At 42.2% G+C, this 288,358-nt stretch overlaps 1 protein-coding gene across 1 annotated transcript; it reads right to left on the reverse strand.

The window, feature by feature from the left end:
• Positions 1-42,999: 42,999 nt before the first annotated feature.
• On the reverse strand, positions 43,000-195,165 carry LOC149286945 (anthrax toxin receptor 2-like). Its single transcript, XM_089493570.1, has 17 exons — positions 195,116-195,165; positions 180,317-180,388; positions 168,809-168,880; positions 115,099-115,180; positions 109,337-109,444; positions 109,184-109,252; positions 107,798-107,878; positions 98,606-98,666; positions 97,518-97,613; positions 94,675-94,744; positions 56,765-56,843; positions 54,824-54,919; positions 50,371-50,412; positions 46,151-46,246; positions 45,352-45,519; positions 44,790-44,870; positions 43,000-43,014 (listed from the first exon to the last, which is right to left on the reverse strand). Exons 3-17 carry the CDS (start codon positions 168,871-168,873, stop codon positions 43,000-43,002), a joined length of 1,209 nt encoding a protein of 402 aa, XP_089349696.1. The 5' UTR covers positions 168,874-168,880; positions 180,317-180,388; positions 195,116-195,165.
• Between the last annotated feature and the right edge of the window lie 93,193 nt (positions 195,166-288,358).

The following is a 288,358-nucleotide window of genomic DNA, read 5'->3' on the forward strand; positions in this document are numbered from 1 at the left end:
TAATCTCTGCCTGCTAAGAAAAAACATCTCGATTTATAATGAACTTTACACCTTTCTTCCATGTGTGCAGCACATAAATTGCTACATAATTATCGCTTAGTAATAACAATTAATAGAGGGAGGCAACAAATATAACACAATCAAAGCAAATATTCTAGTTCATTAAAACCTTAAGGTCATCTCAACGAACAACTAAATGACACAGTTTAATCTCCATACATACAAAGTTACATAAATCTCCCTCTAAACATTGACAGAAATGTGTTAATAGAGGATTTCATATTTTTGCAATTAATATCTAAAAAGTGTTCACTTATATGTTCACGTAATCTTCTACTAGTCTGACCCACATATTGAATTTTGCATTTCTTTACACATTTGTTATTAGAATTTATTATTACAGTTTAAAATATTTTCTTTTTAAATTCCTGAACTTTTGCAGTAGAGAGAAACACTTTTAAAAATATTGACATATTTGCAATAATGATATTCCCTCTGTTATAGTTGCATAGGGCAGACCAACTTCATAAAAATGTCCCTGTTGGTGTAATGGTCAGGTGTCCCAATACTTTTGTCCACATAGTGTACCTTATAGTATATCAGTCTGATGCACAAAAGTATCATATTATCAGAAATAAACCATAAAAGGGCTGCCTAGTAAATTATCTATACTACCAAACTTATTATATGAGGTCATCATATTTATGTTTGTGAATAATACCATATATTCATTCACTAGATGGAACATATAATTCCAACAACAGATGTATAGGTGCTACATGGACTGTAATTTATAGTATCATACGTATACTAACCTTTATGTGCCTTTTCATAAGCCATGGAGAGAATGAGACACTGCAAAATGATGTGTGGGTTGGAATTTAAGGTACCGCAAAGCAGATAAAGTCAAGGATAGAAACACGTCAGTACACCTCCTACATATTCACATTTAGGAGGAACAATACTTTATCTGGACCTAAATTTTATAGTCCCTTTTCTAGGAGCTCAGACTGTAATGTATAAAGGTGATTATAAATATTATGGTACCAATAACAATAGTATAAACGGACAAAAGATATATACCGTATTTTCCGGCATATATGATGACTTTTTAACCCATGAACATCTTTTAAAAAGTCGGGGGTCGTCTTATACGCCAGGTGCTCCAACTTACCGAGCCGGACTAGAGAATCACGATTCCCCACGAAGCCCCTAAAACTGTAGCGTATCTCTAGGGGAGGGGCCGGCCGAGAAGCCGTCTCCCCTGGGCCGGTCTTCAGGGCTGCACCGAGGTAGGTGCAAGATCGTGATCTCCCCAACTAGCCCTGATCAGCGGGCGCCCGATGAGCAGGGCTGGTTGGGGAGATCACGACCTCCCTCTAACTAGCCCAACATTAGGGAGCTCGAGGAATGGCACTCCAGACCTCGGCTTCCATGCTCCCTAATCACTACGCGCCGGCTATTGATGCCGAGCACGGGGATGACGTCATATCCTGGCGCTCGGCATCAATTGCTGGCGCTTAGTGATGAGGGAGCAGTAAAGCAGAGGTCTGAAATGACTGGATGGAAGATAGAAGATGAGAAAGGTAAGAGATGGGGAGAAAGCGGTGTAAGTGCAGTGTATGTGTATATATGTGTGTGTAAGGTCAGTGTATGGTCAGGTGTGTGTAAGAGCAGCGTAGGTATTTGTGTGTTTGTAAGCTGGTGTGTGTATATATGTGTGTGTAAAGGCAGGAGTATGTGGTGAGGGCAATGTATAAATGTGTATATATGGACAGGCGTATGTTAGTATGTGTAGATATATATGTGTGTGTGTGTGTAAGGGCAGTGTATGTATGTATATGTCTGTGTATGGGCAGTGTATGTGTATATGTGTGTTTGTAGCTGGTGTGTACGTGTATATGTGTGTAAAGGAAGGGGTGTGTGAGGGCAGTGTATGTTAGGGAGAGCTGACCCACCCAATCCAAGCAGGCTTTGTATACAACAACCAGCCAATCATCGGTAAGGTACATCGATTGCCGTGATTGGCTGGTTGTTGTATACTGGGTAGAGGGGTAGTGTCAGGGTTCAGCCCCAGCCTTGGAAACTGCCAGGCGTGGCCGTCCCTTTAAGAGGTCTGCCTGGAGTTAAACTCCTCTCCACAGCTTGCTGTCCTGTTTATTTCTGTCTGTATTTTATGTACCTTTGCCCTCTTTCCCTTATACATCTCAGCTCCTCACTCCATCCCCTGTGTTCTTTGCCTTGTTGCCTGTTCTTTGTGGCATCCTGCACCATGTATGCATATCTTGCTATGTATATAATTTAATGTGCTGTGTATTTCTGTTCAGCTGTTTGGTTTTGCTATTACCTTGCCTCCCTCACCTGAAGCCTAGACGACTCACACCTGACCTAATGAACAGGCTTTATATCCCTGCCTCCCTGTAACAGAGTTGTGAGTTCATTAAGTTCTTTGGAGCCATAGTTCATGCCAGACGCTGGATCTGCCTGTTGGATTTACCTGCCTGCCTGCCTGCCTGCCTGCCTGCCTGCCTACCTACCTGCCTGCCTGCCTGCCTGCCTGCCTACCTACCTGCCTGCCTGCCTACAGCTTTCACCTGGACTGCCTACTGGATGTCCCCTTTTTTGCTTGCTACCTGTCCCAGACCCTTTTGAGTACTTGCCTGGACTTTTCTACCCTCATATGCATGATATGCCTCCTACTCTGCTGCTTCTGGTGAGATGCCTTGCTTTACTTTTGTAATATAACCTATAACCAAACACTCTGCTTGTGTCCTTTGTGAAGTTTATTTAAATCAGTGCGTTCTTACACTCCTGCGCTCTGGACTCCAACATCCAGTTAAGGGCTGCAATATAATGAGCCTGACAGAATGAACTCACCATTATGGAGTCCGCAGAGTTAAGCAAGACGCTCAGTACCCTTACCCTGCAGGTGTCCCAGCTATCCCAAACTCTTCATGAATTGCAGCGGGACTTTGCTTTATTTAAAGAGACAATACACCATACACAGGAACCAGTATATCCTGAACCTGATGTTGCTCTACCTGAGAAATTCTCTGGCACTCGCTCTAAATACAGCGCCTTTAAGATGGATTGCGAGTTACTCTTCTCCTTAAAACCACGCACCTATACTACAGATTTTGTTAAAGTGCGTACTGCTATCACCCTGTTGTCAGGGCAACTGAAAACCTGGGCACACAAACTGCTAACCACCAAAAGCCCTGTTTTGGACACCTGGGACTCCTTTTTGAAGGCTATGGACTCTCTGTTAGCAGGTTCCCGCCATCCCTCTGTTCCTTGTCCTTCTACTCGCTCCCGCAAACAGGGACTTCGCAAGGACTACGTTGCTGATCATGAGAGCACAAAAAGACATAAGCGTGACCTAGGTTTGCCCTGCTATATTGATCCGTATGAGGTGTCTATGTATACAAAAGTTCCTAGGAGTACTTCTATCAACCCAGAGGATCCTATAGGCACACCTACCCATAGCCTTGATGCTCCTGGCATGACTGATGCACCTACCTTGGACATTGAGGAGCCCATGCAAATTGGGGTACTCCGAACTACACTGTCCCTTGAAGAAAAGGCTAGAAGACGGAATAATGGCTTGTGCTTTTATTGTGGTAAGAAGGGGCACTTCATCACATACTGCCCTACACGTCCACCTCGGCCTCAAGCTCTAAATATTGGGACTGTGTTTGTCCACCCTGCCGCCTCTTCACATCATGTCCTAGAGGCAACTTCTTTGCTCCCATCTGAGAAGCCTGTGTCTACTACCCTCACTGGAACTACTGTGGCAAGTACCAGCAATACTTCTTGTTGTGCTAATGAAGCCTTACCACCTGACTGTACTTATGCCTCCAATGGCACCATAGTGCGCAAGCACGATCTGGAGGTATTTGAAAAGGCACTGAGTGCCAGGAATACCACACCTGTAGACCTCCCCAAGGCAAAAGAGGGAACTGCTGGGGGGATAGCGGTTATTGTTAACGGTGATGAGCACCCTCCAGCTGTGCCAGAGACTGATGCAGTGGATTCCTACGATGAATGGGACTCCCTAACTGGTAGTGAATCTGACTTGGAGGATTATATCACACCAGGTTATTCTGTATACGCCCAGAGGGCGTCCTTGAGGAGGGGGTACTGTCAGGGTTCAGCCCCAGCCTTGGAAACTGCCAGGCGTGGCCGTCCCTTTAAGAGGTCTGCCTGGAGTTAAACTCCTCTCCACAGCTTGCTGTCCTGTTTATTTCTGTCTATTTTATGTACCTTTGCCCTCTTTCCCTTATACATCTCAGCTCCTCACTCCATCCCCTGTGTTCTTTGCCTTGTTGCCTGTTCTTTGTGGCATCCTGCACCATGTATGCATATCTTGCTATGTATATAATTTAATGTGCTGTGTATTTCTGTTCAGCTGTTTGGTTTTGCTATTACCTTGCCTCCCTCACCTGAAGCCTAGACGACTCACACCTGACCTAATGAACAGGCTTTATATCCCTGCCTCCCTGTAACAGAGTTGTGAGTTCATTAAGTTCTTTGGAGCCATAGTTCATGCCAGACGCTGGATCTGCCTGTTGGATTTGCCTGCCTGCCTGCCTGCCTGCCTGCCTGCCTGCCTGCCTGCCTGCCTGCCTGCCTACCTACCTGCCTGCCTGCCTGCCTACCTACCTGCCTGCCTGCCTGCCTACCTACCTACCTGCCTACCTGCCTGCCTGCCTACCTGCCTGCCTACCTACCTGCCTACCTGCCTGCCAGCCTACAGCTTTCACCTGGACTGCCTACTGGATGTCCCCTTTTTTGCTTGCTACCTGTCCCAGACCCTTTTGAGTACTTGCCTGGACTTTTCTACCCTCATATGCATGATATGCCTCCTACTCTGCTGCTTCTGGTGAGATGCCTTGCTTTACTTTTGTAATATAACCTATAACCAAACACTCTGCTTGTGTCCTTTGTGAAGTTTATTTAAATCAGTGCGTTCTTACACTCCTGCGCTCTGGACTCCAACATCCAGTTAAGGGCTGCAATATAATGAGCCTGACAGGTAGTCTTATACGGCAAGTATAGCCCAAGCTCTATATTTTAACTGGAAAAGTTGGGGGTCGTCTTATACGCCCAGTCGTCTTATACGCCGGAAAATACGGTACTTAAACAAATCAGGTGTCCAAGCTGGGACTCCTTTGTTGGGGTGTATGGCCAGAACTGTGGAAGGGGTTGGGTGAATGGCAGGACTGCCCATCTGTCTTAACCGAAGAATCATCCTGCAGGGCTCAGCTTCAGCACAATGGCCAGGTGGAAGCTGTAATGGAGTTCTGAGCTGTTGACAAGCTCACTGTGCTGGTTAGAGGACATAAGAGGATGCCCTCAACTGGACCCTGATCCCCACTACCTGCAAAAGCAGGACAGCTCAGTGGGACACAAACAGCTTGTTTGGGACTCGTGCTGATCAGCATGTGAGATGGTCAGCATGTGTCCCTCAAAAAAGGCAACATAGTAACAGTATTCACTAATATTAAATTTTTTAAAAAAATAATGAGATGGGGGGCCACAGGACTTCAGATGCATGATTTGGAAATATAGGGATGAAAATAAGCCATTGAAGAATAATTAAATAAGTTTTTAAGTTTCACTTTACTTGCATCTAAATCTAGTTCAAATGTATGGCATTAAACTCATACTCCACCAAATATTTTAATATTTAACATATTTCTGATCACACTTGCAAATTGAAGTTTTCTTATTATTTATTGTTTTATAAAGATTAATATTGTATAGCGCTTTACAATGGGATCTGCTCATTTAACGAACCACTTTCAACAAAATTTACTGTAGAAACTAACATATTACATTTTAAAACGAGAAGAGGGAGCATTTCTGTGTTTTTTTTATTAAGTGACATAAAAAAAACCTATAACTATACTGATAAAAGGCACCAGATTTTACTCTGCCACATGCTACATTTTACAGCCCTCTAGATGCCACTGTGATCCAGCTGTCTGCTCCATCAGTGGAAATGTTTACAATTAAGTCTGATAAGATAGAACTCTTGAACTTATAATGAGATCACAGTTAACGACAATGACCACTGGATCCCCTAAAGAGTCTTCGTGCTAAGCTCTTTTCATAAACTTTTTTCAATGCCAAAACAGGAATGTAACTTGTAAGGTAAAATGCTGCAGTTTTGGTCGGCAAAGAAAAGTTTAACCTCTGTCCTCATTTGCTTTTATATATAAATTAATATAGAGTATAAGTAAAGCAGTAGTCCTACAAGAAAAATTAAAACATATATGAATTAAATATATTTGGGTCTCCGAACAAACATAATTGACCATCACTCAGTACTTCTTTAAAGAAATATGAAATAAAATATTTGTGAAATGGAAAAATATCAAGTAGATTATGTGTGTGTATGTGTGTGAAATAGAATGAAACAGAGAAGTGCATGAAATTGTAAGTAATCTAATTCAAATGATCATTAACATACACTGCTGGTAGAAGTTTGTGGATGGGTGTTCGAGAACAAAGGATCTAGGGCACCAGAAACCCTAGTCATAGTCACACATAAGGTCATAAACTGTCCTATACTTAATACTGTTGTATTTATTTTTCATGATAACATTTTTCACTGTGATTAAAATGCGGACTACGATCCATAGAAACTTATTCTTAAAGGGACCCTCCAGTGCCCCATGAAGCCCCAACTAAGAATGCATATTAAAGTACATTCATTTGAGCAGGGCCCTCCTCACCTGTTGTTTCTGTATCTACCCTTTGTACAGTGGTACAGAATCTGATGGTGCTATCTAAAACAATAAATAATAATAGTAATAATAATAATAAATAATAATATACCTGCTTTAGATGAAAGAAAAAAATCTTTAGAAAAAGTTATTTTTAGGGAAAGCTGTAGCTCTAGAGCTTCAGTACACTGTCCCCTCAGCCAGCAACAATATCTGGTCTAGGCCTGTTACAATGGATGTCTCTGATCTCCCCATTTACACAATGGGGGCTGTGCTGATCCAGTTCAGGCTCCATAGGATGCAATGCGCATTTAAGACACAGAGTGCCGTGATATAACATCATATAACAATGCTCCGCAGCCAGGATGGTGGCCATTGAGGGGGCAGCAGAAGGTGGTGCACTGGGACAAAGGTAGTGGTGCATTTAGGTTTTGTGCTGCACTTGGCCTGACTAAACCCACGCGTTCTCTAATCTTAATTTGCCCGAGCCCTTCCTGTCCAGGCCCCACCTCTTCCACTGTAAACTCTTTTGGTTCCACCACTCCTCTTTAGGCTCCACCTTTTCCTTTTTGAGCTCCACCTCTGTATATTAAGCATGGAAACAGAGTACCTACTTGATTGCTTTGTGCACCATTTATCTATTATTTAAAGAGATAATATTTAATATAACTAATACATTCGGTAAATTCAAACCATTTTCACCAAGATCAGTCATCCATGTGAACTATGCTAGAAAGATCATAGATGCTCAAATTGGTTGAATTAGCCCATGTTCAATCCATGACATGAGCATGATGCGTAGAACAACCATCATAACTGTACATTCACACATCATTTGCACCATATATACAGTGCCACATTTGTGCCCAAACTGCTGAACTGTGCCAACATTGTCCAGAAAAAGTTTAACACTGCCATCTTTGTGCCTAAACAGCTTACCGGTCCCATCTTTGTGCCCAAACAGCTTGACATTTTTTGTATCCAAATAGCTTAACAGTGTCGTATTTGTCCACAAATAGCTGAACATAGCTAACAGCTTAGCATTGTCATATTGTGCCAAACAGCTTCCCAGTGCTATCTTTGTCCCAAATAGCATCCCAGTGCCAACCGTGTCCATGCTCACACACTTATTCATACACATTCATGTGGACACATACATACATGCTCACAATTTTGGACCGGCCTGGGGGCAGCCTGCCTCTGTGGTATATCACCTGCTCCTTTGGCACTTCCGCAAAAAGGTGGAGCTTTCAGGCACACCCTCACCCCCAGAGGCTTTCCCTGTAACTCTGCCTTTTTGCATAAGTTCATTGAGAGGACAGTATTGCACATAGGTTTGAGGAGAAAGAGAGGTGCAGAAATGCATGGAAACCTAGTACCTACTGTACATTGTTGTTTTGTGCACTTTCAAATGTTTTATCTATTATCCAACAGATAACCATTTAACCATTTTCACCAAAATCAGTCATTTGTGTCAACTATACTAGAAAGATCACAGATGCTCAGATTGGTTGATTTAGCCTGTGGTCAGTATATGACGTGAGCATGATGTGTGTAACAACAACTGCTGTTACTGTACATTCACACACACCATTTGCCATGTCCTTACCATTAGGCTACTACCTCCCTCTTAATTACATGATTTAACAAAGCTTCAAAGTTGCAAATCACTAGTCTCTTAGGCCCAACAGGCCAGAACTTAATTTTGAACTTTAGTTTAAAAATGGCACTCATTGAAGTCTAACTAAACATCTCCAGCCAACAAGACCAAGACTGCTCTCTCCATCAACTTGAAAACACACGTATCGATGGTTTCCAACCTCATTATGACTAATTCTCCTTCACTGTATTCTAGCAGTTATAACTGATATAATAATACAGAAAGCAAGTAATTTAATGATCGGGGAAAAAAAACAATGAAAGAAATAGCAGTAAATATTTTTGCTTCTTGGTTGTGATTTTTTCCCTCTATGGTTCCTCCTTTAATGATTACTTGTCTATAAGACCTAAAGTCTCATTTAAGCGACTTTTGGTCTCTCAATCTTTTCCTTTTTTGCAGGCATTTCCAGATAAATGCCAGTAATTTGGCCAGGTCTAACTCGCAGAAGGAGCAGCAAGCACAGATGGTACTAATGCATAAATGTAATCTAGCAAAAGGATGCCAGCGCCAACCTAGAAAATGTTCCAAATAACTGCAGTGCACTTACAGGCATACAGCAATTGGCAAGGTTATAGCTGAGATTTGTGAGAGCTTGCCATTCCCCAGTCAACAATAGAAATTCTAAAAAACAAATGAGCATATTTTATTTAGTTACCACTTCATGGATTGCATGACAATGTTATGTTTTAACAGGCCACAGGTAAGCCTGCAGAAATACAGTACTGTTAAATAGCCAATTAAATAAATAATTACTTATACTTGTTTGTTCTTAACCTTGCTTTGTTTTACAAAAAAAAAACCCAAATCAATTAATTTAAGGAATTAACTTTTGTTAGTGTGATTTTATTTTGGGAAGTGGTCGTATTAACCATATTGATCTTTTAGCTCCCAAACAACCAAACAAATCCAAAGCATTGGTCAGATTTTGCTGAACACATATTGGGGTGTTGTTTGGCAGTTACACACGCCAGCTACTAAATTCATACCTTAAGTACTATGTGTGTTAACCCCCTCCCCCAAGAAAAAAAAATTACTACCACAAACTTTGACCACAAAGGCTGGTGGTAAAATTAGTACATGGAAATGGTTAAAATATCAGCATTTGAAATACCCTGGGGTGTCTAGTTTTTTTTTTTTTAATACTTTAAAATTACATTTTTTAAATATGGTTTGATGGCCTTTTGCCCCCCAAACACCCAGGCAATCCAATGCATGGGTAGTATCACTGTACTCAGGAGATGTTACTTAACACATATTGGGGTATTTGACAGTGACCAGGAGCTGTAAATTCATACCTGAGGTACTATGTGTATAAAAAAAAATACGAAACAATTACTTTGTCAAAGGCTGGTGGTGAAATGAGTGCATGGAAATGGTTAAATACCAGCATGTGAAAAAAGTGACATATGCCAGGGGCTGTATATTCATACCTGAAGCACAGTGTGTGTGAAAAACACAAAAATACTATCACAAAGTTTGACTGGAACTGGAAAATCCCATAATGTAACATCAATGACCTTGTTGCATGTTGGCCTTGTTGTATTCCATACCTGATGGTCAAATGTGTGGTTTTGGCATTATTTATGGAAATGTAAGAAAATTTGTCAGTCTTGTTTCTATAATGCAGCCACTCTTTACTACGATAAAACCAAAACATTTTTTAAACCGTAACGCCTCACTGTGGCTAGCCCTTCACCCTGATGAAACCCACACCACCAGGAGTAGAGAGTTACTGAGAACCCAACTCTGGAAAGTCCCCAGGTATAGTTATGAAATATAGAGTATAATAATTACGTTTCTAAAGAACATACACGTTATAGATGGAAAAAATGCCTGAAGTTTTGTTAACCATGTGTTTTTTGCAGTTGTGGGCTGCCATTCCCAGGTATACTAGCCTGTGTTGAGTGTTATATGCTTCAGTCTGTAGCAGCCCAAATGCAAGCCGTTGGCTTGTTTTTTTTAAAAAAAGCATGCATTTTGTTTTGCTATAACTAAACAATAGCTCATTGTACCTAATCAGCCTTTGCATTGTACGATGTCAAAAGCACTTACTGCACAAGTGAAGATCTATGTTTCTTTTGCCACACACAATAAACTTTTAGTGTCTTCACATGATATGCATCACTCCACTCCATCTCAAGAGACACTTTCTGTCTCTGTATGATTATCTCCATCATCTAACAAGGTCACTTCTGAGAAGTCTAAGAATAGATGGTACTGTGATATATAAACCTCTGTTTTAACTCTCTCTGGCACAAACAGGAATTCTCCTGAATAGCATTATGGAAACATGCTTTCAATCATATTAAAAGTTACAAGATTGTCCTTTAAGCTTCTGTTAAAGAATATTAAAAAAAATGACACATTTATTTATAAAGCACTGGCAGATTCCGCAGCGCTGTCACAATCATTTGAACAATTTAAAATCACACACAATAACAAACTGGTACAAAGGAGAAGAGGGCCCTGCTCTTGCGAGTTTACAATCTAGTCGGTGGTTGAGGGGGAAGTGAGACAATAGTAGAGGACTACTTGGATGGGGATGAGTTGATCTGGTTCCGATGATATGTTGAAGCCGTTTATTATTCAGATGGCTTGAATTATGATGATGGCTGAGAGTATTGGGAAGGAATGCTGTACGCTTCCCAGAAGAGGTGGGATTTTAGAGAGGTTTTGAAAGTTGTGTACGAGGTAGAAAGTCTGCCACAACAGGGAAGGGAATTCCACAGGAGTGGTGCGGCGCAGGTGAAATCCTGAATACGGGAGCGGGAAGAGGTAATAACAGTAGAAAATCTAGCTGCAGCGGTGAGGATGGATTGAAGCGGTAAAAAGCGGGAGAGGGGGAGACCGGCTAGTAGGCAGTTGCAATATTCCAGGCACCATATCACAAGGGAGTGGATTAGTAAATTGGTTGTTTCTTGTGTGAGGAATGGGCGGATTCAGGAGATTTTTTTCAGGTGAAGGTGGCAAATTTGCTAAGGGACTGGATGTGAGGGATGAAGGAGAGAACAGAGTCAAGGGTGAAACCAAGGCAGCGAACCTGGTCTGTAGTTGGATAGTGGAGTTGTCGAGGAAATGTCAGAAAATGTGGACAGAGCAGACGGCGGAATTACCATGAGTTCGGTTTTAGAGATGTTGAGCTTTAGGTAACAGGACACCATCCATGATGCAATTCCTAATAGACAGGCGGTGAGGCGAGTTATAGAGATATAGATTAGGGTGTCATCTGCATATAGGTGGTACTGGAAGCCAAAGGAAGATATGAGTTGTCCGACGAAAGAAGTGTAGATGGAGAATAACAGCGGCCCAAGAACTGAGCCCTGAGGAACACCAATAGATAGCAGTAGGGGAGTGGAGCAAGTTCCAGTGAATGAGACACTAAATGTATGGTCAGAAAGGTAGGATTTAAGCCATGAAAGAGCCGTATCATGGATGCCATGAGCATGGAGGGTTTGTAGGAGGAAGGGATAGTCGACTGTGTCAAAGGCTGCACAGAGGTCCAAGAGAATAACCAGTGAGGTGGCCTTTTGTTTTACCTGCGAGGAGGTCATTAGTAATTTTATTGAGTGCAGTATCTGTTGAATGCTTTGGACGGAAACCAGATTGTAGATGGTCAACTAGAGAGTTTGAAGAGAGACAATTTGTTAACTGTAATTTTCAGCAGTTTGGAAGCTAGCAGAAGTGAAACTGGACGATAGTTTGATGGGTTTGATGTGGGATCAAGGGAAGGTTCCTTTAGGATGGGGTAGATGATTGCATGTTTGAATGAGGATGGGAATACACCAGAGGAAAAGGAGAGATTAAAGATGTGGGTTAGTGTTGGGGTAAGGACACTAGAGAGGGATGGTAGGAGATGTGAAGGTGTGGGGTTGAGGGGACAGGTAGTGAGGTGGGAGGACAACAGGAATTTGGAAATGCCAAAGGGTGTGATTGGGCTGAAGCAGGTGAGGATGGATTGAGGTAAGGAGGAAGGTTGAGGTACCATGTGATTGACACTATGGGTGAGGATGTTATCCCTGATGGTGTAAATTTTCTTACTGAAGTAGGTAGCAAGCTCTTGGGCAGAGAAGTTGGACGGCAAGGGAGGTGCTGTAGGACAGAGAAGGGTGTTAAAAGTGGAAAATAGATGTTTAGGGTTATGGGAAAGAGGTGATTAATGAAATAAAATATGTTTGTTTAGAGAGATGGAGGGCCGATATATAGGAACGGAACATGAGTTTGTAGTGAGTGAAGTCTTCAGGTGAACGAGACTTCCTCCAGAGGAGACGTGTCTGTGTGGAATGTCATGGCTGAGGTGGAGGGCGTGGGGAATTGGGTACAGTTACAGGGACAACCATATCTAGGGCTGAGGCTTGTGTATGGTTATACGGAGAGGAGTGGCCGGGAGTGTATCTGTAAGCTGTGGAGTGTTTGGGTTGCGGAGGTTACGGTAGGTTTGTGGTGATTTTTTGGGTAGAGAGGGTGTAGGAGGCGTGTCAAGATTAAATGTTAGCAGGCTGTGATCAGACAGACAGAAGGGAGAGTTGGAGAAATGAGATGCATGCCCCCCAACTATCCCGATTTAGGCGGGACAGTCCCGATTCTGGGGCTCTGTCCCGCTTTGCAGAGGCAGAGGAAGGGTGAGGGGAGATCTGTACTCACCTCAGGTGCAGCTGCGGGGGGGGGACACGTACGCCCCCGATAAGCAGCTGCAACCTGCAGGACTAGCTGGGAGATTGCAATCTCCCTCTAGTCGGCTCAACATAAGAGAGCGCGAAGGTCATCACTTCAGACCTCGCTTTACTGCTCTCTAATCACTACTATCGGGGATATGACGGCATCCATGTGCTCTGCAGCAATAGCCGGCGCGTAGTGATGAGGGAGCAGTAAAGGACAGTGACAGACCTCGCACTCCCATCACAGGATGCAGGATGGAGGCAGAAGGATGAAGGATGGCGGGAGATGGGGAGAAAGGGGTGTAAGGGCAGTGTATGTGTTTGTAAGATTGTGTGTATATGGGCCGGTGTGTAAGAGCAGTATAGGTATTTATTAGCTGGTTTGTAAGGGCAGTGTACATGTATATGTGTGTGTAAGGGCAGTGTACATGTGTGTGTGTGTAAGGGCAGTGTACGTGTATATGTGTGTGTGAGGGCAGTGTACGTGTATATGTGTGTGTGTGAGGGCAGTGTATTTGTATGTGTATATGTGTGTGTGTAAGGGCTAGGGCTGCAACTAACGATTATTTTAATAATCGATTAGTTGGCCGATTATTTTTTCGATTAATTGGATTAAAAAAAAATGCAATTTTTTTTAATTTAAAATAATGTAATAAAAAAAAAAACTTACAATTTACACTTTCAGCTCTTTATCACAGTGGCATTTCTCTATTCACCTTCTTATTTTACCGACATAATAATAAAAGCTACAAGAACCCAAACACAGTGTTTCTCAAACTAAGTTTTAATACAAAATTATTAGTAAATATTAATTCATATGTAAACAATTTTTCATATTTAATAAAAACTGAGAAAAAAGCCTTGTTTATAATTTCTTTTATTTACCAAACTGCCCCCAGTTATGCACATTTGACCCCCAGCTGGCCACTCAGCCCCCAGATATGCCTTATACCTCCTATATGCCAGAGATTCCACTGTGGCCCTGATATGCCTTATACTCCTTATATGCCAGTGACATGCAACTGAGCTCCCTGATATACCTTTTACCCCCAGATATGTCTTATGCCCCCCTGATATGCCTAATATCGATATGCCTTATAACTTACAATATGCCACTCGCCCCCATTTATGCCTTATATCTCCCTATATGCCAAAAACACAAGAAAAGAAAACACACACCACTAGTGTAAATGAATAAGTAATACTTTCCCTAATTAGGCAGCAGCACCCAAATAAGCGTTCCTCCAACACAGCTTTTAAACCAGGCACAGGAAAGTCCACCGTCCAGCAGCAAGAACTTTCACAAACTATCCCTCTCTCTCACTATATTTTTTTCAAAAATCTTTTTTTCCCCCTATGTGGATGTGCGCCCCATTTGGAAGAATTGTATACCTCCCTATATGCCACTGGGCACCCTGATATGCCACTCTGGCCCCCATAAATGCCCTGCACCGCCCTAAAATTCATTATACTCCCTGATTCACCACTCTGCCTCCCCAGATATGCCACTCTGAAATTTATTATACCCCCCATACACCACTATAACTCACCCAGAAATGGCACTCTGCCTCCCTGAAATTCATTTTATCCCCCATACACCACTATAACTCACCCATGCACCACTCTGCCTTCTCCCCCTTCCATGCACCACTCTGCCTTTCTCCCCCTCCCATACACCACTCTGCCTCTCTCCCCCCTACCATATACCACTCTGCCTCCTCCCCCTCCCATACACCACTCTGCCTCTCTCCCGACCCACCTGGTGTTTTGAGAACCTCCATTGCTGACAGGCACTTTCACTGGAGCTTCATAGTGTCTGTGCATCGCGCAGACCCCCACCAGCTGACAGAGGATGATACTCTGCAGGAGACCTCGATTCTCTGTCAGTCGGTGGGGGTCTGCACGATGTGCACAGACAGCCTCTGTGACTGCCCTTCACTTCCGCTGGAAGTTGTCTGTGCGCATCGCACGGACACCCACCGGCTGACAAGGGGAATCCAGGTCCCCTGCAGTGTTGCGGGGGATCTGGATTCTAGTGTTATAATGCAATCTCTGTTTGAAGTTTATATAAGGAGAGGAGTTTTTCAGAGCATTTGCTCTGAAAAAAAACCTCTTTTTGTAATCGATAAAAATCGATTCGACTAATCGATTTTTTCGATTAGTTGTTGCAGCCCTAGTAAGGGCAGTGTATGTGTGTGTGTAAAGGCAGTGTATGTGTATATGTGTGTTTATGGGCAGGTGTGTGTAAAGGCAGTGTGTAAGGGTCCTGGGAGGGAGGCTAACATTAGCCTCTTTTAATTTAAAAAAATCTCTGCTGTTGTGGACCACTCTTCCAATTATGCTCAGCCAGCATTATGGTGGACACCTGGCTGGCTGAGAATCATGGGAATTTTAGTTCACAGCTAGCATCTGCAGCTTTACTGTTGCTGCACTTCCCATGACGCTCAGCCAGCATCATGGAAGCAGTATGTCTGGGTGAGCCTCATGGGAATTCAATTCAATGTGTTGGTTATTTTTAATATGCATGACTGTGCTGACAAAAACAAAGCGTGTTTTAAGTGGCGATGCAAGCGCGAAATTGTAAAGTGCACTTGCTTGTATCAGTGAGTTCCACACACCAACAGGAGTTCAGAAGAACCTTTAAAGACCTTACAAATAATATCACAGTTAACACAGCCTTTATTAACCCCTATATACCCTTGGGACCGAGGCTGTTTTAACACTTTTGCGGTGCTCGTGGTTAGATGTAATTTATTTTGTGGTTTTTTTTTTTATCACAAAAATTGTGCTTCAGGTATGGATTTACAGCTCCTGGTGTATGTCACTTTCAAACAAGACCCCAATATTATTATTATTATTTATTGTTTTATATAGCGCCATCTAATTCTGTAGCGCTGTACAATGGGTAGACAAGACATAACAAGTAGCATGTGACATAACAAATTGACTAACAGAGACAACAGGTGAGGAGGGCCCTGCTCAAAAGAGCTTACAATCTATGTGTTCAGCAACATCTCCCGAGTACAGTGATACCCCCACATGCATGGGTTTGTCGGGTTGTTTGGGAGGTAAAATGCCACATTTAGGAAGTGCGCATTTTTTAACTTGGAACTTTTATATCTCGTCCTACTGCCCCATGTCCTAATAAGGCCATCTTTGAAGCCGGTTAATTAAATTTACGCCATCAAACCATATATTTTTGAAAACTAGACACCCAAGGTATTTCAAATGCTAGTATCTTAACCCTTTTCATGCATGATATTCTACCACCATCCTTTGCCAAAGTTTGCTGTAGTAATTTTTTTTGTATTTTTTTCAAATTGTACTTCAGGTATAAATGTATAGCTCCAGGCATACGCAGAGGCGTATCTAGGGTATGTCACCTATGCCTCCTGCCATAGGCGCCATTTGAAGGGGGCACCAGTGAGCGGCTTTTAAACGCTGTCTTTTTTTTTTTTTTTATGAGGAGAGAGGGGGCGCCTAGCACCCCCCCGCGCCCCTCGTTCTCCCCCGCATCAAAAAAAAATAATTACGGCACTCAGCAGCAGTGAAGCAGCGGGGAGTGCAGGAAGACAGAAGCCTCATGCTCCCGTCGCTGGACCTCAAGGTGAGAGAACTACAAAGGGGAAGAGGGGTTAGACAGTGATAAGGGAGGGAGAGGGGTTAGACAGTGATAAGGGAGGGAGAGGGGTTAGAAAGTGATAAGAGAAGGAGAGGGGGTAGATATAAGTAAAGAGTGTGAAATAATGTGTGGATACACTGAGTGAATGAGGGAGAGCACGAGTTAATATGTGGATGAGTTGTCTGAATGAGGGAGAGCATGAGTTAATATGTGGATAAATTGTCTGAATGAGGGAGAGCATGAGTCAATATGTGGATGAATTGTCTGAATGAGGGAGAGCATGAGTTAATGTGTGGATGAGTTGTCTGAATGAGGGAGAGCATGAGTTAATGTGTGGATGAGTTGTCTGAATTAAAGTGTGAATTAGTGAGTGACTGTAAAAGTGTTTGTGTATCATAGTGTCACGTTTTCACCCTTCGCTGGCTGGACTTGTTCTTACTTTGCGTGGCTCATTCCCGTTGTCAACCACTAGTGGCCGCCCTTGCCACTCAGGACCTCTCTGGCTGATTATCATGTCCAGGTGCACCTTGCTATCTAATTATCTCAGCCTTGATAAGCCTGCCTAGCCCTGCAGTCAGGGCCTTTGCATTGTAGTGTTATGACCACTCTGCTTTGGCCTTGTACCTGAGCTACCTGCCTGTACCGTGAGCATCCTGCTTATATCGTGAGCTACCTGCCTGTACCTGCCGTCAGCCCTGCCAGTGGGCCTCCGCACCCGTCAGCCCTGCCAGTGGGCATCCTGCCTAGAGACTTTCTGCCTTTACTTGCTGGTCATATCACCTATAGTAATACAGTACCTTTCCACGTCTTCTGTTTGTACTGTGTTTTATTGCGCCTGTCCGTACCACCCCACTTACCGTCATGCATCGTGGGGTACAAACGGAACCCTTTGTATCCCCTGCTACTGGGCTCCTACCCGACCTGCTTACCTGGGTCATGACAGAATGCAAAGGCCTATACAAGGAGTCCGCGGGGATACCTGCAGTATTGGAACTATTGGCGGAATGTGTACTCCAGTTATGCAAGTCAGTAAGGACTGTGATAGAGGCTGATTGCATGGACACCAAGACCAAGTCACAGACACAAAGAAAGAAGGCTGCTAAGAGCTTTAAGCGAGAGCCACTCACCAAAAAGGAAATACAGAGAAGGCAAGAGGACGACCTGTGCTTTTATTGTGGAGGGACTGGCCACAGGATAACATATTGTCCGCACAGACCAGTCAAGCCGTCCGCAACCCCCATTGAGAAACCCCATGTCCAGGAACCTGCATATGACGTCAGCAACGTTACAAAGCAGAAGCATTCCCTGTCGCGACCACAGACAGGTAATGCAGGGGTTAACCAGTCCTCGGCACCTGAGGATCCTACGCCCTCTATAGTAACGTCAGATGACCTCCAGACCTCGTCTGACGCCCCCGAGTGGTCTGATATGGACAGTGCATCATCTGAGGCGGATGTCATGGATCTCAACCCCCCAGCTGTTTGTGCGGTAAGGAACACCACTCCTACCACTCACAGGAGTAGGAAAAGGACACTCCAAACCGCACAACACTCCCTAGGAGCTCCTGGCAACGTCCTTGCATCAGATGGAAAGATCGTACACAGAACAGAACTGAAACAGTACGAACAACATCTCCGTGACCAAAGGTCCAGTAAGCGTTCCTCTTTTCCACCTGCAACCCAGCCCTGTCTTGGTGCTATTCAACACCGCTCAGAGGAGAACCGTGCACAGGGCGAATACCTAACCCCTGGTGAATTCAGGAGTAGATGTGGGACAAGACAAGCACTTACCGGGACTATCACATCTGTCTATCCAGCCCAAATCAGCACAACAGAACCACTGCCATCAGATCGTGTAGTGACTTCCAACGGCAATGTAATATGTCGTGAAGACCTGGAAGCGTATGAGAAAGCACTACGTGCTAGGACAAAGAAGAAGAAGTCTCACCGCAGACGGTGAGACCACTGTTCCATGGTTCTGTGAGCATCCGGAGGCTGCTCCTTGCGGTGGGGGTATGTCACGTTTTCACCCTTCGCTGGCTGGACTTGTTCTTACTTTAGTAACATAGTAACATAGTTCATAAGGTTGAAAAAAGACCAAAGTCCATCAAGTTCAACCTATATACATATTGTGTCCCTACTGTGTTGATCCAGAGGAAGGCAAAAAACCCTTATGAAGCAGATGCCAATTGCCCCATACCAGGGGGAAAATTCCTTCCCGACTCCAAATATGGCAATCAGAATAAATCCCTGGATCAACGTTCTGTCCCTATTAATCTAATATCCATAACTTGTAATATTATTGCTTTCAAGAAACACGTCCAGGCTCCTTTTGAACTCTTTTATTGAGTTTACCATCACCACTTCCTCTGGCACCACTTCCTTTGCGTGGCTCATTCCCGTTGTCAACCACTAGTGGCCGCCCTTGCCACTCAGGACCTCTCTGGCTGATTATCATGTCCAGGTGCACCTTGCTATCTAATTATCTCAGCCTTGATAAGCCTGCCTAGCCCTGCAGTCAGGGCCTTTGCATTGTAGTGTTATGACCGCTCTGCTTTGGCCTTGTACCTGAGCTACCTGCCTGTACCGTGAGCATCCTGCTTATATCGTGAGCTACCTGCCTGTACCTGCCGTCAGCCCTGCCAGTGGGCCTCCGTACCCGTCAGCCCTGCCAGTGGGCCTCCGTACCCGTCAGCCCTGCCAGTGGGCATCCTGCCTAGAGACTTTCTGCCTTTACTTGCTGGTCATATCACCTATAGTAATACAGTACCTTTCCACGTCTTCTGTTTGTACTGTGTTTTATTGCGCCTGTCCGTACCACCCCACTTACCGTCATGCATCGTGGGGTACAAACGGAACCCTTTGTATCCCCTGCTACTGGGCTCCTACCCGACCTGCTTACCTGGGTCATGACACATAGATGTATAATTGTGGAAGGGCAAAGATGGCACTAGCAGGAGGTTTGAGCCTCGAGGACCAAGATGGCACAGGCAGGGTGTATATGGGACAAGGATGGCACAGGCCGGACTGTTTGGGGACAAAGTTGACTTGTGCTGGGCTATTTGGGGACAAAGATTGCAAATCTTATGTGTGTGATCTGGGTGCTGGCCGGGTTCTATGTGAGCAGTGTGGACGCCAGGGCTGACTTTGGGGTGTGCAACCTGTGATCTATGCCTGTAATTTAGGGGGTTTTAAATATACCTTTAATGCCGTGTTTATGTGAATTCCAATTGATCTTTACCTGCAAAACTGGGTTTTTGTGTTATTCTGTAGATCCATATGTGCTATGCTATGTTTCCATACATTATTTATGTGTACCTGCAAATACAGGGTTAATATGTCTTATTCAGTTGATTAATACCTACAATGCGGTTTCCATGTATGTATTTGATCTATACCTGCGATGCTACGTTTCATATGTTATTGTAGATCTGCAAATACAGGATTTGTATGTCTGATTCTGTTTATTTGATATATACCTTCAGTGCTGAGATCACAAGTGAATTTCAATTGTATCTGGGTTTGTGTGTTGATCTATACCTGCTATCGGCAGAAGGGACTAATTTATATATATATGGGCAGCAGGGGCTAGTAAATGGGTTTTAGATATTTGGACAGGGGCGCAATTTCAGTGCTTGCCATAGGCACTACTTTAAGTAGATACGCCTCTGGGCATACGTCACAAACGTCACGTCAAACAACACCGCAATATGTGTTCAACAACATCTCCCGAGTACAGTGATACCAACACCAGACAAACCCAGTGATTGGGTTTGTCTGGTGTTTGGGGGCTAAAAGGCCACATTTGGGATGTGTGCTTTCCCCCCCCCCCCCCCCATTTTGGTCAGTCTATGGCTATGCCCTATCTCTGAACCCGGCCACTCCAACTTACCCCATTAAACCATTAATTTTTATTTTTTTTAATTAGACACCCCTTGGGTATTTGAAATGCTTTTACTTTAACTCTTTCTATGTCAAGATTTTTGGGAAGATACAGCGCTTATTTTAGCACTTGCTCATAATAATAATCTTTATTTTTTATTCTTTTTGGAATTTTTTTTTAAATTTAGCTGGAACTGGATGGTTCCTCTGATGCATAATTATTTTTAAATGTTACCACTTCATTTTTTTCTTAAATATTTTACTAATACCATTGTGATTAGAAAGCTGGGCTCCACTGACTTCCTTGGTTGAATGCATTACCTGTATTCAACCTGAAAGTGCAGCCAGAGTTGTCATGAGGGCCTGGAGACCCCTCTAGCAAACTTTTCCAACTTGCAAAATCACTCGCAGTGGCGGTTGTGACCACTCTTCAGGTCGGTCACAGCGCGTCCCGGGGTGAGTATTCAGTGTTGCTGAATGCTGAATTGTTGATCGCCTCCTAAACTTTTAAAACGGGCATCTGCTACCATACAGTGTATGGCGGATGTTGATGCCCCGGGGAGGGGCCAGACATAGCCCTTGATCTCGGTGTTGCTGAATGCCTCGACATTGAGGCATTACAGTAACAACGTTTAAGCGAAGAAAGCTTAAAGCTTGTATAATGAAATGACATACCAGGCATGTCATTGGTCGTTACCTGACCCTTTGTGTCTGACATGCCTGGGCTGTCATTGGGCGTTAAGGGGTTAATAAATCCTACTCTACTCCTACATCCAGCATTGGTTCATTTCTTTGGCCTCAATCCTACTAATTAAGGGGATCGTTTTGGGGTTCCAGATACATTTCATACTCACTGGACCACAAAGTGACTTGTTAAGGATCATGTATTTTATCCATTTCAAAATGTAACACTTGCACTTTCTTAGAGGGATTTCCCAAGAAGAGTTAATGTCACTGAATTTAGGTAAAATTGAAAACTATGTGACATTCCGAACATTGTTTTTAATAATGAAGGAGAATGATAAGTAATGTTGGCACGCTTTCAGCTTGCATATATAACTGTGTATCTTCTAGATGTGCCACACAGTGGACCATTGTGATAAATAAACATGTATGGACCACACACGCTCAGAAACGCGTGTAAAAATCATCTGATCTCTAACATTACTCACTACAGAGTTCCAAATCGCCTCTTGAAGCAACATCACCACAAGCACTGCACGTCGGGAGCTTTGTGAAATGGGTTTCCACGGCTTAACAGCTGCACACAAGCTGAAGATCAGTATATTTTGTTATAAGATATTTTAGACAATTTTATGCTTCCAACTTTATGGTATCAGTTTGGGTAAGGCCTTTCCTGTTCCAGTATGACAAGGTCTGTCGATATATGGCTTGACAAGCATGGTGTGCTGGAACTCTAGTGGCCTGTCCTGAATTCCATTGAACACCTTTGGGATGAATTAGAATCCCAATTGTAGGCAGGCCATCTAACATCAGTTTCTGACATCACCAATGCTCTTTTGGCTGCATGTGAGCAAATTCCCACACACAAGCTTCAAAATCTTGACGATTTCCTTTGTCCAGGGCTGGTTAAAAGTTAGAATTACATGAAATGTATCATATACCAAAATGTACCATGTCTTCACTTTCACATCTTTACTGATATGGAACTTTGGAAATTCTTGTACCTTAAATAGAAACTAATAGGTAGTTGTGACAGAATGACTTGTCATACAGGGGCCCAAGGTACTCAGAGATGGCTCCAGCCTGGCTGCCAACAGTTGTGTAAACTAATCCCATTATCAGGATTGCTGCCAGGGGGATATTCAGTAGCTAAAGGGGATCAAAGGTTGGGTTGTCTACATGTACCTGTTTATCAATGTTGATTTAGGTTAATGTTTTATATCAATAAACTGTTCATTCCTGCTGTACTCAGTTCAAGGTAGTTGTCTACTTATTGGGTACACATAGCAGGGTTCCAAGGTGCGCATGCTGGCTGGTGCTGGAAATGATTCCGGGGACAACAGGAGGATACATGTGGGTGATCTCTGGGAATTACTACAGCTCTCTTGGTGAACCCGTTACATTGGCGGCAGTGGCGGGATCCTCCTTGCAAACGTCCCATCGGAGTACCAGCGGGTATACCAGCAGTAAGCTAAAGATGGTTCCAGCACTACAGGACGTGTTGGAGGCTCTCAGAGTGGACCAGGGTGTCCGGGGAATAGTCCTCCCATCTTCCAAGGAATGGTACGTGCTACAACTAGATTGGCGAATGCAGTACCTGGGAGAACAGCCCCAAGAGGAGAGTTGGAGAAGTTGCTTCCGCTTGAAATGACTGTGGATTGTGGATACAGGGCCCTGTATGGGCAGGCCATGCAGTGGTGTCCAGAGGGCGATGACTTTGGCGGCCCGGGATTGATAATGGAAAGCCTACAAGAGGACCGAGAATTTGGGAGCCCATCGAAATATCGGTGCAAGGAGATCTGGGAGTTCAGGGAAGGGATTCTCGCATATGTGCCCTGTTACCTGCCCGACTGGTGGGCTGATTTCGATTATTTGGTTTACCAAGAATGGTACCTGGAGCAGGCCTACCGAGAACTCTTTGACCGTGCTCAGCAGTGTGCCCCAGTGGATCCTGTGAGTATTGTGCCCCCACCAGAAGCACAAACATCCGAGCAGAGCGCAACCGGCCTCTGCCTACTCCCTTCCCTCACCCCAGACACTTTGCCCTATTCCCCGCAATATGGCCCAGAAACTGACCAAGACCCCCCCCCCTGCATGTGCCAGCCAGATCCCCCAGCTGAACTACTGGCTTCGAGGCAGAGTGCTGCTGGCCTCTGCCCACCCCTTCCATTTGTTCCCAAGCTTGACCGCAGGAACCAAGGAGAGTCCGGTGAGGCAGCCACAGAGTTGGTGGTGCCCCTGGATTTTACAAATGCAGCTGAAGCGCTGCCCCCGGGGCAGAGTGGCGCTGGCCTCTGCTCGCTCCCCTCTGTGACCCCAGCTCCATTGGCTTTACCCCCACAATGTTGCCCAGAGGCAGTGATTTCTATGGATCCTGTATCCCCAGCAGAAGTGTTGGCAATGGGAGAAAGGCAGGTCAATATATCTCCCCAGCAGATGGAGTATACAGGAGGGGATGCATGTGGCTTTCCTCCCCTCGCAGAGGATCATACAAACATTTGTACCATGCAGGTGGATTGGACTACGGTCGCCACCTGCAGTCCCCAGAGGGGCCGGGCAGTCAGCCCAGAACCCCATATGGAAGGGACCCCAGCCTCTGTTTTCTCCCCAGCGGCAGTTACACTATTTGGGAGAAGCAGAGAGAGGCTCTGACTTTGGAGTCAAACCATGTGGGGTCTTATCAGACGTCAGGAGATATGTGATGGAGTGTGTGACGGAACTGTCCATCACAGGGGCCCCTGGAGAGGACTGAAAGCAGGCCTGCTACCCACAGATTATGGACCCTGTCTCCCAGGGCAGGGAGACAGTAGTAACGATACATATTCAGTTCAATAGCAATGTCTACAATGAGGTGTAAGTTGCAAGTCATTAATACAGACAAAAGTGGACACTGCTGTAGCAGCTGCCTTTATCCTGGGCGGGCTGACCCCACCTGCCACCCTCCAGTCTCCGAGGAATTGTGACTGGACAGAGCATTAGGCTAGTACAGCAGGTAAAGTCTCTATAAATACTAATAACTCATCAGTTAAGCGGTCTATGACATAATCCTTTATGTCCTGAGACTACATAGCACCAGCAAAAGCCTGACAAATGGCAGGCTTTTAAATCCTCCTTTGGTGGGCTATCATTAATATGCCAAAATGGCAGCGTAGTTTATGAAAAGTATTTTTTCTGGACTGTACTTGTGAAAAACAAATTGAGACGAGGCAGAAAATCCATCAACTGGCAGTAGAGAGATATCTGTCAAATAATGTCTAAAATAAATGTTTGCTTTTAAAGTCACACTGCCATAAAACATCTTTAAATAACACATCTTCATTTGTAAAGGTGAAACCAAAATAAAATATTGTCATTGTAAATTATTTTGACTGCAGTTAAAAACAAAAGCTTACAACCTCGAGAAAAAATAACACTTGGTACTGTACCAGAATTATCAGTGAAAGATCACCCCTGGGTCTGTGTTTAATCTTAGAGTTGATGTTTAGAGATGGTGAGATTGTGGTGGCATATGGCTAGGGGGCTGGGTGGTTCCTGGAACACCTTGGGGTTACCCTACATGCAAGCCTGTGTGCCGTAGCCAGGAGAGTTATGGGACTGTTATGGTCATTGACCACTCACATTGTTTCACTGCTCTTCGTTTCTTATCGTCTTTGTTGAACTTGATAAAGCTGCGTCCAAATACATGTCTCATTGCCCCCACATAACTGGTCTATGCCTTTTTTTCTATCTCACTCCACTTACTATATAGTACACATCCATTTTCTCACACACAAACACACATTGAGATCAGGTGACTGTGGAGGCCATTTAACTCATTGTCATGTTCATGAAACCAGTTTGAGACAACGTGAGCTTTGTGCCATGGTGCATTATCCTGCTGGAATTAGCCATCAGAAGAAGGGTACAGTATGGTCATAAAGGGATGAGCATGGTCAGCAACAATACTCAAGTAGGCTGTTGCGTTTTAACAATGTTCAATTGGTACTAAGGGGCCCAAAACGTGACAAGAAAATGTCCCCCACGCCATAACACCACCAGCAGCCTGAACTGTTGATACAAGGCAGGATGGATCCATGCTTTCAAGTTATTTACATCAAGGTCTGACCCTGCCATCTGAATGTCGCAGCTGGAATCGAGACTCAGTTTCGTCTTCTTAGCTGACAGGAGTGGCACCCGGTGTGGTCTTCTGCAGCTGTAGCCCATTTGCTTCAAGGTTCAAGGTGTTGTGCATTCAGAGATGTTTTTCTGCATACGAGTGGTTATTTGAGTTACTGTTGCCTTACCTAAATGCATTGAGTTGCTGCCATGTGATTGGCTGCTTAGCTATTTGTGTTAACAAGCAATTGAAAGTGGCTAGTGAATGTATATCCGACCTCCCTATCGGACCCCTGTAGTTATGCCAATGGATACAGGGGTTCACTGATAGGCAGGAGTAAGTTGCCTATGCAAGAGTCAGGATAGGTTTTTTGTTGGATTGTGGATTATCTACCTTCATTTTAGTTGCATTGGGTTTATTTACAAATGACTGTTGTATTTTATTAGGTGTAGTTTGCAATTACATCAGGAATACCCCTTCTTTAAGCAATTCACTGTAACATGTTTAAAAACTAACTACAAGGCAACTAAATCTTAGCAGAGCTGTAATTTTATTCCTTCCTCTGAAAGCTTAATCACATAAAACAATACAGCTTTTAAGAAGCCTTTTCAGTTTCTTTGGCAACAACTAATCAGTGTCTTCTTTTCTGTTACATGACATGTAAGTCTTTACAACAATTATGAATGAAGCAATTTTTACTTGATTAAAAAAATTATTTATAGGAAAAGTTTGGTCATTCAACACTGTGTTGCAAATGAAATTCAGTAGACAGAACAGAACCATGACTATCTTAATCGTCAAGAGGCATCCTTTTTATAGGCAGTAGCGTACCTAGCGGGGGGCGGGGGGGGGGGCGGTCCACACCCGGTGCCGCTGATCAGGGGGGGTGCCAACTTGCCGGCACCCCTCCAGAGACGGACAGCCCTTGAACCGGCTTAAAATCACTCAAGGGAGCCGGAGGTCTGTTAAAGACCTCCGATACCACTCCCTCGCGATCCACGCGGCAACTGCTGCTGTGCGCCGGGGTTTGTTGTCAGATCCCGGCGCACAACACTGAAGCCGCGCCCACCGCCGTCCGTGCCCTCTGAACCGTAAGAAGACAGAAGAAGAGGGGCGAAGAAGACAGAAGAAGAGGAGCGAAGAGGAAGAAAAGGAGCTTACTGCTGTAAGAAGAAAAGAGGAAAGGTAGGAAATCATTCAGTGAGAGTGGATTGGTATGTGTGGAATCTGTGGATTGGTATCTGTGGATTGGTATGTGTGGATTGGTATGCGTGGAATCTGTGGATTGGTATGTGTGGAATCTGTGGATTGGTAAGTGTGGATTGGTAAATGTGCGAGAGTGATGGGTGTTATGCTGTACCATTTCCAATGTCTTTTTCATTATATAATTATGCTCTAAAGTACATCATAACTCCCATCACTCTATACTGTTCCATACAGTGGCAGAGCTGGGAGACAGAGGCCTTGCACCCCCACCGCAGGACTCCTGAAAGGTAAGTGAACTTCAAAGGGGGGAGAGGGTAGATAGGGCGAAGGGAGTGAGACGGGGGGATAGGGGGTAGATAGGGAGAAGGGAGTGAGAAGGGGTAGATAGGGCAGAAGGGGGTGAGAAGGGGTAGATAGGGAGAAAGGAGGGTAGCAAGAATATTGAAATAAAGAGTCAGAATGAGAGAGCGAAAATGAATGGATTAATGTGTGGATGAATTGTTTCAATGAGTGAGAGAATTAAAGAATTTGTTAGAATGCATCAATGAATATGTGTAAATAATTTGTGTGAAAGAATAAATGATTGTGTGAATGAATTGTGTGAATGAAAGTGAATTAGTGAGTGACTGTAAAAGTGTTTGTGTTAATCATAGGTGTATAGTTGATTTGTCAAAAAGGCAAAGATGGCATAAGCAGAGTGTTTATGGGACAAAGATGGCACAGGTAGTGTGTTCATGGGACAAAGATGGCGTACACTCGGCTGTTTGGGAACAATGCTGACTCATGCTGGGCTGTTTGGGGGCAAAGATGGCACGTCCTATGTGTGTGTAATTTGGGTGCTGGTCAGGTTCTATGTGGGCAATGTGGACGCTGTTTTTTTTGGAGGGTTATTAAAGAAAGCACTATTATATGTTCAGTAAATGTTATTTAAACGTATTTATTTTACTTATAAGTTATTAATTTATTTTTTCAGATTTCTTGTTGTTTACAGTTGAAATACAGTTTACAAATTGGTGCAATAAATATTCTTAACATAATTTTGTAGATGTCTTTACATTTGGTGGTGGGGGGGGGGTGCCACTTACAGGATCCGCCCCGGGTGCCAAACACTCTAGGTACGCCCCTGTTTATAGGATAGCTTTAAATATTATCAAAGCCAAGAAAATCCTAATCTAGTTTAACCCTTTCAGTGCCAAACTAAGTATCATTTAGGTTTATGTATTGCGAGATAGGTAAGGGATCGCCCCTCGCTGATGTCAAGGGACAAGTGCCCATCTTCATTCGAACCAGGCAAACAGCAGTAAAGTCATGCGATCTGACACAGGGTCAGGTTTATTAGAAAGGTTGCAAAGACAAAAGACAGCAACAAAAGAAATACCTTGCCTGTCCCTCACTACCAGCTGGAGAGCTTCTCTCTGCCAACTTAACACAATACGTCCAGCAAGCTTTACTCACTTTACTCAAATGTCTCTCCCACGGACAGGCTTTCTGTGTCCTCAGCCAGAGAGAGTTATCAGCCCTCCTGGCTTCCCTTTTATATCCGCCCTCTCATTTACCTAAATGAATCACCTAGCAGGTGGAAGACTCTGGTGTTACTTCACATAGGAAAGGAATCTAGGGGAAACATACCTCCCTTCCACCACCAATCCTACATGAATGTCACAGTATGTGTAAGCTGTTTAGCAAAATTACACAAATTGGCCTTTCCTGCCAGTAGGAAAACATATCCAGACACCAGGCAGGGTTAAAATTGTTATTACGACTCAGATCTTATTACATACATAAAAATGCAATACAAACTCATTTGACAGACTGAAATATTAGGTAAAGCAAACAGTAGTGATGGTAGTGCAAGGTTTAGAAGATAGCGGCTCAAAAAAAAAAAAACACACGTGGAATGACCCCCTATTCCACAAAGTGACAAAGTGCAAACATATATTCTGGCGCTTTCGCACCAGAAAAGTGTGGAGCGCAAAAATATATATATATTTTTTTAACTCACCCTTTATAAGTAGACGCTGGGTGGTAACATGTAACGAAAAAAACAGAAATACAAAAATAATAGTGCAGTATGTCTGTATTTAGAAATAGATAGTATATATATATCCTACAGAGGGCATACTCACAATTTAAACGGAGCCTTTTTAAAAAGCGCTCCTGTAAAAACACACGACTGTGCCCTTAAGGCGGCACTTCACCTAAACGTCTTTCTGTGGTTTCTTTCTCCCTTGCTCCGAGCCATAAAATTACCTGGCTCTGAGTTGTGGCTTGTGCCTAATATAGGGTAGGCAGACCCTTCTGCAGGTAACAGCTGCAGCACACCAAATGTTTGGAAATCCCAGGATGCAGTAAAATCACATTTATTTTGTAAACTTCTGTTAAAATCAACCCAACAAAGTATACAAAGAATAAAATAGTGTGTACTTCAAAAGTCCTGGTAGTCCTCCAAATATGCGTTTCACCTTCTGGCTTTATCAATCTGGAATGGTGTGCTTACTTCCTGATTCCTCTTTTATGTCTGTTTGGCCCCTCCTCTAGGTGATTTTGTGGTGAATCAATGTGTCCACTTGATGTGTCCTCCGTTTAATTTCTTTGTCCGGAAACCCAGACTAAGAGTTCATATTCACTCAAAGTGGGGGTGTACCGTGCATAGTATAGCACTTTTCTGGTGCGAAAGCGCCAGAATATATGTTTGAAATATTAGGTAGGCAGAACACTTCCTTTAAACCACCTATTCTCCTCTATTTCTCCTATTTTAATTCTCCCTTCTTTGTTTTTTCCTAATTTTATCGTTCTCGCTGTACTGTGATTTTATTATTTGTGGGTCTGTTTTTTGGGGTTTTTTTACCCCTCATTTTTTTTCCTTTGCTCTCTGCGTTTTTGTCTTCGCTTTGTTTTACTCTCTTTTTTAATTTTATTCAGTTTTATTACCGTTATTTTACGCTGGGAGTTTTAAATGCGGGCTCCTCAGCCATGTCTTCATCCTCAGGACTTGTTTTCTGAGTCCTCTTCATTTCTCTCTGTTTGTTTCACTGTGGCGGCCATTTTGGAAGCCTCATGAGTCTCGTGAGGGTTTTGATGACATTTTGGTTGCTTCTGCACGTCAATGTTTCCGTGCAGTTACGTCTATGTAGACTGACGTGCAGGTTATCTCAGTCAGTAGTGCTCTGTTTCTTAAGTTCAGTGTGAGCCCCTTTGTGAACTGGAGGTTTTGCTTAACCCTCCGTTGCAGCGTTTATCGCTTTTATCGGAAAAAAATTCTTAATTACATTTATGTTATTTCTTCCCAGGTGTTTTTTTCCCTGGCTCATTAGTTATGCAAGGTGAGCCCTTGTGTTCGATTAACCCGTATATACATGCAGGGTGAGCCCCTGTCCTACTGGCATTTTCTGTAGGTTTCATCCTGTAATCCCTTCACTGCTGAATTAGAGCATTTTCTTTATTTTCAGTTAAATATCAGTAAGGGTGAACCCCTTTGTTTGTTTTCAGGATGTCTGAGGATCCTAATCCCTCTAAAGATTTTACTTTATCCTGGTTGGAAGCAAAATTGTCTTGCTCAAGGGAATCAATTATGGTCAAAATGACCCAATCAATGGTCCAATCTGGCCCGGCTCCTACCCCCTTTGCCTCCTTCTCTCCCTCAGGAGATCTCGGATTGTGACTCAGACAAATCTGAGGAATCCTGTGCTTCCAAACGTCCCTGGAAAGGGAATAGTGCCGGCAAGGGTCCTGCAAAATGTCCTAAACTATTACAGGATGTATCACAATCTCAGGAGATCGAGGACGCAACTTCAGGGTATTCTTCAACTCCTTGATCATCTTCGGATGATTTGCAGCACTCTCCGTGTCCAGAGATCAATGTTAATGTGGCTATTTCCACAGAACACAGAAAGGCTGCTCTACCCTGAATGGATGCTCGCCTGGTGGAACTGGGATCCAAGGAACTAGGCCTATCTGCCAATGGTTTCCTCTTCCGAGATACCTCTGAGAAGGAGTTAAGTCACTTTGTCTCGGTGATGACTGTCATGATTGACTAATGTAGTGTAGAGGATGCATGGAAGGGTAATCCAGCAGAGGTGGTTAATTACTTTGTGTTGGTATTCAATGGGTTCATCTAATGTTGATCTAAATCAGTTTCTTTGTACATTCCCTCTATATCTGAGCTTTGAAGGTCGGTGCCATTTCCTTCTCTCCAGAAGGAGTCTGTCAGGACCCAGGTAAGCAGGTCAGGTAGGAGCCCAGTAGCAGGGGACACAAGGGGTTCCGTTTGTACCCCACGATGCATGACGGTAAGTGGGATGGTACGGACAGGAGCAATGAAACACAGCACAAACAGGATACTTGGAAAGGTACTGTATTGATGAAGGTGATAGGACCAGCAAGTAAAGACAGTAAGTCTCTAGGCAGGATGTCCACTGGCAGGGCTGACAGATACGGAGGCCCACGGGATGGGCTGACGGATACGGAGGCCCACGGGATGGGCTGACGGCAGGAAGCCCACTGGCAGGGCTGACGGGTACGGAGGCCCACTGACAGGGCTGACGGCAAGTAGCGCACTAGCAGGGCTGGCGGCAGGAATGCAGGTACAGGCAGGAGTGCAGGTACAGGCAGGAGTGCAGGTACAGGCAGGAGTGCAGGTACAGGCAGGAGTGCAGGTACAGGCAGGAGTGCAGGTACAGGCAGGAGTGCAGGTACAGGCAGGTAGTCCAGGTACAGGCAGGTAGTCCAGGTACAGGCAGGTAGTCCAGGTACAGGCAGGTAGTCCAGGTACAGGCAGGTAGTCCAGGCACAGGCACAGGCACAGGCACAGGCACAGGCACAGGCACAGGCACAGGCACAGGCACAAGGCCAAAACAGAGCAGTCTAAACACTCCAATGCAAAGGCCCCGACTAAAGGGCAGGGCAGGTTAATAAAGGCAGGTTCTACTCAGGTGATCAGACTCAGCTGACCTGGTAATCTGATCCTGAGCACTCCAGAGGGAGGGGGAAGGTGGCCACTAGTGGTAGCAGCAGGACTACAGCAAAATAAATCATCCATGGTCCGGGCTAGTAGGGTGGAATCCTGACAGAGTAATTTTTTTGATTCGTAGACACACCAAACCTTTCTACATCTATCTCTCATCCTTATCTTAATGAGGATCCCAAGCTCTGTTTAGCTAGATGTCTTCATACTTACATTGCTTCTACTCTAATCCCATTCGTCCTGTTTCAGATTCTCAACTTTTGATTTCTTACTCTAAACCTTTTTTATCTGGTTTCTTTGCCTACTTTAGTGAGATGGATTCTTTGGCTTCTCACTCTGGTATTGATCATCATTTTGGGGCACATTCTGTCCAAGGGGCGGCTGCTTCAGGTGCTTTCTTCGCTGGAGGTTCCCTCTCTCCGATATTATTCAAGCAGCTGATTGGTCACGTGCTTCTACTTTTCGGGCATTTTATTTTCGGCCATTATCTTCGGCTGTGTTTCCTTTATTGGCCCGACGTTAAAATTGCAAATATGAGCCTCCTTTCTTGCCATAAAATGACACAATTATTCTAGACTTGATGGCCGAATAATTGGAATTTTAATAAAGACAGGAGGCGAATACTGAACTCCCTCTGACCCTTTTGATTCATATTATTATTATAATTTTATTCTGTTGTCTACATCTTAATGTTTTGTGGGATATTGTATTGGATTATTTATAGATTTATGATAATTCTCCCTTGTTCTTAGATTATTTTCCACCTATGGCAATCAGATGCTGTTACGTGTTTCTCTTTATTTTTCAGTTTAAACCCTCTGGTGAAGTTTCTGGTTTTCCTGTTTTCTCTGGCTTAACTTTGATGCATCAATCAAGTTTTTTCTACTGACAGTTTACTTACCTGTTCATCCTCCATTCCATGGTTCACGTGGTGCAGAAAGAGGAAGAAGGAGGGGCTGTTTCCATCTTTATATTGTTAGATCTTTTTTATGATTGGTTATCAAATGTTCTATTTTTATCATTGCTGATAGGGTGACAGTAAAGAAAGTCAATGCAAATGTTCACCTCCTGTCTTTATTAAAATTCCAATTCTTCAGTCATCAAGTCTACAATAATTGTGTAAATTGCTTGCAGGGGTAAATATTTTTGTAATCTTAAACCCTCATTTCCATTTCTATGTGTATTAACAATGACTCACTCTCCAGTCTATGTTTAAATTGTACTTCCCTAATCCCTTTACCTTGCTTGTGTATTCACACCATTGTTGTATGTGTGATGAGATTAGCAGGGTGCCTAATGTTGTCTCCATAATCTCATGCCATTGTGTTAAATGTTAATCAATCATTTCCTGTTCCTGTATATAAAAAACCAAAAACTGTCTGCGCTTCTCACCCCAATAAAGTTGGCAACAAATATATAAACATAATATAAATGGGAGGTTTTGTTTATATGAATTGGCCAAAGCATAATTAAGCTCACCTGCAACGTCAAGGCACACTCTCAATAGGGTGAGAACCTACTCTCACCTCCTACATAGTGGGCACACAAAGCAGTTTTTGTTTTTTTGCATACATTGTACAGCGAAAAGAAAAAATGTTGGTGCGCTAAGCTAGTCTCAGGCTCAAATAATACAAATGTATAATATAAGGCCTACCAAACAGTGTGAGCATGCTGCAAATACAGTGTGTTGGCTGTACAATGTATACAAAAAACAAAATACTGTCTGCGCTTCTCACCCTAATAAAGTTGGCAACAAATATATAAACATAGTGGGCACACAAAGCAGTTTATACTGCTACCAAAACCAGATTAATGTGTTGGGGGAGGTGCAATTAAACCTCATCAGTCTGGTTGCAGCTTGCTGTCCAGGGGTTAAATGGGAGGAGGTTTAATTGCACCTCCCCCAACACATTAATCTGGTTTTGGTAGCAGTATAAACTGCTTTGTGTGCCCACTATGTAGGAGGTGAGAGTAGGATCTCACCCTATTGAGAGTGTGCCTTGACGTGGCGGGTGAGCTTAATTATGCTTTGGCCAATTCATATAACCAAAACCTCTCATTTATATTATGTTTATATATTTGTTGCCAACTTTATTAGGGTGAGAAGCGCAGACAGTATTTTGTTTTTTGTATACATTGTACAGCCAATACACTGTTTGCAGCATGTTTACACCTGTTTAGTAGGCCTCATATTACACATTTGTATTATTTGAGCCTGAGACTAGCTTAGTGCACCAACATTTTTTCTTTTCCCTGTATATGTCAATATCCCTTGGTAAAGTGGCTATATAAACTATATCCAGTCCCAATAATGTATGCTGTCTTGCATCCTGACTGAAGTGTTGTGTCTTGACTGGTGGTATGGTGTAACGTTCACCCTTCGCTGTATGGACTTGTTTAACCCCTTCGTGACAAAGGCTGATTTTACTTTTTGTACCCTTCGTGACAATGGCCTTTTTAACATTTCTGCGCTGCTTGTGTTTAGCTGTAATTTTCTTCTTTCCCGTTTACTGAACCCACACACATTAGATATTGTTTTTTTCAGGACAAGAAGGGCTTTCTTTAGATGACATTGTTTTGATTGTATCATATTATTTACTACTAAAAAAAGTATAAAATATGGTGAAAAATTTAGGAAAAAATGACTGTTTCTAACTTTTAGTTGAAAAATCTTTTACTCATCTATAAAAGGTAATAAAAGAACCTGCTAAATAGATTCTACTATTTGTCCTGAGTTTAGAAATACCCAATGTTTTTATGTTTTTTTGCTTTTTTTCTACCCATTATGGGGCAATAAGTACAGGTATCGTTTTGCTATTTCAAAGCCATTTTTTCCAAATCTGGTAATTCTTCCCCCCATGTGCCATTTCGGGTATCTTTGAACCCGGCCAATGCAATTTACCCCATCAAATCATATATTTTTGAAAACTAGACAGCCCAGGGTATTCCAAATGCTAGTATTTTAACTATTTCCATGCACCATATCTACCACCAGTTTTTGTCAAACTTTGTGGTAGTCATTTTTTTGCATTTGTTTTGTCACACACATTTTACTTCAGGTATGAATTAAAAGGTTCTCGTTTATGTCACTATCACAAAACACCCCAATATGTGTTTAGCAACATCTCCTGAGTGCAGTGATACCTCACATGAATGATTTTGCCTGGCTGTTTGGGGGCAAAAGGGCCACATTTGGGGCATGCGCATTTTTCAATGTTAAACTTTGGCATTTGGGGATCCACTGCCTATGCCCTATTTGGTACATCTTTGAGTCGGGCCATTTCAGTGTGCCCAATAAACCCATATATTTTTGAAAACTAGACACCCCAGGGTATTTTAAATGCTGGCATTTTAACTCTTTGCATGCACACATTTTACCACCAGCATGTTTTCAAAGTTTGCAGTAGTATTTTTGTGTGTGTATTTTTCCCACACACACCTATTTTATGTATGAATTTACAGCTCCTGGTATATGCCGCTGTCACACGACACCCCATAATGTGTTCAGCAACATCTCCTGAGTGCAGTGATATCCCACATGCATGGGTGTGTCATTTTTGTGGGAACTAAAAGGCCACATTTGGTACGTGTGCATTTTTCTAATTGGAAATTAGGTGTGTGGCCATCCTTCCCCCGGTGTTAATTGGGACGTTGTTGAACCTGGCCAATTCAATTTACCCCATCAAATCATACCTTTTTTAAAAGTAGACACCCCACGGGCATTTAATATGCCAGTATTTTAACTCTTTCCATGCGAGAATTGTTTTAAGCTAATATGCAAATTTTAGGACTTTTATATATATATATGTTAACATTTTTTTTCAACTTGGAGGTTCCCCTGATAGTGACATCAGTGGGAAATGATTTTTACATTTTACTAGTTTTTTACTATTTTTTTTCTAATTATTATTAATTTTATTTTATTTTTTAATTTATTTTTACTAATCACACTGTGATTAGAAAGCTGGGTTCCATTGACTTGCATGGTGAATGCAGTACCTGTATTCAACCTGCAAGTGGAGCCAAAGTTCTCTAGATGGTCTGGACCATCTAGCGAACTTTTAAAATTTGTTGGTTCCTGTTACAGGGCAGCGGCCATCTTGCTTGATGGCGAAGATCATCGGCAGCTGCGGCTGTGACCGCTCTCCGGAGCGGTCACAGCCCATCGAAAGGTAAGTGTTTGGTGTCGCTGGATGCCTCCTGATCGAGGCATTCCAGCGACACCATTTAAGTTTAGGAGGCGATCGTCGATCGCCTCCTAAACGCTTTTAAAACGGGCGTCCTCCGCCATACAAAGTATGGAGGGGCCAGAGATGGCCCCTTCGTTCCGATCGCGGCGTTGCTGAATGCCTCGAGGTCGAGGCATTCAGCAACGTTTTTTGGGTGCAGAAAGCGAAAACAGATCGCTTTCTGCACCCGTTTAAAGACGTGCCGGTCCTGGCACGTCAATTGTCGTAAAGCACATGCTTTTCCGTGTCGTGCCAGGACCGGCAATTGTCGTTAAGGGGTTAAACTTTGTGCTATTCGTTTCATGTTTCCAGCCACTAGTGGCTGCCCTTGCCACTCAGAACCACTCAGACTGATTATCAGGTCCAGCTGCAGTTGATTACCTGATCAAGACAGCCTTTATAAACCTGCCCAGCCCTGCAGTCTGGGCCTTGACATTAACGTTAGAGGACTACCTGTTTTGGTTCCTGATCTGCTCCTGTTTTGGTTCCTGTATTGTTCCTGAGTTGCGGCCAGCGACCCACTAGTGGACTCCCAGGTCGAGTGCCCTGCAAGCGGGCTTCCTGCCGTGTGTGCCCTGCAAGCGGGCTTCCTGCCGTGTGTGCCCCAACCAGAGGACTTCCTGCCAAGTGACTTTATATATTGTTGTACCAGCATATGCAATACAACTCTTAATCCGCATCTTCTGTCTTTGATTTATTTCCTGCGCCTGTCTGTACCAACCCGAAGCCAACATGCATCGTGGGGTACAGACAGAGTACCCCACGGCCACCCATCTTCATGGAAAGGTACCAGCGATGGCCAGGCACATCCCAGTAGACCAGTGTACATATTTATTATCATTAAACATGTGTTATGCAGATATTCAAAAATCCTGAATATAATACATACTTGTGTAATTTATACGCAGTTTCTGGGAAAATATACATACTTCTAGTTCCATGTGAATACGTACAATATGCACTTTAAGAGTCCTAAAATCATGATTTGTTTTAATCTTAAAATAAAACAGTATTTACTTTCACTGTGAAAAAAATAAAACCATATTTTTTCCACTACTGTGCAGAGAACGTCTAGCCACTGCATGTATGTTTGCATTATCTTGTGTTTTAAAAATGCCAACAATTATACATGAGAATCCTTTTCCCTCATATAATCCTGTTGAGGGGGCACAAGTGCATGTAACTTTAAAAAAAAAAAACTTCTACCATGTGCTGCTCGTTGTACAAAAGATATACATATGAATAATAGCACAAGTTAAATATTATATTTGCATATATGGCCTTAAAGGAAAGTTCAAACATGTCTTTGTTCATATTTGTGTTATGCTTTCAATTATATATGCAGTATATGGTATATTTTTAAACAACAATTAACAACTGAATATGCAGAACCTTCTGAAAATACTGTATTTGCTCGATTATAAGACAAGGTTTTTTCCAGATGCAAATGCTCTGGAAAATACCCCTCGTCTTATAATCGGGGTCGTCTTATAATCAGACCTCAAATAGGTCTGACTAAGATCCAGATCCCCCGCAGCGATGCAGGGGACCTGGATCCTGCTGTGTTATACCCCCCCCCAAACTTACCGGTGCTTCTGAGTCCCCGGTGCTTAGTTCGGGCAGCGTGTAGAGCTCTACACCTGTAGCTGGGAGGAGGTGCGGTTAGCAGCATTACCATCAAGACCTTCCGCAATATCTAAAAATACGTATAGAGAATTGTTCCAAGTACAGATCCCTGAGGTACCCCACTGGTAACAAGACCTTGCTCAGAATATACTCTATTGATTACAGCTGTCTGTTTTCTATCACTCAGCCACTGTCTAATCCTTTCAACAATAATGGGATCTAAACTCAGAGATGGTAGTTTATTGATAAGTCTTCTATGTGGGACAGTGTCAAAAGTATTACTGAAATCTAGATACGCAATGTCTACTGCACCAACTTCTTGTTCTTTTTGATCTTAAAACCCAGGTGATGTTAGATGTTCAATAATCCTATCCTTTAACATAGTTTCCATTAATTTCCCCACTGCTGACGCAAGACTTACTGGCCTGTAGTTGCCCGACTCCTCCCTACTGCCCTTCTTGTAAATGGGCACAAGATTCTCCAATGTCCAATCTTCTGTGACAACTGAAGTAGAACCTCTACCTCTATAAACTCATTTGTATCATTTGACTCAGTCTTTTTTCCTAACTGAGGACCCTTTCCCTCATTTTCATCTGTAAAAACTGAACAGAAATATTAATTGAGGCAGTCAGTTAGACCTTTATCCTCTTCTACATAACGTCCTTCTTTTGTTTCGAATCAAACTAATGCTTGTTTTACTTTCCTTTTCTCATTTATATGTCTATTAAACATTTTATCTCATGTTTTACTAACTGGGCAACTCTTTTTTTCTGTTCTTTGCTTCTTTCTGCCTAATCTTATAGATTTGTCTTTCTTTCTTACTTTTTTTTTTTTTTTTTTGTGTGTTTACTAAATGCTAACTTCTTGTTTTTTACTATTCTGGAACACAGTGGTTTCTTTAATTTTATGCACGTACTCACCAGCCTTAATCTATTTTCTCTTACCTTCAATAATTCAACTTTTAAATAATCCCATTTCTCCTGGAGTCCATTTAAATGGCCACAGCCTGATAATGGCTTTTTTGCACATATTCGCATTTTAGAAAAGTCAGCTTTTATAAAATCTAAAACGTTTTTGTGTGGTGTCACTGTTCATATATGAAACCACACAGACTGATGATTACTAGATCCCAATATTTCACCTACAGTAATATCCGTTAACAAATCTCTATTTGTGGACACTAAATCTTATATGGCCTCCTTACGAGTTGGCTCTTCAACTATATGTTTTATAAACAATTTCAGTAGGGAGTTTAGAATATCTGCACTCCAGGCACTACCAACTACTTTGGTTTTCCAGTTCATATCGGGAAGATTAAAGTCTTTTTGTTATAAATGCAGTAAACCCGGTACACAGCACCACTAAAAATTACTGCTTATTAACATGATACAGTCCTGATCCCGAACACTGCTTTGGAAAGGGAGCGGGAGAGAGAGAGAATCAGATGTGCATGTGTGGATATTGCCTAATTAATAGATGAGATAAAATAGATTAAAATTTCTTGGCAATCAATTAAGATTAACAACAGAAATCAGTTACTACCCCCTGAGCCCACTCTCCTATGCTATGAAAACCAGGGTTATGGAAGCATAATCCTGTTATCTACAACCTTCTCCATCAGCAAAGGCTACAGATTAGCACAGCAGACATTATCGAGTTTACAACCAGCAGCTTGGACATCTGCCCTGCTTTCAAGCAGTTAATGGAAAAATGACTAATCTGGTTAAATGCTATAGTACCAGTTCATAAATCTTGGCACAAGAGTCAGCTAAAGCCTCATGTCTTTCATGAAGACCAGGAACTGAATTAATTGGGCAGATCACACTTGCTATTTCCATGAACAGACGCATTAGCCTTTCTGTAAATGGTATAAAATAGTTGTAGCTTTCTTCAGTTATGAATCAAGCCATTAAGGGATAATGCACTGGATTCAAGTGTGGAAATGTGTAAAATCCATGCCTGTGCAATCAAGAGAGCTAATGCACTTACATGCGCAGAGGCTAACCGACAATGTTTGCAAGCCAGCAAAATAAACAAGCAGAGATTCTTACTGGGACAGGCAGAGCAACCAGCAGGGAAGAAACTGGTTAGTATAAGAGTATGAGACGATTAGTTTCTAGGTCTTATTGGCATACTCAATAAAGCAAACTCAGCAGTGCGGGTTGGAAAAATAATATCTGCAAATGGGGCAAGCACTTGGAATGAGCATACAGTGAAAATATCTAATGAGGCTCCAGTATTTGGCAACCAGGGCAGATCCTATATTTGACACACCTCCGTGCTACATATGCGCTGGCACACATTTTTGCACACACTCTCACATTTGCACAAAACCTAAACACTCACGCCAATACACACACACATTGTCAGGGTCCATCCAGGCTGCATATCTGTTTTTCCCTGCCTTGCCTCAGTTCCCATGTTTTGCTGTAATCCATTCCTGGATTTCCATATGTTCTGTTCTGTGCTTCTGATTCCTTAATTCCAGTCTTGCTCTTTGCTTCAGCTCTGTTTCCTTTATAAGGTGTGCCCCACCCGTATGCCCTTGGTTTTGTGTTTGGATTCAATGTTTAGTTTATTAGTAATTCAGTAAGCAGTTTAACGTTAGGACCCACCGAATATTGGAGTACTTTGCCGTAGTGGTGGGCTAAGCATACTATGGCCATATGATGTGACGGAATCTCCAATTGTTATCACACAGTCCTAGGCTAGTTCCTGTATTCATGTCTGTCTTTTATGTACCTTTGCCCTCCTTTCCCTGAATCATCTGAAGATTTCGGTTCATCTCTCCTCTCCCCATGTCCCAGTTAAGATGTCCTATCCTTGCTTAAAGGAGATGCGTCCGAGGATTCCGGATCCTCAGTACTTCCCCTGTGTTCCCTGCCTTGTTCCCTGTCCTTTGTTGTGCCCTGTATCATGTCTTGTCTGGTTATGTTCCTTGCTTGGTCTCCCTGTCCCTTGCTTGCTCTGTCCCCCTTGCTTGCTATGTTTCCGCTATATACTCTGCTTAGCTTCCCTACTCCCAGCCTGCAGCATCCCGCATATGATTCTTGTGCTATGTTTCATGCCTGCCCCAGGGTGCTTGCAGGATATCTCCAAATTCTGCTTTGTTATGGACTACATCAGCAGCTATGTCAGGGTACTGGTATGTGGCTGCACAACCCTACATGCCCACCCGGGTGAGTCCAGTCGCTCTGCACCAGGCCCTGTCCCACTCCGCTACTGCACAATAACTCCTGAACACAATCTTTGAGTGCTCTGGGTCATTACAGTCGTCTGTATGGACCCAGTCCGTGACACACATACTCATTCACAGAAACCTACAGCCTACACAATCTTGTTAACACATACTCCCTCTCATACATGCTCTCACACACTTACACAGCCATGCTCACAATTACACATACACATCCATGCTCACACACTTATTCATACACTTTCATGCTGATACACATACATGCTCACACACAAACACGTTTACACCCTTACTCTAACATACATACAGTATACTCTCTCCCTTACGCTCCCTGACATTTTTAGATAAAGTGGGAAGCACAGGCATATAGTCACATAGTCAAGACTAATATTCATTATAAAATAACAGGAAATGAACTATGCTTTGAGATTTTACATATTAAACAATGTATTTATAGTGTCATTTATGTAAAAATCTTATATAAGCACTGAAAAAAACTTACGCTGCGTTTATATAAATGGAATCAAAAGTGTATTGCTTATAGACTGGTAGATTTGAACTTCAAACTTAGCTCAATAAACCTTGAGACTGACACTGATTTACTTTCTTACTTTTTAATACTCTGTTCCATCTCAATCGCTGTTTAATAAGCTAAAGTTCCTAGGAATGCATCATTTATAAATTACATTGTTAACTATTAAGAAAAACCCACAACTTTGAAAACAATGCACACTCCTGCTGTGGACTCCAGCTTATTTGATGGAAGCCCATCAAAAGAGTTCATGGCTTAATAGAGGCTGTTTATGCGGGGACTTCGATCTGTACCTGCTGTCCCCTGTCACTCCCTGGAAACATGGCGGCAGATGTTGTTGCATTAAGTTGCTTCTGAAGTTGCTTTCTGTTCTAGTCTCCTCACCACAACAGAGTCAAACTATATCAGATCTCGTTATTTGTGCCTCAGGCAAGTTTGGGAGTGCAGCTGTGTCCATACTCTCTTTACCTTTGGTGTTTAAGCCCCCTAGGCAGCAAGTGTGGGACCAAAACTGTTCTGCCACTCTTAACTACATCTGCTGACAATCCAGCAGCCTCGCTGCAGGCTGGTAAAGACCCATGCCTCTACTCTGAACAGATGTCAGAGACAACCTGCTATCTCACACCTGTATCAGCTTCTAAAACCTTGCCAGTTTAAAAAACGCATGACTCTCAGGAATTTCAACCACAATCAAAGCCCAATACTTATTTCTGAAACGTGTATGGCCTTCTAAAATACATATTATAATCAATCAGAGGAGGAAATAAAAAAATCAGGTCTACTCAGAAATTAGGCAGAACAAATATCTTGGACAAGTGAATCTTTAATGTCAATCACCTTTATCACAAAAAATATATGTGCACTAAACTACAATATTTATAAATAGATTTGTTTATAAAGAAATACATTCTAAGAGATAAAGATGTGTGCTATTTAGTTATACTGTATTCATATGTGCAGTGGTTTTGTTTGGTTACAGAATGCAGTGTTATTTTAATAATGCTATATACATTTATAAAGAGAGGTGTTCATAATCTAAAGAATTCTTACAGATTAACAGAAACTGTCATCCCAAGGGCGACACCCTGTAGACAATGATATTATTTTTATGTTTTATACAGCAGTATTAAGCCGCATCTCAAAGCATTTGAAATGTTGCCAGAAGATTTAGTTTCTACCCTCTGCCAAAGACTGACAGATCCCACAGTCTCCCTTTCAAGTGCATGGAACAATGTAACTGCACCCAATGTTCCTGCTGCTACACAGAGTTTTGCTTAACAGTCTGCAAAGTCTACAAAGAGCATGCTTTAGCAGGAAAAAAATAAAAAAAAATAGTTTTGACAGATTTGGTTCTGCAATACATATGGCTGTATTTACATACACGGGAAGTGTTTATTGTGTGTACTGACAGATACCAAAACCTGTATTGGTTATTAAAGATACAGAGTTGTGCATTTGCAGTTGGCTTGAGGTTTCGAGTAATGTTTCCTGGAACATCTCCCATATAATGAAGTATAAGCTAGTTAATTTTTTTTAAAAAAATGGGTGTTTTTATGACAAAAAGTGTTGGAAAGGGTTAAAACTAACATGGGGGGCAAGGTTTTAATTTTTTAAGGTTGGTGTCAAACATGGTACTGAATGATGGAATCTGACCTGCATCTAGAATGTTTCTAATAATGAACATGCATTGAAACAATTAATATGATTTATCACTGAATACTCTGTCAACTGGAAACCTGCTGTGTGGAAGAAGCCCTCAGGCATTGAACTTCCTGTTCTACATGCTGTATTTCTTAAAAGGAATAAAAAGAAACAGATTATTTTAGGTATTTTTACCTACATGACAGTAAGATGTATTATACATGTTTATAACATGTATTATACACGGTCACCCCCTCTTAATGACTCCGGGATGTGGTCAATTGCTATAAACCTGAGGGATGTAAGAGGGTGTTTAAGGCCAAAAAAAATTAGACTGCGCATCCCTGTAAGCTACCCTAATACTGGATCTATGTTCCCTAATACGCTCAACCTAGAGTAGTTTCTGTTTTGCCTATATATGCAAGGCCACAAGGAAACTGTATCTTGTAGATCACATACTCTGTCTTGCATGTGATCCAATGTCTGATGTTGAAGACTCTGCATGTATGTGGGTGTGTGAATTTAAGAACACTCCCATTGTTCTTAAATTTATTTCGACCCTCTGAGTAACTTTCTACCTGGTCAGTCCGTACCTGGAGATCCCTTAGATTCTTTTGTCTCTTGTAACTCATTAACGGGGCCTGATGGAATGTCTGAGGCAAAGAAGCGTCACAGGTGAGCATATTCCAGTTCTTCCTAATGCTTTTAGTTAGATGTTGAGATGCATCATTGCACATGGTTGTACATACCTTTTGTGTATTAAAGGATTTATCAACTTCCGTATGCAGCTGTGTGGCTTTTTCCATAGCTGCTGTCAAGATCTTGGTAGTATTCAGGCTTCAGAGTGAATAACATTCCAACTATTGGCAGATTGAAGCCTGGTGTATGTATAATTGCTAATAATGGACATATCAAATTATTAAACATGCCTTATATTTATGCATATTTGAACTATATTTGGGACTTTGGTGGATTGAAATTCCACTGGTTTGTCCATTTAAAAATAAAAATAATACCCAATGGTGATTTAAAGTGAGCTGGTATTGCATGATGCATTTGCAGGCACCTTTTAGTGTTGCATCTGCAGACATGCATGGTTTTTAATGTGATTTATTTATGAATTTTAATAATAAAAGTATATAACGTTTATGTTAGGGGTTAATACTTGGGAACATACTTGTACTGCCACTTTAAATGTTGCACTAGTTTTAATTTTGTACATTTGCTATTTGCACCATCTGCATTATTTGCAGTTTGCACATTTCACTTTATTTGCACATTATCGGTACTCTTTGATAGTATGTCTAGCAAATGGACTTATATTTACTACACTGCACATTGTAAATATATATAATATCTAAAGTTAGTCCCCGATCATGTTAGGAGCCTTAGAACATATTTCACATTTCTGATCACCTTAAAATATTACCGATTGTGAACAAACTTAATACACTGTGTTACTATAGTAACCAGAACACAATAATGTTACACTGCACTACCGGGTATGCGCGGTGTTATCATGCATATTAATTGCATTGACAAGCCGATTTCGGCACACACCCACCCACTTTAGAATGGTGAGTTCTCTTGCTATTTTATTATAAATATGTTTTATTTCAAATGTATGTCCTGATGAAACTTAGCAATGACTGAAACGTCGACTTGACTTTGTTTGAATAAAGAAAAGTTGTTAACTTGAAGACCTGGAGTGCTGACCATCCTTTGAGAGTGCTTTGTATAGAAACTGCTGGTTACTAGCACCAGGCTTGGAAGATTTGGAATGGTGTGCAATGGACTTTGTGAGTAAATTATATATATATATATATATATATATCTATACAACATGCCTCCCAACTGTCCTGCTTTGCTCAGGACAGTTCCAATCTTATCACTCTATCCCTCTGTCCCACAGAGCTCTACCTCTGTCCTGTTTTTCAGGGGACACCTGATAATGCATACTGCAAATCTACTTTGAAGCAGCGTTACTGTGTATGCAAGACAACAGGAGTTATGTATTAAATTCTGGAGAAAAATGGCCGAACAGTAACACACAAAATTGAATCATACCTCATCTCCTTGCTGAGGACGCATCAAAGAAACTCGGTCATACTGTCTTCGCAACAAGGCCCAAAGTGCATCAATTCGACCCTTTCAGGGGAAAAAAACAATGTTAATATAATTCTCCTTGGTGCTTCAGAAATCTCAGCTCCCCATAACATGCAATTTGGCATGAAGGATATTCTTGCACATACTGAAAAGCAATGAAATCAGGAACCACATAGGAAAAGAGATGTTTTTGTAGTACGCTTGTGAATGGATGCTCCTACTGCCACTAATTTTAAAGTGCACGAGGTTGGGGCAAGGGATAGTTTCTATTGACAATGGTAAGAGTAAGTAACCACACTGAGTAGTACTATTTTCAATAGAGACAGTCAGAGAAGGAGTTAAATGAGACTGAAATCTCATTGTAACTCCAGTAACTGAATAATTAATGTAGAAAAATGCAAAAGAGATGCAAACCTTTATTAAGAATAAAATAAATCCAAATAAAATATTAACGATCAGACTTATCCTTTTAAAAAAATCTTTGACTAATGCTTGGCTGTTACTATTACTCTTAGATAATCACCTTGATTGGCGTGTACCATTTTGTCTGGTGTACTTGTGAGGTAGGCTTTGGTTTCTGAGGTTTTGACTGCAGAGGTTCCGATACTTCCTCTGGTATTGTCACAACTGCATTTTTGGCTTTTTCTAATCGTGCACCTTCTTCTGTAGAACCTTTATCTCCCCAACGTACCTACATAATAAAAAGATGATATTCCATAATAATTGATTGTTTATAACCACTGACATTTTATGTGAAAATTTATATTTACAAAACACCTACAAAAATGCACAAGATCTCACATTTGTGCAAGCACTCAAAGTAATCATTGTAAATGATTTACATGGATTCTTGAGCACTACATTACGTTGGTCCTCAAGGGGTGATAACAGCCTTGATAGTTAATATACTTGGTATGAGAGTGATACGGCCTCTAAGTTATTACTTTGTTAAACTGTTTTGAAATGATATACATTCAATAGGCTGAATCCATAAGTTAATTAATACAGCATACAGTAAAATGTGCATTAAAATCTTTGGACTATGGATTTCAGGTCAATTATTTTGTTATTAGTACTTAATATTTCCCGAGAATTCCATGTTAACACAACTGGCTCTTTTCATACCAGGATTAACTGTGTGTGACACTTACTTTTTCCATAACATTAAAATAATGATCCTGATGTAAGAGGAACAGAAATGGTTTTCATGTCAGAGTGGTGTAATATAGATGCTTTCCTTCTCCATATTTTCTGTTTTTATTGCATTGAGTCCTACACTGAGAATTATGCAAATATAAAACATAAAATGTAATATGACCAACCTCCATCCTTTTGATGCCGCCAACACCACGACCACCATAATAGCTGGCATCAACAGTAGGCCACTTCTTAGGTGAAACAATTTCAGGTTCTGGTTCCTGTATACAGAGGAAAACAAGTTCGGCTTAGTTGTATAGGATTATGTTTCTAATTATACTTTTCATAGGACCTTATTCTGTCCTTAATGAAAGTTGTTTTTTTATGCAATGTGAAAAATGAAAGTATAATAAAGTCTGAAAAAATGTATATATCATACTCAATGTAAGTGGATAATATGAACTAATGAGGTGTGTAATATGAACCTGTGGAGTATGTAAAAAATAAGAGAGCCATTTAAGAAACAAAAAAAACCACTTTTTCTCACTTTTATTTGAAAAATCTTTTACTCGTCCAAAAAAGCTAATGAAAAAACCTGCTAACTATATTCCGCTTTTTGTCCTAAGTTTAGAAATACTCAATGTTTTTATGTTTTTTTTTTCCCTGCAAGTTATTGGGCAATAAATACAAGTAGCATTTTGCTATTTCAAAACTTTTTTTTTTTTTTTTCGAAATCTGGTCTTTCTGTCCCATGTGCTACTTTTGGGTATCTTTAAAGCTGGCCAATGCAATTTAACCCATAAAATCATATATTTTGGAAAACTAGACACCCCAAGATGTTCAGCAACATCTTTTCATTTCAATGATAACACCCATGCATGGGTTTGTCTGGTTGTTTGGGGGCTGAAAGGCCACATTTGGGAAGTGTGCTTTTTTTACCCCCGTTTTGGTCAGTCTGTGCCTTTACCCTATCTTTGAATCCGGCCACTCCAATTTACCCCATTCTTTTTCTAAGTAGACACCCCTTGGGTATTTGGAATGCTTTTATACAGCGCTAATTTTAGCACTTGCTCATGATAATGAACTATATTTTAATTTTATTATTTTTGGAATTTTTTCTATCTGCTGGAACTGGATGGCATCACTGCATAATTTTGCAATGTTACCACATTTGTAAAATCATTTTTTTTAGCTATTTTTATTATATTTTAAATATTTTAGTAATCGCATTGTGATTAGAAAGCTGGGCTCCATTGACTTGCATGGTTGAATGCAGTACCTCATTTTGCGAGTGGCAAATCTCTTGCAGTGGCGGTTGTGACCGCTCTCCGCATCCTGTGGTGGTTGTTCAGTCTATAGCGTATGTTGACTCCCCAGGGAGGGGACAGACATGGCCCCTGATGCCGATCTCGGTGTTGCTGAATGCCTCAACATCGAGGCATTACAGCAACAAATGGTTAAGCGAAGAAAAGGAATCGTAGATTTAGTTGTTAACTGACCATTTTTGCATGACATTCCTAGCCCGTCATAGGTCGTTAAGGGGTAAAGGATTGCCATAATTTTATCAGTTTGGCAATTCTTCTATTATTGATATCATATATTGTTATATATCACATAAGTTAAAATAATTATGTTTATATATGGTTTTGCCTTCTTCCTGAAAGGGATCCAAATATTCATATTTTGTGCTTTCACTTGAGTACAATGACAATATCAAAAAACATTTAATTAGTTCTTTCTTTAATGAGTGCCAGTTTTGTGTGTTTACTCTAGCAAATTACTCCAACTCTCAGAAACTCATCTTGAGATATATATATATATATATATATATATATATATATATATATATATATATATACACACATAAATACACACACTCTTGTGAGAATTGGTAATATATGTACCAAGAAAACCTGAGTGAGCAGGCAAGACATTTATTTTATTTCTTATGGGATTCAAATTCAGCTGTAGGTTATAACAGAATGGCACAAGCATTAAACAAAATATAGCAACAAAGAAAAAAAATGAAATGACCCCTATTCAAAAGTCTGTTTTTTTTTTATCAGAAATATCTTAAAATACAAATTGTGAAGAACTGCATGACACGATTCAATATTCAACAAAACAAAGACTTTGTTTTTTTCCCTTCTTTGTTAATGTTTTCAACAATATAAAAATAAATCTTACAAAGAAAAAGAGAACACCTTGTACTTAATATATACCAATTAATATTTACTCATAAAATAATAACTTGAGGTTCACAAAGTGTCTCAACAGTTACTCAGACATAGAAGACATAACAATTAACATTGCAGGTACGTCAGCAGTGTACCTCCCATCTTTCTGAATCTGGTCACAGGGAGATCATCTTTTTACATTATCCCTGAAGAACCATCAAACCTTCTAACTTCCCAATCCATTCCTGCCAGATCTGCACATCTCTCACATGGTTATAATTTATTTTGTATATGATCTTTCCATTTTAGCTTGAGACATTATCTGAGTCCATAATTGCACCCATGTAAATTTATGTGATTGTTATTAGGGATTGTTTCCTACTTAACTTTGGCCAGTTTAGTAATAATGTAGGCCCGGGCTCTTATATATATATATATATATGCCTTAACTACTGTTCTGAGAATTTTAAACTCCAAATCCCACAGAACTCTTACCTCCACACAACTCCACCATATATGGTTCCCTCTTCTCTATTACAGCCCCATGCCAAATTTTAACTTGTTGCATAGATCTTTGCCAATCTTAAAGGAACCAGATACCAATGATTGGTAACTTTAAATTGTGTTTCAACCAGTGGTAAACAATGTATCCTATTTACGTTCTTGAATGAATCATACCATTACTCTTTATCTATTGTTATATTAAATTATTTTACCAAATTCTAATTGATGGTATATATGGTTTGATTGATACCATATCTACCAGTTCTCTGCACTTGGTTAAAGTCCCTTTTTGTGTGTAAAGATGCACAAGCTTTACCAATTTCTCTTTTTTTCCATTATCTGATTTTGTGACATAAAATGATTTATTCTCAAATAATTAAACATTTCACTGGAGGGAAGCTGAAATGGGTCTACCAGTTGTGGAAACGGTATAATCTCTACCCCAGCCAGTAAATTTCTTATATATTGGATGTTTTTTCTTTCCATCTTTTTAGAGATATATTCTCGATTATATTAAAAAAAAAAAACAGCAGTAGAAATTGTATAATTTTATTTTTAATATGCATCATTTTTCATCTTGTCCCATACTGCTTTAAGGTGCTTCAATATATAGTTATATGTATATATATATTATAATGTTTGCCTTTTTTTTTTGCTTTTAGCATTACCAATGTTCCAAACCAGTAGGATTTACATCTCCTTCTAGTCTGTACCAACTCTTAGCTTTCATTTCTTCTTCTTTTTTGATCATATGGACGTGGAACACCGTGCTAGCTAGATAGTAATCTTTAATTATTGTCAAACAACTTGACATCAGTGTTAATCAACAAGATGGGCCTGTAGTTTACCATTTTCTACGGCTGAATTAAATTTAATCAGACCTGGTGTTTTATTTTTTACCAGCCTATCAATAATTTGTTCTACCTCTTCTTTAGTAATCATTTGGTTCAAGCGGTCTTTTTGAGCCTTTGATATGGTGGGGATCTTTGTTTTCCTAGGATATTCTTTAATTGAGGGCATCATTCCACTATTCGGTATGTTATAGCATTTAATTTATTGAATACACTTTCGATATCTCGGGGTGACAGGTATGTTTTCTCGTCCTTTTTAATTTTGTCAATTCTGTTATCTGTCATTTTTTTCTTAATTCATTTGTTTTTGTCTGCTCTATTTTCTCGTAAATAGTAATGTGCTTTTAGAGACGTCATATTTTTATTTACCCTATCCATCTCCTTTATGTTTATATGCCATTAGTGGCACTAGCAGCAGGTAAATAAATGTAAATTATAATTTTTAATTAAAAGTAATGAAAATTTTAGGGAAAAAAGGGACTTTTTCTGACTTTTATTTAAAAAATCTTTCACTCATCTAGAAAAGCTAATGAAAAAATATGCTAAATATAGTCCTGAGTTAAGAAATACCCAATGTTTCTTGCAAGTTATAGGGCAATGAGTAGTGTTTTCTTTTACAATTTCAAAACTATTTTATTTTCGAATTCGGTCATACTGCATCCATGTCCTATTTGGGACATCTTTGAAGCCGGCCACTTCAATTTATCCCCATCAAACCATCAGGGTATTTCAAATATTTTCTTTAAGTAACAACAGTACACGTTAGGACCCACACTTTTTATCTTGACGTAATGCCTATTAAATGGCATTACTACAGTAACGTATCATCCACTGGAGGCCCAGAATTGGCATCCATTGTTATTACATGCATACCTCTAATGGAGCTGGTGGTGGGAGTTGAGGATCTTTGATGACCTAGGAAAAGCAAAAGTACATAGAGTAAAATTCACAACTTATCTGGCTTGTAAACAGATGTTCATGGCATGAAAATAAAGCATTGTAGCAAACATTAGCACATGACCTTGCAATTAAAGGGTTAACATATTCCTTTGAAATAAAGTGTTGTAAAGCCAAAATACAAATCATTGTTTTGTAAGTGACAATTAACTAATTTAATAAATAACGCAAACTAAACACTCAAGTGTACACTTGTGTGAAAAAAGTACACCCTCTATGAATGGTTTTACTTATCAGGACATAACAATTATCTGTTCCTTAGCAAGTCTAAAAAATAGGTAAATACAACCTCAGATGAACAACACATGACATATTACAGTGTGTCATGATTTATTTAACAAAAAAAAGCCAAAATGGAGAAGCCATGTGTGAAAAACACATGTGAAGTAGCAGACAGGTGCTGCTTGATTAATTGATCATCAGCAAGTGTGACACCTCTATAAAAGCCTAGGTTTTAGCAGGTTGCTGGTCTGGAGCATTCAGGTGTGTGTTAACACAATGCCAAGAAGGAAATACATCAATAGTTGCTGCCAATATAAGGAGAAAGATTATTTAAAAGTGGAAAACATTCAAGACAATTGTTAATCTTCCCAGAAGAATGTTCCAGCCAATAAACCCACAAGGTCAGACAATGTGGAATGCTCAGAGAAATTGCAAAAACACATCTCAGACTCTACAGGCCTCATTTAGCATGCTAAATGTTAAAGTTCACGACAGAACATTTAGAAAAAGACTAAACAAGTATGGTTTGTTTGTAAGGGTTGCCAGGAGAAAGCCTCTTCTCTCCTAAAAGATCATGGCAGCATGAACAATGTCCTCTGGACAGATCATACCAAAGTGGAGATGTTGGGCCATAATGCACAGCCCCACATTTGGCGAAAACCAAACAACATATCAGCACACTCACAAATATACAAAATGGCTGAAAAAGAAAAAGCGTTGCAATGGCCCAGTCAAAGTCCAAATAAAGCAATGTTGTAAAGACGGGTGGGACAAAATTCCTCCACAACGATGTGAGAGACTGATCAACACTGTGTAATATGCCATGTGTTGTTCATCTGATGTTGTTTTTACCTAATTTTTAGACCTGCTAAGGAACAGATGATTGCTAATATGTCCTGATATGTAAAACTATAGAATTCAAAGAGGATGTACTTTCTTTTTTACACGGCTGTAACTGGTCACAGTTTATTTGCCTAACCCATCAATTCTGTAGTTAATATAATCAATCTTTATATTGTTCTTTTAGTAATTTCAGGATTAGCTGTAAAAAGCTAAGACAACCTTTGGAATGTGTATATAATGTCCCAGTTCATAAATATTTGAGCCAACACAGATGTTTATAAAGAAAAAGGCACTCCAGAACACAGGCTCATTGCCACAAGATTTCTACTGCAACAAGCAATGTTGTCTTGGGATTGCTTCAAATTCTACAACAAGGCGGTATCTAGAATTATATTTTATCCAGAACATTGGAGGGTTCCTAAAACAGTCCTAGTATCTATCACACATTTAACTATTCCACATTTCAGTTCTGTCAAAAAAATTTGTTTAGCCTACAAAAAACACTTTTGCCTGTAATGGAAAAATATAAAATCTATTATATCATTTATAGGAAAGTATGAAAGAGTCTGTCAGGTTTGAGTGGGACTGATTGGGAGCGTAGAGCAGGGTGGCCAAGCAGGAGGCCAAGTTCCAAAGCAAAGTCTGAGAGGCAAACCAGGATCAGGGCAGGCGGCAATGGTGCAACAACAGGTAACGAGCTCGGTCAGGATAGGAGACACCCCGCGATGGAGCAGTAGCATGGCGGATGCCGAAGGTAAGGGTCAAGGGGAAGGACCAGGGACCTGATAGAGTCACATAAAATACATGAATATAGATGACACAGGACTCATCTGACACCAGATTTTGCAAACATTATAAAACAACAAATAAAAGGGGTTTTTGTACGTTTTATACATAAAAAAATATGACCAGCTTACCTATCCATTATTTTTTTTTTGTCTCTGTGCTTTTAGGGACAAATGAAGATTGCTTTGATGTAGACTTATTTCATTCAGAAAACAAATAAAAAAATGTATGCATGGTAATCTGGCGACATTTAGAATATTTAAGTAAAAGCACTATGTATGCAAAGGCACACAACAACCCAGAAAGATTATGAAACCTACCACTTCTAGGCACTATTAGCCCTGAGTTTAGAGGGCACAAAACTATTAAGAGTAAAAATGGCAACAGGATAAGAGACATGCAATTAAAGATTAAATCAAATATTAATATCTAAATGAAAAGTGTTTTCAAGTGGATTAGCATATCACAAATAAGAGCCTATAATGGACTACAAAGTAATCCTTCAATTGCTGCTGGATTTTTAAAATGTTTCAATACCATGTAATGTTTAGTATGGCTTCTCTATACCACACAAACTATATAGCTAAGCTGTTCAAGACTAAAACAAATAAAAATGCTTTCAAAATAATTTTTAAACATCTGGCTGAAACCATATGCAATATGATTTGATTCTGTTGTCTATCTCCTTAACACCTAAAATGCCAATAGATGCGTGCTTTGGATAAGGGTGGTTTTCCTGAATTTTTATTGAATTTAAAAGTTCAGTATTTTATAACATATCAATATATTAGGACATAATAACAATCATCTGTTCTTAGCAGGTCTATAAAATAGTAAAAATAGGAGTTGCATTTCAGACTCTACAGGCCCCAGTTAGTATGTTAAATGTTAAAGTTCATGACAGTACAATTAGAAAAAGACTGAACAGGTATAGTTTGGAAGGTTTGCCATGACAAAGCCTCTTCTTTCTAAGAAGAACATGACAGCGTGACTTAAGTTTGTCCTCTGGACAGATGAGACCGAAGAGATGTTTGGTCATAATGCATAGAGGCATGTTTGGTGAAAACCAAGCACAGCATATCAGCAAAAACACCTCATATCAACTGTCAAGCACAGTGGTGGTGGGGTGATGATTTGGGCTTGTTTTGCAGGCACAGGAACTAGGAACCTTACAGTCATTAAATTGACCCTGAACTCCTCTATATACAAAAAGAAATCAAGGTGTTGCAATGGCCCAGTCCAGACCTCAGCCCAATTAAAATGCTGTGGTGGGCCAAAATACAGAGCCATACAGAAAAATATTAGTTCACGTTATTGTTGCTAAAGCTTCTACAACCTATTGAATAATGCAGTAAGTAATTAAAATGACCTGACAAAAGGGCAATGATAATAGCTTTAACAGTGTGACTGATACATTCAATCTTTTAGACAACTATTCTTTGAAAGCTACTAGATGAGATTAGCACTAAATAAATTTTTTGCATGCACAATTTAGACCATCCTTTTTTTTGTCTAACCTCCACTAGACCTGACTAAACTCAATATAGACACAATACAAGAAATGACACAACACACTGCACATGGGCAGTCAAGCAAAACAACAAAAAATGTATCAAGGACGCTTAACTTCTATGAATAATGGACTTCAATGAACATTAGATTTGTGCAAATGGACCAAATTTAATTTCCTGCCATTTTAGTCAGGCAAAATTTGGAGGGCTTTTACTATTTGGAAAAAAAAATTGTTGTTACTCACCCTCACTGTCAGGATTTGGCCCCAGCCCTGCAAACTGCCAGGCGTGGCCGCCCCTTTAAGAGGTCTGCCTGGAGTTGAACTCTTCTCCACAGCTTGCTGTTTGGTTAACTGGTATGACTGAACCCTGCCTCCCTCACCTGACCTAATCAACAGGCTTTATATTCCTGCCTTTTAGTAACACAGGTATGACTTAATTATCTTACTTTGTCTGAAGCTATATTTCGAGCCTGACTCTGGATCTGACTCTTGAATTTGCAATTTTGCCTGCCTGTTACCTTTTTGGATTGTTACCTGGACTTTTTGGATTGTTACCTGGACTATTCTAACTTTGTACCTCCCAGCAGTCTGTATATTTGATATGCCTCCTACTCTGCTACTTATGGTTATTTTTTTTTTTTAAAGGAACCGCCACCATTTTGCGAGTGGGAAAATCTCTCACAGTGGAATCCTGGGGTGGGTGTTAAAGTGGGCATCAGCCACCATACAATGTATGGCGAACATTGACGCCCCAGGGAGGGGCCAGACATTGTCCCTGATGCTGATCTCGGTGTTGCTGAATGCCTCAACATCGAGGCATTACAGCAACAGTGAAAGATCACTTTCTAAGCTTGTTCAATGCCATGATTTGTTAACTGACCATGTTTGTGTGACGTGCCTTAAAGGGGCAGAGCAAAGCAAAAGCTTGGGAGATTGGTGAGGACTGTTAGAGTGACTATTAAATCTAATGATTGTTCCTTATTTATCCTACATATCTGAACTTACCACTTTGCAACAAAGAGGCCAGAACCACCAAAACAAGGCAAGGGCGAACAGCAGCAATATCACTAGAATTGCAATAATTGCAGCAAGACCATTGGTCTGTGAATAAAACAGTAAAAAACATATGAACATTTGTATGATTTTATATTTTTAAATATGGCATTTCATTTGGGAAAAAAGTAAATCAATGTATTCATTTAGATCACAGCACTAGAGAGGGATTCATTTGCCTTGAAGACACTTATGATTGGCTCATCTAAACAAGTATTGACTATACACTATTAAAATGGAACTGTCACATTTCAGATTATTCATTTTTTTTTATTTCCTTTTGACTCAATTTTTCTGCTGAATTTGGGAGTAGTCATCTTGCTGCAGCATCATAGAAACATAGGTTATGCCTATCCCATGGATGTTTAAATGTCCTAATTGTACTAACCAATACATTGAGATACAGATTAGCCACTCAGTTGTTTTTAAGTGCTATCCTGCCCTAATATAACTGCAAGGAACTTTGCCATTCTAAACAATCTCTAGCGACACAGGGTTGGCTGAAACAATGCAAATTGAGTCCAAGAAGTCAATTACTCCTTTCTACTTGGGTTGGCAGTAGATCATGTGAAATAACGAAACATTAGAATGCAATGCCCTAGCTATTGCTTTGCTGAAAGTAAGAGAAATACAACTCAAATCTGAATGGCTTAAAAGGGGAACATTTATTTTAGATGCAACTTTTCTACCACTTCTTTGCCTTAATACCCAACGAATTAAAACAAATTAAAAAATTGCTGCACATTTCATTATTTACAATATCCTCAGCTTGTCTTTAACAGGTTAGAACCAGGCCCGGACTGGCCATTGGGCACACCGGGCATTTGCCCGGTGGGCCGGGCCGCGGCAGGGCCGGGTTGACTTAGGGGCTGATGGAGCTACAGCTCCAGGTCCCTACCTTAAAATAGGCCCAGTCAGGACCGGACTGACTGGGCCTATGCGGCTTCTATGGCCGCATTAACGCAGGGCATAAGGGGCACCTGCCCCTTAAGCCAGCCGCAACTGCGACCGGGTCCGCCACTCTAAGGGGCCGGGAAGCCCCCACCAGGGCCGGCCTTACGGGTGTGCGGCCGCACAGGGTTTAAATTAAATCGTCGGGTGTTTTTTTGTTGTTTTTTTTTTTTTTACTTTATTTAACATCCTCCATGCTAAATAGAGGCCGGCCCTAGTGGGGGCTTCCCGGCCCCTTAAGAGTGGCGGACCCGGTCGCAGTGGCCCTACGTTAATGCGGCCGTAGAGGCCGCATAGGCCCAGTCAGTCCGGTCCTGACTGGGCCTATTTTAAGGTAGGGGCCTGGAGCTGCAGTTCCATCAGCCCCTAAGTCAATCCGGCCCTGCCGCGGGCCCGGTCGCAGTTGCTGCTTGCTCCGGCAACAAGGTAAGTAGGGTGATAGTGAGAAATGGGGAGAGGGGATAGATAGTGAGAGGGGGTACATATTGAGAAGTGGGGAAGGGGGTACATAGTGAAAAGGGGGAACATAGTGAGAAGGGGCAGATAAGATGGGGAGAGGGGGTAGTGTGAATGCGTATGAGAATGAATGAATTAATGTGTGGATGAAATGTGTGAATGCGTATGACAATTAATGAATTCATGTGTGGATGAATTGCTTGAATGATTTGTGAGACTGCATTAATGAATGTGTTAATGATTTGTGTGAATGAGTGAGTAAATGCAAAGATGGTACATAAAGGGTGAGCTTTAACAATAAATAAATAAATAAATAAAAATGGGCTGCTCAGGCTTAAATGCCCGGGCCTATTTTTTTTGTCCCAGTCCGGGCCTGGTTAGAAACATCTAAAAATGAGCTGAGAACAGGAATAAAGAATCATAATCAAAAACGCTAATTGAAGGCAGTTATTTACAAATAAATCTTGAGCCATATATGATACTTACACAACTACTAGCTGTGACTGTTTGAGGGTTGGTAAGAGCAGTATTGCCATTGTTAATGCTCACCCAAACTTCCATGGTTCTGAAATAATGTAAAAAAAAAGGCCATTATAAAGGATTAATGTAAGAAACACAGTGGAAATGGTTTCACCCAGATCCCACATACTCATTTTGTTGCTCCATTTACTTTTTGGGTTTACTTATGCGTTATGTAACAAATGTGACTTTACAGTAAAGTTTGAAATGTTGTTCTAGCACTGCAGCAACCAATAAAATGGATCATTCTCAGTTGCCATAAGACCAAGTTTTGAATTTTGCTCCATGGTCAATCTTTGCAGCTGGAACAATGAAAGGTAAACAAAACTGTCAAGCAGCTTTAAAAATTTGAATTAATTACAATCGTCCTATTTATTGTTACAATGGTATAAATAAAAAATACTTCTCAGACGTATAATGTTGTTTCACTGACTGGTTTATACAGTATAGGCCATAGCTAGTTTATATAATACAATGTCTTCTGTGTCTGTCGTTTTGCTTTACTTGTGTGAATCTAAATTAAGTGTGTTAGACTTACTGCAATATTATCTGGCCAGAATAAGTACAGCTGTGTGAAACAGAAGTAACAATAACCTGTTCCTTAGCAGATCTAACAATTAGGTAAATACAACCTCAGATGAGCAACATGACACTGTGCTGTGATTTATTTAACAAAAATAGAGCCAACATGGAGAAGCCATGTGTGAAAAACTAAACAGGTACTGCAGCCAAAAATGCAGGCCAATGGAGCCCAGCTCACTAATCACTATGTGATCGGTGGAATACATTTTTTAAAAAATAAAACATTGAAATTGTAAAAATAGTTAAATAAAAATGTAAACATTAAAAAAAAAAGATCCCAGTGATGTCACCATGACAACATAAGAGGAATCATCCAGTTCAAAGAAAATGTAAAAAAAATAAAAAAATAAAAATATTAGTCCTGAGTTTAAAAATAGCCAATGTTTTGATGCTTTATTTTTGCAAGTTATAGGACAATACATATGTACTAATAGCATATTGCTATTTCAAAACCCTTTTTTAAATTTCTTTTAACTGGTCATTCTGGCCCCAGTTTTGAAGCCGGTCAGTTCAATTTACCTCCATCAAACCATATATTTCTAAAACTAGTATTTTAACACTTTCAAAGCACTAATTCTACAACCAACCTTTGTGGTAGTAATTTTTTGTGCATTTTTTCCACACACATTATATTTTTGGTATGAATTTACAGCTCCTGGTATATGTCACTGTCAAACAGTACCCCAATATGTGTTCAGAAACATCTCCTGAGTACAGTTTTATAACCCCCAGGCAACTCCACCATTGGCTTGGTGCCTTTCAATATGGTGAAACAACGTACAGGGCCCCAACATTTTTTTTTTGGTGTTGCTGCATGCCTGGCTCTCAAGGTATTGCAGCAACAATTGTTGATTGCTTCCTATGCCCATCTAACCCCATGACGTGCCAGGCACGTTAATTGTCATCAAGGGGTTAAGTATTGAAATGTTTCTATCGTAACCCCGTCACGTCTTTCTTGCAGGCTTTACATGTTAAGATCCTTTAACCTTTCCAGGTAAGTTGTATGCTGCAATCCATGAACCATTTTAGCAGCTCTCCTTTAAACTCTCTCCAAAGTATCTATATTAAGGTGACTAGATTTTTAAAATGAAATCCGTGAGCATTTTATCTCTGGATAAGTAAAAATGAGATAGTTAAATTTATTCCTACAGTAAGTAAAGTGCCAGGAAACAGATGACCAAATACAGACCAGGACAGGCTCTGCCACACCGATGCCCAAACACACACACACACACCAGGTATTAGGAACTGGGTTCATACAGACGACTGTAATGACCCAGAGCGCCCAAAGATGGTGTTCAGGAGTTATTGCGCAGTAGAGGAGTTGGACAGGGACTGCACTACCCCGGGTGGGCATCTGGGGTTGTGCGGCCATATACCAGGGCCCTTTCATAGCAGAGGATGTTGTCCAGAACAAAGCAGAACTTGGAGATATCCTGCAGGTACCCTGGAGCAGGCATGAGACATAGCTCTACAGAAGAATGTGCAGGATGCTGCAGGCTGGGATTAGGGAAGCTAAGCAGAGTAACACCAGAACCATAGCAAGCAATGGGGACAGAGCAAAGAGCAGGGAGACCGAGCAAGAAACATAGCCAGACAAGACATGTGATACGGGACACAACAAAGGACAGGGGACAAGGAACACAGGGATGGAGTGAGGAGCCGAGATCATCAGATGCTTCTCCTTAAAGCAAGGACAGGATATCTTAAACCGGGACATAGTAAAAGGGAGAGGAACCGAGATCCTCAGATGATTCAGGGAAAAGAGGGTGAATGCACATAAAGGACTGACACACAGAAACAAAGGACTAGCCTAGGACTATATGATAACAATTGGAGATTTAGTCGCATCTTATGGCCATAGTATGCTTAGCCCACCACTACACCAAAGTACTCCAATATTCAGTGGGTCCTAGCACTAAACCTTGCCTACTGAATTATTAGTAAACTGAAACTAAACATTAAATCTAAACACAGAACCGAGAAGGACATACCTTTAGACTACTGACTGAGACATAACAAATGGGTGGGGCACACTTTATAAAGGAAACAGAGCTGAAGCAAAGAGCAGAACTGGAATCAAGGAATCAGAAGCACAGAACAGAGCATATGGAAATCCAGGAATGGATAACAGCAAAGGGGAACTCTAGCGAGATGGGGGGGAACTCTAGCCAGACGGGGGGGGGACTCTAGCCAGATAAGGGGGGGAATCTAGCGAGACGGGGGGGAAACTCTAGCGGAGAAACGGTCGCAAGTACTGTACACAATACTTTCATTGTGGTATCAACACTGTACTTTACAACAGCATGAGCACGTTCCTCTTTCTACTGCCATACCTCTCCTTATACAACCAAGCATCCTGCTAGCATTTCCTACTACTCTATTATATTCTCTACTTGCCCTTTTGTCCTCTAAAATAAGGCCACTGCCTTATCCATTCAACAATATTGGGACTGAGACTGCAATCAACAAAATCAATAAGATTAGTTTGGTATGACTGAAGTAAACCCATGTGACTTTAGATGCTCAATTTCCCCACTACTGGTGTAAGACTTACAGGATCTCCCTAAAGTGAGTACACCCCTCAAATTTTTGTAAACATGTTATTATATCTTTTTATGTGACAACACTGAAGAAATGATACTCTGCTACAATGGAAAGGAATGTACAGTGTAAATTTGCTGTTCCCTCAAAATAACTCAACACACAGCCATTAATGTCTAAACCTTGGCAACATAAGCTAGTACATCCCTAAGTGGAAATGTATATATTGGTCCCAAAGTGTCAATATTTTGTGTGGCCACCATTATTTTCCAGCACTGCCTTAACCCTCTTGGGCATGGAGTCCACCAGAGCTTTAAAGGTTGCCACTGGAGTCCTCTTCCACTACTCCATGACGACATCATGGAGCTGGTGGATGTTAGAGACCTTGATGCCCCACAGATGCTCAATAGGGTTTAGGTCTGGAGACATGCTTAGCCAGTCAATCACCTTTACCCTCAGCTTCTTTAGCAAGGCAGTGGTCGTCTTGGAGGTGTGTTTGAGGTAATTATCATATTGGAATACTGCCCTGCAGCCCAGTCTCCGAAGGGAGGGGATCATGCTCTGCTTCAGTATGTCACATGTTGGCATTCATGGCTCCCTCAATGAACTGTAGCTCCCCAGTGCCGACAGCACTCATGCAGGCCCAGACCATGACACTCCCACCACCATGCTTGGCTGTAGACAAGACACTCTTTGTACTCCTCACTCATATGTATATTTCCCAATGACAACATCTGGATATGACGCTGAGCACGTGCACTTTTTTGGTCGACCATGGCGAGGCCTGTTCTGAGTGGAACCTGTCCTGTGAAACCGTTGTATGGTCTTGCCCATCGTGCTGCAGCTCAGTTTCAGGGTCTTGGCCTTATCTTCTTATAGCCAAGCCATCTTTATGTAGAGCAACAATTATTTTTTGTCAGATCCTCAGAGAGTTCTTTGTCATGAGGTGCCATGTTGAACTTCCAGTGACCAGTATGAGAGTGTGTGAGAGCGATAACACCAAATTTAACACACCTGCTCCCCATTCACATCTGAGACCTTGTAACACTAACGAGTCACATAACACCGGGGAGGGGAAATGGCTAATTAGGCCGAATTTGGACATTTCAACTTAAGGGTTTACTCACTTTTGTTGCCAAGGTTTAGATATTTATGGCTGCGTGTTGAGTTCTTTTTAAGGGAACAGCAAATTTACACTGTTATACAGGCTGTGCACTCACTTCTTTACATTGTAGTAGAGTGTCAATTCTACAGTATTGTCATATGAAAAGATATAATAAAATATTTACAAAAATGTGAGGGGTGTACTCACTTTTGTGAGATACTGTATGTGCATGTAGTTGCCTGACTAGCACATTTGCTAGTTTCCAATCTTCCCGGAAATTAGGGGCCTGTAGTACAGGCAAGTTGGTAAGTGCCTGTTTTAAGGAGCTGAAGGCCACGTCACTCGAGGAAGGGCCTTCTTTAGTGAGATCGGTTAGGGGTTTGGCCAGGGAACTATAATGTGGTACGAATTTCCTGCAATAATATCCTGCAGTACCCATGAATGACATCACCTGTTTTTTAGTCAGTGGGACAGGCCAGGCCATTAGAGCCTATATTTTACTGAGCTCTGGGCAAAGTCTCCCTCCTCATATTTTGTGCCCCAGGTACTGAACTTCTGCCATACCCAGTTGGCACTTATCTGGTTTAATAGTTAACACAGCAGCTGCTATGCGGTCTAAAACCTGTGCTAAATGAATCAAATGTTCCTGAACACTGCAATGTCATCCAGATATGCTACCACATGCTCCTCCTGGCCTCTGGAATGTGGCAGGGGCATTTTTCATCCCAAAGGGCATCACCTGGAACTCATATAATAAAGGCAGACCCCTGTGCTTCAGGGGTCAGCGGGATCTGCCAGTACCCTCGGCTGAGATACTCAGGAATTTGGCACCAGCTAGTTGGTCTAGTAACACATCGATGCGACGCATAGTATAAGCTGGTAGTACACACAGAATCTAGTGGTCTTATCCTTCTTGGGGACTAATACTACTGGGGAGGCCCAGGGACTGTGAGACTTCCGAATTACGCCCTCCTAATGTCAGCCTTCACCTCTGAGGAAACTCTGTAGGCAGCCTGTCTGAAGGGAAGTTTGTGACGGACTGACCAGGGACCTCAGGTTATCCCTCTCCGCCAAGAGCGACTTCTCCCTTCAGGACAATAATTTCCCGCAATCCGTAGGCAATATCCCCAAGCAAAGTAAAGGGATATCGCTATCCGGTACCTAAATAACCAGGCAAGACTAGTCTTTAGCTACAACAAGAGGAGAACTGATTTATTTTTGACACAGACGGCTGGATAAATCCAGCAAAGCACACATTAACATAAAACACGATACTGGCCTCCCAGAGACAACAGGGGCAGTAAAGGGATTAACAATACAAAAGGACACAGACATCACTAAGGTAAGGAACACACATTGTCTTGATTAGATTATCTCCCAGACCTTAGTGTGCTGTGTATAAACAGTTAGGAAATAAGGCAATAATAAAATACATTTTCATTAATAACACACAAAAGGATAACATTAACTGAGGGGTAGGTTGACTCTAGTCCCAAAATGCAGGAACCTCAAATCTGTTTCCGAGCTCCACAGTCTTTAGAGTCTCTTATGATTTGGATAACGTGGCACTCCTTACCAGGGCCCATAGTCTGTAGGAAGGAGGCTGGCACGGAGGCTTCCGTGACAAAGGTGATCCCCAGTGTCACCATGATGTGTTACTAGCTGCCAGGCTTCACTGTGAAGACCTTATTGTAAGGTCTAAGTGCCTCAAATAGCTGTGAAACTCTAAGTGGGTATTAACCTGGGCTAGCTCAATGCCCTCTAAATCCCTGGTTGGAACCCAAAAATCCCCATACACCAAACTATATACACAGTGGGCTCCCTGTCATAATATGCTTTGATCATGTTTGTGTGGTTCACCTTTTTCTGTTTCCTTCTCTCATCCAAAGATACCACATACTTTACATCATTTACCCACTGTAGAACAGTGAACAGATCTTTCCAGGCCACCTGCAATTTGTTCTGCCTTGTGGGTATCAACACAAGTACCTTTTGCCCCATACACTCTATTTCTGGCATTACGATCATGCCAATGCTTGGATTGAGCACAGCCAGGGGACCACGCACTCTATGTCCATAGAGGAACTCAAACAGGAAAAAGCCTGTGGATTCCTGCGGCACCTCCCTATTAGCAAGCTGGAGGTGTGGGAGATATCGCTCCCAATCCCTCCCCTGTGACTCTACAAATGTCCTCAGCATGTGCTAAATCTCTCACACAAGACATTTGTCTGGGGGTGGTAGGGGCTGGTCAACAAATGCTCTACTTGCATCCAACATGAACTGGGGGGCCTTGATCGGTCAGCATTTCTCTGTGGAATCCCACATAGGAGGATATGCCTCGGCCACCTTCTCAACCCTCATAGATGACAGTGCTACAGCCTCTGGGTAGCAAGTGGCATAATTTACTTTGGTTAGAATATACCGCTTGCTTGAAATACTGGGGATAGCAAGGGGGCCAGACAATATCAATGGCTATCCTCTCAAATGGTAATTAATTTGCCACATCTGTGCCCATACCAGGTGTTATGAAAATGATTTTCCTAATTTGTGATTTACGTCATAGACAGCAGAATGACAGCAGAATTAATTTAATATAAAGGCTGAACTATTGACCTACTGGTCAATAGTTGTCTTAGGATCCCAACACCAACAAAGTTGCTATACAAGCTATACTTGTTCTTGTGTTATTGGTGTTGCTTAGTTCACGTGAGTGTGTGTAGGTATAGGATGTGTTAGTGATTCTGGTTTGTATGGTTACAACCGAAATATTGTACACCTTTCAACTGGGAAAACTGTTACTAGTTTACAATAGATACAGTTGCTATTTACATAGCAACCTATCAATACTATAGTAAAAACACCTTAAAAAGAACCATACACCATGTGCTAGTGGAACTTCAATCCAGGGCTTGACGTTGCCTGGATCCAGAGGGCTTCACCTGTCTGTAAGCGCCCTGGGTTATAGACCAGAATCCTTCCCACTTTTCATCAAGTAGTCGTTATGACCAACGGAGTTCCACTTGATATTGTTTTGCTGGGTTTCTTCTTCATCGTCTCTGTAAGCTGACCATCTACCGAAGCTAAGTATTATTATTTATTTTACCGCAATCTGTTAAGACTGGTGTGTGATTTTAATTTAAGTTAGAATCAGGCCACAACCACAACAATGGTGTAGTCGGCAGGATTCACAACAATTGGCGTAATCGGCAGGATCCACTTGATTGTTGGGAGAATTATTTGTTGTTTTGCAGTAATAATGGCTTGTTGTTACGGTGTGTTAGTATAAAGATGTTTGCTTTGTTTAAAAAGCCATCACCAGCTGTGGTGATGGCACAAGAACCGTCTAACATTATAATGCAGGCACTGCAGAGAGAAGTGCAAAAGAGGTTAGAATTAGAAAATGAGTTACAATTTGTGCAAGATGAGTTGATAATGACTAAAGAGTGTATGCAAAGCAATGCTGCACAAGTTACACAGCTGGAAGACAAGTGTACAATTTTAGTTGTTAACAAGATTAATGAAAATAAATTTAGGACCCTTGCAACTTGCAGTAAGAGGGAGGTTGATCATATGCATTGCACAGCTATAAGTAACAAGTTAAATGTAAAGCTACATAAAAGAAATGATGTTGTGGCTGCAGTCAAAGTGTTAGATGAGAAGCAAAGTAATGGTAATCATAAAATGATCCGAAATCACTGCAAAATTATTGCAAAGCCTGTGTCTGTATTAAGCCCTTCGCTTCAGAGACAGTTATATCAGAGCAGGCTCCTACACAAATTTCAAGGACCCATAGGTAAAAGGGAAGCCTTTAAATGTTTTGCTTGTGGTAAAGTAGGACATTTTGCCAGAAATTCCCACTGTCACTCTGCCAAAGGACACCATGTTCAGGAAAGACCCATGGTTGGTAGCTGGAGGCAGGGAGATAAGAATTGCTTTAATTATGCTAGGTGGGGATCTCAGGGAATAGGTAATGGTGCTAGAAAAGACTATATGAAGCCCTGGATTCCCTACCATTTTATTAAGGCACAGAAAGAAAGAGTTGAAAAAGAGAAAAATGAGCTACAGCGTAAAGTAGCAGTGTATATGGCGGAACTGGACACTGTAAAGACAGAAGTGTCCAGAATAAAAGGAATGTAAGGAAACAAAAAGATAGCTAAATCAGAAGAAAACTAGTGTGCGCTTCTAGATTTGTTTTTATTTGTTGTTATAACATATGGTACTAATCTATTTGTTTAAAGTATTTGTTTTTCAGAGAAAAAAAAAGAGACGATACTAAATGAAAAGAAAAAAGAAACGAGATAAACCTGTGAGAAGATCGGGATATTAACGTGTGATTTCTTGCAGGAAATTTAAATTTTCAAAATATTAATAGAGGACCTTAATATCTATTTTTCTTTTTCTTAAGGATAATCCTCTAAATTTGTTCAGTACAGTCAGGTGGGCCAAATTTCAAATTATTTTTGTTTTATTAGTTTAGGACGCCTGCACTGCCAGCTACAGACTTATTGTTATATTTTTTCTTTGTTGCTGGATTCAATAATTTAAAAGTCATAGATTAGGTGAATTGTTCCCAATATGAGGTTTATATTTTGATCACACTGGAGAGATGTGATTATGTAACATTATTGTTGGTCTTCAGCATTATATATTTTTGCTGTTCTAGATTTTTGTTTTGTTTAAATTTTTGGTTACAAACAAAATACAGCCTCAATCTGATTTTTATTAATATTTCTGAATGGCAACAGACTTTTTATATTTTATTTTATATAGATTGCATGCTGCCAAGTCATGTAGTCTGACTCTGAATTTAATGGTAGCATTCAATCTAATTTTTGTTCTCTTTCCATTTTCATAGAGATTGTTGAAAATTAATGTTCTTAGGGTGGGTGCACAAGATACCACAACATTAGTGTTATGGGAAGTCTTAGGATTTTCATATCTGTTACGTATGTATATGTTGATGTTTACAATGCCTTAGATGACCATTTGTAAAGCCGGGTATTAATGCTGAGACAAGAGTGATAAGAGAACCACTAGTAATTTGGGCAAGATAACAATACACCCTTTCTGTGTAGAGTATCTTTTAATTTCCAGAAGCCATGGGCGAATTAACAAATTATCAAACACCCTCAAGGGCTGAAGCACAAACCCACTCCAGCTATACAGGTTTCAGTAAACGTGCACAAACACCTTCATGAGTATCACCACTATATACAATCAATTAGGGCTGCAACTAACAATTATTTTCATAATCGATTATTTCATGGCCAATTATTTTTTCGATTAATCGGGTAAAAAAAAACAATATGCAAATTTTTTGTTTATTTAAAAAAAAAACTTATAATTTACAATGGCATTTCACTAGTTGCCTTCTTATTTTACTGACATAATACCGTATTGGCCCGAATATAGGCCGCTCTTTTTTCCCCCCACTTTAAGTCTTTAAAGTGGGGGTGCGGCCTATATTCGGGGTCTAGCGCCCGACGCCCGGGTCATGCAGTCAGGCAGCAGGGTAAGGATGCAGATCCCCCACAGCAGTGCAGGGGACCTGCATCCTACTCTCTGATAAGCTCAGACAGCCTCCCCTGCCGGCACTTCCCACGGGGGGGGAGTGCCGGCACAGGAAATTGTCTAAGCGCGTCGTGCTTTAACAATCTCCCTTGCCGGGAATTCCCACGAGGGGAGTCCCGGCAAGGGAGATTGTTAAAGCGCATCGTGCAGACGTGCCGGCAGCGGAGGTTGTTTACGCGCATCGCCGCAGCCGGTGAACGTCCGCACGATGCGTTTTACTTCTGCCCCCAAGACTTACCAGAGCAGACTCCCGGGTGTCTTGCGGGGCCGGCGGGGGACATCTACGCAATACGCGTATACAACTTACGGCACCGGAAGTTGTATACGCGTATTGCGTAGTTGTCCCCCGCCGGCCCCGCAAGACACCTGGGAGTCTGCTCTGGTAAGTCGGGGGGGGGGCAAAGTGGCAGCATATCTCGGGGTGGGGGGACAGTGGCAGCATATCTCGGGGGGAGGACAGTGGCAGCATATCTCGGGGGGCAGAGTGGCAGCATATCTCGGGGGGGGCAGAGTGGCAGCATATCTCGGGGGGGATAGAGTGGCAGCATATCTCGGGGGTGCGGGGGACAGAGTGGCAGCATATCTATTACAAAACTTTTTCTTTAAAAAAGCACCAAACTTTTAGGGTGCGGTCTATATTCAGGTGCGGCCTATATCCGAGCCAATACGGTAATTAAAGCTATATTTTAACAAGAACCCCAAAAATACCAAAAAAAGCTTTACTAGTAAATATTCATGTAAACTATTTTTGCCCAGTTATGCACATCTCACCCCCAGCTTGCCTCTCTGTCCCAGAAATGCCTTATACCCCCTATATGCTACTCGGCCCCTATATATGCCTTATACCCTCCTATATGTCAGAGATGCCACTGTGCCCCCTTATACCTCCTATATGCCACTCTGTCCCCTGATATGCATTATACCCCTCCTGATATGCCTTATAGCCCCTATATGCCACTCTGTCCCCTAATATGCCTTATACCCCCTATATGCCACTGTGCCCCCTGATATGCCTTAAAGCCCCATATATGCCACAGTGCACCCAATATGCCACTGTGCCCCCCTGATATGCCTTATAGCCCCCTATATATCTTTTACCCTTGATATACCACCATGCCCCCTGATATGCATTTTACCCCTATATGCCACTGAGATGCCACTGTGCCCCCTGATATGCCTTATAGCCCCTTTATGCCACTGTGCCCCCTGATATGCATTATAGCCCCTTTATGCCACTGTGCCCCCTGATATGCATTTTACCCCTATATGCCACTGAGATGCCACTGTGCCCCCTGATATGCCTTATAGCCCCTTTATGCCACTGTGCCCCCTGATACGCCTTATAGCCCCTTTATGCCACTGTGCCCCCTGATACGCCTTATAGCCCCTTTATGCCACTGTCCCCCCTGATACGCCTTATAGCCCCTTTATGCCACTGTCCCCCCTGATATGCCTTATAGCCCCTTTATGTCCTGTCCCCCTGATATGCCTTATAGCCCCTTTATGCCACTGTGCCCCCTGATACGCCTTATAGCCCCTTTATGCCACTGTGCCCCCTGATACGCCTTATAGCCCCTTTATGCCACTGTGCCCCCTGATATGCATTTTACCCCTATATGCCACTGAGATGCCACTGTGCCCCCTGATATGCCTTATAGCCCCTTTATGCCACTGTGCCCCTGATACGCCTTATAGCCCCTTTATGCCACTGTCCCCCCTGATACGCCTTATAGCCCCTTTATGCCACTGTCCCCCCTGATATGCCTTATAGCCCCTTTATGTCCTGTCCCCCTGATATGCCTTAGCCCCTTTATGCCACTGTGCCCCCTGATACGCCTTATAGCCCCTTTATGCCACTGTGCCCCCTGATACGCCTTATAGCCCCTTTATGCCACTGTCCCCCCTGATACGCCTTATAGCCCCTTTATGCCACTGTCCCCCCCTGATACCACTGTGCCCCCTGATATGTCTTATGCCCCCCTCGATATAAGAAAAAGTGACATTGCTAAAATATATGGACAATATAACAATAAATCAAATATTACAGACATCAAAAAATAAAAAAACACAAATTAAAGAATGCACATAATTAATAGATTCCACAAAAATTCTACCTGCCCCACCAAGGGTTAATATATCAACAGAAGAAACACAGGGCAAATGAACATAAAAATAAAGATAATACTTACCCAGTGCTGCTTACTTGTCCTGTTTTTCTTCTGTTGATATAGTAACCCCTGGTGGGGTAGGTGGAAGTGGCAGTGAGATGAAGTAGCGGAGGTTGCGCCCATCGCGCACTAAAATCCAAATCCCCTGCAGCGTTGCACGGGACCTGGATCCTCTCCGGCAGCCGGTAGGGGTCTGTGCGATGCGCGCAGACAGCCGCTTATCCCCTCTGCTTCCGTTGGGGCTTCCATGATGGAAGCTGCACAGGAAGGTCACGTGATGCCGGGTTCAGTAATAGAAGCCCCGGCGGAAGTGGAGGGGAGAAGCGGAAGGGGAGAAGCGGAGGATGTCAGCGCATTTTGCACAGACCTCACCGGGTGTCTCCTGCAGCTTTGCGGGGGGTCTGGATTCTAGAGTTATAATCCGATCTCTATTTGAGATCGGATTATAGAAGGGAGTTTTCTCATAAACATAATTTTATAAATCGATAAAAATCGATTCAATTAATCGATTCTGAAAATCATTGACAGCGATTTTCATAATCGATTATCGATTTTATCGATTCGTTGTTGCAGTCCTACACTACAATCAATAAACCGAGTTTCTCTCTTGTGTGGTCTCTTCAATACACTGTGTAAGCGAACAGCAAAGGAAATGCTGTTGCTGTGAAAATACACCAGTGGGCAGAGGTCAGAGGTCTAAAACAAGGCATGCAATTCAAAGGGTTAAATTAACCTATGGCGGGAGCAGTGTTGGTGGCACAGGTACCTAAGAGTGATGGGAGTGAACGCAAATGGTTGCAGTGATGCCATGTCTGTGAGAGGTAATGAAAGGTTAAAGATATGGCTAAAGGAATTCAAATTATTGGTGAAATATGTTTACTGTGAGTGCCTCTACGATTCGGTTAAATTAGACCTCACAGTGCCCTAAATTTTAAATATCTGTGGTTGTCAGGTCACTCGTGCCTCAGTGAAAACATATAGTCTTTCAACGCACAAATGGTAAAGGTACTTTATTTATTTGAGAAGGCTCATTTTCTATGTGATTCATTCGCCCTCTAGGTGGGGACTGTAAGAAATGAGGGATGCCTTTAAAATGGGACATTACATATTTCATATATGAATTTACTGGCGAGATACTCAGGAATATCAAATAGCACTGAACGTTGGATATGTGGAGCCATTTCTTTCAGTGAGGAAGGTGGATACCCATTTATCAGTATTCCGTGGACTTTCAAAGACTTGTAATAAACCAGCACAACTGGATTTGGCTGGTACAGAGAAGAGGGAGTGCCACACCCTACTGAGAGACTGTGTATTCTGAACATCCCTAAAGAAGGAACTGTTTGTGTCGCTTCAAGTACAAATGGACATAATGCCACCCAATTGGGTTATACATGTGAATGTTTATTGTAATTTGTGTTATATGAATGGTGCTATATGACGAAAACCAACAGGTGATTTGTTTTGAAAATGATTTTTCTAATTTGTGATTTACGTCATAGACAGCAGAATGACAGCAGAATTAATTTAATATAAAGGCTGAACTATTGACCTACTGGTCAATAGTTGTCTTAGGATCCCAACAACAACAAAGTTGCTATACAAGCTATACTTGTTCTTGTGTTATTGGTGTTGCTTAGTTCACGTGAGTGTGTGTAGGTGTAGGATGTGTTAGTGATTCTGGTTTGCATGGTACAAATATTGTACACCTTTCAACTGGGAAAACTGTTACTAGTTTACAATTGATACAGTTGCTATTTACATAGCAACCTATCAATACTATAGTAAAAACACCTTAAAAAGAACCATACACCATGTGGTAGTGGAACTTCAATCTGATCATTAAAATATAATTACCATTCACCACAGTATTTAAGTATTTCTCACCACATGATCGACTGGAATATCTAACATTATATACCATTTGTATATCAAGTGTGACAGTGTAAACCCCAGGGAGATGCTTAGTGTGGCATTTGGGTACAGGTGCTATCCAGATCATAAATATGGGTCCCTGGGGTGGAGCAATTGGAGAGCAGGGTGGGACAATGCTCCGTTTCCCCACACTGTGGAAATTCCATGCCGGGTTTTCCAGGAGGCAAGAAATCTGCAGGATCCAGTCCGGGATTCCTATGGGGCCGGCATCAGGCACAGGTGCTGGACATTAAAAACCCCTGGAGCTTGATACTCAGAGAGACTGTTGGGGGAAGAGGAAGTTCCCTGTGCTCCCAGGGCAAGGAGAGGCCCTGAAGAAGACAATCCCTGAGCCAAGTGAGGCAATACCTGCCTGGACATTTTGTGTGCTGTCTGGGGGAGGTTTTCCAGAGCCTGGAGTAGCTGGGTCTGGCTGGGAGGTTGAGTTAGCGGGTGATTAGGCTGGTCAGTCTGGACCAGCATAGTTCAGTTAGAGAGGGCTCCAATTGGGAGCTAGGTTTTCTTTTTATGATTTGGTGTTTGGGGTTTCAGCAATTAAAAATAAAGATCTGTTTTGTTACAAGCTGGTGTTTCCGAGACTGATTGCCCTAGAGGACTGTGCTTAGGACCCCTAAAAGTGACATGTATGGCCCTCCTGCTGTAGGGTTTGTCACACAAGATACAGAGTGTATATAGATTTAATAAAATGTATTGTTGTTATTAAGGTTCCCTGATTACCTTAATTAAATAATTTAAAGTTAGAATCAGGCCACAACAATTGGCGTAGTCGGCAGGATTCACAACACCAGGCCAATAAAAATGATGAGCCAAATGGAACTAAGTCCACAGCACCCATAGGTGCCCAGCCATGAGGATGACATGACCCCCTCCAGATGAGGGTACAGACTTCAACTTCTCTGGCCAGGTAGTAGTAAGGTGCCCCACTTACAATTACAAATAAAACATCTGCAGCTATCACCACACATAGAAGTGGCACTAGCTCCCCCTCTCCCTGAGGTAGAAGCTGACGCAGAAGATGGTACAGTAGGCTGGGCGATGGGGAACAGCCCTCTAGTTCACTGTAATAATGCCTTCATCAGGTGTCCCACAACTATAGCGTAGCTCTCGGTGGAGCGTTTCAGTATACCTCAGGAATAAGGTTGTACTGTTTCTGCAGTGCAGCCTTAAGTGCCTCATAGTACTAGTCAGATTCTGCTGGTAGCTCTGCAAATGCTTCCAGTGCAGGACCTCTGAGACCAGGGGTGAGGTACTTTGCCCACTGGTCCTTTAGTAATTGGTACTGCCTGCAAACCTTTTCAAAACTGCACAGGAAAACATCAAGATCCCGATCTTTGTCCAAAGTTGGGAAATTTTCTGCACGTGGTTTGGGTGCGGAAGAGTCTCTGGAAACAACACTGATAGGTAAGGCAGTTGACCTCTCCAACTCTGCCAGTTTTTGTTCATGCTCTCTTGCCGCCTGGCGCTTTGCAGCCTCCCTCTCGCTCTCAGCCTGGCGCTCTGCAGCCTCCCTCTCTCTCTTGGCCTGGCGCTCTGCAGCCTCCCTCTCTCTCAGCCTGGTGCTCTGCAGCCTCCCTCTCTCTCTTTCAGCCTGGCGCTCTGGAGCCTCCCTCTCTCTCTCTCAGCCTGGCGCTCTGCAGCCTCCCTCTCTCTCTCTCTCAGCCTGGCGCTCTGCAGCCTCCTGATATTTAAGGATAAGCTGAAGTCGTAGGTTTGCATCTGCTGAGTCAACGTATCTGAAAACAGTTTGTAGATAAGAGTCCAAGGGATCTCCAGATCTCGGTACGTCACTGACATCAGTTGCAGGTATCTCCCCTGTGACCATGCCTCCTTCAGAAGTGTTTGAGGCATCATTATGCACTGCTTGTTGCATGTCATAATCCAGCAATGCTTGTACTCGCTCCTCAGCTTTTCCCTCGAATCGCTCTCTCACGGCAAAGATTGTCTAGTGATGCCTAGGACTACGCCTGGGACTGCTGTTCTATGTACTGTACAATATGTCTCTTAACAAGCACTGAGTTCAGTATTTGGGAATGACACAGAAAACATTCAATTCTTTCAATGCAAAGATGTCCTTGCAGCACAATCTCATAAGCACTAAAATCTCTAAAAATATATATATCCCACCGGTCAAGCCATGATGTGGGAGTATGGGTGTACAAATGGCTGAATGCCAACCAGACTTCTGGTGCATTTGTCACCTTCCCTGCAGGGCACCAAGCAACCACCAACAACCCCAATCAGTCACACGTTGCCACCACCAAGACCAGGTTACCAAAAGACAATAGGTCTGTGATATGCACACAATCCTCTTACTAAGATATCTATATAGTTGACCCCCTTAGTAACGTGATATATATAAAAAAAATACTGAATACTGAATTTGATTAGATTAAATATGTTTATTCAGTTCTGTCTTTTGTTCTCGTAAGTATAAAATGGGTCACAGTGCTGTTATACAAAATGCATATAAAAAGGTATTGCTATGTCCCAGTAATTTTCCTCCTTATGCTACATCTCAGTAAGAGCCACTAAATCAACATTCTTAGTTGCCACTAATGTCACAAGTTCATGGATCTTATTCCCTAAACTGTGAGCATTTGTAGACACAACATTAAGTTTGTCAGTTAACACAACACTTTCTGTCCTTGTTTTGGGAGGCAAAATATATCCTTCGCCCAATTAATTGTACAAATCAAGCCACCAGACCCACCCACCCACTAAAACACCATGCCTTTCTATACTGTCTAGCCCAGTATTTATTACTCCACACTCTCAATCCTAGTTTAAAATGTACTCCAATTGTCTAGCCATGCTCTCCACAATCACATTGGACCCTCTTCCATCATGGCTATAGAGATCGTACCCCAAAGCAAAATGAGTCCAATGCTCATACACAGGGCATGCACAAGATTAACCCATTTAATGCTTACACAAATAAATTAACCACCTCTGCTGGCTTACCCTTCCATGCATCCACTACATCATATGAGTTAATCATGACACCTGGGATATGACATCATATCTCAGTGTTCTGCTTTACCTGGACATGTTGAGACCATGAGTGTGAGGGAGAGTGTTAAGCACCAGCACAATGGGGCCTTAAATACATTCATTTGTATAAAGAATGAATGTCCTGTATCGGCCAAGTTTATTTAGGAGCCTTGAATCAACCCCAATGTATTCCTTTTAGTAACAATCTGCTGCCCCTGCACTTGAGAATTATGATTGATTACATACTATCAGATGTAGAAACTGTCCAATAAGCATTTAGACTTAAACAGCACAGTTTAGCAAAAACTCTTACATTCTACTTAAATTGAGTCTTACTTAACAAGTATAACTAACTACTCAAGGGCCACAATCTTAACTATTGAGTTAGTATTTCTCCAACAAATATGTTGTAAAGTAACAATATTGTAAATCCCAAAACAATATGGCAGGTAGTATGCTAAAAATCCAGGTGCATCTTGATTCTGGCACCTCTGCTTTATCCTCTGTAATCCAGAAGAACGCGAGTCATGTTCTCAATCCTCAAATAAAAAAAAAACATTTTGCTAAACATTATATAAAGTGTTATTATTCATCCACTGTATTTTTATTTAGAAATGTAAGAATACCAATTAGAATGGTATCTGCTGCATTTTTTTTCTTTTGTGTCCAGTAGATGAGGTTATACTGCTATACTAAATATGGCTTGATTGAGAATTAGCCATCATGTGAATGATAATTTGATAATTGACATTTAAATCCACAGTAACCTATTTGTAAAGTATTAACTTACCACTTGTATTGTTTATGAGTCTACAATAAAAGAGCTTAATTTTATGATCCATTAAAAAAATATGAAAAAATATATAAAATTGTGAGAGACATTGGCTGAAATTAATAAATAAATTACCTCTAATTTTCTAGCACTGAAAATTAAACTGGCAACTGTTCAAAACATTATTAAAATTATAATAGTTGGAGATATTTGGAAACCAAGCACTAACATTAAAATGGAAAAATTACGTTAGCAAGTTAAAAAAAAAACTGGCAAACTTGATTAGTGAGTGGTAGATATTTTATGAAGAAAAGTATGTAGTAGCCAATAGGGAACTAATGAATAAAACAGAAGTTATTTAATAATTAAAGGAGCAATACGAGTGTACTGAAACGTAACAGTTGTGTCCTCATGTAAATAAATTGGAGATTGTATATAAAAATAAATTCTGGTGATTTGTATTTAATTTGAGCAGTCAACATGAACCTTTCATTGGTTGTGTGACAGGACGCCCTGTACCCCAACTGGCTACTTCTGCCAAACGTTGCTTCCTCTTGCCGGGACACCAGCAATTAACCCCTTCAGTGCCAGACAGAACCAGCGTTGTAGAGAGAAGGGGGGACGCCGCTGTGCTGGCACTGTGTGTAGCCGAAGCTTAGCTACACAATGTGGCTATTGTCATAGCAGCCCACCCCATCAGACAGCACTCATGTTGAGGTGAACAGTTTATTTTGAAACACAGTGGTATTTAAACAGTACAAGGGGGTAATTTACATACAATAGACGCAACAAACCACACAAAGTTCCCCATCAGGTCCTCCTTTGCATACGGCTCAGTATTTGCACTCAGCCCAGTAGGGGGTCGCTATTGTAGTCTGTGGGGAGGATGATAAACACAGGCGTTTCCCTGACTTCTGGCTGAAACCTGCTGGATATCAGATCCAGATGCAAATACTGGCCATGGAGGTCTCTGTCCTGTAAGTCCTGACCCGATGGAGAGTAAAACACCACACATGAACCCCCTCCCAAAATGCAAGTGCTGCAAATCTGTTTCCGCGCTCTACAGTCTTTAGAGTCTCTTGTTCTTTGGGAAACATGGAATTCCATACCAGGGGGAAGAAGTAGTCCTAATGGACCCCCCTGCACCCACCTACCCAAAAACAGAACACCTTTCAAGGTCAGGGCCCATAGTCTGTAGGAAGGAGGCTGCCCCTCAGGCCCCTCCAGGAGCCCATGGCACGGAGGCTATCATGATCACATGACTTAGGACACAGTCCAAAAGTCCATCAATATATCAAAATGTAATGATGTCTATGAACTATGAAAACTGCTGTGTGGTTTTATTCTAGTGGGGGCCAAAGGCAACATCTACAGGGTCATAAGAGGGCAAAATTCTTTATAACCTTGATTGGACAGAAGCAATTTAATCTACAACAAAACCATGCAGCAATATAATCATTGTTATTGTGGAAATTGTCAGACAAGATGGATGGGACTTGCAATATGTGCAATATGACTGGAAATGTGCAGTATGTCCTGCCCACTTCGACAAAGAACTTGCATAGTAGTATGGATCTGACAGTTAGTATTGTGTGCGGTAAAGAGAGGTTCCAGACCGCTGGATAATAACACATGAAGAATATTCTTGGTCACCTAGTGTTATTGAGGATTTCGAAGAAGAATGATTATTACTAAGGCATAATATGGAATCAAAAATTTAGTTTTTGTAGATTTTTATATAACTATACACACACCGAACATGAAATGCATTATTCTGTGTAATTATTGAAAAAAATCCAATGGAAGCAGAAGTGAGAAACCATCCCACACAGGAGCACATGGCAATGCTATACAGTTTTTTTTAATTAATTTTTTTTCACAGTTTTTATTAGAAATAGTTTTTGAGTAGTGTTTTTTTTTTTAGAAAATATGTAATTTGTGTGGGTACACCACCTCCAGTGGTCAGCAAGGTGTCCATCATCCTGTTGGCTCTTTTCTCGCAGCTGGAGGAGCATGGCCAGCTGTGGAGTTCATGAATCTCCCTCTAACCGACCCGAAATTAAGGGAGCGTGAGGTCTGTTCCTACAGATCTCTCTATAAGTGCTCTAAGGCTATGCATGCCAGTGATTGATCCTGAGCATTGGGATAAGATGTCATACAGTGCCTTCAGGGCCAGATTAAGGCATGGGCCCACAACACAATTTGAAAAAAAAATACTGTATTGGCCCTATTAGGCTAGGTTTCCACTTGGTTTTTTTAGCTAAAAACGCCCATAAAAACGCCAATAGCGCCACCTGGCGTTTTTTTAGTGAAAAAACGTTGCAGCCAGATGTTAGCTGTTCTTCAATAGGAAATCGCAGAATGCCATATCCACTTGGCGTTTTTCTGTTCGGCGTTTTTTCAGTCCTCTTTGGCGTTTTTCTGCTTTTTTGGGCTCTGTGGCAGTTTTTCAAAATCGCAGCATGTTGACACTCTGGCGTTTTTTGCAAGGAAATCTTGGCGTTTTTCTCCAATAGAAGTCTATGGGAGAGAAAAAACGCCATGAAAAAGCCATGTGGGTTTATTGCCTTGGCGTTTTTTATGGCGTTTTTTCCACAGTTACAATGCAGAGGATGGACCCAGTATCTGTGTGAACTACGAGAAATAGGCTGGAAACAAACAGTTTCACACAAAACAAAGTTCATATTGAATTCTACACCATTTGGAACAAACATGCCATTACAAACAAACATACGCAACGCATCAACTGGATCCTGCGTGCCAAAAGCAACAGCAAACAATTTGCACCATCATTTGGGGCCAATCTTCCTAGAGGAGCAGACATTCGGAATAAAGCACGCCTTACAAACCACAGAAAAGTGACAAAAGGGTCCGCCGGGGTGTTTAAGTAGAACTCTACCAAGTAAATGACATCAGGGGGCAGATACTTGCCATTTATCCTAATCCCTTTTAGCTGGGTGAAACTTCTAACTTGTAAAGGCTGGAAAAACTGCCTAAGGTCAAAAAAAGCAATTTCCACAGAAAGGCTAAAACGCCAGAAAAAACTCCAGAAAAAAACGCCAAAACGCAGGAAAATGCAGTGGCAGTTTTCTTGGCGTTTTTCATCAAGAAAAAAAACGCAGGACAAAAACCCAAGTGGAAACCTAGCCTTATAGGAACCTTTTTCTCCTAATTTAAGTCTTTAAAGTGGGTCTGCGGCCTATAGTCAGGGTTTGGTGCAGGGGTGCGCAATTCGTATCACCTTATGCCCGGGACATGCAGTTCCGGGTGCTGGGCAGGTGTTTTTTTGTTGTTGTTTTTATTTAGCCCTGGTGCTGTGCAGAGGACCTGGTTCCTCCTCTCTGGCAGCCTGTGGATGTCTGTGCAATGCATGCAGACAACCTCTGCTGCTGCCTGCCACTTCCGCCGGAGCTTTTATGAGCGCTGGCGTGACATGACCCTCCATCATAGAAGCCCTGGCGGAAGTGGCAGGCAGCAGCAAAGGTTATCTACACACATCATGCAGGCATCCACAGGTTGTCCCCACTAGACACCAGGGAGTCAGGAGCACAGTCATGTGTGTGTGTCTGGGTATCTTAGTGTGCGTCTGGGTATGTTAGCATGTGTCTGGGTATGTGTGTCTGGTTGTGTGTGTGTGGCATTAGTGTCTGCGTTTGAGTGCCAATGTCTGGGTTTTCGTGGTGGTGTTAGTGGATGTGTAAATGTGAGTTTCTATGTATGCGTGTGAAAATGTCTGTGTGCATGTGTTAGTGTGAGCATCTGGGTGTGTTTGTGTATCTAGATATGTGTTAGTGTGTGTCTGTGCATGTTAGTGTGAGTTTCTGTGTGTGTGTTTTAGTGTGATTGTTTGTACATGTTAGTGTAAGTTTCTGTGTGTGTGTTAGCGTCCCTCCCAAGGTCCAGCTCTGACTGGCCCCTGGGAAACTACAGCATTTTCTTCTAAATTCAAACTCAATTCAGTGGAAAAGTCTGTAGGATTACAATGAAGCTGAAATAGATAAGGACATGATTTGTCTGAGCTGGGGTCACACAAGCTTAGTTGTGTCTAACAGTAAAAATCTCAAACACTTAATGTTAAATTCATCTATAATTTCATGTGGTGGAGAAGTACACAAAATTATTATTTGAGACTACATCTTTTTTTCCTCCTATATACATTTTATATATGATTAGAGAGGTTTAGTAATTGCTGCTCTAGGTTAATATATCTCAAGGCATTGTACTTATTAATTACCGTATTTGCTCGATTATAAGACAAGGTTTTTTTCAGAGCAAATGCTCTGAAAAATACCCCTCGTTTTATAATCGGGGTCGTCTTATAATCAGACCTCAAATAGGTCTGACTATGAGACGACTAAGATCCAGATCCCCCGCAACTGCAGGGGACCTGGATCCTCCTGTCTCCCCCCCCGCCCCACTTACCGGTACTTCTGAGTCCCCGGTGTGTAGCTGGGGCAGCGTGTAGATGTCTACGCGATTCGCGTAGACAACTTCCGCTGCAGCAGGAAGGAGGTGTGGCTAGCAGCGGGGGTTGTCTGCATCCATCGCACAGACCTTCCCCGGCTGTCAGAGATCAGAGTTCCCCGCAGTGTTAAATGGGGGGCATAAGGCATTTCTGGAGGCAGAGTGCTCTGTGAAATGCCATTTAACCCTCTTAATGCCACTCTGCCTCCAGCAATGCCTTTTTAACCCTCTATACGCCACTCTGCCTCCTGAATGCCTTAAACCTCCCTATATGCCACTCTTCCCCATAATATGCCTTTTAACCCTCTAAATGCCAGAGTGGCATATAGGGGTATAAGGCATTTCTGGAGGCAGAGTGGCACATAGGGGGTCAAAAGGCATATCATGGGGTACAGTGGCATATAGGGTTAAAAGGCATATCGTGGGGCACAGTGGCATTTAGTGGGTTAAAAGGCATATCATGGGGCACAGTGGCATATAGGGGGTATAAGGCATTTCTGGGGCAGATGTGCATAACTGGGGGGCAGGTTGGAAAATAGAAGGAAATAAAACCAAAATATTTTTCTCAATCATAGCTTTTATAAAAAAAAAAATAGTTTAGATGAATTAATATTTACTGGTAAAACTTTTTTCCTATAGGGTCGTCTTATATTCAGGCTTTTTCTTTTTTTCCTAAATTAATATTCAGATTTGGGGGGGGTCGTCTTATAATCAGGGTCGTCTTATAATCGAGCAAATACGGTATACAGAAAGAGAGGGAGATGGAATGAATAGCACACACTAACACAACTAGACACTCAGCATTAGCACACAGAGACACAAACACTAAAACACATAGTTACATAGGCAGAAAAAAGACATGCGTCCATCAAGTTCAGCCTTTCCTATATCTGTTAATTTGTTGCTGTTGATCCAAAAGAAGGAAAAAAAAACCCCGGTTTCGCTCTTTCCAATTTTGCACTAACCAGGGGAAAAAATTCCTTCTTCACCCCAAAATGGCAGTCAGATTTCTCTTTGGATCAATAAGCTGTTTCCCCATAATTAAAGATGATATCCCTGAATATTATGTTTTTCCAGGTATCCATCCAGTTGCAGTTTAAACGTCTGTACAGACTCCGATAAAACTACCTCTGCAGGCAGAGAATTACACATCCTTATTGTCCTTACTGTAAAAAACCCTTTCCTCTGCTTTAGTCTAAATCTCCTTTCTTCCAATCTGAACGCATGACCACGTGTCCTACGCATAGTCCTGTTTATGAACAGATTTCCACACAATGGTTTGTATTGGCCCCGAATATATTTATATAATGTTATCATATCCCCTCTGAGGCGACGTTTTTCTAAACTAAACAGATTTAAATTAGTTAACCTTTCTTCATAACTATAGTGCTCCATTCCTTTTATTAATTTTGTAGCCCGCCTCTGCACCCTTTCTAGTGCTATGATATCCTTCTTTAGAATAGGTGCCCAAAATTGCACAGCATATTCAAGGTGCGGCCTTACCATTGATTTATACAGAGGCAAAATTATATCTTTATCCCGCGACTTGATGCCCCTTTTTATTCACGACAATACCTTACTGGCCTTAGCAACCGCAGACTGACATTGCACATTGAGGCCTAGTTTGTTGTCTATAACAATTCCCAAATCCTTCTCATTTGTCGTTACCCCTAATTCACTACCGTTTAGGGTGTAGGTTGCTTGTGCATTCGCTACCCCGAAGTGCATAACTTTACATTTGTCTACATTGAATTTCATCTGCCATTTGTGGGCCCAGTCCCCCAGTCTATCTAGATCCCTCTGCAGCACTGTAATATCCCTAGTTTAGTGTCATCTGCAAACACAGAAACATGACTTTCAACGCCTACTGCCAGGTCATTTATAAATATGTTGAATAAAATTGGTCCCAGAACAGAACCCTGAGGGACACCACTTACCACTTTTGACCAGCTTGAAAATTTACCATTTATAACAACTCTCTGTTCTCTATCTCTAAGCCAATGTTCTACCCAAGAACAAGAATTTGCATCTAGACCAATTTCCTTCAGTTTGAATACTAACCTATTGTGTGGAACCTTGTCAAACCCCTTTGCAAAATCCAAGTAGATTACATCCACTGCAATACCCTGATCGACACTTCTACTTACTTCTTCATAGAATGCAATTAAATTAGTTTGACAGGACCTATGTTTCATAAAACCATGCTGATTTTTGCTAATAATATTGTTCTTCCCAAGGAATTCTTGAATATTATCCCTAAACAGCCCTTCAAATACTTTCCCAGCCACGGAAGTTAAGCTCACAGGTCTATAATTTCCAGGCACAGAGTTTGAACCCTTTTTGAAAATAGGAACCACATCTGCCTTCCTCCAATCCTCTGGTACAATTCCTGAAAGAAAAGAATCCCGAAAGATTAGAAACAGAGGTTCACTTATTTCCTGACTCAGCTCCTTAAGTACTCGTGGGTGAATACCGTCAGGACCCAGAGCTTTGTTAACATTAATTTTCTTTAGTTGCTGCAGCACCTTGTCCTGAGCCATCCACTCACAGTTTGACTGAAAATTTTTCTCAGTGGTCCTATGTATATCCATTGCCATAGATTCCTCCTTAATATATACTGAGGAAAAATAGTCATTTAAAGTTTCTACTTTTTCCTGGTCCTCCTTAACCAACACTCCCCCCTCTGTTTTTAATGAACCTACGTTTTCATTTTTTGTTTTTTTTCGAATTTATGTACTTAAATAATTTTTTGGGGTTAGTTTTGCTCTCTTTGGCAATCACCCTCTCATTTTCTAGTTTAGCCCATCTAATCATCTTTTTGCATGCTTTATTGGCTTCCTTATATCTTATATAGGATGCCTCTGATTCATCTGATTTAAACGCTGTAAAAGCCATTTTCTTATTTTTAATTTTCTGCTTAACGTCCCCACTAAGTCACATCGGTTTCAATTTGTTTCTTTTATATTTTTTCCTAGTGGTACGTACTGAGAAGTGTACCCTGCTAATATTTGTTTGAAAATACTCAATTTTTCCTCAGTATTTTTATCCTTGAAGAGTTTTTTCCAGTCAATAAGTTGTAAAGCTGCCCTAATCTTATTGAAATTGGCCTTCTTAAAATTATACGTTTTAGTATTCCCCATGGGCAATTTCTTTTTTGAGTTTATTTCAAAAGAGACCATATTGTGATCACTATTACCCAAGTGCTCCCCCACTTGAATGTTAGACAAAAGATCAACATTGTTTGATCCAAACAAATATCCTTTCTAGTTGGTGCTTCTACCAGTTGTGACATGAATGTGTCATTTAACAGGTTCAAAAACCTGAATCCCCTTGCAGAACTGTTGGTCCCTCTATCTCAATTTATGTCCGGGTAATTAAAATCTCCAATAATTAACGTGTTACCCAGATGTGCAGCTTTCTCAATTTGCTCTAACAGCTGCTCTTCCTCATCATTATTAACATTAGGTGCTTTATAACATATTCCAACCAGTAGTTTGTTTCCTTTTTTATGCCCCAAGTTGATATCTACCCATAAAGCTTCCACAAATCCCTTGTCGCCTTCAAGATGCTTAATATTTGACTTTAGCTCGTTGTTAACATACAAGAATACTCCTCCTCCCTTCCTGCTTTTTCTGTCCTTCCTATATAACGTATAACCTTTTACGTTAACTGCCCAGTCATGGGTCTCATCCCACCATGTTTCTGTTATGCCTATTATATCATAATGCTTAGTGTATGCTATTGCCTCTAGTTCTCCCATTTTGTTATTTAGGCTCCTTGCATTAGCAAGCATACATTTAATATTACCCTGAGTCTTTTGAATTGTATGAGAATTTTTATTAATACATACCTCCTCTGTTCTGATCTTGCCCCTCCCCCCATCTCCACCCCCCTTGTTCTTATCTGAAGCCCCTCTCCTTTCTGCGCTATCTCCATTTTCAAGATCTCTGTGTCCCCCCCCCACCACTAGTTTAAAAACCCCTCCAGCCTTCTAGCCATCCTTTCCCCTAGCACAGCAGACCCTCTTCCGTTTAGGTGCAATCCATCACCACTATAAAAATTGTACCCAAGTGCAAAATCAGCCCAGTGCTCTAGAAAGCCCAAACCCTCCTTTCTACACCATGACTTTAGCCACGCATTTACCTCCCTGATCTCCCGCTGCCTTTCTACTGTTGCGCGTGGCACAGGTAATATTTCTGAAAATACTACCTTGGAGGTCCTTTTCTTCAGTTTATCTCCTAATTCCCTGAACTCATTCTTTAGGACCTTCCATTTTCCACTGACTTTGTGTCACGTTCTACCCAGGCAGCGGAGCTGCATATCTCGCTCTTGCTTCAGTTTCCCTGTTTTGCTTCGATCCATTCCTGGATTTCCTTTTGCTCTGTTCTGATCTCCCATTCCTTGCTTCTGCTTCAGCTCTTTGCTCTTGCTTTGTATCCTTTATAAGGTGTGCCCCTCCTGTGTGTTCTGTTTGTCTCAGTCTGCAGTCTAAAGGTATGTCCCAGTGCTATGTGTTTGGATGTCATGTTTGGTTTGTTTTGTATCTTTGTCAGCAGGGATTAGCGTTAGGACCCACCGTCATTGGAGTACTTTGGCGTAGTGGTGGGCTAAGCATACTATCGCCATATGATGTGACGGAATCTCCAATTGTTATCACATAGTTCTAGGCTAGTTCCTGTATTCATGTTTGTCTGTCTCTTATGTACCTTTGCCCTTCTTCCTTGTATCATCTGAGGATTCTGGTTCCTCTCTCCTCTCCCTATGTCCTAGTTTATATGGCCTATCCTTACTTAAAGGAGAAGCGTCCGAGGATTCTGGCTCCTCACTCCTTCCCCTGTGTTCCTTGTCTTGTTCCCTGTTCTTTGTTGTGCCCTGTATTTATGTCTTGTCTGGTTCTCTTTCTTGCTTGGTCTCTCTGCTCCTCGCTATGTCCGCCTTGTGCTCCCTGTACCCCTTGCTTGTTATGTTTCTGCTATATCCTTTGCTTAGCTTCCATACTCCTAGCCTGCAGCATCCTGCACGTGATTCTAGTGATATGTTTCATGCCTGCTCCAGGGTGCCTGCAGGATTTCACTTCGTTCTGGACTTCATCCGCTGCTATATCAGGGCGCTGGTGTTTGGCTGCACAACCCTAGGTGCTCAACACCTGGGTGAGTGTGGTCGCCCTGCAACCAGGCCCTGTCCAACTCCACTACTGCACTGTGACTCCTGCACACAATCTTTGGGCGTGCTGGGTCAATGCAGTCATCTCTATGGACCCGGTCCATGACACTTTGTCATTGGTACCAATATGGAACATGACAGCCGGGTCTTCCCCAGCCCCCCCCAATAATCCATCCACTCTGTCAGCAACATGCCGGACCCGAGCACCCGGGAGACAGCAAACTGTCCGTTTGAGCCTATCAGAGCGGCAGATTACCCTATCTACTCTCTTAATAATAGAGTCCGCTACCACCACAACCTGTCTAGCCTTTCTTACGCTCTCAACCCCACTCATACTAGAGGGGCTGTTCCCTCGGCTGTTAGAAGGAACAGCTTCCTCCAGTATAGCTACTCCTGAGCTGATGCACCCAACATCTTCACTCAAGCGGGCAAATATGTTAGGCTGCACAAGGTCAGAACTAGCTAAACCTTTCCTCTTTCCTCCCCCTCTACCACAACGTGTAACTGTTACCCAGCTACATGCCTGTTCCCCAGCTGACTTATCTCCTCCCTCTTCACTACCTGCACCCACTAATCTCTGCTCAGTGAGCAGCAGACTCCTTTCAAGATTGTCTATCTCTCTCAAAGTTGCAATTTGCTTCTCAAGATCTCTAATATGAGCTTCCAGAGAAACCACTTGCTCACACCTGAGGTATGGACCCTGGACAGATTCATCCAGGCATGCATACATGAAGCAAGATGTGCATTGAGTCAGATCATCAATCTTGCTAACTCACATAACCATACTCACAATCAAGTATAAGAAAAAATAAATAAATAAATGAGAATCTACAAAATAACAGTTAAACAAGAACACCCGTCAAAAATAAACAGTTAAAAGTACAGAACTATTGTCCAACAAAAACAGTCCAATAAATATATAGCAGTATAAATACAGTACCTTGTGGAACCCCTTTTTCTCTTTCCAACTCCTGTTTCTTTTTAACTCCTACTTAAAATAGCCTACTTGGAAAGAGACTATCTCAATGCAGAAGCATTAGCACACAGAGACACAAACACTAAAACACATGCACACACTAACATACACACTCAGACACCTACAAAAAAAAATACCCAGTTAGTTACACTAACACAAAAGTATTGGACAAAAGTATTGGGACATCTGACCATTATACCAACAGGAACTTTAATGACATCACATTCAGCATATGCTTAAGGGCACATGCCAAACACATTTTGGACAATGCTATGCATCCAATTTTGTGGTAACAGTTTGGGGAAGACTCTTTTCTATTCCAGCATGACTGTGCCCCAGTGCACAAAGCAAGGTTCACATGGTTGCATGAGTTTGGTGTGGAGGAACTGGCCAGCACAGAGACCTAACCTCAATGCCGTTGAACACCTTTGGAACAGAGATTGCAAGTTAAGCCTTCTTGTATAACATAAGTGCCTGACCTCACAAATGCTCTACGGGTTGAATGGACACAAATTCCCACAGAAACACTTCAAAAGCATGTAGAAAGCCTTCCAAGAAGAGTGGAAGCTGCTACAGGGAGGATCAACTAAATATTAATTTCTGTGTTTTTAGAATGTAATGCCATAAAAGTCCTTGTTGGTGTTTGTTTACACACTAAAATACCTCCCCATTTGGGGCTGTATTTCTGCAAATGGAGTTGGAAATATAGTCAGAACCAATGGTCTCCCCAATGCTGAGCAGTACAGGCAGATACGTATCCATCATGTAATACAATCATTGAGGCATCTGATTGCCCCTAAATTTATTCTGCAGAATGACAATGACCCCAAACATACAACCAACATCACCAAGATCTTATAATAATACGAAGAACTATCTTCAGAGTAAAGGAGTCCTGGAAGTGATGGTATAGCCCCAATGGAGCCTTAATCTCAACATCAAGTCTGTCTGAGATTACATGAAGAAAGAAAAGCAGCTCAGGCTGCCTAAATCCACAGAACTGTGGTTAGTCATCGAAGGTGTTTGTAACAACCTACCTGCTGAGTTCCTTGAAAAATTATGAACAGGTTTACCTAAAAGAATTACATAGTAACATAGTAACATAGTTCATAAGGTTGAAAAAAGACCAAAGTCCATCAAGTTCAACCTATATACATATTGTGTCCCTACTGTGTTGATCCAGAGGAAGGCAAAAAACCCTTATGAAGCAGATGCCAATTGCCCCATACCAGGGGGAAAATTCCTTCCCGACTCCAAATATGGCAATCAGAATAAATCCCTGGATCAACGTTCTGTCCCTATTAATCTAATATCCATAACTTGTAATATTATTGCTTTCAAGAAACACGTCCAGGCTCCTTTTGAACTCTTTTATTGAGTTTACCATCACCACTTCCTCTGGCAGAGAGTTCCATAATCTCACCGCTCTTACTGTAAAGAACCCCCGTCTGTGCTGGTGTAGAAACCTTCTTTCCTCCAGCCGTAGAGGATGTCCCCTTGTTATAGATACAGTCCTGGGTATAAATAGGTCCTGGGAGTGATCTCTGTACTGTCCCCTTATATATTTATACATAGTTATTAAGTCCCCCCTAAGCCGTCTTTTTTCCAAACTAAATAACCCCAATTCTGATAATCTTTCTGGGTACTGTAGTCCTCCCATTCCCCTTATTACTCTGGTTGCCCGTCTTTGAACCCTCTCCAGCTCCACTATATCTTTCTTGTACACTGGTGCCCAGTACTGTACACAGTATTCCATGTGTGGTCTGACTAGTGACTTGTACAGGGGTAGAATTATTTCCTTGTCGTGGGCATCTATGCCCCTTTTGATGCACCCCATGATTGTATTTGCCTTAGCAGCAGCTGCCTGACACTGGTCGCTACAGGTAAATTTACTGTTAACTAAAACTCCTAAGTCCTTTTCCATGTCAGTCGTCCCCAGTGTTTTCCCATTTAATACATATTCCCAGCCTGGATTTTTCTTCCCCATGTGCATAACCTTACATTTATCTGTGTTGAACCTCATCTGCCACATCCCAGCCCAAGCCTCCAACCTATGCAGATCCATTTGTAATCGTGCGCTGTCCTCTATTGTGTTAACCACGTTACAGAGCTTAGTATCGTCTGCAAAGATTGATACTTTACTATGCAATCCCTCTACAAGGTCATTAATAAATATATTAAAAAGAATAGGACCCAAAACTGACCCCTGTGGTACCCCACTAGCAACAGTCACCCACTCAGAGTATGTACCATTAATAACCACCCTCTGTTTCCTATCACTGAGCCAGTTACTTACCCACATACACACATTCTCCCCCAGCCCAAGCATTCTCATTTTATGTACGAGCCTTTTATGTGGCACCGTATCAAATGCTTTGGAAAAATCAAGATATACGACATCCAGCGATTCACCCCGATCCAGTCTTGAGCTCACCTCCTCATAAAAGCTGATCAGGTTAGTTTGACAGGACCGATCCCTTGTAAACCCATGCTGATATGGAGTCATACACTTATTTTCATTGAGATACTCCAAAATAGCATCTCTTAGGAAACCCTCAAACAGTTTACACACAACAGAAGTTAAACTAACAGGCCTATAATTCCCCGGGTCACTTTTTGTCCCCTTTTTGAATATTGGCACAACATTTGCTATGCGCCAGTCCTGGGGAACAGACCCTGTCACTATAGAGTCCTTGAATATTAGAAATAGGGGTCTGTCTATTACATTACTTAACTCCCTTAGAACGCGGGGGTGAATGCCATCTGGACCTGGTGATTTGTCTATTTTGATTTTTTTTAGGCGGCACTGCACTTCTTCCTGCGTTAGACAGGCGACATGTACTGGGGCATTTATCTCATCCTGCTGTATATTACCTGGCATTTCATTTTCCTCTGTGAATACAGCAGAGAAGAATATATTTAATAGATTAGCTTTTTCCTGATCCCCGTCTATAACTTCTCCCTCATTACTTTTTAAGGGGCCAACGCTTTCATTGTTAACCTTTTTACTATTTATATAGTTAAAGAACATTTTGGGGTTTGTTTTACTCTCTTTGGCAATGAGTCTTTCTGTCTCCAATTTTGCTGCTTTTATCTGATTTTTACATATTTTATTTTTTTCCCGATAGCTTTTTAGTGCTTCCTCACTGCCTTCCTGTTTAGTAGCTTAAATGCCTTTTTTTTGCCATTTATTGCCCCCTTTACATTTTAATGCTGATGCTGTTTTGAAGGCAAATGGTGCTCACATCAAATATTGATTTTATTTAGATTTGTTGTCTGTTCGCTTACTTTGCAGTTTGTTAACTGAAGCAAATAAACTATTAACGTGTACGTTTAAAAGCATTTTTTCACACCTACCTAAAAAGTTTGCACAGTACTGTATATAAAAATAAAAAAACTCACCTCCTAAGGTCTGTAATTTGGAAAGGTAGAATGTCATGCAATTTTTATTTAATTATCCTTTAGTTATTTAGCACTAACAGTTTACATGGTGCTTCTTGCAATACATATATATTCAATGGGTATAACAAAACTAGAACTGACATACTAAGACAAACTGATATATTACATAGAGAGGGCCCAGCTTGCATGCCTACAATCTAGAGGAATGGACATTACAGGGCTCTGGTGGTGATTTTATACAAGGGATTGTGACAGATAGATTCTATGTATTGCCCCACATTCTGCAAGGTTAGTGATTAATGTAATGTAGAATATCACCCCAGGGAAATGTGTTACTTTAAAGCAGATATTGGGCCTTGAGGTGGAGCACTCTGAGTGCTCCACAGTTTGGAGCTGGGAGACTGCAGGTCAGGAGTCCGGTTCCAGAGTTCCAATACTCTGGCTTATCTCACCTGCAAAAGATAATTAATTGCAGGTGCCGTTGAGTACTACCTTGTCAATAAGAAGATCAGATTTTGTTTTGCTTCTTGTGGAGAAGTAGGAAGCTACTGAGAGAAGCTGAAACAGGAAGGCTGATAATTATGTTGGGAAATGGACAAACCACCCAACCCAGTCAGTATATAATATTGTTTAATTAGTGCTTAGGAAAGCAAGTGTCTCTGCTGCTTCACATTCAAAAGCTGTGGTGTTTCTCTTGTCCATCTACCTGCCTTGCCCTTTCTCCTCCACTTCTGCTCACAACATTCATGATCTTGAGGGCTCAGACCCCTAACTTGACTAACTGTCAAGTTAGTTCAGGTGTTGTGTTGGTGTCCCAAGTGGAGGTTTAGATCCCACTTCTGCCACCAGTGTAACTGGAACCAAGGATCTACCAGGATGTTCCTGGTCATCATTGCTGCCTTCCTTGTAGCTGGCTACAAGATAGGTAACTGCTCTAGTTACCAAAATAAAAGGTGCTCCTCAGAGAAAGGTCACCCAAAGAACCGTACCACCAGTCAGGACACATGAGCCAAACGTCACCAGAGTAATCTCCTTACACAGGTAGCAATTACAAAAGGATTTATGACAATGTCTGAATGAGTTTGACTGCAAAATGAACATACTGGGTAGCAAAGTCCACCATGATGAGGATAAACTTTTTTTATTTTTTTTTTTTAGACTTACTGTTTCTGGCTAAGGATTCTACTATATAAACAATGACCTGCTGGAAGGCTCCCCCAATGATAGGCAGAGGCTGCAGGGTAACAGGAAAGGTCACCTTGTGTGTCTACCCACTGCCATCTGTCACAAGTACAGTATGAAGGATTAAGTACACCTCTTTTGCAAGGGGCTAAATAATTATCACACAACCTTCTGCATTAGTTTTACTTCTTCACCCTGGATTCCAAGGATGTAAGGAATAGTTCCACTAAGTTCTTCCATAGTACATTCACACAGTCAAGGGCAGTTTTTAGTTTCACTTATTTTCACTCCATTTTAAATTCAAGTTTTAATCCACAGCTTGTCACTTAATAACAAATGATGTACACTGTGTGCACAATTATTAGGCACGTGAGTATTTTGACCATATCATAATTTTTATGCATATTTTCCAACTCCAAGCTGTATACACTTGTATTGGATTTAAGCATCAGGTGATGCGTATTTGTGTAATGAGGAAGGGTGTGGCCTAAGGAGATGAACACCCTATGTCAAGGTGTGCATAATTATGAGGTAGCTTCATTTTCTCTGGTAAAAAGGGCAGAAAAAGATTTAACTGACTCTGAAAGGTCAAAAATTGTAAAACGTCTAAGATATTGGGGCAAGATCCCAGAACCTTCAAACATTTTGTTGCAAATAGTCAACAGGGTTGCAAAAAACATGTTAAGAATAAAAGACGCAAATTAACTGCCAGAGATTTGAGAACAATCAAACATGAAGCTACCATGAACCCATCATCCTCCAGTGCTGTCATATTCCAGAACTGCAACTACCTGGAGTGTCCAGAAGTACAAGGCGTTCAGTGCTCAGAGAAACGGCCACGGTACGGAAGGCTGAACCCCGACAACCACTGAACAAGACATATAAGTTGAAACGTCAAGACTGGGCCAAGAAATATCCTTTTTAAAGGTTTTATGGACTGATGAGATGAGAGTGACTCTTGACAGTCCAGATGGATAGGCCCGTGGCTGGATCAGTAATAAGCACAGAGCTCCACTTCAACTCAGATGACAGCAAGGTGGAGGAGGGGAACTGGTATGGGCTGGTATTATCAAATATGACCTTGTTGGACCTTTTCGGGTTGAAGATGGACTCAAACTCCAAGACCTATTGCCAGTTTTTCTTTCTTCAACCAGTGGTACAGGAAAAAGTCTGCATCTTTCAAAAAGACAAATCACATGGCAGCAACTCAATGCATTTAGGCATGGAGACATGGTCAAGACAACTTGCTGAAGTTCAAACCGAGCATTAGAATGGGGACGAAAGGGGATTTAAGTGACTTTGAACATGGCATGGTTGTTGGTGCCAGATAGGCTGGTTTGAGTATTTCATAGGAGAATGGGCAGGCTGGTTCGAGATGACAGAAAGGCAACAGTAACTCAAATAACCAATCCTTACACGCAAGGTATGCAGAATACCATCTCTGAATACATCTCAAATCTTGAAGCAGATGGACTACAGCAGCAGAAGACCACACCGGGTGCCACTCCTGTCAGCTATGAACAGGAAACTGAGGCTACAATTCGCACAGGCTCACCAAAATTGGACAATGAAGACGAAGAACATTGCCTGGTCTAATTCCAGCTGTGCCATTCAGATGGCAGGATCAGACTTTGGTGTAAACATGAAAACATGGACCCATCCTGCCATGTATCAATGGTTCAGGCTGGTAGTGGTGGTGTAATGGTGTGGGGGTGTCAGGGTTTAGTAGATGGAGCCCTGAATGCAAAGCTGGATACATAGGAAAAAGCCAGCGGCGAGGTACCGGTAAGGATCGAGTGAATTCGTGGTCAGGACTAGCAGAGGTCAGTTCAGGTAGCGTAGGTTCACAAATGAAAGTCAAGCAAAGGGTCAGAATCCAAGCAGATAGAAATAGGTAGTATAGTATATCACCACAGTAAGGGCACAGTACATCTGAGCAATTTGGGTAGGGTAGAGACTCAGTTTTATAGGGAAGAGAGAGGTGCACAACCCTCTGATGTCATAATTGAACCTAATTACCCCATCTGGAATATCCCGCCTACTGTCCCTTTAAGAGGCCATCTTGCGCGCGCACCTAAGGGGCCTGTGAGATACTGAGGGTATTCCTCCATCTCTGTCTGGACGCCCCCCCTCGTGCTCCAAGCGACCCATGGACCGTGGTGTGGGGTGAAAGGCCACGGCACCGTCATCGACTGGAGGGACAGCGAGTGTCTGGCTGCAAGCGGGCTGATGTTGGCAGCGCATGTGGAGAGGAGGACGTGGTGCGGGAAGGAGGTAAGTGCGGCGGGGGAACATTTTCTTGGCACACTTTGGGCCCCCTAGTACCAATTGAGCATCGTTTAAACGTGACAGCCTACCTGAGTATTGTTGCTGACATCACATCTTGAACATGACAATGAGTTCACTGTACTCTATGGCCTTAACCCCACTGAACATCATTGGGATGAATTGAAATGTCTGTTTTGAGCCAAGCCTTCTCATCCAATATTAGTGCCTCACAAATGGTCGTTTGGTTGAATGGGCACAAATTCCCACATACACACTTGTGGGAAGCCTCCTCAAAAGAGCGGTGTCTGTTTTAGCTGCAAAAGCGTGTGTGTGAGTGTATAGGGGATGCATATCAATGGTTTTAGAAAGGAATGTCCAACACGCTTGCATATGTGTGACAGTCAGGTGTCTACATATTTTTGGTCATAATATCATTATATATCAATATCATTTATAATATTTATTTTTAATTTTCCCATGAAAAAAATATTTTTCTCCTTATCCATAAAATATACAGTAGTGCTATATACAGTGACTCCAGGTTTCCCTACTAATGAAGTCTGTTCCTCTTTAGGCCTTCATTAATCAGAGAGTGCAGTTGGGTGATTAACAATAAGCCATTCTATTATTTACCACAGTCAGTGATACAAGTCAGGCTGTTTGTCTACATTAGATTATTATTACATTATTATTATTATTATCTATAGAGTAGGCTAAGATAACAGAGTAGGAAACATGCAAATGGTAAAAATGCAGCAAAACACTGTATTTATGCAAAAACTAGAATTGTTTTAAAAAAGAAAACCGCACAGTGGTTTTGAAATGTATTTTTTACCAGAAAAAGGAATAATGATTTGAGGCCAACATTTCAACTTTCAACTAAAAACAATGAACCCCATCTTTCATATATTGTTTTTTTTTTTTAATATAACAGCTCAGTAACAATGTGTATAATTGTCCACTAATCAAAGGGGCCAAAGAGGGGCAACGACCGAAGCATTGTATCATAAATAATAGAAAACAGGTATTTGATGGTTGAGTCTGAAATACTTTTCAAAATGTTTTCTTTAGCAAAAATATACCCCTGGTTAGTGCACTCTGAGGATCTTCAGCTGGCTGTTTAGCAGAGCTTCTCTGGTGTGTTGTTAATTATTTAAAAGCAGGGAGCAGGTTAAGTGATCACCACATCTGTCACCCACACAAGCTTATCGCAGCACCAGATGTGTTTATTTTCAACATGCACTAACTAGCTGCTAAATGTGTTTCTATCTCTTAGCCAAGAGTTAATTAGGGAGACACACTTAACATTACTTTTGTGACAGACATTTACTTTATTTTTATACTTTTCTTGGGCACTTTCATCCTATCTTACAATAATCATGATTTGCAAAACAGATTTGTTGAAATTTTTTGAAGTAACATCCTAACATCCAGTAATGGCAGCATTTTAACCCAATGCACCAGTCTATGTGGAATATAATCTCTTTCAGCATGTGTGATTCAATAGTATATGGCTTAATATACCTGAATATTCTGAACAGCTGGAAAATTTTAATATTATGACCTAAAAGCAAGCAAGTTATTTAGTTGCAGATGGCTGCTGCGGTAATGTATTCTTAGAAATAAGGTATGTTATGTTGAAAAAAAATCAGTTTAGTAGAGACATACAGTAGATATTTACTAAAGAATTTGCAGAAGAGTTGAGGATTTTAAACACATGGCCCTCACTATACATTGGGCCATCTTTACAGAGCTAAAGGAGCAGTTGGCCAGGGCCCAGACATCCCAGGGACCTATCTAAAGCTGCTCATTTCCACGTGTATCAGAACAGAGGCAGAGAGCTTCAGGGAAAGTTACTTTCTGTCTGGAGTGTAGGCAGAGACTGCTTCCTGTCAAAAGGTGTGCATCTGTCTGATAATCTCTAGAGAAACCTGACCACTTTCTGGGATTCTGCTTTTCTGTGTGCAGTATACATACTTTTGTTCACGGATACAAGCCTGAGTTGGTATTGTCAATAATAATGATCATTATATTCACTGGGATAGTAACAGCAAATAGAATTGGTACATATTGGTACGTATTTATGTATGCATGCAGGCATTGCATGTGTCTTTGATAAGAGAGAGAGGGGCGCCGAGCGGTGGCTGAACAATAATTTTTCAGCGACCGCTCAGGCGCCCCTTTGTCTCCTCCGTGTGGCCTCCAGCTCGGTCGTGGTGCCGGCATGTCATGCTGAGCGCTGGGATATGACGTCATAGAGAGGGGATAGAAAGTGAGAAGGGAGGGAGAGGGGATAGAAAGTGAGAAGGGAGGGAGAGGGGATAGAAAGTGAGAAAGGGGGGAGAGAGAGATAGAGAATAAGGGTAGTAAGAATATTGAAATAAAGAGTGAGAATGAGTGAGAGAATGAATGAATTTGTGTTTGGATGAATTGTGTGAATGAGTGAGAGAATGTTTTATGGCTGAACTGGATCTCCATAATACATAGTCAACTTAATGAGGTAAAAATCTTCACAAACGATAAATTATTTACTTTATACAGTTCAACCCTCCTAGTATGGACAACCTCACTTAATGCAAAGTAAAGTCCACCACTGTGAATAAACCCCCAAAAGCTCACAAATAACCTCTCCAGTTAGATGATGTTAAAATGCGTGTGTCTCATTAGTACATTAACTTGTAAAGTCTCAAACTTCAAATGCTATACAATTATCTTTTTCACTTGTAACCTTTTGTTCTTATAGTTTATACTCACTGTCCAGCTTCATATAGTACTTTGATTGGACAGATCATATATTGGGCCTGCACTGTGAGTGGTTTTTCAGCTAGAAAAAAAAACAATAAAAAAAGATTAGTTATGTTAGAAAAGCAACAGATCACATGACTGAATTAAATAGGTGTGAGGGAAAAGTCCACAGAGCTACAGATATATATATTAAACAATACTTAACCCATTAAGGACCAATGACATGCTAGGCACATCACAGAAAAGCAGTCACTTAACAACCAATGATGTGCCTGGCACCTCATGGCATTGAACAAGCTTAGAAAGAGATCTACTAACGTTTTCTTCGCTTAAACTGTGTTGCTGGAATGCATACAGTACCATCAAGATCGGCATCAGGGGCCATATGCGGGCCCTGCCTGGGACATCAATGTCCGCTATACACTGTATGGCGGCGGACGCTCCACTTTAAAAGAGTTCAACTCCTAAGCTTTTAAGGACGCACTTTGACCACTCTGGAAAGCGGTGACGAGCGCCACCATGAGAAATTTTGCCTCTTGCAAGATGGCTCCGTTCTTAAAAAAATAAACAAACAAGTTTCCACACCCTGGTGAGAACTCTGGCTCCCCTTGCAGGTCGAATACAGGTACTGCATTCAACCATGCAAGTCATTAGTAAAATAAATTGGGGAAAAAATGGTAACATGTTAAAATAATTCTCGGCTGTGTTTTGTTTTTTTTACATTGTAAAACATTTTTTTTTTAAAATTTGCGCTTTATCTTCACAAACAATTCTCGCATCCAAAGAGTTAAAATACTGGCATGTTAAACACCCATGGGGTGTCTACTTTTTAAATTGAATTGACCGGGACCAACAATATCCCAATTAACACAGGGGGCAGGATGACCACATGTCAAATTTCCAACTTGAAAAATACACATGTCCCAAATGTGGCCTTTTAGCCCCCAAACAACCCAACAAACCCATGCATGGGGGATATCACCGTACTCAGAAGATGCTGCTGAACACAAATTAAGGTGTTGTTTCACAGCGACATATACAAGGAACTGTAAATTCATACCTAATGTAGAAATACTACTGCAAACTTTGAAGGCTTGTAGTAAAATATGTACATGTGTACATGTGTGTCTAGTTTTCAAAAAAATATATGACTTGATGGGGTAAATTGAACTGACTGGCTACAAAGATATCCCAAATAGGATATGTGGGCAGAATTCCAATTTGAAAAATGCGCACTTCTCAAATGTGGCCTTTTAGTCTCCAAACAACCTGACCAACCCATGCATGGGGGATATCACTGTACTCAGGAGATGCTGCTGAACACATATTGGAGTGTTTGACAGTGGCATATGCCAGGAGCTGTAAATTCACACCTGAAGTTAAATGTGTGTGGGGAAAAAAACACAAAAAAATTTCTACCACAAAGTTTAACAAAGACCGGTGGTGGGATTAGTGTATTAGTGTAGTGTTAAAATACTAACATTTGACATACCTTGGGGTGTCTTGTTTTCAAAAATGTAGGGTTTGATGGGGTAAATTGCATTGGACAGATTCAAAGATCTTCCAAATAGCACATGAGGGCAGAATTACCATATTTGGAAAAAATGGTTTTGAAATAGCAAAATGCTACTTGTTGCCCTATAACGTGCAGAAAATAGCAAATAAATAAATAAATAAATACAATTGGGTATTTCTAAACTCAGGACAAATAGTAGAATCTATTTAGCAGGTTTTTTCATTAGCTTTTATAGATGAGTAAAAAAAATTTCAAGTAAAAGTCAGAAGTCCCTTTTTCTAATTTTTTCACCCTATTTTATACTTTTTGATAGTAAGTTATATGATACAATCAATATAACGACATCTAAAGAAAGCCCGTCTTGTCAAAAACAATATACCGTATTTGCTTAATTTTAAGACAAGGTTCTTCTCAGAGCAAATGCTCTGAAAAATAACCATCGTCTTATTTTCGAGGCCGTCTTCTAATGAGACGTGAAATAGAGGTCTGACTACAAGACTAAGACCCAAATCCACTGCAGCGCTGCAGGGGACCTGGATCCTCCTCTCTGCCAGCCGGTATAGGTCTCTGCGATGCATGCAGACAACCTCCGCTGCTGCCGAAATGTTAACAGCCATTGTCACGAAGGGTACAAAAAATAAAATCAGCCATTGTCACGAAAGGGGTTAATGTGAGTTTGTTTCTGTAGCTCTATTATTATGATATTGCAGTAAATCAGCTGTCATATCTCAGGCTTCTCATCTTGGCTGTAACAAGCAAGCAGTGTGCTTTGAATAGTGCCAACAATTTATGCAGTACTTTACATATTGCATTACACATAAGGTAAGGTAAAGAGGGTCCTACTTGAAAACTGAAAAATGTAGTTTTATGATATGAGTGAACAAAGGGTGCAAAATCTGGCTGTTTGGGTCTTAGTTTGTATGTTTTGGCAAAAAATGGTGGAGGTAATGCACACCAGTTCTCTGGGTCAAAACCCGAATCGTCCGGGTCGCGGGGTCTTGACACACCCAGCTCCCTGTCCATTTGCCCTTTAAATGGGGGGGGTTTCCACTGACATCCTCCCCACAGATGTCAGCGGGCAGTCATGGCTGCATCCCGCAAGGGAAGACTCTGGGTAGCCGGAGCTCAGAAGTTCCCAGGTATATTTATAACATATATACTGACAGAACAGTGCTAAGAACATTTTTATGGGATGTGCTATATTATACTGAGATTAAACTCAATCCCTATTAAAAAAAGATCCTGTAGGAGGCTGGAAATTAGAAAACCAATTCTGGCTTGTGAACCTCTGCATATATAGCATTACTCCCGACCAAGTAGTTTATTAGACACTTACTTATTTTTGTGTTATTCACAAGGAAAGAACAGGTGACTTCATTTACATTTCGGCTAAGTAAAAATCCATTTCCTCTTAAGACGACTTGGAATTCCTCTATAGAAAATAAAATCAAATGTATGGATATAAAACAAGAATTAAGAAAATATAACATGTATTTATTTTCCAAGCATAACTTTTTATTTACCAATCCTACTAATGTTTAGGCATTTTAAGTTTGTCCTGGGCTACACAGTTAAATCCTTGTTAAAAGAAAATATTGCATCAAAACAAGGCAAACAAAGTCACTGCTCAATGAACCAGTTACAAAAGAGTTCTCTGATTGCCTCTTCTTGCTTATTTACACTACGAAGAAATGAGCCAAGCAGCTGGAGCCTTCATAGGATGGAGCAAAAGCCACTATGCACAGGAGCCAGTATGAATATGTCACTGGTGACAATTGCTATAAAATGGGTTTCCACGGGTAACATTCCCTCATCATTTCATCAAGCTATACTGTGAGAGAGGGTATTGTGTTTTAATCATGCAGGTAGGCAATCGGTATATGTATAAAGTATATAGACTTTATTGTCCATTCAGACATTATTCTCTATATAGATATATTTTTTTTAAATAGTGGGGTTTTACCATATGCATTATACTACATGCAGTTTGCATTATCTTGTCTTTTTCCCATTCAGTTCATTTTTTTTTCTTATGTGGGATGATCCAACACTCTGATTACAAATATTTTCAGAAGGGGAAACCAGTCTATAAACCAGAAAAAGGTATTGGACTGCAGAGTAAAATGAAAATGTAATGTGTGGATGATTGGAATAGAGACCTAAGATAAAATACATACATTTTTGATCAACTGTTGAACTGAATAAACTAAGTATAGTTACCCTCAATCATTTTTATTTATTTTTTCATATCAACATCCTTTCCATAAAAACTTCTATGAATATGTATTTGGCTGTAAGGCAGAATGGCCCGGACAAGGAAGGTTGGTTTCATTCTTTGCTTTCACAATACAATATATTCAGTTGAAAAAAAAGTCAATATGAGTTATAGTCAAGGCACAGATAATGAAAATAAATAACTCTTACCACCAACACAGACAGATGATGGCTCAACGTACAAGATTTCTGTGCACGACTTCTTTAAAATCTGCAAAAAAATAAATATGCAAATTACCTTTCAACATATGTAATACATATTTTGTTCTTACAGCTACTTACACTATATGACCAAACGTATGTGGCCACCTGACCATCACACTTATATTAGCTTTTGAAAATGGAATGCAAACAGACCATATGCACTTCAATGCATAAAATACACAGTATGACCAAAAATATGCATACACCTGATTATCACACCTATACAGTGCTGTATCCTAGGCGGACTAGGAAGCCACTTTACACCTGCCTGAAGAAGAATTGAGGCAGCCAGCTAGTTGCTGTTATGCGGAGAGAACAAGGCATTGCAAATAAAAGGTACAAACGCCTCAATGTGCAAAAATAATTATTTCTAAGCCGTCAGCATAGGTATATCGCTCTCATGAAAATAAACACCTAACGTGGTTCGTACTAAACTTAGTGCTTATCCATAGGTATGCACTACTGTATTTTACAAATGCTTATATCTAGTATAAATTATCCGATAATCACATCACCTGTGGCGTAACATGACACACCCATTGCGTGCCAGAGATATCACTGTTTAAATATTTGGGGAGAAAGATCCAGAATCAAGCTGTTTGTGGGCAACAATGTCGCTGGCAAGCTGTTTGTGGGCAACGGTGGCACTGGCAAGCTGTTTGTGGACAAAGAGTTTTTAACAGAAGATCCAGAGTTTCAGGACAGAGTGAGATCTGGAGAGAAGTGCCACGGTAAGCGAGTTAAACAAGCAAGAAAGTCAGGGAGGAGCCAAGATGCAGGGGATACCAAGGACTCTGTCTGTATCCCATGATGTATGATCAGTAATCAGAAGACACAGATAGAACCAAGCAAAAACGGATGCATCTTGGCAAGACTGCAACTGGGCCAGTCGGATAGCATAGGCTGCACAGCTGGATAACCCTCGGTTGGGGCCATGCGGCTGGATAGGCCTCAGGCAGGGCACACGGCCGCCTTATATGGTATGGAAACAGATGCCTCATTTAACCCCTTCAATCCCAGGGGTTTTTGGTACCTCAAGTCCCGGAGCAATTTTGCCCTTTTTGCGCTATGTCGGTTTCATGGATTATTCTCTTTTCTTGTGAATAGTGTACCCATGTAAACTATATATTGTTTTTTCAGGGAGAGATAGAGCTTTCTTTTCATACCATAGTTAGATGATTAGCTGAAAATTTAGAATGAGAAATTTAGTAAAAACTAGGGAACTTTTTTTTTATTTTCCCTCTGAATCCTCAAATTAGGTAAAGTGATTGAAAAGCCCCTCCAAGTTTATCAATTCAATGTCCTGATTTCAGAAATACCCAATTTACATAGATTTTCCCAGGACTTATAGGGAACATACTATAAGGTGTACATTATTCATAGAATTTTTATGCTTATGGCTTAATGGGTTTGGGGGCTGTGAACGGGGGCAGAAGGGTTATACTGGGTAGATGTTGTGTTAGGGCAATGGGATGTAATTTTTTTTGCATAGACTTGTATAGAGATCACAGTGTCTGTGCCTAATCAGAGCGACCGGATATCCCTGCAGGGGATATCCTGTCCTCAGATGACCTTCCAGGTGATGTCAGCAGTGACGCAACCCGGAAGGGAAGGCCTGAAGGCGCGATCAAATTTAAAAATGTAACAGTTTTCCGGATTTCATGCCGGAAGCTGTTACCTACGATGCTGGCTTCTGCTATCAGGGGGGAATCCAGGCTGTCAAACAGCCTGATCTTCCATGCAGTGGCAGGGATGTACCGGGACATACCGGTACGTCCATTGTGGATTCTTGGGATGCGTTTTTTGGACATACCGGTACGTCCATAGGAGACTGAAGGGTTTAAAAGAGCTTAGCTCACCTAAGCTTAAACTGTGTCATTGAAACGCTGATAGTGAGGCATTCAGCAACACTGAAAACCCACCCCATGACGCACTGTGACCTCTTCAGAGAGCTGTCACAAGCGCCACTCGTGTTTAGATGTCATTTTCTCCTCACTCATTTATATATTATGAAATATATATTGTTATATATTGTTTTTTCAGGACAAGGGCTTTCTTGATACCATTATTTTGATCATATTATGTAATTTCCCATAAATTGATAATAGATGATGAAGAATTGAAAAAAAATAAAAATACACATTTTCTGACATTTACCCGAAAAATCTTTTACTCATCCAAAAAAGCTAATTCAAACAACACCCCAATATGTATTGAGCAACATCTCCTGAGTACAGTGATAGCCCCCATGTATGGGTTTGTCAGGTTGTTTTGGAGGTAAAACTCCACATTTAGGAAGTGCACATTTTTTAACTTGGAACTTTTACATCTGGTCCTACTGCCCCCATGTCATAATAGGGCCATCTTTGAAGCCAGCTAATTCAATGTACCCCTTCAAACCATATATTTTAGAAAACTAGACACCCCAAGGTATTTCAAATGCTAGTACTTTAAACCTTTCCATGCATGAGATTCTACCACCAGCCTTTGCCAAAGTTTGTGGTAGTATTTTTGTTTGTATTTTTTTTCATACAAATTGTACTTTGGGTATAAATTTATAGCTCCAGGTATACATCACTATCAAACAACACCCCGATATGTCTTCAGCAACATCTCCCGAGTACAGTGATACCACCCACGCATTGGGTTTGTCTGGTATTTGGAGGCTAAAAGGCCACATTTGGGATGTGTGCTTTTTCCCCCCATTTTGGTCAGTCTGTGCCTATGCCCTATCTTTGAGCCCAGCCACTCCAATTTACCCCATCAAACCACTCATTTTTTTAAAAAAATTTGAAACCCCTTGGGTATTTGAAATCCTTTTACTTTAACTCTTTCCATGTCAAGATTTTTGGGAAGATACAGTGCTAATTTTAGCACTTAATAGCTCATCATAATAAGTAACTGCAGTGGCGGAGCGGTCACAGGGTGTCCTGGGGCGAGTGTTCAGTGTCACTGAATGCCTCGTGATCAACGATCGCCTCCTAAACTCTTTTAAAATGGGTGTCCGCCTCCATACAGTGTATGGCGGATGTTGACACCCGGGGAGGGGCCAGACACGGTCCCTGATGCCGATCTCATTGTTGCTGAATGCCTCTACATCGAATGCCTCGACATGCCTCTAAGCTTATTTTAATGAAATGACGTGTCAGGCACGTCATAGGTCGTTAAGTGACCGTTTTTGCGTGACGTGCATGACCAGTCAATGGATGTTAAGGGGGTCTCTCCAACTCTGAGCTCCCCCTGCAAGTTGAATACATATCTGCTTTAAGATCTGTTTACTACAGCAACCTCTATAAACAAAATATGTTCAGTAATAATATAGAAATTTGTAATATAACTGCATTCTGATTTTTTGTTCTAAACATTTCCACGTATACTCAGTAAAGTAACTGCCACACAATGACAAACCAGCAGTAAAACCATCTCTCAGTGGTGACAGTTTACAAAAAGGAAATGCACCAGACCACAACAGATTTAAATGTAAGCCTGAGGCAGAAAATACATCTAAGAGTTCTGTAAAGTGCATATATCAGCCATCAAATGTAAGATAATTGACAGGTATACAAACAGAGAAAAATAATATCATGCAAGGCTAGATACATCCTGGTTCTCAAAGTAAACATGTCATGTATTCCAAGTACAAAAACTCTCCAATCAATTTTTGCCATGGGCAAACAATATATCAAAGAAGCCCATATATCCATCTAAAGCAGGCTTATACAACCTACAGCCTGGTGGATTATGCTGATGAATGGGGTTAAAATGTGCTATAAGGGCAATAGCAGAGCCAGCTGTGTTTACCTGGGTCACAGATCACTTTTTCCAGCACGAGAGAGGGGATGCTTTTACAAGTCTGATCCAGGAGCCGGAAAGCTGCTCAGTGTGGTTAAGGATGGACAGTGTGTTTTGTAGTGATCAACATGTGGTAATAAATGGTTAGTATGACTGATAACCTCAAAATAAGATGCACAATGAAAACAACTGAATAAATACAATCTTAATAAAGCCTAGCACTTAATAAAGCGTAGCCTGACTCCACAAGTCTCACCACTCCTTTACCTGAAACAATACAGCCGTCACTTCTTGTGGATTTATTTAAAGAAACTAAATAACATTAGTTAGTGTAAATGAATCTTACACACTTATCTTTAATTCTCAGGTGTTAAAAAATAACTAAATATTTAAAATCACTTATAAGTAAAGTCCAGGGAAGGTAGAAGAATTACTTAACACCTTACCACAGAACACTCCAGACAGGACTTGATAGATCAGGTGGTGTATCCAGCCCAGATGTTTGGTGTTGCATGACCAACAAAATCAAATTAACAATGTTTTATTGTCCTTCTGAAGTCCAACGCGATACAGAAGATCAATGGGTTGAACTCTTCACCACTGTTTATGTTCAAAGCTATATATCTGTACCATTATTTTAAATCATCACTGATCTTTAGATATTATATTAGTCACAACAAACTACCTTTTATTCTTTAACACACATTAAAATCAACATTTACTTAGATAACTGAAAATGTCTAAGGGTCATCTATAAAACTAGCACTTTTTCATTTAGAAAAGCATTCTGTTTCACACAAAATATGCCTAGCTCTGGTTTTCTTTTATAAAAAAATGTCATTACATATGCTTTAATGTTGTGCCAGACATCTGCACACGGAAAGAGTGCCACGATGCAGAACAGTGACAGTTACTTCCTGTAACACAACATCCTTGTGACACAGGCCTGAAAAAAATATGCAATTAACTAACTGGAGAGTATGATAGAAAATAAACTAAAGCTGTAAAGGACATATAGAAAGTGAACTTATGCTAGAAGAGTAGAATCAAAACTATAGCACCTGTTAAATGATAGATGTATAAAAAAAAGCCCACTGTTGATTCCTCATAAAAGGCAAACAAAGCACAACTGTACTTTTTAGTTACATATATGTTGTTGGTTTGAAAAAAGAGGAAAAAAAATACAGTTCTTAAGGGGACACTCCAGCCATCATATGGACCTTAATGCATAGGATAGCCGTGAGGCCCTTTAAATTTGACTGCAGAATCTCGCATATCCATTTTATCCTTTCTTTACCACCCAGCTATATTCTGCACAGGAGAGCTCAATAGTGCCCTATGTGTTCCTGCCAGAACCAAGAGTCTACCACCTCGATCAGGAGAATGAAAGCGAGATCCACTTTGGAAACTGACCACTACTTCCACGATACAAGCATTGACGAATCAGAAGAGATTCCAGTATGGACAGCTATACTTGCAACAAAGAAAGTTAAGGTATTGAGCCAATTGGCAATTGGGGAAAGATAGGGGAAGTACACGGATAATCTCTTTTTGGGTTTAAGAATTCTAATTACAAGAATGCCAGAAGATCACAATTGTTTGCATATAGCCATACCAATGACAGGCACCGTCTTGTACCAGCGGTGTTAATGGAGGAGTAGCCCAATATGCAGGGGTGACTAGAAATCCAGTCAGTAGGTAAACCGAGGTCAGAGTTCAGGCAGCAATCAACAAGCAAGTTCAGGAAGGTCAAGTTCAGGGAACAATCAAATAGGCAAGGTAACTAGGTCACAATAGGGACAGGAGCACAGAACTGAAGACACTCTGTAGGGCAAAGAACATCTCAGAATATCTGAGCACGGACATGATGGTGTTCAGGTGTTTTATAGGGATCTCAGGCGTGACGTCATGCATCACGCCTGCAGATCCGCCCATTGTACAACCCCTCATAATGTTAGGTGAGGGAGCCGATGCTGGGAGCACCACCCCTCCTGCATATAAAGCGTCTGTTCCGCCCACTCTGATCTGGGTGATGCGGCAAGTACTATAAGTGCAATCTGGGTGCTGAGGCAAGTCCTCAGGGTGCAGCCTGATGGGTAGGGGAAGTTCTATGTGTGCAATCTGGGTGCTAGGGTAAGTTCTATGTGCGCAATCTGGGTGCTGTGTTTTCAGTTAATCGCACTAGTAGTTTTCTGGTTTTTTTTTTATTCTAATTTTGTTTATACCATAAAAATGTAATTTGTTAATCAGTGATGGATCAATGTTTACATTTTTAATTGTGCATTCTGATGGGCTAACCCTTCAGCACATAACATTAAAAAGTGTTACTAATATACTGATGTGATTGGGAGTTATGCTGTACTACCGTAAGTGTCTGGTACAATATATAGTGATGGGAGATATGGTGTACCACCGGCTGTGTCTGTCTTGCTATAATCAGAAATACACTGTATCACTCTCAGTGTCTGGATCACTATATAATAATAGGCGTTATACTGTTGTGGTATACCACTGTCAGGCTCAGTAATTATATATATATATATTGATGGGAGTTATATTGTACCACCATCATGCTCAGTATATATCGATGGGAGTACCCACCCTCAGTGTCAAAATCTGAGTAAATAAAGTTTGGGGAAACTTGTTTTACTATATTTTTTTTTTAACTCTCTGCAGTTCTAATATCATGGATTTCCTTGTTGTGTATCTATCTACTTTCCTTAAAATAGCCTTTGTATCGATATAGTGGGGGCACAAGTTTCTGTTCTTGCCCTGGGTGCTAAATGAGCTAGTTACCCCCTCTTTCAGCAGCTTCTTTTTAAGCTTTAAGCCTTTGCATAAAGGCAAAGATGGCACTGACAAGCTGGGGACAAAGAGAGAAACATAGAAAGTGACGGCAAATAAGAACCATTCCGTCCATCTAGTCTGCCCAACATGATGGCACTGATGAGCTGTTTAGGGTCAAAGCTAGCACTGTGGGAAGTGAGTGACATATTACATGGTGCATCAGCTCAGGAGTAGCTGTACTGGAGGAACCTGTTCCTTCTTAAAGCCGAGGGAACAGCCCCTCTAGTACGGGTGGGGCTGAGAGTGTAAGAAAGGCTTGACAGGTTGTGGTGGTAGGGGACTCTATAATTAAGAGAGTGTATAGGGTAATCTGCCGCTCTTATCGGCTCAACCGGACAGTTAGCTGTCTCCCGGGTGCTCGGGTCCGGCATGCTGCTGACAGAGTGGATGGATTATTGGGAGGGGCTGGGGACGACCCGGGTCAGTGGGGAATGGAAGGTCCTAAACAATGATTTCAGGGAATTAGGAAGTAAACTGAAGAAAAGGACCTCCAAGGTTGTATTTTCAGAAATATTACCTGTGCCGCACGCAACAGTAAAAAGGCAGCGGATTGCACCTAAACAGAAGAGGGTCTGCTGTGCTGGGGGACAGGATGGCTAGAAGGTTGGAGGGGATGTGGCTTTGTGGGGAAGTAAACCAAAGAAATAAAAAAAAGAAAAGGGCCTTTAAAGCATTTAAATCAGACAAATCGAGGCATCTTATAAAAGCCAATAATGCATGCAAAAAGGTGATTAGATGGGCTAAACTAGAAAATGAGAGAGGGATAGCCAAAGAGAGCAAAACAAACCCCAAAAAGTTCTTTAAGTACATGAATTCTAAAAAACAAAAAAAAGGAAAGTGTAGGTACACTAAAAACAGTTAGTTAACGAGGACCGGGAAAAAGCAGAAACTTTAAATAACTATTTTTCCTCAGTATATATTAAGGAGGAACCTATGGCAATGGATATGCAAATGACTACTGCAAAAAATGTGCACACAAATTGTGACTGGATGACTCAGGACAAGGTGCTGCAGCAACTAAAGAAAGTTAATGTCAACAAAGCTCCGGGGCCTGACGGTATTCACCCACGAGTACTTTAGGAGCTAAGTCTGGAAATAAGTAAACCTTGCATTCTATGAAGAAGTAAGTAGAAGTGTAGATCAGGGTGTTGCAGTGGATGTAATCTACTTGGCTTTTGCCAAGGCGTTCCACACAATAGGTTAGTATTCAAACTGACAGAAATTGGTCTAGATGCAAATTCTTGTTCTTGGGTTAAACACTGGCTTAGTGATAGAGTACAGAGAGTTGTCATAAATGGTAAATTTTCAAGCTGGACAAAAGTGGTAAGTGATGTTCCTCAGGGTTCTGTCCTGGGACCAATTTTATTCAACATATTTATAAATGACCTTGCAATAGGTTTTGAAAGTCATGTTTCCGTGTTTGAAGATGACACTAAACAAATGGCAGATAAAACTTTATGTAGATAAATGCAAAGTTATGCACTTTGTGGTAAGGAATGCACAAGCAACTTACACCGTAAATGGTAGTGAATTAGGGATAATAACAAAAGAGAAGGATTAGGGAATTGTTATAGACAACAAACTAGTAAATAATGTGCAATGTCAGTCAGCAGTTGCTAAGGCCAGTAAGGTACTGTCATGTATAAAAAGGGGCATCAATTCGCGGGATAGAAATATAATTTTGCCCCTTTATAAATCAATGGTAAGACCACACCTTGAATACGCTGTGCAATTTTGGGCACCTATTCTAAAGAAAGATAATAGGGCACTGGAAAAAGTGCAGAGGAGGGCTACAAAATTAATAAAAGAAATGGAACACTGTAGGTATGAAGAAAGTTTAATTAATTTAAATCTGTTTAGTTTAGAAAAACGGCGCCTCAGAGGTGATATAGCATTATATATATATATATTTGTGGGCCAATACAAACCATTGTGTTAAAATCTATTCATTAACAGGACTATGCATAGGACACGTGGTCACGCATTTAGACTGGAAGAAAGGAGATTTAGTCTAAAGCAAAGGAAAGGGTTTTTTACAGTAAGGACAATAACAATGGATGAATACTTGCAATAACATAATATTCAGGGATATAATTGTTAAATTAATGGGAAACAGCTTCTTGATCGAAGGAGAGATCTGAACCTCCATTCTGGGGTCAAGAAGGATTTTGTTTCCCTAGTTTGTGCAGAATTGGAAAGAGATTTTTGCCTTCTTTTGGATCAACAGCAAGAAATAAACAGATAAGGGAAAGGCTGAACTTGATGGACGCATGTCTTTTTTCAGCCTATCTAACTATGTAACTACGTGAATATTCACTAATAAAACGTTTTTTCCTACAGGGTAGTCTTATAATCGAGCAAATATGGTATTTTAGAACTATACTACTTATTTTAATAGTTATTTTTGATGGGCATATTGAACATATCAGAAAACAAAAGCTTTGGTGTAGTTGCGCTATTTATATTCTAACTCACCACAGTTTACTTTGTTCTACTTACTGAATTGATGATACCCCCCAAAGCCTTAAATCCACCTTCAACAGGAAACACATTTTCTTCTGTATCTGCTATTTTTACAAGCTGTAGGAAATAAATGAAAACATGTAGACAACATTGCAGTGATTTTCAAATAAGCATAACTGGTGCATGAGTGGAATATAAAATACTATGTATGTACTTAACATTGCACTGATTTTCAGGTAAGCATATGAATATATATATTTTATACGTTTGTTTAAATATGTTTAAATCTATCAATGTAGAATAAAGAAGCAGAGGCTCAGCACTTCCATGGCTTGAGAAAGACCTGCGTGTCAAACGCTACCTCTGTGGAATAAACTCACCTCACCATTGAAGTGCTGAGCCTCTGCTTCTTTATTCTAGATATTTGAGGGACTGGTGGTACCCTGGCTCGTGCACCATCTCATAATTGAGTGCTGTATTCTTACCTTTTGTTTTGGTGTAAATCTATCAATGGTGACACATGGTCTCTGCACAGGTTAAAATCAAGATAATGAGTCCTAAGATGACATGCAGGTAACAATACTTAGGCTGTGTGCTGTTGTGGTATCCTTATCAATGTCAATCTGATATACTAAATTACAGCACTGCATATTGTTGTAGTTCAACACATCCCTTACTATAAAAAAGAAAAAATGGTTCTGCACTGAATTCCCAGGAAGCTGGGTGCTAGCAGGAAAAAAGGGACAGCATAAACCCTCTTGAAGCACACAAAGAGAAGGAATCCCAGCACTCCAAGCAGCGTCCAATCTTTAGGATACTTTATTAAGAGAAAGCAAAAATAAAAGCAACGTTTCGGCCAAACAGCTTGACAAAAGCCCTGTTTGGCCAAAAAGTTGCTTTTTTTTGCTTTCTCTTAATAAAGTATCCTAAAGATTGGAAGCTATTTGGAGTGCTGGGATTCCTTTTCTATGTTTGTGCATATCCCTTACTATGACAGCTTTTGTGTGTTCTGGCCTAGTATAACTTGCAAACGAATTAATAAAGCTGGATGGGATCTACATTAATTAAACTATAAATCTGCAATATGGCTACATACATCAGGAATAACTGGCACCTGAGTGAGAAATAAATGGAAACCATGTGCTACCATAAAGATATATTAAGCGGGAGGTGAATTAGTGGAAGAGGCAAATAAAGTGAGGGAATGTAAACATAACACAACACCATGGATCATATAAGATTTGCTGTTTTTAAATGGGCTGAGTGGTTCTTATCTGCAGCCAAATTCAATGTCAATTTATACATCTCCTCTGGATTAAAAAAAAGATATTTCTTCCTGTTTGATACATAATATAAGCATTGTTGAATGGCTTAGAAAACCCAAATACCATTGAAAAAACATTTAAGCTCATACATACACACCTGATCATACTGGAAACCCTGGACCCCTACACAGTAAACTCTGGCCCCCATGATACGTGCTTTATCAGCCTAAACCAAAGACATGGATGTTAGTTTAATAGGTCACAATTCATGTCTCATTGCCACATTATATAAAATGTATGCAATACTCACCTCCTGTTTTGTCAGTTGTGGTATCTGATCCGCCAGTTTGCCATCTGTTAGAGCGATAACTACACTTGCAGTACTTTTTCCTCCTGCCTTCTTAATCTGCTCATTTGCCTAAAAAAAAGCCAACCGTTTTGAACTTTATTATTTAAAAACAACATAAATAAGGTGACATTATAATCAGAATTGTTTTTGTGGGTAGATCTTTTTCTGTTCAGGCCATGAGTGTAAGTTACCATTTTTTAATCAGTAGCTGAAACTGAATATGAAACATTAAATTCTTACCTGATAATTTCCTTTCCTTGTTACTTCCCATCTATCCAAATAGGGCAGGAAAGATTTAAACCCGCAGAACCTCCCCCTTACCCACAGTGAATACAAAAGACCAAATACGGTAAACAAAAAAGCCTTTGTTTAGGGAGGGCAACAAAAATTGCTAACAGGAAGTAACAAGGAAAGGAAATTCTCAGGTAAGAGCATAGAAGATATAAAAAAGACACTTAGGGAGGGGAAGACACAATGGACACCAAGACTCTTCTACCGAATCTGGCATCGTCCAGACCGGCGGATTGCAGACGGTAATGTTTGATAAAGGTATGAGCATTCTTCCATACTGCGGCTTTGCAAATCTGTTCAATAGGCACTCCAGAAGCCTCAGCCCAAGATGTCACAACTGCCCAAGTGGAATGAGCCTCTAGACCAGAGGGAGGTTCTTTACTGGCCGATTCATAGGCATGAGAAATAGCGGAAATCAGCCATCTAGCTATAGAGGATCTCAAAACTCCAAGACCTTTTCTAGTTCCGGAAAAGGAGACAAATAGATTTGAAAACCTTCTCCATGGAGCAGTCTTCTGTAGATAAGACTTCCAAACACCTGCAAACATCCAAGCAATGGAGACGGCGTTCCTTTTCATTACCAGGGTGAGGACAGAAGACCGGAAGGACAATATCCTGATGATAATGGAAAGGAGACATGACTTTTGGAAGAAAATCCGGAGGCGTACGAAGAACTACTCTATCGTCAAAAAAACAGAGGTAAGGTTTTAAAATGGATAGAGACTGAATCTCAGCTGTTCTTCTAGCTGACGTTAAAGCCACCAGTAGGACCACCTTCTGGGTGAGAATTTTGATCTGAATATCCTCTACAGGCTCGAAGGGTGGGGGGAGGACAAAATTCTAGTCCCAGGAGGACATCAGCGGCCTCTTGAATGGACGAATTCTAGCTGTGGCTAACTGTTCGGACGACAGGGAGCTGAGGGCTGCCACATGGACCTTCAGGGTGGCTGGAGACAGACCTTTATGGAAACTTGCCAGGAGGAAATCTAGGACGTCGCTGATAGAGAGACGACAGGACCCTGGAGTTGTCTGGTAGAACACCATAAGGAGAAGGACTTGCGGATCTTATCATACTGGAGATTGGTAACTCATTTCCGGCTCTTCATCAAGGTTTCAGCTACTTCTTTAGAGAGACCTGCCTGAATCAAAGTCTCCATTTCAGGAGCCATGCTGATAAACTGAAACAGGTGGGATTTGGGTGAAGGACAGGCTCCTGATGGAGCAGGTCTGGTTTGTTCTCCAACCTTAGTGGGCTCTCTATGGACAGACGGATCAACTCCAGGTACCAAATCCTTTAGGGCCAGTCGGGAGCTATTAGAATCACCCGAGATCTGTCCCTCTTGATTTTCCAGAGAACTCTGGCGGTGAGAGGAAGAGGGGGAAGATAACCCAAATCGAAGGCCAAAACCTGAGAAAAAGCATCCAGAGCTAAAGGATGGCCTGCTGCTGACAGGGAATAAAACAGAGGGAGTTTCTTGTTGGCTGTTGTAGCTGTGGATCTGCTGAGAACCTGCTGCCAGAAGCCAGTCGTCTAGGTACAGGGCTACCTTGAGTCCTTCTTTCCTTAGGAAAGCCACGACCCCTGATAGTAGTTTCGTGAAAATTCTCGGTGCTGAAACAGGACCGAAAGGAAGGGCTTGGAACTGGAAGTGACGAGTGCCTAATGTAGACGGGATGGCCACCCGAAGGAACCTCTGAGAATCTTGCCTGATGGGAACATGGAGATAGGCGTCTTGAAGATCGAGAGTAGCCAGGAAATCCTCTTCGGAAAGAAGCTCCACGGTGGATTTGATAGATTTCATCCTGAGTCACGAATCGATTTAGAAACTTGAGGTCTATGATAAGCCTGAAGTCTCCTGATGGTTTGGGAACCATGAAGATGTGGGAGTAGGAGTCTTTGGGCAGCAGGAACTGGGATCAGTACTTGTTTTTTGACAAAATCCTACACCAGATCCAGAAGCGCATTTCTCCTGGAAGGATCCGCAGGACGTGTAGACATCATAAAATGCTCTGCGGGAGTGCTGACAAGCTCTAGACCGTACCCTCTGGAAATGATCCCCAGGGTCCAAGCGTCTGAACAAACAAGAGCCCGTAGGTCTAAAAAAAAATTTCAGCCTGTACCCTACCGCACAACTTCTGGCGCCATGGTCCCTTTGTGGCTCCATCTTCATGTTTAGATGAGGAGGGTCTGCCTCTACCACGGAAGGGTTGAAATCTGGAAGGTCTGTCATGAAACCGAGCCTGGGATCTGAAATCTTGACTTTTGGAAGGCTTGAACAGATTTGGACGGAAACGTGGTAGGGGTTTACGTTTACGCAAGAAGTACTTATCCCCAGTAGCCTTTTCCAATAAAGTTTTCAGTTCCTTCCCAAACAGATCCCACACAAATGTTGCTTGGAAACTGAGTCTGCTGACCAGGCTTTGAGCCATAGAGCCTTTCTAGACACAACTGACAGGGCAGAGGCCCTAGCAGCCATGCGTACGGATTCCATAGCTGAGTCGCATAAAAAAAAATCAGCAGCGCTTTTAACATCTGAATATCCTCTTCTCCTGCACCACCTAGGATATCATCTTCAATTTGTTGATGCCATAAGCGCATAGCCCTACCTACTGAGGCTGCTGCAATGCCTGGTTTAAAGATAGCTGCTGAGGCTTCAAAAGATCTCTTAGCTACCCCTTCTGCCTTCCTGTCCATGGGATCCGAAAAATGAGAGAAATTTTCTAAAGGAATAGCAGATCTTCCGGTGGCTCTGGCCACCAGTCTGGAAACCCTTTTAGAGGTGGTTAGCCTTCTTTCCGGAGACTTCCACTGGTCAGTGATTATGGACTTTAAAGTTTCATGAACAGGAAAAACCTTAGGTTTCTTAAAAAAGAGCCCTGGTTTGCCTTTCGGCTGCTCTTCTTCCAGATCCAGAATGGCCCTTACTGCAGTAACCAGCTTGTTCACTTCTTCTGCTGGAAAGAAAAAGGATTCTTCCGATAGCTCCCCATCCTCCAGGGATTCAGGATCCTCCATATGCCATTCCTTTTCAGAGCCTGAAGAGTAAGGATCCTGACCTGAGGGCCATAACCCACGCAGATGGTCAGGGCCCACAGTTTTAGGCTGAGGTAAAGAATCTAAAACAGAGGATTTAATCTGCTGAAAGGTGGACTAGATTTCAGCCTTCATCCATTCCTTGCATTCTGAAATGGACTCCTCTCTGGCTTTGAGGCAGGATGAGCAAAATTTCCTAGAGGCGTCAGACATCATAGCCTTGCAATTTTTACAGGCAAAATGTTTCGTCATGGACGTAGCCTTCCTAGGAGCTGGTGATTCTTAAGGGAGGTCTTGCTTATCTAGCGACATCCTAATAATGAAGGATAGGAGACGGTTAAAAACAAAAGCAGACAAACTCCCTTAACGTGGGTTAAGAGGCAGAAAAACACCAGAACAAAACATCTCAGGATGGCAGGACACTTCATCAGAAGTAAACTGCAAGCTAAGAGCAGTACAAGCCAATAAATAGAAAAACCTTACCAAACCGTGTGGAAAAAAGGTCCAGAAACCGCCAAAAACCTTCTCTGACCTGAGAGCTGCTTACAGATCTGCCCCTTCCTGACCTCAGACGCCTCCTGGCAGGCTGAGATGGAACCAGAAGCAAGTCACAGCGAGGATCAGCTGAAATCGACAGCAGACTGAAGCAGAGCTTCAAGCTAGCCCGCCCAAGGGCTGCTAAAAGTAAGAAGGCTAGAGTCCCACCGGGAAGCCCTTACCCTGCTCTTGGAAACACGATCCTCCCGAGGACCAGACCGGAGGGGGTTAAACCAAAACGGGACTGCAGCACCAGACAGACTAGCTTGGTGTAGTGGTTTTCGCAACAGGACAGAGCCTCAGCACACACCACGGGGATAACCTATTTATCCAGTCCAGGGAGAGTGTACATTGAGGCTCTAACCTGTTTCTGAAGTCCATGGAAGAGGTCAGAATAATGCAGGGAATAGCCAGAAGCAGCGGAAAGCTGGGAGAAAAAGAAGAACGAGAAGAACAAAAAGCAGCAAAGTACAAAAAGAGAAGCAGCAGAGAAGAACAAGAAGAGGAGCTATAGAGAAGGAGATGGACAAGCTGAGACACCGAAGCAGCTATTGCAGAAGGTAAGTAGACATTGAGCTAGCGTCAAAATTTTAATTTCAGAATCCAAAAAGCCTTTTTTAAATTTTGTCTGAACAGAAAGGGCAGAAGATTACATTTGTTGAAAAAAAAGGGATTGAACCAAAAAACTAAATGAAAAATGTGTCTTATTAACTTCTTGTTCAAAAATAAAGTGATCATCTGCCGAAAAATACAATATTATACAACCCAGACATCTGTCATAGGAGGACAATGGAATGATATACACCGATCAGCCATTAACATCAGTACCACTGACAGGTGAAGTGAACAACACCGATAAGCTTGTTATCATGGCACATGCCAGTTAGGCAGCAAGTGAACATTTTGTCCTCAAAGCAAGAAAAATGGCCAAGCATAAGGATCTGAGAGACTTCGACAAGGGCCAAATTGTCATGGCTTAGACGACTGGGTCAGAGCATCTCCAAAACTGCAGCTATTGTGGGGTCTGCAGTGGTCAGTACATATTAAAAAAGGAAAAGCGGTGAACCGGCGAAAGGGTCATGGGCAGCCAAGGCTCATTGATACATGGAGGGGGGCGAAGGCTGGCCTGTATGGTCAAATCCAACAGACGAGCTACTGTAGCTCAAATTCCTGAAAAAGTTATTACCGGTTCTGATAGAAAGGTCAGAGCACACAGTGCATCTCAGTTTGTTGCGTATGGGGCTGTGTAGCCGCAGACCAGTCAGAGTACCAATGCTGACCCCTGTCCACTGCTGACAGGGCCTACAATGGGCATAAGAGCTGAACCACGGAGGAATGGAAGAAGGTGGTCTAGTCTAATGAATCACATGGATGGCCAGCCACCTGTGTGTCACTTAGCATGCATCCATGGAGGCCCCACCTCGCAACTTAGAGAACTAAAAGGATCTGCTGCTAACATACTGGTGCCAGATACCACAGTACACCTTCAGAGGTCTAGTGGAGTCCATGCCTCGACAGGGGTAAAAGGAGGAACCTATACAATATTAGGCAGGTCATAATGTTATGGCTGATTGGTGTAAAATGACATTTGAAGGGTGACAGTTTACTTAAATATACGCTAAAAATGTGTGTATTGGAATTGGGTAAACAAAAAGAATAAGCATTTAGAATTATATAGAAGTAAAAGGGCCAACCTTTGGTTTTGTTTGGGATAAATTAACATACATATTGACATTTCAAGGAGTCACAAATATGCTGGGCTTCCTGGCCCCTGGGATTTATACAGTCCCATGGTATAAAGCAGAAAAAATAAAATGAGATAAATATTACACCAGAATGTAAGGATTACACTGCAACTTACAAGCATAAAACCTTCATGCATATATGTTTCTCCTGCTGGTTTTACATCACGCAGATCCTGAAGCCCCTTATCGATTTTGGCTCTATTAAGCATAAAAAGAAACAAAATATTACACAAAATTACACTTTTTTAATACCTCACATTCTTAACTGTACTAATTCCCTTTAATTGAATCTCCCATTATAAAACTCATCTACAGAATATGTCCAGTTCTAGGAATGTAGTATGGCTTCTAGCTGGGTCATTAATATTCATGTAATATTCTTATATTTAATTTTTAGTCAACCTTAAAAAAACGGTATACTAATTCTATATATAAACACACACCACCTGAAACTCCTGTGTGAAATAAGGTGGTAAGAGATGTCTTGTATGCCAAACAGGGGGTAGGGAAAGGGACAGATGCAAATGGCAGGATTCTGCAGAACCCTCTATGCATTTGCAGTGGTGACCACATTAATATTTACCTATCATATGCATGCATTTTCAACATAAATAATCTACATATAATATACAGCTTACCACTGTGACATAAAACAGTTTTCCTGGAATATTATTTGTTCCACTTAACCCACAGATGTTTTTATATACAAAATGAAAAGCTAAATGCCTAAAAATAAATTTGTTGAAGCCGCATCAAAGTTGTCTGCCAATACCAGCCCAGTTTACCGTTTGGCAGCAAATCCATTATACTATGTATTCATTAAACCATTCTCATGCAGCAGATATTTTGGACACTAACATTTTAATATTATAGTAACAGTATTTTTTATAATCAAACTAAATATAAACTGATCACCAGGCAACTTTTGTTTTATATTAGCAAAATTGTTAAAACAGACAGCTGTTGTGTTGCTTACAAAACATAATTTACAAGAATAGATTTATGAATGCACTCCTCTCTCACTTCAGCAATGGTTTTTCTCTGTTGGCTTCTCCTTTTTTTTCTGTTGAGGCATCACTGAGAGCTATGCTGAGTGTTTCCATATCCAAGTATGTAATTATGGATTAAATGGCTCTGTTTCACAACATTGCATTTTGCATGGGTAGAATCAGTACTGGCTTGTGTATTATGAAGCAAATAGATATAAGACATCACTTTTGCATAAAAATCCCGTGCACATGCCTGGTGATAGATAATTCATTATTAGAAATTATTAGCAGCAGATGTCATTAGTGCCAGTATCAAAATGCCCACTTTCGTACTACAAAGGTTTTGAGGAAAGGAATATGTATATTCCGCTCACTGTGAAACTAAGACTTGGAAGTTTTCATTCAATGCATGGACTAAACCCTTAACATGTAATTCATGTATACTGGTTCTAAGAAAAAAACACGGCAAACAAGATAAATCATAACTGTCCAGCTACACTGCTAATAATGATTTTTATTATTTTGTTACAATAACAAGGCATATGCAATACACACATTTTTCATGTAACATTTTTTTCCCAAATAACTACTTTTTAGAAACCTTTTTTTCAACTTTGCGTTCAATGTTTCCATTAGCTGTACTGTAATAGTGGTCCACCCTTAAAAACATATTCTGTTTTGCTTTTAACCCCCTTGGGACGGAGGACATAATATTACTTACATCACGCATCCCTCCAGGATTTTATTGAATATTTTTTAAATTATTACAGTGATCATATAAGTTATACCCATACTATTGACTACTTTCTTTTTTACATTCAATGGTTATTGTTTTTACCCCAAGTAATTTTTTATGAATGTAATTATTTATTCGGGGTTATTAAGCAGGGAATTTTAGTGGTGGTGTTACTGAGCAGGCAATTTTAGTGTCAGGATTAAGATAATTTAGTATTGCATTTTAGTGTTACGGTTACTTAGGGAATTTTAGTGTAAGGTTTAGGGTTAATGAGTTTTTAGGCTAGGTTTTTTTTAGCCAGTAGGTTGTGTGGATGAGTAGAGAGTTGGAGTTTCATTACTGGGAACTTGTGATGTTTATTTTATTCTCATTTGTTAATAGCATTGTTTGAAGGACTTTTAGTAAATCAGAAAGTTTCGTTTACCTACTCATAGTATGTGGGTATGAAATTACTTGAATTTTACTTAGAGTTTATGTGCTTCGTTCCACTAAAATAAATGTTTGGTTAGGAAGTATGTAAGTTTAATATGTTAAGTACTGTGGGCTTTTTGGAGGAAGTGGGAGATTTTATTTTTTACAAACCTATGCATCGCTGAACTACCAAATGCAGATTGTGTGATTGTTTTTTGTACATGCCCATATTCAGTCCGAAAAAAATAGTAAAAGTGTAAATATTTGAATTTTTTTGTCTTTACCATTACATTCTGAAGATGCTGGTGTGAAACCAGCTGCATTAAATGTGACTGAATGCCCCTAGATAAATACCCTGGGATGTCTAGTTTTCAAAAGTATATATATATTTAAAACATGAAACCATCACAGACCCAGTATATCAATCATTAACCTTTGAGGTAAAATTGTAAATATTTGGAAATAAAATGCATATTATTTTTACCATGTGAAGACCATAAAAGATGCACGTATGCCCATATGCAAATATCCATGGTTGTCTAGTATTCCAAAAATATAGTTTTCTTGAGTTAAGTATAAATATAGGGCCAGCATACTGGCTCAAATGAGACATGCGCTCAGTAAATAGATTGGTAAAGTTTGAAAAAGTGGAAATTTTCATATTTCAATTTAGACCATTTAAGATCCCAAAACATGACATATCTATGTGGGACTTGGCTATATACAGTAAATGTGGACTGATATTAAGATTTATTTTTCTGTATTTGCATATTCTGTGGAAAAATATGAGTTTTTTTCCATTGTTGCCCACTTTTTAATATCAAATTCTAATACATATAAATGAAGAAGAAAGTCCTAATTCTCCTAAGAAAACAATATATGGTTTATGTGGGTACAACAAATGAGAGAGTGGGAAATTACAGGTAAAGACATAGCAAAAATGCCAAAAAACGTTGTGTCCTCAAGAGTAAAATACCCGCGTCCTTAAGGAAATAGTTATATTATGAAGCAAATAAATACAAGGTGGCAATGTTGTGCAAAAAGCAGCAATTGATGAGATAATGAATATCTTCAACCTGCCTGGAAAAAAATAATTACCAGCATTCAGGAAAAACAGGCTGTATGAGGACAAATTGAGGCAGTCTGTATGTCCAGCATGTGAAATCCAACACACAAGGGGGCAATTCCTAGTCACCATGGAGACCTGGAGCATGTGTTCTACAAGGCTTGACAGAAGACTCCTGCATTCGGATTCATATGAACTTGTTTTTTTCACAAAATGTTTCAATTTTGTGTTTTCGTACGGATCTCCACTAATTAACATGGTTACATAGTTATATAGGAAAAAAAGACATGCGACCATCAAGTTCAGCCTGACCCGATGGAGTGTAACACCGTTCATAAGGCCCCTCCCAAAATTCAGGCGCCCCAAATCTGTGTTCCACAGTCTTTAGAGTCTCTTGTACTTGGGGAAATGTGGCACTCGTTACCAGGACCCATAGTCTGTAGGAAGGAGGCACTCAGTCCCCTCCAGGAGCCCATGGCACGGAGGCTTCCGTGACAAATTTCATCTGCCATTTGTGTGCCCAGTCCCCCAGTCTATGTAAATCCCTCTGCAGCAAAGTAATATCCTGCTCACATTGTATTACTTTACAGAGTTTAGTGTCATCTGCAAACATGGAAACATGACTTTTAACGCCTATTGGAAGAACAATTATAAATATGTTGAATAAAATTGGTCCCAGAACAGGACCCTGTGGGACACCACTTACCACTTTTGTCCAGCTTGAAAATGTACCATTTATTACAACTCTCTGTACTCTATCACTAAGCCAATGTTCTACCCAAGAACAACAACATGACCTATGTTTCATAAAACCATGCTGATTTTTGCTAATAACACTGTTCTTCCCAATAAAGTCCTGAATATTATCCCTTAATAGCCTTTCAAATACTTTCCCAGCCACAGAAGTGAAGCTCACATGTCTAATTTCCAGGCAAAGAGTTTGAACCCTTTTTGAATATAGGAACCACATCTGCCTTCCTCCAATCCTCTGGTACAATTCCTGAAAGAAAAGAATCCCGGAGGATTAGAAAGAGAGGTTCACTTATTTCCTGACTTAGCTCCTTAAGTACTCGTGGGTGAATACTGTCATGCCCCAGAGCTTTGTTGACATTAACTTTCTTTAGTTGCTGCATCACCTGGACCCGAGTCATCCAATCACAATTTGTTTGCAGTAGTCATTTGCCTATCCATTGCCATAGGTTCCTCCTTAATATATACCGAGGAAAAATAGTTATTTAAAGTTTCTGCTTTTTGCTGGCCCTCGTTACCTAACAAACCCATCTCTGTTTTTAGTGTACCTACACTTTCGTTTTTTTCTAGAATTTCTGTACTTAACCCCTTCCGTATCGGTGACGTACCTGGTACTTCCTGGTTGGGTGTCACCCACAGACCTGGATGTACCAGGTACGTCATCGATGATGCGCGATCCAGCATTGCTATAGACACTGGGATCGCGAGGGGCCGCTGCTACTGACCGCTGGGTGTCCCCAGCGATCTGTAGCAGCCACCCCCCCCCTCAATTTGCTTTGAAGCAAATCACGAGCACAGAATTAAAATATTTAAATAAAACTGCGGTCTTCAAGGAAAGACGCAGTACGAGGATGCCGGCCCTGAAGGGGTTAAACAATTTTGGGGGGGCTGGTTTTTCTCTCTTTAGCTATCACTCTCATTTTCTAGTTGAGCCCACATAATCAACTTTTTGCATGCATTATTGGCGTCCTCATGTCTTATATAGGGTGCCTCTGCTTTAAAAGCCCTTTTCTTATTTTTAATTTCTTGGTTTACTTCCCCACTAAGCCACATTGGTTTCAATCTGTTTCTTTTATATTTATTACCCAATGGTACATGTAAAACTGCCCTTGTATTATTGAAATTGGCCTTTTTAATGATATGCTTTCCTTTTCCCCATGCGCAAATTTCTTTTTGAGTTTATTTCAAAAGATACCATATTTTGGTCCCTATTACCCAAGTGCTCCCCTACTTGAATGTTTGACAATTGTTTTAGAAAAAAAAAAAAACACCTAATTTTTTTTAAAATTTTCCCTCCGAATCATCACAAAATTAGGTAAAGTGATTTAAAAACCCCTCCAAGTTTATCAATTCGGATGTCCCGATTTCAGAAATACCTAATTTATATAGATTTTCCATACTTTCCCAGCACTTATAGGGAACATACTGTAAGGTGTAAATTTTTTGTAGAATTTTTATGCTTATGGCTTAACAGGTTTGGGGGTTGTGAACGGGGGCAGGAGGGTTATAGTCGGTAGATGGTATGCTAAGGCAATGGGGTGTAAGTTTTTTTTTATTTTTTTTATTATTATCTTTATAATATTTTATTTTTTTGTATTTTTTTATATTTTTTTTAACAAAAAAAATGATTAGAGGTCCTCTTGAACGTGTTATTAATGCCAGTGATCTCAAAATGGCTTAGCTCACTTTATTATTAATTGTATTATTTAAATTTTTTTTTTTTTTTATAAATGGCTAGCTGTTTTTTTTTCTCTGTTTATTTATTTCCCCCACACCGATCACATTGTGATCTCTATGCAATGTTGCTAACTCCCATAACCACACACAGAAATCAACAAGTATAGGAAAAAATAAATGAATTAATAACAGGGAATAAAAAAAATTATTCGAAAATGGAAGACATACAGGACCACTGATAATCTCCCTCGATCTGGGGCTCCACGCAAGATCTCACCCCGTGGTGTCAAAATGATCACAAGAACGGTGAGCAAAAATCCCAGAATCCAGGACCTAGTAAATGACCTGCAGAGAGCTGGGACCAAAGTAACAAAGGCTACCATCAGTAACACACTATACCTCCAGGGACTCAAATCATGTAGTGCCAGACGTGTCCCCCTGCTTAAGCCAGTACATGTCCGGGCCCGTCTGAAGTTTGGGCGAATGTCATATGGTCAGATGAAACCAAGGTAGAACTTTTTGGTAGAAACTCAACTCGTCGTGTTTGGAGGAGAAAGAATGCCGAGTTGCATCCAAAGAACACCATACCTACGGTGAAGCATGGGGGTGGAAACATCATGCTTTGGGGCTGTTTCTCTGCAAAGGGACCAGGAAAGGAAAGAATGAATGGGGCCATGTATCTTGAGATTTTGAGTGAAAACCTCCTTCCATCAGCAAGGGCATTGAAGATGAAACATGGCTGGGTCTTTCAGCACGACAATGATCCCAAACACACCGCCCGGGCAACAAAGGAGTGGCTTCGTAAGAAGCATTTCAAGGTCCTGGAGTGGCCTAGCCAGTCTCCAGATCTCAACCCCATAGAAAACCTTTGGAGGGAGTTGAAAGTCCGTGTTGCCCAGCGACAGCACCAAAACATCACTGCTCTAGAGGAGATCTGCATGGAGGAATGGTCCAAAATACCAGCAACAGTGTGTGAAAACCTTGTGAAGACTTACAGAAAACGTTTGACCTCTGTTATATACCCTTTATTGGCAATGACAAAGTATTGATATGAACTTTTGTTATTGACCAAATACTTATCTTCCACCATAATTTGCAAAAAAATTCTTTAAAAATCAGACAATGTGATTTATGGACTTTGTTGTCTTATTCTGTCTCTCATAGTTGAAGTGTACCTATGATGAAAATTACAGGCCTCTCTCATCTTTGTAAGTGGGAGAACTTGCACAATTGGTGGCTGACTAAATAAATTTTTGCCCCACTGTAATATATATATATATATATATATATATATATATATATATATATATATATACATACATACACACATTTTTATTTGCACTTTTTTTGTGACAGTTGGGAATTACCATTTTTTTTATTTTTTTTTTACTATTTGAATCACTGGTTTGCCGTTTAACCCACCGATCGCCATGATTCACGGTGAATCACAGCGATCGGGAGGTTGTGAAGCCCCCTCTGGGGCATTGCAGGCTTGCCTCAATCAAGAGGCATCCTGGAATGCCCCTCGCCAGATTTGCATCCGGCACGGGGGCGTGTTTAACAGACCGGTGATTTGCATGATTTGCCTGGATAGCCTTCCAGGAAAACCGTGATGCCGCCACAACGGCAAACGGCAAGTAACTCTACCACGTACATGTACAGGCATTGTCACCAGTGGCATCTCCAGCTTTCATATTTGGGGGGGGGGCAATTATAAAACGCATACACACACACATATTATATATATATATATATATATATATATGCATTAGACATACATAATATGTACTTATCTCTTTGAAGGAAAGACCTTGATTGAAATATGATTTCAAAATAACAGCTGAACTGGTCGTAATTTCTCATTCTTTAATATTATACCCTGCTGCCGATTATATATATATATATATATATATATATATATATATATATATATATATATATATATATATATATAAATATTAGACCCTGTTGCCAATATTTTTTATAGTGAAAATATTGGACCCTACCCAAGCATTTTCTTGGGCCCCGCATTCACTCCCTCTGCTACCACACCAAAAAAAAAATATTTGCCACACTGACTGCAGATCAGAGGAAGACTGCGAAAGTCGGTCTAGTCTTCCCTCCTTCTGACTGCACCTTGACATTGAGAAGTCAATGTCCCTTATTCACTAAACCATACCTATCTTTTACTTACTCCCTATAGATATAGATAACCCCCACTAAATGAAAGGCATAGATCACAGGTTGCACACTCCAAAGCCAGCCCTGGCATCCACACTGCCCACATAGAACCTGACCAGCACCCACATTACACATACATAGGACGTTCCATCTTTGTCCCCAAACAGCCCAGAATGAGTCAACATTGCCCCAAACGCCATCTTTGTCCCATAAACACACTACCTGTGCCATCTTTGTCCCATAAACACCCTGCCTGTACCATCTTGGTCCCCAATGCTTAAACACCTTGCTTATACCATCTTTGCCTTTTTGACAAATCATTTATACACCTATGATACACATATCCATTAATGCATTCTCACAAATTCATTACTTCTCTCACTCATTCACACAATTCATCCACACATTAATTCATTTATTCTCTCTCATTCTGACTCTTTATTTCAATATTCTTGCTCCCTATCCCTATCCCTATCTACCCCTTCTCCCCTATCTACCCCCCCCTTTGAAGTTCACTTATCTTGTAGAAGTCCTGCGGGGTGCTCTGCCCGGTGCGCGCTGCATCACTGCTGAGCGCCAGAATATGACATCATATTCCGGCACTGAGCATGAAATGCCGGCACCGCGACCCAGCCAGAAGCCTCGCAGAGGAGAGTGAGAGGCGCCAAACGGTTGCAGAAAACATATTCCTGAGCAAGCGCTCGGCGCCTCTCTCTCTCCTCCGGGAGCGCAAAAAAAAAAATGGCGTTTCAATTGGGGGGCACACGGGGGGGCCCCCTCTGGCCCCCACCTGCCGACGCCACTGATTGTCACTAACACATTGCATTGTGACCCCGTACATGTACGTGGATTGTCGTTAAGGGGTTAGTGATAAATGCAACCAAATAAAAAACCTTTTCACCACTTTGTACTCCTCCAAGGGAACTCCTGTTTTCTTTTTTAACTCCTATTTAAAATAGCCTACTTCAAAAGAGATCTCTATGCAGAAGCAACTCCAAGTGAATGTCATTTCGTTTGATACCAAGGGGTAACTTTGTTTTTCTGTACGATGAGCCCATTGATGATTTATTTGTTTTCACAGTACAAAAGTTTTGAGGGGAAAAAATTGTTATATAATTCTAGGAGCATTCTTTGAGATCCAAGATATATCTATTTCATTTTTGTTATATTATTTTCATTGCATTGCCTATTGCTTATATTATTTGCAACAGGGTGTGTTTTTTTCTCTATATAATGTTAATTGCTGTTGACAATTTGTTTCACATATATTTTGCCTGTTGACTACCAATAAAGCTGACGAACTGGAGTTAATAATGTCTGAAGAAAATTATGACATAGTGGGTGACATAACAGAGACATGGTTGGATGATAGCTATGACTGGGCGGTTAACATACAGGGTTCTAGTCTATTCAGGAAGGTTCGAAAAAACAAAAAGGGGGAGGAGTTTGCCTTTATGTAAAGTCCAGCCTAAAGGCCACACTGCGGGAGGATATATGTGAGGGAAATGATAATGTGAAGTCATTATGGGTATAAATATATGGAAAAAAAAATAATAAAATACTGATCGGGGTTTGCTATAAGCCACCAAATATAATGGAAGCAGCAGAAGATCAATTATTAAGGCAAATAAACAAGGCAGCAAATCACAATGAGGTGGTTATTATGGGGGAGTTTAACTACCCCGACATAAACTGGGAAACCGAGACCTGTGAATCTCATAAAGGAAACAGGTTTCTGACTATAACTAAAGTTAATTATCTGTCCCAAATGGTACAGGACCCGACCAGAGGGGGCGCCCTACTGGACTTAATATTAACCAACAGACCTGACAGAGTAACTAATGTGCAGGTCAGGGGGCACCTAGGAAATAGTGACCACAATATAATACATTATAACTTGTCCTTCAATAAGGGAACTCTTAGAGGAGTCACAAGAACTATGAACTTTAGGAAGGCAAAGTTTGATCAACTAAGAGAAGCCCTTAACCCCTTCACGACCTTTGCCGGTTCAGGACCGTCATGACAAGAAGGTCACTAAATGACCTTTGACGGTCCTGAACCGTCAAAAAATTAAATAAGCTTAGAAACGATCACTTTCTTCGCTTAAACGGCGTTACTGTAATGCCTCGATGTCGAGGCATTCAGTAACGCCGAGATCGGCATCGGGGGCCATGTCTTAAATGGTGTCGCTGGAATGCCTCGATCAGGAGGCATCCAGCGACACCAAACACTTACCTTTGGATGGGCTGTGACCGCTCCGGAGAGCGGTCACAGCCGCAGCTGCCGGTGATCTTCGCCATCAGCAAGATGGCGGCGGCCCGGGAAAAAAAACAGTAAAGAAGAAAGAGTTCGCTAGACGGTCTCCACTTGCAGGTTGAATACAGGTACTGCATTCAAACAAGCAAGTCAATGGAACCCAGCTTTCTAATCACTATGTGATTAGCAAAATATAAAAAAAAAAATTAAAAAAAAAATGTGCTAACATTTTAAAATAATTATGCAGTGATGTCACTTGATGAACCATCCAGTACCAGCAAAATGTGTAAAAAAATATAAAAAAAGTATTACAAAAATAAAATAAAATAAAAAAATAAAGTTTATTATTTTGAGCAAGTGCTAAAATTTCTCAAAAATCTCAACAAAGAGTTAAAATAAAAGCACTTCAAATACCCAAGGGGTGTCTAATATATAAAAAAAATGGCTGATGGGGTAAATTGGAGTGGCCGAGCTCAAAGATAGGGTATAGGTACAGACTGACCAAAATGGAGAAAAAAAGCGCACTTCCCAGATGTGGCATTTTAAATCTCAAACAACCCGACAAACCCATGCATGTCGGGTATCACTGCACTCAGGAGATGTTCCTGAACACACATTGGGGTGTTGTTTGACAGTGACATATACCAGAACCTGTATATCTATAACTAAAGTACAATTTGTGTGGAAAAAAAAAAAAAATAATTACTATTACAAAGTTTGACAAAGTTTAGTTCTATAATTGGTGCATGGAAAGGGTTAAAATAACCGCATTTGGAATACCCTGGGGTGTCTAGTTTTCAAAAATATATGGTTTAAATGGGTTAAATTGAGTTAACCGGCTTCAAAGATATTCCAAAGAGGAGATGGAGGCAGACTGACCAGATTTGTTAAAAAAGATTTGGAAATCATAAAACGCTGCTTGTACTTATTGCCCTATAACTTACAAAAAACAGCAAAAAAACATAAAAACATTGGGTATTTCTAAACTCAGGACAAGTAGTAGAATCTATTTAGCTAGTTTTTTTACTTGCTTTTCTAAGTGAGTAAAAGATTTTTCAAATAAAAGTCATAAAATTAGTTTTTTTTCAATTTTTCACCATGTTTTTTTTATTTTCTTTTATAGTAAATAAGATGATATGATCAAAATAATGGTATCTGAAGAAAGCCCATCTTGTCCTGAAAAAAACAATATATAACTTATGTGGGTACACTAAATGGGTGAGGAGAAAATTACAGCTGAACAGAAGCACCACAAAAGTGTCAAAACAGCCTCGGTCCCACAGGGTACAAAACGAAAAATGAGCCCGGTCCTTAAGGGGTTAACACTGTAAATTGGGAAAATGTCCTCATAAACAAGAGTACAGACACTAAATGGGAGATTTTTTAAAATATCTTAAATTCTAACTGTGAAAGGTACATAACGTATGGGAATACAAGAGTCAGGAACAAGAGAAAACCAATGTGGATAAATAAAAATGTAACAGGGGCAATAAATGGCAAAAAAAAAAGGAATTTAAGCTACTAAAACAGGAAGGCAGTGAGGAAGCACTAAAAAGCTATCGGCAAAAAAATAAAATATGTAAAAATCAGATAAAAGCAGCAAAAGTGGAGACAGAAAGACTCATTGCCAAAGAGAGTAAAACAAACCCCAACATGTTCTTTAACTATATAAATAGTAAAAAGGTTAAAAATTAAAGCGTTGGCCCCTTAAAAAGTAATGAGGGAGAAGTAAGACAGGGATCAGGAAAAAGCTAATATATTAAATATATTCTTCTCTGCTGTATTCACAGAGGAAAATGAAATGCCAGGTAATATACAGCAGGATGAGATAAACGCCCCAGTACATGTCACCTGTCTAACCAAGGAAGAAGTGCAGTGCCGCCTAAAAAAAATCAAAATAGACAAATCACCAGGTCCAGATGGCATTCACCCCCGCGTTCTAAGGGAGTTAAGTAATGTAATAGATAGACCCCTATTTCTAATATTCAAGGACTCTATAGTGACAGGGTCTGTTCCCCAGGACTGGCGCAAGCAAATGTTGTGCCAATATTCAAAAAGGGGACAAAAAGTGACCCGGGGAGGCCTGTTAGTTTAACCTCTGTTGTATGTAAACTGTTTGAGGGTTTCCTAAGAGATGCTATTTTGGAGTATCTCAATGAAAATAAGTGTATGACTCCATATCAGCATGGGTTTACAAGGGATCAGTCCTGTCAAACTAACCTGATCAGCTTTTATGAGGAGGTGAGCTCAAGACTGGATCGGGGTGAATCGCTGGATGTCTTATTTCTTGATTTTTCAAAAGCATTTGATACGGTGCCACATAAAAGGCTGGTACATAAAATGAGAATGCTTGGGCTGGGGGAGAATGTGTGTATGTGGGTAAGTAACTGGCTCAGTGATAGGAAACAGAGGGTGGTTATTAATGGTACATACTCTGAGTGGGTGACTGTTACTAGTGGGGTACCACAGGGGTCAGTTTTGGGTCCTATTCTTTTTAATATATTTATTAATGACCTTGTAGAGGTATTGTATAGTAAAGTATGAATCTTTGCAGGCGATACTAAGCTCTGTAACGTGGTTAACACAATAGAGGACAGTGCACGGTTACAAATGGATCTGGATAGGTTGGAGGCTTGGGCTGGGATGTGGCAGATGAGGTTCAACACAGATAAATGTAAGGTTATGCACATGAGGAAGAAAAATCCAGGCTGGGAATATGTATTAAATGGGAAAACACTGGGGACGACTGACATGGAAAAGGACTTAGGAGTTTTAGTTAACAGTAAATTTACCTGTAGCGACCAGTGTCAGACAGCTGCTGCTAAGGCAAATAAAATCATGGGGTGCATCAAAAGGGGCATAGATGCCCACGACAAGGAAATAATTCTACCACTGTACAAGTCACTAGTCAGACCACACATGGAATACTGTGTACAGTACTGGGCACCAGTGTACAAGAAAGATATAGTGGAGCTGGAGAGGGTTCAAAGACGGGCAACCAGAGTTATAAGTGGAATGGGAGGACTACAGTACCCAGAAAGATTATCAGAATTAGGGTTATTTAGTTTAGAAAAAAGACGGCTTTTTTTTTTAAGGGGGGGGACTTAATAACTATGTATAAATATATAAGGGGACAGTAGAGAGATCACTCCCAAGACCTATTTATACCCAGTGCGCGCTGTATCTATAACAACGGGACATCCTCTACGGCTAGAGGAAAGAAGGTTTCTACACCAGCACACACGGGGGTTCTTTACAGTAAGAGCGGTGAGACTATGGAACTCTCTGCCGGAGGAAGTGGTAATGGTAAACTCAATAAAAGAGTTCAAAAGGAGTCTGGATGTGTTTCTTGAAAGCAATAATATTACAAGTTATGGATATTAGATTAATAGGGACAGAACGTTGATCCAGGGATTTATTCTGAGTCGGGAAGGAATTTTCCCCCTGGTATGGGGCAATTGGCATCTGCTTCAACACAGTAGGGACACAATAGGTATATAGGTTGAACTTGATGGACTTTGGTCTTTTTTCAACCTTATGAACTATGTTACTAAGTGGTTGGTCATTTTTAAGTTTATTTAAAAAAATTATAATAATAATAATAATAATAATAAACATACAAAATTAAAATGGGGTGAACCCCTATTTCAGGTGTAAAATGGCTAAGGATCCTAATCCTTCCAAAGAATTGTTATTATCTTGGCTGTAGTCAAAATTGGAGTCATTCATGTCAAAGATAATGTAGTCTATGCCACAACCAGTACAGCCTCATGCTACCGCACCTTTGGATTCTGCTCCGTTCGCAAGTCAACAGCTTATGATTCAGATCTATCTGAGGAGTCTTATGCTCGTAAATGCCCTTGAAAGGGTGATAGTGTCACAGCAGGCAAGGGCAAGGCCCTAACCAAACTCTCTAAAAATAAGATTTCTTCTCAAATATATGATGAGCCCGGCCCTATGTCTAGCTTTATAGAGAAGCCTCCTGAGCCTTCATCAGCAACTTCAGCTAATGGTTCCCAACAGTCAGTTATCTTGGTTACATCCAGGGAAGGTCACTAACTCTTCCTTTGTGAGTCAGTGGTGGGTGAGCCCCATTAGTCCTCTGTGAGTTCTGCTTGGCTTTTGCAGTTGCATTTAGCTTGGACACACAAGCGAATCCTGAGCTGGGGCGAATCTCCTAAGTGACATCTCTAAGTGAGGAGTTACAAGCAAAGAAGGAGAGTATATTCATTACTATTGCAAGGGGGAGCACTGTGTTTGTTTGTGTTGTGTTGTGTTCAGTGTAAAGTTTTGTTGAAAAAAGCAAAAAAAAAAAAGGGTAAGGGCTATTTCAGGTGTGTTGCTAATTAAGCAACCTTCTCTGTGAGTTCTGCTTGGCTTTTGCAGTTGCATTTAGCTTGGACACACAAGCGAATCCTGAGCTGGGGCGAATCTCCTAAGTGACATCTCTAAGTGAGGAGTTACAAGCAAAGAAGGAGTTAAAAAGCAAGAAGGAGGGTAAAGTATAAATCCTTGTGATTGCATATAATATATTTATATATATTTTGCGCCTTACTGTCTGTTTTTGCCAGTTATTGGAGCTATCCCCATTGCCAAGATGTCCTCCACATTTGACAATGCGGTCAGGTGTACATCTTGCTCAATGTATGCAATCCTTGAGCAGCGCTTCGAGGGTGCATATTGCTGTGCGAGATGTGTGCGGGTTGCTCATTTGGAAGCACAAATCCTGAGTCTAGAGGAGCAACTGGCAACACTGAGATCTATTGACAACTTGGAGAGGAGTCTGCTGCTCACTGAGCAAGCTCTCTCGCAGGTAGAGGTGGGGGAGGATAGTGGGATGGAGGTACAGGACAGTCAGGCAGCTAGCTGGGTTACAGTTAGAAGGCGGGGTAGGGGGAAAAGCGCCAGGGAGGCTAGTCCTGATCTAGCACACCCCAACAAGTTTGCCCGGTTGGCAGATGAGGGGGATGTTAGTTCAGAGTTAGCAGTACTGCAGCAAGTCACTGCCTCTGACCACCAGAGGGGTGTCTGCTCCAGTAAGGAGGGAAGGAGGAGCGCAGGGCAGGCCAGACAGGTGCTGGTAGTGGGGGACTCAATTATTAGGGGGACAGACAGGGCGATCTGTCACAAAGACCGGGATCGCCGAACAGTGTGTTGTCTGCCTGGCGCTCGAGTTCGGCACATCGCGGATCGGGTTGACAGATTACTGGGAGGGGCTGGAGAAGACCCAGCAGTCATGGTGCACATTGGCACCAATGACAAAGTGAGAGGGAGGCGGAGTGTCCTTAAAAATGATTTCAGGGACTTAGGTAGCAAGCTTAAGGCAAGGACCTCCAAGGTAGTATTTTCTGAAATATTACCTGTACCACGTGCCACACCAGAGAGGCAGCGGGAGATTAGGGAGCTAAACAAGTGGCTCAGAAGCTGGTGTAGGAAGGAGGGGTTTGGGTTCATGGAGAACTGGGCCGACTTCTCTGTCGGATACAGGCTCTACGGTAGGGACGGGCTGCACCTCAATGGGGAGGGTGCAGCTGTGCTTGGGGAGAAGATGGTCAGAAGGGTGGAGGAGTGTTTAAACTAGGGAAAGGGGGGGAGGGAAACTACAATATAGAAGGGGAAGATAGTGTAGATAGAGAGCTGGGGCTTATAAATGTACCTGGGGGTGGAGCAGAGGGAGGGGTTAGAATAGTTAATAGGGATAGGCTTCATAGGGAAAAAAAACATACACCTCTAAATTGTATGCTTACTAATGCCAGAAGTCTGACCAATAAAACTGACGAACTGGAGTTAATAATGTCTGAAGAAAATTATGACATAGTGGGTATAACAGAGACATGGTTGGATGATAGCTATGACTGGGCGGTTAACATACAGGGGTATAGTCTATTCAGGAAGGATCGGAAAAAACGAAAAGGGGGAGGAGTTTGCCTTTATGTAAAGTCCAGCCTAAAGGCCACACTGCGGGAGAATATATGTGAGGGAAATGATAATGTGGAGTCATTATGGGTAGAAATATATGGAAAGAAAAATAATAAAATACTGATCGGGGTTTGCTATAAGCCACCAAATATAATGGAAGCAGCACAAGATCAATTATTAAAGCAAATAAACAAGGCAGCTAATCACAATGAGGTGGTTATTATGGGGGACTTTAACTATCCCGACATAAACTGGGAAACCGAGACCTGTGAATCTCATAAAGGAAACCGGTTTCTGACTATAAGTAAGGATAATTATCTGTCCCAAATGGTACAGGACCCGACCAGAGGGGGCGCCCTACTGGACTTAATATTAACCAACAGACCTGACAGAGTAACTAATGTGCAGGTCAGGGGACATCTAGGAAATAGTGATCACAATATGATGCATTATAACTTGTCCTTCAATAAGGGAACTCTTAGAGGAGCCACAAGAACTATGCACTTTAGGAGGGCAAAGTTTGATCAACTAAGAGAAGCCCTTAACACTGTAAATTGGGAAAATGTCCTCAAAAACAAGAGTACAGACGCTCAATGGGAGATTTTTAAGGATATCTTAAATTCTCACTGTGAAAGGTACATACCGTATGGGAATAAAAGAGTCAGGAACAAGAGAAAACCAATGTGGATAAATAAAAATGTAAAGGGGGCAATAAATGGCAAAAAAAAGGCATTTAAGCTACTAAAACAGGAAGGCAGTGAGGAAGCACTAAAAAGCTATCGGCAAAAAAATAAAATATGTAAAAATCTGATAAAAGCAGCAAAATTGGAGACAGAAAGACTCATTGCCAAAGAGAGTAAAACAAACCCCAAAATGTTCTTTAACTATATAAATAGTAAAAAGGTTAACAATGAAAGCGTTGGCCCCTTAAAAAGTAATGAGGGAGAAGTTATAGACGGGGATCAGGAAAAAGCTAATCTATTAAATATATTCTTCTCTGCTGTATTCACAGAGGAAAATGAAATGCCAGGTAATATACAGCAGGATGAGATAAATGCCCCAGTACATGTCGCCTGTCTAACCCAGGAAGAAGTGCAGTGCCGCCTAAAAAAAATCAAAATAGACAAATCACCAGGTCCAGATGGCATTCACCCCCGCGTTCTAAGGGAGTTAAGTAATGTAATAGACAGACCCCTATTTCTAATATTCAAGGACTCTATAGTGACAGGGTCTGTTCCCCAGGACTGGCGCAAGCAAATGTTGTGCCAATATTCAAAAAGGGGACAAAAAGTGACCCGGGGAATTATAGGCCTGTTAGTTTAACTTCTGTTGTGTGTAAACTGTTTGAGGGTTTCCTAAGAGATGCTATTTTGGAGTATCTCAATGAAAATAAGTGTATGACTCCATATCAGCATGGGTTTACAAGGGATCGGTCCTGTCAAACTAACCTGATCAGCTTTTATGAGGAGGTGAGCTCAAGACTGGATCGGGGTGAATCGCTGGATGTCGTATATCTTGATTTTTCCAAAGCATTTGATACGGTGCCACATAAAAGGCTCGTACATAAAATGAGAATGCTTGGGCTGGGGGAGAATGTGTGTATGTGGGTAAGTAACTGGCTCAGTGATAGGAAACAGAGGGTGGTTATTAATGGTACATACTCTGAGTGGGTGACTGTTGCTAGTGGGGTACCACAGGGGTCAGTTTTGGGTCCTATTCTTTTTAATATATTTATTAATGACCTTGTAGAGGGATTGCATAGTAAAGTATCAATCTTTGCAGACGATACTAAGCTCTGTAACGTGGTTAACACAATAGAGGACAGCGCACGATTACAAATGGATCTGCATAGGTTGGAGGCTTGGGCTGGGATGTGGCAGATGAGGTTCAACACAGATAAATGTAAGGTTATGCACATGGGGAAGAAAAATCCAGGCTGGGAATATGTATTAAATGGGAAAACACTGGGGACGACTGACATGGAAAAGGACTTAGGAGTTTTAGTTAACAGTAAATTTACCTGTAGCGACCAGTGTCAGGCAGCTGCTGCTAAGGCAAATAAAATCATGGGGTGCATCAAAGGGGCATAGATGCCCACGACAAGGAAATAATTCTACCCCTGTACAAGTCACTAGTCAGACCACACATGGAATACTGTGTACAGTACTGGGCACCAGTGTACAAGAAAGATATAGTGGAGCTGGAGAGGGTTCAAAGACGGGCAACCAGAGTAATAAGGGGAATGGGAGGACTACAGTACCCAGAAAGATTATCAGAATTGGGGTTATTTAGTTTGGAAAAAAGACGGCTTAGGGGGGACTTAATAACTATGTATAAATATATAAGGGGACAGTACAGAGATCACTCCCAGGACCTATTTATACCCAGGACTGTATCTATAACAAGGGGACATCCTCTACGGCTGGAGGAAAGAAGGTTTCTACACCAGCACAGACGGGGGTTCTTTACAGTAAGAGCGGTGAGATTATGGAACTCTCTGCCAGAGGAAGTGGTGATGGTAAACTCAATAAAAGAGTTCAAAAGGAGCCTGGACGTGTTTCTTGAAAGCAATAATATTACAAGTTATGGATATTAGATTAATAGGGACAGAACGTTGATCCAGGGATTTATTCTGATTGCCATATTTGGAGTCGGGAAGGAATTTTCCCCCTGGTATGGGGCAATTGGCATCTGCTTCATAAGGGTTTTTTGCCTTCCTCTGGATCAACACAGTAGGGACACAATATGTATATAGGTTGAACTTGATGGACTTTGGTCTTTTTTCAACCTTATGAACTATGTTACTATGTTACTATGTTAGTCTGTCAACACCACAACTTCCCAGATTGCACAGCCTCCTATAGCTGACGCTCCAGTCTTGGATTTGTCAGGAGAAGTATTGTTTGAGTCAGCAGCTATGCAACATCTAAGGGCCACAGAATGCGCTCCTTCCGGTGATCCTGGGCAAGGTGGCTGTGATATTGGAGATTGTCCTGAAGGTTGTCACGTAAAGGTCTAGAATCTGCTCAAGACAAGCTTCTTGGTATGGTGGGTCCAATTACCCAGATTTTATCATTGGCCAATCGTGCGTTCCTTCGGGCCTCCATACATGACCCTAAAATGATTATGGATTGGGCACTTAAAGTTATCTGACTTTTAGGCTATACTAAGGTAGCCCTTGTACTGAACACAGAAAAGTGGTTTTGCTCTGGATGCATGCGCACCTGGAGGAGCTTGGTACTAATAAATTAGGACTGACAGTGAACAGTCTCCTTTTTGCAGATTCTTTTGTTTGAGAATTAAATCCTCATGTTTCAGTAATGACTAAGACTTCTATACGCAATGTTTTTCAAACAGAGAATCATTTTTTGTCCAGGGCTGGATGACCAAGGGGCTGGGTCTACAGCCATTTCTACCAAACGGGCCCAAGATTCTTACAAGGACAGTCGTCAGTGGTCACTCTTATCTTTCACGCTCCGCGAGAACTAGAGGAGGTTTCCAGGGCAGAGGAACTGCCGCCTTTCCCCAAGGTCGTTCAAAACATTCCTCAGGCTGCTGGATGGATATCAAATTTTTCCCACTTTTGGGAGTCGATTACTTCCAACCCGTGAATCCTCCAAACAGGGGAATCTCATAGATTTCACATTTTCTCCCTGTTTCCAGCACTTTCACAACCGAGAATCTCATAGAGAAACACTTAATCAGTTTCCTGGTGAACATTCCAAAGTCAGAACTATCTCCAACTCAGAAGATAAGATTTTTGGGGTTTGAGAATGACTACTTCATCTCCCAGCTTCAAAAACTTCGGCCATCAAGAAGGAGATGTGTTCCTTACTTCGTCTGCAGGTTTGTTCTCTGCGAAGATTGACTAGAATTGTAGGTTTTCTGTCATCCTCGATTCAGTTGATTTTTCCAGGTCCCTTTTATTACAGGGCTCTGCAGTGCCTCAAAGCCAATTATCTGAAATGTCTCCTATCATACGATCAGCTGGTTCAACTCACCGTCGTACGTCAAGAGCTCCGCTGGTGGCTTCTCCACATGCAGGCTTGGAACGGCCAAGTGGCAAAAGACTCCCCGCAGCCGTTCATATGATTATCGCGGCGGGGGAGTGACCGGGAGAAGTCGGTGGCCTCGATCCGGGAGCCTGTGGCTCGCAGCCTAGGATCCTCTCTGCCGACACCATGGCAATGTCGAGACCAAACGACCTGCTCAGCTGCACCAAGGTCAGCCAGCAGATGTTGTATGGGATTCCCAGACGGGGATTCCATCTGCAGGATGCAGCATGAGGGAAACAGACCTTCGTGAACACAGCACACTGTGTCCCACGTGACCACCCATCGGAGTAGCAGATCCCCAGTACAATGGCTTGGTAGCCCACATCAACTCAGCAACCATATTCTTTTGGACCTTGACTACACTTAGGGGGACTCTTATTCGTATGGTGGGTGCTGGAAAAGGTCTAGTCCTACTGCACGTTCCATCAGATGGCACCCGGGGCCTGGTTCACTAGCCACAACAGTCTCCTCCTGGTCTCTGGTCCCTAAAGGAGATAGCTTATTTGTGACCAATAACAAGCTTGTGTTTAGTTGCGTGCTGTTTGACGTATCCTGTATACAAGCCCCACATCCATCACATACCTACCTGAGCAATTCCACAGACAAGGCCCTTCATCAATATTTGAATACTGGGAACGGATCCCTTTTTGTGTGGGCGCACAGAACCGCACATAAAATACAAGAGACTGAGGATAATATTTAATGTGTGCTTACTAATGCAAGGAGCCTAAATAACAAAATGGGGGAACTAGAGGCAATAGCATACACTAAGCAATATGACATAATAGGCATAACGGAAACATGGTGGGATGAGACGCATGACTGGGCAGTTAACCTAAATGGTTGCACGTTATATAGGAAGGACATGTGGAGTATGCTTGTATGTTAACAATGAGCTAAAGTCTAATATTAACCCCTTAAGGACAATAGGCGGTCCCTAAACCCATTGAAAACAATGTATTTTGAGCCCGTACATGTACAGGCTTTGTCATTAAGGGGTTAGGCAACTTGAATGAGGAAAATTGGAAGCTTTATGGGTAGATATCAGCTTGGGGCAAAAAAAGGAAATCAACTACTGGTTGGCATATGTTATAAGCGACCTAATGTTAAAACTGATGAGGAAGCAAATACTAAAATATAATTTAAAAAAGGCCAAGTTCAATAAGATAAGGGCAGCTTTACAACATATTGACTGGCATAAACTCTTTAGGGATAAAAACACTGAGGAAAAATGGAGTATCTTCAAACAAATATTATAAAGGTACACTTCTCAATATGTACCATTGGGTAGTAAATATAAAAGAAACAGATTGAAACCAATGTGGCTTAGTGGGGAAGTAGACCAATAAATAAAAAATAAGAAAAGGGATTTTAAAGCATTTAAATCAGAGGCACCCTATATAAGATATGAGGAAGCCAATAATGCATGGAAAAAGGTCATTAGATGGGCTAAACTAGAAAATTAGAGAGTGACAGCCAAAGAGAGAAAGTACAGAAATTCTAGATGAAAGTGTAGGTACACTAAAAACAGAGATGGGGGAGTTATGTAACGAGGACCAGGAAAAAGCAGAAATTTTAAATAACTATTTTTATCACTCATATCACACTATATATTAAGGAAGAACCTATGGCAATGGATATGTAAATGACTACTGCAAAAAATTGCACACAAATTGTGATTGGATGACTCAAGACAAGGTGCTGCAGCAACTAAAGAAAGTTAATGTTAACAAAGCTCCGGGGCCCGACGGTATTCACCCACGAATACTTAAGGAGCTAAGTCAGGAAATAAGTGAACCTCTGTTTCTAATCTTCCAGGATTCTTTTCTTTCAGGAATTGTACCAGAGGATTGGAGATGTGGTTCCTATATTCAAAAAGGGTTCAAACTCTTAGCCTGGAAATTATAGACCTGTGAGCCTCAAGTCTGTGGCTGGGAAAGTATTTGAAGGGCTATTAAGGCATAATATTCAGGAATTCATTGGGAAGAACAGTTTTATTTGCAAAAATCAGCATGGTTTTATGATACATAGGCAGGGCCGGCCCTACCATGGAGCAGAGTTGTAATGCTGAGCACCGGAATATGACATCAATATGTTAGTATTCAAACTGAAAGAAATTGGTCTAGATGCAAATTTTTGTTCTTCGGTAGAACATTGGCTTAGTGAGTACAAGAGTACAAATTTTCAAGCTGGACAAAAGTGGTAAATAGTGTACCTCAGGATTCTGTTCTGAGACCAATTGTATTCAACATATTTATAAATTATATCTTGCAATAGGCATTGAAAGTCATGTTTCTGTGTTTGCAGAGGACACTAAACTCTGTAAAGTAATACAATGTGAGCAGGATATTACTTTGCTGCAGAGGGATTTAGATAGACTGGGGGACTGGGAACATGAATGGCAGATGAAATTGAATGTAGATAAATGCAAATTTATGCGCTTCGGATTAAGGAATGCAGAAGCAATTTATACCCTAAATGGTAGTGAATTAGGGATAACAACAAATAAGAAGGATTTGGGAATTGTTATAGACAAACTAGGCAACAATGTGCAATGTCAGTCAGCAGTTGCTAAGGTCATTAAGGTATTGTATAAAAAGGGGCATCAATTTGCAGGATAAAATTATAATTTTGCCTCTTTATAAATCAATGGTAAGACCGCACCTTGAATATGCTGTGCAATTTTGGGCACCTATTCTAAAGAAGGGTCTAGCATTAGAAAAGGTGCAAAGGCGGGATACAAAATTGATAAAAGAAATGGAACACTGTAGTTATGAAAAAAGGTTAACTAATTTAAATCTGTTTAGTTTAGAAAAACGGCGCATCAGAGGGGATATGATAGCATTATAAAAATATTTTCGGGGCCAATACAAACCATTGTCTGGAAACCTTTTCATAAACAGGACTATGCATAGGACACATGGTCACACATTTAGACTTGAAGAAAGGAGATTTAGTCTAAGGCAAAGGAAAGGGTTTTTTACAGTAAGGATCATAAGGATGTGGAATTCTCTGCCTGCAGAGGTAGTTTTATCAGAGTCTGTAAAGTCATTTAAACAACAACTGGATGAATACTTGCAATAACATAATATCCAGGGATATAATTTTTAAGTTAATGAGATCGAAGGAGAGATCTGACTGTCATTCTGGGGTCAAGAAGGAATTTTTTTTCCCTAATTTGTGCAAAATTGGAAAGAGCTTTTTCCCTTCTTTTGGATCAACAGCAAGCAATTAACAGATATGGGAAAGGCTGAACTTGATGGACGCATGTCTTTTTTCAGCCTATGTAACCGCTGAGGGTTACACTGCATAACACGCTGGAAGTAGCTTGAGGCCCTTGAGATTCACCCTATGCACCCTGTATCTCCTTAATAATCTTACTTTGCCACACCTGCACACTGGTGGAACTATCTTCAGCAAATAGGGCCTATAGTTCAAGTTACCCTGTCACGGCTCCAGACCGCAGTGGCTATCCACTCATGTCTTGCGATCTGCATCATCTTACCCATCCCTGATAAATAGTACCGCGTTGAGGAATTTCCTGGAGGTGGAGGAGCCCGGGGCTTAGATGCCTGATAGAGATTTCCAGGGGCAGTGTTAAAATGTCTTCACTGCATTTTATTTTACTCTCCTGTATTTACATCACCATTGCCTTTCCCACTTTGTACACTACTGAAGTTTACCACCCGTTGAGATGGACACGGGGATCTTTTTCCTTACCTGCGCAGGAGACAACTACCCTGGAGATCCATCCTGTATGACAGAAACCTATGCCTACTTATAAGATTTATTGAAATTTTTGCTAGCTACACATTATGATCCTTATTTGAGTAGCTGCCCTTTCCCGCCCCTCGGGATCCAGTCCAGGAAGGAACGACCGGCAAGTATTCTAAAAAACGGAACATAACCAAACTGCTGCCGTCTCAGCCAACAAGTGAGGACTCCCAGTCTCTCTCTCCGAAAGTGGACTTCTTTGGCGATGATATGGAAGATACCACTACTCAGCCTCAAGCCCTTGCACTGGTCAACACCAAAAGAAAGATGAGAATACGGCACTCAGTGACTGAGCCAGGGTACCACCAGTCCCTCAAATACATAGAATAAAGAAGCAGAGGCTCAGCACTTCAATGGTGAGGTGAGTTTATTTCACACAGGCAACATTTTGACACACAGGTCTTTCTCAAACCACTGGCACTGGTCAAAGCAGTTTCAGAAGTAATTATGCCAATGTTAGACCAGCGCTTCCAAGACCTAAAGGAGACCCTACTTAACAAGAGGGTGCCTTAGATGCCTTAGAACAAGGACAAAGTGATAGTGAAGATCTCATTACTAAAATGGAAAATGACCTCTCCACTCAGGTCCAACAGATTAAAGAACTTTGTGAAAAACTCGAAGACCTTGAAAATAGAAGCTGCAGAAATAATTTGCGGTTCGTGGGCTTCCCTGAATCTGAATCTCTTCTTACGACACTCCAAATTGAGAGAGCCCATCGTCTGGGTCCTAGGAAGCCAGCAAACAATAACAGACCAAGGCCAGTCATTGTCAAATTACTGAATTCTGAGACAAGGTCAAGATTTTAGCCGCCTACCGCAATATACCAGACCTGCGATTTAAAGCTAACAATATTATCATCTTTCAAGGCTGGCGGCCAAGAGACGTGAATTTGCTCCAGTCTGCAAACAATTTTTTTAAATACAGATAAAATTCCCTATGCTCTATCCAGCTAGACTTCGATTCGCGATACACGGTACAACTTGGCTCTGTGACTCACCTCAGGAGGCTGCGTCACAACTGGAAATGACAAGTTCACTGTCCTCTAGTGGACTTAATCCACTCCAGCTGAGGCTTCATGTCTTTTGGACTGATCGGTTTATGTACCGTTCCATGTGGAGATGAACCGGGACACTCAAAATTTCTGTGACTATACAAGGTTTTATGGTTAAAGTGGGTTAGTTATTTTTTTTGTACTGCTCAAATGTGAGCATAAAGGTATGTGTTTTCTGTACCTGAGACGTATAGTTTGCCCCGCTTTCACATCTCTATATTGCTACACCATTTTTTTGTCGTATCTGCACTAGTATGCCACTCTTCTTACAAGGTTGAGTGTGACCTCAACTCCTAGTCCCATACCCAACCCTTTAAGGCGGATGTCATGGAATGTGGTGGGGCTAAATAGCCCTGTTAAAAGGAAAAAAATTCTGACATTCTGAGACGGAGTAAACCCCACATTACACTCCTCCAGCTGACGCACTGGAAAGCGGGTTCCCAATTGACACTGAACAACTATTGGGTCGATAATTGCTACTCAGCCCCTTACAAGACAAAATCACGAAGGTGTAGCGATCTTAATCGGTAAATCACTACCTTATGAACTACACAATAAGAAAATCGATCCCAACGGTAGATATGTAATTTTTGAACTCACTATACATCGCCAACGGTTCAATATTGTAAATGTGTATGCTCCTAATTATCCAAACCATTCCTTTTATGTAAAATTATATAAGGTCCTTATTAATTTCTCCCAGATCCACACATATTACACGACCCAAACTCACATCGTTCCCGCTTTCCCCTGAAATTGAAGTGTTTAGCAAAAAGCTCACGCTAATTATAACGGCAAGGGCTCGTAAGCATACTACATTATTGGATCCGTCCACAACCACCTACTCTCTACCTTTTCAAGAGTAAACTATTCCAATTTTTTAGGATGGATTGGATGGAATCCACTCTCACCAAGGAAAAACCCACTAGTAATTTTTTTGTAACAAGGAGCGTTTACATTACCACACTGGATGCCGACGTGCAATCGCTGATCCAATCTGCCTTTCAACATTGCCTCCAACTACTGCAGGGTAGGAACCCAATTACCATACCGCAGACTTGACACAGGGACGGAGGACCGTGGGGAATTGGGGCTCTGGTCAGGGACGGCGGATTTTACGTTGGGTTAAGGCCAACTGGACAGACTTGTCTACATTCCTAGACTCCACATATGGGAAGCAGATGGTTTATTAAGTGTTCAAAAATCAATGTTTCTCCCTTTCCTTTGGATTGTTGTGTTAATTGGATTCCGTCTCTACTTCCATACGTGAGGATACATGGGCAGCTATCATTACCAAAATGGTGACCCCTACACGTAACACAAACTTAGATTGATATGGTCATTATGCTGCCACTGGCGATCTCTTTTCCCCTTTTATTATTCCTTTTTGCCTCTCTCACCATACACTTGCGCCGTTTTCTCTCCCACAAGCCTTGAGGCCTAGTTGTTCTGACACATCTTTAGTATCACAATATTACAAGCTTACTTATAGTCCGTGATATCAGTATTATATGCAATGTGTACTCCCCACAGGCCTTCAGACCTAACTATGACACTGGAGAAATGCCATATTAGTATTGCAAGTTTGCTTGCAGATTGTGAAACCAACCCTATTGTCACAAACTGGGTCCATACAGACGACTGTAATGACCCAGGGCACCCAAAGATGGAGTTCAGTATGCAGTAGCGGAGTCACAAGACAGGGCCTGATGCAGGGTGACTGCACTCACCCGGGTGGTGAGCATCTAGGGTTGTGCAGCCACATACCAGCTCCCTGATATAGCAGCGGATGTAGTCCAGAACGAAGCAAAGATATATCCTGCAGGCACCCTGGAACAGGCATGAGACATAGCACAAGACTCATGTGTGGGATGCTGCAGGCTGAGAGTGTGGAAGCTAAGCAGAGTAACAGCTGAAACATATCGAGCAAGGGACAGGGAGACCAGGCAAGAAACATAACCAGGCAAGATATACATACCGTATTGGCTCGGATATAGGGCGCCCCCGTGTATAGGCCACACCCTAAAAGTTTGGTGCTTTTTTAAAGAAAAACATTTTTTAATAGACATGCTGCCACTCTGTCTCCCCCCCCGGGATATGCTGCCACTCTCCCCCACCCGAGATATGCTGCCACTCTGTCCCCCCCGAGATATGCTGCCACTCTGTCCCCCCCGAGATATGCTGCCACTCTGTCCCCCCCGAGATATGCTGCCACTCTGTCCCCCCGAGATATGCTGCCACTCTGTCCCCCCCGAGATATGCTGCCACTGTCCCCCCCGAGATATGCTGCCACTGTCCCCCCCCGAGATATGCTGCCACTGTCCTCCCCCTCGAGATATGCTGCCACTGTCCTCCTCCTCCTCCCCCCAAGATATGCTGCCACTATCCTCCTCATCCTCCCCCCCGAGATATGTTGCTACTCTGCCCCCCCCGACTTACCAGAGCAGACTCCCGGGTGTCTTGCGGGGCCGGCGGGGGACACCTACGCAATACGCGTATACAACTTCCGGTGCCAGGACTCAGCGGATGTGCCGGCACCGGAAGTTGTATACGCGTATTGCGTAGGTGTCCCCCGCCGGCCCCGCAAGACACCCGGGAGTCTGCTCTGGTAAGTCTTGGGGGCAGAGGTAAAACGCATCGTGCGGACGTTCACCGCTGCCGGTGAACGTCTGCACGATGCGCTTAGACAATCTCCCGTGCCAGCACTCCCCCCGTGGGAAGTGCTGGCAGGGGAGGCTGTCTGAGCGTATCAGAGAGTAGGATACGGGTCCCCTGCACCGCTGCGCGGGATCTGTATCCTAACCCTGCTGCCTGCCCGGTGCCCGGAACTGCATGTCCCGGGCGTCGGGCGCTAGACCCCGAATATAGGCCGCACCCCCACTTTAAAGACTTAAAGTGGGGGAAAAAAGTGCGGCCTATATTCGAGCCAATACGGTAATACCGGGAACTACATAGAACAAGACAAGGAATGCTCAAGGTCAGACATGAACAAGACAGGACACCCCTCTACCGGGGATACAAGACAAGAGACCCCTCTACCGGGGATACAAGACATGACACCCCTCTACCGGGGATACAAGACAGGACAGGTCAGGACACCCCACAGGTTACATCACAGACTGACACACATAAATACAGGAACTAGCCTAGGACTATATGATAACTATTGGAGATTCCGTCACATCTTATGGCCATAGTATGTTTAGCCCACCACTACGCCGAAGTACTCCAATGACGGGGGGTCCTAACGCTAAACCCTGCTTACAGAGGTACGAAACAAACCAAACAAGAAATCTAAACACATAGCAATGAGACATACCGTTAGACTGAAGACTGAGAAAAACATAACGGGTGGGGCACACCTATGAAGGAAACAGAGCTGAAGCAAAGAGCAGAACTAGAAACAAGGAATGGAAGATCAGAACAGAGCTGAAGCAAGATTGAGATATGCAGCTCCACAGCCTGGGTAGAACGTGACACCTATATGCACTGTACAGTCCCCACATACAGTATCTCACAAAAGTGAGTACACCCCAAACATTTTTGTAAATATTTTGATATTTTTTCATGTGACAACACTGAAGAGATGACACTCTGCTACAATGTAAAGTAGTGAGTGTACAGCCTGTAACTCGACACACAGCCATTAATGTCTAAACCTTGGCAACAAAAGTGAGTGCACTCCTAAGTGGAAATGGAACGATCTCTATTAATAAGAGAGCAGCTGTCAGAGCTGAGTTGGGATCGGAGCGCAGCGCAGAGAGACACCGGGTGCAAGGGAGTGAAGTAAAGGATAATCCAACACACAAAGTCCAGTATATAGCCAAGGGTCAAAAGTCCATGTAATCGAATCAGAAGGTTCGCAGTACAACAAGGGTAATCCGAAAACAAAGTCCAGAAATCCAGCCGAGGGTCAAAAGTCCGTATAATCCAAATAGAGAAGAAACAGCAACAGGGTATAGGAATCCGGTAGGGAACTTGAACAACCAAGTACTGAAGGTACAGGGTTGCAGGTTTAAATAGCCCGCCTAATTGTTTCTCCTCCTCTAACCCCTCCTCTCTCTGTGGCTGTCAATTAGTCCCTAATCCCTCCCCTCTGTGGTTAGACCGCAGGACACGCCTCTCCTGGCTGTCAGTAGAGGTTTGGGACTGCAGGACACGCCCCCCCTGGCTGCCAGCAGCGGTCTGGGACCGCAGGACCCGCCCCCCCGCCATACTGCTAGTCCTGGCGTCTGTCGCGTGTGGGGACGCGGCCCGCGGCACGGAGATGCCGTGCGGCCGAGGATGTAGTTGCTCGGCGGGGACTCCGCCGGGTGAGGACCTCCGTCGCCGACGGGTTGGGACCCGACGGGCACGTGGCCGAGGACTCCGTCGCCGACGACCGGTAGGGTCCTGACAGCAGCGGTGCGTTAGGACACTTATTTTCTCACTGCTCGTCCGTGACAGCAACCTGCAGCGACTTCTCCCATTTGTCCATGTAAGTCGGAGGGGAGGGGTTCAGAACGGACAAGAGCATGCCATACAGTAGGGAAACCCTATGAGCAGGAGGGGTATGGAAAGCGCATAAAGCTTCGAATTTGGTGAGGTCTCTCAAAACCTGGTGCCTCTGCACCATTGACCAAAAATAGTTGCAAAGCTGAGCGTATCGGAACCTGTCAAGGGGAATAGGACGACCCTAGTCCACCAAGACCCCCACTGGCTTAAGATAAGCGCGAATCCCTGCGCAAAGGTACTGTGGGAAACAGCTCAACACCCATGCCCGGGGGAAATCTGGATTATCCCTCACTGGAGTGAGTGGGGACAGGATGGGACTCCGAACTAATGAGTGCCATATATGTAGGGTTGCTGGGAGAAAAGGATGGCCTAAGGTCCTCAGCATGGTGGTGTCTACAGCCATCCGAGGCAAGGAGCTGACAGGGAGGTTTCGCAATACACTCTCCACAGCAATCCACTGTTTCTGCGGTGAACCATGAACCCACTCCAGCACACGTAGAAGATGACAAGCCCTATAATATGTGAGAGGGCAGGGTAATACGAGGCCACCTCTGGACTTAGGGAGGATCAGGATACCAAACTTCACACAAGGAGAGCGAGAGTTCCAAACAAAGCGAGAAAAGTAGTGCGGACAGAGGCAAAAAAGTAGGAATGTGAATAGGGAGAGTCTGGAAGAGACACAACAGTTGAGGCATAACATTAATTTTGATAATATTAACTCTGCCCAGCCAGGAAACCGTCGACCTCGACCACTTGCAGAAGTCAGCCTGCAAAGTGGCCAGTAGTGGAGTGAAGTTGTAAGCATAAAGTTGGGAGAAATTGCTCGAAAGCCAAATCCCTAAATATCACAACTTAAAGCTACACCACGCAAAGGGGGAGGAGGCAGCTAGCGCAAGGTGGTCAGCCCGAGGCAAGTTAGCATCCATCATTTAGGATTTAGACATATTAATCTTAAAATTTGAAAGAGCACCGTATTCCTTGAGCTCCCTCAAAATAGACGGCAATGAGGTCCGAGGCTGCGAAACGGTAAACAATAGGTCGTCCGGTTCTAAGGAAAGCACAAAAAGCAACGGTGATAGAGGACAACCCTGACGAGTGTCGTTCCTTATACAGAAAGGTACGGAGAGAGAGTCGTTAATGCGCAGCCTCGCCTAGGGGGTCGTATACAAAGAAGAGTCCACGCTGTCAAAGGCCTTTTCCTAGTCTGTGGATAAGAAGATGGTAGGAGTAGTGCTTTGCGTAGTGTAACAGACTAAGGGCACGAATTGTACTGTCACGGGCCTCATGGCCCAGGACGATCTCCTGTCTGGTCAGGGTGTATCAATAAGGGCATGAGCAGTTTCCCGACAACTTGATGGCCAACACAAATTCCGCTAGGGTGCCAAAGCTGCCGCATCGTCAGCAGAGATTCCCCATGGACCGTGCGACTCAAATAGTCTGCCAGCTTCAGATCCCTAGAGGGCGAATGCACGTCCTGTCAAGGTTATATAGGCCTGTAAAGTAGTCAAGAAAACTACGTGATATATCCGAATGAAGGAGACGTAAATGGCCATCAGCAGACTGGATTTTAGGGATATAGGTAAGATGCCGGGCTTGCCAAATATTTCCGAGACTTATCCCCATGCTCATGGAACAGAGCTTTGCTCTGTAAGTAAGGCCGTTGTATTGTGCAGTTCAATATAGTAGCCAATTCCCCCCTGAGTAGCGTAAGGTGCTGCAGGCCGCTCCGAAGTCTTATGTGCCTGTTCTGCTATCGATATACGCTCGCACTCCTCCTTCTTGCGCTGCGAACAAAACCGTATCCAAGTTTTCCTTAAAATAGTGGGACAGTGCTGACTTTGTTCCTGCATTCAGCACCGCATCATACAAGATGGAATCATTTAGATGCCAGGAACACTCCGAGGGGCGAACAAGTTGTGAGTCAAAGGAGATGACCTCCCTAAACTCCTGTAAGCATGTTAGGATCCTTTTTAGGGCAAGGTGTGGACCCCGATTGGGTACGTAGACATTTGCAAAAGTGTACATTCTGTCTGCAACAAGCCCCTTAAGCAGTAAATATTGTCCCTCCGGGTGCACCACAAGACCCCTTTCCTGGAAAGGAATAGATTTAGAAAGCAGTATGGCGACTCCTTTTGATTTTGCAGCCGAATTACAACTAAAGAAGCCCACTGGATAGTGCCGACTGATAAGCCTGGGAGCATGGCCCTCACAAAAGTTGGTTTTCTGTATGAATGCAATATCAATGTTTTCCCTCCTCAGATCTCTGAGCAAATGAGACCGCTTCTCAGGGATATTTAAGCCCCCATGCATTAATGGAATGGGGAATAAGAGCCCTCTGATGCATGGAGGATGCCATAACAGGGTGAGGAACCTAAAGGGGACCCCGCGGTACGAGAACCAGACAAGAGCAAGAAGAGTAAGAGTAAGAGAGGAGAGAGGGAGAAGGAAAAAAAAAAGGGGGGGTGGGAAGGAACAACAGGGGGGCAATGTGAAGGAACGACAGGAGGGAGGAAATGGGAAGGTACGACAGGAAGGGGAAATGTGAACGAACGACAGGAGGGGGGAAATGGGAAGGAACGACGGGGGGCGGGAGAAACGAGAGCGGGGGTAGAGGGAAAAAGGGGCCTAAGGCCCAAGTACAACACAAAGTACGCCCCCTGAGACAACGAAATAACCACTCCACACCAACGTTGGAGGGGACGAGCTCGGCAACAAACAAAGGCGAAGGTGTGGAGAAATGGAATACGTCCAACAAGGAAGACCGGTGAATACACAGTGTTTATAGACCAAAAAGAAAATAAAACATTAAGCACTCGGCCTCCAGCAACCACAGGACTGATCATGACTCAAGAAGTGGAAAAATGTGTGAACAGGTAACATAGTAGCGTTTTGTAAGTGCAGGCCCAAGACCCACATATGATGTGTAAATGCAAAAAAGCTACAAGGAGCAAGAGGCAGAGTGCTCCCATAAACAATAAGTAGAAAGGCAATACAAAAAGTAAATAAACAGGAATCAGTGCAGTAACTAGCCAGGGTGCGGTAGGGAATCCCGCCATACCTCCAGACAAAAAAAACAAACCCCACAGGTAAATTGTAGTAAATCAGTTGAAGCACCTGGCTTCCAGCAACCACAAGACTCACGATCATGGATCAAAAAATGTAGAACGTGTAACATAGAATGCGTTTTGTAAGTACAAGCCCAAGGCCTGTATGTAATGTGTGAATCCAAAAAGGCAGAGTGCTTCCATAAATAATAAGTGGAAAGGCAATAAAAAAGTAAATAACGGAAATCAGTGCCGCAACTAGTCAGGATGCAGCAGAGTGTTCCGCAATACCTCCAGACAGATGCCTGCAACTGAAATGGATTAAACGTTAAGTCTACAGGGTAGAGCAACGTGGCCGCAGGATACGTAGCGGACGAAGCATGCTGCTCTCTCGACGTTCAGGGTCCCAGGGGGAGAGAGAAGTGGCATATATATATATATATATATATATATATATATATATATATATATATAAATGAATAAAATAAAAATATGTATGGAGAGGAGCTGGAAGTTGAAGACGAACGTGAGTCAAAAGCAGAGGAAGAACGCCACGCCCAGAGCGAGCGAAGCATGGAGTTGTTCGGGAAACTGTAACTCGCAGCACGTCCAGGATCTGAGAGCTCCATTGGGCAGCAAAACAACCGAAGATCAGCTCAAAAAAAAAGAAAATTAAATAAAATTTCCTTTCCTGTACACATTAGGAAACGTGAAACTTGAACTCACAGCCCTAGACAGAGCAGCTATTCCTCAATATCCCTTGTTCGGGGAAAGTGTAAGGGCTCAGGTGAGTGGTTAGCGTTAAGTTGGCTCATGGGTTGTCTAGCCTGTGCGGGGCTTCGAGGGTGTTGTGTAAGTAGAGGCCGAGAAGACCCAACATCTGGCTCGAGGCCTGCAAGGGCCCAGTCAGAGAGGTGAAGGTCCATGACCCCCATCCTGGATAATATATCTGGGAGCTCATGATGGTGGCATAAGGTAAGCAAGGTGTTCCAATGTATCACAAGGGCGAAGGGGTGACCCCATCGATATGGGATACGCAGCCTCTGCAGCTCGGAACTCAGAGGTCTGAGGGCTTTTCTCACTTCCAAAGAGATCTGAGAGATCCTGATAAAAGGTGAGGCCCTGCAGAGGCCACGTGCCTACCTCCTGAGCCCGAGCCATGATGGCCTCCCTGAGTTGAAAATCTGTGAAGTGGCAAATAATTTCTTGCGGGGGGCTCGACGGGTTACCTCTAGGCCACAGAGCACGATGAACATCGGTCCTCAACTCTGGGTGCGTCAATCGACCGACCCATAAGATCGAAGTAAACAGAAACAGAAGGTCCTCAGTAGCCTCGGCCTTAGGTACCCCTCTAATGCGGATGTTCTGTGTGTGCCCCCTATTGTCCAGGTCCTCAATGTGGCGTCTAATATTCCCCAGGTAGTATAGGTGACAATCTGTAGACGGCCGTGCCTTCAAAGCGGTTTGATGGTGAACGCCGAGGCATCCTCCAGCGCTACCACCCTGCGCTCCAGCTATGTTAGATTGGTGCACAGAGAGGCCACCTCGTCACGAACCACCTACTTCAGGTCCAGGATCAGTGTGGAAAAGTCAGTCCTCCGTGGAGTAGAGGAGAACAATTGCAGGACCACTGGCATGTGTGGCTGTTGCGGAGGAGGCCGCAACGTCGCACCATCCTCAAGGGTGTCACGCCCCATCCAGGCTGCGGAGCTGCATATCTCTGGTTTTCCCTGTCTCGCTACAGTTCCCCTGTCTCGCTACAGTTCCCCTTTTGCTGTAATCCATTCCTGGATTTCCTTATGCTCTGTCCTGTACTTCTGATACTTTGTTTCAGTCTTGGCTTCAGCTCGTTTCCTTTATAAGGTGTGCCGCACACGTTTGTTATGTTTGTCTCAGTCTGCAGTCTAAAAGGTATGTCCTTCTCTGTTTTGTGTTTAGATTTACTGCTTAGTTTCAGCTTATTAGTGATTCAGTAGGGAGGGTTTAGCGCTAGGACCCACCGAATATTGGAGTACATTGGCATAGTGGTGGGCTAAGCATACTATGGCCATAAGATGTGAGTAAATCTCCAATTGTTATCATATAGTCCCAGGCTAGTCTTGTATTTATGTGAGTCAGTCTTTTATGTGCCTTTGCCCTCTTTTCTCTGAATCATCTGAGGATTTCGGTTCCTCTCTCCTCTCCCGATGTCCCAGCTAAGATATCCTATCCTTGCTTAAAGGAGAAGCGTTTGAGGATCCTGGCTCCTCACTCCATCCCTTGTGTTCCTTGTCCTTTGTTGTGTCCTGTATCATGTATGTCTTGTCTGGCTATATTTCTTGCTCGGTCTCCCTGTTTCTCGGTCTGTCCCCCTTGCTCTCTCTGTTTCTGCTATTACTCTGCTTAGCTCCCCTATTCCCAGCCTGCAGCATCCTGCACATTCGTCTGTAGAGCTATGTCTCATAAACAACTACAAAATAAGCAAAACCACAAAGTGGATATAAATGTGCAAATAGATACAAAATATAATAGTACTGCACTGCTGCTCCCAAAAGTACTCCTCGGGTACCACTTTAAACCATACTCCTCCACATGGGGCGCAAATACATAAGGGGAAAAACAAAACAAAGATAGTGTAATATAGTATGGAGCAATATGTGGTGTGTATAGAATGAATTCCACTCACAACGTGGATGATAATCAGGCCTTTTAGTGAACATTAATTTCAGTCCGATTGGTAAAAATGTCTTCTTCGGCGTAGCATACACACAGATGACATAGTCAATCAATCATAAGTGGAAAGTCCTCTTTATTATCTAAAATATAAATAAAACCAATGTTGCAGTATCCACAATCACATTAAGTGACGTAATGTATTACACACAAAAGGCACAACATGTGAAAAAACGAGTCCGAAATCTATAAAGAGTCCCTCTGCTGCAAATAGTGACGTCCTGGTCCAGCCAGCGAAGTCCCGATATGGAGAAGAGTTCCTACATGTAGAAGGTGCCAAAAAACTCAACGCGTTTTGCTGTCCTAAAGCCAGCTTCTTCAGGAGAAAAAAATAGCTTTTACGTTTGCCGCCTTCAATCCTGCAGTCTATATATTGTGTCCAAAAGTTCAGAATACAAAACACCCGTGAAAACAGATTGTAGCCAACTCCCCCTAATGACTTGGCACAAGGTTCAGAGAACCCCGCCCCCTTCGTCATGGAGATGAAATAACACCAAATATTTAAAGGAGGCTCATCATGTTTGAAACAAAGTTGTGGGATTAAACACAAACACATAAGAAAGCCTTGCAACTAAACCCCCATCACACTTGGGCGGCAGACATGGTGTGTAAACTGTTTGAGGGTTTCCTAAGAGATGCTATTTTGGAGTATCTCAATGAAAATAAGTGTATGCCAGCATGGGTTTACAAGGGATCGGTCCTGTCAAACTAACCTGATCAGCATTTATGAGGAGGTGAGCTCAAGACTGGATCGGGGTGAATCGCTGGATGTCGTATATCTTGATTTTTCCAAAGCATTTGATACGGTGCCACATAAAAGGCTGGTACATAAAATGAGAATGCTTGGGCTGGGGGAGAATGTGTGTATGTGGGTAAGTAACTGGCTCAGTGATAGGAAACAGAGGGTGGTTATTAATGGTACATACTCTGAGTGGGTGACTGTTGCTAGTGGGGTACCACAGGGGTCAGTTTTGGGTCCTATTCTTTTTAATATATTTATTAATGACCTTGTAGAGGGATTGTATAGTAAAGTATCAATCTTTGCAGACGATACTAAGCTCTGTAACGTGGTTAACACAATAGAGGACAGTGCACGATTACAAATGGATCTGCATAGGTTGGAGGCTTGGGCTGGGATGTGGCAGATGAGGTTCAACACAGATAAATGTAAGGTTATGCACATGGGGAAGAAAAATCCAGGCTGGGAATATGTATTAAATGGGAAAACACTGGGGACGACTGACATGGAAAAGGACTTAGGAGTTTTAGTTAACAGTAAATTTACCTGTAGCGACCAGTGTCAGGCAGCTGCTGCTAAGGCAAATAAAATCATGGGGTGCATCAAAAGGGGCATAGATGCCCACGACAAGGAAATAATTCTACCACTGTACAAGTCACTAGTCAGACCACACATGGAATACTGTGTACAGTACTGGGCACCAGTGTACAAGAAAGATATAGTGGAGCTGGAGAGGGTTCAAAGACGGGCAACCAGAGTAATAAGGGGAATGGGAGGACTACAGTACCCAGAAAGATTATCAGAATTAGGGCTATTTAGTTTGGAAAAAAGACGGCTTAGGGGGGATTTAATAACTATGTATAAATATATAAGGGGACAGTACAGAGATCACTCCCAGGACCTATTTATACCCAGGACTGTATCTATAACAAGGGGACATCCTCTACGGTTGGAGGAAAGAAGGTTTCTACACCAGCACAGACGGGGGTTCTTTACAGTAAGAGCGGTGAGATTATGGAACTCTCTGCCAGAGGAAGTGGTTATGGTAAACTCAATAAAAGAGTTCAAAAGGAGCCTGGACGTGTTTCTTGAAAGCAATAATATTACAAGTTATGGATATTAGATTAATAGGGACAGAACATTGATCCAGGGATTTATTCTGATTGCCATATTTGGAGTCGGGAAGGAATTTTCCCCCTGGTATGGGGCAATTGGCATCTGCTTCATAAGGGTTTTTTTACCTTCCTCTGGATCAACACAGTAGGGACACAATATGTATATAGGTTGAACTTGATGGACTTTGGTCTTTTTTCAACCTTATGAACTATGTTACTATGTTACAGTATTTATCAGCCCAAAATGCATTAAATAAACCAAAATACATAGGATAAACAACCAAAAAATAGTAACATATTAAAATCCCCAGAGCGCCAGCGGAACAAAGATTCTAAGCAGCCATCTTCCCTGGCGTCCGGACACGACCCCCTCATCTTGAATTGAATTGAATTTTTTAGCTTAACTTATATTGTCTGTCAAAGCTTACCGTCCCATTAATGTTTTTGTTCCGCTATCTGTTCTAGCAAAGGATCCATTGGCAAGGATCTTTTAGTTTGCAGATTGCTGAATTTAGTCTTTTGCAACAAGATGCAGCAATACAAACATCAATGCTGACACTAAGTTGCCCAATCTTTTCCCAGAATTTATGTAGTTTGGTTTTCTGGTGGTTAGGTTGTTGAGTATTATATAAATGAGGTTAGCTTTTGCAATAAATCATCTTGCAAAAATCAAGTATAACACATATTTTTTATTCTGTGTCATCGATATAATGTTGTTATGCTTCAAAGCCATTTTCACATAAATATTTACAAACAAAAGAAGACATCCCTAAACTTTAATATGATTAAAGTTCATATAACTGAGTTAATAATTGCACACGTGTCTAATGAAACATCCCCTATTTAACAGAAGGAAATACTTTTAGACTAATGCTAAGCATTGGTACTCTCTAAGAACATGAAGGTAATGGACATACTACGTTATTGTTAATATATTAAAGGTGACGTTATGCTATACACCTGACCCATGGCAATGCCTCCCAGCAGGCCCTAGGACATACCCAGTGGTGTAACAACCAGTCGAAGGGGTCGCAACTGCAACAGGGCCCACCTCTCTGGAATCTGCTTACCACTCTGGTGCTCGTAGAGCCTCGCTTTTACTGCTGGGTCTGGTAAAGTGACCCTGCTGCACCCCTGCCTCCCTGTACTGGTGCAGAATTATTCCCGGCAGAGAGAGCACCAGAGAGAAAGATGCAGGTGATATAAGGGGGTATGAGAATACAGGAAGTGAATGAGTTCATGGGAGGGAGTATGTATGGATATATGTTAGAATAAGAATGTGTGTATAAGTGTGCATGTTAACATGAATGGATACACTGATCAGCCATAACATTATGACCACCTGCCTAATATTGTGTATGTCCCGCTTTTGCAGCCAAAACAGCCCTGACCCGTCTAGGTATGGACTCCACAAGACCTCTGAAGGTGTGCTGTGGTATCTGGCACCAAGACGTTAGCAGCAGATCCTTCCTGCTTCTAACACATCAACTTTTAGGACAAAATGTTCACTTGGTGCTTAACCAAGTGTAACCACAGAAAAGAGCCATAATTACAAGATTATCAGTGTTATTCACTTCACCTGTCAGTGGTCATAACTTTATGGGTGATTGGTGTTTGTAAGTGTATATGAGCAGGGCCGGCCTTGCCATGGAGCAGAGTGGGGCAATTGCCCTAGGCGGCACTTTTGGAGAGGCGGTACTTTGCCGCCCCAAGCACCTTTTTAAGCAGCCATCTAGCTTGGTGCCAGCTTGTAGTGAAGCAGTGCACCGCAGGACTGCTGGAAGGTAAGTGAAGTACAAAGGGGCGGAGATAGGGTAGATAATAGGGAGGGGGCAGATAATGAGAAGTTAGGGTAGATAATGAGCAGGGGCGTTGGCGGGGCATTTCAAACTAAGCCCCAGGCGTCACTATGTCTTGGGCCGCCCCTGTATATGAGCACGAAAGTGTATGGATACTTGTGTAGGCGTTTGTGTGGGAGCATGAATGTGTAATTGTTTGAGGGGAAAACATGGCACAGGCAGGATTTTTGGGCATTGACAAGCTGGTTTGGTGGCCTGACAAGTTGTTTGGGGACAAAGGGGACACAGACAAGCTGTTTTTTTGGCACAGACAAAATGGTTGGGGCAAGGATAGCACAGCCATGTTGTTTAAGGGAAAATCGGCATGGGTAGGCTGTTTGGTGGCAAAGATGGAACAGAGAAGCTTTTTGTGGGTACTGACAAGCTGTTTGGTGGCAAAGATGGAACGGACAAGCTGTTTGGGGCAAAGGTGGCACACCAAGCTGTTTGGGGGCAAAGGTGGCACACAACTTTTTTGAGCCAAAAGGTGGCACTGTGGCATATGTTGCTTGTTAAGTCGTGGGATCATTTTTGCACTGGGACCTTGTGGTTTCTAGGTAGCCCCCTGGACCTACCTCTTATTTTGTCTTTTGTGCAGAGTAACTGGAAAAATGACAATGTAATTTTACAATGCTCTGCCTTAAATGTATGTGCAGGGATATGTGCAGGATACTTTGGAGGCTGTGTCAGTTAAGAATATACCTCTGCAATGTAAAAGGGCCAGATACAAATGAGATCTCTAATCACTTTAATTTATCCTTAAGGCAAGAGGAACACCAGGAGTTTGACTACCCAACAGGGAAATCTGTCCCCTGTATGTGGACTGGCCTGGGCTCAGTGGGCCCAGTATATATCACTGTAGTTTGACAGTACTACTTAATACAACACTAGTTAACACAGATTAATAGTATTTAGTTTTTGAGTAAGACTGCACCTTTATACCAATAAATTTAAGATTTTTCTTTTAATTCATATGCATCCTTCTCTCTGCCCTAATAGACACAGATTAACATAAAATAGAAAACTGAGTGGTTTCCAAATAAGTTTTAGAGACACTAAATAACATGAAAAGCAGAAGTAAAGTCTACATATCTGCTACAAAATTGTAGAAAGAAGAAATAGTGTAAAAATATTTGTTTGTAAATATGATCTTTACTACATGCTAATTATGTAATTGGAAATATTACTGTCTATTTAATCTTGTGTTACAATACAATAATGTAATGTTTTGAAATAATATCCTGCAATATACACGGGTGCTTTTTTGATGTGATGAAAAGATAAAACCATATACTTATGCAATAATTCCTGTCTTGTTCTGGATGTTTGCCAGTAGTTTACCTTTACATTACACAAACAGAATACAAAGAAAGACTTTAGAGAAAGTCTTGTGACAAGATAACAGGTGTATTACCCATTTTCCACCTTTGAATAATCTTTCTCACTGTAGAATGATGGACTTTAAATTGTATTAACCCTTTCTAGACTGATGGGCAGCTACAATTGCTTCTCTAAGATTGCTTATGTCTTTCCACCATGGCATCATGTTAACACACGCCTGAATGCTCCAGACCAGCAAACTGCTAAAACTTCATAACTTTCATAGAGGTGGTCACGCTTGATGATGATCAACTAATCATGGACATTTGATTAGCAGCACTTGCCTGCTACATAGAATCTTAATTCCTTTTGAAGCAGTAAATGTGTACTTAGTGTTTCACACTTGGCTTCTCCATTTTGGCTTTTTTTATGTTGAACAAATTGTGACACAGTGTAATATGTTACGTGTTGTTGTTCATCTGAGGTTTACCTAATTTTTAGACTTGCTAAGGAACCGATGATAATTATTATGTCCTGATATAGAATTCATATAGGGTGTACTTTCTTTTTTCACATGACTGTATCTATCTATCTATATATATATATATATATATACACACACACATATACATACATACATACATATATATATATATACACACACATATATATTCATTTTAAGAAAAATAATATAATAGATGAAAAAGAAAGAAAGAAGAAAGCAGGAGAAGGGGAAGGAGGTGTTCATCTGCCGTACGTGAACCAGTGTGTGAGGAGCCAGATCACAATATCTAGGAACGCTCCATGAGTACTTATAAGATTTACTATGTAATATGATCTCTGAATAATAGTGCACTAAAACAAGCACAACCCATTCATTCTTAGTTTCTTGCATTCAGTCAAAAATTATAAAACCTGTGTAAAATAATAGTTTCAGCCTTAGCTGGACATTACTGTGGAATCTAATGTACAGACACTATAAAATGTTAAAATCCTATTTTGTGCCTGATCATTTTAATTTTATACCAAATGTAATAAAATGTAATCTGACAACAAATGTAAACCTTGCAATGATATATTTGTTTTTTTAATGTTACTCTACCTTAACAGAATGCAAATATATTGGATGATATGAGCAGACTAGATTGGGCATTTGTTTACTTCTAACCCCTTGATAGCAATTGACAGTCATGGCTTTAAACTGGTGTAGAAAGCAATCTACCTTCGCTTTCTGCACCCAAACAATGTTGCTGTGATGCCTCGATGTCGAGGCATTCAGCAACACTGAGATCGGCAACAGGGGCCATGTCTCCCCAGGCATCAACGTTCCCCATACACTTTATGGTGGCAGATGCACGCTTAAAAAGAGTGCTAGGGCAATGGGATGTCTGGGCTTTTTATTTATTTATTTTGCACTATTACATCTTAAGCTCGCTGTATTGTTTATTTTTTCATCATAATGATCAGTAAGTGGTTCTCTATAGCACTGCATTGCAATCCTTGTGATCAGCCAGCAGGAAAGCAATTGGAGATCCCAGCACAGACTAGAGAGACCATTTTAAGTCTCTCCTCTACTCCAAACAGCTTTTAGTGGGTGTCAGACACCTACTAGAAGGCAATGCCAGATTAGCAATTGGACATTGCTTATGTAACAGTGTACCGGTGCTTACGCCAAGACCCATTACATGTTATTAGTTGGCAGGAAGCCAGCCATGATGGCTTCTGCTAACAGTAGACAGCATGATCCCCCATGCAGTAGCAGAGAGATGTTGCTGCCCCTGTGATAAAACCCATTGTGGGCAGGTAGGTCCAAAGGGTAATCTTGCAACACCTGTTGCGGACATGCCTGTAAGTCTATCGTGTAATGCAGGGGTTAAAGCAGTATAGCAACTGATCTGACTTACCCAGTTAAATCTGAGAATGACCAGGCTACAGATATAAAGATATTTTTATGACAAGCAAAAAACAACCAAAGCTCTCCACCAGAAACCGAGATTCAGCTCATTTAGCAGTGGGTTAGGAGTTTAGATCCTTATCTACCTGGCTGTATGTACAGTGGAACGAAATAAAGTAAATAAGCCTTTAGAATTACCTGGTTTTCTGCATTAATTTTTGATAAAATGTGATCTTAACTATGTCATAAGTATACACAAACACAATGTGCCTAAGCTAATAACGTACAAACAATGATAATTTCATGTATTTTTGAACACATGCATTAAAACATTCACAGTGCAGGTGGAAAACATAGATTCTTCTAACTGAGATTTTGCCTGCTATTACCTTGGTGGCACATATGTGATAGACAGACGACTCCTTCCTAGGTAGAAAAATAAAGGCAGAAAAGAAAACTCAGGTACCCTCAGGTAGACAAAGGGATGGAATTCTCGGTAGAATCCATCTTTCCCTGCTAACCTTGGTGGTACATATGTGAGCTGTAACAAAGAAAAAAGGGCAGGCCATCCTATGAGAAGTCAGTAGTGACTACTGTCATCTTTGTGCGCCTTACCATGTCTCTGCTGCAAACCCTATAAAAGGGTGCAGTAAGCGTATGCGTGTCCCATAGTGCTGGTGATGATCCCAATTTGCTTGTTTTTTTGGGTCTAATCTTCCAAAGAACCACGTAGGTGCCTGCTGCAGACTGGGTAAGTGGGTACTCGGGGGATGAGCTCTGAAAGTACCCCTGGCAAGCAGGGACATTGCAGTTCTAAACATTGGCTGTCTAGAAGGCTGAACTCGATGAATCAAGTGCGTCAACTTTGTTTGCTTTTCTGGCATCGTGAAGTGCTTTTCCTGGATCATGAAGTACTTTTGCTGCGAAGAGTAGATAATGAAGCCGAGGAAAGTTTTTGAAGTACCAAGAAGGTGGTCTGATGATAATTAAGTAGCAACGATCTGGAGGTGGCATGAATTAGCCAGGCATCTAAATATGGGATGACTAGAATGTCTAGAGTCCTTAGATGTTGAAAACTCAGGGAGCAGACACCAGTCCAAAGGATAGAGCCTGAAACTGGAGGTGAAGGAACCCTGAATCTGAGGGAATGGCTACATGTAGAAATTTCTGGGAAGCCTGAGCAGTAGGCACATGCAGGTATATGTCCTTTAAGTCGATGGTCACCATATAGTCTCCCAGCGTAATCGACACTGGGGTAGACTTGATAGCATGTTCATATGGAGACTGCCTCTGCAAGTGGAAATTCAGGAACCTTAAGTCCACAAGGAGTCACAATCCCCATTGAGACTTTGGGGATCACAAATAGGGATGAATAGAGGCCTTCTCCCTCTAGGGCTCCTGGAACTAGAACCAACACAACCACAATCACATTACCCCCAACCTAGAGGGCATAGCCAAATAACTACACCCAACCTAGAGTCTGCAAAATAAAAAAGCTGAGGGACAGAGTTCTCCTACCTGAGGTAGGCAGAAAAAAAACTCTGAAAGGGATGTATGGGAGTTGCTATTTATACCTTTCCTTAGAGTTCTGCCTACCTAGGAAGGAGGAATCTGTGTCCTATCTAGTGCAGTACATGCCTGCCTCCATGGATCTTATGCTTAGTGCTTGCTCTTGTGCTGCCATTATCAGTCATAGATACATAGAATTTGACGGCAGATAAGAACCCTTCGGCCCATCTAGTCTGCCCATTTTTCTTAAATTTCCTTTGGTCAGGACCTATAGTGAGGAAAGCTTTATGTCTATCACATGCTTGTATTAGCCTCCACTATCGCTGCTGGGAGACTGTTCCATTTATCTACAACCAACTGAGTAAAGTAGAACTTCCTTACATCACATCTAAGCCTCTAGCCTTCAGGTTTTAGATCATGACCTCTTGTTCTTACATCTCTTTTTCAAATAAGCTTGCCTCCTATACTTTGTTAAATCCCTTAAAGTGTTTCTGTCTTTTTAACTACCTACTATTTTTGTAGCTCTCCTCTGAACTCTCTCCAATGTGTCAATATCCTTCTGGAGATGGGGTTTGTCAAGCCATGGAATGTCCTCTACTTGATCTTCCTTCCATGTCTGTTGCTGGTTCAGGCATTCTCTCAGCAGCTCATCTTTGAGTGCCACCAAACTGATGCACTCCCATATGCTCTGTATTTAATCAGGACAGTGGGTTTGACACTTACCAGACCCTGTCTGCCTTCTTTCTGGATGGTGTACAGTCTCTGATTGCTGGACTTGGAGTGGAAGCCTCCATACATTGTGAGGAGCTTCTGAGTCTTCACATCGGCAGCTTCCATGTCCTTCTTTGGCCAGCTCACTGTGACGCAAGGATATCTGATGACTGGCAAGGCGCATGATCTTACAGATCTTATTCTTCCCATTGAGCTGGGTCTTCACAATCTACCTTATTCTTTGGTGGTACTTGGATATTGTTGCCTTCCTTGCCTCCTCCTCATGGTTCCCATGTGACTGTGGCATACCAAGGTACTTGTAGCTGGTCTATATGTCTACTATTTACAAATAATATATATTTCTCTTGATAAAAGCTTGGGATAAAATGTTGAGTTTTCTTCTGTGATACCATTGTGTGCGAATAAAACAAATTTTCATCTCCAGTAGAAATCCTTGTTGTACTTTTCTGCGTATTGGATTTAGCTTGAAGATGTACCCAGGTATGGAATGATATTTTTGAAATATACATTTCATTATACATACATATATATATATATATATCTATCATTTAAGAAATGAGGCTATGGATGCCAGTAAATAAGTATATATTTTGTGTGATTCAATAATACAGTAAAATACATCACTAGGAAGGGGATTAGACAGCATATGGCAAACAAAATGTGCATGTTCCAATTTTGAACCCGAAGTGCCAAAGAGACATGCCCTACCCATGTATATGGGTTATTCCTGTACCCGGGGGGTGTTTCTAAGTTGTTTCAGTAATTTTATGTACCCAGGGGAAAAAATAATACTGTGTTCGGGTTTGTTAAAAATGAAAAAAAAAATGTTTTTACTGCAATGTTTAGTACAGACTGGCACTAAAATAGTTAAAAATGCCCCAAGTAAAATACTTTGGGATGTCATCTTTCAAAAAAGATACACTTTTGCTGAGTAGTTTTTCTATTTCTGGCCGCTATTGGGGCACAACTCCCAGCATACCACATTTTAAAAAAAATCTTGTTTAGAAACAGCGATGCGCGTCATTCATAGTTAACCCTGTAAGTGCCAAAAACAATCAAAATACCAGGCATATGAGGTGTTTCCAAAAACAGGACAAATACCTAAATACACTTTTGGAGTTTTTTTCCATTTGCACTATATTATGTTTTTATTGGTGAAACTGTGAAAATATTTTCCTTTTTTTCCCTAATTTCCCCCCACATTTTTAGATATTTTTCATACTTAATGATGGTTTATATCTTATTATTATTTCAAAAGAAAGCCCTCCTTGTGCTGAAAAAAAAACAATATATGATTTGCGTGGGTGCACTAATTGAGAAGAGAGAATTTACAGTTGAAGAAAGACATAGCAAAAACACAAAAACTGCTCAGGTCTTTTAGCGCAACCGTAGTAACAAAAACCTGGTCCTGAAGGGGTTAAAGGAATGAACTTTCCCAAGGTAAACAACATTTGGCTAAAAAAGAAACAATGTCCCCAAAATACATATTTGCTGTGTACAGAGAAAAAATGTGCATACAAATACAAAAATTGCAAGGGCCTCTATTAGTAGTGATGGGAAGTTCGGATCATTAAAGTGAATCGGATCATTTCGATTCGTTCACTGAAATGATCCGATTCATGATCCGGATCTTCGGATCACTCAGTGTGCCTGCACGGAGTTACTGTTTTCCAGTAACTCCGTGCAGGCACACTAACGATTGGCCCCGCCCCTTTCATTATGAATCCTCCCCCCTGCCTCCAGTGATGTCAATGAAGGCAGAGAGTCGTTCAAAGATTCGGATCTTACAGGGATCCGAATCTTACAGGGATCCGAATCTTACAGGGATCCGGATCACTGTAAGATCCGGATCACTGTAAGATCCGGATCATTGTAAGATCCGGATCATTGTAAGATCCGGATCATTGTAAGATCCGGATCATTGTAAGATCCGGATCTTTGAACGACTCTGCCTTCATTGGCATTCTAATCATTCAGAGAATATCACCATACTGTTATAAATAATACATTAATAATCACTGCCCCCAGGATTTACATTCCCCTTTACCTGCAACTGCACCTTAAGCTAACTTTATTAAATTAACCTTCACCATTAAATTAACCCTAAACACCCCATCAACCATGACTGCCCCCAAAAATTAACCCTTAACACCCCATCAACCATGACTGCCCCTAAAATTAACCCTTAACACCCCATTAACCATAACTGCCCCCAAATTAACCCTAAACACCCCATTAAGCATAACTGCCCCTAAATTAACCCTAAACACCCCATTAAGCATAACTGCCCCCAAATTAACCCTAAACACCCCGTTAAGCATAACTGCCCCCAAATTAACCCTAAACACCCCATTAAGCATAACTGCCCCCAAATTAACCCTAAACACCCCATTAAGCATAACTGCCCCCAAATTAACCCTAAACACCCCATTAAGCATAACTGCCCCCAAATTAACACTAAAGACCCCATTAAGCATAACTGCCCCCAAATTAACCCTAAACACCCTATTAAGCATAACTGCCCCCAAATTAACCCTAAACACCTCATTAAGCATAAATGCCCCTAAATTAACACTAAAGACCCCATTAAGCATAACTACCCCCAAATTAACCCTAAACACCTCATTAAGCATAACTGCCCCTAAATTATCCCTAAACACCCCATTAAGCATAACTGCCCCTAAATTAACACTAAAGACCCCATCAACCATACCAATTTATTAGGTAATTTATCTGGAGTACATGCAATTAATTTAGGGGCAGTTATGGTTAATGGAGTATTTAGGGTTAATTTCAGGGGCTGTTATGGTTAATGGAATCTTTACGGTTAATTTCAGGGGCAGTTATGGTTGATGGGGTATAAGGGTTAATTTTATGCTGATGACTGAGGGTTAATTTAATTAATTTAATAAAGTTAACTGTAGGTGCAGTTATAGGTAAAGGGGGGCAAACTCAGGGGAATCTAAATCCTGGGGACAGTGTGAACATTATTAATGTATTTATTTATAAAAGTATGGTATCAGTAATATTCTCTGAATGATTAGAATCTCTGTAAGATTCGGATCCTTGTAAGATCCGGATCCCTGTAAGATTCGGATCATTCGACTCTTCGGATCATTCGACTCTTTCAACGACTCTCTGACTCTATGAGTCATCGTTCCTGTGTGAATTAATGAGCTGTAACCTGACCCCAGAGTCTGTGTCTGAGTGCTCTGCAGATGACTCACAGCTCTAGGATCAGGTTACAGCTGCATGATTCAGACTGAACCGCTACAAATGAATCGTTCAGTCTAGTGAACCGATTCATCCGGATCACTAAAAAGAACCGGATCAAATGAACGATTCGTTCATGATCCGGACATCACTATCTATTAGTGTTTAGTTTCAGATGGTGGTCTGCAGGGGGCTTGGGATGGATGAATCAGTCAGTAGACTGAATGATTTCAGGAGAGCTACAAGAGGGGTTTGTAACACTTGCTCTGGTATCTGGATGCTTTTTCAGGTTTATTATAGTGATGGGAAGTTCGGATCACTAAAGTGAATCGGTTCACTCAATGTGACTCACAGCAGTTCCTGCTTCCCAGTCACTCCCTGCAGTCACACTGATGACTGTCCCCACACCTTTCCTTATAGTCTATGAATCCTCCTGCCTTCTACAGCAATGTAATATGTGTCCACAGTGCTAAGCAACTAAACTCAAAATACGTATAAGATTAATATTTGAGGTGCTGAAAGTTAGAGGAGGTGAGGGTTAATTTAGGGGCAGTTATGGTTACTGGCGTCTTTAGGGTTAATTTAATGGTGAGGACTGATGAGTTAATTTAATACATTTACTAAGGTTAATTTAAGGTGCAGTTAGAGGTGATGCAAACTAAGGGGAATCTAAATCCTGGGGGGCAGTGAAGATTAATCCTGTATTTAGTTATAAAAATATAATTGTATCAGTGTACTGTATGCTGATGATTTAAATATGCTCTTAAGTCTGAATCAATGAACTGGTAGCTCCGAGCTGCTCTGAACGATTCAGTGAAATGATGACTCATAGTTGCTCTGAACAGTTCTTTGACTCAGTGAACTGATGAGCTGTAGCCTGATCTGTGAGTGTGTGCTGTGTAGATGACTCACTCTACGATCATATTATCAGTGCAATTAATGATTCACAGACTGAGCAGTTACAAATGAGTCGTTCAGTCTACTGAACTGATTCATCCAGTTCATTGAAAAGAATCAGTTCAAAAGAACGATTCATTCATGAACTGGATATCACTAGTTTATTAGTAATTACGGGCCTGATATTTCTGCCCCTTGTTTTAAATTATTTTTTAACTTGCACTGTCACTAATAACTTACAGCTTGTCTCTAACAACTGAATAACTAAATGTGTATTTTGTTACATAGAGGTCAACAGTCTCATACAAGCCTTTGTATTGGTAGCACAACCACACAAGAGCTGGGATCCAAAACCCTTAGTAAACATACAAAACAGCTTGTCAGTACCATTTTTGCCTCAATGTAAAGGGCTTGATATAGGGCCGAGAGGCAGGAGTCTGATATGCAGGAATATAGGAACTCAAAGCTAGAGGCACCCACACCAAAAGAGACAGATGTAAGATACACAAAATACAAAAGTCACACCACATAGCAGAGAAATATAATATACAGGACACGAAGGTCAAAAGGGCAGACAGCAGGCAAACAATATCAGAGTCTCAAACAAGCACACAGAGTACCTGAGTATCTGAACACCGGTATCAGGGACTCCAGGGCTTTTATAGGACTGTCAGGTATGCTGTCACTAGCATACCTGACAGTGTGTGCTCTGTGATAGGATCCAGTATAGGAGGTGGCACCAGGGACACAAGAGGAAGCTCCGCCCTCTGTCGGCAACCGCACCTCCCCGCTGCCACTGTCCCCAACTCCCTGCAAAGATTCAGGGAGCGGTGAGCAGAGACCCGCCTTGGACGTGCTGCAGTGACGTGCCGGGAGGTAGGGACCTGAAACCCTTGTCAAAGCCATCTCTGCACCCAAACAGCTTGTCAAAGCCATCTTGGTCCCCAAATAGCTTATCAGTGCATTTTTGTACCAGAACAGTTTGCCAATGACATATTTGCCCTCCTCCCAAGCAGCATTACACTGAATGTGTCAATTTGTGTTAATCTTTGTGTCCAAACAGCTTCTCAGTGCCATCTTTGGCCCAACTAGCTTGTCAATGCCATATTTGCCTCCAGATTGTCAGTGCCATTGTTGTGCCCCAAACTTGTAAAGCCATCTTTGCCCCAGCTTGTCAACGCCATCTTTGCCCCCAAACAGCTTGTCAAAAATTTTTTGCTCCCAAACAGCTTGTTAAAGCCATGTTTGCTCTCAAACAGCTGGTCAAATCCATTTTGGTTTCCCAAAGAGCTTGTTAAAGCCATCTTTGCCCCAAAACATCTTGCCAAAGCCATCTTTGCCCCCAAACAGCTTATCAGTGCTATGTTTGTCCCAAAACAGTTTACCAGTGACTGAATGTGTAAATCTGCGCTCCAGCATTAAAAAAGCCGCAGAGTGCGAGGAGCAGAGCATGAAGTCTGTGTTGATTCAACAGGCGCAGATTTCACCCCTGGCGCTGCGCTCCCCGCCTGTTGTGAGTCTGCTTTGGCTCGGATCTGCTAGTAGCTGTTTTGTGGACCACTCTGTCTAGTATAGATCTGCCTTTCTCAGGTCACATAAAAACATACCAGAAACAGGATTGCAGCAACAATTGTACAACAGTTTTGACCCAGCTTTTATTGGTATATGCTTACAGCTACCCACACTACATGTGTGTCTTCTGGGACAATGTCCAAGGATTAGATGCTAACCGAGTTTTAATTCTTGTATGCAAGTGGCAACACTTAGCTAATCATAAGACAACACAAATATAACCTTCTTAACAGGACAGTATAGTAACTTACTATGGTCATTTTAAGCACAGTAAGTTGAATTACAATAAAAGAGCTATATTAATAAAAAAAAACTTTATTGCTACATTTAATGTTACTTGAACAAAAAGACATTGTTTTACAGATTGTTTTACAGGTTGGATTTAAAATACCATATGGTTTAAATGTACTACTGTTGTAAGTGTTGGGACCAAATAAAAAGGACTATAAGAAAAGAAACCCAATATTATTGAACAAATTCAGGCAGAAATTTTGGATATACAATAGTCACGACTATATTTCTTTTTTGGATTAGGGTATATGTGATGGTGATAGAATAAAAGTTAGGGCCAAGAAGTCAGAGCCAGGTATGTAGACAAAAAGACATTAGGTAAGAAAAGAAATATTGCATATGGATGAGAGTGGTGGAAAGTTGTGATACGCAGTAATAAGATGTAGCAAGAGGGAATGTTTTGCAATTTCACATTACCAAGAACAATAACAAATAAACAAGACCATTTAAACCATATTATAAATATCACACAAGATAATAAACACTACAAACAATATTGCAAAACACATAAACAAACATGTTAGGTGATAATCCCTCATGAAAGTGTGCACCTTTGGCAAGACATACATCATTTCTAAAGTTTTTGCAAGATACATATCATAATTAATGTTAAAATTACTTAAAATGAATGGCAAAAACAGTTTACACAGAATATATCCACAGATTTAAAAAAATGTACTATTACCGTATTTGCTCGATTATAAAACGACCCCCCAAATCTGAATATTAATTTAGGAAAAAAAGAAAAAGCCTGAATATAAGACGACCCTATAGGAAAAAAGTTTTACCAGTAAATGTTAATTCATCTAAACTATTTTTTTTTTATAAAAGCTATGATTGAGAAAAATATTTTGGTTTTATTTCCTTCTATTTTCCAACCTGCCCCCAGTTATGCACATCTGCTCCAGAAATGCCTTATACCCCTATATGCCACTCTGGCATTTAGAGGGTTAAAAGGCATATTATGGGGAAGAGTGGCATATAGGGAGGTTTAAGGCATTCAGGAGGCAGAGTGGCGTATAGAGGGTTAAAAAGGCATTTCTGGAGGCAGAGTGGCATTTAGGGGGTTAAAAGGCATTTCACAGAGCACTCTGCCTCCAGAAATGCCTTATGGCCCCCATTTAACACTCCCCCGCCCCCCCCCCCAACTTACCGGGGCTTCCGACTTCCCTGTCATGTAGCTGGGGCAGCGTGTAGATCCCACGGCACCGGTGCGGGGAACTCTGATCTCTGACAGCCGGGGAAGGTCTGCGCGATGGACGCAGACAACCCCCGCTGCTAGCCACACCTCCTTCCTGCTGCAGCGGAAGTTGTCTACGCGAATCGCGTAGACATCTACATGGTGCCCCGGCTACACACCGGGGACTCAGAAGTACCGGTAAGCAATGTTCCCTCTAATTTTTCTAGGGTGGTGTGCGCAGAAAATTTCTGTTGTGCAAAATTTTTCCCAGAGCCAAAATTTTGTGCGCACAATATGCTTCCACAGTCCATATAAAGCGAAGTTGGTGGAGCTGAAAAAAAAAAAAAAAATCACATTGCAAGGGGGGGAGCTATATATTTCCAACCCTTTTGACTCCATGGCCTATTTTAAAGGTGAAATTCTCACCGCAAAAGTTAATTATGAGTGAATCACGAGCGGGGGCTCCGGGCTGCATAAAGGATCAATATATATATATATATATATATATATATATATATATATATATATAATTTTTTTTATTGGGAAAAACTGCATAGCTTCTGTCGTTAGGCAACCATTGACAGGGGTACAGCATAACACCTATCACTATATACTGAGGCAGACATTGACGGTGGTACAGCATAACACCTATCACTATATACTGAGGCAGACATTGACGGTGGTACAGCATAACACCTATCACTATATACTGAGGCAGACATTGACGGTGGTACAGCATAACTGCTATCATTATATACTGAGGCAAACATTGAAGATGGGGCAGCATAACGCCTATCACTGTATACTGAGGCACGCACTGACGGTGGTACAGCATAACTGCTATCATTATATACTGAGGCAAACATTGACGGTGGTACAGCATAACTGCTATCATTATATACTGAGGCAAACATTGAAGATGGGGCAGCATAACGCCTATCACTGTATACTGAGGCACGCACTGACGGTGGTACAGCATAACACCTATCACTATATACTGAGGCACAGCACAACACCTATCACTATACATTGAGCCAGACATTGCCAATAATGTAGCATAACCCCTACCACTATATACTAAGCCAAACATTGATGTGGTGTAGGCCTACCGCTTCAGTGTCTGGCTTAGTATATAGGGGTGCACCAAAATGAAAATTCTGGACCGAAAATTCAGCATTCAAATGACCCCCCCACTTTATTAAAAATAACACACCAAAATTGGACAAAAAAAAAAACAATATTATATATATATATATATATATATATATATATATATATATATATACACATACATACATACATACATAATTGCTAACAGCAATCACACTCCTATCATGCCCAGGCAGCCAGTACATGCTGGAACCTGGGCATCATATTAATGTGATTACAGCCTCCCTATGCCATGCTATCCCCCCCACTTACACATCCATGCTATCACACACACACACTCATTCACAAACATTCAGCATAAACTACAGCATAACACCCATCACTCTCACACACTTACTAATCTCACTTAATGTTTTCCTACCTTTCCTCTGTTACTTTTCCTCCTCCTCTTCGTTGTTCCTCTTGCCTCTTCTTCTTCTGTGTCCTGTCCTTCAGTCCAGTGAAGATGGTGGGCGTGGCTTCAGTGCTGTGCGCCGGGATCTGACATCAAATCCCGACGCACAGCATCAGTTGCCGCGCGCATCGCAAGGGAGCAGGATCGGAGGTTTGCATTAATAGACCTCCCGCTCCCTTGATTGATTTTAAGCCGGTTGGGGTGAGATTTTTGATCTCCCCAACCGAGCTTGCTCCTCCAGCGGCGGACATTACTGTCCGTCTCTGGAGGAGTGCCAGCGTCACCCTGGACGGCACCCTGGACAGACTGCCCACCCCCCCAGCTCCCCGTTAGGTACTGTGCGCACAATGTTAGGACGTGTGCGCTCCCTCAAAAAATTATGTGCGCACGCACAAGCGCACAGCTTAGAGGGAACACTGCCGGTAAGTGGGGCGGGGGGGGGAGAGACAGGAGGATCCAGGTCCCCTGCAACTGCGGGGGATCTGGATCTTAGTCGTCTCATAGTCAGACCTATTTGAGGTCTGATTATAAGATGACCCCGATTATAAGACGAGGGGAATTTTTCAGAGCATTTGCTCTGAAAAAAACCTCGTCTTATAATCGAGCAAATACGGTACTTAGGGCACAAAATACTGGAGGAAGATATCCACTATGGTTTTCACACTAAATAGTAGACCAACAGGTGAACTAAAGTTTAACATAATTTTATTAATTTGTTACTACAATACCTATCTAAGAAGTTATAAGTAGTTATATTGATCATGTTTTCCAAAACATATCACTTCAAATTTCAAATTAACATTTGTATCCATTTAAAAAAACAATGTACAATTGTCCAATCACATACCTGTCTCCTGTGAGAGAGAGAATTATTTTCGCTTGTGTAGAGAACACTATGAACGAATATCTCATGCGAGGGCTGAAAGAGAAGAGAGCAAGGAATTCAGCACTTCAGAAAAATGCCCCTGCCACATTTCAGCGGCTCGTTAATCACCTGCTAGAGGGGCAGGAGGGGCATGCGGCAGCATATCTGGATGATATTGCGGTGTTCAGTGATACTTGGGAGGAACATTTGATTCATTTAACAAAGTTATTTTTATATACATGCTATGGGTGGCCATTTTGAAAACAGTCAATGGCTGCAAAGTTTTTCCTTTAATGTTTTTTACTTATGGACTGCATATGAAATTGGTGAATTGAGAAATTATTTGTGAAATGGACTAATGTATTTATCATTTAATTAGCTGGCTCCTAAATGCAAAGAAATGTGTAAAGCCCTGGGCTATATATGTATACTTTTGTAATATGTAGGAACAACTGGGAATGTCACCTCTCTATGTAAATAACTACCCCTGATCTAACTTAATTGTTATCTGATTGTTAGCACATTGGCCAGATGGAACCCTCAAAGTTTTTTCCTATCCCCCTTCAGATGGCCAAAGAGGGGCATTTTGTTTTTAGGCTAGATGGGTTGACTTTATGACCTCTTAATAGCTAAATACGTAATGTATTAAGGAATTTAAAAGAAGAAAGTGTTATTTCCAAACACGTTTGATTTACATACACATTACTGTGACTTAGGGCAGCAGAAAACTGTGATACATTCATACCCACCAAGCAGTCTCAGCTGTCAGACCCTAACAGTAAACATAAAGCTAAAGTATCATTCTAATCTATATTTTATAATAAGTTAGCTAGCACAATTAAAGACCAAGGATGTTTACACTCTATAGAATATTAAGTAAATGAGCCTTAGCACATCTTCTGTTTTAGTCTCTTTTGAAAGTCAAATCACATGAAAATTACACAGGACCTTTTTTTTTTTATTTTCCGTAGCAACATTTTATCAGTGCCTGCTTTTGTGTCACATGACAATTGTGTTCATGGTAAAAGCTATGAATAAAGCAAAATATTACTTGATTATAACTGGGAAAGATCTGGGTAGTCATCTGTACAAGGAACAATGTTTCTAATGCTGCATTTAGTTATAATAGTGTTCTATGGAGCACCATGGCCAGTATAGGCCTAGATTAGAGCGCAGATCTATGTAAGGGCACATCCACTACAGCACAGAGGAGAGCTGCGGTGGTGGGAATGTGAGGCCATTGTCTCACTGCTCCCTCGCAGTGCCGGTGATTGATGCTGGGTTCCGGAATATGAAGTTATACCTTGCGACTGAGCAGTAAGACCTTTTCTCCCACTGCAGGACTTTAGTAAGGTAAGTGATAGGGAGAAAGGGAAGCGATAGATAGGGAGAAAGGGGTACAGTATGTTGTCATGGAGGAGTAGAAGAGGACTCCAGTGGCAACCCGTGAAGCTCTGGTGAACTCCATGCTCAAGAGGGTTAAGGCAATGCTGGAAAATAATGGTGGCCACACAAAATATTGACACTTTGAGAGAAGAGGGATAATGAGAAGATGAAGAGATAGGAAGAAAGGGAATAGGTAATGAGAAGGAGAGATGGAGACAAAATGGGGTAATACAAAAGAAATAAGAGATGGAGATAAAGAGGAAGAGAGAGGGAAAAGGTAAAGATAGAAAAAAGATGATGAGAAAGAGGAGGAGTGATGAAAAGGGGGGTCAAAGAGAGTGGGATAAATAAGAGAAAGGAGAGAGGTAAGGCGAAAAGGGAGAGATAAAGAGAAAAAAGAGAGATAAGAGAGATAATGAGAAATGGGAGAGATAAAGAGAAAGTGGAGAGATATAAGGGGTAATGAGAAAGAAGAGAGGCAATAAGAACATTTAAAGAAAGGGGAGAAAGAGTGAGTTTGTGTTAAAAGTGTTTGTATTTTAGACTAAGCATGTCTAAGGGAAAGCAAGTATGTGGATGCAAGAGCAAGTATAAGCCATGATGTTCATATGTAGAGACAAGCGTGAATGTGCATGTATGTGTATATGGGCAGGCATGTGTGTTTATGGATAGGCATTTGTAAAGTTAGAGTATAGGTGTGTCTGTCCATTACCGGTTTTGGGCCTAAAGAGTGAATAAAGGATACACGTGAGGTGGCTACTGTGGGTGCAATTTGGGTAAATCCTATGTCTATGTGCAATCTGGTTTCTAGGGCAAGTCCTATGTGTGCAATCTGGGTGCTGGGCCAGTCATGTGTGTGCAATATGTGGCTAGAACAACTTTCACTCTTCTAGGAAGGCTTTCCCAAAGGTTTGGGACTTTGTGCCCATTCAGCCAGAAAAGCATTTGTGTTGTTGGAGAACAAGGCATGTCTCTCAATCTGCATTTCAATTCATCCCAAAGATGTTCAATGGGGTAATGGTCAGGGCTCTGTGCAGGCCATTCAAATTACTCCAAATTTGCCAAACCGTGTCTTTATGGACCTTGCTTTGTGGAATAGTGCACAAAGCAAGCTGGAACAGGAAAGGGCCTTCTCTAAACTGTTACCACAAAGCTGAAAGCACACAATTGTTCTAAAATGTCTTCGTATGTGGTACCATTAAAATCACCCTTTAGTGAAACTAAAGGGCCTAGCCCAAACCCTGAGAGACAGCCCCAGACCAGTATCCCTCATCCACAAAACTTTACAATAGGCCCTAAACATTCCGCTAGGTGGTGTTATCCTGGCAACCGCCAAATTCAGATTCATCCATTAGATTTCCAGATAGCGAAAGGTGATTAATTACTCCAGAGAACATGTTTCCACTGCTCGAGTCCAATGGTGGTGTGCTTTGTACCACTCCAGCCAATGATTGGCATTGCGCATAGGGATTTTCAACTTGTGTGCAGCTGCTCTGTCATGGAAACGAATTTCATGAAGCTCCCAACACACAATGTTTGTGCTGCTGTTGCTTTAAAAGGCAGTTTGGAACTCTCCTTTGAGTGATGCTGCTTCGGACAGGCAATATTTATGTGACATGCAATTCCGCACTCATGGTCAAGTTCATGTCAGTGATGACAATTCGACCTCTGATTGGTACAACTTCTGAGAGTGTTTTAGTAATAGGGTAGCCTCTTGGGACAAAAAAAGGGCTAGGCTAGTATATCAAGATATACATGCAAACTGCTAAATGGATTACTTAATAGGGTATGGGGCTGGATGTGTTAATAACGAGACTATAGAAATGTAATATCTATCTCTAGATTGTAAGCTCATTTGAGCAGGGCCCTCCTTACCTGTTGTCTCTGTAAGTCAAATTGTTATGTTACATACTACTTGTTTGGTCAGTTAAGCCTAAGAGCTGCACTTCATTGGTTGATGGCAGAGGACACCCCTGCCGGTGACCAATAGAGTTGCTACGGACCCTTAAAATCCTGGGAAAAAAGAAAAACACGAAGAATGTACAAGAATTCGCCCGAGCCGAACGCAGGAATAGGTGAATATTCGTGGAATATGAAGATTTTTTTCCCCCACGAAGACGAAGGTTGGCCTTCACAAAAAACCCCAAATAACCCAACAAACCCATGCATGGGGATATCGCTGTACTCTGAAATGTTACTGAACGCATATTGGGGTGTTGTTTGACAGGACATATACCAGGAGCGGTAAATTTACACCTGAAGTGCAACGTGTGAAAAACAACATTTTTTTTTACTACCATAAAGTTTGACAAAGGCTGAACTAGTGCATGGAAATGGTTAAAATACCAGCATTTCAATTACCTTGGGATGTCTATTTTTTTTTTTAAATGGTTTGATCAGGTAAATTGCATTGGCCGGCTTCAAAGATACCTGAAATAGCACATGGGGCAGAATGACCAGCTTTGGGGGGAAAATGGTTTTGAAATAGCAAAACGCTACTGGTACTTATTGCCCTATAACGTGCAGAAAACAGCAAAAACACATTGGGTATTTCTAAACTCAGGACAAATAGTAGAATTTAGCAGTTTTTTTCATTAGTTTTTGCAGATGAGTAAAAGATTTATTTTGACAAAAAAATCACCATATATTATCATTTTATAGTAAATTAGATGATATGATAACAATAATGGTCTCTAAAGAAAGCCCTGTTTGTCCTGAAAAAAACAATATATAATATGTGTGGGTGTGCAAAATGAGAAAAGAAAATTACAGCTAAACAGCAACACTGAAAAATGTTAAGAGCCATTGTCCCAAAATGTACTACGAGTAAGAAACAGTCTTGTCATTAAGGGGTTAATAAGAACATTATGTTGGCTTCTAAATATTTAGGTCTATTTATACCGCCCAAATTAATCAACCAAATAGATACCATTACTATGTAATGATGTTTTTTTGAATTTCAATTATCATAGTTAAAAATAGAACATCCATAACAAAAAAAAACATATTAATAAAAAATATATAAAAGTGTTGATATTTTGTAACTTAAAACCTGAACATGGAACATGAATATGGATAGTTAAAGCAACCATTTGTAATATTACTAGTTTGTGTGACATCCTCAATGTTTAATGTGATTTAAGTTGTCTTGTCCATAGTTTGTATTCCGCTGCACAATATTAGTATGCATGAACAGGCACAAGTCAAAGCTTTAGAGAGAGAATGAATAGTACACCAAGCACCATGTATGCTACTTAGTAGACCTTTTTTGATTCTGATTTCAATAGTCTTATTCTAATATGATAACGTGCATTCTTTCTGGAAGGCTGGCTACCCTTTAAAACTTGAATACAGCCTGGCATCTGGATAAATGAAGCATAGATTAAGCAAGTCTGACTGCATTTGGCATGCCTCAAAAATAGCCATACAAGATAATTATCAGTTATACAATAGTGCAGTTTATCAAGACTGATAGCACTTGGCAGCTAGAGCAGTGAATTCTGATCTGAATGCTGACCCATAGACTTCATAAAGCACTATTTCTTTTAATTGCAAAAAAGTTCAACAAGACTTTTATTTGTTTACACTGACCTAGAATAGAGCAGATTGCATTGTATATGATTTCCTCCACAGGAAAGACTCTGTTTAGATGCACTCTTATATTTTCTTTTGTTAAGCACTGTAGATAAATTAACATTTAGCTTATTTGCTCCCTGTTTGGTCTGTCAATTAAAAACTAGTTAAACGGAAATTATATTTTTCGCTTTCCTTCTGCACGCATTTATGTTTCGCAATTAGAAAATGAAGATAGAATGCAAAACCAGTGAAAACAAACAGTGGATTCAATGATACTATTATATCTGTGTACTTGCCATATAATTAGATCATCATTAGGACACCAGTATAACATACAAACCACAGATTAGAAAATTTTAGAGCAAATATATCCAGCAATTACAAAATTTCTAGTAAGGATATACTAATGATTATATCACACACACATACTGCACTGTCCTGAATAGGGTCATGAGCAATTAAAGGCCACACCCTTTAAGTTTGATATAAATTTAAAGAAAATGCAAAAAAATAAAACTAGAAAACTAAACCCATATTTTCTCATCACTCACTCACTCACACTCTCTCTCATTCTCGCACTAATTTATCCACGGTCTTTCGCTTGTCCCCTTGTGTTCAGTCTTCACTTGGTGCATTTCAGCAAAAGGGCAGACCGTATGGGCACATCCATTCACTTGATTTACTCTAAGAAACCTGAATATTTCAGACAGATTTGCAGGGAAAGAGAGGTGCAATGGTTTATTTGCTAATCTGTCTGCAATATTGGGGCATTTTAGGGTACTTCTGCAAATGTGGTGTCTATGTATACACAAATAACTAATCAGCCAATCACATGGCAGCAACTCAATGCATTTAGGCATGGAGACGTTGTCAAGACAACTTGCTGGAGTTCAAACCAAGCATCAGAATGGGGAAGAAAGAGGATTTAAGTGCCAAACATCTTTACAGAGTATCACAGGAACCCCCCCCCCCCCACGAGGCTGAGGACACATGGTGTAGATTGGAGTTTGGGAGGGGCATACCGATGGATTTCTGGGGAAGACTCCTTGCCTGCCTGCCCAGCCCCCTCTTTGGTCTAAGTCACCCTGTGCTCATTAAATGGCACAGGGTGAATGGGAAACCCCATCTGATCTGCCCTAACCAGACTCCTATGAACTAGCCCGCTATGAGGGCTCTACATGGCTGGAAACGCCAGACCTGTATGTGTCACGACCACCCCCACACTGGCACTTACCGCAGAAGTTTTTCTACCCAAAGTACTACTGCTGAAGGAGAAGCCCCCGGCGGCAGCACCCCAGGATTTAGAGGATCCCAACAGTAAGGAGGCCAGGTAGAGGTAGGTAATATAGGAACGGAGTTGGATCAACAAGGTATTGGTAACACGTAAAAGGATCTGGTAAAGGATCCCACAGGGTGGAGATGATGCCAAAACGGTAGTCAGGAAAGCTGGGTCAGAGCACCAAAATCGGGTAGTCATACAAGCCGTGGTCAAAATCCAGAGAGGGTAGTAGAACAAGCCGGGGTCAAAATCCAGAGAGGGTAGTCAGACGAGCCAAATCGGTAGCCAAATCAGGGAAGGTAGCGGAACAAAATCAGCAGGCAAGAGAGACGTCAGGCAAGCAAAGGGTCAAAATACTCAGGAGACTAAACAGCACAGTGCACACAGCAAAGACCACAACAGGGTAACTGGGAGGAGGATATCCGGATTTTTAAATCCTGTGCCAGACCTAAGCTCCGCCCACTGGATGACATCACTGATGCAGCTACAGCCTGCCATCAAGACCACGCCCCCAGCTTCTACTCAAGAACCATGGATGTGCTGAGATCGGGTAAGTACTTGTCTCTGGGGGTCTCCACCTCGTGGTGCCCGTCGCGCACGGGCATTAGCTTGCCCATGCTTGCCGGCACCCGGGACTGTGACAGTATGGAGGCGCCGGGCTGTCTGGTAGTTGGGATTAAACCCCTTAATCCTATCATGTTTGTGTGTGTATAAATATCTGTTCTGTCTTCAATAAATTGAGTTCTGTTTTCACCTCAATATGAGTGCTGTGTGATGCTTGTGTTTCATGTTTGAAATACGAATACGAATGCACAAGTCTAGTATATATATATATATATATATATATACATACACAGTGATTAGCCATAACTTTATGACCACCTGCCTAATATTGTGTAGGTCCCCCTTTTGCTTCACAAACATCTAAAGGTGTGCTGTGGTATCTAGCACCAAGGTGCTAGTGTTGCGGTCCCGGGTCCGGTCGCGGTCCCGGGATCTCGTGTGCGGCGATCCGCTCGCGGGTCACGGAGACCCGAACAAGAGAGCTCGGGCTCCGTCTCCGGCGGGCGGGCGTCCGCACATAATGTCCGTGGGGCCCGGAGTCCCCGATCTCCCTGCACTGGCAATCGGCAACCCGATCGCCAGGGCAGGAAGCAGGATGCCAGGTCTGGGGATTCGGCAGCGATCAGAATAAAATCTGCTCGCTGCCTTAGGAATCCCCAGAGAGGTTTACTTACCGGTTCGCCGGTCTCCACTGGGGGCGCAGTTAATTCTCACGGCTGGAGCCGTGAGTCAGAGGGACGTCTTAGGGCACGCCCCTGACGCACTGTTGGGGGCGTGGCTTTAGGTGGCGCCAGATTTAAAAACCCTGCAGTACTCCTCACAGTCACCCTGTTGTGGTCTATTTCCTGAGTCTGCGTTTGAGTTTATTCTGCTACTTTTTGGTTGACCATTGGCTTCCCTAACTACCCTCTTGCCTGCTGATTTTGTACCTCTGCCTGAGACTCTTGTTACCGACCCCTGGCTCGTCCGACTACCCGCTTTGTGTACCTGATTCCTGGCTCGTCTGACTACCCGCTTAGTGTACCTGACCCCTGGCTCGTCTGACTACCTGCATCGTGTACCTGATCCTTGGCTCGTCTGACTACCTGCATCGTGTACCTGACCCCTGGCTGTTCCTATCATCTGCTGCTTGCTGCACCTCGCTGCTTCAGCTCAGTATCTACCCTTCTCTGCTATCTGCGGCTTCCTCACGGTTGGGATCATCCTGAGTTACCTGGTGGCTCCCTGTTCTGAAGATCTCCTGTGTTGAGTGCCTTTTGGTGCTAGCATACGTGACAGCTAGCAGTAGATCCTGTAAGTTGCAAGGTGGAACCTCCATGGATGCATCTTGGTGCCATATTTTCTCCAGGTAAACTATATACATACAACCAGTCATCCACATGATGTAAAAGAAAATGTGATTCATCAGACTAGGCCACCTTCTTCCATTGCTCTGTTGTCCAGTTCTTATGCTCACGTGCCCATTGCTGGTGCTTTTGGCAGTGGACAGGGGTCAGCATGGGCACCCTGACTGGTCTGCGGCTACACGGCCCCATATGTAACAAACTGTGATGCATTGTGTGTTCTAATACCTTTCTATCATAACCAGCATTAACTTTTTCAGCAATTTGAGCAATTTGCTTCATGTGCTCATAATGTTATGGCTGATCAGTATATATATATATTTATATATATATATATTTATAATTTTTGAAAAAAAATAATTTATTTTTTAAATTAGATGTTTTTGGATTTTAAATTTTAAATTAAGCCTATCAACCCCAACCTCCCAAGTGTCCCTTGTTGGGACCCCAGTCCCTCTAGCACTATTTCTTCACAAGTTTTTTAAGAAGCTAAGAATGTTTGATTGTCAAGATTATATAACAGTATTCTACAACACTAAAGTCAGAATTATTTGTACTTAAAGTGTGCTTATGAATCACATATTGTAAATAACAGATTGTTATTCTTGTAGACTTTAGCTATCAGCTATCGGTAGGTCACATAAAAATTCTTGGTGAAGCCTGCCTCTAGATACACCTGTATCCACAACCACTAAAAAAATGTCCCTGGCTATGTGAAAAATTCAACAACCATATAACAAATTAAATTGATTGGGTGATACGTTCATGCCACATTGCCATTTGTGGTTGGTTGCTGCATTTTTATATACAGTATAACTGCTGTATTTTGCATTTTGTTTTTAAATGCAACAGTAAGGGAAAAAATGCTGGATTCTGTAACATTTGTTACACACATAACCATAACAGGATTTGCTTACACATCCACAAATTTAAATACTTTTTTGTTCAGGGTCACAGGATAATTTCATAACATTTTTTTTTATTGATGGTTAGCAAAACAAAGAAGAAAATGCTGACTAAATGTTAAGACATACTATGCCTTCTGAACATTTTTTTTAAATGGGGAAAATTAGCTGAAAACTGAAAAATTATGCAATTCATTTTATGACTTTTATCAAATCTGAGCACACAAAAAGATTTTTATGGACTTCTTGGTACAAAACTGGAGCAATACAAGGGCAGATGAAAAACATGTAGGAATGAATCATTCTGGCCCAAGAGTAAAGACTGATTACCTCAATGAAGTTAGGTCTCAAATCTGACAGTGATGAGTATGTTTCTTGACTATAATGCAGTCAAGTGTAGGTAGTCTTGGTAGCAAGATTTTCTACTGAATTATTATTTACAACATTACTTTAATAATTACCCACATCCAATTGTAAATAGTCTATTTTTCCTTGAATTATATAGAATTTTAAAATGCTATGGGAGTAGGGGTTCACCACAATAAACGCTAAATGTAATCAGTCAAGAGCTATAGAAAATCTTAGAGCTTTTTGGTTCCCCTTTCTGATCAATGTGTCTGTTTTTAGGCTAGCATTCCATTGGCACAGCCAAGTCCTGAAATACTTTTGTATTTAATATATTACAGAGAGTAGGACATTTCACAGTCCTGTTGAAAATCAAAGCAACTGAACAAATTAACAAAAGATATTTACATTGAAATTAACAGTAATAGGATTTAACCCTAAGTACATTTTACAAAAACCAGGGGCATAGCTAGAAGCCTCAGGGCCCCGGTGCGAGAATCTGTTAAGGGCCCCCCCACCCCAACCCAATCTACCCCCTTCTCACACTGTCTACCCCCTCTCCCTCCCTTCTCACTATATACCCTCTCCCTACCCCCTTCTCATTATCTAGCCTCTCCCCACCCCCTCCCCTTGTCACTATCTACCCTCTCCCTACCCCCTCCCCTTCTCACTATCTACCCTCTCCCTACCCCCTCCCTAGCACACAAACAATTCAAACAGCTTAGGGGATAGCGTAAGGAAGGGGCGTCCAACGTGCGGCCCGTCGGACTTGGTGTGACAGTGAGTTGGTGTGACAGAGCCTGTCCTGGTGTTTGTGTTTGGCTGTTGGTGTGGCAGAGCCTGTGTGTGTGTTTGGGAGTCGGTGTGGCAGAGCCTGTCCCGGTGTGTGTGTGCCTGTGTGTCGGTGTGTGTTTGGGTGTTGGTGTGGCAGAGCCTGTCCAGAACTTATCCTGTTGTGTATTCGGTCATCTGTTTCCTGGCACTTTACTTACTGTAGGAATAAATTGAAGTATTTAATTTTTACTTATCCAGAGATAAAACACCCTCCTGAATTTGTAGTGAGGACAAAACTTTCTTGGCCCACAAATCAGTGGCCCAGAAATCAGGTTTTGTGTTATTTACTCTCTATTCAATCTGCATGTTTTATTAAAAAGGATTAGTACCACTAAATTGTGGCTTCAGGCATGCCGCGTATGATGACTTTTTTAGTGTACTGATTACTCCCAATCCCATCACATAAGATTCTATCTTGTAGTATCTGCAGAGCACTGATGTCATTTTATCCAGTACACATCGATGTTGAGGAGTTAAGATTCTGTCTATTTTATTTATTTCCATAAAATGGCCACCAAAATCCTCAGCACAGGCCCATGGTGCTCTTAATCCGGCCCTGCTTCCAGTGTGCGTCAGCCATCATAAAACCAGTTTGTACCCACAGTGTGCTCCAGTTTTGTGCAGTTTTATTTGGCTAAACTTTTTTAAAATGGTTTGTGGACTGACTTTGTTTTACTGTTTAAGTAATTTAGTATTGATAGAATAAAAAGGCTGATCAAAAAAACTGTCCACTGCTTTTTTCGTTGTTGCCAAATTAACCCTGTATTAATATGCATTATGAAGCTAAAAGGTCATATTTTCTCTCCCACTGCAGAAAAAACGTGGACACTCCTGGCATAAGTGGTAGCCCCAGGTTTCAGTTAGTGGAATGTGGAACTGTTAGCTACGGCTAGACATTAAGGTTAGGTTACAGTTACTGTATAGCGTTAGCGATAAGGATGATGATGATCAGATTAGGTCACTATTGATCAGTGAGACTGATCAATGATCAGTAACCTAAAGGGTCAATAATCAGCGATCACAGCTTTGAACAGGCTAATGCTGCACGATAGCCCTCATGGAGCAATCAGGCAGTGTGAGGGAGGGGTCAAGGCACACTTGTGTGGGGATGAAACTTATACTCTTTCTTACTGTTGCTGGTCTGCCTGGACTTCCACAAAGCACAAAGCATAAGAAACATGAACTTTAAAACTATGGTTTGTAAGTGCACAAAAGTAAGTAAGATACAAAAGGCCAAAACAGTATCAAACAATGTTACCTCGCAAATCTATCCGTGAGAGTCTTCACAAACCCATAGATCTCTATCCAGTTGTTTGCAACACTCCCTGACCTTAAAAACAAAACATACAACACAATGAGGGTTAATTTATATACTGTACAGATAGTATCCACATATTTTCAGACCTTACACAAGTTCTGACATTCCGGCTGTTTACCAAAATAAATTCATGTTACAGTTAACTATGGGCTTAAAGTGAAGTCTTGCATCCAAACTGTAAGAAGGGTTTAGGAATTATATCTCTTTAATTAAGGAATTTCCCCCATTGAAAGCACAATTTGAAATTTGTCTTCTTTTGGATCAGCAGCAAAGAATATAAAAATGGTTGAGCTCTTTTCTCAACCTAATCTACTATAAACTATAATATTTAGCACCCTCTTTTTCAAGGGATCAAAAGTAATTGGACAATTGTCTAAAAAGCTTTTTCATGGGCTTTCCTTTCATAATGATTCTTCGTTAATTAAGCAGGTTAAAATGTCTGGAGTAGATTCAAGGTGTGACATTAACATTTGGAAGCTATTTCTGTGAACTCACAACATGAGCATTATTATCTACTATAAAGAGAAGACTTCACGAGAGCAAATAAAGAGGGGGTCACTACAAGGTGCAAACTAGATTTGGCCGCCGGACAACTCTTCATGGGGGGGGGGGAGAAGAGCCAGCCCAGTTCTGTAACAGCATTCTTTGGACACATGTAACTAAGATCAACCTGTGATGGGAAGAAAAAAGTACGGAGAAGGCTTGGAACAGCTTTTTATCCGAAGCATACGTCATCATCTGTCAAACACGATGGAGGCAGTGTGATGGCATGGGCATGCATGGCTTACAATGGCACTAGGTCACTAGTGTATATTGATGATGTGACAGAAGAAAGGAGCATCCAGGTGAATTCTGAAGTGTATAGGGATATATTGTCTGCTCATATTCAGCCTAATTCAGCAAAGTTCAGTGGATGGCTTCACTATACAAATGAACAATTACCCAATTTAGAATATCCTGCAAAATGGCCAAGTCAATTACCCAATCTCAACCTGATCAAGCGTGCATTTCCCTTGCTAAAGACAAAACTTAATACAGAAAGATCCACAAACACACAACTGAAGACATCTGCAGTAAAGGCCTGGCAAAGCATCACAAAGGAGGAAACCCAGCATTTAGCGATGTCCATGAATTCAATATATCAAGCAGTCATTGCCTGTAAAGGATTCTTGACAAAGAGTTAAAAAAGACTGGGCAGACTGGATGAACCTAATGCTTCTTTTCTGCCGTCACTTTCTATAATATATGTTTAATCATATAGTGACTCATTAACCCCTTAATGACAATTGCCGATTCTGGCACGTCATGTACTAACATCAGGTTAGTGACAATTGACGTGCCAGGACCGTCATGACTTTAAACGGGTGCAGAAAGCGATCTACGTTCGCTTTCTGCACCCAAACGGTGTTGCTGTAATGCCTCGACCTCAGGGGAACCTTCAAGTTGAAAAAAATTGAATTTTTTTTTTAAAAAAGGCAAAAATAAATAAAATATATAGATAAAAAATATATTTTTGTGAGCAAGTCCTAAGATTAGCACATTAGCTTAAAACAATTCTCGCGTGGAAAGAGTTAAAATACTGGCATATTAAATGCCCATGGGGTGTCTACTTTTAAAAAATTTATGATTTGATGGGGTAAATTGAATTGGCTGGGTTCAACAATGTCCCAATTAACACAGGGGGAAGGATGGCCACACATCTAATTTCCAATTAGAAAAATGCACACGTCCCAAATGTGGCCTTTTAGTTCCCCCAAAAAATGACGAACCCATGCATGTGGGGTATCACTGTACTCAGGAGATGTTGCTGAACACATATCGTGTGACAGTGGCATATACCAGGAGCTGTAAATTCATACATAAAGTAAGTGTATGGGGGAAAAATACACACAAAAAAATACTACTGCAAACTTTGAAAAAATGCTGGTGGTAAAATGTGTGCATGCAAAGAGTTAAAATACCAGCATTTAAAATACCCTGGGGTGTCTAGTTTTCAAAAATATATGGTTTTATTTAGGGCTGCAACAACTTATCGATAAAATCGATAATAATCGATAATGAAAATCGTTGCCAACGAATTTCATTATCGATTAGTTGAATCTATTTTTATCGATTATAAAATGAGGGTTTTTTCAGAGCTTTGCTCTGAAAAATATCCCTCATTATATAATCCGTTTCAGTGACTCACAGCAGCAGTTCCTACTTACCAGTGCCTCCCTGTAATCACTGTGACAACTGGTCCCGCCCCTTTCTTCTCCCAGAACCACATGACTGTGACACTCATCTAACTGTAAGTATAAAATTAATATTTGGGCTGCTGAAAGTTAGGGGAGGTTGGGGTTAATTTAGGGGCAGTTATGGTTAATGGGGTGTTTAGGGTTAATTTAGGGGCAGTTATGGTTAATGGGGTGTTTAGGGTTAATTTAGGGGCAGCTGTGGTTAATGGGGTGTTTAGGGGAAGTTGTGGTTAATGGTGTGTTTAGGGTTAATTTAGGGAATCTTGTGGTTGATGGGGTCTTTCTCTGGGGCATATCTGGGGCCACAGTGGCATATCTGGGGGTAGAGTGGAGTAGCATATGTGGGGAGGGCAGCGTGGCATGTCTGGGGAGGATGGAGTGGTGTATCAGGGGGTATAAGGCATATCAGGGGCCAGAGTAGCATATGTGGGGGTAGAGTGGAGTGACATATGTGGGGTAGAGTGGAGTGGAATGTCTGGGAGGCAGCGTGGAGTGGCACGTCTGGGAGGCAGCGTGGCATGTCTGGGAGGCAGCGTGGCATGTCTGGGAGGCAGCGTGGCATGTCTGGGAGGCAGCGTGGCATGTCTGGGGAGGAGGGAGTGGTGTATCAGGGGGTATAAGGCATATCAGGGGTCACAGTGGCATATGTGGGGGTAGAGTGGAGTAGCATATGTGGGGGTAGAGTGGAGTGGCATATGCGGGGGTAGAGTAGCATATGTGGGGGTAGAGTGGAGTGGCATATGTGGGAGGCAGCGTGGCATATGTGGGGGTAGAGTAGCGTGGCATATGTGGGAGGCAGCATGGCATATGTTGGAGGGAGCGTGGCATGTCTGGGAGGCAGCATGGCATGTCTTGGAGGCAGCGTGGCAAGCTCAAATGTGCATAAATTGAGGGGGGGCTGGTTGGGAAATAAAGACAAGAAATAAAAAGTTTTTTTATTCTGCTGTTTGTATTTAACATCATTTGTTTATTAAATTATTTTAAATAAATGAAAAATTTACATTCATTTTTTTTATCTTATTAATGGAAAAAATAATCGGCCAACTAATCGATTATGAAAATAATCGTTAGTTGCAGCCCTAGTTTTATTGGACACACTGAAATGGCCCGGCTCAAAGATGTACCAAATAGGGCATGGGCAGTTGATCACCAAAATTCAAAATTGAAAAATGCACATGCCCCAAATGTGGCCCTTTTGTCCACAAAGAGCCAGGCACAATCATTCATGTGAGGTATCGCTGTATTCAGTCATTTATGATAGTGACATATACCAGAACCTTTTAATTCATACCTGAAGTAAAATGTGTGTGAAAAAACAAATGCAAAAAAATGACTACCACAAAGTTTGACAAAGACTGGTGGTAGATATGGTGCATGGAAAGAGTTAAAATACTAGCATTTGAAATACCCTGGGGTGTCTAGTTTTGAAAAATATATGATTTGATGGGGTAAACTGCATTGGCCGGCTTCAAAGATACCCGAAATGGCACATGGGGGGAAGAATTACCAGATTTGGAAAAAATGGCTTTGAAATAGCAAAACGCTACCTGTACTTATTGCCCCATAACGTGCAGAAAAAAGCAAAAAAACATAAAAACATTGGGTATTTCTAAATTCAGGACAAATAGTAGAATCTATTTAGCAGGTTTTTTCATTACCTTTTATAGATATGTAAAAGATGTTTCAACTAAAAGTTAGAAAAGGTAATTTTTTTTCTAAATTTTTCACCATATTTTATACTTTTTTTAATAGTAAATAATATAATACAATCAAAACAATGTTATCTAAAGAAAGCCATTCTTGTCCTGAAAAAAACAATATATAACTTGTATGGGTTCAGTAAACGGGAAAGAAGAAAATTACAGCTAAACACGAGCAGCACAGAAATGTTAAAACGGTCATTGTCACAAAGGGTACAAAAAGTAAAATCAGCCTTTGTCACGAAGGGGTTAAACCTTTTGAGTTTTTCATTCAAATGAGTTTATAGACAATTATTATTATCTTTTATTTATATAACTCCAACAATGTATGCAGCGCCTCATACACATATTCAAGGGGTATGACAAGACTAGAATTGACAGACTATGATCAAGGCACTGTTTATTGGTACGACCAGACTCACTCCCATACTCACGCACACATCTCTTAATTCATAGAACAAAAAAGACCATCACAACTTTTCTTTTTGGAATGTGTAAAGGCCACAGCGTTTATTTTATTTTCAGCAACAAACTGTGACACACCTTTATTGAATATCAAAGAAACAATGTATGAATACATTCACAAGTTTACAAACAAGTACACCACGTGGCTGATTCTTCCAGATATCATTGAGCCCCGCATTTTTCTTAATCAACAATAAACAGTCCCACTTGAGGAACACCATCCACTTTGTTACCATGTACCGCGCTCCTCCCACCAGCCGTAAACTGCACCAGCAGGTGGGCTTTGTCAGTACTACCAAACAGCTTCCCCTTGGGACCCTGCCCGCAGGAAAGACCCCACACCGTACACCAACGCGGACCCATACCTGAGATGGGTACCCCGCAATATACGACCAACTTGAACAACCAACTGTCCAATAATTCCCAATAAGCACGCCACCAAACTACAACATCAACGGTAATAAAAACAAATATATCAGGGAGGGAGGGCGGGAATTTTTCCCTAACAGGTCTTCACGGCTTCTTATAAATTTCATTAAACTGCGCAACACCCTCAGGCAACAGCTGTATATATAGCCTTATTTAGTTTTATCTCCCTCTGTTGCTACCGTAAACTCACCTATCATGAATATGACCCCACCCATGTTGTCACTCACCCCGTCCTCCTAGGGTCAAGCAAAGGACAAAACAACTCCCCCTCCCATCTGGGGTCACCCAAAGGGCAGCCTGCGTCCTATACCAAAACCCAGGCCTGATCATGGCGCCCTTCCTCTTATATTGATTTATCCAGGGCTTTCTTGATCAAGGCACTGTTTATTGGTACGACCAGACTCACTCCCATACTCACGCACACATCTCTTAATTCATAGAACAAAAAAGACCATCACAACTTTTCTTTTTGGAATGTGTAAAGGCCACAGCGTTTATTTTATTTTCAGCAACAAACTGTGACACACCTTTATTGAATATCAAAGAAACAATGTATGAATACATTCACAAGTTTACAAACAAGTACACCACGGGGCTGATTCTTCCAGATATCATTGAGCCCCGCATTTTTCTTAATCAACAATAAACAGTCCCACTTGAGGAACACCATCCACTTTGTTACCATGTACCGCGCTCCTCCCACCAGCCGTAAACTGCACCAGCAGGTGGGCTTTGTCAGTACTACCAAACAGCTTCCCCTTGGGACCCTGCCCGCAGGAAAGACCCCACACCGTACACCAACGCGGACCCATACCTGAGATGGGTACCCCGCAATATACGACCAACTTGAACAACCAACTGTCCAATAATTCCCAATAAGCACGCCACGGCCGGCGCATTTGACCCCTTAAATGCGCCGGCTCCTCCACAGCGCCACAGCCCTCTCAACACCAACCCGGATATCCAGCAACCAGATATCTGACCCAATATCCGTTAAATGTACACCATCCTTACGAAACAACAAAACATTATCCCCCTCAAGGTCCGGATGAGCTACCACTAAACCCCCAAAACGGGAAACAAACCGCGACACCATTTTATTAATCTTCACCCTAGCTCTCCCAATACCCTGTAGTGACCTAGCACCCCGCCAAAACAACCTGGGAGTGATATGTGACCAAACAATAATTAAACCCGAAAAGCGAGACCAGAGCCTCAACAAGTCACACTTTATATCCCTTGCCAAGATACGTAAAGGCACATGGCAAAGATCATTGCCCCCCCCGTGCAGTACAAGTACATCCGGAGGGCCATACCGAATAGCCTTCTCATAAACAGCAGCAATGATGTCTACCCAACACTTTCCCCGAAAGCCAAACCACGTAACCTGGCCTTCAGCGTAATCCAAGCCCAGCTGACATCCATTGACTCTAACTGCAGCCCGACGCTCCGCCCAGAAAACATAAGAGTGGCCAACAATCCATACCTGGCAACGGCCGGAATCTGAAATTAAAAGAAACACAGAAAATATATAGCAAGTTAAAACAAACCAACCCCACCTCTCATAGTAAGTGAGGCCTGACATATGAACGAAATCTATCCGATCCCCATCTACCGACCCTTTTTATAACTTCTTCCGAGAAGCCCCATCTAGCGACCTCTGTCGCCGCCCCTATCCGAAATGAATGCGATGCAAAGCGACCAGGATCCAAACCTAGTCGTTGAAGACACTTACGGAACACCTGAACAAACTGGTATCGGGACAAAAACGATCCGTTCTCGTGAATTAACAGCGGGCCTTCAAACGAAGGCCTTGCTAACAAAAACTCGTCCAAACACCGTAAAGGACAAAGAGATGAACCAGCCAACCTGTTAAGCAAAACAGTAAAACCCTTACCCTCTTGGTCCGTTTTGGACTGTCGAATGAAAAGCTGAGCTCTTCCTTCGCAGATACGTACATCTGCCAACCGTAAACCCCCACCAACTGCCCTAGATGGGCTAACTAACTCACTGATCCTCATAGCACCAAAAAACGCCAAGACGAATGCCACCTTAAACAACACCTGCTCGTACTGCCGGCCACAAACCACCATCAGCTGGTCACATATCTCCTTAAGCAATGGAAATGAGACCGGCCGCCTTAAATCCCGTACCTTATGACCTCTTCTATATCCCCGCAAAGCCTGTCGAACCAAGAATTCTTTAGAAATATCATCCTCACCCAGCCACTTGAAGCGAAACGACATAGCGGATAGAAACTTAGTAACTTGTGACACAGAAGTACCGAGGCTGAAAGACTCACCCAGATACCATAATAATGACATAATTCTCCCCTCCTTGGAGGATGGAGCCCCTGTAGCCTCCAGACAAGCATCCCATACCGCCCAAGCCTTCTGGTAGGCCGCCCAAGTATTGGGAGCTAACGACCTTTGCTGCAAAGTCAATGTTCCCCGGTTCCCAACGACCACAGCCAAATCGGACACTCCAGACCCACAGATGCTGCCTCTGGAGCAAGTTGCCGAAAGCGATCCCATTGCTGTCGAGACAAAGCATCCGCAATTGAATTATGCACGCCAGGGATATGAACAGCTGTGAGAAACATATTTAGTTGCAGGCACCGTAGCACCAAGTGCCGAAGCAACGTTAAAACAGGCAAAGAAGATGCTGATAAGCTATTAATAGCCGTCACGACCCCCAAATTGTCGCAATGCAGCCGAACCCGCTTATGCTGAAACTGATCTCCCCAAAGCTCAATCGCCACCAATACCGGAAAAAGCTCTAAAAACGTCATATTCTTTACCAAGGAACTCTCACGCCACACATCTGGCCAGAGAGACACACTCCATTGACCCTTGAGATATACCCCATAACCATACGCCCCTGCTGCGTCCGTAAAGAAGTCGATATCGATATTACCAACCGTATCCTCCATCCAAATACCGTATTTGCTCGATTATAAGACGAGGTTTTTTTCAGAGCAAATGCTCTGAAAAATACCCCTCGTCTTCTAATCGGGGTCGTCTTCTAATCAGACCTCAAATAGAGTCTGATTAGGAGACTAAGATCCAGATCCCCCGCACCGCTGCAGGGGACCTGGATCCTCCTGTCTCACCCCCCCCCCATCATACACACACACTTACCGGTGCTTCCTGCTGTATTGCCGGGGCAGCGGGTTGACGTCTACGCGATCCGCGTAGACAACGTCCGCTGCAGCCGGAAGGAGGTGTGGCTATCAGCGGGGGTTGTCTGCGTCCGTCGCGCAAACCTTCCCCGACTGTCAGAGATCAGAGTTCCCCGCACCGGTGCAGGGAACTCTGATCTCTGACAGCCGGGGAAAGTATACGCGACGGACGGATACAAACCCCCGCTGCCAACTCCACCTCCTTCCGGCTGCAGCAGAAGGCGACGTCAACCCGCTGCCCCGGCTGGAAGCACCGGTAAGAGAGGGCTGAGAGGGGAGGGGAGGGGAGAGTGTGTGTGTGTGTGTGTGTTAGTTTAAATGGGGGTATAGGGTGTGTGTGTGTGTGTTAAATGGGGGCATAGGGCATTTCTGGAGTGGCGTTAAGGGGGCATTTAATAGAGCACTCTGCCTCCTGAAATGCCTTATACACCTATATGCCACTCTGCCCCATAATATGCATTTTAACCCCCTAAATGCCAGAGTGGCATATAGGGGTATAAGGCATTTCTGGAGGCAGAGTGCTCTATACAATGCCTTTTAACTCCCTTAATGCCACTCTGCCTCCTGAAATGCCTTATACCTCCCTATATGCCACTCTGCCCCATAATATGCATTTTAACCCCCTAAATGCCAGAATGGGATATAGGGGTATAAGGCATTTCTGGAGGCAGAGTGGCATATAGGGGTATAAGGCATTTCTGGAGGCAGAGTGGCACATAGGGGGTCAAAAGGCATACCATGGGGCACAGTGGCATATAGAGGGTTAAAAGGCATATCATGGGCCACAGTGCCATATTGGAGTGGCAAGCCTGGGGGGCAGATGTGCGTAACTGGGGGACAGGTTGGAAAATACAAGAAATAAAAACAAAAAAAAATATTTTTCTCAATCATAGCTTTTATTAAAAAAAATAGTTTACATGAATTAACATTTACTGGTAAAACTTTTTTCCTTTAGGGTCGTCTTATATTCAGGCTTTTTCTTTTTTTCCTAAGTTAATATTCAGATTTTGGGGGGTCGTCTTATAATCAGGGTCGTCTTATAATCGAGCAAATACGGTAGTTCTGCCATTAAATTCACTTAAGAATATATCCCATACAACTAAATCAGCCTTGAGCTCCTTACTGACCCGCACATAGTGATGAGGTGCCCGAATCCCAGCAGAGGCCATGGCAAGGCGCCTGCAAAACACCCTCCCCATCGGGATGATACGGCAGGCAAAATTAAGTTTACCAAGCAGGGATTGCAGCTGCCTCAACGTCACCTTTTTTTGCCCCTCGAAAAAAGCTGACACAACTCCGAAGGTCCTGAATCTTATCCAACGGCAGCTGAAACGTCATTGCCTCAGAGTCAATTTCAATGCCTAAAAACTTAAGCTTTGTGGTAGGACCCTCCGTCTTGTCCTGAGCCAACGGAACTCCAAAACAAGTCATAACATCTTGTAAAACACATAGAATCATAGCACATGTCTGCATGCCAGCAGGCCCCACACAAAGAAAATCATCCAAGTAATGAATCACCGATGCCATCCCTGATTCCTCCCTGATAACCCATTCTAGAAAAGAGCTGAAAGTTTCAAAATAGAAACAGGAGATGGAGCATCCCATGGGCAAACACTTGTCTACAAAATACTTATCCCTCCACCAGCAACCCAACAGGTGAAAACACTCCGGATGCACCCGGTAACAAACGAAAAGCAGATTCTATGTCTGTCTTTGCCAATAAAGAACCACGCCCGTAATGCCGAACCCACTTTAACGCCTGATCGAAAGACGCATAGGAGACTCTGCAAAGATCCCTATCAATCCCATCGTTTACTGAACCCCCTTTAGGAAAAGAAAGGTGATGTATGAGCCGGAACTTTCCGGGTTCCTTTTTAGGAACAACCCCCAAAGGTGAAACCCGAAGCTGTGCCAGTGGCGGGTGATCAAACGGACCCGCCATTCGCCCCGCAGCTACTTCCTTCTCAAGCTTACTATCCACCACTTCAGGAAAAGATAAAGCTGATTGCAAATTTTTTAAAACCGTGCATACCTCGTGCTCTACAAACGGAATCTTAAAACCCTCCCGGAAACCTTTTTCAAGCAAAACCGCAGCTGCCCTATTTTTATACCGCTCAAGCCACGGCACCATCTTTTCTACCCTCACTGGAGTCATCCCCTTTTCCAGCAACCCCCGAACTCTTACCACCCTTAGCCTTCTTGAAACATTTAGACAAGGGGTGACTACCGGAACAGCCCGAGCACTCATGTTTAAATCTACAACTAGCTCCCCACTTGCATTGCCCATCGTTGAATTGCCAACAGTAGCCCTTCTTGTGCCCTGCCGACGATGAGCTACCAGTACCGCCGGCAGATCCCTGAAAGGGCTGTTTCGCTGGGGCTGTGACCTTAAGCCACAAGGCGATATCCTTGTGATCCCACCGAATGGACGAGCGGACAGCCTTCCTTTGACGAAACTGTTCATCATATCGCAGCCATGCTAAACCACCATACACTCTGTGGGCCTCCCCAATGCTATCCATATAGCAAAATAACTGCGAACATTGATCAGACGCCTTCTCCCCAATAACACTGGCAAGTATCGCAAATGCCTGCAGCCAGTTTTGAAAAGTGCGTGGGATTAAACGATATCTACGTTTTTCTTCCTCCTCCTTTTTACTTGTATCCGCTTTTGCCAACCTATCCAGATTAAAACGCTCTAAAGGAAGAAGTGTAAATATATCTACATACTCCCCTTTCCATATCTTCTCCTTCACCTCCGATTTTAAATGAGCCCCCAGCGGACCCTCGAAACACACGTAGATTTCACCCTTAGCAGAATCAGACAAACGCACCTGTTCCTCTTTCTTATCATTACCATCAGCCTGAACCGACGCATCCACCGTCAAAGACACGGGGCTAGCCGCAGTAACACCTACCCCGTCCTGCGGACCCACCTGCCTATGCTCAGTAGCCGACAGAGAAACAGGAACCGATGGACCAACACTATGAGATTGCCCAGCATAACCTCCCCACACAGCTGTCGGAGCAGCCTCCGTTAAATTACCCGCACTAGACGACGTAGCAAATCGGTCCGCGACAGATTTCAACAAAGCAAACATAGAATTAAAATCCCCCTGACTGATGGAACTAGGCAAACCCTCCAAATTTAGCAAGTCAGTCGTGCTTAGATTAGCCCTAGCTGTAACCGATGCCCCAACTGCGGGACCAGTATCCCGTGTAGACTCACCAAGCTGGGTCCCTGCCGACCGTGCAGCCGTATCCGCGCTGACATCTCTTCCTGGTCCTGCAGCAAGATCACCGCCATCCTGAAGAAGAAGTGGAGGCCTGTCCATGCCCCCCAGCAACCCATCTCGTCCTTCACCAAGAGGGTGCCGCCTCCCAGGTTCCCCCGACCGCCGCTCGCGTGATCTGGAGCGTCGAGAACGCGACCGATGCCGCGAATGCCCACTCCTGCACCGCTCTCTCCCAGTGCGTCTGGGCTCGTCCCCTGAAGAAAACGAGCCGCCCGATAGCCTGGAGACGCTCCTGCGCCTACTATCCCCAGGCCGTTCCTCGGCACCTATGAAAACCCCTCCGCCTCCGGCTGACCTTCCTCGCTCCTCCTCCGTCCCTCCGGTTCGCCATCTTGCTTCAGGGGAAGCCGAAACACGCCTACTCGGAATCCTACTTCCGCCATCACTGTCCCTGCCGAGCGAAACATCCGCTGACGTACCCGGGACCGCTGCATCCATGAAACCGCTCACCCGCCTCTTCGCACTGCTCGCCGAAGCAGAGCCTTTTTTCCTCTGCCTACCAGAGGACCGCATCGCGACATCCGGACTTAGCCTCTCCGGCGGTCTCGCTCTCCTCGCCCTGGGGCCACGAGAAGAAACCGGTAGAGGTGGAGATAGACCCGGTCCTGTAGTGAGTCGACCCACACGCTCCTCCAGCCACGATGTACCGAATTGGAGAGCCGAATGGCGGATCTGCTCCAGCAAGCTGTCCAAATTTGCCATGGTAAGCTAGTAGAGATGAATTAATTTTTCCCTAACAGGTCTTCACGGCTTCTTATAAATTTCATTAAACTGCGCAACACCCTCAGGCAACAGCTGTATATATAGCCTTATTTAGTTTTATCTCCCTCTGTTGCTACCGTAAACTCACCTATCATGAATATGACCCCACCCATGTTGTCACTCACCCTGTCCTCCTAGGGTCAAGCAAAGGACAAAACAACTCCCCCTCCCATCTGGGGTCACCCAAAGGGCAGCCTGCGTCCTATACCAAAACCCAGGCCTGATCATGGCGCCCTTCCTCTTATATTGATTTATCCAGGGCTTTCTAGACAAACCGATTCATTAGATGGAGAGAGCCCTGCTTGCAAGCTTACAATCTTGAGTGACAAGCTTACAATCTTGAGGACAAACATAAGGCACAGAGAAAGGGTGAGAGGTAGTGTAGGGGTTGTATCAGTGACAGGAAAGTTCTAGCAGCTAAAATGGTATGGTTCTCTGAAAAAGTGGGTTTTGAGATGTTTCTTGAATGTTGGGAGGGTAAATGCTGAAGGTCCAGCGGAAGTAGATTCCAGAGAAATGCTTTTAATTTATCCATGTAAACCTTGATGCAGTGAACACATGATATTTTTAAAATTTCTTATGCTTTGGAAACATTGTTATAGTATAACAATATATAGCAAAATACTGTTAACATATTATGTAATATGAGATTACATATTGATAGCCCTGGCTCAGAGTTGCACTTTATCTCAAACGTGTTTAATAAGGTTTATGTCAGGACTCTGTGGGACAATTAAATTCTTCCACACTGATCTTGCCACACTCTTTCTGCATCAACCTCTTTTTGTGCATGATGCTTCGTTATGGTGAAACATTAAAGGGCCTTTCTGAAACTTTTGCCACAAAGTTGAAAGCCCATAATCATTTACAGTGATTTTTAATGCTGTAGCATTAAGATGTCCCTTCACCAGAACATAGGAGCCTTCCCCTAACCATGAAAACAGCCCCATACCTTTATTGTTCCTTAACTAAACTTTATAGTTGGCACATGCAGTCAGGCAGGTGGTGTTCTCCTCGCATATACCAAGAACCCAAAGTCACCTGTAGGACTGCCATACAGCGAAGTGTTATTTATCACACTTGATTCCACAGCTCAAAATACCAGTATTACCACTTATGCACCCTACAGTCTCTTTCTGTGGCCTATCACTTCATGGCATAGCTGTTGTGGATTCTAGATGTTTATCCCCTTCCCAATAACAGCACTTAATACTTTGTTGACCATGGCCACTCTAGTAGGGCAAAAAATGTTACTAACTGGAAGGATGGTATGTTATGAGCTCTACATTATGAGCCATTCTATTGTCAATGTTTTCAATGGAAATTGTATAGCTGTGTACTTTGTTTTATGCTTGTCAGCTATGGGCGTGGCTGGTATAGCCAATACACTAATTACATGTAGTTGTAAGGGATAATGTAACCAAACAATGTAACCTTTCATATTTAGTTGTAATAAAGACAAACACTCTCAATGTGGAATAAACAGGCCGTGTACTTTTATTTAGCTTAACAACTTAACATACTTTAAAGAGACTCTTGGCCCAAACCCAGAGTCTCACCTCCAAATAAATTAACCAAATAAATATAAATACCAAGCCATCCGCCCCTAAAAGCCAGAAGGCCGACACCATTTCACCAGTCCATCCCTATAAGGGACGACTTTAACCCAACAAAAGCACACGACAAATAAAAACTTGGGTGGGATCTTCTCAAGCAGCAGTTCCATCTTCGCCCGCGGCTCTCCTGCACAGCCGAGAATACCAGCCTTAAAAGGTAAGTACCAACAGCTTAGCAGTACCCCTTGTGGCATGAACGCTAGCACTTCAGTCAACTCTATTTATAGGGCAAATTCGCGCCTTTAGCGCGGCGCGAGGCACCTCGAGGCACTCCAAAAGCGTCCTCGAGGCAAAGGCGGTAAACTACTAAGCGGCGCGCGCAACTCCAGATCTTTCTGAGTTATATAACATCACCTATTTTTTATTTTTTTACAAAGCAGCCGCCTGAACTTTTGACCCCACCTTGTACTTAATAGATAAGCACAGAGGTTAACAGCTGACCTCTGTGTGAACCCAAACCCTATCCCCACAACTACATGTCGCCCAGCGCTATTTAGGCGGCAGGGCTCTTTAATGGATGCCCACATATTTTTGGCCATGCAGTTGTTTCTATGCACATTAATGGGTTTTTAATCGGGTGTGACACATTAATATCCAGCAAATATTGTGAACTCCCAGAAAAAAGGGACATTAAGGGACAAAAGAGGCAGAAGAGGTAAATTGGCTGGAACAGAAAGATTGAGCTCCTATAGCGGGACTGTCCCTCTTATGACACGCACATAATTATGCTTTTTATATTTGTTTTTATCTCATGGATTGTTGTGGAGTATACTTTAAATGCAGACCAATCCCTGCTATAAATCTCAGCCTAAAGTGAGCAGGAAGGGGGAATTGTCAACCATCTGCCTGACCTCTCATGCACTCACGAAAGTAAAGCTGGTCAGCCCACAACATACAATGAGATCAGCGCAGGAGGCAGAGCTCCAAATCCAACATCTGGGAGTTCAATGCACCCCTTCCTCTTCTTCTTCTCAACCTAGTAGCCCAGCCGTTGTCACAAGGGAGCTGCACCCTGGCAAGTTCAATTAGGCCCATACGAACGCTAACACTTACTTGTCCAGCACGAAGTAGAGATCAAAGGCTCCCTGGCAAGATGGTTCTTCTGCACTGTTAGGAAGGATCCAGGGTAAAAAGAAGAGCAGCGGCCAGACTGCAGGGTGGTGCCCAGTCAAACCCCACATCCTTGAACCTTATGCAAACACTGCTCAGAGAATTTCTACAAGCAGAATCTTCTTTTGTTACAGCGTATATCTTGATTGCCTCACCCGAAGACTGTTTATATTTTTTCCTTTATGGCTCCCTTGGTCCTCCTCTTTTTCTTGAATCTACATGACACTTTGTCTATCCTGGGTTTCTTTTTATAAAAGCATCATCCCAGATCTCTCCCTCTGTAGCGTCTCTGTGTCCTCTCTCTTCTCTTACTTTTCCTCTCCAAAAAGTACTTCAAATCATGAGAGTAAAGCTCTCTCTTGCAGCAAACGAATCCCAGCGTATTGTTTGTTTTCAAATCCACTCCACAAGTTTTGCTCAGTTTGTCAGTAGATCAGGGGTTTCTTGTGCTTATCTTCTGCTCGTGTCATACCAGGGGGGTTTCCTGTCTTTACAGCCTTTTATAGCAGGAGGAACTATAAAGGACGTGAATAGGATGAGATCTGTTTCTTGCCTCGGGATCTGCTTTAAAAGCTGTGAGATTTGAGCATGTCTGTAAAGGGGGAGGAGTTACATGCTCACACTATTTTAATTTTAGTACCAGCAAAGTTACCACTCACGAAAGTAAAGCCGGTCAGCCCACAACATGCAATGAGATCAGTTGATCATGGACGTTTTTAGTACCTCTCAATCAATACTAAAGATACTGCTACACAAAGTAAATTGATCTAATTCTCTACTATAATCGTAAATTGAACTACTGTACCTCGCATATCTTCTATGATTGGGTAAGTGCTGTTTTTTCCTGGCAGCTGCTGTAGATTTTCTTGCGAAATAAGGTTCTTATTAAAAAAAAAATAGCTATACTCCAAACTATTCCTGTATCTTATAGCTGTAAAGTTTGCTTCTCCTTATGGAGACAAAGGGATCACTAGTCAAGGGTATGTTACATGGAAGGTAAATATGTGAATGCTGCAAATAAATATTGACTGTGCTCTGGCCCTGAAAACCACAGGTATGTAACAGGTGACTCTTGGTGACAATTTTCACTCTCCATAATTGATTTATTAGTGGAATAGTAAGATTCTAATCCCCCCTCCCTTGAGATTTACGCTGTTGTCCCCCAAGCTCCTCCTACACACACACACAGTAACATACTTATACACGGACTAACATACATACTAACATACTTATATGCACATACAGTAACATACTGTATAAACACACTAAAGCATACGCACACTAACCCACACAGTAGCATACTTACACACATACTAACACTCGCTCTCACAGTAGCATATTTACACAGCATAGTAACATATACGCTAACATATTTACTTAAACACACACAGTCCTTACATGCTGCCTATATCTGAGTGCCGGTTGCTTTCACATTGGACAAGGGATTCCTCGCAATGTGGGGCTACAAGACCCGTTAAGCCAATGTATTTAATGTATTTTAATTTTATAGTTTGTTCTCCAGGAGGCTTGGCACTTAGCAACAGCTAGTGGGACATGGCAAGCTCCCCGAAGACTACCGCGGACAAAGATTTGTCCACACAGCGGGTAGCAGGTGGGTAGCACATGCACCCCCCCCCCCACTCCTGCCTGACTTTTCTTTAACAATGAGGATAAATTAGGTCCAGGCAGCAAAATGCACAAATGAATGCTCAAAGTCCCACGTGCCCAGTTTGGACATGGGGACTCCGCTTCTAGGATTTCTAGTCCCTTGGGTCATCTGGTAGCAGCAGCTCAGATGACTCACACACTACTGGTTGACTGTGAGTCCGAGTCACTCTAACACACGTGGGGAGGTTATGTGTAGTATCACAGCCATTTCGTCTTGGTTTTTAGGGATTAGGCCAGGGGAGAAAATATGGCCTTTTAGCTTTATATGCATATTAATATAGGGTTAATTTGGCGATAATGAAAAAAGCAGTGGACAGTTTTTTGATCAACCTTTATATGTCATTCTTTCAATACTAAATTATTTAAACAGTAAAACAAAGTCAGTCCACAAACCATTTAAAACAAGTTTAGCCAACTAAAACTGCACAAGGCTGGAGCACACTAGATTGAAGATGGCTGACGCACACTGGAGGCAGGGCCGGATTAAGAGCATCATGGGCCATCGATGTGTACTGGATAAAGATGACATCAGTACTCTGCAGATAATACAAGATAGAATCTTATGTGATGGGATTGGGAGTAATCAGTACACTAAAAAGTCATCATACACGGGGCTCCTGAAGCCACAATTTAGTGGCCCTTACCGACTCCCAAACACACACTCCAGGATAGGCTCTGCCACACAGATGCCCAGACACAGACACACACTAGGACAGGCTCTGCCACACCGACACCCAAACACACACCAGAGCAGGCTCTGCCACACCAACACCCAAACACACACCAGGACAGGCTCTGCCACACAGATACCCAGACACACACACACCAAGACAGGATCTGCCACACCGACACCCAGACACACACACACACACACACACACACACCAAGACAGGATCTGCCACTCAGACACACACATACCAGGACAGGCTCTGCCACGCCGACACCCATACACAAACACACCAAGACAAGCTCTGCAACCACGACACCCAAACGCACACACAAGGACAGGCTCTGCCACACCGACACCCAAACACACACAGGCTCTGCCACGCCCAGATACACACACCAGGACGGGGTCTGCCACACTGACACTCAAACACACACCAGGACAGGCTCTGCCACACCGGCACCCAGAAACACACCAGGGCAGGCTCTGCCACACCACCACCCAGGCACACACACACCGGGACAGGCTCTGCCACACCGACACCCAGACACACATACAAAAGGACAGGCTCTGCCACACCAACACTCAGACACACACCGGGACAGGCTCTGCCACACCGACACCCAGACACACATACACCAGGACAGGCTCTGCCACACCAACAGCCAAAGTGCCGTCTTTTTTTTTTTCCGACGCGGAGGAGAGAGAGGGCCGTTCGGCGCCCCTCTGTCTCATCCGCGAGGCCTCTAGCTCGGTTGCGGTGCCGGCATGTCATGCTGAGCACCAGAATATGATGTCATATTCTGTCGCTCAGCAGCGAGCACCGTGGCAGAGCAGGGAGACAGAGGCCTCGCGCTCTCACCACAGGACTTCTGGAAGGTAAGTGAACTACAAAGGGTAGATAATAGGGATGGAGGGAGAGATGAGATAATTGAAGAGTGAGATAATAAATTAGTGTGTGGATAAATTGTGTTATTGAGGGAGATAATTAATGAATTAATGTGTGAGTTAATTGTCTGAATGAGGGAGAGTATTAATTAGTGTGTGGATGCATTTTCTGAATGAGGGAGCGAATATGTGAATGAAAGTGTGAATTAGTAAGTGACTGTAAAAGTGTTTATATGTATCATAGATGTATAATGGATTTGTGGAAAGGCAAATATGGCACAATCAGGGTGCTTGAGCCTTGGGGACCAAGATGGCGCAGGCAGGGTGTTTATGGGACAAAGATGGCACAGGACAGACTGTTTGGGGACAAAGTTGACTCATGCTGGGCTGTTTTGGGACAAAGATGGCAAGTATTTTGTGTGTTCTATGTGGGCAGTGTGGACACCAGGGCTGGCTTTGGGGTGTACAACCTGTGATCTATGTCTGTAAGTTAGAGGGTTTTATCTATACCTTTATTGCTGAGGTCTGCAGTGCTGTTTCCATGTGTTTTTTGATCTATACCATCAGTGCTGAGTTTACATGTGATTTCCAGTTGATCTATACCTGCATGCTGGGCTTGTGTGTTCTGTTGATCTATACTTGCAATACAATGTTTCCATACATTATTATTGTATACCTGCAAATACATGATTTGTTTGTCTGATTCTATGCCTTCAGTGCTGAGTTCGCATGTGAATTTCATCTATACACGCAAAGCTGGGTTTGTGTACTAATGTGTTGATCTATCTCTGCTATGTGATGTTTCCATACATTATTTATGTATGTAGGTTTGTATGTCTTATTCAGTTGATCTATACATGCAAGTGCTGTTTTATGTGTTGTTTATTTGATCTATACCTATTTTGTGGTGCAGGAGCAGAGGTAGTGATTGCATGCAAGGAAATGCTTGTGTAGGGTACAATTTTTTTCAATATATTTATTGGCGGTAGGGTCTAATATTTATATATATATATATATTGACTGCAGAGGCTAATATTAATATATATCGGCAGCAGGGGCTAATATTTATATATATATATATACACACACACCACATCTGTGTGTGTGTGATGTCATGGGCTTCATAGTGTGTTCCTGAATGGCAGAAATAAAATGTAGTCACCCTAGTGCAGATGCAGGAGATACCTGGGACTTTGTTTGTACCCCACGATGCATGACATTTGTCAGGTAGGTACAGACAGGCTAAGAGCAACACTAAGCCCACAGAGGCTGGATAGCCCACAGACAGCACACTGTGGCTGGATAGCCCACAGACAGCACGGACAGCCTGCAAATACAGGGCTTGTATGTCTTATTCAGTTGATCAATACCTGCGAGGCTGTTTCCATGTGTTTATTTGATCTATACCCTCCTGATAACTCTTTTCAACTCCTTTTTTCTTTGAAAGGATCGCTTTCTTCACCTGTTTGAAGTCATGATGGGGCGGTTAAACTTATTTAATTTATTTATAAGTTAAGAATTTCTTTTTCAGATTTATATTTTTTTCCAGTTTACATACAGTTTACAAATTTGTGAAATAAATATTCTTGCCAACATTATTTTTTGTGTGTGTGTGGTCACATGATCCACCCCAGGTGCCAAATACTCTAGGTACACCCTTGGCTCTTATAACTTGCTTTATGTCTTTCAGCCTAGATCTGTTTATCTTTCTCACTTTTTTTTGTATTTACTAAATGCTAACTTATTGTTTTTTTACTATTCCGGCCACATCTGCGGAGTACCAGAATGGTTTCTTTAATTTTTTGTTCTTACGTACCAGCCTAATACAATTTTCTGTTACCTTCAATAATTCAACTTTTAAATAACCCCATTTCTCCTGGATGCCATTTAAATGGCCCCAGTCTGACAGTGAATCATTTACACATATTCTCATTGTAGAAAACTCAGCTAAAACCTTTTTGTGACTCTGTTTGTCACTGTTCGTAAATTAAACTGCACAGACTGATGATCATTAGATGCCAAACTTTCACCTACAGTAATATCTTCATTCAACAAATCTTCCTTTGTGAACATGAAAAACAAATATGGCCTCCTTACGACTTGTTTTAAAGATAATCCCAGAATGGATTTTAGAATATCTGCACTCCGGACACAACCAGAGTTCTAGTTCATATCAGGAAGATTAAAGCCGCCCAAGATTATAAATTCCCCTTTTCACTGTCAGATTAGCTCTTTCCTCAATTAGTAGATTTTCTAGATATTCTATTTGTCCAGGAGGTCTATAAATCACACATATACGAGTTACTGTATGTTTGCCAAATTGTAATGTAACCCAAACTGACTCTACGTTCTCCTGACCAGGAGGAAAAGAGAGGTGTGGTACAGTGAAGGAGGGGACGAAGGGACTCTAGGGGTGATGATGGGAGAGGAGGCACCATAGGTGTGGTCAACACAGGGTGCCTGCACACCTAAAGCTGGCCCTGATCATGGCTCGCACATCTGTTTCAGATCACTCGCTTTTGCTAAGCGGTCGGCATAGGATTGTGCCCTTCACCTGCTCTGCAAGTATGAAGTGAGGATGTCTCACACAGAATCATATTAGGGTCAGAAGGAGGGAAAACTACACAGACTGAGGAGAGCTGGCACTCTGAATCAGGAGTGGTAGTATTATCTATAATAAAAGTGCTCTTCAGGTAACCCAAATGGTTCCCTCCATAAAGATCCACTGTGAGCCCAGACCTGACTCATACTTCCTTGCATGCATTTCTGGCTCCCTAATCTAAATGCACCCAGACCATGGGCAACTGGTTGACTTTGCCATCAAGTTTATTCCACCATGAGTGGCAACATTTCCATCCATCTACAAGATGTTTCTCAATCCCGAAGCAGCATGTTGCTGAGTAATATCATTTTATTTGTGAATTTGAATTCAGATTGTGTGAAGTCCTACTACGGCACCAGAGTTCTTTTGTGCTGCTTGATATCATTTTCCTTTATTGAGCCCTAAAGAAACTTGCTGGCAACTCTTGCTGGGGTTTTTAAAAATAAGACTCAATTAATTAATCAGAAGAAACACAAGCTTAGTTTAAAACACAGAGGAACTTGACAAAGGACAACTTGAGCCACTATTGAGGTGTATAAATAAATAAATAACTTTTCTTACAACTAGTGATTGTTTGCACCTTGCATGCTCTGTCTGACTTTGCAAGTTAGTTTTCATCTATTACTGTATTTATAAAAAATGGTCTGCATTTTGGATTTCCAGTTTAGCAGTACACTTGTGTATTTGTTTTCGTATGAACTTTATTTTAAATGAAAATTGAATGTTTCATGCGTTCGTATGAATCATTAAAAACGAAAATTTGACATGATTTGTCCATTCGTCCCCATGTGTAGCCGCTGCCATTACGAGCAGTTTTGGCGCTCGTTGCCGAAGTAAAGTGGGAGGGACTGTGCATAGGAGGGTACATATCAATGACTGATAGGTAGAGGTAGCCAAAAAATGGGGGTAGTGTTATTAATGGTAATGACTGTTGATGGGTCCTACAACCTGTAGTATAAATATACGGACGCCATTTTTACTTGTCAGTAGTAGCAGTTGCAGACTGATAAGTGTTGGAGTGTGAGACAGTGACAGTTTAAACGGAGGCTGGGATTAATGCTCATTGCTCACCTACCATACTGCAAGCCAAACCTGTAAATTGTGGACAAGTAATTTTTTAATTATCTTTATATCATATTGTATAGTATTCGTCATTGATAAATAAATATTGGTGACAATATAATATGTATAATATAGAATATTGGGGAAATTCGGTCTTGCTCCACGGGCTGCATGTGCCTATCATCTGCCAGCTGCTGCATCTCGTTGACAATCCATAATCTGGGGAACATTTTTTTGAAAATTTCTATAATATTGTGGAAAATTCAGTCCTGCTCCATGGGGCTGAACATGCCTATGATCTAGAAAATATAAACCTTTAACACCCTGTCACGTGTTAAAATAAAGTGAAAACAGAAAACAAAATAAAAAATAAAGTAAAATACTTCCCTTTTTTTACGCTGCCGCAGCCCAACAGAACACTCCTCTCAGTGTTCAGAAAACGTACAGAAACAGCAATCGGGGCGCATGTGTATGTGATCTGCCAGTGTCTGCCTGCCCAGGCCCAGTGTTCTACTAGTATTGTTGCTGCTGCACCTCTTTGACCGTCCTTACTCTTTTCTAAATTTCTATAATGAAAGGTGAGTTTAGAATGTGTCAGGGACCTCCTCATTTAGGAACACCCCCAAATGTCATTCTGAATTAACCCCTTAATGACAAAGCCCGTACATGTACGGGTTCAAAGTACATTGTATTCAATGAGTTTAGGGACCACCCATTGTCCTTAAGGGGTTAAAAAGGTCCCTAAATTTTGTCCAAGCCTAACGGAAGTAAAATTGATTGCACGGTCGCAGTGCACATGCACTCCCGATCCACAGCTCTTAGATTCTCACAGTTCCCTAGGGCCAGCGGGGTCTGCAGAAAGTTCTTATTTTGGAGATCCAGGGTGGACACAAAATTACAGTCTAACCTTGATGTTGCTTCTCTGCTGGAAGATTTAGAGAGAGTGCAAGTTTAATGGACTTAGGTCTTTTTGCAATTTAAATTATTATGTTACTATGGAAGCTTGCTCATGTTCTGTAACTGAAGAGGATCTTAGAGGAGGTGGAGCTGATTGCTGCTGATGAGAATAGTTTCCAAAGATACAATTTGTTAAAGAAAGTCAGGAAATGTTTTAAACCTGTTGAAATCCACAGGAAGTGACATCAGAATGTTATTTCGCATATCCAGGTATGTCAGTTTGAGAAGCATGCAGAGGCTCAAGAAGTCCAAGGTTAACGTCACACAGATGTTTTCAATTCAGCAAGCCTTGCTGGTACTTAAGTTAAAAGTTTCAGAAATGCAGAAATGTATGGCTGTGATGGAACCTGTACCAACAGCATTAAAGGTGGCCTCTGTTATGACAGACACTTGCTTGTCACAATATTCTGAGGTCCTCAGTGTAGTGATAGAATGCATGCTGACAAGGCAGAGTCATAGCATTAACTACGGGGAGAGCATCCTGCGCACTCTTCACCTCGGGCGCTTGGATCTGACCTCTTAAATACTTGAGGACCTCCTGAGTCCCTTTACTCAGGAAATCTCTGTAAATCCCTCACAAGGAGCTACCTTCTAACTGCAAAGACTTCAAGATCTCAGTGCTTCCAACAGCATTGGGAAATAAGTATTAGATCTCCCTAAATTGTTGTTGGCTAAACCCAAGCTCTCCAGACCTTGGAGAAGGTTTATCTTATCTGTTAATGACTTCAGCTTTTTGTCCCAGAGTTTCAGCTGACTGATGGAGCACAACTGCTTCAAATGTTGGGGAGCCAGAGTATTTGTTTGGTTATTACCCACATGATGCTCCTTCAGCAGTTTGCAGGAAAGCTCTGTCCTGTCCTGTCCTGGGAACCAGCCACCCTGCATGAGCCAACATTAAACTGCTGTACACTGGGCCGGACCCTGAGAGATTCACAGTACTCTACCGAGTAAGGCACCAAGCTCAACCCGGCACAAAATGCTGCAACAGAGCAACCTTCATGCTGTGGGAGTGCAAATCAGTGCTTAATCCAGCCCTGTAAGATTGTAGAATCCACAGGAAACCAACAGATGTATAGAGGATTTCTGAAGTATCTGAGAAAACTGATATAATTTTTGAAGATCACTAGGACAGGAGAAACACTAAATTATATTAGGGCTGCAACTAACGATAATTTTAATAATCGATTAGTTGCCCGATTATTTTTTCAATTAATCAATTAATCGGATAAAAAATGCATTTTTTTTTTAATTTAAAATAATGTAATAAACAACGTACAATTTACACTTTTATCTCTTTATTGCAATGGCCTCTCGCTATTCACCTTCTTATTTTACTGACATAATAATAAAAGCTACAAGAACCGAAACACAGTGTTTCTCAAACTAGGTTTTAATACAATATATATTTATTAGTAAATATTAATTCATATGTTCACTATTTTTCATTTTTAAAAACTGAGAAAAAAGCCTTGTTTATATTTTCTTTTATTTACCAAACTGCCCCCAGTTATGCACATCTGACCCCCAGTTTGCCACTCTGCCCCATATATGCCTTATACCTCTTATATGCCAGAGATTCCACTGTGCCCCTGATATGCCACTGTGCCCCCGATATTCCTTATACTCCTTATATGCCAGTGATATCCAACTGAGCCCCCTGATATACCTTTTACCCCCAGATATGTCTTATGCCCCCCTGATATGCCTTATAATTTCAAATATGCCACTCGCCCCCATTTATGCCTTATGCCTCCCTATATGCCACTCCGCTCCCCATAAATGCCCTGCACCACTCTGAAATTCTCCCTGATTCACCACTCTGCCTCCCCCAGATATGCCACTCTGAAATTCATTATACCCCCCATACACCACTCTACCTCCCCTATACACCACTCTAACTCCCCCAGATATGCCATTCTGCCTCCCTGAAATTCATTATACCCCCCCATACACCACTATAACTCACCCATACACTACTCTGCCTCCTCCCCCCTCCCATACACCACTCTGCCTCCTCCCCCTCCCATACACCACTCTGCCTCCTCCCCCTCCCATACACCACTCTGCCTCCTCCCATACTCCACTCTGCCTCCTCCCCCTCCCATACTCCACTCTGCCTCCTCCCCCCTCCCATACACCACTCTGCCTCCTCCCCCTCCCATACACCACTCTGCCTCCTCCCCCCTCCCATACACCACTCTAACTCCACCCCCTCCCATACACCACTCTGCCTCCTCCCCCCTCCCATACTCCACTCTGCCTCCTCCCCTCTCCCATACTCCACTCTGCCTCCTCCCCCTCTCATACTCCACTCTGCCTCCTCCCCCCTCCCATACTCCACTCTGCCTCCTTCCCCCTTCCATATACCACTCTGCCTCCTCCCCCCTCCCATACACCACTCTGCCTCCTCCCCCCTCCCATACACCACTCTGGCTCCTCCCCCCTCCCATACACCACTCTGCCTCCTCCCATACTCCACTCTGCCTCCTCCCCCTCCCATACTCCACTCTGCCTCCTCCCCCCTCCCATACACCACTCTGCCTCCTCCCCCTCCCATACACCACTCTGCCTCCTCCCCCCTCCCATACACCACTCTAACTCCACCCCCTCCCATACACCACTCTGCCTCCTCCCCCCTCCCATACTCCACTCTGCCTCCTCCCCTCTCCCATACTCCACTCTGCCTCCTCCCCCTCTCATACTCCACTCTGCCTCCTCCCCCCTCCCATACTCCACTCTGCCTCCTTCCCCCTTCCATATACCACTCTGCCTCCTCCCCCCTCCCATACACCACTCTGCCTCCTCCCCCCTCCCATACACCACTCTGGCTCCTCCCCCCTCCCATGCACCACTCTGGCTCCTCCCCCTCCCATACTCCACTCTGGCTCCTCCCCCTCCCATACTCCACTCTGCCTCCTGTCAGCAACGGAGGTTCACAAGACACAAGGGAGCTGGGTAGAGAGGCAGAGTGGCGTATGGGAGGGGGAGGAGCCAGAGTGGTGTATGGGAGGGTGGCTCCCATACACCCCTCTGACTCCTCCTCCCTCACATACACCACTCTGCCTCTCTCCCGACTCCCTGGTGTTTTGTGAACCTCCGTTGCTGACAGGCACTTTCACTGCAGCTTCATGGAAGCCTCAGCGTAAGTGAAGGACAGTAACGGAGGCTGTCTTTGCGATGCAGACCCCCACCAGCTGACAGAGAGGATGATCCTCTGCAGGAGACCTCGATTCTCTGTCAGCCGGTGGGGGTCTGCACGATGTGCACAGACAGCCTCCGTTACTCACCTTCACTTCCTCTGAGGCTTCAATGAAGCTGCAGTGAAAGTGCCTGTCAGCAACGGAGGTTTACAAAACACCAGGGAGTCGGGCGAGAGGCAGAGCAGTATATGGGAGGGGGGAGGAGTCAGAGGGGTGTATGGGAGGGGGGGAGAGAGACGGAAGTGAGAGACCGGCCGACAGTGAGGGGAATCCAGGTCCCCTGCAGCGTTGCGGGGGATCTGGATTCTAGTGTTATAATCCGATCTCTGTTTGAGGTCGGATTATATAAGGATAAAATCGATAAAAATCGATTCGACTAATCGATAATGAAAATCATTGACAACGATTTTCATTATCGATTATTATCGATTTTACCGATTAGTTGTTTCAGCCCTAAATTATATGATATTTTTTAAGCACAAACATGGGCACGGAATCAATGTGCATTAGTGTGCTTGATACTATTCAGCAGTTACACAGCTCACCTGGTCCGTTCCTGGACCTTTTAAAACCTATTGATCATCCGTTTATGTTACAATTTAATTATAAGCTGACATTCCTGAAATGTGTATTAACAGCGTAAAATAACTATATGCTATATGGGAAGACCACTCAAGAGTTTAGTGCATTGGCTCATGATAAATATTATATGTTATGTGTATGGTAAAGCCAGCTTGCGCAATTTCCTTCAGTAGACTGAAGGATCAGATGTGACAATTTCCTCTATTTGATTTACTATGCACAAGTTGTAGCTATGTCCAGTGGTGCTGCAATAGGCCTGACAACTAAATCTCAAATTTACCCCACCCTTTCCATGCCCAGGCCACACCTCTTCCTGTTTATGGCCCACCCCTTCCTGTCACGTACTGGGTCCATACAGATGACTGTATTGACCCAGAGCGCCTGATGATGGTATTGCAGGAGTCACCTTGCAAGAGCGGAGACACAGGAACAGATGCAGAGTAACTACACTTCCCTGTTTGTTGGGCCATCAGGATTGTGTGGCCGCATACCAGGAGGTATGCAGTACAGATAACAGGATAGAGAGATATCTGAAGCTAAGAACAGAAAAGGAAGGACAGAGCTAGAGGAGTAGAAGCAGGTTGCAGACTGAAACACATAAATACAGGAACTAGCCTAGGACTATAAGATAACAATTGGAGATTCTATCACATCATATGGCCATAGTATGCTTAGCCTACCACTATGCTAAAGTACTCCAACATGTGGAGGGTCCTAGCACTAAATCCTGCCTACTGAAGTACTAAACAAACTAAATATTGAAACTAAACACATATCAGAAAGACATACCTGTAGACTGCAGTCTGAGACAACCATAACAGGTGGGGCACACCTTATAAAGTGAACAGAGCTGAAGCAAAGAGCAGAACTGCAATCAAGAAATCAGAAGCACAGTACAGAGCATAAGGAAATCCAAGAATGGATTGCAGCAAAGGGGGACTCTAGCGAGAAATTCAGAGATATGCAGCTCTGCAGCCTGGATGGGGCATGGCACTTCCTCTATTAATCCCACTCTTTCTCTTTTGGTTTCACCATTCCTCTTTAGGCTCCTCCTTTTTCGCCTCTTGCTCTTTGTATATGAAATACCAATTATCTACTTCTATATTTTGATGTTTTGTGCACCAATTCAAATGTTTCATCTATTATTTTAAGAATATTTAAATTAAAAAAATTAAGTGTAAATTCAACCATTTTCAAGATCAGACATCCATGACAATTATTCTAGAAGAATCACAGACGCTCAATTGGTTGAATTAACACATGGTCAATTTATGATGTGAGCAGTAACGCCACATCAAGGCTTCAACCACTGTACTTTCACACACCATACAATACAGTGTCAACATAGATCTCAACACATCCAGTCTTTTATACTAAATGGCTTGCTGAGCATAATGGGAACTGTAGTCCCACATGTCAAAGTTAGCCATTAGAGTTGTCACCTATTCTCAAATAGCAGGGTCATGAGCAGTCCGCAGGAGTGAAGACATCTTTGTCTACAAACATCTTATCAGTACCACATTTACACCTACACACCTTAGTCCAAACAGTTTCTCAGTGCTATATTTGTCCCTCAAACAGCTTAACAGTGCCATCTTTGTCCCCAAAGAGCTTCCATGAAGCTTTGCCTGAGTGTTCATTTGCTATTATACCTGGCTTGTGTGAGAATCTGTGGGTTAATAGTTACCCTATGTTACCCTATGATATGCATCATGTAAGTTTGAACCAGTACATGGATAGTTGAGGTGAATATGAGGGTACCAGTGCAAAGCTGAATTATTTATAGGGCAACATATTGAATATGGTCTATAGAAATTTCCCCCAGATTTCTCCAGATTTAACATGTTGAGCAACTGTAACTCCAATTGTTTATTTCTAAATAGCATGCCTGTGCCTTTAATAAAATAAGTCTAGATTCGAATTGTTTTCTGTTGCTTTCTTTTTGTTTCAAGGAAGAAAGATGTGTTATGAGTGTAATTTCCCATAAGACGGTAAACAAAAGGAATATAGGTTTCAGAATTTCATTTAAATATCATTAAAAATTATGCATATTTTGAATACATTTTTATTTGTAATCTGAACTGAAATGCTGACGAACATAGTACTCACACTGATCTTATTCGCTTTAATTTCCAGTCTTGTGTAATTTCATTATTACTATTTTCATCGGAAACCTGTGCTTTGTTATGCAATAACAATAGTTGCTTTCATTGGACATCTGTATTTAATTTCTTAATGGGGAAGTTTCACCACTGCATTTCTTATTAACACTATTTAATAAGTGTACATTTTTTCTGTTTCTCAGACTTTTCAGTCTCTAAAACCTTTCATAAAATGTATAATAATCTAACAAGATCTAAAGTTTTTACTCTGTATTTATTTTTATAAAAGGTAATTAATGCTTATTTTAAATAACTATATAAACATGTCCAGTCCTTATATACAGTACTCTGAAAAAGTTCTTCCTGATTTCTTTTATTTTTGCTTGTCACTTTTAAATGTTTTAGATTATCAAACTAATTTTAGTATAAGACAAAGACAATGTGAGTAAATGCAAAATGCAGCTTTTAAATGATTATTTAATTTATTGAAGTTAAAACATTCATCAAAACCTACACTTACTGGTCAATTTATTAGGTAAACCTTCTAATACTGGGTTGGACCCCCTTTGGCCTTTATTCTTCGTGGCATACATTCTACAAGCTGCTGAAAACACTCCTCAGAGATTTTGGTCCATATGGACATGATGGCATCACGCAGTTGCTGCAGATTTGTCAGCTGCACATCCTTGATGCAAATTTCCCATCCACATCCCAAAGGTGCTCTATTGGATTGAGATCTGGTGACTGTGGAGGCCATTGGAGTACAGTGAACTGATTGTCATGTTCAAGAAACCAGCTTGAGATGATGTAAGCTTTGTGACATGGTGCATTATCCTGCTAGAAGTAGCCATCAGAAGATGGCAACAATACTCAGATAGGCTGTCACGTTTAAACAATGCTCAATTGGTACAAAGGGGCCCAAAATGTCCCCCATACCATTACACTACCAAGACCAGCCTGAACCATTGATACAAGGCAGGATGGATCCATGCTTTCATGTTGTATATGCCAAAGTCTGACCCTGCAATCTGAATGTCGCAGCTGGAATCAAGACTCATCAGACCACCCAACATTCTTCCAGTCTTCCATCGTCTAATATTGGTGAGCCTGTGTGAATTCTAGCCTCAATTTCCTGTTCTTAGATGACAGGAGTGGCACCCAGTGTGGTCTTCTGCTGCTGTAGCCCATCTGACGTTGGTCAAATCCAAGGTTTGACGTGTTGTGTGTTCAGAGATGGTATTCTGGATACCTTGGTTGTAACGAGTGGTTATTTGAGTTACTGTTGCCTTTCTGTCATCTCAAACCAGTTTGCCCATTCTCCTCTGACATCAACAAGGCATTTTCGTCCACATAACTGCAGCTCACTGGATATTTTCTCTTTTTCTGACCATTCTCTGTAAACCCTAGCGATGGTTGTGTGTAAAAATCCCAGTAGATCAGCAGTTTCTGAAGTACTGTCTGGCACCAACAACCATGCCACGTTCAAAGTCACTTAAATATTCTTTTTTTCCCCATTCTGATGCTGGGTTTGAACTTCAGCAAGTTATCTTGATCAGGTCTACATGCCTAAATGCATTGAGTTGCTGCCATGTGATTGGCTGATTAGCTATTTGTGTTACCAAACATTGAAAAGGTGTATCTCATAAAGTGGCCAGTGAGTGTGTATCACTGCCTAATAACTGGTTGTGCCACCCTTGGCGTCAACAACTGCAATCAACTAAGCACATTTAGGTACCACCCAAAATTGTGTGGTAAGAGTTAAAGTGTATACAAGCATCAGGGGTTCTGTGTGTTGTAGATACGAAGAAATTGCGACCACGGAAGCCATTTAAGTTTGTTTGCTTAACCAGAACCTCTTGATGTATGTATGATGTTTTCCATTGATCTGATCAACCCATTCGCAAGTCGTTGGGAATGTGTGTTGTCTCCAGTGTTCGGGTATAATCGATTTAGCTGCATTAAATAGGTGAATTGTTAATGATCGTTGGTATGGGTCAAAGGCTTTGGTGTGTGGTGTACTTGAACAGTGGTCGGGGATGCCTTAAACCTATCATGGGTGACCTGTTTGATTGCATCAATTATTGTATCCCAATAGCGTTTCAGTTTAGGGAAGCTCCACCAGATGTAAACATATAAACTGAGGGCTCCCAGACAACTCCAACATCTATCAGATGGTAGATTCCAGATAATTCAGAGGGTTATCTGTACCACCCAGGCTGTTTCTTGGGAGGCCCCAGACAACAAGCATTTATGAGCCAGAATTGATATTTTGGTCAATTTGGTATCTGAAAGATTGAGGCTCAGGTCCCTTTCCCACAGTCTCATAAAGTATGGGGCTGTTTCTGTCAAAAGACACTTATAGACAAAGCAGGTTGGTCCTGGGTGAAACAAAGGTTTTCGTATGGTGTGTAGTAGGATATCTGGATGCTTTAGTATGCTTTATGAGTCAATTGGTGGTAAGCAAACTTAGTGCTAAGAGTTTGAGATGCTAGGTTGGATTATATGCCCCAACCTAGGAAATTTGATCTCTGTCAGAGTTCCAGTCTCTTGTCTGAGGGGGGAATAAACATTGTAAGTAAGGGGCATTTAGAATAAAGGAGTATGCATTAGCTTAGATCTAGCTTATTTCAAACCTTCAGGGTGAGTGGGGTGCTACTAGTGGCACTGGGGTCAATAAATACTTTTGATCCAGTAAAACAGTGTTGCTTTAAAATAATTAACCAAGTCAGGGTTGCCTAGGCTTCCCCTATATCGGGGCTTGTCATGTGTCTATACCCCAGGCTTGCATTTCTGCCCCAAATAGGCAGGGAATGAATATTCCAAAAACATTTTCTTAAAGGTCATAAAAAAGGACTTAGGTAGAGAGTTGGGAAGTACCTGGAGGAAGTAAAGGGCACTAGGCAGGACACTCATTTTCAGGATGCCCACCCTGTCAAACCATGAGAAGGATCACTGAGAGCAGGGTTTTACATCCGACCTGAGCAGGTTAATTGCCATGATTAAGATTATAAAGAAATGCAATGTCAGATGACTCACCCAAGGCCACGTAAAATCTGGTGCTGCCCTGAAGGCGTTCGCAAGATGAGAACAAAGAGGAGGGGGGGGGGGACAAGGGACACCCCTGTCTGGTGCCATTTGACAGCATCAGAGCATGGTCTCTGATTTACGCTATTTACTCTGCCTCGGACCACTGGGGCATGATAGAGAGCCAAAAAGGAGGCCAGACCCACCAGTTCAAGTGAGGGAAAATGATGGTGCTTTTGGTGACACCTTCTCACCCGATTGAAGGAATCGGAGATAGGAAGTAAGAGTTTTGTCTGTGGAGATAGAAGACAGAAAATAAAAGATGAAAAAGATCAGTGGTCAGTAAAAGCATACTGCAGAGAAGGTAGGGAAACATTTAGAGTGTGAGAGTTTGAGCGACAGAGAGTAAGAATAAATATGGGAACTGGGCAATTAATCTTTTCGTCCAAAAGGAATGGTTAGGGAACGAAATATGTTGCTTCAATCATTTTTGGCCTATTTGCACATTTCTAATATTTATCATGTAAGTTTAAATCAGTATACGGATAGTTGAGGTAAATACGAATGCACCAAGACTAAGCTAAATTATTTATAGGGCAACATATTGAATACGAGCTATGGAAAGTTTCGCCACATTTTTATTTCCATTTGTAATCTGAATGCACTTGTGTAACTACAGGTTCCCCTGTGACCCCTTGGTCCTGTCTCCTCATAGTGACTCAAAATTGTTCAGAAAGGGCCCTTCTGACCTGGACTGCCCCAATCCAGGTTGGAGGGGCCCTTTTAAATTTATTTTAAACCAGGAGGCACAGGGAGACAGGAGGGTATCAGGGTTACATGACATCCTGTGACCCTGCAGTGAAACCAAGGCTGCCCACACAGTGTGTGAGCAGTCGTAGAGGAAGCTTAGGAGCGGTGAGAGGTAAGTGGGAGTGGGCAGGAGGTGGGATGTATATATATATATATGTGTTAGTATATATGTATATATGTATGGATGCATACTTGTGCGTGTGAGCATGGAAGTGTACGTGTGTGTGAGCATGGATCTGTACTTGTGTGTGTATATTGTGTGTGTGTGAGCATGGAACTGTACTTTTTTGTGTATTGTGTTTGTGTGTGTGAGCATACATGTGTACTTGTGAGTGTGTGTGAGCATGCATGTGTACTTGTGTGTGAGCATTGATGTGTACTTGTGTGTGTGTGAGAGCAGGGATGTGTAATTGTGTGTGTGTGAACATGTATGTGTAGGTGTTTGTGAGTGGAGTGAGATGGAGTATTAGTAAGTGTGTGTAATTTATGTAAGTGTGTTTACATGTTGTTGTATGTTGAAAAGGGGAGCAAAGATGAAAGAAGGCACAGTCAAGTTGTCCGAGGTCAAAGTTGGAGGTGCCCGGGGCAATTATCGCACCAGGGCCTCATGGTTTCTGGTTATGCCCCTTTCTGAACCAAAATGCTTACTAACACAGTACTCATACTGAACTGATTCACTCATTTCCAGTCTTGTGTAAGTCTATTATGACAATTTACATCAGAAATCTTTGCTTTGTTATGCAATATCAAAAGTTGCTTTCATACGACATCTGTATTTAATGTATTAAAGTCTAACTACTGCATTTCTTATTAACACTAATTAGTAAAATGTATGATCAAACAAGATATAATGTTTTTTGCTGTATTTGTTTCTATAAAAGGTAATTTTCTAATTAGAACTATTTATATTAACCGTTCCAGTGCGTGTCTACAGTGTTGTGAAAAAGTATTTGCCCCTTCCTGATTTCTTCTATTTTTGCTTGTCACATTCAAATGTTTTAAATCATACAACTAATTTTAATATAAGACAAAGGCAACATGAGTAAACACAAAATGCAGCTTTTAAATGATCATTTCATTTATTGTAGGTAATGGGTAAATCAAAACCTTTAAATACAGTTGTGTGAAAAGGTACAGCCTCTTTGAGTTTTATGGTTTTACATATCAGGACATAATATCAATCAGCTGTTCCTTAGCAGGTCTAAAAATTAGGTAAATATAACCTCAGATGAACAACAACACATGATACATTACACCATGTCACGAGTTATACAACAAAAATAAAGCCAAAATGGAGAGGCTATGTGTGAAAAACTAGGTACACATTATGACTGGAACTTCTTAATTATTGCCCTGATGTTGGAAATGGGCATTTTCATTTTTGTTATAGCTAGTTCTCATTTTGTGAAGCTCAACAATCTTTTGCCGCACATCACAGCTATATTCCCTGGTCTTACCCATTGTAACAAAATTTTCCAGCCTTCTTTGTTCAGTACAGTAGAGACACTGATGCGAGGTAAGACCATAAGAAGCAGGCTGAAAAGAGGTCAGAAAGCAAGCCGAGGTCAGGAATCCAGAAATCAGAATCAACAAGGACAGGCCAAGGTCAGGAGAAACAAGATTAAACTGAGATTAAACACAAGGAAACTGTTATCAGATTGTTCACTGATGAATAGTAGACTTGGGCATTCTTCGTGCTCGTTTGATCTTCGTTTCCCTCCCGGTTGCCTAGCAGGGGTTAATACGGGGTTAACAACAGATCGGAGCAGCAGCAGCTGCCGTGAAGGTACGTGTGTGCAACTCTATTAGTCGTTTTGGCAGGGGGCTGGTCTGGTATCAACGAGTGAATTGCAGAACGCACTTCATTCGTTGATGGCAGGCGAGCCCCCTGCCGAAACGACCAATAGAGTTGCACACACGTACTGAGGTGTACTGTACACAAAATGACCTAGAGACAAATGCTCCAAGGAACTTGGCCTCCTTTTTATCATACACAGTCCATAGATGTTTAATAAAAGAATAGGGATTATTTTACATTTTTAAATTGATTTTGGACCACTTGTAATACATGCCTAACATTTGCTACCTATTTACAATGGCATACTTTGCAACCACCCAACTTTTACTGGACAGGACTGGAATAAAGCAGGACTGTCCACCAAAATCTTGGGTGTGTTGGCAGGTATGCGGATGGAAAAATGAACAAAAAAATAGCGTAGGGTTAATGTACGGTTATGTTTAAGATTAGTAGCAGTGCACTGGTTTGGTTAAAGATGTATTATGTCTAAATAATAATTTAATTTCAATTTTAATGGGTTTTTAAAAAAAAATTAGGGGTTTATTTAAATGTATTTTAAAGTTAGATTTATTATTTAGTACTTTATTATATTTATTTAATGTTTATACTAGTGCTACCTACCGAGCTATAACTACTTACGTGTATTTGCATACCTAGTTTAGCTAAATTAGATGGGACAGGACTGGAAAAAAGCAGGACTGTCCCTGAAAAAGTTAGGTCTGTTGGCAGGTATGTGGATGGAAAAATGTTATAGGATGAAGTGTGAGTTATAGCATTAATGCTAGTGAGTGTAGAAGTGAAGGCCAGGACAAATAACAAGAGGAAAGGTCCTTGGGATTTGTCCATTGTACGTGTGTGTGTTATGTCACTGTGTTATATGTGTTATGTGTGTTATGTGTTATGTCACTGTGTTATTTGTGTTATTGTGTGTGTTATGTTTGGTTGGTTGTGTATCAGAAGGAAAATAATGAAATGGAAATGGAAAAGGAAATGGAAAAGGCGAATGAGTGGGCAATTGGCGACCCACTCACCTGTTTCACCCCAGAGCAAAGCATCCAAACACTGTCAGTCTTAGACGTTTGGCAGCAGACTTCCAGAGCTCAGACACAAGGCCCTAGCTTAAGCTGGCTACTCCGGCGGAGGTAGCAGGCATTGCCACACTGCAAACAGACGCAGCCAGGGGGGAGAAACTGCCCTTACCATTAGGGACATTTTGGGCATGACTCTAGCCAAGAAGCGAACTGGCAGAGAAGAGATGCTGGCACCACCAGCAGCATTGAAAAATGGGAAAGGCGAATGAGTGGGCAATTGGCGACCCACTCACCTGTTTCACCCCAGGGCAAAGCACCCAAACACTGTCAGTCTTAGACGTTTGGCATCAGACTTCCAGAGCTCAGACACTAGGCCCTAGCGTAAGCTGGCCACTCCGGCGGAGGTAGCAGGCGTTGCCACACCGCAAACAGACGCAGCCAGGGGGGAGAAACTACCCTTACAATTAGGGACATTTTGGGCATGACTCTAGCCAGGAAGCGAACTGGCATTGAAGAGACGCTGGCACCACCACCACCAGCAGCAGCATTGGGAAAGGCGAATGAGTGTGCAATTGGCGACCCACTCACCTGTTTCACCCCAGAGCAAAGCATCCAAACAACTGTCAGTCCTAGACGTTTGGCAGCTGACTTCCAGAGCTCAGACACAAGGCCCTAGCGTAAGCTGGCTACACCGGCGGAGGTAGCAGGCGTTGCCACACCGCAAACAGAGGCAGCCAGGGGGGAGAAACTACCCTTATCATTAGGGACATTTTGGGCATGACTCTAGCCAGGAAGCGAACTGGCATTGAAGAGACGCTGGCACCACCACCAGCAGCAGCATTGAAAAATGGAAAAGGCGAATGAGTGGGCAATTGGCGACCCACTCACCTGTTTGACCCCAGGGTAAAGCATCCAAACAACTGTCAGTCCTTGGCGTTTGGCAGCGGACTTCCAGAACTCAGACACAAGGCCCTAGCGTAAGCTGGCTACTCCGGCGGAGGTAGCAGGCGTTGCCACACTGCAAACAGACGCAGCCAGGGGGGAGAAACTACCCTTACAATTAGGGACATTTTGGGCATGACTCTAGCCAGGAAGCGAACTGGCATTGAAGAGACGCTGGCACCACCACCACCAGCAGCAGCATTGGGAAAGGCGAATGAGTGGGCAATTGGCGACCCACTCACCTGTTTCACCCCAGAGCAAAGCATCCAAACAACTGTCAGTCCTAGACGTTTGGCATCAGACTTCCAGAGCTCAGACACTAGGCCCTAGCGTAAGCTGGCCACTCCGGCGGAGGTAGCAGGCGTTGCCACACCGCAAACAGACGCAGCCAGGGGGGAGAAACTACCCTTACAATTAGGGACATTTTGGGCATGACTCTAGCCAGGAAGCGAACTGGCATTGAAGAGACGCTGGCACCACCACCACCAGCAGCAGCATTGGGAAAGGCGAATGAGTGGGCAATTGGCGACCCACTCACCTGTTTCACCCCAGAGCAAAGCATCCAAACAACTCTCCGTCCTAGACGTTTGGCAGCGGACTTCCAGAGCTCAGACACAAGGCCCTAGCGTAAGCTGGCTACACCGGCGGAGGTAGCAGGCGTTGCCACACCGCAAACAGAGGCAGCCAGGGGGGAGAAACTACCCTTATCATTAGGTACATTTTGGGCATGACTCTAGCCAGGAAGCGAACTGACATTGAAGAGACGCTGCCACCACCACCAGTAGTAGCAGCATTGGGAAAGGCGAATGAGTGGGCAATTGATGACCCGCTCACCTGTTCCACCCCAGAGGAAAGCATCCAAACACTGTCAGTCCTTGGCGTTTGGGAGCGGACTTCCAGAACTCAGACACTAGGCCCTAGCGTAAATTGGCTACACCGGCGGAGGTAGCAGGCGTTGCCACACCGCAAACAGACGCAGCCAGGGGGGAGAAACTGCCCTTACCATTAGGGACATTTAAGGCATGACACTAGCCAGGAAGGGAACTGGCATTGAAGAGACGCTGGCACCACCATCAGCAGCAGCATTGGGAAAGGGGAATGAGTGGGCAATTGATGACCCGCTCACCTGTTCCACCCCAGAGGAAAGCATCCAAACACTGTCAGTCCTTGGCGTTTGGGAGCGGACTTCCAGAACTCAGACACAAGGCACTAGCGTAAGCTGGCTACACCGGCGGAAGTAGCAGGCGTTGCCACACCGCAGCAAGTGCAACCAGGGGGAGAAACTACCTTGAACATTTTGGACATTTGAGGCATGACACTAGCCAGGAAGCGAACTGGCAGAGAAGAGACGCTGGCACCACCACCAGCAGCAGAATTGGGAAAGGCGTATGAGTGCGCAATTGACGACCCGCTCACCTGTTTCACCCCAGGGCAAAGCATCCGAACACTTTCAGTCCTTGGCGTTTGGGAGTGGACTTACAGAACTCAGACACTAGGCCCTAGCGTAAATTGGCTACACCGGCGGAGGTAGCAGGCATTGCCACACCGCAGCAAGTGCAACCAGGGGGAGAAACTACCCTTTCCATTAGGGACATTTGAGGCATGATTTCAGCCAGGAAGCGAACTGGCAAAAGATGCTGGCACCACCACCAGCAGCAGCGTTGGAAACGGAAAAAGGTGAATGAGTGGGCAATTGACGACCCACTCACCTCTTTCACCCCAGGGCAAAGCATGAAAGTCTGTCAGTCCATGGCGTTTGGGTGCGGACTTCCAGAACTCAGACACTAGGCCCTAGCGTAAATTGGCTACACCGGCGGAGATAGCAGACGTTGCCACACCACAAACACGTGCAACCAGGGGGAGAAACTACCTTAAACTTTAGAGTGAAAAAAAATTAACTTTCCAAGCTAAGAGCTGGGTAACCCAACTTGGGCAGATTGAATTTAAGAATCTGCTCCATCAGATGAGGTGCCATGCGTGAGTGCCGTGGACTCAGTATGTTTCCAGTCATAGAAAACACGCGCTCACTTTGAACAGTGGTTGGCAGACATGATAGAAGCTGCTGCGCAACCCATGAGAGTGCAGGCCACACACTCTTCTTTTCATCCCAGTAGCTAAGAGGATCAACATTAGGCGCAGAAGGAACTTCACAGAGGTAAAGTTTGACCATTTCAGCAGCACTACTCTCCTTTCTGCTGCTAGCTCTGTCAGATGGTCCAACTATACTCCCAAGTGCCTCTTCCCAAAATGCAGCTGCTTGTGGCACTGCTGCTGATGCTGCTGCTAGGAGTAGCAGACCACATCATCTCTTCCTCCTCCTGCACCTCTCCCTCCTCGGACAGCATTCCCATTTTACGCTGCCAGTCACGCACCTTGTTGACCAATTGCTCCCGGTAGCTACTGAGAACATTAAATTTCAAAGCTAGCTTTCCCTTAATTCTTGGATCGCAAAGGCACGCTAGCATCTCTTCCATGCGTTTGCGAAGGTGTACTTTTAGCAGATCCTTCAGCTAGTGGTGGTGGGACTGGTGGTAACAGTACTGGCCATAGTGTGACTGTTAATTGCTTTAGCTTTAGATTTGCTAGGTTTTGCTGCTGCTGGTGGTGGTGATGGTGATGATCGTAGCGGAGAAGGTGGAGGCTCAGGGGAAAATTGTGCACTAGTCATTTGGACAATGCTCCCTGAGGAATCTGATTCCTGACCACTCATCTCCTCTACTTCCTCTGGCTCATAGTCTAGTTCTTCATTAGCCAGATCGAATGGAATTCCTGCTAGGCTGGAGCTAAGACTGATATCATCGTGAGACTCGTGACTAGTAGTAGTGCGAGCAGGAAGAACAGGCTCTGCACTTGGCCTCTCAGTCTCAGGCTCCTCTGCTACCTCGCTAGGTGGAGTTCCACTATGTGTAGCCCTCTCTCTAACTGTCTTTACAAAAATTTTGTAAGGACTTGGTGGCTTGCTAGAGGTACTAGGAGGACATGGCGTGGCGGGTACCGGTGGGAACAGTAGGCGCAGCACTAGTGGTGGTAGAGGCAGTAGAGGTGGGGGGGTGGTGGTAGTGGTTTTCCCTACAAAGGAATGAGATCGCTTTGGTTTGGGACCCCTCTGAGTCTTGCTGCTAATTTGGCTCTGCTTGGTACCTTGCATGCTGCTCGTGGATGGGGAAGATGCTGCTTGGGCAAAAGGCACTTCTTTTTACTCACTGGGCTAGTAGAAGTAACTTTGAACGTGCTTCTGGTGCTTTATGCTTTCCGTAAAAAACCATAGAGCTTGTGGGCCTAGCCGCACTACTACTGCCTGCTTTTGGTGCCTTTCCTTTACTTGATGATCCTTCAAGCAATGCTTCCCCAAATGATAAGCGAGAGCTTGGCCTACTTGGCCGACTAGACTGACGCAAAGGCTGCATCTTAGAACTGGTGGTGGTGCTGGTGGTGGTGGTAGATGGAGCTTGTCCCTCCTTAGTCCCAAAAGGAGGATCCATTTCAAATTTTGTGTTGTGTGTGTAGTGTAGTGTTTAAAAAAACTTAAAAAAAAAAAGGGGGGGGGTAAAAAAATTAAAGACTTTGAATTTACACGGGCCTAAGAGCCTATCCTACTACTATGCTAAACCTAAAGCTATATTAGTATTCTAGTCTAACTCTAGGCAGACGCTCTCAAGCCCACTAAGCTAAAGTGAGGTTAAGTTATATATAATATTAGATTATTAATAGATTAGAATTACTTATATTAGGGATTATAGATAGACTATAGTTTATGAATTAGAAAGAATTACTTATATATATTATAGATTATGAATTAGAATTTATATTATATTATATAATATATTATAGATTAAGAAGATTAAAGATTAGAATTATTTTAGTACTACAGCTATTAGCTTGAAGCTTTGCTTAGTACAGTTGTTGTCGTCACACAGTCAATTTTTCTTGAAAAGAAATTAGAAATAAAATAAAATGTCACAGCAAAACAGTTAGCTTCACTGCTTGCTGAAACACACAGCACTTATGCGGCTGCACTCACTAGCCCAACAAGTTCACTTCACTGATGGACTGAGGTGAGCAAAACACTAAGGGTACTTTTAATAAAATTGAAATAAAATGTAAAATAAATGAGAAAATCTTTGCAAAACAGTTAACGTCACTGCTTGCTGATCAAAAAAGAACACAGCACTTATGCGGCTGCACTCACTAGCCCAACAAGTTCACTTCAATGATGGACTGAGGTGAGCAAAACACTTGGTCTCTTGCTGTTGCTAAAACAAAGCACAAACTATAGAGCTGCAGCACCAGTACTAATAAGATTAGCTGAACTATACGCTAGTAGTAATTAATTAATATTATTACTTTTATTTATAGCTAATTTAATTAACTATTAAGATAAGAATTATAGAATTATTGATATTAATTAATGATTTTAGATTAGACACTAGTAGATGTCTTGAATGTCTACAGTACACTCTACACTAGTATACTATTACTAACTATAGTATATATAACTGACAAATATATATATAATTTTATAATGTATTCAATTATTAATTATTAATAATACTGATTTTAGATTAGACACTAGTAGATGTCTTCAATGTCTACAGTACACTCTACACTAGTATACTATAGTATATAATATATATATGACTGACAAATATATATATATAATATTATAATGTACTATTAAATTATTATATATTCTATTAAATTATTATTTATAAATTCTATTATTTAATTTATTTAAGCAGGACAGGCAGTAGGCACTAGTGCCAGCCCAGGGCAAGGGCACCCCAGTGCCACTGAGGCAGTGGGTGCACTGTCAACTCAACAGCACTATACACTACAGTTGATGACAAATTAAATAAAAAAATTATTAAATTATCAAATTATTATTATTAAATATATTAATTAAGTAGAACTGAAGTGAGGATGAAGTATACTGTGAGAAATGGCAGGCTAAGACTTACCAGTCTCACACAGAACAGAACAATCTCTCTCTGTAACGCTCGGATGCAGCACAGCAGTGTTGCCAAAGCAGTCACAGCGAAAAATGAATGGATCTCTCAGGCAAGCTCTGGTCTTATAAAGGCACCTTCAGAATTCAAAAAACAGCAGCACAGGCATTGGACGAGACCCTTAGCGTGACGTCACAAGAGTGAGCTGATTGGACAGACGAGGATCAGCTCACTCCTGTGAAATGTTCGATTTTCGATTCTTCGTGGTTGTGAGTCTTCGTCTTCTCCTACTGTATTCTCTTCGGCGTGTCTTCGGAACGAACAAAAAACGGCCTCTTCGTGCTCGTTTTCATGTTCTCCCGAAGACGAATGCGCAAGTCTAATGAATAGACACTATGAAACATAAGCCCGACCATTAGTCAAAGTTTAGTATTAGTCATAGAGTCAGAGCGTCGTTCAAAGATTCGAATGATCCGAAGATTCGAATGATCCGAAGAGTCGAATGATCCGAAGATTCAAATGATTCAATGATTCAAATGATTTGAATCTTACAGGGATCCAGATCTTACAGGTATCCGAATCTTACAGAGATTCGAATCATTCAGAGAATATTACTGATACCATACTTTTATAAATAAATACATTAATAATCTTCACTGCCCCCAGGATTTAGATTCCCCTGAGTTTGCCCCCCTTAACCTATAACTGCACCTACAGTTAACTTTATTAAATTAATTAAATTAACCCTCAGTCATCAGCATAAAATTAACCCTTATACCCCATCAACAATAACTGCCCCTAAATTAACCCTAACGATTGGCCCCGCCCCTTTCATTAGTCAATGAACCCTCCTGCCTGCCTGCTCGAGTGATGTCAATGAAGGCAGAGAGTCGTTCAAACATTCGGATCTTACAGGGATCCGAATCTTACAGTGATCCGGGGCCAATCGTTAGTGTGCCTGCACGGAGTTACTGGAAAACAGTAACTCCTGTGAGTCACATTGAGTGATCCGAAGATTCGGATCATGAATCGGATCATTTCAGTGAACGAGTCGAAATGATCTGATTCACTTTAATGATCCGAAATTCCCATCACTAGTAGCAGGGGTGAATTTACAGCTTCTGGTACATGTTACTGTCAAACAACACCCCAATATGTGTTCAGCAACATCTTTTGATTACAGTGATACCACCCTTGCATGTATTTGTCTGGTGTTTGGGGGCTAAAAGACCACATTTGGGAAGTGCGCTTTTTCCCATTTTGGTCAGTTTATGCCTATGCCTTATCTTTGAACCCGGCCACTCCAATTTACCCCATCAAACCATTCATTTTTTAAATTAGACACTCCTTGGGCATTTGAAATGCTTTTATTTTAACTCTTTCCATGTCAAGATTTTTTGGAAGATACAGCGCTAATTTTAGCACTCGCTCATAATAATAAACTTTATTTTTTCTTTACTTTACTTTCTGAACTTTTTTTTTTACATTTTGCTGGAACTGGATGGTTTCTCTGATGGTGACATCAATACATAATTATTTTTAAATGTTACATTTTTTTTAGCTATTATTTTTCCATATTTTTTAAAAGATTTTACTAATCACATTGTGATTAGAAAGCTGGGCTCCATTGACTTGCATGGTTGAATGCAGTACTCGTATTCAACCTGCAAGGGGAGCCATAGTTCTCAAGAGGGTCTGGAGAGACCATCTTGATAACTCTTTTCAACTCCTTTTTTCTTTGAAAGGATCGCTTTCTTTACCTGTTTGAAGTCTTGATTGTCAATTGTCATCAAGCGGTTAAACTTTTTTAATGTATTTATAAATGTATAAATTTTTCCCAGTTTACATACAGTTTACAAATTTGTGAAAAAAATATTCTTGCCAACATTATTTTTTTGTGTGTGTGGGGGTGCCACATACATGATCCACCCCAGGTGCCAAATACTCTAGCTTTGTGTCTTTCAGCCTAGATCTGTTTATCTTTCTCACTTTGATTTTTTTTGTATTTACTTAATGCTAACTTATTGTTTTTTTACTATTCCGGCCACATCTGCGTACCACAGTGGTTTCTTTAATTTTTTGTTCTTACTGACCAGCCTAATACAATTTTCTGTTACCTTCAATAATTCAACTTTTAAATAACCCCATTTCTCCTGGATACCATTTAAATGGCCCCAGTCTGACAGTGAATCATTTACACATATTCTCATTGTAGAAAAGTCAGCTAAAACCTCTGTTTTTATGTGTTGTGACTCTGTTCATCACTGTTCGTAAATAAAACCGCACAGACTGATCATTAGATGCCAAACTTTCACCTACTTTCTTGTTTTAAAGATAATCCCAGAATGGGTTTTAGAATATCTGCACTCCGGACACAACCAGCTACTTTGGTTTTCTAGTTCATATCAGGAAGATTAAAGCCACCCAAGATTATAAATTCCTCTTTTCATTTTAGCTCTTTCCACAATTAGTAGATTTTCTAGATATTCTACTTGTCCAGGGGGTCTATAAATCACACCTATACGAGTTACTGTATGTTTGCCAAATTGTAATGTAACCCGAACTGACTCTACGTTCTCCTGACCCTCTAGCGAACTTTCGAAAGTTGGTTATTTTTTTAAAGGATGCACTGCCATCTTGAGAGTGGCAAAGTCTCTCGCAGCGGTGGTTGTGAACTCTCTCCTGATCGGTCACAGCGCGTCCTGGGTGTTCGGTGTCGCTGAATGCCTCGCTATCGAGGCATTTCAGTGACGACATTGACGACGTCCGCTGCCTTACAGTGTATGGCGGCCGTTAACGCCCTGAGGAGGGGCCAGACACGGAGCCTGATGCCGATCTCGGTGTTGCTGAATGCCTCGACATCGATCATAGATCACTTTCTAAGCTTGTTTAATGAAATGACACGCCAGACATGTCATTTGTCGTTACGTTAAGGGCTTAATAATAGATATCCATAAGGGTCAGGATGAAGATGAGATAAGGAAATGATACAACAGCTATTAGATGAAGTTAAAACTTTCAAAAAGTTAACAGTGTTATTATTATAAATTACACATATGCTGCTTGTAGTAATTTGACTTAGTAATTGTCAGTTCTGAGCATGTATTCATTTGGTTTGATGATTAAGCTTCCTGCCCAGGCTGCACCTATTCATATTTATGACTCCACCCTTCCTCTTTTGGTACCACCCCCTTTCTCAATCCACCTTTAAAAAAAAAAAATACCGGTCATAGCCACGGGTCATGATCAGTCTGCAGGGGCAGAGCCACAAAGGGCCATTTGGCAGTAAATTCTCCCTCAAGATTAAGCTGCAGCCTCCCCATTACAGGTAACAGATGTCTAGAGCTCAATTCTTGACCGTTTAGACAATGTCACGGCTAGAGGACCAGCAGTGCAGGAACCTGGTATCATCCACCGGTACGGGAGCAGAGCAGTATATTGGTTGCAGCAGGCAAAAGAGTAGTCGTTACACGGAGCCGAGGTCGGGAGTAGGCAAGGACAGGATAATCAAAAACAAGCCGGGTCAAACACAGGAGATAGACAGGAACGTCAAAAACAAGCCAAGGTCAGAAGCCAAAATCACGAAGTATTTAATAAGCACAGCCAACATGCACAAGGCACTATCACAGGCAATGAGCTAGTGCAACAGCCAGGTTTAAATAGACCTACTAATTGTATTTCCTGCCCCGCATGAAACTGAGGCTTGGAACGCATAGGTGTAGTGTCTATAAGAGGCCACACGGTGGTGCGCGTGTGTACAGAGCCAGAGTTCATGCAGTCTGCGTTAAGGAAACCTGCCAGCGGCTACAGGCGACGAGGGGCTTCTGTAGAACGGCGGTTCGGGGGAACGGAAGGTAAGTACCCCGTAGTTACAGACAATCGAACTTGCACATAGCGCTGTGCATAGGTGACAGTAAGTGCCATCTTTGCCCTCAGAGTGCCCAAACAGTTGTCGCTTGCCAGTGCCATCTTTGTCTACAAATATCTTATCAATGCCATATTTACTAGGCATGCAAATCAGCCAAAAACGATTCGGACACATTTTTCAGTTTGCTCCTGGCCAATTCATTTTCGGGCAACAATTTTTTCCCCCTAAGTATTCGTTTCGGCCAAAAATGCAGGAGTATTTTTGATTCAGGAACAAAATTTGTTTTTCGTTGAACAAAATTCAGTGTGCACATTCATTCTCACATTCTCTCACACTCTCATTCTTGCTCCCACTCTCCCTCATGCTCTCTAAATGTTTCCCTACCTTCTCTGCCAACCACTTCTGCTTTTGCCGACTACTTCTGCTTCTGCATCTTCTTTTTTATTTTTTACCTTCTCCCTTCTCTTTTCTATTCTATCTTCAGTCCTGAATCTTCTATCTTCTTTCTTCGTCTGCATCTCCGTGGACATAACCTGGTGGCAACTTTCCCCCAAATTGCAGCGCTGCCGTGATGTCCTCCATAACGTCTTGAGTTTCATTCCTCCCTTGCAATGCTGCCAGAAAGTTATGCAGATCGTCAGGATATGGCATCAGTAAGGTCGGGAGCAACCCCAGTTAGAGGGTGATCAATAATCTCCCCAACAAGACCTGCTCCTCCAGCTGTGGGCTGACCAGCCTGCCACAGAGGAAGTACCCTCAAATAATCCATGCTCTAATCCTTGCCTATAGGTATCACTGGACCTGTAAAGTGCCGCCTTAGGCCTAGTCGGTCTAGGCCAAGAACCACAGCACTGGTTTAGTCCCTTTACTACCAGTTGGTTTAACCAAGATTCTTCTTTTCCATGTTTAATGTACCCAGCAAACATGCAAAAAAATTGTATTTGTGAGTGCTAGTATGTTAAAAAATGTATACTAAAATTAAAAAAAAACATTATTTTGCAGTTTTGCATAGAATTTTTTCTACATAGTAGGTGCCACTGTTTAGAGGGCCACCTCAATTCCTTACATAGAACTCTATAGTGTAGTATTTGTAATCATTCTGGCTTAAGGGGTTTGGGGGTAGTGAACAATAAGGTTTTAATTGTTACAAGTAGTACAATGAGATGCCACAATTATATCACTGAGCTCGCTGTATTATTTATTTAATGTTTATTTATTTTATTTTTCATTTTTATTTCATGAAGCAAAATAAAAATGTTTTCTTTGTTTACTTTTTCCCTTTGTGGGAAGAAGGAGAAACATTTGACTCTCTTCCCTCTGATCCAATCTGCACTAATCCCACTGTTATCAGCAAGCTGAGTATCTCCTGTGTTCCAGTGACCCTCCAGTGAGCATCAGCAGTGACGGCAATCGATAGGGAATGCACAATCACATTGCCAAGTGCCATTGCAGATGATCGGTTGTCAAAAAGCCATAGGTGCTGTCTTCTGCTGATGGGATACCACAGGCTGTCAGTGGCAGTCCTAATGGATGTTTGGGTACAGTTTTTAAGAGCACACCAGTGCTTCCATATGGTCAAGAGAGGGTTAATAAATTAAATTTACAGTATATACTTAATCATCTGTGACTTATAACTGCAGTGCCAGGATCACAAACACTAAGAGCATTGAACAGTAAACATGATGCTCAATTAACTGTCTACAGTAAAAAAAAAAAATTGCTTTAACTAATAACAAAATTGATACTAAATCAATATTATTAAACCGAATCAATATTTAACCTTAGCTTGTTTCTGTTGGAAGATAATATATTATAACCACAGTAGTGGGATTTAAACCTAATTAACCATGACTCTGTAGATTCTTTATTATAACCTGTTAGTGCCAGGGAACAACTATGCCATTAGATGCATTTCAGGGTTGGGCTATTCTAAGACCAAATGGATCTCTTGATAGGGTTGCCACTCTTAGTAATTTTCTTATGCACTCTTTGAGATGTTGCATCTAGGAGTTTGGCTGAGTCATGAACAAGGATGTGGTTTTACCTCTTTTAACCACAGATTCTGCAGACAGGAACATGAGTCATATCCACAGTGTAAAAATCTGCAGAACATCCACTCCTCAATTCTGTAACTCAATCTACCTCACACATGAGCACTGGCATGCATGGAATGTCAACTCTCTCACGCACACCGAACATCATCACTCCATATGTATTCCAGCTCCTTTGAGGGTCCTGATTAATGAGACAATCAACTACTTGTGTCTGTATGCTGCCCACTCACTTCATCTGTAGAATGCTGATTGTATGGAAACTGACCCAAAATTTCATGGGACATTAGGAGGTAAATCAAGAACTCGGGACATAACTCTTTTTTTCCAGCATGTCCATGGGAAATTGGGATTGCTCTCTGTTGTAGTGTTCTCTGCAATTCCACAATGTTTTCAAGGTAATATTTTAACTGGGGATCAAAGACTTTTGTAACTCCCAAATCCTGTCTTTTGTATGTACACAGTACACATAGAAGAGAAAAGATAAATAAATAATATATATATATATATATATATATATATATATATATATATACAGTAATAGAGTAATATATTCAATTTTCTTCACCTCATCACCTCTTTATTAACTTTCTTGTCCCCACCATAACATACTTTGAGTATGAACCATGTACCAACCCAAACCTCAAGCTGTAAGCCAGTAACCAACCTCATCCTATTATAGACGAAACAGCTATCCATAAGTGCACTTTTGCACACCTGTCCCAGGCTTTGTTTAAAAGCATTCCAGTAGACATGCGCATAGCAAGCAAAACTGATTCAGATGTACCATATTTGCTCGATTATAAGACAAGGTTTTTTTGCTCTGAAAAATTTGTCTTATAATCAAGGTCGTCTTCTAATCGGACCTGAAATGAGGTCTGACTATGAGACTAAGATCCAGATACCCCACAGCGCTGCAGGGGACCTGGATCCTCCTGTCTGGTAACCTCAGCTGCTGCCGGCACTTACACCGGGCGTCTATCACCGAGCACTGGCGAAATTGCCGACAGCAGCTGAGGTTGTCTACGCTCATCGCGTATATCTTCCCCGTCTGCCAGAGAGGAGACTTCCCTGCAGCACTGCAGGGAATTCTCTTCTCTGCCAGCCGGCAGACAACCCCCCGCTACTGCTTGTACTTCCGCCGTAGCTTCTATGACGCAGCACCGGCATCACATGACCTTCCGGTGCTCAAAGAAGTTCCGGCGGAACACCCGCTGCCCCCACCAGACACCAGGGAGTCAAAAGCACTGGTAAGTCGGGGAGGTTGTTGTATGGGCGGCATAAGGCTTTTCTGGAGGCAGAGTGCCCCATGATATGCATTTTCACTCCTTGTATGCCACTCTGCCTCCAGAAATGCCCTTTAACCCCCTATATGCCACTCTGCCTCCAGAAATTCCTTATACCCCCTTGTATGCCACTCTGTTCCATGATATGCCTTTTAACCCCCTATATGCCAGAGTAGGCTGCCTACCTTAAGCCGGAGTAATTTATTGCTCTAGTGACAGGAAATGCCTGCAACTATCAACTTTACGTCTGTTAAGGACGGGAGACTAAGGAATTCAATTAAGAGAGAGAGAAGGAGGAAAAAGGAACAAAGTATGTTGTAGAGGAGGTGCTAAATAAAACACTCGGATTGCACCTTAAAGACATTTACTGCCTGCAAGACCAAGTGAAAGGAACATATATAGTAACACTACTGAACATCGGTGCCATAACATCTACAAGAGCCTCAGAGGCCTCGAGTGGATGGACTATGATTCACGTTGTATGGCGGTGAGGAAATCCCTTTTACTGTTCATATGTATAATCCATATGTGTCTGACGAATCACAATAAAGTATCTAGCCCACAGAAGGTACGGAATGAGATAGGTATTTGGAACGGTAAGAGGAGGTTCCTTGTGCAGTTAAAGGAGCACAAGGAAGGGGTCAGTGGAATAGTGCATCCCCCCAGAGTTTCTCCATCGGTAGCAACAGGGGATATTGTTTCTACCCAGGGATGCCATTCCTGTGAAAGAGGTGCGGGGGCTATAGGCACACTCAGGCGACTTGCACAGTCGACCCTAGGCCCCTATGCAGGAACTGTGATGAATGGGGCCACCTCACCACTAGCGGTAATAAATCCAAGCTGTGCAACGGATGTGGCAAGCCAGACCACGTGTATAAGGACTGTCCTAGTAAGCCCCGGCGGTCCTGGACAGATATGGCTGCTGGACGGCCTGGGAAAATTAACCCAGGCCCAAGTATGCCCTCCTCTACATCTGACCCGATGGAGCCTGTAATGGTGATGCCGTCACTGGATGATCCTGCTGTGCTGGTTACAGTGGCATCAGTAATCTCAAGTGATCAGATGAAGGAAAAGACGGTTTCAGGTCCAATGGATCCCTCCCTAGTGGTGGGTACTGCGGATGCCAATGTGTTTTTAAATCCCTGTGCAGGTCCTTCTACCAGTCATGAGAGTCGCATTCCTGTGGGAGACCATGAGAGCAGTCCTGACGACAGAGGTGAAAAGTCCAGCAGTGAGATCTCGCCAACAAGTCTAGAATAAGCCTTAACTACAGCTGTTGTAGAGGAGACTGTCCAATCCCTAATATCCATTCACCCTGCACATATGATTGCTCTGATGGAAGCGGATGTAGAGTATCCAGCTGGTCCTATGCTTAAGAGAGGGAGGTCTGACTCCCTCTTAAGTGAATACTGTTTGGCACCCCTTATGGGGGCTGAGATGGAGGTCCTGGGAGACAAGGCGGAGGAGGAATCCAAAGTAGAGTTTTCCGGCAGCCCTGGAGATGACTCAGTCAAATCATCAAAGCGGAAGTCAAAGCAAGGAGACCTTCCGGAGTTATCATGGATTACAGCAGCGTAGCAGAAGTTTCGGACTCTGAAGGTGAGAGGGACGTTGATAAAATGCACTAATGCTCTCACTGGATCTCACTGTTCTCTCACTTAATGTGAGGAGTATGAGGAGTTCTGTCAGAAGGGCTGCTTTGTTTGCATATTTACTGACTCTAAATGCAGACATCATTTTCTTACAGGAGTGTGCAATAGATCATGGACTGTTTTATGGACATTTAAAGAAGGACTGGACTGCGGGGCCCTCTTACTGGTCCGGGTCAAATGATAATAAAGCCACTTATCCTTAGATCCTTTTTTAAGAACAAACGTGGTTTTAAATTCTATTATTGAAAATGCTCCCGGGGAAGCAATTTTAATTGATGTTGTTTTTAAAGGTTTTAATGTGCGTCTTATGAATGTATATGCTTCACCAGTTAAGAATGAAAGAATAGAATTTTTAGAGGTTCTTCCCCTCTAATAGTTGAAGGTGATTTTAATTGTATACTACCGAGCGAAAATAGAAGTGGAGGGGGTGAGAACCAGAAGGTAGATAAAACTCCTTGCCAGCTTAAAAATGTTATCATTGATTTTAAATTGAAAGATGCGTGCAGGCAGTTAAAACCCTCTGACCCTGGATATACATGGTCTAATGGCCAGGTCAGCTCCCGTGTAGATTTTTTGTTGTCCTCTACTGGTTTCAGGATTGAAGATAGAATAGAAAAGAGAAGGGAGAAGAAAACCCAATACAATTTTATCGCCTCCAAGATTTTAGCCCGGATATTTTATCAAATCCAAAGAAGTTGACTGCTGCTATATTATCAAAGGAAGAAACTGAGCAAGTGGCACAATACTGTCTCGTAGAGTCCAGAAGAGTTTGGCAGAATGTATGCCGCCGCTTTCTTGTCCACTCTGAGAAGGATCTTACATGGCAGGTAGTGCACAAATGTTTGCCAACTAGACAATTTCAGCACAGGAGAGGTCTTGGTGCCAAGTGCCCCAGAGATCAGTGTACTCAAGATGAGACAGTGTTGCATATATTTTGGAACTGCTTTTATGCACAGGACAAATGGAAAAAGGCAGGCCCACTATTAAAATGGATTTGTGGCTATACAGTTGTTTTATATGGCCTTTTTACCTGTCCCACAGCTGACCAGTCGCGTGTTTTATGGATTATGATAAATTGTATAAAAGAAGCAATTTGGAAGACCAGGATTATTTTATTGTTTCATAAAGAATATATAGACCCTTCCATTTGTCTTAAGATGGCTTTAAGTGGCTTCAGTCCCCTATGGACGTACCGGTGCATCAAAAAACGCATCCCAAGAATCCCCTATGGACGTACCGTACATCCAGCCCTTCTGTGCCGCTGAGTTTGACAGCCTGGACTCCCCCCTGACAGCTGAAGCCAGCATCGCCGGCCTTCTGCTGTCCGATCTGATGTAACAGCTTCCGGCATGAAAGCCAGAAAGCTGTTACATTTTAAACTGCCCATTTTAAACGGCAGTGACGCAACCCGGAAGTTCATCGGAGGACAGGATATCCCCTGCCGATGAGGCACAGACGCTGTGATCTCTATGCACGTCTGTGAGGACCTGCATAGAGATCACAGCGCGATCGGTGCAGGGGGGTCGTGGGGAGGAGAGTGAGAAACCATGTCTCTCACCCTCCTCCCGTGCTGAAACAGAAAAAGAAGAAAAAAAAAACGGTTATTCATTTTTAAAAAAAATAATTAAAAAAACCCATTAAAATAATAATATAATTTTTTTTTTTTTTTTTTATTCAGTGAGCTAAAAAATTAAAAAAATATATATATAAAAAAGATAATAATAATATAACCCTCCTGCCCCCGTTCACAACCCCCAACCCCGTTAAGCCATAATCATAAAAATTCTACAAAACATTTACACCTTATAGTATGTTCCCTATAAGTGGAAAATCTATATAAATTAGGTATTTTTGAAATCAGGACACCTGAATTGATAAACTTGGAGGGGATTTTCCATCACTTTACCTAATTTTATGAGGATCAAGAGGGAATTTTTTTTAAAAATGAGGTGTTTTTTTCACATTTTCGCTAGTTTTTACTAAATTTCTCATTCTACATTTTCAGCTAATCATCCAACTATGGTATCAAAAGAAAGCTCTATCTCTCCTTGAAAAAACAACATATAGTTTACATGGGTACACTATTTGCAGGAAAAGAGAATAATCGCTGAACCAAAATGGCAAAATTGCTCCGGGACATGAGGTACCAAAAGCCCCTGGGATTGAAGGGGTTAACCTGGTTTAGATTATTTATTTATTGTACGGTTGCATATAGTTAATAAAATATGTGAATCTAGCTCCTCATATCTTGTGATTTAACCTTCACTTACCCTACTAAAGAACCTGGTTCCATTGGAATTAAGATTACCAGACTGAAGTTCCTCAACTACAGAAGCCTGTGTATCTTTATATGAAATCTTATTGGAACTCCAACTCTGCTTCATTGATTCTGCTCATCAATTCTGCTCATCATTATTACACCTGCTACAGATTCAAATACTGGGGTAAGAGAACTGTACTCACCGGTATATATACCTGCCTACCTGCTTTCATAAGCTGTTTCTAGATCATCTCCAATTGGATTTACTCCTATACTTCACGCTATGAACTTTCATGTTCATTATATTATGCTTTGCTTTATGAATTGTCTGCAACCTGCCTTGGATTAACTCATCTGTTTCTGGACTATTGTGTGCCTTTTCCTTTTGTACTCAGTTCTCATTATGAATAAAGACCTTCAACCCAAATTAACCGTTAACCCTGAGTTGAGACTCTTTCCTGACCTGGTAAGGTTCAAACAGGCTGTACACTCACTACTTTACATTTTAGTAGAGTGTCATTCTTCAGTGTTGTCACATGAAAAGATATCATAAAATATTTACAAAAATGTGAGGGGTGTACTCACTTTTGTGAGTGTTAGATTATTTGAATATCTAAACTTCTCCAGTGACCAAACAGCAATCAAGACCACAGCTTCAAAGTCTTCTTAAGCAGGTTTATTCAATAACAAAATATCAATACATACAGTACTGGTGGATGGACTGCAGGCTCAGTATTCTTGGTGAGTTGAAGGTAAAAGATGGAAGGGACCTTGCCCTTGGTGGCGTATATATTTATTCTCTTTTACATACCATTTGTGTACAAGGTATTTACTATATTTGGGCAATGTATACATTCAGGAACTCCTAACAAAGCGGTCATAGGATACAGAAATATACCAGAGGATCCTGTAAATAGCTACATTACGTGTTTAAAATAACATATGTTCCCAGTACTCAAATCACAGTCAAGCCTAAGGTGTGTGTGACAGAATAAAAGTATAAAAATTATTTCTTACATTTCCCCCTGTTTATTCTTATATACCATAAATAAATATGTTTGCTATCCATTTATACAACATCCGTATCACATTCAGTGAGTACAGGAAGATATGTACACGTTAAGAATATTATAAAAAAGGATCTGTGGAAGACTGATGCATCCTACGTCTTAAAGTTTCCCTTAAAACCATCTCTCCCTGCTTTAACTTTTCTTGGACATCTGAATATGCTCTTCTTATTCTAAGGAATAAACACATTTGAAAAATAATACATATAAAAGATATTGTACATATAAAACAATAATAAATGGGTGTAACAACACATTTGTGATAGCGGAACCAACCGATGATTTTGCCATCATTTCTGTTGACTTAGCAAAGTTTTTCCAAGATGTACCCGAAACTATTGACCATTCATGTTCTATGTTTTTGAGTTTACCTTGCTCATGCTGAAATACGATCTGTGCTTCTTTTAACTGTTTTTGTAAAATATTTAAAAATCCCACATCTTTCCTGATCTCATCTGCCCACTTTTGCCATGGAAATTCACTTACTTGTGATAAGTTAAACTGTAGTGGCAAAACATTTAATTTTTGAGAATTAATTTGAGAAACATTAATCTGTTCTTCTATATACATTGATTGCTATTGGATTGCCTTCAATACAGTATAAACCTTTCGATAATATTTCTGTATGCGTACACTTAGGAAACATCACTTTTACCAATTCTCCATTAGACATTACCTGCACACACACTACCTTTCTCTATAGGTGTAACAAGATCATTAGATGTTTTCACACTCTGAATTGTACCTGACCATGAGCTCTGGTTATGAAAATATGAATGATACATGGTTTTAGCTTGGTGAGGCAAACAAATAATTTTTGACACAATGTAAAGATGCTGATAAGTCTAGCTGCTTAGGTTCTGACATATCTGTTGAGAAAACTAAATCAGTAATATAATAATTGTGTTTTATTGACAGGTACTCCTAATACTCTCATTGGGAATACAATTTCTTCTTTACCTGCCAAAGATGTATCTTTACACTCTTTATTACTACAACCTAACCATTTATTTACCCATAAATCAGTATGATTTCGAGCAAATATAAATTCTTCAGGTAAACTACGTAGAATTCCTAGAGGAGTAATAGCACCTTGGAATGCTTGTGCCATTACTTTGAAATCAGTATAATACTCAATTTGGATTTCCAAGCAAGGTCTGGCTACTTCTGTCAAATCAGCGTTCGTCATTAAAGCCATGGTTGCTTCCTGGAGATGTTGCATATTCTCCAAGATTTTGTTTAAACCTGGTTGAATATGTGTTTCTTTATTTCCTATTAACCCTGCAGTTTCCAAATCAGACTTCAGTGTCTTAATATCCATAGTATTAAGTACACTTTCTACTGTATTTACACCTGTTAAAATTCCTTGTATTACATCTCTCTTTTTCCTATTCAAATTTGTATTATTTCTACCAAACCATTCATCAACACCTCTTTCCATATTTAAATAAATATTTTTTTGCATTGTGGAAATCTAGATGAAATTTTCCACTCTGATATATTAAAATTCCAAATCATTGTTATAAATGTATCATCTAGAAGGAGAGGTTTAGAATGGAGATAGTTTACCTGAAATGGACTTGATTCTTTAAAGATTTTGTTTTCACACACAGACATTGTTGGGGAAATAACAGTAACATTTACATCTACATTTTTCAATCTTAAATGCTGATAATTCCCATTGTCATTGATGGATATGGCCATTACTATTTATGGATATGGCCATTACTATTTATGGATATGGCCTATTGTGTTTACATGCATTTTACCTTATGGTACATAAGGTAAAATGCATGTAAACACAATAGGCCATATCCATAAATAGTAATTCCAGAGCAAAATGATAGATATTGACTATAGTAGTCAAAATATTTCAACATATAATATGATTACATAGTATTTCTGATTCACAGTCATACTCAATTTAACTTTCTTTGTGCACAAAGATGCTGCTTTGTTTACATCCTGATGCAGTAACATTCTGTCTTTATCACATAGGTATATGTTATGGTATGCATAGTCATGTCTATCTGTATTATGACATCATTCATTATGACATTATATGATATAGTAGTTTGCAGCAGATTTATATTAGAATTTTTTATATACTTTATATAGATTTTTTTATATACTAATTTCTTTAAAAACATATTTTTTTAGAGGGGGAAACTAGAACTTACATAAGTGAAAAAGAAAGTTACTACTTATAGTCTATGCTTAGCAAGGCTTAATCCTGTTACTATGTTCTACTTATTATTGTGTGTGCTTTACATCATGTGTAATGTTAGCCATGTTGACAAATGTATCCTGTATTTTTATCACACATCCCTGTGCATCTTTGGTTACCAAACTCAAAATGTAGGTACCCTTCCAGTTGTTTCCCAGTGTAAAAAAATGCCCCCCCAACTTCACCAAGCAACATGTCCCACAGTGCCTCCAAACACAAGTAGTATGTAACATAACAAATTGACTAACAGAGACAACAGGTGAGGAGGGCCCTGCTCAAATGAGCTTACAGTCTAGAGGGATTTAGGGTATATTACACAATAGGTAAAAGTGCCGTTGTTAGGGATAGACCAGCCACACTAGTAAAAGTATTGCAGGAGAGGGACTAGGAAAGGTGAGCTAAAGGAATATGGGAGGGCGTTAATGTGCTATGGTGTAAGCATCCTTAAAGAGGTGGGTCTTGAGGGATTTTTTGAAGGAATAAAGGCACGGAGAAAGACAGATAGGCTGGGGGAGAGCATTCCAGAGGATAGGGGCAGCCCTGGAGAAATCTTGTAAGCGTGCATGAGAGCTAGAAATCAGAGGAGAGGATAGAAGGTTACGAGTGTATTTAGAGATAAGTGAGGAGATGTAGGGGGGGGAACCGCTATGAAGGGCTTTGAAAGTAAGCGTGAGGATTTTTAAATGAATCCTGAAGCACACAGGCAGCCAGTAAAGAGACTGACAGAGGGAATTAGTGAAGCGATGTGAGAGGAGGTAAGTCTGGCAGCAGCATTCATGGTGGATTGTAGAGGGGTGAGACGGTTAAGAGGGAGACCAGCTAAGACAGAGTTACACTAATCAAGCCGGGAGATAATCAGGGCATGGACAAGAGCCTTGGTGGCATGCTGTGTTAGGGACTGATGCGGGCAATGTTTTTAAGATGGAGATGGCTGTTTTTAGAAACAGACTAAATATGGGGTGTGAACGAAAGGTTGGAGTCAAGGGGAGGATAGATAGATCTGGGTGTCATCAGCGTACACCCAGCATGGTATTGAAAGCCAAAGGATGAGATCTGGTTTATCCAATCCTTCTCCATGAAAGGCTGCTTACTTTTGGAGTGCTCTTTTTTAACACAGTTTGTTAACCAGTAAGTTGTGTTGTGATAAAACATTTGTCTCACTGATTTACGAATGCCTATATATTTCAAACCAAGAGCTCAGTGAAAAGTAAATGCTTTTCCAGTCAGATTCCAGCTGTCAGAGCATAAATTCCAACATGGCAATTCCTTGCTGCTGCTTTCCATTAGGTTTTTATTTTTTCAACATAATTTTGATTAAGCAAATGCTAATGAAATAACAGTAGCTCAGTGCTTAAAACGTGTAAGTTTAGGTTTGTTAATAAAAGATGCGTTTGCAGGTGGGTTTGCAAGAGACTTTCATTTTTAACTTAACCTTATACAACATTACAAAAGGTTGTCACTGAGAAGCTTCTCCAGGATTCAGCAAGATGATCAGGGCCGATTAGTCCGAGGGGCTGGTGGAGCAGCACAGTGGATGTGCTGATGTCTCTGTGGCCAACAGTCTAATGTTATTAATCTGGGCCCCATTAGGGTAACAACTACATTCTTAGGGGTCGCTATTTAGCACTGTGACACTTGCATGCTGTGTGAGCGACCTCTCTTTTGCCACCCATTGGAAGCAGGAATGTTATGTTATGTGACCCTGATGTGTTCCTGCTACCCCTGAAAGTTAAGAGAAGTTGCTTTTACAGTGTGCAAGTGCAGGTGAAAGAGAAAGCTGCAGGTGAAGTAAGGGGGTGCAAGCGGGTTTATAAATGAATGAGTGAATTAATGTATAAGTGTGTGTTAGCAGGTGTGTTGAGCCATCAGGATTGTGCGGCCACCTATCAGGACCCTGAAATAGCAGCGGGAGGTATCCAGTACAGGTAACAGGATCTAGAGATATCCTGCAGGTAAGGACAGAAAAAGCAGAGCAGAGCCAAAAGAAGTAGAAGCAGGTTACAGAATCAAGAATACAGGTTACAGGGACTGACTAAACATAAGATCAGACAGAAATACGATAGGACACCCCGCCACCTGAGCTCAGGACAGGACAACAGAGTGCAGGGATGTCAAAACTGAACAGGTTAAACATGACATGACTGACAATGCTATACAAGAATAACATGACTAGACAAGGACATGAATAGAACCCCTTTCTAAGATAACAAGCAGGGCCGGCCCAAGACATAATGCCGCCTGGGGCGAAGTTTGAAATGCCCCCCCCGCTCATTATCTACCCCCCCCCTTTGTACTTCACTTTCCTTTCAGCAGTCCTGCGGCGAGTCTCCCTGCTCTGCCACAGTGCGCGATGCTTTACTGCTGAACGCCGGAAATGACATCATATTCAGGTGCTCAGCATTACAAGCCAGCACCGAGACCGAGCTAGAGGGCCCCTCTATCTCCACCGTAAAAAAAAAAAAAGGCACATGGGGCGGCAAAGTGCTGCCTTTTCAAAAGTGCCGCCTTGTGCAATTGCCCCAATCCATGGTAGGGCCGGCCCTGATAACAAGATTGGAGATTCAGCCACATATTATGGCCATAGTATGCTTAGCCCACCACTAAACCAAAGTACTCCAATATATCGGTAGGTCCCAACACTAAACCTGCCTAACATAATAACTGACAACTAATGACTATAAACCAAACTAACTTAGGGAAAACATGAATGGACATACCTGGAAACCAAACTGAAACTCAGAGCACACCGATGTGGCACACATAAATATACAAACAAAGGAGGAGCAACTAAACAAAACAAGGCCAGAAACACAGCAAGAAAGAAAACCTAGAGAAACTGGATACTGCCTGAACATCCCAGATGAGCCTTCACTCGGAGTGGACGTTACAGTGCTTGTGTGTTAGCATCGATGTAAAAGTGTTAGGGGTGGCAAAGATGGCATAGGCAGGCTGTTTGGGAGGTGAGTTGGCATAGACAGGCTGTTTGGGGGTAAATATGGAACAGGCGGGCTGTTTGGGTGGGAAAGATGGCACATGCAGGCTATTTGAGGTAAATATGGCACAGGTAGGTTGTTTGGGGGCAACAATGGTACAAACTGGCTGTTTGGGGAACAGACAAGATATTTGGGGCAAAGATGGCACAAACAATAAAAGTTTTTTTATACATTGTCGCCAATGTTAATTGAAGCTTACATTTCCTTTCCTTAAATAAGCGATCATTTTGTGATAATTTTTTTTTGTTTGGGCTGATTTTGTTTCTATTTTCTAAAACCTATAAAGTGACCAAAAATGTTTTCTATCACAATCGTATTTCATATGCTAGCAAAGAAATACTAATATACTTCTACGTACTAAAAATGAGGTGAGGTGACATTGCTCAATATGTAACTCTTTTAATCATGTTCTCTTATTAACGGTCCACATTAATTAGTATTTTGTGCTGGTGAATGATTGCTGAGGACATTAAATGAGCCATTGCTGTGACTTTCTTTAAATTTGCACATTACCCTCTGAATCAGGGGTTAACAATCCCATTCCAAAAGCCGGTAAGAGGCCCGGATTTAAAGGGGCACTAACGACTATTAATGAGAATAAGTCAGGCACATTTAAATATTCTGTCCATCTGTAATAATTACATTTTTATCCTGCAAGATTTGTTTTACTTCCAAAAATCTAAAGGTGTCCATAGCCATTGTTCATCAAACCATCATTTGCTTGGTATGTATATCCCCCTTAAGGACTGGGCTGCTTCTTACCCTTTCGTGACCAAGACTGCTTATTTCTGCACTGTAAATTTCTCATTTAGGGTACCCACACAAATCAGATGTTGTTTCATGACAAGAAGGGCTTTCTTTAGATACCATTCATTTGATCATAAAAAAATTTGAAAAAAATATAATTTTTTCTGACTTAATTTGACAAATTCTAAATCTAAAAAAGCTAATAAAAAAACTGCTAAATAGATTCTACTATTTGCCATGAGCTTAGAAAACCCCAATGTTATGTTATTTGCATGTTAAAGGGCTATAAGTACAAGTAGTCTATTATTATTTCAAAATAGGAATTTTTAAAATTGTTTCCTTGCATCGCCATACTGCAGCAGCTCCATTTCAACTGAGCTTCCGAGCTAGGTCAGCATCCAATGGCATCTACTCACAGGATGCCTAACATACAAACAGAGAATATGATTGCAAATAAGAACTATTCGGCTCATCCAGTCTGCCCATTTTTCTATCCTTCTTTGGTCAGGTCTTATAGCTTTATGTCTATCTCATGCCTGTATTGGCCTTCCCCATTTCTGCTAGAAGACTGTTCCATTTATCCACTACCTTCTCACTAAAGTAGTACTTCCTTAGGTTACATCTAAGCCTATGATCCTCTAGTTTTAGACCATGACCCCTTGTTCTAACATTGCTCCTCCTTTCAAATAAGCTTGCATACTGTACTTTGTTAAATCCCTTCAAGTATTTTAATGTTTTCTATTGCATTCCAATGTGTCACTATCCTTGTGGAGAAGGAGTCTCCAGAACTGTGCACAATACTCTAAGTGAGGTCTGACCAGAGATCTGTGAAGTAGCATAATTACCTCCCTCTTCCTACTACTAATGCCTCTCCCTATGCAACGCCAGCATCCTGTTTGCTTTTTCAGATGCTTTATTGTACTTTCCTTTCAGCTTTTCCTTATCCTTTCTATATAACATGTATCCTGGTACAGGGCCGGACTGGCCCATGGGAAACTGGGAAATTTCAAACATTCAATGCACACACCATGACGCCCATTGGCAGCAGTGCCTCAGCTCTTCGTCCCGTCCCTTTTAAGACGTGACGTTCAAGGGGCGGGCTCACAGAAGAGTTCCTCCGAAGGAACACATCGAAGGACAGCAGGAAAAAAAAAAAAAAAATGTAAGTATTACCAAAAAATTTGTTAGGGGTTATAGGAAAGCGGACCTATATTCAAGGGAGGGGGGAAGGGGAGAAATTGCCTTGGGACAAGGGGGGGTGGCTGGGAGAAATACACATGGCAGTGGGAGAATCAATAGACAAGAGTGTGGTTGGGCATCACCCATGAAAGGGCGAACATGAAAACGAGCACGAAGAGTGCGTGTGAGATTTATAGTGTCTTACCGGAAGGAATCCAAGCTGCAGGAATTGAACACGCTTGCTCAATACGGAACACGCACTGGGAGGCCTGGAGTTGGTAACAGGAACTCTGGCGGTGTAACCGTAAGCACGGGTGGTTGGGAACAAAGCCGGGGTCAGGATGCCAGAAGTCACAATAGCCGTTTAGCAAGCCGGGGTCAGGATACCAGAAGTCACAATAGCCGTTTAGCAAGCCGGGGTCAGGATACCAGAAGTCACAGAGAAGATCAGGAACGTAGATAGGCTCAGAGAATAACAGGAACATCCACAAGGGAGCCACAGTACAACTGAGCACCGGCATAACAGTGAGAGAGCTTTAAATAGCCCGGGGGCGTTCCTGGACGTCGGGAGCGTAACCGCGTCCTCCGTCACCATAGCGACGCGGCAGGATCTAAGAGGCGGTCCGCCTCATAAATATTCATGAAGCGGCCGTGCACGTGTCGCTTCGTGTCGCGGCGAGCGGCGGCAGCGTCCCTGCAGGGGAGAAGAGGAGGACATCCGCCGTGTTCCCGAGGTAAGTGCCTTACAGGACCCCCCTGTAACACGCGACCTCTGGGGGCGTTGAAGAACTGGTTTGAGAGGATGAAGTTTATGGAATGTTCGAACACATGCAGGAGCATGCACTTGATCTGCAGGTTCCCATGATCTTTCCTCTGGACTGTAACCTTTCCATTGGATAAGGTATTCTAAGTGACCTCGACGGATTCTGGAGTCGACAATCTTTTGCACCACGTATTCTTCCACCCCATCGATGACAACTGGAGCAGGTGGAGGAGGTACTCGACTCGGGAAGGGGTTTGCCACCCATGGTTTTAGCAAGGAAACGTGAAAAACAGGATGAAAACAGTGGCTGGTAATTTCAACTGAACCGCCACTGGGTTAATGATTTTTGTGATGCTGTAGGGACCAATGAATTTAGGTCCAAGTTTTTTCGATGGCACTGGCAGGCGTATGTTATTGGTAGATAACCAGACCTTGTCTCCGCAGCGATATTCAGGTGAATTGGATCGATGGCGATCTGCGTATAGCTTATAGGTTTTACAAGCTTTAATCAAGTTCTGTTTCAGGATCTTAAATTGTTTTACCAGTGCAGAGACTCGGTCAGTGATCCCAGGGACCGTTAAATCTGTGGGTAGGCCAGGGATCATGGTAGGGTGGTAGCCATAATTTGCAAAGAATGGAGACATCTGTATGGAATGCTGTTTTTGGTTATTGTAGGTAAATTCAGTGGAGGGAAGAAATTGAAGCCAATCATTCTGGAGGTAAGTGGTGTAGCATCTTAGGTAATGCTCCAGTATCTGATTTAGCCGTTCGGTCTGACCGTTAGTTTGTGGGAGAAATGCTGTGGACAGCGTCCGATCGATATGAAGATTGCGACAAAACACTTTCCAGAAACGCGACGTAAATTGTACTTCGCGGTCTGAAGTAATGGTCTTAGGTAATCCATGAAGCCGAAATACCGTATTCAGGAACAAGGAGGCCGTGACTGATGTTGAGGGAATACCAACAGTGGGGATAAAGTGAGCCATTTTCGTGAATCTGTCGACCACCACCATTATCGTATTGTGTTTCTCTGAGGGTGGTAGATCCACAATAAAGTCCACGGATATTTTGGACCACGGGACAGAAGGAGTGGATAAAGGGCAGAGTAGTCCCACTGGTCTTTTACGTACAGTCTTCGTTCGGGCGCAGGTAGTACATGAACTGACGAAAGTAGAAACATCCCGATTCAACGACGGCCACCAAAAACGACACCGAATGAGATCTGCAGTTTTCTTTGTACCTCTCCATGTCCGGATAGGAGGGAATCATGACAAGTTTGTAAAACTTTTAAACGGGCTCGAGGCGGTACAAAGATTAAATCCTGGTAGTACAAATAACCATTACTACGATGTAGAGGAGGATTAGTTCTTGGATATAATTCATTAAAGGTAGTTGAGTGGTGAGAAACAGGTTGGACGGAAGTATGGTGTCTGAAACAGATTCTGTGTGCCTAGATGTAGGTGGTAACCGGGAAAGAGCATCCGCTTTAGCATTGCGGGATCCAGGACGGTACGTGATGTGCAGGTTGAACCGTGTAAAGAAAAGAGCCCATCTCGCCTGTCGAGGGCACAATCTTTGGGCGGAACGAAGATACTCCAGGTTACGATGGTCTGTGTACACTGTTACTGGATGTTTTGTGCCTTCTAGGAGATGACGCCATGTTTCCAGTGCTTGTTTAATGGCCAATAGTTCCCTGTCTCCCACACCATAGTTCATCTCAGAGGGTGTAAATTTACAGGAATAATAGGCCACAGGGTGAAGACTCTGTTTTTCCCCGTATCTTTGAGACAGGATCGCTCCTACTGCTATATCTGAAGCGTCCACTTCTACATGGAAGGGTTCCATGACACTTGGTTGTACAAGGATAGGAGCTGTAGTGAAACGTTGTTTCAGAGTTTCAAAGGCTTTCTGGGCCTCGGGAGTCCACAAAAATCGAGAGGATTGGCGGGTCAGTTTGGTTATGGGTGCAATAATGTGAGAAAAGTTTCGGATACATTTTCTATAATAATTTGCAAAGCCAACAAAGCGTTGTACAGTCTTTTTATCAGAGGGTACAGGCCATTCCAATACTGCTGATACCTTCTTAGGGTCCATTTGTAATCTTCCAGGCGTGATGATGAACCCCAGAAATTCCACTTGATATGACTCGAATTTACACTTTTCTAACTTGGCATAAAGACGGTGTGCTCTTAGACGTTCTAACGTTTGTTTTACATGGATACGGTGTTCTGACAAAGTCGGAGAAAAGATGAAGATGTCATCTAGGTAAATCACCAAAAAAATGTCTAAATAGTCCCAAAATACATCATTAAGAAAGTGTTGAAAGGTTACAGGGGCGTTGCACAGCCAAATGGCATTATGAGGTAGTCGAATAGCCCGTAGCGACTTCGGAAGGCAGTTTTCCACTCATCCTCTTCTCGTATACGAACTAAGTTGTAGGCCCCTCGAAGGTCGATTTTGGAAAAAATATCTACACGGGGTCGCAGGCTACCATCTTTTTTCTCTACAAAGAAGATTCCCTCACCAGCTGGTGAAGTAGATGGGCGAATGAAACCTTTGGCCAGGTTCTCTTGAATGTATTCCTTGAGATGATGAAGTTCCGGATAGTGGAAATATTCTCCCAAACGGACTGGGGGCCCCTGGGAGAAGGTCGATGGGACAGTCGTAAGTTCTTCGGGGAGGTAGAGTGTCAGCTCCTTTCTTGTCAAAAACATCACTGAATTCCATATATTGCTTGGGGAGTTGTGGGCCAGAAGGCGAGGATGAGGTTTCTGGAAGTAGCAGGAGTGACGGACGATCTAGGAGGCATTGGCTACAACAGAAAAGGGAAGGAAAGGAAAGGGTACCTTTGGACCAGTCTATAGCGGGGTTATGTTTTCTCAGCCAGGGTAGTCCAAGGATAATTGGGAACATTGGTGATGGTCTCCCAGCAGAACTTGAGGTGGTCGTGTCTCTTTTGAGATGGGTCCAGAAGATAACGGGCTACCATCTACCACTTGGATATGTAGAGGAGTAGATTTAGTCATAGTCAGTATATGAAGTTGTTTGGCAAAGTTCTGATCCATGAAACAACTGTTGGCCCCAGAATCAATAATAGCAGAGAGGGTCGTAGAATTATCGGTCCACTGTAAAAACAAGGATAAGGATAAGTGAGGAGAACCACCCGTAGGAGATGAACTTCATTATGCGTAGGCTTACCTCCAGTGACAGGAGGACGTCGAGGGCAGGAGCGGATCAGATGTCCGGGTTGACCACAGTAAAGACACAGGTTATTATTTCTGCGACGGGTCTTTTCGGCTTCGGATAATGGACCACGTGCTAATCCAATCTGCATTGGTTCTTCTGTTGCTGGAGTAGTAGGGAAGTTCATAGCAGGGACAGCAGGTGAGAAGTGTCGTCTAGGTGGTGGCAAAGATACGGCTGCACGCTCAAGGCGCCGTTCCCGCAACCGGCGATCTAGTTGGATGACCAGGAACATGAGGTCTTCCAAAGAAGCAGGGATACCTACTCGTGCCAGTTCATCTTTAAATCCTTCCGATAATCCTATGCGGAATTGATCTAGTAGCGCTGGTTCATTCCACTTACTCTCGAAAGCAAGACTTCTAAATTCTGTGATGTATTCTTCTACAGGTCTCTTGCCTTGCTGTAAAGCGCGTATCGCAGACTGAGCAGAGGTGGCACGGAGAGGATCATCAAATAACGTGTCCATGGCATGACTAAATTCAGCCCATGAATTCAAAACGGTGTTATTGGTGTGTAACAAATGGTGGGCCCAAATTTGGGGTTCACCCGTGAGCAGAGAGATGACAGTTCATACTTTAACGTGGCATAGGTTCTTGGTTGGAGTGAAAATAAAATTTGACAGGATGTCATGATGGTACGATAGCGGGATCTACCCCCGGAGAACCGTTCTGGTAAGGGAACCCTGGGTTCAGGGGCAGCAGCAGAATCCCCTTCTATCGGTGGTATTGGAGCAGTTCCAGAAGATGGTTCCCCAGGAGAAGGCGGAGTAGTCTGGAGCTCGTGTAGTTGGTGCTGCATATGATGGTGGCTGGTTTGCAGTTCCTGGACGGAACGGGTTAAGGCAGCGATCTGCCCCGTAAGAGCGGAGAGCGCATCGGTTATTCCTGCGGATTCCATGGTGAGGCTCAGTTGTTCTGTGAGATTTATAGTGTCTTACCAGAAGGAATCCAAGCTGCAGGAATTGAACACGCTTGCTCAATACGGAACACGCACCGGGAGGCCTGGAGTTGGCATAACAGTGAGAAAGCTTTAAATAGCCTGGGGGGGGCGTTCCTGGACGTCGGGAGCGTAACCGCGTCATCCGTCGCCATAACGACACGGCGGAATCTAAGAGGCGGTCCGCCTCATAAATATTCATGAAGCGGCCACGCGCGTGTCCGGCCGCGCGCGGCGAGCGGTGGCGGCGTCCCTGCAGGGGAGAAGAGGAGGACGTCCGCCGTGTCCCCGAGGTAAGTGTCTTTTTTTTTGCGTTTTTGTGTTCGTTCCGAAGACACGCTGAAGAGAAGGAAGAGAAGACAGCGGCAGTAAAACGTAGGCGAAGACGAAGACACACACCACAAAGATCTTCGTGATCGTCTTCGTCTGCGGAAATCCGTAGGTTAAAGGGCCGTGCAAGTGACCAATAGGCTCACTCGCACGGCCCCTTAACCCCTTAAGGTTCAACAAGTTACGGCACCAGGAGCCTAAAAGTCTGTACGAGCAACCAACAGAGTCGCTCGTACAGACTTTTAAAACCCTAATGCAGCAACTTGCCCGGCAGATCCCACTGGTCTCCCTGTTCTATCAGTTAAATGATAGAACAGGGAGACCAATGGTATTTGCCGGACAAGTTACGGCACCAGGAGTTTAAAAGTCTGTACGAGCGACCCTATTGGTCGCCAGCAGGGGGCTCCCCGTCTGCCCCCCGCTGACGACCAATAGAGTTGCTCATACGGACATTTAAACTCCTGGCGCCAGAGCTGCTGTGGTACGTGTTAACCCCGTATTAACCCCTTAACCGGAAAAAACGAAGAAAAAACGAACATGAAAAATGTCCACGAATATTTGCCCGAAGAGAAGACAGGAACAGTCTCTGAAGTTTTTTTTTTCCCGAAGACGAGCACGAAGACGAACACGAAGAGCCCCCTGCTGCCCAAGTCTAGTGAGTACTACATGATTAAAATATCTTCATTGGTTTTATATATATATAAAATATCTTCATTGGATAGATATTTTCTTATTGAGCTAATATAAACCAATGCTAAATAAATATATATATATATATATATGTATAAATATATGTATATATATATATATATATATGTATAAATATATGTATATATATATATATATATATATATATATATATAATCAACAGGATAATCAAAATACAGGCAACATGTCACAATATCAGTGTACATCATCGATGGTATAATGTATGGAATCAATCTCTATACATATAATTTCCATCTTGCCGATTCCATTAATGTAATAATATGTTAAGATTTCAGACGTTGGCCCTTGCTAAAATAGCAAGCTGTTCTGGTTTCTGCTGGATGTTTATGCGCAAACAACTGCATTGTGTGACCTTCTTTGAAGCTTCTTGGTTGGTGGTTTCTCAGGTTGTAATGTCCACCTGGAGGTCCTCTTGTTTATCCACCTGGTTTCTTTTATGGGTCTTTTTTAAATATATCATATACCTTTTGTCCCTCTCAGGGCCAACAAGCATTAGTCTATATTGACCCTTGCATACTGGGATTAAAGCAGTGTTTGGCAATATCCAGGATGTCTACAGGTCTCCATCTTGTGCTCTCAGTGTAATCAAGTTTATTATGCACCAAATGTAATAACAATGCAGTTCTTAAACTCTACGAGGATTTGGAAACCAAAACAACCGTGATTCAAACTATTCAGGACAAGGACAATAATCTGCAGATTCATAAAGCCCCACCAACTGTTGTCCATGATCTTATGCTGACTGCCTGAAGCCTTGGAACTATCTTTTTTAGGAGGAGAAACGTACTTATTGAAAGAACCCATTGGATCAATCTGGATCATAAGGACGCCAACCAGTCACCAAGGCCAGTCATTCTGTTGGTTTAACCCCTTCACGACAAAGCCCGTACATGTACGGGGTCACGATGCACCGCATTGGTGACAAAGCCCGTAGATGTACGGGCTTCCATTTAATAGCTGCAATGCCGTGATCGGTGGATTTGCAGGATACACAGAAGCCTCACAAGTGAGGCTGGCCATGGATCATGGGAGGAAAGCCTTCCCTCGAAAAAAAATGGCTGCCGCGGCGGCCACCTAAAGCAGTGCTTAGGAAGCGATGTCAGTAACTGAATAAGACATATAAACCCTATATTTACAGGTATAGAGTAAAATAAATAAACATAGCATTGCAGGTATAGAGCAACTGGAAATCACATCAAGTTGAAGGTCAATAGTGCAATCATAAGGCCAGTTAGGTGGTAGGACACCGGCCTGACACGTAGCTAAGACATCCTTAAACGCTCTGTACTCCTCGGGCAAAGAAAAGACCTGTAACATGCACAAGACCTTAACCATGCTCTGAATGCAGGTGCGTAAACACTGAGATGACCATGATGGTACTTCAGCCTTCACAAATCGAGTGTGGGGTTATGTAACAGAAGCCACGGGTATCCAATGACCAGAGGATAATGAGGTGAAAGGGTTATCTGAAATTGCACACCTCACGGTGAAGCCCCTACAGCCATAGTCAAGGGAACGGTGTCATGAGTGATGTGAGCTGGGGTCTGCCATCAATTGCTTAATTGGCGGGTGGAGAGGCCCACAATTAAGCAGAAAGGAGTACCTCCCCACAAAGGCACTGTTGATAAATAATCCAGCGACCCAGAATAAATCAGTGCCTTTGCCTGGATAGAAGTCTTGTACCAAGAGAGGAGGACCATAATCAAGGGTCAGCAAACTCAGAAACTCTACCTAAGGTCTGTCCCCGACAGGACCTTAGGTGCGAACATTTCCCGGATGGAGGGACAAGCCTTTAGGAGATGCCCAGCAAGACCACAGTACAGGCACAGACCCGTCCTCCTCCCTGAGAATTCGGGTACCCTGTTGGACAGACATGAGCCAGGGCTTAACCCTGTCATACCTCTAGATTCATGGCCCTTGTGCGATGAAAGGGTCCAAAAAACAAGACTGTGTGGCTGCAAAATCATAACACCATCCTTTTCCCCAAACAGCATGTGTGTCATCTTTGCCCACAAAGAACCTGCCTGTGCCATATTTTCCCCCACTTACATAGAATGCCACCTTTGCCTCACATCGATTTATGAAATTTCTGCTCTGGGAAATCTGGCTTGGTCCACTGTAAGTGCTATTATTGTGAAGTAGAAGTGTCTACAGATATATATATAATATACTAAATTTGTAACAGAGCTATAGATATAGATCGATCTATATATATACACACATCTGTGTGCAATCAGGGGAGGGCTGGGCCGGGGGGCAGGGCTGCAATTGCCCCCCTGAATCTACATTAAACGGCCGCGCGGCCGCCCATTTAAGCGTCTTTAACGCCCACAGCATCCGCGGTAGGCCGGCTGAACTGGCCGGCACACCGAAATGCCATTGCAGCCGATGTGGCTGTGACTCTTAAAGCGGCCAGCGTGTCTTACAGCCGCTTTAAGAGTCACAGCCACATCGGCTGCAATGGTTAATCATTAAGCGGCCGTAAGACACGCTAGCCGCTTTAAAATCCTTAAGCGGCCAGCGTGCCTGCACAGTGCCGCCCAGTGTCCTGTGTCACTCCGCCCCCTTGAGCGGCACGTCACATCGTCAATGTGATGGGCCGCTCAAGGGGGCGGAGTCACACGGAACAGCTCCTCGTGACAGCTAGAAGAGCACGCTGGAGCACAGCAGCAGTGAAGGATGCGGCAAAAACGTAAGTATTAAAAAAATAAAAAAAATTGTTGGGGTAATAGGCGGAAGGGGAGCCATATTCAAAGGGGGGGGCTGCATTGGGACAACAATTAAATGCAAAATGGGGTGGCTTGGGGGTATAAGTACACAACAGGGTGGTTGGGGCACCACATAAATCAATACACAAAGGTGGGGGTGGGGGGCTGGGTTCAAATTATATGGGTCAGTCATTAACAATGCAAAGGGGGGCATCAATACACAAGAGAGGGGGGCTGGCAGGGGACATCACATAAATCAATACACAAGGGTGTTGGGGCATAATGTACAAAGGGGGCTGCCTGGGGGCACAAATCCACATGGGGCAATACACAAGGGACATAATGTACAAAGGGGGCTGGCTGGGGGCACAAATCCACATGGGGCAATACACAAGGGTGTGGGGGGAAATACAATAAACCAAGGGGGGGGCTGGCTGGGCATCAATACACAAGGGGAAAAAACAAACAAACAACAAACCAGTGTGGAAATCATTTTGGATGTGAGTGTCAGTGTCGCAGAGCCTGTCCTGGTGTGTGTATGTTTGGATATCGGTGTGGCAGAGCCTGTCCTGGTGTCTGTGTGTTTGGCTGTCTGTGTGGCAGAGCCTGTCCTGGTGTGTGTGTGTGTGTGTGTGTGTGTGTTTGGGTGTCGGTGTGGCAGAGCCTGTCCTGGTGTGTGTTTGGATGTTGATGTGGCAGAGCCTGTCCTGGTGTCTGTGTGTTTGGCTGTCTGTGTGGCAGGGCCTGTCCTGGTGTGTGTGTGTGTGTGTTTGGATATCGGTGTGGCAGAGACTGTCCTGGTGTCTGTGTGTTTGGCTGTCTGTGTGGCAGAGCCTGTCCTGGTGTGTGTGTGTGTGTGTGTGTGTGTGTGTGTGTGTGTGTGTTTGGGTGTCGGTGTGGCAGAGCCTGTCCTGGTGTGTGTTTGGATGTTGATGTGGCAGAGCCTGTCCTGGTGTCTGTGTGTTTGGCTGTCTGTGTGGCAGGGCCTGTCATGGTGTGTGTGTTTGGGTGTCAGTGTTGCAGAGCTTGTACTGGTGTGTGTGTTTGGGTGTCGGTGTTGCAGAGCGTGTACTGGTGTCAGGGCAGGCTGTTTGGGGACAAAATTGTCTCACCCTGGGCTGTTTGGGGATAAAGTTGGCTCACTCTGGACTGTAATTTGTTAATGTTATCTTGGTGCTGGTTGGGTTCTATGTGGGCACTGTGGACACCAGGGCTGGCTTTGGGGGTGTGCATCCTGTGATCTATGCCTGTAATTTAGGGGTTTTTATCTATACCTTTAATGCTTAGTTGTTATGTGATTTCCAGTTGATCTGTACCTGCAAAGCTGGGTTTGTGTGTTATACTGCTATGCTATGTTTGCATACGCTATTTATGTATACCTGCAAATACAGAGTTTGTATTTCTTATTCAGTTGATCTATACATGCACGTGCTGTTTACATGTGTTGTTTATTTGATCTATACCTGAACTACCGGGAGTAAGTAAAACAGAGGTGTGGCTTAGTGAATGAGGGACAAAGGGACTCTGGGGATAATTACAGGCAGGGGCCCAAGGAAATGCCTAGGGTCCAATTTTTCCATATTTAAATTTTATTTTGTTACAAAGATTAGCTGTTTTTTAATGTATTAAACATAATTTTTTTTACTCCCAGTCCCATCACATTACATCAATATGCGTTAGAAAATCAGGAAAAGATGGGCATGTATAGTGGGCTGATTCGGTGGCGCAACGGGCCACTTGACTAGACTTGTCCCCCAGGCCTTAGGCTGCCAGCCCTCCCCTGCGTGCAATCCTTAAGATTTAATGACTGGGGCATGTATTTATATAATTTTGTTCAGCAACTCTATAAAACATGTATATGCTGTATATATGCTTGCATGCAGTCATTAAGATTTAGTGACTGGAGCATATACATGCTCCAGTCACTAAATCTTAATGACTGCATGCAAGCATATATACAGCATATACTGTATATACTGCATGGAATACCAATTAATTTTACATGGCTCACCAAAAACCTGTCATCGCCTTACATGCAATACAGTACTGTATATAAAACTGTTCTTTCTTCAACATGAAGAGATAATAGTCATTTACAGCTCAAGTTAATAAAATGACAAATTAAATTATTGCTAATTATTCCAAAAGTGTTTTGGTGGGTGCATATTAAATTAAGCTTTCTTCTCTGTAGCAAAAGCATCTTCACAGCTTCAAAAGTGACCGTTTAGCAGTGAAATAACATCTGTCAACCAACATCTCAATGCTGCAGTTTCTTAGCGTGTCCTATGAGGATTAGCATTCATGTCATCTATTTTCTAGCGGCATACCCATGAAAGCCAGCTATAAATAAAAAAGGGATTTAATTAAAGTAGTTTTGAACATGAATTTTGCATGTTCTCTAATGTTATTATCATAATAATCTTTGATGATGCAGATTTAAGTTTAGCATCTTATATTAAGTCAGTAGCAGAGCCTGGATAAGAAGCATGGCAGAACAAACAACTTTCACTTAAATCTTATTTATATAGTTAAAAAATCATCGTTTGGAAATAATTTTGTACAGAGAATTTAAGAATTATCCTTCTTTGTAGAATGAACAAAGATTCCTTATCCATGGAACTAGAAGGGACTCTTCATATACCGTACATTATAAGAATGCAGAGCATTGCATATTTATCAGTGATTCCAACAAATTATATGCCTGTGAAGTACCTACAATGTCACAGGATATTCTCTGTACGGAAAACCACAGAGTTCAAAGAGGGTGTACTTTTTTCACACTGAAAATGAAAGTAAAATTCTTACAGACCCTGAGAATATGATACTGCTCACTGGTACACACATAAGATGGGGTTGTAAAACATGTATTGCTTATTTTAGTATGTAAATACAGTAGTATTGGCTTTTTATTTCCCTGAATGGTACACTGTAGGAATTAGGAATACTGACAGATTCTGAAGAAACGCCCTGAAGGAAAAGCAGTCCGATACCTACTAGTCCTATATGTAATGGACCAGGCAGGGTAGCTGGAGAGCCGCAATGCAGAACCTGGACACGAGCCAGAGCAGGCAAGCACACAGGTGAGTAGTCCACAAACAAAGCTGAGGTCAAGGATTGGAGAAATCAAGATCAACGTCGAAGTCGAAGTCAGAATCAGCACAACACAGAACCGCATATAGAGCCCAGAGTATGAGATAAGAATCTCCATGGACAGCTAAAGTGCCCTTAAATAGCCCAGGCAGATAACCCCGCCTCCAGCTACTTGCAGGGAAAAACATCAACAAGAGGTACTGTCCCGTTAAATCGTGGGTTGCACATGTGCAGTCAGTTGCTAGTCGGCCGTCCTCAGGTTCCAGTGGGCATTTTTGGAGTGGCGCGCACATGCGAGGCTCCAATGCGGCGCAGGGAAAGGTGGTTACACTATTCTCTTCTAACTAGTCTTCCCAGTGTGCGCACTTGCATAATGTGCTCTTCGGTAGTAAGCATAGAACCTAAGCCTTCAAGAAGTGTTGGTACCTTTTATCTTTGAAAATAACCCTCTGGTGGGCATAAATGCGTTTGGGTTATAGCAAAAAACTTCCACCATATATTGAAAGTCGTTTGATTTTTTTCCAATGTAGGATATCCAGATATGATAACAAAATAATTACCGTATTGGCTCGATTATAGGCCGCACCCGAGTATAGGCCGCACCCTAAAAGTTAGGTGCTTTTTTAAAGAAAAATTGTAATTCTAAGTGTAATAGATATGCTGCCACTCTGCCCCCCCGAGATATGCTGCCACTCTGTGTGTCCCCCCGAGACATGCTGCCACTCTGTGTGCCCCCCTGAGACATGCTGCCACTCTGTGTGTCCCCCCGAAACATGCTGCCATTCTGTGTGTCCCCCGAGATATGCTGCCATTCTGTGTGTCCCCCGAGATATGCTGCCACTCTGTGTCCCCCCCGAGATGTGCCCCCCTCCCCTAGACTTACCAGTGCAGACTCCCGGGTGTATTGCGGGGCCGGCAGGGGACATCTATTCTCAGGGCCGGCCCAAACCTTAGTGCCGCCTGGGGCGAAGTTTAAAATATCGCCCCCCCCCCCGCCAACGCATTTTAAACTTCGCCGACGCAATTATCTACCCTCCCTCCCTATTATCTACCCTCCCTCCCTATTATCTACCCTCCCTCCCTATTATCTACCCTCCCTCCCTCCCTATTATCTACCCTCCCTCCCTCCCTATTATCTACCCTATCCCCCCCCCTGTACTTACCTTAAACAGTCCTGCGGCGACTCTCCCTACTCTGCCACGGTGCCGGCTTGTAATGCTGAGCGCCGGAAATTGACGTCACTTGCGGCGCTCAGCATTACAAGCCGGCACCAAGACCGAGCTAGAGGGCTCGCAGAGGAGAGAGAGGGGCGCCGAGCGGGTAAGCGAAAACCACTCGGCTCCCCTCTCTCTCCTCCGCTTCAAAAAAAAAAAAAAAGTGCTGGCAAGGAAGATTGTTAAAGCTTATCGCGCAGACGTTCACCATCGAGCGTAAACAACCTCCGCTGCCCCCTGTGGGAATTCCCGGCAAGGGAGATTGTTAAAGCACATCGAGCAGACGTGCCGGCAGTGGAGGTTTACACGCATCGCCGCTGCCGGCGAACGTCTGCGCGATGCACTTACACAACTTCCCGTGCCGGCACCACCCCCTTGGAAAGGGGAGGCTGTCTGAGCGTATCGGAGAGTAGGATGCAGGTCCCCTGCACCGCTGCGGGTGTTCTGTATCCTAACCCTGCTGCCTGCCCGGCACCCGGAACTGCATGTCTCGGGCATCGGGCGATACGAATTGCGCACTCCTGCGCTAAACCCCGAATATAGGCCGCACCCCCACTTTAAAGACTTAAAGTGGGGGGGGAAAGTGCGGCCTATATTCGGGCAAATACGGTACATATAAAAAGTTTGTTGTGATCATAGGATAATAATGTTTTTTATATGACACCTGGGCTAAATGGTTTTTGAATCTGTTTTAGTGGACTAATCTATAAGTAAGTAAAACTAAAAGATAGGAGCTTCTGGGGGAGTGGTCTGGCAGCACTCAAAGGGGCAGCATAACTCTGATGCTCCATCACAATAGGAGGAATTCATTCATTACATCATGGCTTCCCAAAGAACCAGAAGGGCAAATGAAAATATTCACACAGACCCCCACACCGCACTGGTAGACAGGCACAGTGAACCAGAAAGAGAAGTGGAATTCCTGAGGGGCTGGTGAATGTGTAAGATTGTTCACGTAGGAACAACCTCTGTATCAGGGGAATAATAGAGACAATTACTCTGAAAGAACTGGAGGCCAACCTGCAGGAGCTATTTACAGCCTTGAATGACACAACTCATATGACACCAATGATAGGGCTCAAAACCAAAGAAAAATTACCAGATGCAACAAGATGTAAGTTAATCGAAGAGGAGACAGAATTAAAAAAATAAAAGAAACTATTGAGAGACTCCAATGTGCCGCTCCACAACACCAGCACATCATCAATATAGCGATACGATTTGATCACATGTTTTTTAAACAAATCACTAGGATAGATGAATCTTTCTTCTAGATCAGCCATAAAAATGCCGGCGTATCCTTCAACTGTATTCCAATTTGAAAAATGCACACATCCCAAATGTGGCCTTTTAGCCCCCAAACAACCCAACAAACCCGTGCATGGGGGGGCATCACTGTAATTTCTAAGCATTTGACAAAGACTTGTGGTAGAATGTGTGCATGGAAAGAGTTAAAATACCAGCATTTGAAATACCCCGTGGTGTCTAGTTTAAAAAAATATATGGTATTATAGGGCACATTGAATTGGACAGGCTCAAAGATGTATCAAATAGGGCATGGGCACAGGATCACCAAATGTCAAAGTTCAACATTGAAAAATGCCCATGCCCCAAATGTGGTCCTTTTGCCCCCAAACAGCCAGGGAAAGCCATTCATGGGTGGTATTGCTGTACTCGAGAGATGTTGCTGAACACATATTGGGTTGTTGTGTGACAGTGACATATACCAGGAGCTATAAATTTACACCTGAAATACAATGTGTGTGGGAAAAATACACACAAAAAATACTACTGCAAACTTTGACAAAGGTTGGTGGTAAAATGTGTGCATGGAAAGAGTTAAAATACCCTGGGTATTGAAATACCCTGGGGTGTCAAGTATTCAAAAATATTTAGTTTGATGGGTAAAGTGCATTGGCCGCCATCAAAGATGTTCCAAATAGCACATGGGAGCAGAATTACCAGATTTGAAATGGCAAAGCGCTACTTGTAATCGTTTGTTTTAATAGATGAGTAACAGATTTTTCAAGAGTTTTTTCTCCATTTTTTTTATAGTAAATGATATGATACGATCAAAAGAAAGCCCTTCTTGTCCTAAAAAATATTATATATAACTTGTGTGGGTTCAGTAAATGGGAAAGAAGAAAATTACAGCTTAACACAGGCACCGCAGAATTGTTAAAACATTCATTGTCATGAAGGGTACAAAAAATAAAATTAGCCATTGTCATGAAGGGGTTAAGAAACTGACCAAATTAGGGTGAACTGAGATATGGTGTAGTTATGTTTTATTTATCACTCACCCCCTATAAATGTGTCTCACTCTCAAAGTGAGCAAGTTGATTAACATAACCAATGCTAGTAAGAGTTGTCTTTGCCCACCCTATGCGCTACCCTCCTGCTGCCACCTCATCTACCCTCTTGTCACATTACCCTTTTTCTTTTGTTTTGTTTTAGTTTTATTATATGGTTTTGAACCACAAGTTAAGAGCAGCTTATAAAACCCTAGGGACAATCAGTCAATACATGGTAACACTATGGTACAATACAGGGCCGGCCCTATAATGGAGCAGACTGGGGCAATTGCCCCAGGCAGCACTTTTGAAGGGGCGGCACTTTGCGGCAAATATATATTTGAATCAACATGGGCTTAAAATTCCTATCCCTAAATGTTAAAAGGTTACATATACCACACGAGTGACAGCTGAAATTGGAAGCCCAGAAGTCAAAAGCTGATGTAGTATATTTCCAAGAAACACAATGTCATAAACTAAAGAATCCCAATATAACCTATAAACAACAAACAAATTCTGTGAGCAAATAAGTGGCATTTTTCTGGAAGATAAAAAAATGAGACCCAAAATTGAGGTTTATTTTGGGACAATACTCGCCATGCATCATACCAATGATTCTCCACTAGTAAGGAATCTAGGTGTGCAGATTCCAAGCATTTTTTCAAGCAATTCCAATCAAAATTCCAAGAATGCTAATGGCATAACTACAAACATTTATTTCAGTCTTTATTTCCAAAAATAAGAAACACAGACCTTCAAAGATCATCTTCCAAAGACCAATCAATAGTGGAGGAATGGGAATACCTGATTTTATCACAAAGCAGCACTCTTAGTTCATTCCTTGATGTGTCACTCTAGACCACACTGCTTGGCCTGGTTCGATATTGAGAACCAGAACATAGCTCACTACTTCAATTAATGGGTGTGCCCCACAAGCTATGTACGCAAACCACAAACATGTAGCTAACTTCACAATTATCACTTGAAATTTGGGATCCTTACACCAAATTCCATTCAAACATGCTCTTTGTGCACCCTTCAACTCCCTTCTTACCACTAGCTCTGCAAATTTTAGAACAAAATACAGTGAGATGGGAAACACGGGGTATTACTCCCTTAGAAGATCTTCTGAATATAGGTTACATGCATCCATTCCAGTTCCTAAAAGATAACTATCTCCTAAATCAATGCGATTAATATACCGTATTTTTCGCTCTATAAGACGCACCTGCTGATAAGACGCACCTAGATTTTAGAGGAGAAAAAAAAGGAAAAAATATTTTGAGCTAAAAAATGGGCTAAAATATTTATTACAATAACTGAATAAGCTATGAACACAGTAAGACACACACAGTAAGACACACACAGACACAGTAAGACACACACAGACACAGTGAGACAGTGAGACACACACACACAGTAAGACACACACAGTAAGACCTCCCTCCCTAACCCCCCTTCTCAGTATCTCCCCTCTAACTCCCTAACCCCCCCTTCTCAGGATCTCCCCTCTAACTCCCTAACCCCCCCTTCTCAGGATCTCCCCTCTAACCCCCCCTTCTCAGGATCTCCCCCCCCCGCCCCGGTCACTTACCTTAAACTCCTGTGTTGGAAGCGTGAGGCGTTTGTCTCGGGTGCCGGCGCTTCACTGCTGAGCGCCGGCGTCTGACGTCATATGCTGGCGCCCAGCGTAAAGCGCCGGCACCCGAGACAAACGCTTCCAACACAGGAGTTGAAGCGCTGAGGCAGGCGGCGGTGGCGGCCGCCGCCAGCAAAGGATTCCTGTATATCTGTCAGGCAGGGGGGCCCGAGAGTTGCCGAGCGGTTGTCTTCAGCAACCGCTCGGCACCCCTTGGGCCCCCCTGACTGGCAGAAATCCAGGACTCCTCTGCTGGCGGCCGCCGCCGCCTGCCTCAGTTGCGACCCCGGATTTATCGGCGTATAACACGCAGGTAGGGTTTAAGCTCCGGATTTTAGTTAAAAAAGTGCGTGTTATACGCCGATAAATACGGTATATCGTTGCCCCCCCCCTCCCTGCCTGCCTGCCTGCATCTTCGCTCCATAAGACGCGGCTGATTTTTCATCCTACTTTGGGAGGAAAAAAACTGCGTCTTATGGAGCGAAAAATACGGTACTTATTTAAGAATCAGGTACTTTTTGGACCTTATACTCAAAACTTCTCAAAACAAACTCAGACAAATATGATACACTTTTACAGAAATTATGTAAATCAGCCTTAACGGGCACCACTCATTGCGCTTATCACCTGGAAAGGTTATATTACTATGGTATTTAGTGCCATATAGATTGGCAAAAATGTTCCCTTAAACCAGCTGGAGGGGATGCAATGATGTAGGAATTATTTCAGTTGATTAAGAGATGCCTATTGTTAGATATACCACAAAATCCCCCTGAATTAGCATCATTGAGTATATTCCCGTCAAATATTTCTGTTCAGTCAAAGAAATTAATCAACATTACTTGTTTGGCAGGAAAACTGGCAATAGTCCTAGACTCCTAAACGTTATAGATTTGTTAAATTATATGCATTTCCGTGATAACTTACCTTAACGCACAAAATAGGTTGCATGTCTTCCAGCGGAATCGGAAGCCGTGGGTCCTCGTGTAGGGGGCAACTAAACCCAAATCCCTAAATGCTAAGCTAAGTACTGTAATTATGTGTGGTTTCAAGGGTCCCATGGAAAGTCCAAATTTCTGGATTGTTTAATATGATAACTGCTTGAAGCAGTTCTCATGTCCTTTTATACACGTTTCTTCCATTCACAAAAGATATGTTAGAAAACTCTTCAGCTAAATTGCAATAATGTAACTTGTGGAAACATCATTATAAGTAATGCATGGAATCTGATATGATGTATGCACATTTCCCCTCACATTCTTTTTCTTTTATGTATGCTACATTCTTTTTATATGTTATTACTCATGAAGAAAAAGCTTCTGTGTCTGACATCACTCTACCAGCTACAAGTTAATTGTCTCTTACCTTTGTTAGAAAAACCAAACTCAAAGGAACAGAATACATGGTTTGTTACAAAGATGTTAAATAATGATACATCCAAAATATTTCACAGTATATAATATTAAACAAACAAAATTAAATAAGTGGTGCGATCATGAATTCCTGTAAAAAACATATTAAATAATACTTCATTTCAAAAGGTTGGATGTAGACTTTCATTTTATAGAATACAAAATAAATAAATAAATAAACATGCAATACTGCCACAAAACATTATTGTGCTCTACACCAGTACAATACTCTGTCTTATAGGTATTTTTTTAAATTAAAGCACGTCAAGAGTGTTGAGAGAATATCTCCTTCAGCAAACATTGAGTCCAAAACCAAATGGGACACAGAAGGCTACTAAAATTTTTATTATAGTACTCAGATAAAGGGGACAAAAGTCTAAAGTTTTTAGTTTAAAGTGACTGTGTGTTATTCTCATGAATTGTTTAATTTTTATCACTTAACCACCCTTTTATATAAAGTTCTCATTCCTCATTCATCCCTGAAGGGGTTAAGCTTAGGTTTTCAGTTAGGTTCCCCTCTATTTCCAGTTTTCCATGCTCCTTAACTGTTTTGCCACTCCTCCAATAGTTCCTGCACTTGGCTATGAACTGAACTGTGAACTTCAGGTTCTATGGATCACTACTGAGCAATACAGGATGTCTGTAACTGGTGATGCTCGGCCAGCCCCTGGAACAATGAAATCTGTAAGAGAGGTAATGGGGTGCGGGAGAGTGAATGGGTGAGTGGGTGATTGCTTCAAGCGGGCTAAGGGTGGTGAGCGAGCTGATTTGGGATTAAAGAGCGAGGACACCAGTGGACGTCATCATGATGCGCCCATGGCTAAGCTGGTATAAGGACCGGAAGGCAACGGATGTTTTGTTGAGGGGTTTCTCGGAGGGGTTTTGGATCCCGTTTGTAGAGGGCCCTGCTTCTGTTGTGTTTAGGAATTTACACTTGATTGAGGAGTTTCCGGATGTTGTTAAAGATAAATTGCATAAGGAGGTTGATTTGGGGCATATGGCGGGCCACTTTTCGGTTCCGCCGTTGGGGAATTTGAGGGTGTCACCCCTTGGGGCTGGTTCCTAAGAAGGAGCAGGGAAGTTTCGGTTAATTCATCATTTGCCATACCCATGGGGTTTGCAGGTTAATGATGGTATTTAGGCTGAGTTGTGCAAAGTTGAGTATACGTCGTTTGATAAGGTGGTTCGGATGGTTCAGGCGGCGGGTCGGGGAGCCCTGCTGGCGAAAACGGATATCGAGGCAACTTTTCACTTGCTTCCGTTTCACCAGGGCTGTCATCACTTACTGGAGTGCCAATTCGAGGGTTAATTTTATGTTGAAATGAGCCTCCCTATATCTTGTTTTTATTTTGAGTGCTTTAGCACTTTTTTGGAGTGAGTGGTGCGGGAGGAGGCGGGTATGGCCTGGATGATTTTTTGTGTATTGGGGCGGGGGGCTCTGGGGATTATCTTCACCTCTTGCAAACTGTGCAGGCTGTGATGCGACGTTTGTGGTGCCCCTTGCTCGGATAAGACGAAGGGGCCTACGATGTGCCTTAGTTTTCTTGCAATTAAGATCGATTCTCTGGAGTGTCGGTTGCCTGCTGATAAGCTGGCGGATTTGAAGGGTTTTGTTGCTAGGGTAAGGGGTATGCGGAAGATCAAGCTTTGCCAGCTGCAGTCGCTACTGGGGAAATTGAACTTTGCTTGTCGGATTTTGCCTATGGGTAGATGGCGACGGCGGGTGTGGTTGGGCCTCGCCATTTTATACGGCTCACCCATTCCTTGCGGGATGATTTGGTTGTGTGGGGGTCCTTCTTGGAAACCTACAATGGTCGGTCGTATTGGCAGGCGCCCTTGGTTTCTAATGCCCAGCTGCATCTTTACACGGATGCTGCCGGGTCGGTGGGTTTTGGGGTTATCTTGGGCGTTTGGATTGTACGGTGGTGATCAGCTGGAAATGACGGGGTTATTTTAAGTTACTGTGTTGCATATGTTTGAAGTTTATCATGTTGTTGATATGTATATTTGTATATTGGTATTCATTGTTATTTATACCGTATTTGCTCGATTATAAGACGAGGTTTTTTTCAGAGCAAATGAAAAATACCCCTCGTCTTATAATCGGGGTCGTCTTATAATCAGACCTCAAATAGGTCTGACTATGAGACGACTAAGATCCAGATCCCCCACAGCTGCAGGGGACCTGGATCCTCCTGTCCCCACCCCCCCCGCCCCACTTACCGGTACATCTGAGTCCCCGGTGTGTAGCTGGGGCAGCGTGTAGATGTCTACGCGATTCGCATAGACAACTTCCGCTGCAGCAGGAAGGAGGTGTGGCTAGCAGCGGGGGTTGTCTGAGTCCATCATGCAGACCTTCCCCGGCTGTCAGAGATCAGAGTTCACCGCACCGGTGCCGGTGCCACTGTGCCCCATGATATGCCTTTTAACCCTCTATACGCCACTCTGCCTCCTGAATGCCTTAAATCTCCCTATTTGCCACTCAATGGCATATAGGGTTACAGGGCATTTCTGGAGTGGCACATAGGTGGTCAAAAGGCATATCATGGGGCACAGTGGCATATAGGGTTAAAAGGCATATCATGGGGCACAGTGGCATTTAGAGGGTTAAAAGGCATATCCTGGGGCACAGTGGCATATAGGGGGTATAAGGCATTTCTGGGGCAGATGTGCATAACTGGGGGGCAGGTTGGAAAATAGAAGGAAATAAAACCAAAATATTTTTCTCAATCATAGCTTTTATTTAAAAAAAATAGTTTAGATGAATTAACATTTACTGGTAAAACTTTTTTCCTATAGGGTCGTCTTATATTCAGGCTTTTTCTTTTTTTCTTAAATTAATATTCAGATTTGGGGGGTCGTCTTATAATCAGGGTTGTCTTATAATTGAGCAAATACGGTACTTTTGTTCTTAGGTTGTTTATGTTAGTTTATGCTTGTGTTTTAAGGCCAACACAGTGTTGTTGTTGAAGTTTTGTTAATAAAGTGTGGTGTGGCCTGTTTTATCCAAGTCAGTCTCCGTGTCCTTATTTGGTGGGTCTAGGTGGTAGTTGGGTGTCAGAGCACGGTACACACTACCTACATACATATAAATGATGAATATCGGCCATAGAGACACCCCACTGATTTATGTTTTTTATTAAGATATCATGCGCTATTCTTGTTTTTTTTTTTGTTCTACCAAATATATAGGGATATGGCCTTCTGATAGGCTGATAGAATTTTATATGGAACTCTTAGAGGTATAGCTCTAAAGTTATATAGCAATTTTAGATTTATATATGCACTTATGGCATTTTTTTCTACCTAGCCAGGAGATTTCCAAACCTTTCCTTTCATACAGTTTATATTTTATCTCTTGAAGCAAGGTTGAATAATTTTCTTTAATTAGCCCTTCTGTATTCTTCTTCATTTAATTCCCAGATTATCAATTACTTGAGTGTCCCAATTATCTTTCATTAAACTCTTCAAGAAGTTCTTTTGGTCTGTAGATTAAAACATTGCGATTGTTTTAGTTTTATTAATATTTAATTTATAATTTGAATAAAAACTATATTCTTTGATTCTCTCTAAGAGAGAGGGGATTGAGGACTCTGGATTAGTTAAAGTTAATATTATGTCATCTGTGTATAGTGATATCTTATAAGCGCTCGAGTTTATTTTAACTCCATAGATATCATGGGTGTTCTTTATCATAACTGCTAGAGGTTCTATGGAGAGAGCATATAAAATTAGAGCAAGTGGGCAGCCCTGTCTAGTCATGTTGCTAATAGTAAACCAGTTTGAGTCTAACAAAGGGCCTACAATTTTTGCTGTTGGGTTTGTATATAGAGCCATAACATTCTTTTAAAAAGTACCTGAAATACCAAATGCTTCTAAAGTTTCTGATAGGTATGATCGAATGCTTTTTCTGCATCTAAAGCAAGTATAAGTGTAACTTTTTAGGGTTGATGTTACTTGTAATATTGATGATCTTCTGTGTATTATCGGACGTATATCACTTAGGGATAAAACCTGTTTAATCTATGTGTGTAAGCTCTGGAAGGGTTTTCTTTGGTCTTTCTGTCAGAAAAAAATTAAGTACAGAAATAACAGTAGCTCAGAAAATATCTCTTTCTCTGCTGTTATTTCATTGAATGAACTTAATAGTAGACTTGTGCATTCGTCTTCGGGCGAACATGAAAACGAACACGAAGAGTGCGTTTTCATGTTCGTTCCGAAGATACGCCGAAGAGAAGACAGCGGCGGTAAAACGTATCTTCGTGATCGTCTTCGTCTACCATTCTCCCCAGTCCCTTCCCCTTCTAACTTACCTTGGCATCGCGGCAGTTCACGGAAGTGGAAATCCGCAGGTATGCCGTCACGGGTTACAGGGCAATGCGAATGAGCCTATTGGTCGCCTACAGGGACCTCCTCTGGCATCAACCAATTGGTTGATGCCAGAGGAAGACCCTGCAGGTGACCAATAGGCTCACTCGCACGGCCTTTGTAACCCCTGACAGCGAACCTATGGATTTCCCGTTAACCCCTTCGATGCTGCGTTAGATAACGGGAGCGGAAATCCATAGGTTAAAGGGCCGTGCAAGGGGAGACCCTGTTCTATCATTTATTAACTGATAGAACAGGGAGACCAGTTCTATCAGGGAAACCAAGTTACAGCACCAGGAGCCTAAAAGTCTTTTAAAACCCCAATGCTGCAACTTACCCGGCAGATCCCACTGGTCTCCCTGTTCTATCAGTTAAATGTCCGTACAAGCGACTTTATTGGTCGTTCGTATGGAGATTTAACTGATAGAACAGGGAGACCAATGGCATCTGCCGGACAAGTTATGGCACCGGGAGCCTAAAAGTCTGTACGAGCGACCAACAGAGTCGCTCGAACAGACTTTTAAAACCCCAATGCTGAAACTTACCCGGCAGATCCCACTGGTCTCAGTTAATAAATGATAGAACAGGGAGACCAATGGCAGACGAGCCCCCTGCTGACGCCCAATAAAGTTGCTCATACGGACATTAAAAACAAAGAAAAACCGAACGTGAAGAATGTCCACGAATATTCGCCCAAAGAGAAGACAGGAACAGGCGAATATTCACGGAATACGAAGATTTTTTTTTCCGAAGACGAGCACGAAGACGAACACGAAGAGCCCCCTGGTGCCCAAGTCTACTTAATAGTAAAGGTGATATCATCTTTTCAAAAGTAACATAAAATGCTGCCAAAAATCCATCTAGACCAGGAGCTTTATTTTTCTTAAGATTGCATTTTTTATTTTCACCAGAATCAAGGGATTATTCAATTCTTTCAGTTTGTCCTCTTTTACTGTGGGAAGATTTAATTTGTAAAGGAATTAATTAATTTATTTTTTAGTTTGATGAGATCCTTGTAAGTTATATAATATTTCGTAATATTCTTTGAAAGCATTACTAATTTCTGAAGGAGTCAATTTTTTTTTAATTATTTCTTTTTTTCCTTATAGTTTTTAATTTGTTAGAAAGTAGTTTGCCAACTCCATAACTGTAATTATACCATATTTGTTTATAGAACAGTATTTTTTTCTTGTTGTTTTATTAAGATTTCCTGTTTTAATTTGCTTATTCCGGTATAGTTTATTGGACTTGGATCTTCTTTATCTAACATTTCTCTTTTAGCCAGTGCAATGTCAGATCTGCTAACGTTTGGCCTTTTTGTTTCTTGTTCAGAGAGCCTATCTTTGTCAGAGAACTATGCATGACACATTTGAAGGTATTCCATAATGTTAAATTTGTAACTGTATTGTTATCATTTACTTGAAGAAAGGTCTCTGCTTGTTTGAGAAGATTCTTTCGATTGATGTTCACTTTCTCGTACTAATCAGAGTTATTTTTAAATTCATAAAAGGTTGGAGCATGGTCCGACCAGGTAATTAGGCCAATATATGATTTCTTGAATAAGTTTAGATATTGAGGTTCAGTTAGTATGTGATCTATTCTAGAGTAGAAACAGTGTGCTTGTCAAAAAAAGATAAATCCTTTTCCTTAGGATGCTGAACCCTCCAAATATCAAACAGGATATTCTTATATAGAAAATCTTGCATACCTAAGCTGGATGATTTAATATACCGGTCAATACTCCAGAGGGGAGACTTTTATGCAATTTTATGTCGGAGACACAATTAAAGTCTCCTCCTCATAATAGCATGCCTTTCTTTATTTGTTCAATTTTACCAAAGAGATTTGTTATAATTTCTAGAGGAGATTGGTTGGGTGCGTAGATATTCACTAGCAGTGGCGTCGCTACAGGGGGGCAATTGCCTCCCCTAGGTTAATCCTTGCCCCCCCTGTTGCCCCCCTGCCGAATTTGGAATAAAGTCGCAATGCGACTTTAAATCCTGTCTTATTTTTTCTATTATTTTTTTTTTTTTAATGCGTAGGAGAGAGAGGGTGTGGCCCGCGTAAGATCGGCAGCCAGGGCAACCGATCTTACGCGGGCCGCACCTCAAGCCCTGCTACTTACCTGTGGGAGGGTCTTCTGTACTGCATAGAGGAAGTGGAACCTAGCAGAGTTCACGTGACATCACATGACTCCGCTCCAGTCCTGCTTCCTCTGTGAAGTACCAGAGAACGCAGAGGGAGGCCGCGCCCTCTGCTGAAGTCTGTGAGCCGGATCGAGGAGCTGCAGTGCAGGTAAGGGGGCGGGGAGGGTGTTTGAATGAGTATGCGTGATTGAGGGAATGAATCTGTGAATGAGTATATGAATAAATGAATGTGTGTGTGTGATAGCATGGATGTGTAAGTGCTGGAACCTAGGCATGATGGGACTGTGATTGCTGTTAGCAATCACACTCCTATCGTGCCAAGTCAGCCAGTACATGCTGAAACTTAGCTAGCTGCCCCCCTTGTGTATTGATGCTGCCAGTAGTATGGGGTCTGCACATCACTTACAGCCACCCTGTACCAGCATGTACTGGCTGACTTGGCATGATAGGAGTGTGATTGCTAACAGCAATCACAGTCCCATCATGCCTAGGTTCCAGCATTTGCTGGCTGGGTGTGTAAGTGCTGGAACCTAGGAACCCTGCCCTTCTTGTGTATTGATGCTGCCAGCAGTATGGGGTCTACACATCACTTACAGCCACCCTGTACCAGCATGTACTGGCTGACCTAGCATGATAGGAGTGTGATTGCTAACAGCAATTACAGCAAACACAGTCCCATCATGCCTAGTTACCAGCATTTACTGGTTGCCTGGGTATGATAGGAGTGTGATTGCTGTGTGGGCAGTGTGGACGCCAGGGCTGGCTTTGGGGTGTGCAACCTGTGATCTATGCCTGTAATTTGGGGGTTTTAAATATACGTTTTAATGACGTGTTTTTATGTGAATTCCAATTGATCTATACCTGCAAAGCTGTGTTTTTGCGTTATTCTGTAGATCTATATCTATATATTTCCATACATTATTTATGTATACCTGCAAATACAGTGTTTGTATGTCTTATTCAGTTAATTAATACCTGCAATGCTGTTTCCATGTATTTATTTGATCTATACCTGCAATGCTACGTTTCATATACTATTGTATACCTGCAAATACAGGATTTGTATGTCTGATTCTGTTTATTTGATATATATACCTTCAGTGCTGAGATCACGAGTGAATTTCAGTTGATCTATACATGCAAAGCTTGGTTTGTGTGTTAATGTGTTGATCTATACCTGCTATCGGCAACTGGGGCTAATATTAATATATATGGGCGGCAGGGGCATCAATACACAAGGGGGGTATAAACGACAATGCAGTGTGAAAAATCCATCCTGATGTAGACGTCTGTGACGTAGATTGCGTCCTGCTGTTTGTGTGTTTTTGGTTATCAGTGTAGCAGAGCCTGTCCTCAGGTGTGTGTGTATAGGTGTTGGTGTGGCAGAGCCTGTCCTGGTGTGTGTTTGGGTGTTGGTGTGGCAGAGCCTGTCCTGGTGTGTGTGTTCGGTTGTCAGTGTGGCAGAGCCTGTCCTAGGGTGTGTGTTTGGGTGTCAGTGTGTCAGAGCCTGTCCTGGTGTGTGTGTGTGTGTTTGGATGTGGGTGTGGCAGAGCCTGTCCTGATGTGTGTGAGTGTCTGTGTGGCAGAGCCTGTCCTGGTGTGTGTGTCTGGGTGTCGGTGTGACAGAGCCTGTGTTGGTGTGTGTGTTTGGTCATCTGTTTCCTGGCACTTAACTTACAGTAGGAATTATTTCATTTATATTTATCCAGAGATAAAATGCCCTCCTGAAGTTGTTGTGACTTCAGGGGACAAAACATTCAATGCCCTGAAATCATTTAGTGGAAAAGTTATTTATTGTGTTATAATATTTATTTCAAGGATTAGTCGCACTCAATTGTGGCTTCAGGCTTCCCATGTTGAATGATCAAGTATTATTTTAGCCCAATAACAAAAGTATAATTCCATAGCACATTACTTTTGGAAATTATGAATGTGAAATATTTGATATCGACTATGACAGAATGACCTGTCATACAGGGCCCTAAGGTAGTCAGTGATGGCCCCAGTCTGGCTGCCAAACAAATATAGCACAGGCAGGAACTCCATTGTATAAACAAATCCCATTAACAGGATTGCTGCCAGGGGGATATTCAGTAGCTAAAGGGGATTAAAGGTTGGGTTGTCTACATTTACCTGTTTATCAATGTTAATGTCATAATGTGTATATATAAGGCTATGTTTTACAACAATAAAATGTTCAATTTGTGCTTCACAATAATGGTGGTCGTGACTTATTTTGTGATCTAAGACAAAGATCCATCTATTAGCATCCTGAGGATGGAGACTATCCTGAGGGACAGATGACCCTGCCAAGATAGACAGTATAGTCCACTGGCCGGTGCCACAGACCAAAAGCAAGTCTTGGCGTTCTTAGGAACGGGGGCGTATTATAGAAAGTTCATACCCCACTATAGCTCCATAGCTAAGCCCCTGACAGACCTTACCAAGAAAGCCCGGCCCAAGACAATACTGTGGTCCCCAGAGTGCAGGCAAGCTTTCAACCAAGTCTGCACTGGGAGAAGCCCCAATCTTAGAAGCTCCTGACTTAAACTGTCACTTTCTGGTCCACACAGATGCCTCCATGTTCAGGCACGGAGCTGTATTGAGCCAGGTCAACGACCAGGGGGAAGAGCACCCAGTAGCATACCAAAGTCGCAAGCTATTGGACCAGTAGGTAGGGTATGCGGCCATTGAAAAAGAGTGCCTTGCATTCATGTGGGCCCTCAAACGATTTTAACCCTACCTTTACAGAAGGGAATTCACCGTTCTTACAGACTACAACCCCCTGGTCTGGCTCAACTGGGTATACAATACCACCCTGGAAGGCAAAACCAGAATGTCGATGGACTATCCAGGCAACTGGATGTTAACTAATTCAATTTACCCCATCAAATCATACATTTTTTAAAACTAAACATAAAAATAAACATATATATATATATATATTCGTTGGTTTCTTTTTAGTTTTTTTTTTACATTTTGTTGGAATTGGAAGGTTTCCCTGATGGTGACATAAGTGGGGAGTTATTTTTACATGTTACCTTTTTTTTTTTTTAAATTCAACTATTTTTTAATTATTTTTTTTACATTTATTTTCTTAATCACGTTGGGATTAGAAAGCTGGGCTCCGTTGACTTGCATGGTTGAATGCAGTACCTTAGTTCTCAGGAGGATCTGGAGACCCTCTTGGAAACTTGTTTATTTTTTTAAAGATGTTGCCATCTTGCGAGAGACAAAATCCTATCGCAGTGACGCTTGTGATGGCTGTGTGTAGTTGGAGTGAGCTGAATCAGGAGGAGAAAAGTAGCGGATGAACGTCCGGAGGGCATTGGACACCTCATGATGTGGCGGAGGAGCAGACCGCGCAGTACCAGCTGGGCTATGAAAATTAGTAGGTGACAGTACCTCTCCCCATAAGGATGACCTTTGGGTATGGAATTTAAACACCAAAACAAGGGACGTGGATACGAGCCACTGGAACCTAGAAATGTTCCTCTAGGCCGAAACCCTACCAGTGGATTAGGTACTGGATGTTACCTTGTAGAGTCGAGGATGCAATGGACCACATATACCTCTCCCTCTCCACCCATATGGGAGCAGGTACTGGAGTCTAAACGTTCGTTTCCAGGGAACAAATTTAATTTCCTGGCCGTTAGGCCCCCAAATTTAGTCCAAGCCATTCTTGATTCTGAACAACATTCGAGGGCCTTTCCCAAAGCAGAGGTCCCTAACCCCTTCTGGACTCTTTCTTTATAGAATTTTTTTTAAATGTCTCTCCAGAAGGTAGAGGTGCAGCAGCAGTAGTAGTATGGCACTGGGCCTGTGCAGGCAGACAACAGCAGATAGTCACATGCAGCCCCTATGAACCAGGGTAGAATTTCCACAACGTTATAGAAATTTAAAAAAAGGTTCCCCCAGAGTAAGTACAGTCAAAGAGGTGCAGCAATACTAGTAGTAGGACACTGGCCTAGGCAGTCAGGCACTGGCAGATGATAGGCACATGCTGCCCTGTAGAGCAGGTCTGAACTTAACAAAATTAACAACAAATGATCACTTAGAGTAAGGAAGATGACAGAAAAGCACTAGACTTCACTAGTTTCAATATTGAGTGTTGGGTAACCTAATTTGGGAAGATTGGCTTTCAACCATCATCTGCTCAACCAGGTGTGGGAGAGATGTGTAAAATGGATGGCTGCCTTGGACAGCCTATAACATGGACACACAATACTTGTAAATGGATGGCACTACAGTCCTGCAGAAGTTGTTGCCACAAATGAGGCAGTAGTGGGGAACGAGAGCCTCTAGCAGCTGCCTGAAGGGCTCCCTCTTAATCACGGAGAAGAATGCACCTCCAACAGAGATAAGCTCACCAAGCAGTTGTGTCACCTTATTTGACTGCTGCTTTCATATCTCCCTTAAATGAAAAGCATCAAAGTGTTCTAGGGTAGGCTGATGCAGTGGATATCTGTGCCCTTCCTGTCTCTGGGAATCAGTCACACTCCTCAAGAAGACTGAGGCCTCACCACTCCCTTTGCTCTGGCAGCTGCTGCTGTTGGCGGCTGTTGTGGGTTCGCTGTTGTCGCCAATGCCTTCAGTTTTCCCCTGAAGCAAAGCTTGTTATGTGTACGTGGTTGTTGATTCATCCCATAATTAGTAAAATGTGATTTCACCTTACCCCAGCTCACTACCTTATGACACAACACCCATCTCCCGCAGTCTCAAAATGCTCCCACACTTTACGACTACGTTGCACACCAGATGGGGTAGGCATAAGCGAGTATTCAGGAACGCTGTGAGGATGCACAAGCCCAGTAGATTGCCTGGTTTTGTCAACAATATTTATTTATCAAAGAAGAATAATAGATATGTCTATTCAGGAACAGGTTTAAGGACAAAACGAAAGACAGTCACACTGTGCACAAGCCCAGTGGATTGCCTTTGATTGAAATGCAGTGGCCTAACCAGCTACGATGCGGCCTGTACTGGCTGCTGCTGCTGGAGTGGTTGCGAGGTTGAGAAAGGTCTACCCCTTCCTTGAGCAGAAGGCAGGGAAGAGGAGAGCCGCATGTGCAGGTACATAACATATACTATAAATTCAAGGGATCGCATGTGATAACTCATTCTCCTCTTTTCTTTCTCTTCCTTTTTGTTTTATTTTTATGGGTAGGTTTCCATTCATTTATATGTTATACATACACACCTCGGAAGAAGCTATCAGAGGAAACATGTTAGGTTGTCTGCAATCAGTGTGTAGAAGCCAGAACTGAAAAAATGTGAACAGATCTGTGGATATCAATTGTAACTTGGAACTTATACATTGCATTGAAGTCCTGCCTGATTTTGTTGTCACATCTTCTATAAACCTTGCATTATTCTGATCATTTTTTCTCAGTTAGTTGGGTGGCATCAAGCTGCATCGGTTCCTCAGGAGAAACCTGCAGAGTTGGAGAAATAAACTGAGGGGCCAAACATATAGCCAGCTACCCATCTCTCTTTGTCCTTGTCTCTCCCTCTGAAGCCTGAGGTCAATCTGCACCACATAGATAATACCCTCCATATCTGGTGGAAAGTCCCTGGCCTTAATCTCATGCTTCAGTTAACATTCCTGGCCTGAATAACTCATATGTCATGTGAAGAGTACTCTTTATAATTAAAGAGTATGATGTATGTGCTCTGTATAAAATAAACCAATAGAATGTTCCTTCTGTCTGGGGCATTTTATAGGTTGCTAAGCAATACTGATATTTGTAAAGTATCACCATAGCAACCTATAAAATGCTCCAGACAGAAGGAACATTCTATTGGTTGATTTTATACAGAGCACATACATCATACTCTTTAATTATAAAGAGTACTCTTCACATGACATATGAGTTATTCAGGCCAGGAATGTTAATACTGCAAGTAGTGGAGCGCCATCTGCCCAATCCTTCAATGACCTCCATGGACCTACCCATTCCTGCGCCTGTTGTTTCTGAGCATATTCTGAACAAATTAGTTACGAATTTCCTGGGATCTAATACAGCCACTGCTAGCGCCTTTCTCAAAAAATGTTTATATTAATTTATATTAAACTGGACAGCAGCTTCACACCTACCTGTTGAAGAACCATGGGAGTTAGTGTATTGAAAGCATGATTTCTGACTTTACTTATATAATGTTTACATATTGCTGACCAGCCCAGTTAAAATGATGTGCCCTGTAGTATTGGGGATGTATAACTGACTAATTGGTTCCCTTCCATAAGTCCATACATCCCACATATTGCAGGGCATGACTTTATCTGTGCGGGTCAGCAATATGTAAAAATTATACGTGTCCTGAAAAACATGGCTGATGTGGTCACTCTAATAATGATCATACCTGGGAACTCTCCGGGTTTGACCCAGAGATTGCCGGACGAGCGCTGCTCCTCCGGTTCTCCGGGTCAAGACATACCCCGCCCCCCTGCCCATTTTCCTTTAAATGGAACGCCCCTGATGTCAGCGGGAACTCCCATTAACGTCAGTTGGACCAATGTCACCAGGACCGCCCACCGATGTCACTGGGACCTCCCACCTACATCAGCGGGACACGTCAGTGTGCAGTCCTGGCCGCATCACGAAAGGGAAGGCTCTGGGTAGACATTTATGTAAATGAAGCAATATTTACATATTTGGTTTTTAGTGGTAACCAATGCAATGTAAGTCACTTATATTACAAACTCATCTACCAACCACCTGAATAAGTTAATATTAAAAATGGAATGTAGCACATTGTGATTACAATTAGTGATGAAATGAAAGAACTAGGGACAATATTGGTAGAACTTGATCCAGCAAATATTAAGCTTTACCCTACTATCCAAAAAACACTCTATTCTAGTGTTACATTCCTCTCAAAGTACCCTCTTTATCACGACCCACACGTTTTTAGGACCCAAATTATGCCGTCCTCCTTCCTTTACCTGATGCCCTTATTTTGTAGAAGCTTCAAATCAGCGGGTGTGATTGTATTCAGCTTTTGGTATGTGTGCTCCGTCTGCAGTTATTGAATATCCAGGGTGCCTAAACTGCTTGGGGTCTTCCAACTTCCCAATTTGAATATCAGAAAAAAATTAGGTTTGCAGTCAGCACTCACAAATTGCAATAAATCTAAATTAGAAACCCCTTAGTGCAGAAAACACATAGTCTCCCACAGCAAGGCTAACGTTTAACGTTTTGCACCTCTGTACTTTGTCAAAAGCTGCCTGTGCTTGTATTACAGAGTTCTACAGCCATAACAGTCATGGGGAACTGTGGTAGAAGGGGACGTTTTTACAAATTACAAAGCGTAAATCAAAATAAAGATGTATTTTTGTTTAATTATAAAATGCAAAAACAAATTCTCCAATATACATAAAAAGCCTCTATAAGGCTCCACCCCCAGTCAGACCTCTAATCACAAATCTAAAATAAAATTGCCTTTCTTTCTTTCTTTCTTTCTTTCTTTCGTATGGCCATACCTGTATTGATGGAAACAGTATGTTAAAGTATACCTAAAATGCCTGAAATAGAAGAATAACATTTCCAGGCACCATGCAAAAACATTACTTCTCAGCTGGTGAAACCACTTCAAAGATAAAGCACATGGACTTCCTCTACAGCACTGGAAATACATTTGTAGTAACCACTTCAATTGAATCACATTTAAATTCTAATCCCGACATAGACAATCTCCTGAGAGCAATATAAATGTTCATATGGCAAGGGCAAAAAATCAGGTTCTCCAAAACAATTCTTGACAAGTCTACAGATGGCCTGTCAATTGCTTTCCTTTCAACATATTGTAATGCAGCACAAATTGCAATACTCTTATAAATCTAATCTAATCCCTCTACTATTAGACGGTGTCCCGGAAGCCTCCATGCCATGGGCTCCTGGAGGGGACTGAGTGCCAGCCTCCTTCCTACAGACTATGGGCCCTGGTAAGGAGTGCCACGTTATCCAAATCATAAACTCTAAAGACCGTGGAGCTCGGAAACAGATTTGGGGTTCCTGCATTTTGGGACTGTGATGGTTCCTAGAATGTATTTTATTAGTGCCTTATTTCCTAACCGTTTTACACACAACACACTAACGTCTGGGAGATAATCTAATCAAGACAATGTGTATTCCTTATTTTAGTGGTGTCTGTCTCCTTTTGTATTGTTAATCCCTTTACTGCCCCTGTTGTCCCCAGATTAAGGGGGCGGTTTGTATCCCAGTATCTTGTTTTATGTTAATGCATGTTTTGCTGGATATATCCAGCTGTCTGTGTCTAAAATAAATCAGTTCTGCTCTTGTTGTACCTAAAGACTAGTCTTGCCTGGTTATTTGGGTACTGGATAGCGATAGGGAATTATTGTCCTGAAGGGAGAAGTCGCTCTTGGCGGAGAGGGACAACCTGAGGTCCCTGGTCGGTCCGTCACAAATGGGTCCAACTGGAGTCAGGATTGTGCTACAGGATGAATCTCAAGAGCATAATGTGACACTCTAAATTAAATAAACTGGACAATAACTCCACTCTCTCACATTCACTTGCACTCTGGTTTTCGCTTAACCCTACTAACTCCAGAAGCCAGATTTCCCGGCACACCTGTCCTTTTCAAGGGCGGGTGACTAAAGGACTATTAACTATAGCAGACCTTCTAAATAGGAACAAACCCATAACCCCGGTACATGCCCCAGCACATGCTAACAACAGATCTTTTTAGAGTCTACCAAATTTCACACTGCTTCCATTTTTTCCTCAAACAATTCCGTTAATTAAAACCTTTAATAAAGGGTATGTCAATCACCCCAAAAGGGGGCATTTCTCAGCTGTACTTCAACATAATGGATGTTACATTCCCTACCTCACCATCATATGAACATAAACGGGAAAGTGGGCTGAAACCTACAAAAATAGTTGGACTTTGCACAAATACTTGCACCCTTATACAGGAAAATTGCTTCAAAGTATTATTGTGCTGGCACTAGGCTCCCTCCAGACTGCATCACATGTTCCCTGCACTCTCCCGGCTTAGTTTCAAAAACTGTGGTCAGGATCAGGAATCAGAGAGAGGTCAGCCAAGCCAGAGTCATACGCGAGAATACAGGATACAATACGGGAACACACTTGGAGGTCAGAAGCCATGCAAGGGCAGAGAGGTACTCAACCATTGCAGCTAAACAGCCAGATCACAGCAAGAAAGAGACTTGCTAATTAGCAGTTAATCAGGTAAGTGTGTGACCCGTTAACAGAGTCACCAACAAGCAAGGAGTAGAGCGGAGGAAGGGTGAAAACCACAAAGGCTCCCTGACACGAGCCTTTGTGGTTATACCTTTTTAGCAAGTTGAGCACATGCCCTCAAGGTAACCTTGAACCAAGGACCATGGACAAGAAGGCAAGAAACAGCTCGTCTTTGCCAAAAAAAATCCCTCTGATTTCCTGGACAATCCCATCCACTGACTAAGGAGTATGCTTCGCCTTCATGCTGGCGATTGCACAAAATTGGAAGACCGTCATCCCCACCATCCAGCTTCTTGACTCCAAAATTTCTCACATCATCAGTATGGAGAAAATCACAGCCCTCATTTGTGAGTCCTCACAGTTATTCCAGCAAATTTGGGACACCTGGATTGAGGAATTTGCCCTGCTGTGTACTTTTTTGGATTAGATGTGGAGACAACAACCCAAACCCATGTAAGGTGAATCACAATGAACATTTTCTCTTTTGCTGATGTTGAAGGTGACTCTAGATAGGCACAGCCCTCATTTGTGAGTCCTCACAGTTATTCCAGCAAGTTTGGGACACCTGGATTGAGGAATTTGCCCTGCTGTGTACTTTTTTGGATTAGATGTGGAGACAACAACCCAAACCCATGTAAAGTGAATCACAATGAACATTTTCTCTTTTGCTGATGTTGAAGGTGACTCTAGATAGACACTTTCCTATGATCTGGAGGTATTCCCACCTAACACCCCCACCTCTCTCATCCCACTTATATGGATCTCGTGTCCCACCTCCTCGTCCTTAAGTCTCTTTTACCTTGGTTTATTGGATCTTCTAATCTCTCCTAATTTTGTTGAGTTTATTTCTGTTTATCATAAATATATATTGTAAATTAAGTCAACCGAACATAAGCAAATCCATGTCAGTTATGGTTCTTCTTTTCCAATTTTTTTATTGAAAAAAAAATGCCTTAAGGAAAACAAAAAAAAAAGTCTCTCCCAAATATCTTCAAGGAAAATATAAATTGCATATGCCCCTCTAATGGTAATACATGTATGTATCCATAATATGAAAAGTGCATTACATTTATATCTTTCTATACCATTTATCTAAATCAAATATTTTTAATATTCACATAAATCCTTTATTACTGTGTATGAACATAACTTGAAAGAGTTTTTTTAAAAAAATAAAATTAAAAAAAAAATATAGATATATATATATTCCTAAAGATCTGCATTGCTTCTGTTCATTTTCTCAAAATGTGAGTCATCTCTGAAGGGATGTGCATTTAATCTGGCAGCAATCAAATTGCTGGCATTGGAATCTATTGCCAGGACTTTGGCATATCATTAATAGAACAACATGCTACAATGAGAGCCATCCACACCTACCAGATGTGCGAATGGAAAGACTGCCAGGTTTTTACACAATATGCAATACACTGTGATGCAATGCAATATAACCCACAAATATTAATTTCAGCTTCGTGTGCTACACTTTGGGTTCTATTTAATGTCATAGGTAACTCTATCGCTAGCAAATGAATGACTATCCTTGCAAAGATTGCAATGAAAATAAAATATAAAATTGAGATACAATGGTTATTGTTTTATCTCTTTTGATGCATTACACCACTTAAAATAAGATGAAGTATGTTCAAAGGTGTGCCAAAGATCATGCAAAATCTGAAACTCCAAATTACAGCTGGTGATAATTATGCCAATCCCTTCAAAGATACACACAATACGTTAAATATATTTTTTACACATATCTCATATATAGAAACCTAGGTAGTGAGCTTGTAAGCAGTGCTTTTTCCTTGCCATTCCAGGTGGCACAGATGGAGAGATGGCTCTGCCTACCAGGTAGGGCAGGAAAACCTATAAAAAAGTGGACCTCGAGGGGCGTGGCCTGGCTGCTGAGGGAGATGGCTGTGCAGTAAGAGAGCTCTTCAGCCTGAAAAAGCGACCCACACTGCAGCTAATTTAGCTAACTTTACCTCCTCTGCTGCTCTGGACCTTGCTGTCACCCTGCAACTATGCCTGTTCGTAAAAAAAGACATGCCAGACAGGAAACAATGGCAAAATTCTGCTTTTCCAGGTCTCCTCAGGCATTCCAAGATGGCACTGACTGCTCACAGGATGCTGCCTCGTCGTCCTCACAGCCGGCTGTTATTTCACAGCCTGCTGTTATCTCAGCTCAGAGATCTCCTGCTCCTCCACGTCGCTCTGCCTCTGATTCAGCCCTTCACTGCCTCTCCTCACAGGAAATGTCCAGGTCAGTGTCTCCACGGGCCCCCTCTGTCTACTCATTCGCGGAAGAAGCTGCATTTAACCTGCAGCTCTCCCTGGCTGTGAGCTGCTCTGCCCAGCCAGCACTCCATCACAGAGCCCTGCAAAGCAGCGTCCCAGGCTCTCTAATGCTGTTAATGATCCTGACATACAAAGAAGGGAAATACAAGATGCCCTCACTGTATCTGATCATGATGCCTTAGACAACATGGCTGTTTCTAATGAGTCCCTCACAGACACAACAATGAAAACCATGTTGCAGGCCCTTCGTAAAACTTTCCTACTAGAGATCCACACAATGGTCTCTCCTCTTAAAACTGCTGTGGATGGTCTGGGTGACAGAGTGGACCATGTTGAAAACAAATTTGAGGAATTGTCTACCTCTCATAACACACTAATAGATTCACATACTGAGTTAAAGGACGACGTGGCATTAAAAGCGAAAATTGCTGATTTGGAAGATAGGAGCCGCCGTAATAAGTTACGTGGCGTTCCTGAAACCGTAACACCAGCTGAAATTCCTGCATATGTGCGGTTCTTAATTGAAGCAGTAGTACCTAACTGCTCTCCTCAAGAACTGGAAGTGGATCGCGCTCACAGAATACCCCGTCCGAAACATATGGACGACTCAATTCCAAGAGATATTCTAGCACGCATACACTTCTTTGCAGTTAAAGAGAGACTGATGGAACATTCTCGTAGAAATGGCGGCCTTCCTGCTCCATATCACAAAATCTCTTTATATGCAGATTTATCTGCAACTACCCTTCAAGCACGTAGAGCTTTGCAACCTATAACCCAGGCTCTTCGCTCAGCTAAAATCGTCTATAGATGGGGATTCCCTGTCCGTCTGCTTATTCGTCGTGGAGACACTCTGCACGTTGTCCGCTCACCAGAGGAGGGAACCGCTTTGCTCAAGTCATGGAACTTAGCACCATTTCCTCAAGCAAGATCGTCGTCAACCCGATCTCAAGTTCGCATGACACAAGAATGGTCCACTGCAGGATCAAGAAAAGCGGTATGATTTGCACCTATTTTTGTCCAGGCCTTACTGGTTGGTCATACCTACTTGGCTTCAGTGCGGACTATAACCCCTCACTACACAATTGGTTCATGTTTTAAGAGCCATATGTTTTTTGCTCCTAACTGTTTTTATTTGATTTTGTTCTTAAATGCCAAGTTAGTGTATCTGCTAATACCATTTCTTGCTCATTCCACTCAAAGTGCCTTACCATTATCTATAGAAGGTGTGCGTGCTCGCTGGGAAACACACACTTTCGCCTTTCCCCTACTCTTACAAATATATATATATTTTCTTTTTAACATCACCATTTTCTATGACAAATGGTCATACGGATAGCTAGTCTCAATATCAACGGTTTGAACACACCTCATAAGAGATCACATTTTTGGAGAGAGGCTCAATCCTTGAGATGTGACGTGATATGTGCACAGGAGACACACCTCCTTTTGGGCGATCCGGGTCATATGAAACACCCTGCCTATCATCATATATATCATTCACACTACAGTTCAAAAACTAGAGGTGTACTAATAGCCATTAGAAATACGGTATCCTTTGTATGCAAAGAGGTTATTGCAGACCCTAATGGGAGGTATATCATATTATACTGCACCATTAATAATATTTCTATGACATTGATCTCTCTTTATGCCCCTAATGTTGGACAATCACAGTTTCTTAAAAAGCTACTTAAAGTTGCTAGCAAGGTACAATGGGGCTCATATATTTTATGTGGCGATTTTAATACCGTAATGGACAATAATCTAGATTCTACCTCACTCTCTAGAACCCAACTCACTTTCTTATCATCATGGATGTGGGAAAGAGACCTTTCTGGAGGATCAATCACGGTACAGAGAGGGGTTATACTCATTTATCAGCAGCACATAACACCTATTCACGTTTAGATATGTTCCTGGTGGATAGAATATTTTTACGATCCATATTAGCTTCAACTATCGAAACTATAACATGGTCCGACCATGCGGCAATCACACTCACGCTTGACGATGAGATATCCTCACATGGAGTTTATCAATGGCGCATTAGCCCTTTCTTACTGTCTCACCAGGAATATTCAAAGCGTTTACATACTGATATTGAGGATTTTTTCCAAATTAATGCACCCTCTGTAGAAAGCCCCATATCTGTATGGAATTGTCATAAAGCGGTGATTTCGAGGTTTATGTATTAAATATGGCTCCATACTCAAAAAACAAAGAGAAAAACAATTAACAGATCTCCTGACTAAATTGCGAAATACAGAACAAGCTAATATAGCCTCACCATCTGATGTACCAGCTTCACAACTAACCTCTATTAGATCTCCGTTGCCACATGCTGACAACATATGAAAAAGCCCACCGAAAGACACAAGCCCACTATTATGCCCAAAACAATAAAACGGGTAAATTATTAGCACATCGCTTAAAAAAGCAACAATTAAATTCCCGCATACCTTTTCTCATTCACCTGACCTCTAACAATAAGTTCTTCTCCCCATTTGACATCTCTAATGGTTTTAAGACCTATTATTCTCATTTATATAACTTAAGAGACTCGATTATATCCCCCCCAGATCACATAAAAGCTATTCAGACATATCTGGACTGCTTACATCTACCACGATTGAATTCTTTCCAATTAAATAAATTAAACGAGGAGATCACCACAGAAGAAATTCAAAAAACCATACGTTCTCTTCCATCCGGCAAGGCCCCTGGCCCTGACGATTTCACTAGCATATATTATAAAACCTATAACACTAGTCTGTCCCCCTATTTACGAAACTTCTGTCGGGTGGCCATGTCCAGTGGTTCATTGCCCAAAGAAAACTTACAAGCCCTGATCACCACCCTCTCAAAACCAGGCAAATCTACTGACCACCCTCAAAATTTTAGACCGATCTCTCTACTGAATCAGGACCTAAAAATATATGCAAAAGTCCTAGCTAATAGAATTGCCTTAACTCTCCCATATCTGGTGAACCAAGATCAGTCGGGTTTTGTCTCGGGCCGTCAGACCTCTGACAACACCAGAAGACTATTAAATATCTTCCATTATATTGAGGTGGACAGCGCCCCTGCTTTGATCCTCGCCTTAGATGCCGAGAAGGCTTTTGATAGGTTGCGCTGGTCGTATGCTTTCTCGGTATTAGAACATATGGGTTTTGCTGGTAGTATATTGCTGGCAGTGTCATCTTTATATTCCAACCCCTCAGCGAAAGTTTTATCTAATGGTGCCTTATCTGAGGAATTCAATATTACAAATGGGTCACGACAGGGGTGCCCTCTTTCCCCTTTAATTTATATCTTATCCATGGAGCCACTGGCTCAGGCCCTTCGACTAGATGACAGAATTTCTGGGTTGAGTATTAATGGTAGAGATCATCTCATCTCTCTATATGCAGATGATGTCATCCTTTCCCTCACCCTGCCAGAAACATCTTTACCTGCAGTTATGGAAAACATCAACACATATGGTCAGCTGTCATATTATCATTTAAATAACTCTAAAACACAAGCTCTCCCTCTGAACCTTCCCCCTCAGCAATTAACATCCTTGAAGTCCCAATACCGGTTTGACTGGCAGGTAGCTAGTCTAAAATACTCGGGAGTAGATTTGTCATACCCCTTCTCTTCCCTATTCACTAACAACTACATCCCCCTCCTTGCAACTATTGAAGCAGACTCTGCGGAATATCCTAAACATGAAGTCTCGTGGTTGGGCAGAATAGCTACTTTAAAAATGTTCATATTACCAAAAATTCTTTATTTATTTAGGACATTGCCCATACACCTTCCTGAATCCTTTTTCATTAAAATAAATAGAATCCTGTCACGTTTTGTATGGGCTGGGAAGAGACCAAGATTATCGGCTACCATTATCACTAAATCAAAACTCGCCGGAGGGATAGGGATGCCTAATATTAAAGGTTATTACATATCTACTTTGATAACTCTCCTAAAACAGTGGTGGTGAGATACTTCTAATTCACATTGGGTCCACATTGAAAATTCCTCGGTATATCCCTACAAAATTAGTGATCTTTTACTACTTCCAGTCTGGAACCTTCACAGGCCTCCTCTCACAAACCCATTAGTAAAAACCTCATATAATGTTTGGCTGCAATATCATACTGCCTTATCTTCCTCTACGGTGCCCAACCTTGGGGAACTACCGTTGTCAATAATTCAAGCCTCCTGTCCAGGGCTTGAATTAACTAACTGGTCTTTATGGGGTATATCTCATGTCAAGCATATATATGATGCTAATGGATTAATGACATTTGAAACCATTCGACGCACATATAATTTATCCAATCAGGATTTTTACAAATATCTACGTATTAAACATTTTTTTAAATCTTTGACCCCCTCCTCTTTGCATGTAGATAACTTCACTCTCAAATACCTCTCATCTGATATGAAGGGATTAAAACCTATATATACTCTTTACACTAAATCTGATAAATGTAATAAAACTTATCCCATAAAACGATGGGAAAATGATATAGGAATAAATGTAGCCCTTCAAGATTGGCGGTTAGCTTTTAAATGTTCACATAAAGCTCTTCAATGCTCCTCACATGCAGAATACGCCTTTAAGACAGTATCCCGTTGGTACTATACTCCAGATAGGATAGCTAAAGCTTTCCCTAACTCTTCAAATAAATGTTGGAGAAAGTGTGGCCAGAAGGGAACCTTATACCATATCTTATGGAATTGCCCTCTTATACAATCATATTGGGTAGAATGTAAAAGCCTTCTTTCTACGTCATTAAACTGCCCTATAAATTGGTCGCCTCAATTGATTTTACTTTTTCTAGGGATACAAACTGTTTCCCCACAATATCGGGAATTATTCTGTATCATATTGCAAAAAACACTCTTGCAAGCAAATGGAAAACTGTGGAGATTCCCTCTATTGATATAGTCATTTCCAAACTAAATACTACATATTCCTACGAAAAAATTCTAGCTAGAGGTTCAGGCAACACAAAAAAATTCTCTATCAGATGGAAACCATGGTATTCTTCATCCTATTGTATAGATATTTGAGGTTCTTTAGTATATTTAAGGATTCCAGACCTACTCTCTACAATTTAACAAATGCTATCTGTAACTACAGTCATCCTCACTGGTATGGCATGTCAACTATTAAAACTATTCACTATAAAATACTTGAGCAGATATACACTTTTTTTTAAAAATTCACTCAGGCATACTGTTCTGTTCCTCTTCCTTTACAGGGAAGTTTTCTTGTTTACGTTTTTTATTACCTTATAACGTTACAATGTAACTGAGATACATGCTTATCAAGATGGTTTGAATTTTCAATGTAATGACAGCTGCGATTGTCTTGGTTTGATCATAACTGACAGCTGTGACTGTCTCCCATGTATTACTATTGGTGTTATTTGTACTTCTTATTTCTTTGAAAATTAATAAAAAACTATTGAAAGTAAAAAAAGTGGACTTCCCTTTCCTCCCCAGTGTTGTTTCCTGCCCTACTCAGGTAGGAGGCATGTTTGTTATGCTCCCTTCTTTTTTTAATTTTCTTTGGAGCCCCAGGGGGGGTATCTGTTGTTTGAGTTCCTGGCAGAGGTCCTTGGGCGGATCCAGGGAACCACAGCAGCAGGCTGCAGCAGAGACAAGACCCCTCTCTCTTACCTTATTTGGCTCACCGCCAGATGGGTCAAATCTTTCCTTTTCTTGCTGCTACTTCATGGCTTGCTGCATCCTTTAGATTTCTGCTGTACCTGCTGTGCATGAGGCATTGCGTTGCCTTTTCTCAAGTATGTGCCAAGATTTTCAAGCTAAGTGCTTTTTTTCCCTTGGTTTAGAGCCTCTGTTTGTACACTCATTTCCCTATGTTAATTTGTTTCAGATATGTCTGATAAAAATCCAGAGAATCCTGCAGAGAATTCCCCTCCTAGGAAAGCTACAGGGAAAGCTAAACATAAAGCATACTCTTCCTGCAAAAAGACTCTGCATGATCCCTCGGCTAAGTTGTGCAACTCTTGCCCCCGTGCTAAGGAAGCATCCACTGCTGAATTTGCCTCCTGGTTAAAAGAGGAGCTACAGTCCACTTTTGACTGTTTCCTAGCTATGGCCAACACCTCTCTAATGCGGCCATTCCCCAGCCGGAACCCTCCCATAGACTGACAATACCCATATTCTCCCCAGGTGTTCCAGATAAATACCCAAGTTCATACACGGATATTGATTTCCAAGCCAATGTCTCTCCATCTTCGGATAAGGAAGGGAAATTAAAGCAGAGTATTTCTTCTTCCCAGTAGAAGAAACCGGGAAGCTCATCTCAGTGGTCAGATCAACCTTAAACCTTCAGGATGTGGTACCAGAAAAAAAAACTGATCCATTTCAAGGTCATTCCAAGAAACCAAAGACCTTCTCTATTCATGATTCCCTATCCGCTATCATCTCAGAGCAATGGAAGGATCCAGAAGATTTCTTACATCAAACAGAATAAAGAAGCTGTACCCGTTCGATAAGAAAGCCACAGACTCCTGGGAAGTCCCTAAAGTAGACGCAGCAGTAGAAAAAGGCTACTAAGAAGACGGCCATTCCATTGGAAGATGCGTCACATTTCAAGGACCCGATGGACAAGAGGGCCAAAAATGCCGCAAAGAGATCTTTTGAAGCAGGAAATGGGGCATACACCAGATAGACATGATGGCCTCCCAGTCAAACAGACAGGTGAAGGAGTTTTTTTCACTTTCCCCCTCCATCTAAACTGATAAACATTCTGACAAAGATCCCTCAGTACAAAGTTCGAGAGTTAGTGTAACCACCCTTCCTGTAACTACTACGGCCGTAGCAGTCTCCAGTCGCCGCACTAGAGCCTCACGTCACCGGGCCATCCCTCTCGTGCACTAACGTGCATGCGCGCGAACCTGAAGACGCATGCCGCATCAAAGATGGCCAACCAGCAACTGACTGCACATGTGCGACCCACGATTTGAAGGAACAGTACATTTTTTTTGCTGCAAGTAGCTGGAGGCGGGGTTATCTGCCTGGGCTATTTAAGGGCACTTTAGCTGTCTATGGATTGCCTGTCAAAGAGGTTCTTATCTCCTACTCGGGGCTTTGTATGCGGTTCTGTGTTGTTCTGATTCTGACTTTGGCTTCATCTCATCTCCTGTTGATCCTGATTCCTCCAATCCTAGACCCCGGCTTCGGCTCCCGTTGATCTTGATTTCTCCAATCCTTGACCTCGGCTTTGTTTGTGGATTACTCTCCTGTGTGTTCACCTGCTCTGGCTCGTGTCCAGGTTCTGCATTGTGGATCTCCAACTACCCTGCCCGGTCTGTTACAGCTAGTGCTGGTATATCCAGTTGAGATGTACAGATCATGGTACCAACCTAATCTAACCCCTAGTCAAAGGCACAAAGATTTATTTGGGATTAACAGCAGATTGCTTTCAGGGCACTGTGGACTTGCATCCATTGATGCAGATAGCAGCTCTTGTAGCCTGCTAAACTATTGTATTTTATCAGATCAGTTCTGGAGTTGATTCATTAATTCACTAAGACATCTCACCAGAATGAGATATAAAAAACACTGATTGGAAATTGTCCTTTTGAGCTTCTTGTGAGGTTGATTCTATTCCATTAGCATTGAAATTCCTCACATTGAAATTTAATTCTGGTTTAGCACTTAGCACTAAGACATGTGCAAATGGGCCAAAAATGATTCAAACAAGTTTTTTTGTTCTTCTTTGGCCCATTTGTTTTCAGGCAACAAATTACACTCCCTGCCCATTTGGTTTGGCCGAACGTTCTGGGGCATTTTAATTTGGGAACATTTTTAATTTGGGAACTAAATTTGTTGCCCGGTGCCCACATTCACTCTCTCAAACTCTCATTCTCTCTCCCTCTCTCTCACGCTGTCTATATGACCACGTCTGCTTGTGCCAACCACATCTCTTGTTCATCTTCTCTCCCTTATCTCTCTCCTCTTTGGTGATGTAGGGAGACAGTATGAAAGAGAGTAAATGAAAGTGTGAAAGCATAAGAGAGTGAATGAGGGTGAGCGACAATGAATTTTGTTACTGAATGTAAAAAGGTCCCCAATTCTGAAGCAAAAGGGCAAGAAACTTATTGTAAGAAAATGAATGGGCCAAAAACTAAGAGAAAAATAAGAATCGTTTTTGCACCCCCCTGTAAAATTCTTTGATGATGCCTGCTAAATGCTGTGTGTGCCATTACTTTCCCCTCAGTTTTTTGCAAGTATATTATTATTATTATCTTTTATTTATATAGCATCAACAGTTTACGTAGCGCTTAATACAATACATATATTCAAGGGGTATGACCAGTGGCGTCGGCAGGGGGGGCCATGCCCCCCTACATTATGCTGTGCCCCCCTGTGTGCCCCCCCAATTGAAACGCCTTTTTTTTTGGTGCAGCCAGAGTGGAGAGAGAGGTGCCGAGAGGTTGCTCAGGAATACGTTTTCAGCAACCGCTCAGCGCCTCTCACTCACCTCAGTCGCGGTGCCAGAATTTCATGCTGAGCGCCGGCATATGACGTCATATACCGGCGCTTAGCAGTGAAGCCACGCGCACCTCGGCAGAGCAGGGAGACAGATGCCTCGCAATCCCACCGCGGGACTTCTACAAGGTAAATGAACTTCAAACGGGGGAGAGGGTAGATAGGGAGACGGGGGGTAGAAAGGGAGACGGGGGAGGTAGATAGGGAGACGGGGGTAGATAGGGAGACGGGGGAGGTAGATAGGGAGACGGGGAGGTAGATAGGGAGATGGAGGTAGTTAGGTAGACGGGGGTAGATAGGGAGACCGGGGGCAGGGGGATAGATAGGGAGACGGGGGGGATGGGGGGATAGATAGGGAAACGGGGCGGTGGTAGATAGGGAGACGGGGGAGGTAGATAGGGAGACGGGGAGGTAGATAGGGAGACCGCGGGGACGGGGGATAGATAGGGAGATGGGGGATGGGGGGTAGATAGGGAGACGGGGGTAGATAGGGAGATGGGGAGACAGGGGTAGATAGGGAGGGGGTAGATAGGGAGACAGGGTAGATAGGGAGACGGGGAGAAGAAGGGGTAGATAGGGAGACGGGGGAGAGGGGATAGATAGGGAGACGGGGGAGAGGGTAGATAGGCAGAAGGGAGTGAGAAGGGGAAGATAGGATGAAGAGAAGGAGAAGGGGTAGATAGAGAGAAGGGGGTTGATAATGAGGAAGGGTAGATAGGCAGAAGGGAGTAGATAGGGAGAAGGGAGTAAAAAGGGGAAGATAGGGCAGAAGGGAGGGAGAATGGGAAAATAGGGCAGAAGGGAGGGAGATGGGGAAGATAGGGCATAAGGGAGGGAGAATGGGAAGATAGGGCATAAGGGAGAGAGATGGGGTAGATAGGGCAGAAGGGAGGGAGAAGGGGTAGACAGGGCAGAAGGGAGCGAGAAGGGGTTGACTCAGCACTTAATACAATACATATATTCAAGGGGTATGACCAGTGGTGTCGGCAGGGGGGGGAAGCGGGGGCCATGGCCCCCCTACATTATGCTGTGCCCCCCTGTGTGTCCCCCCAATGGAAACGCCCTTTTTTTTGCGCAGCCGGAGTGGAGAGAGAGAGGCACCGAGCGGTTGCTCAGGAATAAGTTTTCAGCAACCGCTCGGCGCCTCTCACTTGCCTTTGTCTCGGTTGTGGTGCCGGCATTTCATGCTGAGCACCAGCATATGATGTCATATATATATACCGGCACTCAGCAGTGAAGCCGCACACACCTCAAAGGGCAGAAGAGAGGGAGAAGAGATAGACGGGCAGAAGGGAGAGAGAAGGGGAAGATAGGGCAGAAGGGAGGGAGAAGGGGAAGATAGGGCAGAAGGGAGAGAAAATGGGGTAGATAGGCACAAGGGAGGGAGAATGGGGTAGATAGGCAGAAGGGGTAGATAGGGAGAAAGGAGGTTAGCAAGAATGAGTGAGAGAATACGTGAATTAATGTGTGGATAAATTGTATGAATGAGTGAGAAGTTATGAATTTGTGAGAATGCATTAATGAATATGTGTAAATAATTTGTGCGAAAGAATAAATGATTGTGTGAATGAAAGTGAATTAGTGAGTGACTATAAAAGTGTTTGTGTGAATCATAGGTGTATTATTGATTTGTCAAAAAAGCAAAGATGGTATAAGCAGGGTGTTTAAGCACTGGGGACAAAGATGGCACAGGTAGCGTGTTTATGGGACAAAGATGGCGTATGCTCAGCTGTTTGGGGACAAAGTTGACTCATGCTGGGTTGTTTGGCGACAAAGATGGCACGTCCTATGTGTGTGTAATTTGGGTGCTGGTCAGGTTCTATGTGGGCAATGTGGACGCCAGGGTTGGCTTTGGGGTGTGCGACCTGTGATGTATGCCTGTAATTTAGGGGGTTTTATCTATACCTTTAATGGAGAGTTTATATGTAATTTCCAATTCATATATACCTGCAAAGCTGGGTTTTGTGTTATTCTGTTGATCTGTATCTGCTATGTTTCCATACATTATTTATGTTTACCTGCAAATATAGGATTTGCGTCTTACATTAGTAGGCATGTTGGATAATGCCACTATAGTGCATGTCTTACAAAATGTATGTGCTCTTGGAGCGAGCTCCCCAGGGGCCATACCGCTGTTGCAAGTGTGAGAAGGTTGCTTCTTTGGAATGTACTGTGATAGATCTAAAGAGGCAACTGGCAACACTGAGGGACATAGACAACATGGAGAGGAGCTTGCTGCTTACAGAGCAGGCATTGCCTGGGGCCAGTGCTGAGGGGGGTGGAGATGGGGAAGAAGAGGTCTCGAGGGCAGAGATCTGGGTTAGTTGTGTAAGGGGCAGCAGGGGCCGGAGAGCTAGGGAGGTTTGTTCTGGGCTAGATCACCCCAACATGTTTGCCAGTTTGTGCGAAGATGCTGGGGAGACCAGCTCAGAGGAAGCATTTCTGGGGCAGGCTGACTCTCCGAGCAGCCAGAAGAGTAGCCTCTCCAGCATAGTGGGGAGCCAGAAGGCTAGGAAGGCTAGACAGGTGCTGGTGGTAGGGGATTCAATTATAAGGAAGGTTGATAGGGTAATCTGTCGCCAGGACCCCGAATGCCGAACAGTATGCTGTCTCCCGGGTGCTCAGATTCGACATATTGTGGACCGGGTAGACAGATTG

The sequence above is a fragment of the Sceloporus occidentalis genome, unplaced genomic scaffold (genome assembly GCF_023333645.1).
Source record: "Sceloporus occidentalis isolate IW3139 unplaced genomic scaffold, rSceOcc1.0.p SCAF_65, whole genome shotgun sequence".
Lineage (NCBI taxonomy): Eukaryota > Metazoa > Chordata > Lepidosauria > Squamata > Phrynosomatidae > Sceloporus > Sceloporus occidentalis.

Bases quoted from the DNA above. Each gene is read 5' to 3' on its own strand.
- LOC149286945 (XM_089493570.1), bottom strand. From the start codon at position 168,873: ATGAGATATTCGTTCATAGTGTTCTCTACACAAGCGAAAATAATTCTC. The intron at 109,445-115,098 runs GTAAGTTGCAGT...GCTTTTTTTTAG, and splicing joins TGCATGAAGGTTTTATGCTT to GCAAATGAGCAGATTAAGAA. The intron at 50,413-54,823 runs GTAAGTTCAGAT...TGCTTTTCCTAG, and splicing joins GGCCTCTTTGTTGCAAAGTG to GTCATCAAAGATCCTCAACT.